Source organism: Haliotis cracherodii, unplaced genomic scaffold (assembly GCF_022045235.1).
Source record: "Haliotis cracherodii isolate W230 unplaced genomic scaffold, xgHalCrac1.p SCAF_9, whole genome shotgun sequence".
NCBI lineage: Eukaryota > Metazoa > Mollusca > Gastropoda > Lepetellida > Haliotidae > Haliotis > Haliotis cracherodii.
Window position 1 is genome coordinate 42,915,282 of NW_027266343.1, and position 288,358 is coordinate 43,203,639.

The 288,358-nt window shown below is 40.7% G+C and overlaps 13 protein-coding genes and 1 pseudogene across 16 annotated transcripts in view; 5 read left to right on the forward strand and 9 right to left on the reverse strand.

The window, feature by feature from the left end:
* Window positions 1–43,435: 43,435 nt before the first annotated feature.
* On the forward strand, window positions 43,436–49,173 carry LOC139453280 (ladderlectin-like). Its single transcript, XM_071234915.1, has 5 exons — window positions 43,436–43,601; window positions 44,519–44,613; window positions 47,462–47,552; window positions 48,139–48,367; window positions 49,078–49,173. Exons 1-5 carry the CDS (start codon window positions 43,550–43,552, stop codon window positions 49,085–49,087), a joined length of 477 nt encoding a protein of 158 aa, XP_071091016.1. The 5' UTR covers window positions 43,436–43,549; the 3' UTR covers window positions 49,088–49,173.
* Window positions 49,174–59,041: 9,868 nt separating this feature from the next.
* On the reverse strand, window positions 59,042–98,823 carry LOC139452508 (insulin-degrading enzyme-like). Its single transcript, XM_071234012.1, has 29 exons — window positions 98,732–98,823; window positions 97,581–97,775; window positions 97,186–97,262; window positions 96,696–96,722; window positions 96,325–96,428; window positions 94,785–94,954; window positions 94,082–94,204; window positions 91,275–91,387; window positions 90,246–90,335; window positions 89,777–89,849; window positions 89,143–89,235; window positions 87,358–87,449; window positions 86,082–86,162; window positions 83,867–83,970; window positions 82,748–82,850; window positions 81,705–81,797; window positions 80,140–80,166; window positions 79,103–79,185; window positions 78,213–78,357; window positions 77,531–77,641; window positions 75,463–75,583; window positions 73,544–73,635; window positions 73,158–73,269; window positions 72,405–72,572; window positions 71,933–72,057; window positions 70,929–71,076; window positions 63,104–63,165; window positions 61,769–61,891; window positions 59,042–60,951 (listed from the first exon to the last, which is right to left on the reverse strand). The coding sequence occupies exons 2-29, from the start codon at window positions 97,753–97,755 to the stop codon at window positions 60,835–60,837; spliced, it is 2,952 nt and encodes a 983-aa protein (XP_071090113.1). The 5' UTR covers window positions 97,756–97,775; window positions 98,732–98,823; the 3' UTR covers window positions 59,042–60,834.
* Window positions 98,824–100,592: 1,769 nt separating this feature from the next.
* LOC139451896 (uncharacterized) lies at window positions 100,593–106,578 on the forward strand. Its single transcript, XM_071233186.1, has 5 exons — window positions 100,593–100,649; window positions 102,254–102,532; window positions 102,881–105,242; window positions 105,375–105,521; window positions 106,487–106,578. The coding sequence occupies exons 1-5, from the start codon at window positions 100,593–100,595 to the stop codon at window positions 106,576–106,578; spliced, it is 2,937 nt and encodes a 978-aa protein (XP_071089287.1).
* Window positions 106,579–115,657: 9,079 nt separating this feature from the next.
* On the reverse strand, window positions 115,658–160,537 carry LOC139452765 (transient receptor potential cation channel subfamily M member-like 2). Its single transcript, XM_071234375.1, has 27 exons — window positions 160,461–160,537; window positions 157,971–158,257; window positions 155,500–155,606; window positions 153,664–153,776; window positions 152,050–152,207; window positions 150,685–150,858; window positions 150,070–150,267; window positions 148,428–148,593; window positions 147,965–148,130; window positions 145,961–146,108; window positions 144,609–144,675; window positions 144,107–144,235; window positions 142,627–142,757; window positions 139,826–140,109; window positions 138,525–138,668; window positions 135,181–135,322; window positions 133,941–134,018; window positions 133,147–133,281; window positions 132,533–132,661; window positions 131,686–131,931; window positions 130,801–130,975; window positions 129,406–129,562; window positions 127,889–128,067; window positions 124,492–124,624; window positions 123,582–123,846; window positions 121,480–121,500; window positions 115,658–119,188 (listed from the first exon to the last, which is right to left on the reverse strand). The coding sequence occupies exons 2-27, from the start codon at window positions 158,187–158,189 to the stop codon at window positions 118,613–118,615; spliced, it is 4,440 nt and encodes a 1,479-aa protein (XP_071090476.1). The 5' UTR covers window positions 158,190–158,257; window positions 160,461–160,537; the 3' UTR covers window positions 115,658–118,612.
* A 246-nt stretch (window positions 160,538–160,783) lies between these two features.
* LOC139452877 (uncharacterized) lies at window positions 160,784–168,293 on the forward strand. Its single transcript, XM_071234514.1, has 4 exons — window positions 160,784–160,958; window positions 162,368–162,529; window positions 163,471–163,584; window positions 163,998–168,293. Exons 1-4 carry the CDS (start codon window positions 160,899–160,901, stop codon window positions 164,022–164,024), a joined length of 363 nt encoding a protein of 120 aa, XP_071090615.1. The 5' UTR covers window positions 160,784–160,898; the 3' UTR covers window positions 164,025–168,293.
* Window positions 168,294–185,805: 17,512 nt separating this feature from the next.
* On the reverse strand, window positions 185,806–189,600 carry LOC139452318 (fatty acid desaturase 6-like). Its single transcript, XM_071233750.1, has one exon. It carries the CDS (start codon window positions 189,414–189,416, stop codon window positions 188,346–188,348), a length of 1,071 nt encoding a protein of 356 aa, XP_071089851.1. The 5' UTR covers window positions 189,417–189,600; the 3' UTR covers window positions 185,806–188,345.
* Window positions 189,601–191,665: 2,065 nt separating this feature from the next.
* On the forward strand, window positions 191,666–212,003 carry LOC139452185 (E3 ubiquitin-protein ligase RMND5A-like). Of its 4 annotated transcripts, none has more exons than XM_071233547.1 (9): window positions 191,666–191,813; window positions 194,415–194,560; window positions 195,721–195,858; window positions 196,889–196,989; window positions 198,039–198,205; window positions 199,703–199,868; window positions 206,664–206,766; window positions 207,481–207,635; window positions 209,248–212,003. In XM_071233547.1, exons 1-9 carry the CDS (start codon window positions 191,678–191,680, stop codon window positions 209,324–209,326), a joined length of 1,191 nt encoding a protein of 396 aa, XP_071089648.1. In that variant the 5' UTR covers window positions 191,666–191,677; the 3' UTR covers window positions 209,327–212,003. The 4 variants fall into 4 exon arrangements, with proteins under 4 accessions (XP_071089648.1, XP_071089650.1, XP_071089649.1 ...); XM_071233549.1 differs by having other exon boundaries at window positions 209,263–212,003; XM_071233548.1 differs by having other exon boundaries at window positions 194,421–194,560.
* A 4,845-nt stretch (window positions 212,004–216,848) lies between these two features.
* Window positions 216,849–230,196, reverse strand: LOC139452265 (4-hydroxyphenylpyruvate dioxygenase-like protein). The gene is made up of 5 exons (XM_071233665.1): window positions 229,485–230,196; window positions 224,631–224,791; window positions 223,431–223,582; window positions 222,078–222,196; window positions 216,849–220,628 (listed from the first exon to the last, which is right to left on the reverse strand). Exons 1-5 carry the CDS (start codon window positions 230,189–230,191, stop codon window positions 220,466–220,468), a joined length of 1,302 nt encoding a protein of 433 aa, XP_071089766.1. The 5' UTR covers window positions 230,192–230,196; the 3' UTR covers window positions 216,849–220,465.
* Window positions 230,197–236,041: 5,845 nt separating this feature from the next.
* Window positions 236,042–237,823, reverse strand: LOC139451897 (uncharacterized). Its single transcript, XM_071233187.1, has one exon. The coding sequence runs from the start codon at window positions 237,821–237,823 to the stop codon at window positions 236,042–236,044; it is 1,782 nt and encodes a 593-aa protein (XP_071089288.1).
* A 5,806-nt stretch (window positions 237,824–243,629) lies between these two features.
* Window positions 243,630–252,289, forward strand: LOC139453095 (uncharacterized). The gene is made up of 6 exons (XM_071234720.1): window positions 243,630–243,734; window positions 248,156–248,321; window positions 249,229–249,350; window positions 250,837–250,951; window positions 251,196–251,350; window positions 252,121–252,289. The coding sequence occupies exons 1-6, from the start codon at window positions 243,686–243,688 to the stop codon at window positions 252,150–252,152; spliced, it is 639 nt and encodes a 212-aa protein (XP_071090821.1). The 5' UTR covers window positions 243,630–243,685; the 3' UTR covers window positions 252,153–252,289.
* Window positions 252,290–255,956: 3,667 nt separating this feature from the next.
* LOC139452687 (uncharacterized) lies at window positions 255,957–264,175 on the reverse strand. Its single transcript, XM_071234235.1, has 5 exons — window positions 264,069–264,175; window positions 260,784–260,934; window positions 260,558–260,682; window positions 257,848–257,986; window positions 255,957–256,425 (listed from the first exon to the last, which is right to left on the reverse strand). Exons 1-5 carry the CDS (start codon window positions 264,124–264,126, stop codon window positions 256,299–256,301), a joined length of 600 nt encoding a protein of 199 aa, XP_071090336.1. The 5' UTR covers window positions 264,127–264,175; the 3' UTR covers window positions 255,957–256,298.
* LOC139452929 (uncharacterized) lies at window positions 261,501–262,597 on the reverse strand (annotated as a pseudogene).
* Window positions 264,176–271,654: 7,479 nt separating the features above from the next.
* LOC139452758 (methyltransferase-like protein 27) lies at window positions 271,655–275,140 on the reverse strand. The gene is made up of 5 exons (XM_071234352.1): window positions 274,667–275,140; window positions 274,249–274,377; window positions 273,642–273,777; window positions 272,784–272,876; window positions 271,655–272,213 (listed from the first exon to the last, which is right to left on the reverse strand). Exons 1-5 carry the CDS (start codon window positions 274,805–274,807, stop codon window positions 272,029–272,031), a joined length of 684 nt encoding a protein of 227 aa, XP_071090453.1. The 5' UTR covers window positions 274,808–275,140; the 3' UTR covers window positions 271,655–272,028.
* Window positions 275,141–286,298: 11,158 nt separating this feature from the next.
* Window positions 286,299–288,358, reverse strand: part of LOC139452677 (methyltransferase-like protein 27) — a 5,994-nt gene continuing 3,934 nt past the window's right edge. The window contains exon 5 of the mRNA XM_071234221.1: window positions 286,299–288,334. Coding sequence (XP_071090322.1) covers window positions 288,150–288,334 — 185 coding nt within the window. The 3' untranslated portion in view covers window positions 286,299–288,149. The remainder of the gene's footprint in view (window positions 288,335–288,358) is intronic.

The following is a 288,358-nucleotide window of genomic DNA, read 5'->3' on the forward strand; positions in this document are numbered from 1 at the left end:
CTCCCTGTCATTATATTACTCAAATGTTGCTGAAGTCAGATATATAGTGTTATCAAGGCCAGAGACAAATCCCCAAATTATGGTATCATGATTCAGTAACAATGTAGTTAATTTAGCTAAATACATTTATAATGCTCATGTTGAAAGAAACTTATTATCCAATGTTCAACAGCCTGTCTGTATTATTATATCTGTACACAAAGGCCTGTGGCCTATACGTATTGAATAAAACAAACTGAAATTGATTCAGTAACGAGGTCACCCAGCAGGAACTACTTTTAATCTCAAAACATCGACACCATGTCTGCTTGTTCCGAGAACAATTCCATGAGTTTAGACATTGGCTTTACTTCAAATAAGTTTTTCAACTCCAAGTCAAAGTCCAATCATTGCTCATGACATTGATATCAGCCACTGTATTGTCTGATACAGACTCAATTGATTGTATGCTGCAGTCGTATGGCAGGAGCATTGCAGGGTGTGCCATTAGACATCAAACAAACACATACCCTTACGCTTACAACCTTGCATGTGTTTATGACGTGTGTCACCTGTGAGGCAGGATGGGCCCACCTTTTCGTGAACACCTGGTGTCATCACTTTCCGAGATACTCGAAATCATAGGGACTTAAAGCAGAGATTTCTTTTATATATGGAAAGAGTTTTGTTGCTTTTAATGAATTATTATGAAAACTATGTGAGTAGGGGTGCTAATGGTGCAATCACTGATTTTCAGTGATCCATTCATATGATTTGTATCAGCCTTCTTACGCCCTATGAAATCTGTTTCGGGGAAAAATCGAGACTGTCATTTTATCTGACGTTGACGTTTTGAATTTTTAGGATAAAGAGATTCATACCCTCAAGTGTTTCCGTATCGTAAATACCATACATTAGGAATAATAAATACATGTTATATCATAGGCTCGCACAATACATTGTTTATGCCAAAGGTATGATACAGAAACACAGAACTAAAATATCTCTATTTATCAAAAGAAATATGCTGACGCTTTTCAAGTTGTCGAAATAATATAAGAACAAAATCTAGCATAATAGATAGTTTCCATAACTAGTGAAAATAGATGACAGTGCGTGACCTCTATCTTGAGTCGTGACTAACGCAGCTTGAGGTCAGCTAAATTGGGCTGAAATCTGAAAGAAACGCTAGGTGAAAACTCCCCCACCACGAGCTATTATAATGATAGACTGTACGTGATGCAATGACGTCATTGCTCAGTGGCAAGCTAAGGAAGCGACAAGTTCAGTGTTCTGTTATTGAAATTTCAATTTGTTTTTATGCATTTGTTAAGCATGGTTGAGACATTGTCTGAGTCCCTTGTACGATTCCGACAATATCCTGCGCACGTGTTGATGAATCTCTATTAAATAGTGATGATGTCAGGTGTCGCGAAAAAGGGGGCGAATCCAGTCCCACCAAATTTGGAAATGTCCTCCATATGTCCACCATTATATACTGAACCGCAAAAGAAACGTCACCATGGATAGTTATATGAGAAACCTTATTTTTTCTATAACTGTAAACATATTGTGAGACATATTAAAAAGATGAAACTTGGCAAAACTGATCATCAAGGTTAAAATTAAAGTGTCAAATGTTCTTAAAGTGAAACACAACACTAGTATCTAAGAAAATGGCATCACAAGTCAGTATCTCGTGTGTCTGCCATGTGCATTGATGACTGCCGTGCAACGTCGATACATGGAATGGATGAGGCGGTTGATGAAGGCCATAGACACTTGAGCCCAGGCTCTGAGGAACGCCTGACGCAGTTCAGCTGCAGTTGTCGGCCTTGGTCGGACGTCATTCAGGCGTCTTTAAATCTCGTCCTGCAAGAGGAAGTCTATTGTTGCTTGATCAATGTACCGAGCTGCTGTGACACTTTTGCCTCTCCCTGGACCGATGTTCTGGAAGACAGGGTCGACCCTCTGTGCAAGACCAATTCCACCACACACCATGATGCTCGGACCACCCATCCGAATAACGTTCCCCACGGCGTCGCCATACTCTCTCTCTCTCTTCCATCTGTTGTTGAGATACAGTAACGGCTCTCGTCTGAGAAGAGGACTCTTCTCCACTGCTGGTGGCGACAATGCTGGTGTAGTGTTGCCCACCGAAGACGGTCCCGGCGATGACGTGGTGTCAGAATTGGTCCTCGGTGTGGCCTGTGACAGTGGAGGTGTCTGCTCGTCAATCGTCGACGCACGGTGTCCGCACTAATGTGTCGCTGGTGTGTCCCCATGGTCTGTTGAGCAGTGTACGCAGCAGTAACAAAGTGATCATGAAGATGCTGTTGCACAATCTGACGATCCTGACGTCGGATGGTGAAACTTGGTCTTCCACTACGTGGTCGGTCATCTGTAGTGTTGGTAGTTTGGTACCGTTGCTGGAGCCTGGATATGGTTCTTACGTGGACTTAAAATGCATTGGCTGCTTGCCGGGCGGTTTGTCAGCTTGCAATCGTCCAAGGGCTTGGTGTCGCTGATTTCTTGTCAATCCTGGCATGCGGTAGCAATTCAATAACGAATGAATGTTATCCGATCTGGTTGGATTTTTATTGGGCAAGAAATGAGGGAACGCATGTGTATTTCAATTTGCACGGAACTCACGTGCATCAGGTTACCATGGCCGCTGCCGTGATACGTTTGGGCGATCGGTTTTATTGTCATCTGCTTTGGGGGGGTTTTATCATCAAATTTCATTTTTCCGGACAAAGTAATGTTAAATTTTAGAAACTTTGACAAAAATTACCCAGATATTTAAATGGCAACTTTTCATGCAAAGTTACTTTGGGTGACGTTTCTTTTACGGTTCAGTATATTTGTTGAGGCCTTGAATGTTGTAGCCTTGATCGAACTTTTGAGCAAGAGTCGTATTATGTTCTTTGAAATATTCGTAGGAAAAGGTCAGGCTCGATTTTAAAGGCTGAAACTGCTGTAATATTGCCCGAGATCATTTAAAAGTTGAAACTATTGTGAAGATGATATGATACAGATGAGGTTTCACTGCCATCTTATATTTCAAGTGGATAAATCAGTGGATGGAGAGTTGCTATTTGACCGTCATTGAACGGTATCAGATTATCGATATACCTGAAGGTTAAGTTAAGCTTCTTGACCAAGTTGGTTAAATTCTCTCACTTGGTGTTGCCAACGCGATCCATATGCATAAAGAAATGGACCAGAAAGGAGAGGATCTCAATTAGCAACATTGGGTAAACATGGAATCATTGAATTTCCAACAATGTTTCCTTGGTGTAGGTCCATTGTGCGGGTTGATTGATTTGTTGGTTGCCTGGCTCATTGGTTGGTTGATACCAGTAATACCAGTTTTGTACCAACACTTTCCAGAATATGACTCATCTTCAAGTGTTAGAAAATGTCAAGCTTCAAAACGTCCACCCTAGGTTAAAGATATTTTATCTTAATTGAACAGTTAAGCTCAATTGAGATTTAAAAAATGTTTAACCTATTGATCATGAATCCCCATCGTTTAATTGACGAAAATGTCTGAAATCAGCCCATCACATTCCAACACTATGTTGCATAGAGGCATTCCATCCAGATGTTGAAAAATCTACCCTGAACAGAAGAAATGTAACATTATTCTTGAGTTCGCATATTCCATTGAAACCACTACAGGACGCATATTGGGAAAGTGCAAGGATCGAAGGAGCGCCAATACCCATGATGCTGATAGAAGACACGCTCACACAAGAGAGATGAAAGTAGCATTATGTTAAGCTCTACAAGGTCAGCATGGCACTCTTTATATGGGTTGATGATAATCTTAATACACAAAACATTGTCAGATTCATTCGTACTCCACGTGCTTTATTGTGATTGGAATTGGTGTCCTTGTCATGGAAACCTTAGTCACAAACAACTCAGAAGCAGGCAAACCTCGTCTCAAGATTGACAATCGTTAAGTTCAAAGGACTGGAGATTCGAAAAGTAAAAACTACCTCAAGGCTAATGAAGAACTATTATACAAACTTCTGAGTGTATGACGCAATTACACCTAAAGAGTTAAAAATAATGGGACATTACTATTTTGTACGCATATCAAAGTTATTGAGCAAGTCGAGTAAGTCCTTCACACAACCTGATCTAATCGATTCATTCGATTGGTATATCTTTCATACTTGTCAATGTAGTTATTTGCTTGTTTAATCTCTTCCAGAGATAATGAACACAGACGTGGAGGCATTTGAAGTAGTTTGGTGGAAAAAGTAATTTTAACGGTATTGGTCATAGAATTAGTGGATGAGCGTTATGTTCGAGATTTGTAAACAATCCTGGAATAAATCCGTATCAGTGCACTTCATAAAGCGCTCTCAGCGCAAACGCAGATAGAAACCAGACTTTATGACATTGATCTCACTGACATATTTATTCCTTTCTCGTCAGGGAAGAAATATTGGTACACACAAAACAGTGACGTCATCATTCATGGCGTATTTCAATGAAAGCGTTTGGTTGTGTCTAGCCTTGAATGTAACATGCACTTCAGTTGTCACCATAACCCTAAGAGCTGAAATATGTTTTCATCATAATATGCAATATTTTCTTCAACGCCAAAATAAGAACAGTAAACAAAACCAATCTGGCACTTTGACCATTATCAAAGAACAAATATACTTTATTTGGAATCATCAAAATTACCTTTCAGGATAAAACTGGTCATGGGGCTATCATAACTCTTTGGGGTGGTTCCAGAAATGGACTTTACTCAAACATTTAATTACCGAATTCAAAGCTAGCCTTAATTAAGTTATTGAAATGTCATATACTTAAAGCCAACCTTTTAATATCAGAATATTTGATACTCACGTCAAAGAAGAGTTTAGCATCTGAAACCCTGTTTGAGATCCTGTGTATTGACTATAATACTTAAGTTCAAACATGACAGCCCTCCAAGTAGCCCTCCAAGTAGCCCTCCAAGTAGCCATTTGCGAGACACTGTAGCTGAAAATAAGTCTTGACTTGACATTTGATAGCGTAAAAGAGGAACTACGTGTAAACTCCTGTCACATTGTTGCTAGTTTAGTCTGGAGGTAATTAATGTCATTTATGAGCCTGAGACGTTGTGTAATGACAGTTATGAACTGCTTTGGTGATACCTAGAACACTGTTAAACTAAACATCACCTCTTTGTATATTCAAATGTCCCAAACACCATGTTTTCTTTTGGAAATACCTTCATATGATAATGATCTCATTTTGAAAAATGACTAAGTTAGCTCCGATACCTGAAACGTTGACACAAGAACGAAGTAGTCGAAACCTAGGATGAAAAAAGAGAAAGCTAATGAAAGAATGGTCAAATAACTAATGCCACAGAACAGTAAGTTTCCAAACAAAACAAAACAAATCTAAATTGAAATAAATGGAGTGTGTGTGTGTGTGTGTGTGTGTGTGTGTGTGTGTGTGTGTGTGTGTGTGTGTGTGTGTGTGTGTGTGTGTGTGTGTGTGTGTGGACAGTGGTGCACTTCTACGATGGCTCGTCAGCTTCACGTGGGAGGTAATGGAGTGAACTGATGCAGCATGTAGCTGTTTACCACATTGATGAGACAAATCCTGACTGACCAGAGATGATGGTAAAATACGAGTGAAACACATTTCTTCACAAACGTTTACAATATCAGGCACCCGCGCCAAGTTGCCATTTAATGAGATGACAATGATTCAACGAGGTCTTGACATGCAGTAATTACTTACTTTGTTTGTGTACATGGGTTCAAAGCACACCACACGTCACAGGTCCTACGTTAATTCAACAGTGACGGTGATGTAGTCGTGGCTTCTGGTATTTCTAGACAGAAGGACGGTGCAACGCAGATGAAACGTTCTGACCTTTTGCAAGTGGCTTTCAGCGTTAACCATTCAGCTTAAGTATGAATTATGAATGGGGATGAGAGATATTACTGTCCCGTTTGACGTCTACTTGTCAAACATAGAATGACATGGAAAAAAACGATGACCGAGCATGGGTTATGGTTTTATAAGTTGCCCTGGAAGGAAATGTGAGGGGGGAATTTTGGTATGCATATAGAGTGTTGTCCACAGGGTACACTATTGGAGCATGTCAGTCGCTGAGATTAAAAGGTGTAATCACTTTTGCAAAAGGAATATTGGTTTGATTGAAACATAATTTGATGTGAGACAAGTTTGATTTGGGCTGGGGTCTAGTATGTTTCCCGTGGGACATGTTTAAACACGTATCTCAGGATCTGTGTCTATCACAAAAATAATTCCTTTTCCCATGCTGAAATATTTCTGACATCGAGAACAAGGCCATCTTGTACTCACCCACACGTTCGTCCCCAGAGAAAGTGAATTTATCCTTTGAAACAACCCCCGGTCTTAATAGTTTGACTTCAAAAGAGCAGTATAGAAGTTATAGGGCAATACACGACATACATTAAACTGGCATTCGAATCCTTAACGTAACATTAAGACCATTCTACCACAAGTCCAGGGTGGCATCGGTGGCATCGTGCATCAAATAAACTCTGAGGTTGCACGGAAACATTATGGATGAACACATTGCACCGACATTACGTTTAACATTGCATTTTGATACATCAGTGATATATAATTTTATTACTTGCCCGTGAAGAGATCACCCGTTTAATAAACGTACAGCTGTATCACACATTGTGTTTAACAAAACGCGTGCTTATGTACTCACGGAACACGTTTCACGAACAAATATTGAAAGCTCTCAACATCCCTTGGCTTATTCAACGACATTGCGCGTGGAGTTGATAGATCACTGAGAGGAGCTTATGCAGACCCGATGACCCCAGCAACCTTGTTGCTAGGCTGACGTCACATGGCATTGTTTCGCCGATGGATCTTGCAACATAATTCCACAATTTACGTCATCGGGTATTGTGACGTGTTGTAAACTTTGAGGTGCAAGGCCCGTTCCACAATGCGATCATATTGTAGCGCTATGGCAGTCGTTGGTCTAAGTTAAAGTGTGTGAGTTGCGATAGTCTTAGCCCTACAATAATTTTGTGGAACGGACGCCTGAATTCTAAAGGTGGACCGTTGTATGGTATAAAATTCATACGTTTAAACTTTTGACGTGTTTAAAGGATTATTCTGTTAAACTCAATTGGACTATCACGTGGATCGTGTAGGTGTCAGCCTATACATACTCAACAGTATAATTCTAAAAACGTTATAAATGGCAAGTAATAAAAAAAAAATACTGAACTCGCTTCCCGTGTAAAACCAATTTTATGAAACTCGTGAATAGTTGTGGTATCTGACTCGCGTCAGATACCACAACTATTCACTCGTTTCATAAAATTGGTATTACACGGGAGCTCGTTTAGTATTCTATAATTATCATATAATGGGTAGGTTTCTCGGCAGGATAAAGCCAACGGATAAAAACGATATCCGTTGGGGTCATATGCGGATAGAGATGCAAATATCAAAGGTCAAGTAGGGACTACTTTCACTGTTTATAAACAAACATGGCGTCGCCCTCGTCATTCGGCGATCGAGTCAGAATTAACCATAGGGAATCTGGATAAACTACAGGGATAAATGCTATCATCATCAAAAGAACAGTCTAATATACTGAAAATCATAGTCTAAATGTGACGTAGCTAAGGCATTTTATAAGTTTTGTTAACTTTGGCGATATAAATTTCGAAACAATTTTACGAGGGCACGAGGCCTAGCCAAACGGGATCAGTAGCCATATCTGTGCTTGTAGACCTCTGCGGCTTGAAACCTTCTCCACAAATTAAAATAGTTGGATTTGGCCGAAATATGTTTGAATTGTTACTTTGTTTCGTTTTGTCGCTGTGTGTACATCTGATTACACTTCTTAACGTTATGACAGGACAGACCGACTGTCAACAACGTCTGACCGTGGTCGTGACGTCTCATAGACTAGGGTTAGAGTAGCTTCCCTTTGACAAAGGGCACTTACTCTAGCGGATAGACCGATGGATTGCCTCGAAAGGCAATTAAAAACAATTGTTGTTTTGCGTATATGTTGCTTCGACACTGTATAAGAAACAGATTTCAGTTGGAACTATATTGGCTACAGTCACTGTCCAACTGACACATCACTTACCCTGTGACGTAATAAATATTAATGCGAGCATTCCAGAAAAACTCGCAATGTTTCGGTAATGTTTGTGAGAGAGGGAAAGCGATTTTGAAGCACAGAATTAAAGAATGACATTATATGATAAAGAGGTTATCACGCTTGTGTGTTTGGAGATGGTAAATATCCTTTATTAGGAATAAACACAATGTTTATTCCTAATAAAGGATATTTACCATCCCCAAACACACTCGCGTGATAACCTCTATGTACTAAATGATAATACTAAGACTTAGCAATTAAGTCAGAACACTCTGATTGAAACATCCGAGCAACTACTGGTATAGCTCCCCACCAGGTAATGACAGACTGGATGATCACTCGCAGACTCATCATCCGAGAGAATGACAAGAGTATCCTAGGATCGTCTTATCGTACTTATCGTCTTATCGATACAGATACATCTATATCAGGAGTCCCCCATTACCACTGATACGCCTAACCCGATCTCAGGATCACAGGGCACCATCTTCAAGACTCTTTGTAGAGGATCCAAGCTGATAAGAAAATGGTAAAAGGCAGCAAATGACTCGTGCTCTTTCAGATGGCTAAAATATGCCTAACATATGAAAAGTACCTTTCGCTAATGATCTGGTATTGTGTACGCTACTGTGACAAATACGAGAAAGATTGCTTGTTCGTTTTGAAGTGGCCATGTAGCTAGAAACTAAACTATCTTTTAATGCGGTCACTATAATGTTCGACCACAATTTCTCATTAGGTACCTTTTCATTACGATAGAGTTCGTTAGCAGCCAATACATATAGAGACGGTGGTGAAGATGTTCATTTTCCATTGCCGTAATGCAGTGCTTTCGACCCGTGAAGATCCGGGGTAGAATAAGTTTTCAACAACCCATGCTTGCCGTAAAAGGCGACTAGCGGGATCGGGTGGTCACGCTCGCTGACTTGGCTGATGCATTTCATCGATCCCAATTGATCCCATGGATCGATGTTCATGATGCCAATCACTGGATTGTCCGGTTCAGACTCGTTTATCTACAAACCACCGTCATATTGTTGGAATATTGCTGAGTGCAACGTTAACCAACCAACAAACAAACAGTGGAGGTTTTATCTTGAATGACACGAATTCGTGTCTGATTTCGGTAAACTAGGAATCTATAGTAAGAACTATCTACATTTCATTATAAAGAGAACTGCAATTAGTTTACATTTGTAAGTTTAAGGTTATCAAATATACATAAACGCCAACACCAATGAATAATCAGTCCCAAGTACTGATTTTGCCATGTACGATTTTTACCATATCACGAGCTTGTGATATCGACCACGCCCTTTCACACGGGAACATGTGGTACACGTCAAAATATTGAGAATCGTCGGACGTCTTTTCTTTTTCTCTGATGCGTCAAATTTGGAAATGTCTACCATAAAACCTCAAATCTTGGATGTTGTAACCTTGATAAATAGTTGCTATAAATATTTTAGTTATATCACAGCTTGTGAGCTTCATGTGAGCGGAAAATGTTGCAGGTCTTAGGTGTTTGCCACTTTGGTGTAAGCCTAAAGCAGACAAACCAAGTATAATGGGATTCAAACACACGATCATCGGATTCAGGCACGCCTAAGGGACGTAACTCTGCACAATGAAAAACCGTGATTTCGATGAATGGGACACCTGTGACACTTGAAGGCGATATATCAATTATGTTGTAACTAATGCAAGTGTTCTTCGTCATGCTATTAGTACTTGAAACGTTTACAAGTTGAGGACGTCATGGTTTGATGCCCTGTTCAAACGAGATTTTATTGACGTGTTCGCGTGTCTTTCAAGTGCTTCGAATTTTAATTACATTAATAAAAATAAAATCGTTTTAACCCACAATCCAAACAAAGCCAAACTTAATATATTTGCAAAGTTTTTTTAGCTTGAGAGCGGATACATAAATATTTGTTAATTGCTGCTATAAATTGGACATGCTCAGAATAGGTTTTTGATGTGTTGGTATTTTTAATCCAACACAGAAAGTTGCTGGTGATGCCATTGGTAGCTGAATATTCATCCATAGTATCTTGAATCTTGGGCTCCAATTGCATTGATATTTCCTTTTAAGCATATCAGCAACGGAACTCCAGCAAATGATACATGAGGACAATATACGCCTAGCGACATACGCCGACGATGTTTAAAGGAATTATAATGAAGTAATAGCAATTTGGGAATCGCCCACTGGGGACCTTTCTTACACACAACCCACTTGCATGCTGCGACTAACATTCCCTTGCTGCCAGAAACTGTGAAAAAGTTATGTCGGCATCGCTTCAAAAGCGATCACAAGGAGTGTACATCTTATTACAAGCAATAACACGAGGCAATAGAGTATAAAATGGTGTGCCCTGTGGAGTTAATCGATGACGCCAAAGGTGTGGCCAATAACTACACTAAGCCAAAGCGACGTTGTCCAAATACAAGCCTTCCAAAACATTACCGGTGTCAGCAGAGGGCTCTCAATGACTGTCTAAAAGTCGGCTATATTTAGTCACCTCATCGCAAGTGATCTGAAAGGTTTTGTCGGCATATTTGGCATATCCACCGCCCCCGCCTCGAGTCGATCAATGCATTGACAGCTTTCTCGATCATCTACAATTGCTTTAGCGCTGCTGCCTCTGAAACAGGATCAATGATGTTGAATGAAACGCTCAAGTTGGGTCCTTTAATTCTGTGGTTTCTATATCGATACTCATTTGGAGTCACAAGCTTAATATGAGTAACACGCATTACAGTTTAAGGAGTAACGATAATATAAATAGGTCGAAAGGTTTTAGAGAAGTTGGCAAATATCTTGATGATGATTTGGCGTGACTCTTGTCCTGTAACAGTAACGTGAGTGTGGATTATGGAGGATAGTTAAAATTAAATTAAATAATCCCCTGTATTGTAATACACGTATCTGGCAACTTAAGTGAATGGGTGTCAGAAAAGGATGGGGTTGACTTAAGGTAAAATGTCATTCCTTGATCCATGGGGCTTTGGTTACAAAACGTGGTTGAGAACAATTTGTGAAAAATGAAAGCAAATGCCATCTGAAGTTTACTGAAAACACAGCATGTCAAATGCCGGATTTCCTCATGAATTACATCCATGTAAAGTTCGGGGGAAATCCTTTAGGCAAGAAGTAGATATCCCCATGGGAACCAACTGCTCGCGGATCTGTTTCTTCATGCATATGAATTGGAATTTCTGCTCCGATTGGCAAAGCCAAGAAGTTTAACTTAAGCCTCAGGCATATCGATGAACTGATATCGTTCAATAACCATCAAAAAGCCAATTCTTTCCCCTGATTTACCCATCTGAACTAGAAATAAACGAGACCAGTGTGACAATCTCACCTGTTTCATATTTCATATATGCATAAAGATTCAGAGTGACATAACAGTCTCCACAAGACTGTATGAGGGATGACTTCAACTTTCCAGTAGTCAGTTTCCATTCATGTAGAGCAATATTCCAGAAGCTCCAGCCTATGGTGTTAACGTTTCACAACTTTTGAAATGCAATCGAACATGCTCGTTCTACCATGATTATAAAGAGTGTCACACAACAAAAGAGTGACTTTTCCAAATTTGACGCATCAGTGATAAAATTGATGTCCGATGCAATTTCTAGTTTGACTTGTACCACATGTTCCCGTGCTTTTTCAAGTGAACAATTGGCTTGCCGTTGCATGTGTTTGTGACGGGTGCCACCGGTGGGGCAGGATACGCTCGCAAACACCTGGTATCATCACTTTTCGGTATTGATTCATAAACACGTGCTAACGACACAGTCGGAATTGTACAATGGAATCTTTTACCATAGATTTCAATTGAATATGGAAATTTTTTGTCGCTTTTATTTAGATAACATGCATTGACCCTGTACTCTTATTAATTCAGCCGAACGAATTGTGTTTGATGAGCGTTGTATTTGATTGGATGGTCCAATGGATGACGTCCGTGACTTGCAGATTGTGTGGTATCGTACCCCGATGTCGATGGTAGTTGATCGTGGCTTTATGAGCTTTTATGTACATGTGTTCAAGAAAATTCTATATTCAAAAGGTGTTTGAAAAAGTTATGCATGAAAGTATGTGCTGTTATAACACCTTGTATTTCTACGTTGTAGTTAAATGTTGAGCCCTATCGACTGTCATTTTTGAAAAAGTGTGCTGAGGTTATCGCCCTTTAATATTATTTCAAGAATATGTAGCGGCCATAAAATTTCCGAGTCCCGTGATGGGATTAGAACCACGGATCTTCTGAACCGAGGTCGGACGCCTTGTCCACATGACCAAAGAGGTTAACCCCGTCAGCAAGCTGACAAGGTAAGGATGTCATCTGTGGGATGACTCAACGCCCTGCTACATACTCCCCCGTCAACAGAAGGCACGTCTCGGGCCGCATAGTAGGGTACTGAGGCTTATTTTGCTCAAATTTAATATGAGCGTGCACAGCCCCACGTTGGGCGTGAATGTAGCGGCCATAAAATTTCCGAGTCCCGTGATGGGATTCGAACCACGGACCTTCTGAACCGAGGTCGGACGCCTTGTCAAAATGACCAAAGAGGTTAACCCCGTCAGCAAGCTGACAAGGTAAGGATGTCATCTGTGGGATGACTCAACGCCCTGCTACAAATATTAGTCGTGAAAGACTAAGTGAAGTAAATCTTGGACGTTTACCACTTTGATGAGACCCACAGGTACGGATATGGTGTGTACAAACCAAGAATACTAATCAAAGTGAAGCTGCTTACGACCATAGAGCTCACCACCCATTACAGTAAACTACGGTTTTCACGAACACGCTTATAACGAACTGACGGATATAACGAACTACTTTTTGGGTCCTGTCTATTTGTTCTATACATTCCGTACATTTGCTCATAACGAACTACGGTTATAACGAATTAAAATTAGTGGTCCCTTTGAGTTCGTTATAACGGTAGTTTACTGTATATTGGCCAGGTGCTGTGGATTTCTATGATAACGTAAACTTCATTTGCACCATATGAAAAGTGTCCTTATTGCATCTTATACTTTAATTTGTGACTTAATAGTAGGTTATTCAATGGTATTCACACATGTTGAACGTGGTTGTGTCAGTACCTACTGCTTCTGTCCTTATGCATGTATTGTCACTGCGTACATTGCATTTCTAAAAGGAAATGGTAGTTTCTGCTATGATACAAAGAAACATTGTATGATGTTTTAATATTTGTAGTTTGTTTGTTGTTTAGCGCGCACTCAGCAATATTCCAGCTATATGACGGCGGTCTGTAAATAATCGAGACCAGACAATCCAGTGATTAACATCATGAGCATCGATCTGCGCATTTGGGATACGATGACATGCATCAACCAAGTCAGCGACCCTCACCACTTTGATCCCGTTAGTCGCCTCTTACGACAAGCCGAGGTGGCTGAATACCAATTCTAAGCCGGATCTTCACGAGTGTCATGTTCGTAGAGGAAGAAAGTCGTAATTTGAATGTCAGGTGAATGAAAGCATATTAAATACTTCAAGGTAACCCTAGAAAAGCGGTATGCTTCTCTGAATTTAGGGAGTAAGTATGTTTGGAATTTGACGCTTGCGTTTTCTTTGAACTTGTGTTCCGGCAGAAATGTGAAATATCACACACAACGGGGGGGTTCTAAAGAGCATTTAAGTAAATTTGAGGTTTTTTGTTTAACATTAAGATCAAATGTATCTCGAGTTATCTCAGCGTGAAGGAGGATTTACGTCACTTAGCCACAAGCCAGGGGATCGAAAGCCAGCATTTAAGTAAAATTGAGTTTTTTTGTTTAACATTAAGATCAAATTAATCTCGAGTTATCTCAGCGTGAAGGTGGATTTACGTCACTTAGCCACAAGTCAGGGGATCGAACTGTTAAAACACAACTGCCGGGCAAAGAAAGTTTACACTCATGTCTGAAGGTGGCTAAAAATGAAACAAACAAGAATGGTTATTCGATGATGATGTATTTGAGCATAGTCAATATTCCATGCATAATATCAGTGAGTATCTCGCTACAAGACTGAAATATTGCCGATGTGTGGTTAAATATTAACTCACTCACTCGCAACAACTGACGTGCACATGACGGCAAAAGGAGCACGAGCGTCGAAGAGTCACAGTACACAGTAATGAGCAGAGTCAATTGTTAATTTTCAAGTGTATACTTTCTTTTTACCGGCAGTGTATGTCACAGTGTGGGAAGAGTATGTTTCATGTAATATTGACGCAGAATGCACCGGTGTACCAGTAGGTTATTCCACTGCTCAAGTCATTTAGAAATCTAAGGGACTAAAACAAGGACTGGTGGGCTTGGATCAGTATACTGTGTCTGAGAGGGGAATTCATGTTCAACTGCGGCATGGCATCTGTCCGGACTAGTACAAGAAGCCACACACACACACACACACACACACACATACATACATACACGTGCATGCACGTCGCTATATAAGTGCAATAATCTTGGACGCGACGTTACACCCCATGTCACCTCACCTCATATCTAATGACAGTCCTACTCTCAGGCTCTCAGTACCAGCAAAATGAGACAAAATGTAGCAAAAAAAGTCCCTTCACAATCCCAATGTCTGGAATGTTATAATCTGGTTTCAAAGTAACAGACATTATGATTGAAAGAACATTTAAACTCGGCTCACCGCGAAGAACAGCATGGGAGCAAAAGCCGTGCAAGGACTGGGTCACCCAATTCCACAGCTTACCATGGCGTAACAGGGCATCGACCTAGCTAATGCTAATATAAGACATGACTGCAATTGTGAACGTCACCAGCATAATCGCATATAATGAAGAGATTAATGGAGCTGATAAAACTATATGTGTACGTCATACTGGCTTCCATGCTGAACAACTTTATTGAGTGATAAAAATGTTGGTTCTTGTTTCTGATATTTTGCACGTATAAGCCATATAAAAACCGTTATAATTATGTAAGGTTATCAGGAGTTTCAGCGTTGTAGCCATGTGGGGAATGAGTGAGTGAGTGAGTTTTGTCTAACGCCGCTTTTAACAGTATTCCAGTTGTATCACGGCGTGTCAGCATAATGTGGGAGAAAAGTGATGCAGATCTCGTATGTTTACCACTTCAGTGAAACCCACGAGCACGGGTATGGTGCTGACAAACCTAGAAACAAAATCGGGGCGAATCGGGATTCGAACCAACAATAATAGGTTTCTTGCCTGCCCAAGGGACGCAACTCTGCAAAGCGAATCGCGGCGCCTGCGCCCAAGTGCGTGGATCGATGCTCATGATGTCAATCACTGGATTGTGTGGTCAAGACTTGATTATTTACGGACCGCCGTCATATAACTGGAACTTTGCTGAGTGCGGCGTTAAACAAACAAACATACGAACTAAATTTCATGTCATTGTATCCAAATTGCGTACATCGATGCTCATGATGTCAATCACGCGATTTTCTGGTCGGGAACACGATTATTTACAGACCGCCGTCATATAGCTGGAATATTGCTGTGTGCGACGTAAACAAATAAACAAAACGTGTAAACGTCTTCATGCACATGGCATGTATAGGCTTATTGTCAGTTGTTCATATTGTATAGGTGTAATGTAAAGGACAATCTACACACTGAAAGTTTGTCATATATTCTTCAGATGGTTGGGTTCAAATAAAACGCCAAACAAACTAAATCTTTATCTTTATAACCTGTTGCCAAATCAATCACATGAGAAACATTAACGCATTGTGTCACCACTCTACGAACAACACCACTCGAGTCCCGTCACATGCAGTCACGTCAAATGCATGCCAAATGTTTAACACTTCTATCAGGATTATAAATATTGATGCTAGTTTTGCTGCTAAAATATTTGTCACCTGTGTCATTTTTGTATAAAAATAATAAATAATTTAGAATGTTTTCAATTGGCGCTCTCGGACCTGTTGTAACCCGGAGGAGAATTTTCAATCAAAAACATTATCAAGATGTTTTCGGGATGTTAAAAACAGACGTGTAACTTGCACATGAAAGGCATCAATATTTATATTGTACTATACAACGTTGTTACAACAGACCCAAACATTGAACATACGTCACCTTACACATATTACTGATATCAAAAACATTAGACCAAAATTTTACTTTTAAATCCCCAAATGTTATAGTGAGTGAGTGAGTTGGGTTTAACGCCGCTTTTAACAGTATAATGTGGGAGGAAAGCCCGAAGTGATGCAGTTCTCAGACCCACGAGTACGGGTATGGTGCTGACAAACCTAGAAACTCAATCGGGGCGAATCGGGACTCGAACCCACAATCATAGGTTTCTGGCGTGCCCAAGGGACGCAACTCTTCACAGCGAATCGCGGCGCCTAAGACGACTGAGCCACCCGTGTACCCTCCAAATGTTATAAGTTTGGAAACACCATATAATAATACAAGAGAACGACCAGGCCTGATCATTCACAGAAACAGACCCCACTTGGCCAGAAGGGCAAAATAGCTGTGAAAACCACATGAATGGACCACTCAAAATCACTCCATGTAAAGCAATTTCCTACACAGAAACTCTGGATTACAAGGTTCTGTGTAATCTACCTCAGTGAGTTGTTACTTAAATTTCTGATCGATTACATATATTTTTTTCTTTTCAACGGATTCTTCCATACTGCTACGCCACTCCTAGAGGGTTTTAATGGGAATCTTTGGCGTAGCTTTACATAATGTACCCCTGGCAAGGACAAACAAGCTTTTAACGACGAGAGTATGATGCAATGAAACTGAGTCCCATTCACAACGCTCCAAATGCCAACTACCCCCGCATGGCTGTATATAGCCCTGTGGTAAGCATCCATTAATTGATTAAAAGCATTGGAACTGTACCGATCTAACGTCCACTGCTGTGCTTAAAAACAAGCTTAAATGTCACACGAGGGAATGATATTTGAAGAACGTTTGAAGGTGCACGTACATTCAAAGTGTTTTAAGTCCAGTAGGTCAATGTATTCTTCACGCGATGGATCAGTGAGCGACATTAGAACCAAGCAGGTAAGCATGAAAGAAAATACCAAGGTATAAATAGGGAGACAATGGTCTAAATAAGGAAATAACAGCGTTAGCAAAAAATATGCGTTGTTAGTGTGGCATCTGTTTGTATAAAATAGGCTTCTTCTAAGACCTTTACGTTGGATGAGAAAGGCTGAGGTCCCTGTCTGTTGGTTAAATGAGACAATCAGATTTAGCTCATTTGGCGATTTAAGTGCGTTTTACACCCAGCATGCTCAAAGACATGCTTTAAAGGGATTGATATTTAGGTAAAGGAATTAGCAGCCATTTCATTCTTTATTCAAATGGTTGTGTCAATTTTGAAACTTCTAATTTAAATGGTTCAGTGTATTTTGAGAGTCGAACAGTAAAACTGTGTATGTCATCTTAGTTCTAAGAAATCTGCAACTCTATAGAGATATAGCATGCAAGTTCCATCTTAGAAATATCCCATTAGGCTTGCTCTTAATAATGATTTCAGACCTATAGTTTCGGCGTATTTATTTGTCTAACGTATATATAATTACTGATTTTGAAAACACATGTACATTATATACTGTTTTCAACGTTTTTTAGGGATGCACAGTTGTAATTTTATATGTTCTGAAGGGAAGATAGATAAAAGCGGGGGCGGGTTCGCTCGTCACGCCGAAGACCCGGGTTCGATTCCCGACATGGGTACAATGTGTGAAGCCCATTTCTGGTGTCCCCCGCCGTGATATTGCTGGAATATTGCTAAAAGCGGCGTAAAACCATACTCACTCACTCACTCACTCACTTTCCATGGGCACAAGAAATATCTGCTGAAAGCATAGTCCATTATAAGATTCCGAACGGATAACGTGCACGTGTTTATGAATCACTATCAAATAGCGATGATACCAAGTATTCGCAAAAAAGGTCAGCGTATCCTGACGATTGGTGACACTCCCCACAAACCCATGCAAAGGCAAGTCAACTGTTCTCCTGATAAAAACACGGAAACGTATGGTACAAGTCAAAACAGGAAATTGCATCGGACATAATTGTTTCCACTGATGCGTCAAATTTGGAAATGCCCCCCACGCGTCTACCATAAAACCTTTTGAAAGCTTGACAGGGGTCTTGAATGTTGTAAACTTGATCAAACAACTTTTGAGCAGGCGTCGTATGACGCTCTTTGAAAGTTTAGTAGAGAGAGCATTGTACAGAACTATAACAATAAGAAGCCTCACGTGTACTAACCTGCGTGGGCTAACCAAGGTACCAGTTTCTGTGTTATTTGTAATGTTTCGGGGTACATAAATCCTCTTCTTTTTTGACGATTAAGTGACTGTTGTTTAATGCGGGTTAGGATGAACGTCACAGATGTCATACATATATGATGTGTGTTTCAATCACAATCCAAAGAAATTAAAATATATTCATTCTTTGTTAATTGTCTGTTTTGTTTCATAATCCTCGTTAGCAATGTACATACATTTTAAGGGGCGGTCGGGTAGCCTAGTGGTTAAAGCGTTCACTCGTCGTGCCGAAGACCCGGGTTCGATTCCCGACACTTTCTGGTGTCCCCCGCCGTGATATTGCTGGAATATTGCTAAAAGCGGCGTAAAACCACACTCACTCACTCACATACATTTTAAAGCGACAGAAAATGAAAGGCGTGATTTTTTACCTCAATAGGCTAAAGGAATCAGGGTACCCTGGATTGCTTCACATGTGGTTTGTTATATATAGTTAGTCATGACGCCAATATCTTTATAATTGCATTTAATATTAAGGTTCTGTTATCAGTAACTTAATATGATCACAGTAATTGGCATCAAGTTTATATTACATTTGAGGTTGAGTATAAGAAAAAGGTGTTCATACACGTACCAAGTACAATTTTTTACAACTTATCTCTTTATACTTTATTCTTGGTACAAAACAAATAATACAAAATAAAAACAGTTATCGGTTACTTTCGACGAGTGCTCAAACACATGTGATGCAGACAAGACATTACTCTGGAATGCTGGGACAGCCGGATCAGATCGTTTTCTTTAAATTTGGGGACCCGTGAAGATTCCGGGGTAGAATAGGTCTTCAGCAACCCATGCTTGTCGTAAAAGGCGACTATGCTTGTCGTAAAAGGCGACTAACGGGATCGGGTGGTCAGGCTCGCTGACTTGGTTGATGCATGTCATCGATCCCAATTGCGTGGCTCGATGCTCATGATATTAATCACTGGATTGTCTGGTCCAGACTCGATTATTTACAGACCGTATTCATATAGCTTTGTGCGGCGTAAAACAACAAACCAACCCACTTTAAATTTGGGACATTTCAAGAAAATATTCATGCCGAGTGAGATCCTAGGATGTTTGGGGGTTCCGATTCATAAGAAAACAGTATTGTTTTAACCAATCAGCACACACCCATAATCTTTTACAATAGGATATCACTTTAAACAAACTGAATGGTCCTTTCCTCTAGCATATTGTAGCAGCTGGCGTCAAAGTCACGTAAGCTGGTAATGGAAAAACACTTACTGTAGTAGTTGCTATGAAAAAACCCAGTCTCAGGTCCAATGGAGATATTGAACTCCATCTGAAGCTATGAACATGACATGAACTCAATCAAAGGCTATCTTCCCGACATTAGGCTTAGCCGTGTGTGTTGAGGAACCGACCATTTCATATTCTTTGGGGAACTGGGATTTTTTAGGGAGATTAGTTATGTTTCAGCTGGAGCTGCAGAACCAGATATCTTTGTACTTTAAACTATAATCCTTTCCAAGAAAATCACCTTACAACAATGTACTTCTTGTGACAGACAATTATATTAAATAATTATACATTGCTTGACATTCATTTTTGACATTGTAACGAATGTCGACGAAGCACATTAAGACCTCTGATTTCTACCGATAGGTCATCTTGGTTATCTTTCATGTGATGTCAAAGTCTCTTCGGCGTTCCTTGTCTTTAATGCCACGGCAATAACAATACATTATCTGAGGCCGAGTCAAGTAATCTTAACACATTTTCTTTTAAAAACGGACCAACACTTAAACGAATCTGAATTCAAACAAGTTATAACTGAAACGCGGCCCAACGCGCTTCGTTGACGTCATATAACCCGAGAAGCGTTTCCGAAGGCCAGTTAAGACTCTTCACGTGAGAACGTGATGGAACACATAACAGGACCCTTATCTCTCTTCTGTTTTTAGATAACAAGTATTGTTGAATCGCAGTTGTTTCGGGGCAATGCTTTCATCTTAACAGGGAGACTGTAATGTTGGTTCAACCAAAAATGCATTAAGATGTAAAAAAGATATTGAAAGATGTTTAATATTAGCAATACTGAAATGATCCTACATCATGCCTGGTAAAGCTTAAATTACATGGGAAAATGCGTGTGTCCTTCTATTGAATCCATTGAGCAAATTATTTGGAGACTAAATTATTTCGGTGATATAATCTTTGCAATCTTACTGTCATATGAAATCTAAACATGTGGTCAAAATCAAATACTCAGACGCGGAAATTAATATATATCATGTTAAACTTGATCCTTAGACTCTCAAAACTTCCCAGTTGTCTTTTATAGTTTAGGTTACCCGAATTCATGTTGTCTTATTGATGCGCAGTATATTTAGCTCTGTCTATAAATTTATGAAGATCAACATGTTGATTTCAGTTTACAGTGACAGAAGTAAATACCTTTAAATATGCTGTAATGGAAATCGATCATTTCAACGAGACCTAGATTAACGATAACGATTACCGAAAAGGATTACATATCTGTAATTATCTGAAAATCTGTCCTTTTCACGTTTTTTGCTACAATGAAATGACACCGCGATGGCACCGAATCTCTCCTTATCAGAGGGCATAGAAACGCACCGCATCGCAACACATCGTGTCGCGTCGCATCGCATCGCAAGGGAATATTCAGACACGGTTGGTTGGTTGGTTTGTTGTTTAACGCCGCACTCAGCAATATTCCAGCTATACGACGGCGGTCTGTAAATAATCGAGTCTGGACCAGACAATCCAGTGATTAATATCATGAGCATCGATCCACGCAATTAGGATCGATGACATGCATCAAACAAGTCAGCGAGCCTGACCACCCGACCCCGTAAGTCGCCTTTTATGACAAGCATAGACACCTTTTACGGCAAGTATGGGTTGCTGAAGACCTATTATACCCCGGAATCAGACACGGACGAGCCCAAGCTGGCTTCATACACAGCATGTTACAGCAAATTATATTCCAAAGAACAAAGTTTATGAGCCGAATTGGTTTTCCTGTGTTTACGAAATGCGTTACAGTGCTGAACCGACAATTAGGACTGACCGCATGTTGCAAAACAAAAATCATTTTTTATAGGCCTTCAACGCGTATATCCTCCCAGAAACCAGAATATGATCCACTTCAAGTCCTTATAAAGAATATCAACACACTTTATAAATCCTTTTGATAAAACATTCAACCCACGTCCCACTTAAATGAATTAGAAAGTCTACGCTACAAGCCTGCAAGAATAGTTACATCGTACCTTCTTGGCAAAGGAGGCTAATTTGAAATGATTATTTCAAAACGCCACCTACGACACCAATTACCACTCGTTTCGCATCAAGAAGGCTCTAATTGCCGGCTCTTAAACAGGATTGGCTGCATCACTTCTTCAAACGAGCACGTTCATTAGCCTTAGTGGCCTCGATTCTCTGTGTTCTTTAATGTTGTATAAGGTAATCAGTGTATAGACACATGTCGGGTGTTAGATATAAAAGACCAGATGGTGCCTTACCATCAATAATGCATGGAAGCTTCCTTACTTAACGAAACATTGTATCATCATATTTTCCGTGTACATGGTGCTATATTGTCTATGCTTCATCCGTTAAGGGAGCGAGGGTGGACAATAGGTATAAGGCGTCACGAAACGTTGTTCTAGGTTGACAGTAGGTTCGAATCCAAGATTCCTCTTGATAATGATTATTAGTATGTCTTAACCAAAGTTTGGCTCGTTGGTTCAATGGTAATACGCCTACGATCACGATGCAGATGGCATAACTGAAATACCGTAGCGTTAAAACCCAATTTCAAAGCGCTATTTTAGTTAGGGGCAAATGAGGGCGTAGTAAAAGTATGGAATGGATTCTGGATTGGAATACTGGAATGGAATTTGGAATGAGAAAAAATGGAAATTTTCTCATCTCTCACTGAAAATAAACACTGTGTTGTAAGTCCCTTATTGATAAAATAACGAGCATTTAACTGACAGTTTGTAAACAGTTCCCACCATGACGTTGAAACTTTGCAATTCTGCTGTCAGTGACATGTGTGACAATGGATAGACATTGATTATAGATAGCCTTTTGATGATACTAAACATGATAAATATCAAAATAAACCAGGATATGTATTTTGTTCTTCGCGTAGTGTTTCGTTGTGCTTCATTACCATAATAAAATGTTTCCTCGTCTAGGTATATCTCTGTGGGCAATGGCTGGGGAGAGACGCTGACACCCACGCCCCTAAGCTTATCTGCCAAATATCGGTGAGAGAACTGTCTCACCATATTAGATGGAAGACTTGTTTGTAAATAGGGTATGTTATTTCTCCGCTTGCGAATTCTATTCCAGTGTTCCAATACAAATCCCATTCCATGCTCTATGCCGTAAACGAGCGGAGGACGTTTACAGTACTATTCAATGTTAAAGATTACGGACATCCAGATTAACGAATCATCATTACCAATTTGTACAGTTGAACCTTGAAAACGCTCAAACTTTAAATCAATTTCGTTGTTTAAATGTTATTGAAAGATATATAACAGGTTCATCCAGATAAAAGAGGGTTAGAGTTACGGCCAGGTTACTGTGAACCCTGTTACTCCGAAAACCAGGACTTTCGCACGAGTACCTTTTGGGATGTCTTCTCTGGATGCTGCATCAGGCAACAAACAAACAGAAACTGACTTCTTTATGTAACTTGTGAAAGTGGCGGGTGCTGCCGGTAGAGCAGGACATCTTTGCCCTCTTCGCGAACACCCCGGTTTCTCCACTGGCTTTCGGTGATCCATTCATATAATTTAACCCGTGGTTTGCCTTTTACGCCCTGTGGAATCTGTTTCCGCAGAAAACCGAGATGGTTATTCTCTTGCATTGACATTTTATTTTTCATATGTGTGTTCCAACAACGTAAATGCTGAGGGAATATGTCTAAAGCCTGATTCCCTCAGAGTATACTAGTACATCATCACCGATTTGTTCCCGCTACGAATAGCTTGTTGGAGGAACAAACTGAAACGTATTCATCGTTGGCATACACTTTTGACTTTGTTTGTTTGCTTGTCTGTTGGTTTGTTGTTTAACTCTTTATTCCAGCTAAATGGTGGCGATCTGTAAATGATAAAATCTGGACCAGACAATCCAGTGATTAACATCATGAGCATCGATCTATGCAAATGTGATACGATGACATGCATCAACCTAGCCAGCGAGACTGACCACCCGATCCCGTTAAAGCATGGGTTGCTGAAGACCAACTCTAATCCGGATCTTCACGGGTCATGAAGGAGGTGGCTTTTTGTGATTACAAAATGGATGCGTATGCTTACGTGATGCAGTAGGTATTGACACATTTCATTACCCATCCTGATGGGAAGGAGCATTAATTTAATTACTTGAAACCAATGGGTTACATAAAGGCATTAATTTAATTACTTGAAACCAATGGTTTACACATAGGCATTACTTTAATTACTTGAAACCAATGGTTTACATGTAGGCCTTCCTATATAATTCAATATTTGGTCAAGTAATGGATGTCTTAGGGTTGATACAAGAAAGAAAGGGCGATTTAGTCCATGGACTTTGTATCGGAAAACTCTCTTTGGCGTCTAAATGTCATGTTACGTTTCATCAGTAACATCAAGCGGAAGTCTTCAAGACAAAAGCAATGTGCCCAGAAAAGAAAAGGCAATCAGAACTTAACGAAAACCCTCATAACGAGCTACCAATGTACCGTAACAGCTTAATAGGGGTTGCTGTGCCAACATCCATCTTTTCATTTATCTAAACAGGTCTTCAATATGATTGATCTGTCGAGGAAGAATTACGATATTCTAAATGCTCCTGGGGAAAAATCTTTTTTTCAGGACAATGACAAACAAATGAAGTAGAACTATTGACATTCAGACTACTTGGTCATTATGGGGGATTGACGCTGTATAGAGTAGAATACACATGCTGAAACCAAAGGGACACCTGTCCCATGTGTCCAGGGCACCGCACTTCATATTCGCTGTGCAGAGTTCCGTCCCTTAGGCGGGCCAGAAACTTGTGATCGTGGCTGTGGGTTTGAATCCCGGTTTGCCCTATAAGAGTGTCATATGTTTTTACATAGGCCAGATGTCTAAATATAAATTATGCACATACATAATGTGAGGATCGGTTTTCCACATGATCCATTTTTTAATAATTTAATATAGACATACATTTATGAAGATGTTCTGTCTGAAGCTGAAACAGGTTTATCAGAACAAACCTTACTCTCCGCCGTGTGCAGCGACGGGACGAAGAGATACGGCACCCGCCACAGACACAGTGTACGAGGGCTGGTCAAACCGTTCCAAGCCTGACTAACTTTCAAATGTTTCACAGAAATGGATAAGAACGAGTATCGAGCAGTCATCAGGCATTTTACTTCAGAATTCACTACCACGAAATTCATGACCGCATGTCACAAATGTATGGGGATAAGTGTCCAAGCTTTCCACTGTTAAACGTTGGGCAGCTATGTTTAAGCCTGGCACAATTCCAATTCTCCAGCACCAAAGAAATTCAAGTCTTCAAGTTCAGTGAAGAAAGTTATGGCCACCGTATTCTGGGATGAAAAGGGTGTGATCCTTGTTGATGACTTAGAAAGTCAAAAGACGATTACCGATGCCTACTATGCTGATTTGCGAGATTGCGATATCAAAGAAAAGCGGTGAGGAATGCTGACTGCTGGAGTTCTACTATTTCATGACCATGCCTCTTCTCAGACCTCTCGACTTGTAAAGGCTGCTGTGCTACAATATGGGTTCAAAGAGCTTCCTCACCCTCCACCCATAAAATCACTTTCACAATTGTTGGTTTTGTTTGTTAAGCTTAGTACTTTTTGACCAGCCCTCGTAGCACAAGTGAGTTTGTTATTTATTCATTTATCATAAAATCCAAATATCCCTAAATTCGTATTGCGAAATGGCTAAAAATCAATTATATGTTAAGAAAGTATTTTGTATATCAAATGAAATCAGGGGACACGGGTCGTCCGGTCGCCTAAGGAACTGTGCAGAGTTGCGTCCCCTGGTCATGCCAGAAACCAATGATCGTAGGTTCAAATTCCGGTTCGCAACAATCGTGTTTCTTGGTTTGTCAGCACCATACCCGTGGTCGTGGGTTTCACCAAATGTAGTAAACGTCTAAGACCTGCATCACTTGGGGCTTTTCCCTCACATCAAGATAACATGCAGTGATATAACTACAATACTGTTCAAAGCGTCACATACTCACCCATCATTATTGGGGATTGACGCTGTACAAGTGAATTTAACTCATTGTTCATGCTATCAATCACTGGTTATATATACAGATCACAGTGATATAGCTTGCATATTGCTAACGATGGCATGAAATAACAATCACTCATATCTGAACATATCTGAACATATCTGAACAAACCAACGATAAAACATGATTGATGAAAATATGATAGGCAAGTCCAACTACACATAATTAGATTTTGACGTGGAACGCAGCAGGGGGACCAATTGCACTCTACATGATCTCTGTTATTTGATACTGAAAACAATACGGTTTGTTCGATAAGACACTGTGACGTCCCGACGTTGACGCAATAGGACGCCAAAGGTCATCATCAAACAATGGCTCTTTATGGTTCGGCGGGTTGTTTTTTCCGGCCTAGATCTAGACTACGACAACAACTGTCCCTTACTTTCCTGACATCCGTATTTCCTAGAAAACGAAGGCTGGAAGATCATGGTGGCGTTATAATTACAGTCCAGTGTGAACCGGAGAAATTGTCTCCGTGTTGGGTGATCGTTAACTGTTTTTGATTTTGGTTTGGAATGATTTTAATCAAACTTGCTTGGACCGCTTGTTGAGTGAGTGAGTGAGTGCGTGAGTGAGTGAGTGAGTGAGTGCGTGAGTGAGTGAGTGAGTGAGTGAGTGAGTGAGTTGGATTTAACGCCGCTGTTAACAGCATTCCGGTTATACCACGGTGTGTCAGGTTAATGTGGGAGGAAAGCCTGAAGTGATGCAGGTCTCGGACGTTTACCACTTTGATGAAACCCACGAGCACGGGTATGGTGCTGACAAACCTAGTAACATAATCGACCGCATGTTGACCAAAGGGCTTGTCGCCTTCAAAGTTATTTTCTCAGCGTGGATCACTCATATAGATCCAATATCAGTTTGTTCTCATGTCTTGTTATTTAATATAAGTAATGATCTCGCAATACATCCTGCTTTTTGGATGGGAAGGTAGCCTTGTGGTTAAAGCGATAGCTTGTCACGCCAAAGGCCCGGGTTCGATTAACACATGCATGTGAAGGCCATTTTCTGGAGTGCCCCACGTGATTTTGCTGAAATGTTGTTAAAAGCGTCGCAAATCCACTCACTTGTCCATGAATTTACACAAAGAATTACAACGTCATACCTGTATCGTTTTTCGTTCTCCTCTAGAACCCCGAACATGTCATATTCATACAATTACTCACAAAGTGATGATTGAGACCACGGGACAATGAAATATAGTCAATTCAGGATATATTGAATTCGGATATTACGAATACTCGTTGAAAAAATTGTCGCAATCGCCATTGAAATTAAGTTAGTTAGTTTAATGAGACCGGAATGTTTCAAAATGAGGTCTTAGACGTTTTCCACTATGGTGAAACTGAGATGCTGAAAAGGCAAGGGTCATAATCGGGGCCAATCTGGGATGAGAAGCTCCGATCATAGGAGGTTTGAGCACCCAAGGGAGGCAACTCTGCAAAGGGTCTTAGATGCTCCCTCTAACGTAATCAACGTCAAACGTTAACATTGAAGTCGATAACAGAACAAATATTGATAAACATCATGACAATGCCTACCTTCCCAATGAAGTTAGTTACTTCGAGACAAAGGGATTATTTGTTATCAAATTGATATATTGTGTGGGTGTGTCACATGTACTATGTGTCTGCATCTTGATCATTGCTAACATATCTATTTCTGCGTATTATAGAAGCTGGTGATTCAAAAATATGTGAATGCGATTAATCTGAAGAGAGTGAGTGAGTATGGTTTTACGCCGCTTTTAGCAATATTCCAGCAATATCACGGCGGGGGACACCAGAAATGGGCTTCACACATTGTACCCATGTCGGGAATCGAACCCGGGTCTTCGGCGTGACGAGCGAACGCTTTAACCACTAGGCTACCCGACCGCCCTAATCTGAAGAGAGCGATCTATATACCAGTCAGTGGCTAGAACACCTTGCGTTCAACTTCCCCAACTAACATCTTTGTCTGTCCTCGATAGGCACACGTAACGAGGGAGAGTAAAAATTCGCCATCTAAATATGATTATCTCGAATCTAACACATAAACTGAATACTTGCTATTCATCAAGTTCATCTGAAAACGGATCCACACATGTGACATGACCACATCACCCTCCAAGTCAAATACGCTTTGTGCAAATGAATGATGTCACACATTACTCTATGAAAGCATAGTAGTGTTACATTTTAAAATTAAATATCTACGCAGATGATACTTTCATCTACGTAGATGATATGGGGTTTTTTAGAATGTGGCACTAATAAGCTTCCGTAGTGCTCTGACTTCACGCATCGAGAATTATCATACTGAAACGTCATAGTGTAAACTTTACGGATCTACTCCCATTGACGTTTGCCTTAAGCAGTACGCGACCTGTAGTGAAATGGGAAGTAATTTACTTCTTGTTTGATAAATTACATAGTCGATTGACTATTAGTCTCTTATTATAGGTTGAATCGTTTCATCTTGGCGAGAGATTGACACCGGATGCTACCGATAGGGCAGAGCATGCTTACATTTTCGCGAACACCTGGAGTCATCAATGATTTTCAGTGATCCATTCATATAATTTTCACCGCTATTTTGCCTTTTGCGCCCAGTGGAATCTGTTTCGGCAGATAATCGAGACTGGTTATTCTCTGGCGTTGATGTTTAAATGAAATAAATGTAAAACACAAAGCCACACCAGTACGTATTGAATGCAAGTTACCTTGGCGTATGTCATTTCACGTCGTGTCGTAATGTGTTTGTTTGCTGTTTAACGTCGCACCCAACAATACTCCAGCTATATGACAGCGGTCTGTAAATACTCGTGTCTGGACCAGCCAATCTAGTGATTGATATCATGAGCATAAATCTAAGCAACTGGGATACGATGACGTTCATCATCTAAGTCAGCGAGCCTGACCACCTGATCCTGTTAGTCGCCTCTTAAGACAAGCATGGGTTGATGAAAATTCTAACCTGGATAATCACGGCGCACACAGTAATCGTGAGTAATCGAGTTCGGGTCTTCAAAGTAGCGAGACAACGCTTATCCACTATGCTACCCCACCAACACTGCCACTACCACCATCCCACCCACAGACACAGACATTCACCCCAACCCCAACCCGAACCCCAACCCCAACCCCAACCAACCCTCCGGCCCATACCGTTGCAACATAACCGTTACATAAATGAGAATGAAACAATATGACGTTAAATGTGAACTCACTCATACCGTTATAACATTAATAGCTTAATAACTGTTACTTAAGCAGCGGAACCAAGCAAAAACAACATGTAATCACTTCTATCAATATGCATGACTTTTTAATCATAATAAACAACAGTTATTTTAACCCGGATCTTCACGGGGGCGTGGTGACATGAAGCGTTCGCTAAAACTGTTATAGTGTTATACTGTTATACTGCATCATATGTTGATTTAGGATGATAAGGAGAAACACACAACACTGCATGCGTTCACTACAGAGGCCGTGGGCAATCAAGATTAACTTATCTAATAACAATAGAGGAATATGGACAATCAAGATAACTTCATTTCATAAACATAGAGTGATATGAGTGAGTGTGGTTGCTTTTAATAATATTCCAGCAATATCGTGGAGGGGGACACCAGGAATGGGCTTCACAAATTGGACCCATGTCGGGAATCGAACCCGGGTCTTCGGCGTGACGGACGAACGCTTTAACCACTAGGCTACCCGACCGCCCCTATAAACATAGAGAGATATGGAAAATCGACATAACTGCATCTTGTAACTGTTATCAACAATAATCATATGGGTGTCTGGACTGGGATGTAAATTATAAGTGTGCACACTTTGCTGATGAGTGAGTGAGTGAGTGAGTGAGTGAGTATGGTTTTACGCCGCATTTAGCAATATTCCAGCAATATCACGGCGGGGTGGGTGCGGGAAGTAACTAGAACTGTTGTCAGACTCAACGTTAAACCCAAGTCATGCCTATAACGATCATAGCGTTCTTGGTTCGTTTGTATTCTTGACATTGAGATCATTCAAGCTGACTTTTGTATGCATAAACAAAGCTCCAAGCAACGACCAACCGTTGCCGTTGGCTTTTTAATTTGATATTATGTCAGTGTGTCTGGTTTCATCAAATCAGCCCGTGCTGGTCCTAATACGAGATATATGGTAGGTCGAACGACAAGATGATCAATGCATGGCAATGGTAATCTTCTAGCACCGGTGGCAAGGATGAGATATGGAATCTCTGAGGAGGTGTATTCCCATGGAATCATAGTGCAATCTCTGTAATCATATACCATAAAAATAATAATAGAAATACGGGGTGTAGAAGTGTCCATGTCAACAGACATCCCCGGCAACAGAAAGACATGGTACCCTTGATTGTTCTGATGTATTAGTTTTCAATGTTTAATCAAGATTATTAGCCGATTAGGATTCCTTATCGTAATATCATATAATGGGAATAGGCGAGCATAAAATATAGTTTCTTATTCGGAATATATGATATTTACGATGAGGCAGCACACGAGGTTAGAAATCTCTTTATCATAAAATAATTTGATCAAGACGTAACTCTACTTAAATGAATTGTCTATAAAAACGCGTATGAAACAATGTTTGTAATGATTAAGATTGTGATGTCCTGATGTGTAAGTGTTTATGTCGAGCGACACACCTGCAAGTTATGTGCACAATATGATACACGGGGCAATCAAATTAAATTGGAAAGTTAATTTGTCAGTTCTTTATTTAGCAAGCTGACATTGCATCGACATGTACTGGTACTTTCCTCCAGGTGACCGCATGTGCATATTTATCTGATCATGATAGCAGAGATCTATTTTATTGTCTCTGATGATACCAACTTTGTCCGATTGGTTTATCGCATCAATAATCACTGTCCACATGAAAAGATATTTACATGATAACCGTTTTAACAATAAGGTGACCTTCTGTTAAACTATTGCAATGTTGGAAAAAAACGGGTCTTCATATTTGTATAGCCTTGTCTAGAACATTAGGATATTAATATGTTTTTAGGTATGATATGTGTTTTGCGATCCCGAATAATTAGTTTGATTACCTTCCCCTTACGAATTACCTGAATAAACACAAGCCACTGATCTTCCTCGTGTATATTATACGTAAAGGCCGCCATTGTCCCTAGTCTGGGCTGGAAACGAGCGTATTTGCATGTGACATTATCCCAATCCCTCCTGAGTCTCTGGGACAACAGTCTAAGATGGTCGTGCCAGATTACAATCAGAAGGAGATGCTTAGCCATCAACAACGTATTAGGTAGGTCCTAATGGAGGTGGTCCTACTGACCTTTAGCGTTGGGCACAGCAGGTAACAGGGCTGACGTGAATGGAGACGCGTGTGCAGGATTAATGTGCGACACCCACATACACACGTACAGAATATATACACATTGTTTGGAATAATAAATCAATGCATTAACAAATTAAATGGCTCACTGGGAGATTCTTCCAGCAAGTCCAGCCACAATTTAATTGATTCTTCCAGCAAGTCCAGCCACAAGTTGACTGATACTTCCACTATGTCCAGCCACAAGTTAATTGATTTTTCCAGCAAGTCCATGCCACAAGTTAATTGATTCTTCCAGCAAGTCCAGCCACAAGTTAACTGATTCTTCCAGCAAGTCCAGCCACAAGTTAATTCATTCTTCCAGCAAGTCCAGCCACAAGTTAATTGATTCTTCCAGCAAGTCCAGTCACAAGTTAACTGATTCTTCCAGCAAGTCCAGCCACAAGTTGACTGATTCTTCCATCAAGTCCAGCCACAAGTTAATTGATTCTTCCAGCAAGTCCAGCCACAAGTTAATTGATTCTCCCACCAATTCCAGCCACAAGTTGACTGATTCTTCCACCAATTCCAGCCACAAATTGACTGATTCTTCCAGCAAGTCCAGCCACAAGTTGACTGATTATTCCAGTGAAGCTACGTATGATTCGCACAGTCAATCCTGATTCAATAAGTCTACTTGAAATAGACTGGTTCGCCCCATCCATCCACAAGTTGACTGATTTCCCCAGCCAATGACTGATTCATCAAGACTTAATTACCAGGTCAACGCAGTCTTTGACTGATTCACCCAGTCTATCTACAAGTTGACTGATTCACCCAGTCTATGTACAAGTTGACTGATTCACCCAAGTGTATCTACTAGTTGACAGAATCGCCCAGTCTATGTACAAGTTGACTGATTAACCAATTTTATCTACAAGTTGACTGAATCGCCCAGTCTATCCACAAGTTGACTGATTCACCCAGTCTATCTACAAGTTGACTGAATCTCCCAGTCTATCTACAAGTTGAGTGATTCACCCAGTCTATCTACAAGTTGACTGATTAACCAATTTTATCTACAAGTTGACTGAATCACCCAGTCTATCCACAAGTTGACTGATTCACCCAGTCTATCTACAAGTTGACTGAATCTCCCAGTCTATCTACAAGTTGACTGATTCACCCTGTCTATGAACAAGTTGACTGATTCACCCAGTCTAACTACAAGTTGACTGATTCACCCAGTCTATCTTCAAGTTGAGTGATTCACCCAGTCTATCTACAAGTTGACTGATTAACCAATTTTATCTACAAGTTGACTGAATCGGCCAGTCTATGTACAAGTTGACTGATTAACCATGTCTATCTACAAGTTGACTGATTCACCAAGTGTATCTACAAGTTGACAGAATCGCCCAGTCTATGTACAAGTTGACTGATTAACCAAGTGTATCTACAAGTTGACTGAATCATCCAGTCTATCTACAAGCTGACTGATTTACCAACTTTATCTACAAGCTGACTGAATCCCCCAGTCTATATACAAGCTGACTGATTCACCCAGTCTATCTACAAGTTCAGTGATTCGCCATGTCTATCTACAGGTTGACCGATTAACCAAGCGTATCTACAAGTTGACAGAATCGGCCAGTCTATGTACAAGTTGACTGATTAACCATGTCTATCTACAAGTTGACTGATTCACCCAGACTATGTACAAGTTGACTGATTAACCATGTCTATCTACAAGTTGACAGAATCGCCCAGTCTATGTACAAGTTGACTGATTAACCATGTCTATCTACAAGTTGACTGATTCACCCAGTCTATCTACAAGTTGACTGATTAACCAAGTATATCTACAAGTTGACTGAATCGCCCAGTCTATCTACAAGTTGACTGATTAACCATGTCTATCTACAAGTTAACTGATTTACACGGTCTATCTACAAGTTGACAGAATCGCCCAGTCTATGTACATGTTGACTGATTAACCATGTCTATCTACAAGTTGACTGATTCACCCAGTCTATCTACAAGTTGACTGATTCACCCAGACTATCTACAAGTTGACAGAATCGCCCAGTCTATGTACAAGTTGACTGATTAACCAAGTCTATCTACAAGTTGACTGAATCGCCTAGTCTATGTACAAGTTGACTGATTAACCATGTCTATCTACAAGTTGACTGATTCACCCAGTCTATCTACAAGTTGACAGAATCGCCCAGTCTATGTACAAGTTGACTGATTAACCATGTCTATCTACAAGTTGACTGATTCACCCAGTCTATCTACAAGTTGACTGATTAACCAAGTATATCTACAAGTTGACTGAATCGCCCAGTCTATCTACAAGTTGACTGATTAACCATGTCTATCTACAAGTTGACTGATTTACACGGTCTATCTACAAGTTGACAGAATCGCCCAGTCTATGTTCAAGTTGACTGATTAACCATGTCTATCTACAAGTTGACTGATTAACCATGTCTATCTATAAGTTGACGTATTCACACGGTCTATCTACAAGCTAACTGAATCGCCCAGTCTATCTACAAATTGACTGATTAACCATGTTTATCTAAAAGTTGACTGATTCACCCAGTCTATCTACAAGTTGACTGAATCACCCAGTCCATCTACAAGTTGACTCAATCACCCAGTCTATGTACAAGTTGACTGATCCATCCAGTCTATCTACAAGTTGACTGATTCACCCAGACTATCTAAAAGTTGACTGAATCGCCCAGTCTATGTACAAGTTGACTGATTAACCATGTCTATCTACAAGCTGACTGATTCACCCAGTCTATCTACAAGTTGACTGATTAACCAAGTGTATCTACAAGTTGACAGAATCGCCCAGTCCATGGACAAGTTGACTGATTAACCATGTTTATCTACAGGTTGACTGATTCACCCAGTCTTTCTACAAGTTGACTGATTCACCCAGTCTATCTACAAGTTGACTGAATCACCCAGTCCATCTACAAATTGACTGAATCACACAGTCTATGTACAAGTTGACTGATTCATCCAGTCTATTTACAAGTTGACTTATTCACCCAGACTATCTATAAGTTGACTGAATCGCCTAGTCTATGTACAAGTTGACTGATTAACCATGTCTATCTACAAGTTGACTGATTCACCCAGTCTATCTACAAGTTGACTGATTAATCAAGTGTATCTACAAGTTGACTGAATCACCCAGTCTATGTACAAGTTGACTGATTAACCAAGTTTATCTACAAGTTGACTGACTAACTATGTCTATCTACAAGTTGACAGAATCGCCCAGTCTATGTACAAATTGACTGATTAACCAAGTTTATCCACAAGTTGACTGATTCACCCAGTCTATGTACAAGTTGACTGATTAACCAAGTTTATCTACAAGTTGACTGATTAACCAAGTGTATCTACAAGTTGACTGAATCACCCAGTCTATGTACAAGTTGACTGATTAACCAAGTTTATCTACAAGTTGACTGATTCACCCAGTCTATCTACAAGTTGACTGAATCACCCAGTCCATCTACAAATTGACTGAATCACACAGTCTATGTACAAGTTGACTGATTCATCCAGTCTATTTACAAGTTGACTGATTAACCCAGACTATCTTCAAGTTGACTGAATCGCCTAGTCTATGTACAAGTTGACTGATAAACCATGTCTATCTACAAGTTGACTGATTCACCCAGTCTATCTACAAGTTGACTGATTAACCAAGTGTATCTACAAGTTGACTGACTAACCATGTCTATCTACAAGTTGACTGATTCACACGGTCCATATACAAGTTGACAGAATCGCCCAGTCTATGTACAAATTGACTGATTAACCATGTCTATCTACGAGTTGACCGATTAACCATGTCTATCTACAAGTTGACTGATTCACCCAGTCTATCTACAAGCTGACTGAATCGCCCAGTCTATATACAAATTGACTGATTAACCATGTTTATCAAAAGTTGACTGATTAATCTAATCTATCTGCAAGTTGACTGATTAACCAGGTTTATCTGCACCTTGACTGAATCGCCCAGTCCATCTACAAGTTGACTGATTCACCAAGTTTATCACCATGTTTCACTGATTCACCAAGTGTATCTGCAAGTTGACTTAATCGCCCAGTATATGGAAAAGTTGACTGAATCGCCTAGTCTATCTACAAGTTGACTGACTCATCCAGTCTATCTACAAGTTGACTGAATCGCCCAGTCTATGTACAAGTTGACTGATTAACCAAGTGTATCTACAAGTTGACTGATTAACCAAGTGTATCTACAAGTTGACTGATTCACCCAGTCTATCTACAAGTTGACTGATTCACACAGTCTATGTACAAGTTGACTGATTCACCCATTCTTTCAACAAGTTGATTGAATCACCAGTCTATCTTAATGCTATGAACAGATATCTTAGTACCTCTTAGTCCATTATGAGTAAGGTTAAGTGCCGTATCGTTTATGGGACACTTAGCGTCATTTTACGTACGCTCTACGGTGTAAATGGGCTACAGGCCGTTCCGTTACCACGTCATCGATTGTATAAACAACTGAGGGAGACTTTCATGTATGTTCTAATATCAACGTGTTGTACACATAACATATAGTATCAGTGCATGCCGAGGCCGTCAGAACGCTTGACTGGTCCTCAGCGAGAAGAACAGGAGAAATGTAAACCTTCCTTTGACTCCACTGGAGGAAAGTATTCTTTCTCCGATTCCGCAGGAAGAACAAATACAGGACAAAAGTATACTTTCCTCGATTAAACAGGAGAAAAGAAACTCTCCCTCGAATCAACAGGAGGAAAGTATCCTTCATTCGATTAAACAGGAGAAAAAATAATTTCCCTCGCCTCAACAGGAGGGAAGTACTGTAAAACAGGAAATTAATGCGAGCAGAATATTAATGCGAAAAATGCGAGTGACGGAAGGTCGTATTAATTTTATGAGCATTAATTTTGTACCATCAAAATACGGAAACAATCAACAAACGAAATAAATCACTTCATTATTATTTACTAGTATTACATCAAAAACAATGATATCAGATCATTACAAGTTGATAGCAGCCACTGACAACAATCAGTCACAAAGGTAATAGATAAATAAATCACTAGACAAAATAACAAAGTCACCTACACAAAGTGAAGTTGAGTAGTGGTCAGTTCACGTCCTGTCAAGCAGCCCAGGATTGTATACGTTCAACAGGAGAGAAGTATGCGTTCCTAGATTAAACAGGAGACAAACTACTCTCCCTCGCCTCAATAGGAGAGAAGTATGCGTTCCTAGATTAAACAGGAGACAAACTACTCTCCCTCGCCTCAACAGGAGGAAAGTATGCGTTCCTAGATTAAACAGGAGACAAACTACTCTCCCTTGCCTCAACAGGAGAGAAGTATGCGTTCCTAGATTAAACAGCAGAAAAAAAGTTTGCCTCGAATCAACAGGAGGAAAGTATGCGTTCCTAGATTAAACAGCAGAAAAAAAAACTTTGCCTCGAATCAACAGGAGTAAAGTATACTTTCCTAGATCAAACAGGCGACAAACTACTCTCCCTCGCCTCAACAGGAGGGAAGTATGCGTTCCTAGATTAAACAGGCGACAAACTACTCTCCCTCGCCTCAACAGGAGGGAAGTATGCGTTCCTAGATCAAACAGGCAACAAACTACTTTCCCTCGCCTCAACAGGAGGGAAGTATGCGTTCCTAGAGTAAACAGGAGACAAACTACTCTCCCTCGCCTCAACAGGAGGGAAGTATGCGTTCCTTGATTAAACCGGAGATAAACTACTCTCCCTCGCCTCAACAGGAGGAAAGTATGCGTTCCTAGAATAAACAGGCGACAAACTACTCTCCCTCGCCTCAACAGGGGGGAAGTATGCGTTCCTAGATTAAACAGCGAAAAAAACTTTGTCTCGAATCAACAGGAGGAAATTATGCTTTCACTCGATTCCACAGGAGGACAAAATGTGTTTAGACTAGGGCCTGATCCGAGTCCATCGACAGCCCTCAAGGTGAGCTTCCTGTTGAGCATTATGAGGTTAGGCATAAGTTACAACTGTCATCGGGCTAATATCTCTTTACAGGACGAGATAGTCCTAGAAGCTGGGTAGTTCAAGGCTTTCTTGTTAAGCATTTTCTTCAAGATTTCATGACGACCTAAAGTTACTTCTAATCTTAACGCAACTGTATGCCAAAGAACGGGTTCTGTCTGACAGTTGCGAAACTTTGGTTGATTGGTGTCGGTCACACAGGAGTCAGCTGATCAGACATTTACATCTGCCGGGACAACATACTTTAATGTCATCATTTTAAACATGTCTGCTTCAACATTTGTCCTTTGGGTCACTTTGAGAAGAAAATAAATATTGCTTTTTAGGGAGTGTTTAGTTTGGTTTTGTCAAAACAGTACTTAGTCTATATTCGTATACCTAAGGCCAAGGGCTCCGTTTCAAAATATAAAAAAGACATGTCACGATAATGTTAGTCTGTCTGAAAGAATGGGTGTTAATTATTCCAGTGCCAAGGTACCCTTGGCAAAGACCTCCTTAAGTTGCTGTGCTATCTAGATGGGATGATCATGAGTGCACAACGATATTTTTTTATTATCATAAAATGTGTTTGATACGATGATAAAGTAAATTAGTGTTTTTAAGCAAGGTGACTCACAAATTGGTCACAAGTTGTAATGACGTTTATACATTCATGTTTGAAAGAGTGTGACAAACATTATCGCACTTTCGTTGACGTCAATTGATGATATTCCTGTGAACATAACATATCCTGTATGTCATTACATGAATCCTCGGGAAGGAGATAAAGATGGAAACGTCACAGAGAGAGAGAGAGAGAGAGAGAGAGAGAGAGAGAGAGAGAGAGAGAGGGAGAGAGGGGGGAGAGAGGGATAAAGGGACACGGGAGAGGAAGTCCTTTCAAGTTCTCACTGGCTATTTACAAATCAAATGTGAAACACTTTTCCCGTAATATTTGCCATGGCACCATCCTGTACACTGCCTTATTTGGTATATGTAAATAAAAGCAACACAACCATTGTTCATTTGCAACTATATCACGTGTTTATGTATCAGTATGTATAGTGGTGATAGGTGTTCGCGAAAAGGTGAGCGTATCCTGCCAAACCCGGTGGCACCCGTTTCCAAAGCAACCCTATAGAGGTCGTTCCAGCAACACCTATTTTGGAGTTGCTGTCATCGACTCATTTCAGTTTAACATGTAAAACAAGCGGCAATGAAAGCTCCAGAATGTCTTGGTATCATGCAGAACCTAAACCTACTAAGGATACATCCGTCAAATAGCATCTGCAAAACCATTAACTGTTTCAAGGATATGTCGAATATCTCCACATCACAACCTAGTTTGCATACATTCCGTATAGCAAGATTCCCAATTTCCAATTCAGACGCAGTCGCCATAGACATTTAGCCGAAAGAGGAAGGCATGTTGAAATGTATAGAAAACAAGGAAATGCAAAATATGTAAGATAACAGATATTAAAAATGAGTATCATTTCCTTTCTATTTGTTCCCTTACTATCAGTCGTAAACATGTACGCGGAACAGCACTTCTTTGTTAAAACTATTCCATAATCATGAGAAATATCTGCTAAAAGTAGAATTGATTGTCCTTTGGCGACTAGATCGTGTGCATGTGTTTATGAATCACTATCAAATAGTAATAATACCAGGTGTTTGCGAAAGGTTGGCGTATTCTTTCCCACCGGAGGCAACCGCCACAAACCCATGCAAAGGCAAGTCAAGTGTTTACCCGAAAAAGTCAAGTCAAAATAGGAACTAAATTGAACATCATTTTTGTTCCAAATTCAGAAATGTCCTGCACCATAAAACATTTACTAAGGCCTTGAATGTTGTAACCTTCATCAAACAACTTCGTCGTATGAAGCTCATAGAATTCTTCAAAGAAAAAGCCCGATTGTACATCAAATGTTGTGAAGCTGTTAGTTGCTGGAATACGGGCGACGATGGAGTGTTCCCTTCCCTACTGTAACTTAAAACCTGAGAGACTATGGATTGTTCCCTTCCCCACTGTAACTTTGAACCTGAGAGACGATGGAATGTTCCCTTCCCCGCTGTAACAAAGAACCTGAGGGACGATGGAGTGTTCCCTTCCCCACTGTAACTTAGAACCTGAGAGACGATTGAATGTTCCCTTCTCCACTGTAACTTAGAACCTGAGAGACGATGGAGTGTTCCCTTCCCCACTGTAACTTAGAACCTGAGAGACGACGGAGTGTTCCCTTCCCTACTGTAACTTAGAACCTGACAGACGATGGAATGTTCCCTTCCCCACTGTAACTTAGAACCTGAGAGACGATGGAGTGTTCACTTTCCCCACTGTAACTTAGAACCTGAGAGACGGTACAGTGTTCTCTTCCCACCATAACTTAGAAGCCGAGCGACGATGAAGTGTTCCCTTCCCCAATATAACTTAGAACCGGTGAGAAGATGGAGTGTTCCCTTCCCTACTGTAACTTAGAACCTGAGAGACGATGGAGTATTCTCTTTCCACTATACTTGGAGCCTGGTGGGGTGTTCCCTTCCCACTTGTTTGGAACCTGAGAGTCGGTAGAGTGTTCACTTTCCCCACTATAACGTAGCATCTGAGCGACGAAGAAGTGTTCTCCTCCCCGCTGTACTTGGAGCCTGGGAGACGGTACAATGTTCTTTTGCCACTATACTTGGAGCCTGGGAGACGGTGGGGTGTTCCCTTCCCCACTGTAACTTAGAACCTGAGAGAAAGGTACAGTGTTCTCTTCCCTAATAGCTGCTGATCCAGACCTAAAACACTTTAAAAAAATCCATCCTGAAATTCAGCTTCACTTTGCATGGCAGATTGCCAAACTATTTCCCTTGATGAAGCCCCTTTGCAGACTAATTGTGAATCTGTGTGCTTGCTGGAGACCAGGGAAAGAAAAGGGCACCTGTGTCTTGTGTAATGCTGACATCAGTGACCCACTTATCACAGTGTGTGCTCGTGTGTGTACACTGATCTTGTGTGTCCTCTGCTCTCGTGCAGACCTCCACTTCCTCTGCCAGAAGAAGATACAATAAACTATGCATTCGCATCAACTCCTGAACTTTAAAATAACATGTATCTAGTCCCCTAAATATTTTTTTTCTTCAATATTTTGCCCTGCGTATTGTACTCTCCTTTGGAGGAATAAAAGCTTATGTATAACTTAGAAGCCGAGCAACGATGAAGTGTTCCCTTCTCAACTATAACTTAGAACATTAGAGACGGCGGAGTGTTTCCTTCGCAACTGTAACTTAGAACCTGCGAGAAAGTTACAGTGTTCTCTTCCTACTATACACGGAACCTCGGAGACGCCGGAGTGTGCTCTTTTCATACTCCACTTTCCCACATGGGCACGATGTGTGCAACCTAAATCAAATCTTTGGTGTGACATGTGGCAGGAGCCTGGTGGCCTGGAACACGGTCAATGCCATCTCGAGGTTCACGGAAACTTGTCAATAACAGAAGTAGATGTGGAGGGAAATGTTTTATTTTGGTTTCAGGAGGAAGAGAGAACATGCAAATGCCCTCAAGGTACGTGAAAGAGGGACAAAGTACATCCATGCCACAAGGAGACATGGAACATATAAATAAGCAGCATTCGTCACAGGAAATAATGATGGTCCCAGTTAACCCTAGCCGAGATCTTGTGACCCCGGCATGGTTATTTGTAGCCGATGTGTTGATATTACAGTGCTTGAAGAATTATTTCAAATTCTAGCCACAATGAAATGTAAATTGGTGTAAATTGTCCATTGACGTCCTTTCTACGATTCTGACTGCATCATGCATTTCTCAATTACTTCGGTCCTTTAAAGCATGTTCCTTTTATTCAATTTCCACGGAAAGACACATTTTACATGAAAAACTTCATTCCTTGCGCCATTTTGACTTTATCATAAGTTCCAACGTGTGTTTATTTATAAAACAATGCACATGATACAGACGGAATCGTACAATCTACTTGTATTAACCTGAGCTTTTCAATTAATGTTTCACCACCAAATGCCAAATGCAATTATATGGTTGCCATTCAGAGAAATGTTCTGAATATTGGCATTAGTGTGAGCATTGGTCCCCGTTTGTGTTGTCTTAGGTTCGTCATCCACCAAAACCATCATCGTCAGCCATGTTTGCCAATAATGCGCCATATTAGTCGCCCCGAATGACAAGCATCTCACTTGTCTCCTGTCCACGCAATATAATTGTGCCATTTTCAAAAGGGCAGCGAAGAGTGCTAACAAACACTGAAATGCATCACTTTGGTACTATGGATGCACGCTGTAGGCACTCACAGTTTATGACGTTCCTGATAATAAACTGCCAGGCAAATGAAAGTAAACACTAAAAACTTGGATTTGACCATGAAATTACAAACGTTATCAAATACCTATAATCCTATAAAGTGCTTATTCGTTTATTTTGCGGTATCCGTTCAAGGAATGTAAGTGTGGTGGTTGTAGTGGTAGGTATACCAAATGCATACCAAATATCTGCCAAATGTAAACCAAATGTCTGCCAAATGTATACCAAATGTATACCGAATGTATATCCAATGTTTACCAAACGTATACCAAATGTATATATAATGCATACCACGTGTATACCAAATGTATATCCAATGTTTACCAAATGTATGCCAAATGTATACCAAAATTAATGTATACCGAATGTATATCCAATGTTTACCAAATGTATATACAATGTTTACCAAATGTATACCAAATGTATATACAATGTATACCACATGTATACCAAATGTATAGCAAATGTATATCCAATGTTAACCAAACGTATACCAAATGTATATATAATGTATACCACGTGTATACCAAAAGTATATCCCATGTTTACCAAATGTATTTATAATGAATACCACATGTATACCAAATGTATACCGAATGTATATCCAATGTTTACAAAATACATATCCAATGTATACCAAATGTATGCCAAATGTATACCAAATGTATACCGAATGTATGCCAAATGTATGCCAAATGTATACCAAATGTATGCCAAATGTATACCAAATGTATACCGAATGTATATCCCATGTTTACCAAATGTATATACAATATATGCCAAATGTACACCAAATGTATGCCAAAAGTGTACCAAATGTATACCAAATGTATGCCAAATGTATACTTAATGTATACCGAATGTATATCCCATGTTTACCAAATGTATATACAATGTGTACCAAATGTATTACAAAATTTATGCCAAATGTGTTCCAAATGTATGCCAAATGTATATATATATATACATTGTGTTATATGTAGGTTTCGTGATAATGTAGGTCTTCCACTCTGGGTACAGCTCGTTCATTCCTTTAAGGAACCAACCATATGATAGTGTAGTCACGATGTAATGGGTCAAATGTGTGAATCCAATTTCTGGTGTTCCCCGCTGTGATATGGCTGGGATATGGCAAAAGCGACGTGTAACCCAACTCACTCACTCACTCATAGCTGAGCTCTTACGATAAAAGGGAATCCCACAAGTATAAAGTGAAATGTTTCTCAAGGAAATATTAATTATAAACACGGTAAGAAGAGATTACATGCCTCGGTGGGTGAACCATTTATATAAATGACGCGAATAGGGACGAAAATGCCACGAATAAGAGCTGGAAAGTGTGGAAGACTGATCACGTGACGTCGACAAGGATGCCTATATGCATTAGATCTTCAACAATCAACTTCCAAACAATGCCCCCGTGTTGCCGTATATCAGCTTTGTGAAAAACATGAAAGGATGAATTCACAGTTGTCATTTGCACAAGACGTTTGCGAATCTTTACCATGGCCGATCGGCACGTTCCCACTTCCTGCGGCTTGTACGCATTGCAGAACTATTTTACGACAAATCGTAAGATTGTCGGCTCGAATAAGAAAGCTTTATTATTTTATTCAGGTATAAAGCTTACATGTCCTCCACACGTAACCACGACATAGATTTTATGTCTTTGAACTTTGACCCATAGGTCAGACTTTAAACATCAATGCTCAGTGTTCAGTGATGGTGTTAACCCTTTAACCCATCATGTTATTATCGCAGCCCTGCTAATACCGCTAAGGGCTTCCCGTGTTTTCTTAGCGTAGTGAACATCCTCGAATAATCGCTTGCATCACGTGATTGCTAATCCGCGTTGTCACGTGATAGGGAGCAGAAGAATGGGGATTATGTTGTTTATAAATGTTTGTCATAAACAGGCTGGAAGGGTAAGAATCATTTTGAGGAAGTATGGAGGCCAACGCGAATAGCAAAACGTGATTGCTAATCCACGTTGTCACGTGGTACGGAGGAGAAAAAACGGGATTATATTGTCTTTAAATGTTTGACATGAACAGGCCGGAGAAGCAGGAGTAATTTGGGGGAAGCATGGAGGCCAAAATGAACATCGTGTTTTTTCTAATGTTCTTTGTACAGGCATGTAAGTATTAAACCGATATTGTGAAGGTTCAAATCCCGGCGTTAACGCTACGATTGGCGTGAGTCTAACGTTGAACTGCACGCATGGCGAAAGCCGCAGATTTAAGATGGCTTTTTAAATGAGTTGTTTAAATTGTGATGAGGTTTGCTTTTAATATGTTGTCATGGCAGGTGTATTTCGGAGGGTGCCTTATTGTACTAACATGTCATTATTTCTGACATTAAGGAAAACATATTTTGCTTGAAAGATTGGTGTTCATGGAAAACATATTTTACTTGAAAGATGAGGCAGATAGTGGGGTATAGCGGTTTATGCCTTAGGTCGTTACGCTGCAGGCCCGGGTTCGACCCCCCCCCCCCCCCCCCCCCCCCCCCCCCCCCACCCCCCACCCCCACCCCCCACCCCCCTCACTGATACAGTGTTTGAAGCCCTGCGTAAAAAGAGGAAATATTGAAAGCGGCGTTTGAAGGCAAACGCACTAAGTGAGTGAGTGAGTGAGTTGGGTTTTACGCCGCTTTTAACAGTATTCCAGTTATATCACGGCGTGTCAGCTTAATGTGGGAGGAAAGCCAGAAGTGATGCAGGTCTAAGACGTTTACCACTTCGGTGAAACCCACGAGCACGGGTATGGCGCTGACAAACCTAGAAACATAATCGGGGCGAACCGGGATTCGAACCCATAAACATAGGTTTCTGGCATGCCCAAGGGACGCAACTCTGCACAGCGAATCGCTGCGCCTTATACGACTGGGCCACCCGTGCCCCCCAAACGCACTCAGAGTAAGGGAGCTAAGAACGAAGCATCGTCATCGTCGACTAGGTATCTTCTGGCAGATCTTTGCAAATAAATACGTGTACTTATCATTTTGAATGAATACATATAAATGACACGTTTCCTTTCCGTGAACATCTTCCAGATTGTTTCAACGTGAGATGTCCGAGCGGGTTCATCGCTTATGGTGGCAAATGTTACAAGTTCGTCAACTGGCAGGCGTCGTGGCCAGAAGCAAAGGTATCGTAAAACAATGACACGTTTAATATATAGGTCTCGATCTAAACATCAGGGGCGACCACTGATTTCTCTGAAACTAATGCAGAATAACTGATATCATACCCTCACAAACACACAAGTGTCTAGGTTCTTTGGGAAGCTAGAAAATGTGTTAATGAGCATATCTGGTTTCGTTATAAACGAAGGGATATCCACACGTTTCTTCACTGGCGGGTTCGGTAGCTTTCGTACAGAAAAGCCGCACATCAAAATCATATACTGAATTCCCTAATTCAACACTTTCTTCACATATACAACTGCCTCAGATGTCATTTAAAGATATCAAACGCGGATATTTTTAACAAGAATAAACCGTAAAATAAGTTACTATAATTTTCAACGCTATTTTGCCTTTTACGCTCAATGAAACCTAATAATCTAGACTGGTAAATCTCTGACGGTTTGTATTTATTATCAGTATTTATTCGTTATGATTTTATTACTTTTATCGATAATATCAATAGTGCAGGGGATTGATACTACCAACATTTTAACTTTTCAACGATAAACTGCCATCAGACAATGGCTAATATACTGCAATACACTGCCAGCCTGTTAAAACCGTACAGAAAACTAAAACCTTGCATCTGTTGATGTGAACACGATAAAACAATTAGATTACAATTGGTAAACAAAAAATGTGGGTTCAAACATGACATTTTAGCATTCGTGTTGCAACTCTTCTATTGTATAATCACATGATAGAAAAGACGCTTGTGATCTTGGTTTAAGTGTTTGATAAACACACCAAAGTACCCTGACGAACCTGAGTTATCTGGTTGACAAGGAACGTCTTGAGGACATTGTTTGTTAACAGTCAACTCTAAATAACATCTCTGGTTATCTGAAAGTGTCACGTTGTCTATCCCATCAAACAAATGGGTTTTAAATGTATGCCATATTATTGCGCAGTCAGAATCTCTGAACACATACAGTTTTTTCACGCCCCAGAAGCCAAAGTAATCTCTTAAGAAGTTTTGTTAAAATGTTTCAAGCTGCGACTAAGTTGTGTTATTATATTCCCCAGCCTTCGAATGTCCTCCAATAGTTTTTCTTGTTTATTATTAGCTCGTTTCAGTCATAAGATGTTTGCCGCTTGCTTTGTAAATATTGACGTCCGGATTATTCCGCACCAAAAGCAAAAATATTGCCAAGCAGATAACACCCTTGTCAACACAGCTGATGCGGTTTCCTTTTTTAGGGGGTGAATTTTGTTCTAAAGAAACAAAAAACTCTTAAATTGAATTCAAGAACGGGGATGGTCTGCGTTAGAAAATTGTTTGATCTGAATCACGCGTTGTTTGAAATGACGCAGTTATCAGTGGTCCATTCATATCATGTCATCCCTATTTTGCTTATTTAGATATGGTATCGGTTTTAGAAAATATTCTCTGGCGTTGACTGTTTGAATTTACATTATTGTTATTATCATAAGTGTCTGTATGTTGACTATTTTCATTCATACCAATATAGTTTTGACAATAATCTTCAAGAAACAGATTTAAGTGAATCTGAGCGCAATCTGGTTGGCTATAATTTATTTAGAGTTGATTTGAAAACAGGACATATACTTCCATTAATGCTGCGCGAATACCTTTCTTTTGAGGTACAATCGAGCATGCTCTTTCTACGAAGGTTTCAAAGAGCGTCATACAAGAGTTGTTTAATCAAGATTACAACGTTCAAGGCCTTAAATCTTTCAAAACGTTTTATGGTTGACATGTGGAGGAAATTTCCAAATTTGACAAATGAGCGACAAAGATTGTGGTTGATGCATTTCCCCCATTTTTCCAAATACGTCTTATTCTACTAAACCATCAAAGTGTCAGTGGGTGCATTCTTGGTTAAGAATGTGTATATATTTTAATACAACTGAAAATACAACAGTATAATACAAATAAGATAAATGCCATTCCAGGAAATACAATCAAACAGTCAGTTAAACAAGTAAAATTAATGAAAAAAGAAAATATATTGTTAAAATAATGATCAAAAAGAGATTAAGTCAGTTGAGCATGTATTTTACAATGACAAGTTTAACGAAAAAATGTGCTTCTTTAGCCACGTTACCCCCACCACACCCTCACAGAGGCTGAATTTGTTGTCTGTTTTCCTGTCTAGTCAAAACGAAACTTTCTCTTCACAAGCAAAGTTTGTGTTCTCGACAATACAATCCAGAATGGTGTGTCTCTTTATTCCTTGTCGTTATCTTAGAAACAAGCTAAATCATATACAACCTTCACGTTAAAAATGTGCACAATATGTGCACTTGAGACTTTTGGAAGACAAATATTCAAAAAACTATAGAACAATACTGTAAAATACTTGGAGATATAGTCCGAATTTTCATTGATATTGTTCCAGAGCTCTGAACATTCTTTGATAGTTTTTTTATTCTTTGGTGGGCTGAGCGATCTGACAATATAGGAGATGCAGAGCCGTGATTGCTGCCCGGGGCGGTCACACGATATACTAAATTCAGCGCTACATTGTGGCCGTATGAGACGTGACAATGAACAGTTTTCAATGTCTTTGTACAACTACATGTGACTATCGAGCTCCAAAATTTCCTATTTGTATCTACAATATTGACTATATCGACTTTACTAGGTACAATAAATTTACAAAAGATCTTTTGCGTTTTTGAAGAGTGTAGATGTATATTGCTGATTGCGGCGATAAACAGCCTATATAGTTGCCTTACGTCACTGTCACTGTAGACCAAGAATGTATATTTATGTTCATGTTTTGTTCCTATTCAAGATACTTTGTGAGAAATATTGAACTTGATCTCTCACATATGCTACAGGTGATGTGTGATGTCATGGATGCGCACCTGCTGGAAATAGACTCGCCATGGGAGGAACAGTTCATCCTAGAGAGAATCGACTTTGTTGAAAGTGGGTTGGAATAGATTTTGCTTTGACTTATTTATTCATTGTACGGTCTGTTGATACTCCTAATAAGTGTTCTGCAACAAATATTTAAGAATGTTTACAAAATGGACAACGAACAAATGCAGTCTTTTAAGCTTAATATCAGGGCATTGAACAGAAAAGTGAAACTGTCGAATTCAGTCACTTCAAGGCTCAGCTAATTCAAATGCACCTAATACATTTGTAAAAAATATTCAAACGTCCAGACTAAAATCGGGTCGTAGGAATTTCAGGTAAGAAAATATTCATAAGTTCCCTTGGTTTGTCTTGAGAAAAAATTATAAAAGGGGTCGAGAATTTACAAAGAATAACCTTGTTGAATGTGTGTTATGTTAACTGAACAGTATGCGTGGATCTTTGACCATTACAAGATATGTCCCCCTGGTTTGTCGGGCCATGACTTCTGTAAATAAAGCGACAAAACCCTTTCTATATCAAATAGAAATATCAGCATAAAGCAGTGCCGATTGTACGATTCCGACTATATCTTGGGCATGTATACGTCATTCTCTGTGTTGACGCCATGTTAAATAGTTTCGTATGATTTCAGATGAGATTTCTGAAGGCTCTTTGTGGATCGGCGCCACGGACATCATCAATGAGAACGAATGGGTTTGGATGACGAGTGGTAAGCGTGTTGGCTACCGGAACTGGAATAGGGAAGAACCGGAAGCCATGATGAAAGTTCATGGTCATTGCCTCGCTGTCACTCCCAAGCCAAAGTTTATCTGGGATGAGATACCATGCAAGCAGGAGCTGTTCTTTATTTGTGAAATGAAGTAGGTTTAATTTATTTATTTAAACGTAAATGTTATACTTTAATTAGCCGTTTAATTATTATACGAGCGGCGTTCAATAAGTTTTGCAACTTCAATATAAGACCAAGTCGCAGAATATCTTTTTCACTTTTATTTTCAATATAATCTCCGTTCTCCTCAGAACACTTATTCCATTTGTCCTTCGGGCTTTTAATACCACTTTTGTAGAAATCTGCAGATTGGCCCTCTAACCACGCATCTGTGGCAACCTATATGTCCTCGTCATCCTGGAAGCGTCTTCCACGTAGGGCAGATTTCAGTTGCCGGAACAGGAAATAGTCTCTGGGGGCTAGGTCTCGGCTGTACAGTTAAATCACCCACCCTACAGCCAGGACTTAGCCCCCAGTGACGCTTTAACCAAAAATTGTGCATGGAACAGGTTAAAGTGCAAGACAACAGGTCACAGAAGGTCAAACGACGAGACATGCCTAACTAACACTGCACCCATATCCACATATTCAGCTAACGTTTTGTAGAACAAGACAAAATATCTAATATCTTTTTTTATTATAGTTTCCACCTACCGACCAGGATATTTAACACAAAACATTTAAAGCAAGAAATAAAAACAGCCAGGACAGACAGACAGGGAAAACAGCCTGGTTTAAGTAACTAAGTTTGAAAGGATTGACTAGTTTCATGATGCCAATTGTTTATTATTGTTCTTTCAGTATGGACTAAGATACGAGTATGGACATACACAGCTTCCTGGCTCCATCATATCAGTCAATATACGGGTCGTACAACATATGTTGCCAAATTTTAATGGATGGACATTTAATGGATCTAACTGAGTTCCCTACATGAAACAAAGTAATTTATACCTGTGAATATACAACGTTTAAAGGATAATAAAATTGTGATTTAACATGAAATCACCTGTTTTATTTTCGTACATTGCTTGTCGTTAGTGTTAGTTAGTTATGTTTATGCTCTTAACACTGTACATCACGGCGCTTTAGCTTAATGGGGACCTGAGGTGAGATGAGAAGAAAAGAGGTGAGGTGAAATGGGGTTTAACGTCGCGTCCAAGATTATCGCATTTATATAGCGACGTGCATGTACGTGTGTGTGTGTGTGTGTGGCTGCTAGTACTAGTCCGGACTGATGCCGATTTATAATGCTAGCTCACTGAGATACAATGCCGCAGCTTAACATGAATATCCCACTCAGACAGAGTATACTGACTCCGAGCCGACCAGTCCATGTTTTAGCCCCTTAATGCCGAGCGCCAGACAGGGTAACAACAAGCACCATCTTTTAACGTCTTTTGGTATGACGCGGCCGAAGATCGAACCCCGGACCTTCCGCTCTCCGGGCGGACGCTCTACCACTAGACCTCGGAGGCGGTCTACTAGGCTGTTCATAAGAGGCTACTTAATGAATTGGGTGGCCAGGTGAACAGTCCTTGTTTCATCCCTTAATTATTTACAGGCCGCCGTCATTTACATGTAGCTGGAATATTGTTGCGTGAGGCGTTAAATAACAAACACACAAAACACTATTCCTCTGTCAATTAGTCCATATACATGAGTTAAACAAACAAGGAAGTACAGTAAACTACGTTTATAACGAACACGCTTTTAACGAACTGACGGATATAGCGAACTTACTTTTTTGTCCCGACTATTTGCTGTAGTTATGATGTATATATGCTTATAACGAACTACGGTTATAACGAACTAAACTTAGTGGTCCCTTTAAGTTCGTTATATCCGTAGTTTACTGTATCATAAAGACATCTGAGTGAGTCATATGGTTTTCGACGCTGTCATCAATATTCTAGCCATGTAGCGTGGGGAGACGTCACAGCGGGGTGAACGAGCGAGTAATATGGTTTTACGCCATTTGGAGCAACATTCCAGCAATATTTCGTAGAGAGACGTCACGGCGTCGTGAACGAGTGAGTATGGTTTTACGCCGTCGTTAGCAATACACCAGCAACATCACGGCGGGGTGTACCAGAAATAGGCTTTAACCCATTTGAGGAACTGAACCCGGACCTTCGGCGTGACGAGCGAACGCTGCAACCACAAGACTACATAACCGCCGGCGTGTTGAATGCAAGCTTTAATCACTTGGCTGCGTTAAACAAATCACGGCGGCAGATATCTGAATTGATGTTTAATGTTAATTTCACAGAAAAGAACACATTACAAAACAAATCCGACAGATGCATAATATTTATAGCTATAGAATAAAAACCAGGAGCATGTCATGAGACAAATTAAATCAAACACAATTTCCCTCTGGAAATACCAGTTCCATTTGAAGAGAATAAACACGATTGTATATCACCTTAAGCAGCCTCTGTATCATGTCGCCACTAGGAAGACCAAGAATTAGATTTACAAATTGTTCCCACGCGATGGCCTTGGGTCCGACATATTAAAACCGGCACCCCCAGGCCGTCCAACCATTTCTGGAGCCCCGTGTCTATTTTTTAACTTTTGACAAAAAAAACTTCCTTCCTTATCATAAGCTTAGGGGCCTTGTCCAAAGTTTAAATGAGCTTATAAAATAGGTTCATTGAGTTTCTGGTTCACCCCGTGTAAACGTGTTCGAGAGTGCTTACTTCCAAGAACGGAAGTGCCCGCCCCCCAATGCGAAAGGTATGTTTCAATTTTGTCAATAGGAGTGGGATCTTAATAATATGGACGTTTAACACATTATACTCCAAACCGTAAACTAAAACGGAATCATGAGTGCACATGCACCATTTCTGTCATCAAGCTACCTTTAGCATTCAGCTGGACAATGTGTGGCATAAAGATTTAAGCTATCAGTCGCAATTTTCCTTTATTAATAACATAAACCTCAAAGTATTAAAATTATTTAAAATAATACTAGTCATTGTGTTAAAATAGCCTTGCCAATATTTGTGAATATACACGTCTGATAGTAGAGCGATGTGGCGATATGAGTGTTTGAACATCAGACTTCGCGTCGACAAGTGTCCGCCTTCAACGCGGGTGTGTGTTTCCTAGCAAGAACACGTTTGATCATTCATGTGTCCTCCACCAAGTCGACAAATCTAACGCTAGCCCTATTTATTTGAGGGGACACGGGTGGCCCAGTCGTCTAAGGCGCAGCGATTCGCTGTGCAGAGTTCCGTCCCTTGGGCATGCCAGAAACCTATGATTGTGGGTTCGAATCCCAGTTCGCCCCGATTATGTTTCTAGATTTGTCAGCACCATACCCGTGCTCGTGGGTTTCACCGAAGTGGTAAACGTCCAAGACCTGCATCACTTCGGGCTTTCCTCCCACATTAAGCTGACACGCCGTGATATAACTGGAATAATGTTAAACGCGGCGTTAAACCCATCTCACTCACTCACTCACCTATTTTTTTTTATAATGTGCTCGTGGAACTATGTTGAAAGGTTCACCGTCCTTTAAGTTAGTGAATATGTTTGATATGCAATAGATTTATTAAGGTCTCTCTGCTTTCTGTGGCACTTATAGAACATTGGAAATGCATCAGTTTCCAGTCTGAGAGCAAATATTAGGGAATGAAGTGTTGCGTCCTCGCCAAGATCTTGGGCGTACCAGAAACCTTGGTCCAAGATCTACGCTGACCATTGTCCCTACCTCAAATTAGGGCGGGGTATGGACCCCGACCGTCCGTCAGACATCAGATTCTCTGAATCCCATATGGATACAAGGATGAAATTGTGCATTGCATCATTTAGGGATAAATCTGATGATCGATTTCGTAAACCATAATTGAAAATCAATATTTCACAGAGTAGTGAGCCTTGTTTTCTAGCCATAGTGCAAGGACTAGTTACTCAAAAACGAGGACCAAACACACAAGTTGGTTGGTTGGTTGGTTGGTTGGTTGGTTGTTTAACGCCGCTGTCAGCAATATTCCATCTATATGACGGCGGTCTGTGTGTGAAATACAGTCCCTGGATCGAAACATTTTTATTGGTTGCCTAGCAACAGATAACAGGGAGAAAATAAAAACTGTAATCACACATAAGATAGTGTGAAAAATTGACTTCGTAAAAAAACAGGTGAGGTGAGGTGAAATTGGGTTTAACGTCACGTCCAAGATTATTGCACTTATATAGCATGCACGTGTGAGTGTGTGCGTGCGTGCGTGCGTGCGTGCACGTGTGTGTGTGTGTGGCTGCTTGTACTAGTTCGGACTGATGCCTATTTGTAGTGCTAGCTCACTGAGATACCATGCCGCAGTTTAATACGAATATCCCACTCAGACAGAGTATACTGACTCCGAGCCAACCAGTCCTTGTTTTAACAACAAGTACCATCTTTTAACGGACCTTCCGCTCACCGGGAGGGCGCCATACCCCTGCTCGTGGGTTTCGACAATAGTGGTGGACGTCAAACCTGCATCACTTCGGGCGTTGCTCACACATCCAGTTGACGCGTCATGAGGGGATTGCCTAGAAGTCGGGCCATGAAAAGTCGGCCCGGGCCGGATAGCAGAATAATGAAACGAAATGTGCGACTCTCTGATTTGTAGTGATTTACTCGCAATAACTTTATTATTCTGCACGTTTTGGGTTTGAAATTGTTCATTATGTGTGTCTGTTGCATCAATAATATGTAGGTGTGGTCGTCGATAATGGAGTCATTAGCCAATAATAACGTTGATCCGTCTTGGCCCGACCCGGCCCGACTATTAGGTTGAGGAAATACTGTTTATATCGGCGTTAAAAACGAAACTCACTCATTTACTATTTGCCAAAATATGTTTTGATAACTTTCAGAGCCCTGTGATACTGTTTCTCCCTGTTCTATATATACAGACAACATAGACTGTTCTCATGCTGCACAAATCCCAGATCCGCTTCTACAAAGCGGGTCTACACTACTGGAAATTTCGCCTTTTACAAACTACGCAAGACATTTTTGACACAATTTATGGACAACAACTCCCCTGTTTTACTGTAATGACGACGTTTTGGTGTATATCATTATACCTTTGTGAAGCAAGGACTGCCACGTCTCCACGTAGTCGACGGATGATTTGTTTGATAGGCATTTCTTACAAGTTGACGGATGACAAAATAGACACTTTATCCATAAATTTGTAAAATGGCTATCAAACAATAAATACGCAAGACATTCATTTAGAAATTTCCGATGTTTTTATTTTCCACGAATATATAAGTTTGAGCGAGGAAGCAATGCATCTGTTATATTAAATTGTAAATGTACATCCACTTATCCAGACATGACGTATATATGTATGTCGACAGTTATGTCTGAATATCCCTTTCAAATACTGTAATGAACGTTATTAATAGCATATTTCTTACATATGGATTATCCAACTGCCTAGCTCTATATTTTACTTATCTATGAAGATATTGATAGAGTCGCCGACACAATAATGACAAAGTTTTGCCCTTTACAGTTCTGTAACAAGAGGACATTTTATAATAACGAACTCACGACAAAAGAATATCCGTACCATTATTGATGCTCACTCTCTCCTGACTGCAATGTACCCTATCATTATTCTCTACTCCGTCCTTTGTGTCTTCTCCCTACCAATTTCATTATAAAAATAACCCCCACCTCTTAGATAGGGACACTATTGATACCTGTAAGAGTCCACTATTCTGGAGGCGGCTGGTCTAGGAGGCGGATTCCGATACCGCACATTTAAATACAAAAATTCTCCTCAACGACAAAGTTTCATTATTTCATGTTCAGCAATGTTTTTGTCAAAAGAATAAAATAGAGTACATCTGTCAAGACAATTCAATGAGTGATTGAGTTGTGTTCAGCGCTGCTTTAAACAGTATTCCAGTTATATCATGGCGTGTCAGCGTAATGTGGGAGGGAAGCCCGAAGTGTGCATGTCTTAGACTTTTACCACTTTGGTAAAACACAAGATCACGGGTATGGTGTTGACAAAGCTAGAAACATAATCGGACCGAACCGGGATTCGAACAACAATCGTAGGTTTCTGGCGTGCAAAAGAGACGCAACTCTGCACAGCGAATTGCGGCGCCTTGGACGACTGGGCCACCCTAGTCTGGAGTGAATCCCAAAGTGATGCTGGTATTAGACGTTTACTTATTTGTGAAATCAACAACTGGGTATGTTATTGACAGACAATGTTTCATGAACGAGGCGAATATGGGATTCGAGCCAACGACCAGTGGAGCCTGTCTCGTCTGAGGAATTCAACCCGCACCCGCTTAGGAGATAGGAGTGTTTGGTTTAACGCCGCTTTGAACAGTGTTTTAGTTATATCTCGGCTGGCCGGCTGTATGTGGGAGGAAAGGCCAAAGTTATGCAGGTCTTTGAGGTTTACCACTGTGGTGAAGCACTGGTCTGGTGCTCACAAACCTAAAACATTCGAACCCTAGATCATCTTTTACTGTCACTCTGAACGGATGCTCCTCTTCACAGCAACCCGCAGCGCCTTAGATCACAGAGCCACCCGTGCTCCATCGGGAAATAGAAAATAATAGACCTACTTGTTTAAAAATTGTGAAAAGTACTTCAAGTACACAGCCGGTAGCCTCTGGCATCGAGCGTTTGTCCTAATCACACCCACACGCTTAACATTCGCAATGTAAACGAGGGCGGTGTTTTCCTCTCAAAACAACATATTTTCGTTACATATTTCCAGTAACCCGTCGCAATGGATTAGTAAAATTAAAACATTTTTTTTTTTATGAACCTGTCGTGATCAACATTACGTAAAATAGTGTTTGCACGTTTCCTTGGTTACTTTTTAACCACCAATCTAAGATTGCAACTTTAGAAAAGAAAAATATATATGACAAGTCACTTTCAGATATACACGCATCTTGTGCTCTTCAGGCAAATGGTGTCAGGCTGGAACCAAAGCTTGTTTTAAAGATCTCAGATGCGTACTTCTGACGTACAAATTATAGGTGCATACTTTTTCATTTCTCTTTGGGTGTTTCAGGGAGTGTACAGTATCGCTTAACGTAGCAATGCATCGATCAAAAATATTATAGGGTCTAAAATATATGCTTAGAAAGTTGTTTCTACATAACTTCCTTCCAAAACTGTATAGGAACTGGTCTGTGTGAATTCAGATTCAATGTTTCCGAATATTCCAGGGTTGCCTAAACAATCAAGTAAGTGCAGCTATAGTTTCAGTGAAGCTCAAGCAATGCGGGAATGATATGAGGGGGTGTTCAAATGAAGCCCTAGTTAGTCAAGGACTCAGTTGAGGCTTCTGTTGTTATATGGGCATTATCAAGTTCATTACACGACTTCTTTAGAAAAAAAATATTTCGAAGAGTTGACCTTTCCTTACTCCCCTGAGTCTGAGTTTTGTTGTTTGTTGTTTAACGCTGCAGTATTCCAGCTATATGACTGCGGTCTGTAAATAATCGAGTCTGGACCAGACAATACAATGATTGACAGCATGAGCATCGTTCCACGCAATTGGGATACGATGACATGCATCAACGGAGTCAGCGAGCCTGACCACCATCCCGTAAGTCTCTTCTTAGGACAAACATAGTTAAGGCAAGGGTGGGTTGCTGAAGACCAATTCTACCCTGGATCAAGTCAGCAAGCCTGAACACATGATCTTGTTAGTCGTCTTTTACAACAAGCATGGGTTGCTGAAGATGTTCACGAGTTGCCTATAGTAGGTATCTTGCTATCTCACAGTAAGAGGAACTACTCTCAAGAGAGACCTGCTGAGAGGTTGTTCATCGGAATTGTAAAACCTGCTAAGAAGAGTTTAATTTGAAATGAAAGACCAAGGTTTTACATCGGAATTGTAAAACCTGCTGAGAAGAGTTTAATTTGAATTTAAAGACCAAGGTTTTACAGCTGAATTGTGTGAATTAATTTTTGACTGGCTGAAAGTCACACTTTCTTTCACATGAAAATTCCATGACATCAATCAAACCTGCCTCTTCATACACCATGACACTAACAGTATTCCCACTGAGTCACCGGGTGATGAAAACGTGTCCAATCTTACACGTGACTAACTTCAGTCTGTCACCTGGTCTTCTTCTGGCTAGCTGGCATTGGTTTATACCACGACTATTGTATTGTCTCACTGTAAGGTATCCCGATGTAAGATGTTTCCTTATTCTTTATGGCATTTCTTGCATCTAGATGGTTCATAAGTTAAATAAAACACTACTCTGAGGGTTTGGTTGAAAACTTTAAACCTCAAGCTCCAGGTTTTGACCTTGGGGTTTTACACTATCAACCAAAACCTCAGAGGAGAGTTTTAACAATAACATCCCCACACAGTCCACTTTTCACCCCAGGGGAAGTGTGGGGTAAAGGATCCATGACAAACGATAACATCTCACCTCTACCTCCCCTATAAATCATAATTTGTAAAAACACAACAATAAAATCCTGTTTGCTAAAATTTTATTGAAATATAAAAATATAATTAATAACAAGGTTTTGTTCCGATGACATGAAAGTATATGATAAAATCAGCGGCTCGGCCCCTCAGTGAGTATCAACCAGCAAGTCTATACCATCTGTGGTCACTGTTGAGTAGGAACTTCTCGGATGACCCTGTTCACTGGCATAGGATCAGTACACCCATGTTTCAATCTGCCACATGCGCAGACATACAATATCCAATAAAACAGTTAACAATATAAGTGAAATATCACACCTAGTCTGGAATCTTTGTTTTTACAAAAAGTACAGTTGAGAATGTCACTATGTCACTAGGTTCTACTCAATTTTCACAAAGGTATTCCTTTTATTTATTGATTCATCAATGTGATTATTTATAATAAATATATGTAGCAAGTATGGAATATTTCCGTATCCTAATCAAAAGTTGAGTGCTACATATACAAAAGGACAATGGTCCAATCCAGACAATTATCTCCAATCCAGACAATTCAGTCAAATCCGGACAATTCAGTGGGAATTCAATTCCGAAGTGGTCAGATTAAACAGGTTTCACAATATAGAGTTTCTTGAATATATATTTGTTTATAATCATAAAAAATCAGTGGCTACACGGTTCTTGAACTACACCATTAATTTGGTTAGAGCATGCTGCCAGAAACATGGTTTCCATCAGTGGATTCTGTCAGGGTCCTTCATCGCAGATTATCACAGTAGTTAATGCCATGGAAAAGTCACAGTACCCAGTAGATAGTGGTGTGTTACTTTATACAAGAAGAAAATTCATAAAATCAATCATGTGGACACAGTTTCATAATATCAAAGGTCATAGATGGACCTTAAATTCACCAACAACACGTCCAATCAACAATCTGTGTCTAACTAACAATGGTTAGATTTTACTGTTACACTTACATCTGCTAGTGTTTCCTGCAGACTGTAGCAGCATCATACAGCTCCCTAAAGCACAAGTGTAAGTGCTTGTTTAGGCAGGTGTATTTTTACTTTGTTTATGGTCTGTTGACCTAAAATTTCTAAAATGTAAAACATTTCCTGAATCAGTTCTGTTAACTTTATACATGGTTCCCTGATTCCATATCTGGGACAAAAAAGCTAGACACTCAAACTCAAACCCATCCCAAATATATAATATCCATGCTTGCATCATGTCCAAGGCCCAGTTTTGTAGCAATCATAGCACTGTGACTGCTGTAATTCCCATGCTTACAGTTAGGGCTGGGACTTTACTACCCGGGTACCCGATCCCCTATTACCTGGCCCTACCAGGGTACCCGATCCCCTATTACCTGGCCCTATCCGGGTACCCGACCCCCTATTACCTGGCCCTACCCGGGTACCCGATCCCCTATTACCTGGCCCTACCCGGGTACCCGATCCCCTATTACCTGGCCCTATCCGGGTACCCGATCCCCTATTACCTGGCCCTATCCGGGTACCCGACCCCCTATTACCTGGCCCTACCCGGGTACCCAATCCCCTATTACCTGGCCCTACCCGGGTACCCGATCCCCTATTACCTGGCCCTACCCGGGTACCCGATCCCCTATTACCTGGCCCTACCAGGGTACCCGATCCCCTATTACCTGGCCCTATCCGGGTACCCGACCCCCTATTACCTGGCCCTACCCGGGTACCCGATCCCCTATTACCTGGCCCTACCCGGGTACCCGATCCCCTATTACCTGGCCCTATCCGGGTACCCGATCCCCTATTACCTGGCCCTACCCGGGTACCCGATCCCCTATTACCTGGCCCTATCCGGGTACCCGATCCCCTATTACCTGGCCCTACCCGGGTACCCGATCCCCTATTACCTGGCCCTACCTGGGTACCCGATCCCCTATTACCTGGCCCTACCTGGGTACCCGATCCTCTATTACCTGGCCCTACCTGGGTACCTGACCCCCTATTACCTGGCCCTACCCGGGTACCCGACCCCCTATTACCCGGCCCTACCCGGGTACCCGACCCCCTATTACCTGGCCCTACCCGGGTACCCGATCCCCTATTACCTGGCCCTACCCGGGTACCCGACCCCCTATTACCCGGCCCTACCCGGGTACCCGATCCCCTACTACCCGACCCTACCCGGGTACCCACTGCAGGTCTCAAGAGTTGGGAACAAAATGGCAGATTGGGAATTGTTTTATCACAGCCCTGGCCAAGTCTATTTAGATACATGTATCAAACGATCAGTACACTGAAGTTGACTGAAGCTTTATCTTTACTCAGCCATATACAAGTCAGAAAGAAATGCGAACATTAGCGACTTGTGGTGTAACCACTGAGCTATAGTGAGTTTTTGACATCAAACAAAATATCACGTGACTAACCATGGGTCCGGGTAGTCCTGTGGGTACCCGGGTCCTACTCAGGACCCACCCGCTCCGAATACCCGAGTTACCCATCCCAGCCCTATTTGCAGAGTGCTATGATTGTGAAACTAGTCTAGGGTGTAATTTACGTTGATAAAATTACCACTTTCTAATACATTTACAAAATGCAATATGGTTCCTGATTGAGGTATTATCGAGGTATGTGAGAAGACTGACCACACCCTTTCTCCACACCATATCATATAACACATAGGGAAAGGGTGCAGTCAGGTCTGACCTCCATATTTTATGATACTTTGTGAAAGACATGCTCTATCGCTGACCACAGCATGTGCATCCAGGATTCAAACTCACAACCAGCAGATCCTGGTAATAGCTAAGGGACATAACTTTGTACACAGGTTCTGTCAACTTTGTCCATGAGAACACCCCAAAGAAAATGAAGGATTGGTGATGAGGTACTACATACATTCATATGGTTAAAAATAATTGTGTTGCATAACTTTTTACCATTAATATGTAATGGCAGATAGGAACACCACACACCACACATGATCACTATCAGCAATCATCAGGATAAAAAAGAAGTTACACTTCATTGCTTCTTGATAATAAATTTGACAAATAAAAACATACACATAAACATCACTTCATCCAAAAACATCAATTATGACTTCTTATAGGTGGGTATTTTCAGAATATCATGAGATCATCACAGCTTGAACATCACAGTGTTTATACAGCTAAATGTTCATCATTCTACAACCGTGGTTATATTATTATCGTAGTGCAGCCAGGAAATTTGACATTTGTTGGGGTGGGCAATAACCCTAGAAGGACCTCCAAATATTTCTGTTATACAACTTTCTCACACCAGCAACAACTTGGTGTGGTGAAAGTCAAGGCCTACGTCTCTACAGTAATGACTTTCTCAAGATGGTGCTGAGGCCAGGGACCCTCTTCCACTAAGCACTCCTAACACTACAACTGTTGTAAGCCTATGTTAAAGTATAGGAGTTACGATCTTCTCACCACTATGACCGGCTTTGTAGAAGGGGACCTAAGGTTGCTCCAACAATGACCGAAGTGCTACAATTGTTGTAAACCTACGCTACAGTATGGGAGTTACGATCGTCTCAACATTACGAATGCTTTGTGGAACAGGCCCCAAGGATGTTCCAACAATGACCAAAGTGCTTCAATTGTTGTAAACCTATGTTACAGTATGGGAGTTACGATCGTCTCAACATTACGAATGCTTTGTAGAAGGGGGCCTAAGGTTGCTCCACCAATGATCGAAGTGCTACAATTGTTGTAAACCTGCGTTACAGTATGGGAGTTACGATCATCTCAACATTACGAATGCTTTGTGGAACAGGCCCCAAGGATGTTCCAACAATGACCGAAGTGCTACAGTTGTAAATCTATGTTATAGTGTGGAAATTACAATCCTCTTGTGGAAACAACTTTGTGTGGTGACTCCTGGATGGTGTCAGCACGACATGTGTGAGTTACAGTCATAGTCCTATGATGGCTTTCTGGATTAAGGTCATAACAAGTATTTTTCCACTTTGCACTCAGCAAAGACTGAGGCAACATGGTCATAGCAGTATGTTCCACCAATAGGGGCAGTTAAAAATCCCAATAATTAAAATCAAAACTAAATCCTGCCCTGAAATATCCTGATGATCTGCGACCCGTGTGTTAGGAAGTAATAGAGAGGTTGTGGTTGGTTGGGATGGTTACATCCAGGGCTGGCTTGAACCGGGGATACACAGCCAACGTCTTCTTGAAGTTGGAGACATTCTCCACAATGATAGGCTGCAGCAAGAAAAGTGTTGGCAAAGTCAACAAATAAATATGGTTTTCAAAATATTCAATCTTCAAAAGTCAACTCTATGTTGGAACTATTTCAAATATTTGACATTTCAATAGATTTTTCTGAGGCCAGACCAAACTTTTTATAGTTTTACTGAATGCATATACCGTTTCTAGATTGTGTATAAAATTTGGTTTGTGGTTGATCAAGTCAATAATTATATCTTGAGACCCTGTCTTCAAGAATTTCTACCAAAACATGGGCACCAGAAAATGGTGGCCCTGCATGTTTAGCAAATACGATGATATTAGCCTAACAACTACAATTAGAATCAAGGTCATCTTTTGATATTTAAATCAGTAACACACCACTGTTAGTTTGAAACCTGATGCATTTTGGAGATAGATAGATTTGATCAAAACTGTGACAAGACGGAGTGAATGATGTTTAAGTCAGTCTGCACTATTACAGCTATATCAGCCTGTAAGTACACAGTTCTAGAAATTGGCACTAGTCCTATTGTCCTTGCCAAAATGCCCAATAGTTAAGGTATCATAAGGACCAGTAGAAATTTGCCATTTTTAAGGGTTTTGCTATATGTGACCATTATAAGGACTAGTGAAATAAAACTGTTAGTTTCTACTGCTGGTACTCCAGTCAGACCAAGGACATGGACAGTGGTTTGTAATCACTCAATCCACCGTGTAGTCTGCTCTAAAGGACAGGACACTGGGAACATATTCTGGGTCAGAGTACCCCAGAGGAACAGACAACGGGCTAGAGGGTGCCAAAGTACAGCTGGTATCCACACTTGGTTACCTTATCTGGAGTGCTGCTCTCCACCTCCATGTTCTCGACACAGTCTGTGGAGTCCCGCTCTGCGGTGGATATCACATGCACAGACACCTTCCTCCGGTGTGGGGCAGCGTGGGCTATGTGGTCCTGTAACAACATCCAGCATGCAACTCAGTGTGTGGACCAAACTGCCGTAGGCAACAAGTGAGTGGGTGGGTGGGTGGGTGGGTGGGTGGGTGGGTGAGTGAGTGAGTGAGTGAGTGAGTGGGTGGGTGGGTGGGTGGGTGGGTGGGTGGGTGAGTGAGTGAGTGAGTGAGTGAGTGAGTGAGTGAGTGAGTGAGTGAGTGAGTGAGTGAGTGAGTGAGTGAGAGGTTTTACGCTACTTTTAGCAATATTTCAGCAATATCCAGCAGGGAACACCAGAAATGGGCTTCACACATTGTACCCATGTGGGGAATCGAACCTGGGACTTCGGCGTGACAAGCAAAGTCAGCAAGTCTGACCACCCGATCCCATTAGTCGCCTTTTACGACAAGCACAGTCACCTTTTACGGCAAGCATGGGTTGCTGAAGACCTATTCTACCCAGGAATCTTCACGTGTCTCCCACCGCCTCTCCAACAACAAGCATAGTGCACAGCAGTCAGCAGCATTTACAACATATCTAATCAACATGTATGTGAGCGAGTGAGTGAATTTGGTTTAACACAACAGTATTCCAGTCATATAACAGTGTGTTAACTTAATGTGAGGAAAACCTGAAGTGATGCAGGTCTCAGATGTTTGCCAATTTTGTGAAACCCACGAGCATGGGTCTGGTGCTGACAACCTCGAAACATAAGGGTGAACCCGTGATTCGAACCAACAATCATAGGTTCCTGGTATTCTCAAGGGATGCAACCTCAGCACAGCAAATGCCTGTAAGCAACCGAGTCTTGTGGTTGATCGGGGCAAGATGAATTTCAGTCAAGACAGCAAACAAGCCTGTCCACCTGATCCAATTTAACAGCCTCTTATGACAAACAATAGAGTGGTGGGCAACTATTCTGAACTGTTTCCCCGAAGAATCTTACATTAATAAATCTGTTATATGGTTGTACTCAAAGCTCTTTCACTCAAACATTCCATGTCAGAAGTGACAACATGAGACATACCTCTGACATCTGAAGGAGAATGCCAGAACAGAAAACATTATTAGTTGACAGGCATATGTTTTAAACAGAAGGATTTACACATACATCAAGTAATTATGTCTCATAAAACATAGTACATGTCAAACAATTTCAAAGGTATGATGAATGGTAAGACGTTGCACGCTGTATGAGTTTGAATGGTCTGGGCTGTTCCTATGTCAACTCACCTTGAAGAATGCATAAAGGTCACTCTTTGTCAGGGTTCTCAGATGAGCCACCTCAATATTATCTGAAACCATGCACAGACAGATAAAAAAACATCTGTAACAAAAGAATATGACTCAAGAGGAAAGCAAAGTGACAGTTTAAGCTGTGTTTGATTCCATCAGAAATATGTTGAAGGAGCTATAGAGTCACTAAGAAAAGTCTGAAATCCAACAATGTACAGACAATCTCAGCCAGCATTTGGAGAATTCTTTAGTGGAACTAGTTGGTGGTTTGGCTGTTTCAGTGTTCCATATGTAAGGACACTAAAACCACCCAGTCCATATGTAGGAACACTGAAACCAACCAGTCCATATGTAGGAACACTGAAACCACCAAGTCCATATGTAGGAACACTGAAACCACCCAGTCCATATGTAGGAACACTGAAACCACCCAGTCCATATGTAGGAACACTGAAACCACCCAGTCCATATGTAGGAACACTGAAACCACCCAGCCCATATGTAGAAACACTGAAACCACCCAGTCCATATGTAGAAACACTGAAACCACCCAGTCCATATGTAGGTACACTGAAACCACTCAGTCCATATGTAGAAACACTGAAACCACCCAGTCCATATGTAGGAACACTGAAACCACCCAGTCCATATGTAGAAACACTGAAACCACCTAGTCCATATGTAGGAACACTGAAACCACCCAGTCCATATGTAGGAACACTGAAACCAATCAGTCCATATGTAGGAACACTGAAACCACCCAGTCCATATGTAGGAACACTGAAACCACCCAGTCCATATGTAGGAACACTGAAACCACCCAGTCCATATGTAGGAACACTGAAACCACCCAGTCCATATGTAGGAACACTGAAACCACCCAGTCCATATGTAGGAACACTGAAACCACCCAGTCCATATGTGGGAACACTGAAACCACCCAGTCCATATGTAGAAACACTGAAACCACCCAGTCCATATGTAGGAACACTGAAACCACCCAGTCCATATGTAGGAACACTGAAACCACCCAGTCCATATGTAGAAACACTGAAACCACCCAGTCCATATGTAGGAACACTGAAACCCTCCAGTCCATATGTAGAAACACTGAAACCACCCAGTCCATATGTAGGAACACTGAAACCACCCAGTCCATATGTAGGAACACTGAAACCACTCAGTCCATATGTAGAAACACTGAAACCACCCAGTCCATATGTAGGAACACTGAAACCACCCAGTCCATATGTAGGAACACTGAAACCACCCAGTCCATATGTAGGAACACTGAAACCACCCAGTCCATATGTAGGAACACTGAAACCACCCAGTCCATATGTAGGAACACTGAAACCACCCAGTCCATATGTAGGAACACTGAAACCATCCAGTCCATATGTAGGAACACTGAAACCACCCAGTCCATATGTAGGAACACTGAAACCACCCAGTCCATATGTAGGAACACTGAAACCACCCAGTCCATATGTAGGAACACTGAAACCAGTCAATGTGGAACAACACACTTGTACCTATACAACGTCAGCAGACATGTGTGTACTACCTTGTATTCGACTGTAAGTGATTGTAAGACTGTTGCTTCACTACACAGTCAAGAATACTACAGCTATATCTCAGCAGCCTGCAAATGACCAATCAAACTTCTACCAGGAAAACCAGAGGTTGAATGCATGAACAACAATGCATATCATCAGGCCATGATGAGGCACAGTCATCTCAGAATGACCCAGGATCAACATGAAGAGACAGGCATGGGGTACTGGGGACATGCTCTGACCCAGAATCAACATGGAGAGACATGGGGTACTGGGGACATGCTCTGACCCAGAATCAACATGGAGAGACATGGGGTACTGGGGACATGCTCTGACCCAGAATCAACATGAAACGACAGGCATGGGCTACTGGGGACCTGCTCTGACCCAGAATCAACATGCAGAGACAGGCATGGGGTACTGGGGACCTGCTCTGACCCAGAATCAACATGGAGAGACATGGGGTACTGGGAACCTGCTCTGACCAAGAATCAACATGCAGAGACAGGCATGGGGTACTGGGGACCTGCTCTGACCCAGAATCAACATGCAGAGACATGGGGTACTGGGGACCTGCTCTGACCAAGAATCAACATGGAGAGACAGGCATGGGGTACTGGATACCTGTACTGACCCAGAATCAACATGGAGAGACAGGCATGGGGTACTGGGGACCTGCTCTGACCCAGAATCAACATGGAGAGACAGGCATGGGGTACTGGGGACCTGCTCTGACCAAGAATCAACATGGAGAGACAGGCATGGGGTACTGGGGACATGCTCTGACCCAGAATCAACATGAAACGACAGGCATGGGGTACTGGGGACCTGCTCTGACCAAGAATCAACATGGAGAGACAGGCATGGGGTACTGGGGACCTGCTCTGACCCAGAATCAACATGGAGAGACAGGCATGGGGTACTGGGGACCTGTTCTGACCAAGAATCAACATGGAGAGACAGGCATGGGGACTGGGGACATGCTCTGACCCAGAATCAACATGGAGAGACAGGCATGGGGTACTGGGGACATGCTCTGACCCAGAATCAACATGGAGAGACAGGCATAGGGTACTGGGGACCTGCTCTGACCCAGAATCAACATGGAGAGACATGGGGTACTGGGGACCTGCTCTGACCCAGAATCAACATGGAGAGACAGGCATCGTGGTAGTGGGGACCTGCTCTGACCCAGAATCAACATGGAGAGACATGGGGTACTGGGGACCTGCTCTGACCAAGAATCAACATGCAGAGACAGGCATGGGGTACTGGGGACATGCTCTGACCAAGAATCAACATGGAGAGACAGGCATGGGGTACTGGGGACCTGCTCTGACCCAGAATCAACATGGAGAGACAGGCATAGGGTACTGGGGACCTGCTCTGACCCAGAATCAACATGGAGAGACAGGCATGGGGTACTGGGGACCTGCTCTGACCCAGAATCAACATGGAGAGACAGGCATGGGGTACTGGGGACCTGCTCTGACCCAGAATCAACATGGAGAGACATGGGGTACTGGGGACATGCTCTGACCAAGAATCAACATGGAGAGACAGGCATGGGGTACTGGGGACCTGCTCTGACCAAGAATCAACATGGAGAGACAGGCATGGGGTACTGGGGACCTGCTCTGACCCAGAATCAACATGGAGAGACAGGCATGGGGTACTGGGGACCTGCTCTGACCCAGAATCAACATGGAGAGACATGGGGTACTGGGGACATGCTCTGACCCAGAATCAACATGGAGAGACAGGCATGGGGTACTGGGGACCTGCTCTGACCAAGAATCAACATGGAGAGACAGGCATGGGGTACTGGGGACCTGCTCTGACCCAGAATCAACATGGAGAGACATGGGGTACTGGGGACCTGCTCTGACCAAGAATCAACATGGAGAGACAGGCATGGGGTACTGGGGACCTGCTCTGACCAAGAATCAACATGGAGAGACAGGCATAGGGTACTGGGGACCTGCTCTGACCCAGAATCAACATGGAGAGACAGGCATGGGGTACTGGGGACCTGCTCTGACCCAGAATCAACATGGAGAGACAGGCATGGGGTACTGGGGACCTGCTCTGACCCAGAATCAACATGGAGAGACATGGGGTACTGGGGACCTGCTCTGACCCAGAATCAACATGGAGAGACAGGCATCGTGGCAGTGGGGACCTGCTCTGACCCAGAATCAACATGGAGAGACATGGGGTACTGGGGACCTGCTCTGACCAAGAATCAACATGCAGAGACAGGCATGGGGTACTGGGGACATGCTCTGACCAAGAATCAACATGGAGAGACAGGCATGGGGTACTGGGGACCTGCTCTGACCCAGAATCAACATGGAGAGACAGGCATAGGGTACTGGGGACCTGCTCTGACCCAGAATCAACATGGAGAGACAGGCATGGGGTACTGGGGACCTGCTCTGACCCAGAATCAACATGGAGAGACAGGCATGGGGTACTGGGGACCTGCTCTGACCCAGAATCAACATGGAGAGACAGGCATGGGGTACTGGGGACCTGCTCTGACCCAGAATCAACATGGAGAGACAGGCATGGGGTACTACCTATTCAGAAGATATATTTTACAAAAACTCAAACCCCCATTCCATTCCACTCCTCAGCTCCATTAGCCCATACTCATCTCATTCTCAGCTCTTGAAATTAAGAGACATGGGGGGTTCCCCTTATAGAATTATGTTTACCTCTTACACCACTTTATTTCAGGACTAGGGGCTGTCGTGTAGCCTAGTGGTTAAAGCGTTCGCTCGTCACGCTGAAGACCCGGGTTCGATTCCCGACAATATGTGAAGCCCATTTCTGGTGTCCCCTGCCGTGATATTGCTGGAATATTGCTAAAAGCGGCGTAAAACCATACTCACTCACTCACTCACTATTTCAGGACTATATGTGTAAGCACCACCAGCTGCGTCCAAGACTCAGGGAGACTGCTAGACACAGATATTACTCATATCAGTCAGATGAAGATGTGAAAAATACAGTCCCTGACTCATTTTTTATTGGTTGCCTAGCAACAGCTAACAGGGAGAAAATAAAAACTGTAATCACACATAATAGAGTGTGGAAAAATTAACTTCATGAAAAAACATGTTTTTTCATTTTTTCAGTCAACGACATGTGACAAACATAAGGCTTGTTGAAATGAATTTCTTGTTTCTCATAAACAGCCTGCCCATTAAATTGCACCCACCCTGTTTTAACTGTCAAGCACTGTTCAGTTTAAATTTCATTTTTGCACTGGATTCCAAATTTTTGCACATGCCCTTCAAAGGCTGTCACATTAGGTCTGTCTCTTCCTACAGTTACAGGAGGCATGGTAAAAGGTCATGAGGTATAGAGCAAAGTTTACCATTGAAGTTGGTTGGTTGGTTTGTTGTTTAACTCCGCACTCAGCAATATTCCAGCTATATGACGGCGGTCTGTAAATAATCGAGTCTGGACCAGACAATCCAGTGATTAATATCATGAGCATCGATCCACGCAATTGGGATCAATGACATGCATCAACCAAGTCAGCGAGCCTGACCACCCGATCCCGTTAGTCGCCTTTTACGACAAGCATAGTCACCTTTTACAGCAAGCATGCGTTGCTGAAGACCTATTCTACCCCGGAATCTTCACGGGTCTTTACCATTAAAGATGTACAACACGGAAGAAATATACAGAAAATCTCACCCAACTGTCTTCCGAGTTACAAATATTTGAGGCTTGCCGAGGATATTTTCACTTTTATCAAGGAGTCTTGACATATTTGAGGATGGAAGACATGAGGGTGAGATTTTATTTATCATCCCAAACCATTCAACATTTTCTGTTTGCAAACAGTAATAACCAGTGACAAGTTTGTAAATAGTAAGGCTACAACTTCAGTGACAAAGGGGTAAGTGATGTCATCTAATTGTAATGTCATGGTAACCAATGATGTCACAATGGTCCACAAAGCATTGTGATGCAGTTTCATTATAACCTGTGGAAGCCAGCTCTAGATGTTAAACTATAAAACAATATCCAACCTGCCTCCTCAGGCAGGTTTCAATAAACTCATGAGAAACAAGACTATTTTTGTAGTTGCCCTAATATAAAACTGATGTCAAAAGGAAAATCCTATTTCTTCTCACTAAATCCAGATGATTCCGTATATTTCCCAGTCGCCTATGGTTGATGTAAGAGCAGACTGATGAGGGTTGCAAGTGCTGATACAGATCCTAGGAAAGGAGGGGTGCATTTTGAAAAACAATTCTTGAAGATAATATATTGTTATTTTATTGTTAGTGAAAACATATTACCGAATGATTTAGTTTTAGGGCTGTAATATGTGAACCAGCTGAAAGAAATAATCATTCAAAAGTATAAATGTTAAGAACACTTGTAATCTCCCTCTGCATCCACATATGGACTGGGTGGTTTCAGCATTCCCACATATGGACTGGGTGGTTTCAGCGTTCCTACATATGGACTGATTGGTTTCGGTGTTCCTACATATGGACTGGGTGGTTTCAGTGTTCCTACATATGGACTGGGTGGTTTCAGTGTTCCTACATATGGACTGGGTAGTTTCAGTGTTCCTACATATGGACTGATTGGTTTCAGTGTTTCTACATATGAACTGGGTAGTTTCAGTGTTCCTACATATGGACTGGGTGGTTTCAGTGTTCCTACATATGGACTGAGTGGTTTCAGTGTACCTACATACGGACTGGGTGGTTTCAGTGTTCCTACATATGGACTGAATGGTTTCAGTGTTCCTTCATATGGACTGATTGGTTTCAGTGTTCATACATATGGGATGGGTGGTTTCAGTGTTCCTACATATGGACTGGGTGGTTTCAGTGTTCCTACATATGGAATGGGTGGTTTCAGTGTTCCTACATATGGACTGATTGGTTTCAGTGTTCCTACATATGGACTGGGTGGTTTCAGTGTTCCTACATATGGACTGGGTGGTTTCAGTGTTCCTACATATGGACTGGGTGGTTTCAGTGTTCCTACATATGGACTGGGTGGTTTCAGTGTTCCTACAAAAGGACTGGTAGGTTTCAGACATTGAGATGCTGAATCACATACATGAATCTTTCCTCATCACTGAACCAATAAGCAATGACATTTCATAATTACATGTTGATATTAATTCACCTATGATATCAATAACAAATTACATTTCAGTTGCATGAGCAAGTCATACACAATGTCATCATTACACTGAAAACACATCGCTACTTTTACGTTCAGGTTTTCCTGTCTTCCAGTTTCAATTCTCAGTGGGAAAACTCATCATCTAAAGTTAGTCATAGTGAACCTACTTGTCCTTGACATGGATGTGTTTACATATCTTTCAGGAGTAAACAGTTCCTCTACAAGTCAAGAGGTCCTAAAATATACTGACCTCCTTTCTTAACAAATCGTTCCAAGTGTTCATATAGTTTGAAATCATAACACATTTCACTTTTATACTCACAGGTTAATCAAAGATTGAGACTCTACTTTTGAGGAGGAGAACTGTTGGGAAATGGTGGCATTAAACTTCATAGCACATGACTTTAGCTTCTGTCAAGACAGTTTGACAGTATCTTGAAGTGTGAGGATAAATAAGTGCTGATAGACATTGTCTGCTACTGACTGTTACTTCAGAGTCCTGAATCTATAAAATATGTGGCCTGTTTTCTCTATATAAGATTTCTTAAAACTGACTTGAGATACAGATGCATATATTATTGTCAAAATAAAGAAATATGTCAATAATCACAATAATCACATATGACGGAAGCAAATATTAAGATACATGAAAAGATTTGATGATTCAAAGAAGCATTCTCTCCCGATATGTGAGATATCCTTGAGCAGGATCTGTGGCGATTTACATTAAAAGGGGCATAACTCTGTTTCAGATAAAAAGTAAGACCCAAGTGAGTTTTCAAATAGACATTGTCAGGACATTCAGATATTTTTGTACAGTCCAAACACATGGCGATTTTTATGGAAATAAGTTGATGGCAAACGTCTTTTTTTATGACATCACAGCACAATTGCATCCTAGCACCCTTAAGGTCCCTTTCCCCTGGTGGGTCACTTATTGTCTTCGGGAAACAGCATACAAGCCTGACATACCACGGCCTCCATACTGCTAACAAGGGCTTACCAGCATGAGGTTAGAGTGATAACTTTAAACCTATGTCAGATGCAAAAGAATATTTTGCCTTTCTAAGATATGATCAAGGGCCGTGTCTAACCTCTATCAAAGTTGTACACTTGATCTTCAATCTCACTGAGGTAGTCAGAGTTTTGAGATCTCATCCTTTTCGGTTTCTCCAACCTCCGAGTTGACAGCGCCGTCACATGATTCCTGAAGTCCTCCTCACTCATGTCTTGAATGTAGGTCTGGAACAACGCAGGTTTACATCAGATCACATACTGCATATTTCACATTCTCATGTGTGTGTGTTTGTTGTTTAACTCTGCAATATTCCAGCTATATGACAGTGGGCCGATAATAATCGAGTCTGAAAAACACATAGCTTACATCTACGGAATGAAGGAAGGATCATAATAACATATCTTACATCTATGGAATGAAGGAAGGATCATAATAACATATCTTATATCTATGGAATGAAGGAAGGATCATAATAACATATCTTACATCTATGGAATGAAGGAAGGATCATAATAACATATCTTATATCTATGGAATGAAGGAAGGATCATAATAACATGTCTTACATCTATGGAATGAAGGATCATAATAACATTATCTTGCATCTATGGTATGAAGGAAGGATCATAATAACATATCTTACGTCCATGGCTTGAAGGAAGGATCATAATAACATATCTTACGTCCATGGCATGAAGGAAGGATCATAATAACATATCTTACATCTATGGAATGAAGGAAGGATCATAATAACATATCTTACATCTATGGAATGAAGGAAGGATCATAATAACCTATCTTACGTCCATGGCTTGAAGGAAGTATCATAATAACATATCTTACATCTATGGAATGAAGGAAGGATCATAACATATCTTACATCTATGGAATGAAGGAAGGATCATAATAACATATCTTACATCTATGGAATGAAGGAAGGATCATAATAACATATCTTACGTCCATGGCATGAAGGAAGGATCATAATAACATATCTTATGTCCATGGCATGAAGGAAGGATCATAATAACATATCTTACGTCCATGGCATGAAGGAAGGATCATAATAACATATCTTACGTCCATGGCATGAAGGAAGACTTCAATCCTACTTTCAACAAACGGAGTGGACTTGTCAGACTGCACCAGGAGCCTCAGCCCCTGAGCTCCGTAACACCGCCGAACCCGAGTCCACACTATATACCCTGCAAGTGAGTGAGTGAATGGTCAGCAGTACTCAAGTAAAGGACTGAAGCGTTAAAGTACAAGGGAGTTATGTATTCCTTCTACAACAGGAAGTGGTCACAAATAGCCGGGACATGACTGTGCTGTTGTGAAAGCATAGGACACACTGAACACATTGTCAAAATGATAAAATATGTTCATTAACTTGAAGAAGAAAAACTTGTTTGTTCTGTGCTTATGATGGATGAACAGCAGAACAAGACCCATGATCTTAGGTCACTTTGAGGATTGTAAATAGTGAACAAAAAAAGATAATTTTTATATTTCAGCCCTGCAATGACAATCAGTTAGGGGGGATAATCTCTACCTAACTGTTCCTTGGTACGGAGTGTGTCAAATGCTGGTTCCCCAATGACCTGTTTGAGAAGCTCCAGCAGGACATTAGACCGAGTGCCCTGCAGCCCTATCTGATAGTACACACACACACAGCAGCTCTTGTGGACAGAGTTGGTCATCTGGTACAGGTGGCAGGATTCTGAAGTAAACATGGCATAAGGATTACAATACATTTCAGGTATGGGGGAGGTAGTCTCGATTTTCATAGCCGTTTTTCACTGTGGCAAGCACAGAATGACTAAGTTGCAGTTGCACTTGCAGTCACACAGTCACAGTTACAGTGTCACAATCACCAAGGCACAAACACAGAGTTACAGTCACCGAGTCACAAGGTTACAGTTACACAGTCAAAAAGATACAGTCACAGATTCACTAAGACACAGAGTTACAGTCACAGATTCACAAAGACACAGAGTTACAGTCACAGCTTCACAAAGACACAGAGTTACAGTCACAGATTCACAAAGACACAGAGTTACAGTCACCTAGTCCCAGAAATAGTCCTAGAGTCACAAAGTTACAGGCAGAGAGTTACAGTCACAGAGACCCAGAATTCGTCCCAAAGTCACAAAGAAACAGACACACAGTTAAATTCACCATGTTCACGGAGTCCCAGAATTAGTCCCGAGTCACAAAGTTACAGGCAGAGAGTTACAGTCACTGAGTCACTGAGTCACAAAGACACAGTCAGAGTTACGGAGTCAGAGAGTCTACAATGACTGACCTGAGGGCAGCTTCATCTCCCTGAAGTGCACATGTTGACTGGGCAGCAGTGGCTGGGTGCCTCCCTTCTCTCTCAGTAGCTTCTCCACCACACCCACAGTCTCCAGGGCTCCCTACATGCACAAGGCTTTAACTGTATTCTAGAACTGACTTTCACTTTGTGTGAATTCAGTGGAGCATGAACCTTCCTAGAGGGCCAAACTGTTGGAACATTCAAGCTTCTGAGTTGGTTTTACATGTCTTATACTAAAGAAATGCCAGATGTAAACATCAGTTTGGCCATTTAGCCATATCTTATTTTGTGTCACAACAAACCTAATTGTCGGTCAATGCATTACAAGGGTTTCTAAGACATACACATCTAATATCTTCTTTTCAAATACACACCTGTTTAGTGACATTCCCATACACCAGACCCTCTATATAGAGGCGGGATAACAACTGATGGATGTAGGCCTCCAGCTTCCCTGTTGTCACGTCTGAAACACAGTGGTGGGATACAGTCTCATACAACCCCCCTCTACACATAGTGGGATAACAACTGATGGATGTAGGCCTCCAACTTCCCTGTTGGCGCATCTAAACACAGAGGTGGGATACAGTCTCATACAACCCCCCTCTACACATAGTGGGATAACAACTGATGGATGTAGGCCTCCAGCTTCCCTGTTGGCGCATCTAAACACAGAGGTGGGATACAGTCTCATACAACCCCCCTCTACACATAGTGGGATAACAACTGATGGATGTAGGCCTCCAGCTTCCCTGTTGGTGCATCTAAACACAGAGGTGGGATACAGTCTCATACAACCCCCCTCTACACATAGTGGGATAACAACTGATGGATGTAGGCCTCCAGCTTCCCTGTTGGTGCATCTAAACACAGAGGTGGGATACAGTCTCATACAACCCCCCTCTACACATAGTGGGATAACAACTGATGGATGTAGGCCTCCAGCTTCCCTGTTGTCACTTCTGAAACACAGATGGGGATACAGTCTCATACAACCCCCCTCTACACATAGTGGGATAACAACTGATGGATGTAGGCCTCCAGCTTCCCTGTTGGCGCATCTAAACACAGAGGTGGGATACAGTCTCATACAACCCCCCTCTACACATAGTGGGATAACAACTGATGGATGTAGGCCTCCAGCTTCCCTGTTGGCGCATCTAAACACAGAGGTGGGATACAGTCTCATACAACCCCCCTCTACACATAGTGGGATAACAACTGATGGATGTAGGCCTCCAGCTTCCCTGTTGGCGCATCTAAACACAGAGGTGGAATACAGTCTCATACAACCCCCCTCTACACATAGTGGGATAACAACTGATGGATGTAGGCCTCCAGCTTCCCTGTTGGTGCATCTAAACACAGAGGTGGGATACAGTCTCATACAACCCCCCTCTACACATAGTGGGATAACAACTGATGGATGTAGGCCTCCAGCTTCCCTGTTGTCACTTCTGAAACACAGATGGGGATACAGTCTCATACAACCCTGTTGGTGCATCTAAACACAGAGGTGGGATACAGCCTAAATTGGATGGGGTGGACAGACTCAGTGCCTGAGTTGACTGCATGTCACTGTACCTCGATGGAGAGTGACATTGCTCATAACAACCACTGGTTTGCCTAATCCAGACTTGATTATTTACTGCTTTAAAAAAGATTGACTTCATTGTAACAGAACATTCCCCCACAATACATTCACTCATATACTAAGTGTCATCTACCTTGCAGGGGATAGGGGTAGTCTAAAGTCTAAAGTGCCAGAAGTTGCAGCGCAGAGTTGCGTATCTTGGGCAAGCCAGAAACTTATATTGGGGGTTCATTTGTTTGGTGTTTAACACCGCACTCAGCAATATACCAGCTATATGCCGGGTGTCTGAAAATAATCGAGTCTGGACCAGACATAGATGATTGACATCATGAGCATCGATCTACGCAATTGGGATATGGTGACATGCATCAACCATGTCAGCGAGCCTGCCCGGCCGATCCCATTAGTCACCTCTTATGACAAGCATTGTCGCCTTTTACAGCAAGCATGGGTTGCTCAAGACTTATTCTACCCTGGATCTTCACGGGTCTGTTGGGGGTTCGAATCTCTGGTCGCCCCGTTAATGTTCCTCGGCCTGTCAGCATCATACCCATGCCCGTGGGTTTCATGAAAGTGGTAAAAGTCTGAGACCTGCATCACTTCGGGCTTTCCCCTGACATTAAGCTGACACACCGTGATATAACTGGCACACTGTTCAAAGCGTGTAACCCCAACTCACGCACACATTGACTCATCTACCTTGCAGGTACAGTAGAGACTCCTCCTTGGTCCAGAACACACTGGCCATGAGCTGTGACAAGGCATAGGTGGCATGCTGGCTGGGCTGGTCCGCCATGAAGTTCCGGTACGACCTCTCCAGCTGAAACAACAAGCTGTCATCTCAGTTCTGGTGTATTGTGTCAGTGAGGCTCACTACAACTACTTCCAACCTTTCTTCCTGTCCCACCAGGAGTGTGGTTGTGACTGATGCCGCCCTGCTTCAATAACCGCTGCAGTGAACCACACAATGCTTCTGGGTATGTATCAGTGTCCGAAATAACTGCTTTCCTGTCTGCCCGTGGCTAGAAACTTTTCCGTTGGGCTGCCTGAAATTTTCCTCCACCTGCCCACTAGTCTGGCAGATAATTCCGAGACTGCTCCTTGTAGATTTTCAAGTAATTGTTTGCATTATTTCAACCGAATCAAGATACCATTTGTCTCTTATTTTTGGTGATCTTTCCATATCCATGATGTCTGAATGCAGGCAGGTAATTTTGAAGATGGGCAGGCAATACAACGCACCTTTTTGGGTTCTAAAATTATATCAAACACTGATATGTACACACTACATATCCACTATGTATCCATCACTCATCAATACAAAGGGCCGATATGCAGCGTAGTGGTGTTGTGTGCCTATATTCAGTCCAGTTATGAAATGATGCTGTGTATATCTCATGGATGTAAAATAAGCCCAACTCCTGCCCTACTTTGATACCACAGGGCAAGCTGCACACGTTACCATCAAGAAACAATGCCACTTGTGTGATGAATTTTTATTTGTTTGTTTAACACCCCACTCAGTAATATTCCAGCCATATGACAGCGGTCTGGAAATAATCTAGTGTGGACCAGACAATCATGAGCATCAATCCACACACAACTGAGATACGATGACATGCATCAACCAATCAACAAGCCTGATCTCCCAATCCTGTTAGTTGCCTCTTATGATAAGCATAGTCACCTTTTACGGCAGGGATGGGTGGCTCAAGACCTATTCTACCCAAGGATCTTTACAGGTCAATTATTGGTATGAATAATCAAAGGTTTCCCTCTTGCTGAAACCAGGCTGATTCCTAACAAAAATAGCAGAATAATAACAGGTACAATGCAAAGTGGCTTATGTATTCACAGGTGGTGGAGGAGAGTAGTGTATACAAATCCCTGAAGTCATTACAAAGCCAACATGCTAGTGAGGGGAGGTGACATAAGGTTTAACTTGTTGTTCAAGATTATTGCACTTATATAGCGACATGGTTGCTTGTACTAGCCTGGACTAATACAGGTTTAATAGATCTACCATAACGCAGTTGAACATGTACACCCCAATCAGGCACAGTATTCTGATGCCTAGCCGACCAGTCCTTGTTTTAGCCCCTTAATGCCAAGCGCCAGACAGGATAAGAGTAAGTTCCATCTTTAAATGTCTTTTGGTATGATGAGGCCAGGGATCAACCACTGCAACATGCTAGGGGCATTGTAAAATAAATGAAGAAGTAGTCATGATTCCCCCACTTATCATCTTGGAGTAACCCTGGACACACAACGCCCAGACTGTCTGTTCCTCTTCAATTCTCAAAGGACTGCCTCCATGGTCTAGTGGTAGAGCGTCCGCCCGGAGAGCGGAAGGTCCACGGTTCGATCCACGGCCGCATCATAACAAAAGACGTAAAAGATGGTACTTCTTATTACCCTGTCTGGCGCTCGGCATTAAGGGGCTTAAACAAGGACTGGTCGGCTCGGAGTCAGTATACTGTATCTGAGTGGGGTATTCATGTTAAACTGCGGCATGGTATCTCAGTGGGCTAGCACTATAAATCGGTATCAGTCCGGACTAGTACAAGCAGCCACACACACATGCATGCAATAATCTTAGACGCGACGTTAAACCCAATTTCACCTCACCTTCAATTCTCAAAGCAAGTTTTCAATGTACGTCAATGTTTTCCCTCCCATCGGTGTGTGTGTCTGAATCCGATCGTGCAGCACCACGGCTATTTACTGCAACAATGTCCAGTCATAATTTTGAGTCTATTTGACCTACTTTTTCCTTCTTGATGTTGAACCTGACGGGATCAACTGTAAAGTTGGTCATCTTCTCTACGATCTTCTCCAGGAGGATGTTCTGCTTGTCACTGTAGCCGCTGATGGAGATCTAGAGGAGGGAGAGAGGCCATGTTTATACTGCAGTCAGTAACATGACAGCCATCACCATGGAGGCATGAGGAATTACAGGTTATCTCCCCTGAGGGAAGGAATAGTGTAAGCCCCAAGCCTATGGCGAGGGATTTACACCAAGCATTTATGCAGAGCAGGTAGTCAGTACATCAGACTTTCAAATAGGTTCTCCTTTACATTTCTCATTGCCAATTGAATAAAGAGTAAGAATAGAAACTCTTCCTTGCTGTCGGCCCATAATTCACATATTGTAATGGTCTCAACAATGAAGTAATGCGAAGTGATATTTGACCAATCAGCATTGAGAATTGCTTAAGTGCACATGTGCAAATACGAGGTAGTTTTAGCCCCTAAGTGTAAAATGAGTTCTGCCGGGCAGGGGTACTCTATGTGCTACTATATATACAACAGTTGCCATGGTTACAGTAATTACATTAAAGCCGTCCCTGAAGCTACTGAAGGAGTATGAGAGTCCTGCCAGGTCGGCGGAGTAGGTGTACTCTATGTGCTACTGTATATACTACAGTTGTCATGGTTACAGTACTTACATCAAAGCCGTCCCTGGAGCTGCTGAAGGAGTATGAGAGTCCTGCTAGGTCGGCGGAGTAGGTGTACTCTGTCAGGGCATCGTTCATCAGCGACACAAACAGAGACAGCATGCACACACACCCGGGATCAGTGTAGGCCGAGGGGCTGGGACAAAAACATCACAATACAGCTGAAGGCAATAGAGGTCTTCATTGAGGGATACCCGAAGATTCCTGACTTAAAGTATCATGTGACATGAATATGGAACAGTGGAATTGCCTTGCACAAAATTAATTTACTACTAATAGAGCGATTGTGGATGTTGGATTTTACATCGGTTTGACCTATATTTTAGTTGTACAATGTAGGAGGAAAGCTGAAATGATGCAGATATTTGCCATCTACAACCTATAAGCATGGGCAGGGGCTGACAAACCTTGAATCACAATCGGGCTAAATCTAGGATCATTGGATTCTGACATGTCTAAGGGATGCAACTCTACACAGCAAAGTCAGGAGCATTAGATAACTAGGCCACCCATACTGCCTACTTGGACATTCTGCTGAATTCCAGACATAGTAACACACAATGTCCATGTACCAGTCAACAGTTATGTAATAAATCTGCATAATGGCATTTGTATTGCCTGGCCACAGTACGAACATCAACCTCCAAAACTGTTTGTTTGTTGTTTAACACACCACTGAGCAATATTCCAGCTACATGACAGCGGCCTGTAAATAATCCAATCTGGACCAGACAATCCAGTGATTGACATCATGAACATCAGCATACGCAATTGGGAAATGATGATATGCATCAACCAAGTCAGCAAGCCTAACTACCCAATCCCATTAGTCACCTCTTACAAGAATGGGTTGCTGAAGATGAATTCTAACCCAGATCTACCTATAAAACTGCAGAGAAATGTAGGACTTTGGGAGCAGGAATTTGTCATCTTGTTTGAACCACAGTCTTGTCAGGTCATCATTCTGAAAACAGCAATAACCCAAGTATTCACCATACTGCATTCAGACTTTCCTGAACTAAAGAAATTTATCATGAAAATGTGTTTACCATTTTTCATTTTCTATCCACAATATCAGTGCATAGTGAGTCTAACTTGATTTATAACAATTAATTTTTTTTACATTTGCCAGAATGAAACATGTCACTGCTTTCACATACTTTTAGACACAACCAGTTTATTGTTAATTCACTGGAATCAATGCATATTCTTTTAATAACAACAAAATTAGGGACTAAGGATGATCAGGAACACATTGCAAAACTTTGCTAATAAATTCCTTGTTAACAATTAAAAATACTTGGAAGATAAATAAGGAAGCCTTTTCCAAAATGGCTGAATAAACGTGGTTCTTTCCACGACTTGTTCAAGCAATAAATGTTCAGATACAAGGGGGGCGAGTAACGTCTGTATCATCTTCCTGAGGCAAGGGAGCTATCTGACTATAAAAGTCCAGTTTCCAACATTGCTCGAATTTCCAGACTTGATTGTAGTGGCTACAGTGGTGATAACGAGTTACATCCCAAATATGTCTCTTCTATTGTCTATTGACCAATCAGATTCCACCTCTCTGATGACTTGCATTTGTTTCAAACAAAATGACGGCGCCCACTCAAGACGATCTGATCAATAATCAAGATCTATATTGTAATTAAACAGGTCCTACCTCGGGAAGGGCATCAAATCACCCGAGCACCTTGATTAAAAACATGGAAAGATTTGGAAAATATCTGTCGACGCCCAGTTGACGGTACACATGCTTTGCAAATCCTACAGTCGACCAAAATCTGCATGTTGAAATCCATGTTGTTTATGAACTGGATGTCTAGTTCATTACAAAATTTTGATTGGACTATACATGGTCCAGCAAAAATATAAATTCTGGAATTCCAGCTAGTTAACCTACAAGATAACTTACCTTTATCATAACAGGAAATGGCGTCACCTGTAACAAAAAATAATAATCATAATAATCATAAGAGAACGTGCATAGCTAACAAGTGAATACAGAGGGGGTTGCATTGAGTGTAACTGTTTGTTTGTTGCTTAATGCCAAGCTCAGCAATATTCCAGCTATATGATGGCAGCCTGTAAATAATCACATCTGGACCAGACAATCCACTGATTATTGTTGTGGTAGGACACACTAACAACCAACTCACCAAGCCTGACCACCCAATCCACTGATTACTGTTGTGGTAAGACACACTAACAACCAACTCACCAAGCCTGACCACCCAATCCACTGATTATTGTTGTGGTAAGACACACGAACAACCAACTCACCAAGCCTGACCACCCAATCCACTGATTATTGTTGTGGTAGGACACACTAACAACCAACTCACCAAGCCTGACCACCCAATCCACTGATTATTGTTGTGGTAAGACACACTAACAACCAACTCACCAAGCCTGACCACCCAATCCACTGATTATTGTTGTGGTAGGACACACGAACAACCAACTCACCAAGCCTGACCACCCAATCCACTGATTATTGTTGTGGTAAGACACACTAACAACCAACTCACCAAGCCTGACCACCCAATCCACTGATTATTGTTGTGGTAAGACACACGAACAACCAACTCACCAAGCCTGACCACCCAATCCACTGATTATTGTTGTGGTAGGACACACTAACAACCAACTCACCAAGCCTGACCACCCAATCCACTGATTATTGTTGTGGTAGGACACACTAACAACCAACTCACCAAGCCTGACCACCCAATCCACTGATTATTGTTGTGGTAAGACACACTAACAACCAACTCACCAAGCCTGACCACCCAATCCACTGATTATTGTTGTGGTAGGACACACTAACAACCAACTCACCAAGCCTGACCACCCAATCCACTGATTATTGTTGTGGTAGGACACACTAACAACCAACTCACCAAGCCTGACCACCCAATCCACTGATTATTGTTGTGGTAAGACACACTAACAACCAACTCACCAAGCCTGACCACCCAATCCACTGATTATTGTTGTGGTAGGACACACTAACAACCAACTCACCAAGCCTGACCACCCAATCCACTGATTATTGTTGTGGTAGGACACACTAACAACCAACTAACCAAGCCTGACCACCCAATCCACTGATTATTGTTGGGGTAGGACACACTAACAACCAACTCACCAAGCCTGACCACCCAATCCACTTGGTCGCTTCCTACGACCAGCATAAGATGCTGGGGTCCTGTACTGACATGGAATCCCCATAGGGTCATTTGGTACACATCCCACCTTTTATTCAGACACTGCAAATCTCAACCTGTGTGTATTTGTTCCTGTTCATGTGGTGACTTGGTTTAGAATGAAGCCCATTTCTCAAAATTCTGCCTCTGATGCTTATCATCATACTCATACAGCATTCATACTCAGAAATTTAAGATATTCGTTATCAATTACAAACTACAGCATAAAATTACTTTCTTTATTTCTCCAGAAAATAAGTGGCACACAAACCTCCTCCCTTGGAACCAAGTCAAGATTTTCAGGAATGAACTCATTGATGTCTGGTAAATGCAGGTTGTCATGAAGACCAGCATCATCCCAGTGCTGAAATAACAAGGTGAAAAGTGAGTGTGGCTCACTAATACCCCCGACCCGCCTAGTGTGTCAGTAGTTTCAAATTAAATAATGGATAGGGTTAGGGTTTGAAAAATTCATACAAAAATGGAAAATTGATAAAAACAATTTTTTTCTTTTGACTGCCCCTCCATATGACACAGATTAAATGTACTAAGTTTGAGATGAATCCACTGAATAGTTTAAGAGAAATCGAGCGGACAAAGTTTTTGGACGGACTGACGGATGGACAGACGGACAGACCTATAAGGTCAGGGGTATAATAAAACCATTGCCATCCATGTAAAGTGTAACTTGATATGATTGCTGAAATACTCTTGCTCTTGCTCTGCTGAGAATAAAAATATTGAAAACATCACTACAACTTTGTCTTTGAGTGAGTGAGTTGTGTTTAACACCATTTTTAACAGTATTCCAGTCATGTCATGGCATGTCAGCTTGATGAGGGAGAAAAGCCCACAGTGATGCAGGTCCTACCACTTTGGTGAAATACACATGCATAGTTCTGACAAAAAAAGAGTCATGGTCACAATAGGAAGTCCGAGACTAGAGATATTTGGTGAGGACTAGTGACTTTAACTTGTGGACCACCACTTTCACCATTAGGTAGATGGCAACCGGGTATCACATCATTTTAGCAGACTAGTGAAATTAATAAATTTTCGATATCCTGATAATCAGGCAATTTTGGAATTTGAACAAAATCTAAGTAGACAAAGTAGTCACAAGGCCTTGCTTGACAATGATATAAGGATCTATACAGAAACATCGCTTTTACAGTAAATACACAAGTTATCCATACATTTTGTCTACTTTGTCATATAACTTCAAAGTAACGTTTGCCTATCAAACAAACAAAATTCAGAGTTTTCAGCAATAGATAAATGCCATATGAGAAAGTTCCCTATCATGATGTTTACCTTCAGTTGGGTTTTAGAATAGGGCTCCACCTTGTACTGGGTTCCATACCACCTCTCTGACAGGTCTGCCACTCCCTCGTACTTCTTGGCCACAACTGTCACACTGTAGCCAGATTGAAGGAGGGAATTAGTCAAAGACTGTAGAACACACTACTTCATTATGTAGCCCCGATATTGGTGAACTCAGAAATGAACCTTCATAGCGGACCATTTAGGTCACCATTTCACAAGAGACCTTTCTACAACAGAATGTTTACCATGTTCACGGAGTCTTACAAATTTACCTGCCATTAATGTTGACATCATAATGGCCATTGCAATACATTTACAGTAAACCACGGTTATAACGAACTCGAAGGGACCAGTAATTTTAGTTCATTATAACCATAGTCCGTTATAAGCATATACACGACATTTATACAACAAATGGTCGGGACTGAAAAATAAGTTTGTTATATCAGTCAGTTCGTTATATGCGTGTTCATTATGGTTTACTGTATAATCAAAGAGAATGGAGTAGCCTCATGGTTAAAGCATTGACTTGCAGTGCCGAAGAGTCGGATTAAATTTCCCACAAAGAGCGAAGTGCATTTAATGTATATCTCCCATGGGGTGACTGTGAGTGAGTGAGTTGGGTTTAGGTCCGTTTTGAACAGTATTTCAGTCACATGATGAATGTCAGTTTGATGAATGAGGATGGAAAGGACAAAGTGATGCAGGGCTTCGACGTTTACAGTTTTGGTGACATACACAAGCATGGGTAAGGTGCAGACAAACCAAGAATCATTATGAAGGCTAACTGGGATTCGAACCACAATCATGGGTTTCTGGGCATGCCTAAGGGGTGCAACACTGCACAGTGAATTGCAGCATAAAACCACATTTCACTCACTCACTCACTTGGTGTATGATGAGAACTTTTAACTATATATAGTATAGTTTTACGCCACTTTTAGCAATATTCCAGCAATATCACAACGGGGGACACCAGAAATGGGCTTCACACATTGTACCCATGTTAGGAATCGAACCCTGTCTTCGGCATGACGAGCGAACGCTTTAACCACTAGGCTACTCGACCGCCCCACCACGGAGTGACCGTCAGACAGTAACACCTACCTCATGTTCTGTGGAGTCAGTTTGTTGAGGAGGTCCAGGATGAGATCAGGACGGAACTCGGACAGGAGGTAAGGTCCAGACAGAGCCTCTTCGATCTTATATATCTGTAGAGATTGTTAGTCAAGATTCATCATACACGACACTGGGCCCATGTGACTAGGAAAACAGACACAACCAATGGCCATGCTCCTCCTCGGCCCTCTCAAACATGGCTGCCAGCTAGCATTGTCACGTCTTCACAGTCACTATGCCAGCGTGGGCATACGTTTCTCCAATAAATGACTATAAAGGTAGGTACTTACGTCAGCCCATACAATTCCCCTTAATCTAACCCACCCATTACACTGGTAATACATACATCTACCATAAAATCTGGAGTCGACCACACAAAATTTATCACATGTTACCAACTACAGCATCAGAGTGAGTGAGTGAGTTGGGTTTAACACCCCTTTTAACAGTATTCCAGTTATATCACGGCCTGTTAGCTTAATGTGGGAGGAAAGCCTGAAGTGATGCAGGTCTCAGATGTTTACCACTTCGGTGAAACCCACGAGCACGGGTATGGTGCTGACAAACCTAGAGACATAATCGGGGCAAAACAGGATTCAAACCACAATCATAGGTTTCTGGCGTACCAAAGGGACGCAACTTTGCCCAGCGAATCGCGGCGCCTTAGATGACCGTGCCCCCTACAGCATCAGATAGATGATCATCAGTACTTCACAGCTTTGTGTACACTATGTTTCTCCATCCGCGGTAAATACTACAGAACTCACGGGAAGTCAAAGAACACCAAAATGTTTCATATTACTCAAGTACTTGAGTAGTATATTTTTACCAACTTGTTGTAAGCAGCAACTAACGAGAACGGATGGTCAGCCTCCTTGACTTGGTTGATGCATGTCATCAAATGCATAGATCGATGCTCATGGTGTCAATCACTGTATTGTCTGATCCAGATTTGATTATTTACAGACCACCGTCATATGGCTGGAACATTGCTGAGTGCAGCGTTAAACAACAAACAAGCTAATCACACAAAGGCCTGGTTCTAGGTTATGGTATAGACACACAGTTTGCTCATTCACTTCAATATGAGTGAGTGAGTGAGTTGTGTTTGACGCCGCTTTTAACAGTATTCCAGTTATATCGCGGTGTGTCAGCCCGAAGTGATGCAGGTCTCAGACGTTTACCACTTCGGTGAAACCTACGAGCACGGGTATGGTGCTGATAAACCTAGAAACATTATCGGGGCGAACCGGGATTCAAACCCACAATCATAGGTTTCTGGCGTGTCCACAGGACGCAACTCTACACAGCAAATCACGGCACCTTAGACGACTAGGCCACCCGTGCCCCCTTCACTTCAATGAGAACTAAAAGGCCCAATTGTTTAGAATATTAAATATAGAACTGTGTCACTTCTACACTACATGATGGCTGTAGGTGAGGTGAAATGGGGTTTAACGTCGCGTCCAAGATTATTGCACTCATATAGCAACGTGCATGTACGTGTGTGTTTGTGTGGCTGCTTGTAATAGTCCGAACTGATGCCGATTTATAGTGCTAGCTCACTGAGATACCATGCCGCAGTTTTACATGAATACCTCATTCAGACACAGTATACTGACTCTGAGACGACCAGTCCTTGTTTTAGCCCCTTAATGTCGAGCGCCAGACAGGGTAACAACAAGTATCATCTTTTAACGTCTTTCGGTATGACGCGACCTTCCCCTCTCTGGGCTGACGCTCTACCACTAGACCAAGGAGGCGGTACATAATGGCTGTATATACTAGTATTCACAGGTGATGGTGGAATCTAGTGTATACAAGCCTGTCAAGTATTGACATAGCTGGTTAGAATATTGATAAACCTTTCAACCTTTAGGTGAACCAGAAATACAGCTATTCCATGGCAACGTGTTGTGTCATCAGGTGTGGAACAGACAAAGAGTCAATAACTTTTATTCCAGAGTATCAACATGATCAATGTTTTTTTGGTTTTGTCAGGTAAAATAACTGGTATATGTCCAGATTGTCTGGATTTTAACAGAAGACTTGTTTTTGAAAAAAGACAGCAGTTTTGCTATGACATTAAATTTGATTTCTGCCTGCTGAGGAAAAGATGGAAAAACCTCACTGTGATTTTGAAAATATGCCTCTGATAGGAAACATTTTTGTTCCCGACCTTTGTGTAACAGCTTTAACTCACATGGTTGTCTCGGGCTAAAGACGTCGCATAGCTGTTTGGAGTTTCCTTGTCCTTGAACTGGAACTTGATGGTCTTCAGTTTCTGTATCCATGGTAACACAGGAAAAACATTTATATACAGGGAGCTTGAACAAGCTAGAAACTAATACATAAAAAGCTAGTACAGATTATCAGTTACGAAATCATGAAGTCACTTGACATTGACAACCACCCCTTGGCCTTGGTGGAGTCCCTTAGACTGCCCCCTCTACTGGCCTGGTATTATTACATGGCAGTTCTCATATCACCCCATATCAGCCCGAGACCCCCAAATCAGCCCGAGGGCTGATATGGGGGTCTCGGGTTGATATGGGGGTTTGGGCTGATATGGGGGTTTGGGCTGATATGGGGGTCTCGGGCTGATATGGGGGTCTCGGGCTGATATGGGGGTCTCGGGTTGATATGGGGGTCTCGGGTTGATATGGGGTATGATATGAACACTGCCAATAAGAACTTTTTATCATTTAACAGAACATCAAATTTTAAAATGCTTCCATTTATAAAACATATCTAAATTCTGTAAGTGTCCGTAAAATAATTTCTGAATAGTTTCATGTCACTGTTGGTCTTCTTGTTTTTCATTTTGTTCACAAAACCTTCCCTGTCCATTTCTCTTTTAATAAAAATCTATCCTCAGTTTTTTCCAAGATAGCTTTTAGCTCCATTATTCCATTTGTAAGTCAATGCAAAACATGTTCACCTTGTTTGGAAAACATTGTCACGGGAAAGCTAGCCGAGCAGACAACGCACCAAGGGATGTAACTCTAATTCCTTCGCACCCGGGCTGATATCGATCACCCATTTAAAATGCATTGACAAGCCATATCAGCCCAGCAGATAATACGGATCTGGTTATTACACCCCCTGTGATATGACCGTCTCCATGTTAGCTCTATCGCACATGCAAAGTGACCCAAAGTTGATCTCAGTGACCTCAAGCTGATCTCAGGGACCCCAAGCTGATCTCAGGGACCCCAAGCTGATCTCAGTGACCCCAAGCTGATCTCAGTGACCACAAGGTGATTTCAGTGACCCCAAGCTGATCTCAGTGACCCCAAGCTGATCTCAGTGACCCCAAGCTGATCTCAGTGACCCCAAGCTGATCTCAGTGACCCCAAGCTGATCTCAGTGACCACAAGGTGATTTCAGTGACCCCAAGCTGATCTCACTGACCTCAAGCTGATCTCAGTGACCCCAAGCTGATCTCAGTGACCCTAATGTTGATACTCCCAACTGACCTTGCACTCATCATGCACCCACTGGTGCACTCCTTCCTTCTGCAGCAGGTGGATGTACTGATACACCAAGGTCACTATGTCCTCTGTGTGCTCTGTGGAGATACACGTTACATGTCTCAAGAAGACCATCACTCACTTCCTTCCCCTCTCCCTCCCAAGCCTCCCTCACTTCATCGCTCACCTCCCTTCATCTCTCTCTCCCCGGCCTCCCTTACTTTATCACTCACTCCCTTCATCTCTCTCTCCCTTCCTCTCTCTCTCCCCGGCCTCCTTCACTTCATCTCTCTCTCCCTTCCTCTCTCTCTCCCCGGCCTCCTTCACTTCATCTCTCTCTCCCTTCCTCTCTCTCTCCCCAGCCTCCGTCACTTCATCTCTCACTCCCTTCATCTCTCTCTCCCTACCTCTCTCTCTCCCCAGCCTCCGTCACTTCATCTCTCACTCCCTTCCTCTATCTCTCCCCGGCCTCCCTCACTTTATCACTCACTCCCTTCCTCTCTCTCCAGCCTCCATCACTTTATCACTAACACCCTTCCTCTCTCTCTAGCCTCCGTCACTTCCTCTCTCACTCCCTTCCTCTCTCACTCCCTTCCTCTATCTCTCCCTTCCTCTATCTCTCCCCGGCCTCCCTCACTTTATCACTCACTCCCTTCCTCTCTCTCCAGCCTCCGTCATTTCATCTCTCACTCCCTTCCTCTCTCTCTCCCGGGCCTCTCTCCCCGGCCTCCCTCACTTCATCTCTCTCCCTCCATTCACCCTTCATTCAGTTTATCCATCACTTCTCCCTTACTACCTAACTTTCTTCCCCTTTAACCCTTCATTCATTCCTTACTCAATCCCCCCATCACTCCTCACTTCTCGCCCTCTTCCCTTCCCTGACCACCTCTCCCTCCCTTCATCCCTGATTCTCCTGTTTCCTTTCTTCATCACTCACTCCCTCAACTCTTTCATCTCTCATTTCCTTCATCCTTCCTACCTCTCTCACTTCATCCCGCAATTCATACATCACTCTTCCCTCCATCCCTGTCTCTCTCCCCTTCCCTCCTCTTTACTCCCTCTGACGTCCCTCACTTTATAACTCTCTCCCTCCATCCATTCATCCATTTCTTCATCCTTCACTCATTTCTCCCTCTCTCTTCCCTTCTTTCCTTCTTCCCTCCAAACCTAACTCCCTCCCAGCATTCACCCCCATATTTCCCCTTCACCTTTATTCATCCTTCACTCTGTCCCTCATTTCTCCCTCTCATCTCCCCTTCTTCCCTCACTATCTCTATCTCTCCCTCCTTTCACCTCTATATTCATCCTTCACTCAGCCTCTCATTCTTCCTTTCTTCCTTCACTACCTAACTCTCTCCCTCCATTCATACATTTCTTCATCCTCCATTCAGTCTCTCATTCTTCCCTCACTTCTTCTCTTCTTCCCTTGTTACCTTACTACCTAACTCTATCCCTTCATTCACCTCCTTATTCATCCTGAGTTCTCATTCTTCCTTCACTTCTTCCTTCCTACCTCTCCTTTCATAACTTCCTCTCTGACTGACCTCATTTCACTAACTAATGCTTGGTGGGGAAGTCTGGAATAAGTGACAGCAACAAAATATTAACAGACTGTTTACAGACAAACAGGGAGATGTGAAGAAGATTGGAGGTTTTCAAATAGTTCAAACTTAAATGGTGGCTGTTGCCAATTCAATTTAAATACTTAAATAACATTAATTACAAAATGTATAACGTTATGCCAGCATCCTGCACACACAAGATGTGCACACAGTACGCTCAGTACAGTACCTAGACCATCTTCTGTGAGATCCACTTTGACATAGAAGAACGCAAACCCTCTGGCACCACTCTTCCTGCCGGCTGTCAGGGAATTACTCCAACCTAGAAAACAATGTCAAACACTTTCACTTCAATGGCTCCTTCAAAAATTAAGTTATTACTCTGGGTAACTTATTTCAGATGTTGCAACTCTATTTATGAAGCAAGAACAAACTCTGTATGCCTTAAACATAAGAACGCAAAAGTTGCAGAAAAGTTCATTATTTGTTTGTGTGTCTGTTTAATGCCTGGCTCCAGCAATATATTCCAGCTAATATTCCAGCTATATGATGCCGGTCTGTGAATAATCGAGTCTGGACCAGACAATTCAGTGATTGACATCATGAGCATCAATCTACACAATTGGGATACAATGACATGCATCAACCAAGTCAGTGAGCCTGGCCACTCAATCCCGTTAGTCGCCTCTTGTGACAGTAACTATTCATATGATATGTGATGAGCTCATTGGTTCCAGATTGCAGCCGGGCTGTGTTTTATCACATGACTGTCCTGATCACAAACATGACTGAGACTCCCTGGTAAAACCCTGATCAATGATTTATGTCTATTGAATTTTGCATTTGGAGAAGAATTTTGTAACCTTCCAGTTTGAGCTGAGACAGGAGACTTCCTGGCCCTTCATGTCCGAGGAGATGGCTGAGGTAGCTGGCAGGCTGCAACAGATTCATTAAACAGATTCATTAAACAGATTCATTAAACAGATTCATTGAACAGATTCATTAAACAGATTCATTACTACAGCTTCACAACAGTGACTGAATGTTGTTTAGCACTCTGCAAAATGTCAGGTTTAACATGTCAGTCTCTAAATAAACAAGTCTGGACCAAACAAACCAGTGGTTGATTTTATGAGTAATGTACTATGACATTGACATTCAATGACACGCAATGAACTCAGACACCTATCCTGACTCCCCCATCCACTTAACACATGATTGTTAGCAACATTTGTTGTACATTCACACTTTATATATTCATAATGATCCTATATTCCTATGGCATAATACAAGTTCCTATAAAACCCCACATAACAAAAGCTGTGACTATACCTTGGAGTGGTAGTACTGGGAGACATCCGGTATCGGCCAGGTGACGGTGAGTGAGCGGACATCCTTCACCGGCACCACACAGATCTTCCTCTGAGGACAACAGATGATGACATGAAGATAAGAATCACAGGTTTGTTTGTTGTTTAATGCCGCACTCAGCAATATTCCGGCTATATGCAGCGGTCTGTACATAATCTAGTCTGACCAGACAATCCAGTCATTGACATCATGAACATCGATCCACGCAAATGGGATACGATGACATGCATCAACCAAGTCAGCAGCCTGACCACCTGATCCCATTAGTTGCCTCTTATGATAAGCATAGTCACCTTTTACGGCAAGCATGGGTTGCTGAAGACCTATTCTACCCCGGATATTCTCGGGTTATCACAAGAAGGAAACATACTGCACCACACAGGGTTGTCTGTTATTCCTGTGAATGTCTTATACCACTAAACCATGGTGCTGCTATACTGCAGCTACTGGTGACTGCATGTGTCACTGTGTCCACCAATTGGTCAGCTTCCAATGCATGGACAAGTCAGCTTTTTGGTGTACATGTAGCGGCCATAAAATTTCCGATTTGAACCACAGACCTTCTGATCCGAGGTCGGATGCCTTGTCCACATGACCAAAGAGGTTAGCCCCGTCAACAAGCTGACAAGGTAAGGATGTCATCTGTGGGATGACTCCACGCCCTGCTACATACTCCCCCGTCAACAGAAGGCACGTCCCGGGCCGCATAGTAGGGTACTGAGGCTTATTTTGCTAAAATTTAATATGGACGTGCTCAGCCCAACGTTGGGCGCCAATGTAGCGGCCATAAAATTTCCGAGTCCCGTGATGGGATTCGAAACACGGACCTTCTGATCCGAGGTCGGAAGCCTTGTCCACATGACCAAAGAGGTTAACCCCGTCAGCAAGCTGAAAGGTAAGGATGTCATCTGTGGGACGACTCCACGCCCTGCCACATACACACCAGAGAACACTGACACTATCTACATACACATGTAGGGGATGCTATACCTGTAGTTGTTCCACCTGGTACGGGTGTTCCGGCCACTCCGGGATTTGGATGTTCTTGTTCTCCACACCAGAGAACAGCCTGACAGTCATCTCACTCAGTTCATCCAAGGACTCTGCAGGAACAACAGATATAAATGATAATATACTGATATTAATCTTAATCAAACATCTTTCACTTTAGGTGTGCATACTTTTTCTCATGAAGACACAATAAAAGGAGGTGACTCATTATTCCTGTCAGATGACAGCTGACCAGTTTAACAATAGTACATGGATGATGATAGTACATGGATGATGATAGTACATGGATGATGATAGTATATGGATGATGATAGTACATGGATGATGATAGTACATGGATGATAGTACATGGATGATGATAGTAAATGGATGATGATGATAGTACATGGATGATGATAGTATATGGATGATGATAGTATATGGATGATGATAGTATATGGATGATGGTACATGGATGATGATAGTACATGGATGATGATAGTACATGGATGATAGTACATGGATGATGATAGTATATGGGTGATGATAGTACATGGATGATGATAGTACATGGATAATGATAGTACATGGATGATGATAGTACACAGATGATGATAGTACATGGATGATGATAGTACATGGATGATAGTACATGGATGATGATAGTACATGGATGATGATAGTATATGGATAATGATAGTACATGGATGATGATAGTATATGGATGATGATAGTACATGGATGATGATAGTATATGGATGATAGTACATGGATGATAATAGTACATGGATGATGATAGTATATGGATGATGATAGTATATGGATGATGATAGTATATGGGTGATGATAGTACATGGATGATAGTACATGGATGATAATAGTACATGGATGATAATAGTACATGGATGATGATAGTATATGGATGATGATAGTATATGGATGATAGTACATGGATGATGATAGTACATGGATGATAGTACATGGATGATAATAGTACATGGATGATGATAGTACATGGATGATGATAGTATATGGATGATAGTACATGGATGATGATAGTACATGGATGATGATAGTACATGGATGATGATAGTACATGGATGATAGTACATGGATGATGATAGTACATGGATGATGATAGTACATGGATGATGATAGTACATGGATGATGATAGTATATGGATGATGATAGTATATGGATGATGATAGTACATGGATGATGATAGTATATGGATGATGATAGTACATGGATGATGATAGTATATGGATGATGATAGTACATGGATGATGATAGTACATGGAAGATGATAGTACATGGATGATGATAGTACATGGATGATGATAGTATATGGATGATGAGAGTATATGGATGATGATAGTATATGGATGATGATAGTACATGGATGATGATAGTATATGGATGATGATAGTACATGGATGATGATAGTATATGGATGATGATAGTACATGGATGATGATAGTATATGGATGATGATAGTATATGGATGATAGTACATGGATGATGATAGTACATGGATGATGATAGTACATGGATGATAGTACATGGATGATGATAGTACATGGATGATAGTACATGGATGATGATAGTACATGGATGATGATAGTATATGGATGATGATAGTACATGGATGATGATAGTATATGGATGATGATAGTACATGGATGATGATAGTACATGGATGATGATAGTATATGGATGATGATAGTTTATGGATGATGATAGTATATGGGTGATGATAGTACATGGATGATGATAGTACATGGATGATAGTACATGGATGATGATAGTACATGGATGATAGTACATGGATAATGATAGTATATGGATGATGATAGTACATGGATGATGATAGTATATGGATGATGATAATAGTACATGGATGATGGTAGTACATGGATGATGATAGTATATGGATGATGATAGTATATGGATGATGATAGTATATGGATGATGATAGTATATGGATGATGATAGTACATGGATGATGATAGTATATGGATGATGATAGTATATGGATGATGATAGTACATGGATGATGATAGTACATGGATGATGATAGTACATGGATGATGATAGTACATGGATGATGATAGTACATGGATGATGATAGTATATGGATGATGATAGTACATGGATGATGATAGTACATGGATGATGATAGTACATGGATGATGATAGTACATGGATGATAGTATATGGATGATAGTACATGGATGATGATAGTACATGGATGATGATAGTACATGGATGATGATAGTACATGGATGATAGTATATGGATGATAGTACATGGATGATGATAGTACATGGATGATGATAGTACATGGATGATGGTAGTACATGGATGATGGTAGTACATGGATGATGGTAGTACATGGATGATGATAGTACATGGATGATGATAGTACATGGATGATGATAGTACATGGATGATGATAGTACATGGATGATGGTAGTACATGGATGATGGTAGTACATGGATGATGATAGTACATGGATGATGATAGTATATGGATGATGATAGTACATGGATGATGGTAGTACATGGATGATGGTAGTACATGGATGATGATAGTACATGGATGATGATAGTACATGGATGATGGTAGTACATGGATGATGGTAGTACATGGATGATGGTAGTACATGGATGATGGTAGTACATGGATGATGATAGTACATGGATGATGATAGTATATGGATGATGATAGTACATGGATGATGATAGTACATGGATGACGGTACATCCTCCTCCGCCCTGAAAGTCCCCTGACAGAAGCAGTCACCTTGCCCAACCACACACAGCTGCATGATGTTGGAGGAGTAGAACCTGGCGTGGAACTTGAGCAGCTCCGCCCGGACATCGGTGCCATTCTGCTTCGGGATCACGTCCAGGGTGTCTTTGTTACCTGTATAGAACATCGTACGTTTTAACACTTGACAGGAGTAGTCAGCCACTACCATAGACTTCAACAGGAAATGTTGGTTATTTCCCTTACATGGGAGCTTTTCTTTCCTAAAATCTGAAAAATGTCTGACCAGGAGAAAACAAAAACAAAACAACTTCAATCAGTTTCCCAAATAACTGGTAAATGGCTGGTAACTTTTCTGTTGGGCTGCATGAAATTTTCCTCCACCTGCCTGAGGTAATTTTAAGACTATTTATGTATTCAGGTTTATTATAACTCCTCGTAGATTCTCAAGTAACTCACTGTGTGCATTATTTCAACTGAATTAAGATGCGATTTGTTTCTTATTTTTAGCGAATGTCTGAATGCGGGCAGGTAATTTGGAACATGGGCAGGCAACGTTTGTGGGTCACCTGCCCAACTGTCTTGTTGGGTATCGAAATTATTTCAAAAACTGACTTCAACACACACCTAACAAATTTGCTTGAAGTAATGGCAGTATACATATATGATCATGAATATACTTTCATAGCAAAACTCAATATTCAAGCACATCCAAATGCCCATAACATCTCCCCACCTGTGCCGAACCTTCCGTAGGGGTGTTGTGGGTGAGACAACATCCTACCAAGCTGGTACAGTCTCCGAGCATCGTTCTTCACATTCTTGTCATTCTCCGAGTTGACAGCATTTACCTCTCTCTCCGTCGCAGACTCCGTGAACAGAGGACACAGGAAGAACTGAGCAAATCTGCAGCATTAAATGATACTTGTCAGTTTGTTGGTAAACGCCACACTCAGTATCATTCCTGTAATATGACAGTACCCTGGAAGAAATTGAGGCTTGGTCAGACTATCCAGTCAATGATATAACGAGCACTGATCCATGTCATCAGGGTAGGATGACTTGCAATCAACAAAGTCACCAAGCCTGGCCACCCTATTCAGTAAGTTGCCTCTTATGAACAACATACGTTTCAGGGGCTCAAACAATACTAGAAAAGCTGACTAAGAATACCGGTATATTCTTTTAAAGAACTTGGGTACAATGTGTGCAGGTAATTTCTGGTTTCCCTCTGTTTTTCTGCTTACATCATATATAGGAACAAATTCTAAAGCACATTATCATGTACAGTCAAGTCTCATTAATCCGACACTCAGTTATCCGACAATCGGCTTTATCCGACACAAATGATGGGTCTCGATTTAATCAGTGCTATTTAGACCCGTTAATCCGACAGTCTCGCACTCCAACTCAGACACACCTAATTTGCAACGAAATGCTGAAATCACCCATTAATCAGTCTTGTTAATCCGACACAGTGATCAGCGTACTCTGTGGTCATCTGCCCGCGAGTACAGAGACCCGTGTTTTGATGCAAGACGAGTTGGCGAGTAGCTGCATATATCAACAGCTGCAGAGATAAACTTGCTTAACAATAAACAATTATTTTTTTTGATACACAAAACAGGATTAATCACATGCCTAGATTACCTCAAAATCGGATACACATTCTTGCTAAGACATCCCATTACAGGTCACGTCAGAACGACCTTTCGCGTACTTTGACAGACCAATGAAATTACTGACAGGATGTCCAATTTTCGATCACGAACGTTGATACTACCCAATATCGTTTATCCAACATACTCGTTAATCCGACATAATCATATGCAACCAACAATGTCGGATTAACAGGACTTGACTGTACTTCCAGTAACTGCTAACCAGTATTGCTCAGTATTTCAGTAATTCTTATGATTTATGAATTATTAATAAACATCATCAGGTGTTAGTTTCAGTATGTGTTCAAGACGTCACAAAGGATGGACTGGATCTGCATGTTCCTATAGTGATTACCTTAGGCCTGTGATTTATGTATACATAACTGATAAGCATAGAAATACTCTGTTAAATACACAATGTAGTGAGTGAGTGAGTGAGTGAGGTTTTACGCCGCTTTTAGCAATATTCCATCAATATCACGGCGGGGGACACCGGAAATGGGCTTCACACATTGTACCCATGTTGGTAATCAAACCCGGGTCTTCGGCGTGACGAGCGAACGCTTTAACCACTAGGCTACCCGACCACCCCAAATACACAATGTAACATGTCACCTGTCCAGTGCTCCGGCAAGATGTTCTGGTCCGACATTGAAGTGATACGTGGTGTGTTCTGTGGAGGTGCTTGCATTGCTGCCACCCCCATGTTCATTCAGGAACTTCATAAAAACATATGTATCAATACAAGTACTCAAAAGTAGTAAAACCATAAACAAAGTATATGTTGTGTTAATGATAAGTTATAATAATAAATAAGTTCTTCAATATCTACATTCAAAAGCAAAATATGGAGTTTAATTAATTTTTTTTGTTATTTGTGTTTAAAAACAGGATGTGCGTAATATTGTTTCTTCAAATCTGTGGAATACACTATTGAATATGATAAAATAATAATCATTGCTGATAATGAATGTTGCAATACTTACTTTCCCATACTCATTTTCATTGGGGAACTGGGAAAAAACAAAAACACTATTTGATTAAGAATGTTACAACCTTGTTAAGCATGTTAATAGTGTAACCAAAAAGTTTAATCTCACAACAGTAAACTTCTATGGTAAAGTGAGGATACAACCAACTCAGGCAAGTATCATCATCATCATCATCATCATCATCATCATCATCATTTATAAAATATCAAATAAGGTCCTTATCATTGCTTATCATGCTTATATTACATCTGGCCTTATATATTTCACATCATCATTGTCATTATCAGCATCAGCAGCAGCATCAACATCTTCATCGTTATCATCATCATTACATCATCATCATCATCATCATCATCACCATCATATCATCTTCAATAATGAACTAATATCAAACAAGGTCTCATCTTACATTAGATTTTGTTTCATTTATGAGTTAAGCATGGTGACGAGGCACACGCTGTAACACATGAGTCTATGACTGTACCTTCTCTGTCCCCAGGAACAACATGTGTTCACAGAAGTGAGCCAGACCGGGCAGCTCTCCTGGGTCACTCATGTTACCTAGCAACAACAAACAATATGACTTGTCCAAAACGTAACCTGATTCTGATCACACAGATTTCAAACTTAGGGTCAATCATATTGCTTTATTTTTACATGATGTTCTAAAAGAAAATACAAAGGAAAACAAATGAAGTCCTTTATATATAGAGCACAAAAAGGAGGAAGCACTTATTGGAGCAGGACGCCTAATTCAGTCATGTTTTTTGGCATGAAGAGGGGGTAAGTTGACATGTAACCTTGTCAGAAGCCAGCAATTGTTACTACATATATCATGATATATAGATCAGTATATGCATGGTCACTGTTTGTACTTGCCAATATGGACATCGAGTGCAGCAGCTGACCGGTCAGTGTTAGGGTCACTGACCAGGAATACTGTCATCCCGTTGATCAGTTCTAAACAACGATAAGTGCGGTCATCTGCTGGTGACTTGGTGATGTCCTCATTCCCGTAAACCTTCTTCACCAACTCCTGGAAGCCTGTCATCATTCCTCAACACCATACACTTCCTGTAAAAGATGAACAATCCTTATGGATCCCTGGACTCTTTTTAGCAGATTTACCACATACTTTTCGGTCTTTAAGTAGAGGAATGTAGTGTGTACAAGAGTGCAATACTGATGATGTAGTTTACCATTTTTACCAATTTTTCAGGTCAACAAAGTGAAGCAAAACATGATGAAACAAGAAACAAAAGAATGAAATAAAAATATTTTTCATAAACAAGTAAAAAATGACACTGAAAGCAACTGTTGATTTTTCTTAACACAACAAAATTACAAAACTGCATGTAAAAGAGTAAGTTTCTATGGCTGGACCAGATGTGCCGTAACCCTGCTAGTCACGCCTTTTTGATGCTGGGATGTGATTCAGCTGATAATATCAGTATTATTGTCTGAATCATAAATGAATGTTAAATATAAGATATATTAAAAATAAAAAAATTGTATCATGAATTAAAAAATTTGAATGGTAATATTAGTTAACATAATGTTAGAGGATTTGGCATCATAGGATATACATGGGTCAATATTTGTGTATGTATTTTATGGGTGCAGCTTGTCAGCTACGCATTCTTGTGCATGGAAATGCGGAATGTTGCTTACATTAATAATTGGAAGATTTCGCCTATATTGTACATGTTGAACTGGATAATCTCTTGTGTACGACTTAGTTTGTGTGTATGAACATGATCAGTTCATGCATGAATGAAACATTCTCTACATTTGGCTCACGGTTGCAGGTAAAAAAGACACCAGTTCTCACAGCTGATCACGCAATGACACCAATTACGGAACAGCTTACCGACCAAGTCTTTTTCAGATCAGAACGTTTGGGCCTTATACGGCTATATGATACTTTATCAGCTGTTTATCGGGTCATCGTGATAAAGATTTCGTGCACACATTTAATTAATTGTGCATTCAACCTCAAAGCAATACTAATCATAAGATTATTCAGGCACCTCAATAAACTTTGTAGGTCAGTACTCCAGTCAGTGTTAGTCCGCATGCACATTGAATGTCAGCTGTCAGTTTGTTGCTTTGTCATGGGCGCTGCCATTTTCCAAGGGGTATAACTCTGAATCATCACTTCCTACGAATGCCGCTAACAACAAAATCTGTGATTTTGGGGTTGTGTTTAGGAGTGAGTGAGGGAGGGAGTTGGGTTTAACCCAGCTTTTAACATTATTCCAGTTATATACTGCGTGTCAGCATAATGTGGGAGGAAAGCCCGAAGTGATGCAGGTCTCTGATGTTTACCACTTCGGTGAAACCCACAAGCACGGGTATGGTGCTGACAAACCTAGAAACATACTCGGGGCGAACCGGGATTCGAACCCACAATAATAGGTTTCTGGCGTGCCCAAGGGACGCAACTCTGCAGAGCGAATCGCGGCGCCTTAGACGAGTGGGCCACCCGTGCCCCCTTGTGTTTAGAGAGGGTGACCAAAAGACATGTTTTGAGAAAGATCCCAGCAACAGTTATACCACAATATTTAATAGTCATTTTACTATTGAAATACTGGAAAATTAGTACTCTTGTGTTCATCATTTTGTTTTACAACTTTTATTTGGTGATTTCTGCAGACATGTTATTTCAGTTCGTGAAATGTGATCGGCCGACAAACCTGGAGTGAGTGAGTGAGTGAGTGAGTGAGTGAGTGAGTATGGTTTTACGCTGCTTTTAGCAATATTCCAGCAATATCACGGCGAGCGACACCAGAAATGGGCTTCACACATTATACCCATGTCAGGAATCGAACCCGTGACGAGCGAACGCTTTAACCACTAGGCTACCCGACCGCCCCCGACAAACCTGGACGTGTATTGACATTCATGCAGATATTTGGATGGTGTTTTATCTAGAAAGTGTTAATATCATAGTTATTCCTAACGGTACACGATTGTCACATGCATGACACTTCGTGTTCCTTTACGTCTGTTTATGTCAATGCCATTGTTTTCCTTGGATTGTTAACATATTCAAGAGGTATATGGACAACTGGAGCCTCGATCGTTGTGAAACGTATGCAGATTATAAAAAAAAAATTTGGCAATATCAAAAATGATGCATGTTGCTCCTTCGACGATATTTGCATCTTGAATTGGTTAGTTGGTTTTATCCTTCAGTGTTGCAAAGACTTGGTGCGGAGAAATCCAAAATGAGGAAAATTTGGATCTGACGAACTAATTTCAACAACCCCTTTGGTTTCGTTTTAATTGTGTTTTACTGTTGGTAGAATGTCCATCCATCTCTGCCAGACAGCACAGAATGGGTAACATAATATAGCTTTACGCCCTATTACCTGCAACGATTGGACAGGCCTGGAAGGCGTGATGTCTGAATCTTGCTGGCCTGGTGTCCGGCTCCAATCTTTGCCGCCGTCGGGGTCCTTTGAGCAAAACGATTGTCAAATGAAGGGTATTTTAATATTTTGGACCCCTCCCTTTCTAAAATGCTGGATCCACTCTTGTATTCACGTGTTATACAAAGAACAATTTTTATGAAGATTTATGCGTCTTGCGTACGATCCTAGCGTGGCAATTGTGGTCATCTAAACAATTCAAATGCTATGCATGATTATGAACCAGTTTACGACACTAAATATTCAGGTGTGTCATCACCGATTTCCAGTGATCAATTCACATAATTTTCACCGCCCTTTTCCCTTTTACGTTCAATGAAATCTATTTTAGTCTGGCATTGATGTTTTATATATTTATCATTGGTTAGTTGGACGTTGGATTGAAATTAAACATGTACACCCAAGGCGGCGGAATATCCTTTTGCCAGTGGTAGGCTGCCCCGAGCGAGCGACCACAATGATACGCCTGATGGAACAGGGGGACAATGAGTCAATTCACAACTTCCTAGAAAATGTGAGGAACAACAGCAAGGTCACGTGGTCATGTGTTTGTTATCTATTGTTGACAATAAGTAGAATCATTTTTCGTTTTAATTTAAGCTGCTACTGAATAGCAATTTATGTTTTTCCGTAACTTTCAAGAATTACTTCCCCTTAGTGTCACCTGCGGTCCAACACAGTTGGAAACATGAAGAAACTCGGTTGAAGGTAAACACATGTATGACGTGCTATGAGACGCATGAAGCAAAAACACAAACACAATTTCATGTATCCAAGTGATGGTGTAGCAGGAATAAACTTTTGAAACGAATGACTTTAATTCTTTATGTTCTCTCACGAACATAAAGTTTCCAACTGTGTGTAATGCAGTGATCGAAAACTGAACACTATTTACGAAACACGTGTTTTGGAAGATTGTAGTTCGCCATGTCAGACGACGATTCTGTGAACACAAACAGGGATGAATTGAAGCATGTCCGTCGTGGACATGCAGCCCATGTTACTGCTTTGTGTAATAGAGCTTCAAGTGAAATGACAGCCGGTCGTTCCAAACGAAAACTCGGGCAAACACTTGAACAGTTAGAAGCGGCAATAAAATCGTTCACTATTGCACACAAACGTTATATTGACTCGCTTGACACTGAACAAACTCGGTATGAAGAAGAGTGGTTTAATAACAGATTTGATGTGGCAAATGATGTTATTCACCAGATAGCAGTGTATTTAACTCAAACCAGTGTTAAAAGTGTATCAGTTGCTTCCACATTCAACACACAAGTTACTGAAAACAGTGCAGCAATGAAAAGTGAGCAAGTAAAGTTAAAAGTTGTTCATGCTGAGGAAAATGCAAAACTAGTTTCCCAAATTGCTGACTTAAAAGCGGAAAAGGCGAGACAAGAGGCAAGACATCTTAAAGAAGTGGCCGATCTTGAACATCGTATGTACCAAACTATGCTGAACCACAATGAAAATCAAGCTGATCTGCTTGCAACTAAACACGACAGTAAAGCGTACATACAGCAGTGGCTGGATCATACTGATTTAAAACACACAAGTCATTTTAATCCTCATGCAAAGCCATTCTACCAAGAACCCATGACACAACAACTACCACAGTCAAGACTTGAACAAGTGCACATGAAACAGCAGTCTATTGATTTGTGGATAGACGAATTAATCATCGGACAAGAAACCACACCAGTGTTCCTGGATGCACATGAGAATTTGTCACATACACTGATAAAACTTGAAAGTGAACGTGATCTACCAAAGATCGACTTGCCAGTGTTTAATGGTGAAGCTCTTACCTGGCCACGATTTGTTGAGCAATTTTATGTGCAGATACACTGCAGACCTGCCATTACAGACACCAGACGCATGGACATACTTCAATCGCATGTTGATGGTGAAGCCAAACGACTTATTCAAGGACTTGGTTACAGTGGAAGAAACTATGCTTTGGCACTCAAGGAACTAAAATCTTCATTCGGTCATAGAATAAAAGTATGCAGAGCTTTCATTGATAGCGTGGCCTCAGGAGCACAAATCCCTAGTCATGATCCATCTGCATTGCGTAGACTCTATGTTGCTGTTCGTGACTGTATTGCGACATTGCAGCAACTGAATTACCTGTCTGACCTTAACAGCTCTGACATTGTGTTGAAAGTTACAAGGCGCCTTCCCATCGACAAAGTAACCCGGTGGAATGAGTTTGTTAGAAACATTGTTTCTTTCAGAGACCCGAACCTCACTGATCTGCAGAACTGGTTGAGAGATCGTGTTGAAGCAGACTTCAACCCATATGCCATCCCGATTTTGAGTGAGCCATCACGTGAAGACACAAACAAACGTCGCAAGAATGACACACGGTACACCAAGCCTCAAGAGAAGCGGATTGTCAGAAAGCAATCAACAAAACCACCAACAATCATTGACAATGTAGATACAACACCAAAACAGGCAAAAGCGCCATGTGCATTGTGTGGTGAGTCTCATTACCTGTACAGGTGTCCTATTTTCGCAAACCAGACTGCATCTGAGAGAAGGGACATAATTGTCGATCACAGTTTGTGCTTCAACTGTCTTAAACCATCACATCGAGCAAACAAATGTTTCTCTACTGTGACTTGCCAAGAGAAACATTGTGGTAAAAAACATCACACACTACTGCACAATGTTTTTTCTGAGCCACTGGTGGTTTATAATAAGAAACTGCAGTCATCCAGAGCAAAAGTGTATTTGCAGATTGTTCCTGTTCATGCTTTTGGTCCAAATGGCAGAATAATCAAGACTTTTGCCTTGTTGGACTCAGGAAGTGATGTCACCCTTATTCATAGGGATCTGGTAAAAGATTTAGGTCTCCATGGAGAGAGAAGAAAGCTCAAGGTTAAAACATACAACAGTGTTTCAACTGAAAACTCCCTTAAGGTATCACTTGACATTGAATCAGCTAGTGATCTTGATGCACAGAGAATCCATTTGAAAGAAGCTTGGGCAGTTGATACTAATGCCTTTGATTGCCTTCCTCAGCGCATCAGTGATGAATGGGAACACCTCAAAGACTTGCGATTGCCTGATATTGAACCCACCCAGGTCAACATGTTGATTGGTGTTGATGTCCCTGAAGCACACCTTCAACTTGACATGATACAAGGACTTGAAAATCAACCCGTTGCAGTCAAAACCCTGCTGGGGTGGACAGTCATGGGAATAGCCCACAGTGATGATGAACTGTATCATGAAACTCAAGCTAGAATTAACCTCACAATTACTCGTGATCAACATTTGAGTGATCAGCTTGAAGACTTCTGGAAAACAGAATCTTTTGGCATTTCACACATCAAGACAAAGCCCTATTCAACTGAAGATGAAAAGGCACAATACATCCTTGAAACAACGACTCAACTTATTGAAGGACACTATCAAATTGGCATGCTGTGGCGTGATAAATCATCATTGCCAAACAACTTGAAAGCAGCTCAAAGAAGACTCAAAATCTTAACCAAGCGCATTGTGAGAGACTCTGAATTTGGTGTTCTTTATAGCAAAACTCTCAACGATTATGTGTCAAAGGATCAAGCAGAGAAACTCTTGGCTCAAGAAATTGACAATTCATCATGTCGGACCTGGTACTTACCTCATCACGGTGTGATGAATCCTAATAAGCCAGGGAAGGTGAGAGTTGTGTTCGACGCTGCGGCTTCATACTTGGGCACATCTCTGAATGACAAATTAATGACTGGTCCTGATCTCGTCAACAGTTTGTTTGGCATTCTCCAGCGATTCAGACTTTTTGAAGTTGCGATAGCTGCTGATATAGAAGGTATGTACCATCAAGTGGGGGTCCCTAAAGAGGACTCTGAAGCACTCAGATTTCTATGGAAATCAGATCTCAAGACTCCTGGTCCTCCGGATGTGTACAGGATGAAAGTACATGTGTTTGGAGCAGCTGACTCATCCTCTTGTGCAAACTACGCTGTGAAGCGCACAGCTAAGGACAATGCTGACCTATTTGAGCAGTCAGTGATCGATACAGCCCTCAATGATTTCTATGTTGATGATCTTTTAAAATCAGTTGAGACTGAAACTACTGCAGTGCAGCTGATCCAAGACATTACATACCTCATGAAAATGGGTGGATTTCACCTCCACAAGTGGATTTCGAATTCAGAAGTTGTGATGAAATCAATTCCTGAAAGTGAAAGAGCTGTTAGCTCAAAGAATCTTGATCTTAATGAAATATCCACTATCAGAGCCCTTGGACTAAAATGGAATATTGTCTCCGACACTTTTGTGTTTGATCCAAGAATTCACAACAGTGCCAGAACAAAGCGAGGTGTGATAAGCATGGTGAGCTCCATCTTTGATCCTTGTGGGTATTTGGCTCCATACACAGTTCGCGCAAAGTGTCTCATACAAGACTTATGGAAGCTAGGTCTTGATTGGGATGATGACTTACCACTAGAAATTCAATCAAGATGGAATGGCTGGCTGGAAGAAATTCAAGACTTGTCATCATTCAACCTGTGCAGGCATCACCAGGGCTTTTCATCAAAATCTAGTCTCATTGAAGTTCATCTGTTCGCGGATGCCTCCGAGAAAAGCTTTGGAGCATGTGCATACATGCGCTACAAATCTTACCCTGACCAGGATGAAGTGACTTGTTCATTCCTGGCTGCAAAGACGCGCGTGTCCCCCCTAAAGCCTGCATTGACAATTCCAAGGCTGGAACTGCAAGGTGCAGTATTAGCGGTTAGACTTTGGCTTTCTCTCAAAGAAGAATTGATGGTCCCTGTCCAGAGAATTCAGTTTTGGACTGACTCAAATACAGTGTTACAATATTTGAACAATTCCAACAAGCGATTCAAGCCTTTCGTCGCTAACAGGATAGCAGAAATCCACGATTCCACAAAACCTCAACAATGGCGTCATGTCCCATCAGATATCAATCCGGCTGATCACTGTACTCGCGGACTTCAAGCAAAACAGCACACAGAAACACATCCATGGCTACGGGGTCCAGAGTTCTTATGGAAAAGTGAAGACACATGGCCAAAACTGTCAAACCTTGTGGATATGCTCAGTGATGATCTTGAAGTGAAGAAGAGTATGTTCAAGACCGCTAGAAATGCATCATCTGAAATCAATCTGAATCAAAGACATTTGACTGAACCACAAATCACAAATTTGTTGAATCCAGCTGAATATTCTACATGGCAAAGACTGTGTCGCATTTCAGCTTGGGTTCTCAGAGCAGCCAGAAACTTTCTGTCGAAACTCAGGCATCTTGACCTCAAACCTGTAACAGATGAAAGTCTGACAGTGAGTGAATGTGAGGAAGCGTTGCTCGCCTGGGTTCAAGAAGCACAAAAGGATGCATTTCAAGGTGAGATTTATTGTGCTCAATCCGGAAACGAAATATCTCCAAAATCATCTCTGATAACACTATCACCATTCTATGATGGACGACATCTCAGAGTGGGAGGACGACTTCGAAAAGCTACTATTCCAAGAGAAGCGAAGTATCAACTCCTCCTTCCAGATTATCACCCAGTCACACAGCTACTGATGAATAAAACTCACAAGGAAAATGCTCACTGTGGTACTGAACACATTATAGCTACAGTAAGACAGCGATTCTGGCCTCTTCATGCAAGAAAGTTAGCAAAGCGTGCTGTCAGAAGTTGTCAAGAGTGTAGGAAGCGTTCCGTGAATCCAGTTGCACCCAAGATGGCAGACCTTCCATCATGTCGTGTAAGCCTTACCGATGGAGTATTCTCTCATACTGGAGTGGACTACTTTGGCCCGATTTTGGTAAAGTTCAAGCGAAGCACAATGAAAAGGTGGGGATGTTTGTTTACTTGTCTGTCTGTAAGGGCAGTACATATTGAGGTTGCTGATTCATTGGAAACAGATGATTTTCTTCTCGCCCTCAGAAACTTTATCGGGCGTCGTGGAAACCCTCAACATTTGTATAGCGATAACGGTACAAACTTTCATGGAGCAGACAACGAACTCCGTCAGTGCCTTCACAATCTCAAACAAGCCAAAATCAGTGACTTCCTGTGTGTGCGAGGTATTCAGTGGCACTTTAATCCACCGCTTAGTCCGCACTTTGGTGGTGCATGGGAACGACTGGTGAGATCTGTAAAAACAGCCTTAAATTGTGTTTTGAAAGGAACCCTTGTTCATGAATCTGTGCTTCGCACATCTCTGATTGAAGTCGAAGCAATGCTGAACAGTCGACCTTTGACTTACAACAGTGCAAACCCAAACGACTTCACCGCCTTGACACCGAACCATTTTTTGCTCGGCAGATCTAACCCATTCCAACCAGTTGATGTGTTCCAGGACAAAGAGATGTGCAGCAGAAAAAGATGGCGCCAAGCCCAAGTCCTTGCAGATCATCTGAATCGCCGATGGATGAGAGAGTACTTACCTAACTTGACAGTAAGGCATCGCTGGAGAGTTGGTGGTTGCAGAATATCGGTCGGTGATCTTGTTCTGATAGTTGATGACTCTAAACCCAGAGGTCAGTGGGAAATGGGAAGAATAATTGACATTCTGCCTGGTGATGATAGTGAAGTGAGAACTGTGAGAGTGAAAACTCCCAAGGGTGAATACACAAGACCTGCTGTGAAAGTGTGTGTTCTTGAATAGACAGTGTAGATGTGATCTCCAATCATCTATCATTGACTTACCTGTTTATCAGGTACATAGACTGTGACGTTTAACTCTGTCAGGTGGGGTGGGGTTTTGTTGACAATAAGTAGAATCATTTTTCGTTTTAATTTAAGCTGCTACTGAATAGCAATTTATGTTTTTCCGTAACTTTCAAGAATTACTTCCCCTTAGTGTCACCTGCGGTCCAACACAGTTGGAAACATGAAGAAACTCGGTTGAAGGTAAACACATGTATGACGTGCTATGAGACGCATGAAGCAAAAACACAAACACAATTTCATGTATCCAAGTGATGGTGTAGCAGGAATAAACTTTTGAAACGAATGACTTTAATTCTTTATGTTCTCTCACGAACATCTATACTAAGTGTTAGTTTATGTGAAATTTGGTTTGAAATTACTTATTGTTTGAATTCATGACAAGCATGTATTGGCTGTAACCCGCTTAAATAGAATTATATCTTTGTTGTGATTGGTGGATATGTGCCTTCAACCATCGAGAGATAATGGGTACAAACAATAAATAATTATTTTTACCAAATGCAACGATTTGTCAATAGTTACGCTGTAGAGTTGGGACATAACATCAATACAGGATACACAGAGATTGTTCTATAAATAAACAAATATACACCTTATGTGCAAAATAGCCTTTTGTTACCCTTGAACAAGCAGGTTTTTGTTTTCCATGGCCACATTACTGAGCGAGTGAGTTTAATGCTGCTTTTCACAGTATTCCAGTTATATCACGGTGTTTCAGCTTAATGTGGGAGGAAAGCCCGAAGTGATGCAGGTCTCAGACGTTTACCACTTTGGTGAAACCCACGAGCACGGGTATGGTGCTGACAAACCTAGAAACAATCAGGGCGAACCGGGATTCGAAACCACATTAATAGGTTTCTGGCGTGCCCAAGGGACGCAACTCTGCACAGCGAATTGTGGAGCCTGAGCCGACTGGGTCAGGTGATCGAGTGGTCAGGCTCTGTATCTTGGTTGATAGCGTGTCATCATACCAGACGGGGTGCATGGTTGTTTACAATATGAATCACTGGATTGTGTGGTTCAGCCCATTGAGATATCATGCCCCAGTTTTAACATGAATACCCAACTCAGACACAGTATACTGACTCCGAGCCAACCAGTCCCTGTTTTTTAGTCCCTTAATGCCGAGCGCCAGGCTGGGTAACAAGAACAATCTTTTGACATGTTTTGGTATGACGCGGCCTGGGATCAAACCCCGGACCTTCAGCTCTCTGGGCGGGCGCTCTACCACTAGACCACGGAGGCGGTCAAACAGACCCTGAAAATGTCATTACATATGCGAGTCATCAAGTCCGATCTTGTTACAAAGCATAAAACATAAAACATAAGATGTGTACTTGGGATTCTTCAAAGTGCCTGCACAGGTCGCCCACTTGTCTAAGGTGCAGCAATTCGCTGTGCAGAGTTGCGTCCCTTGGGCACACCAGAAGCCTATGATTGTGCGTTCGAATCCCGGTTCGCCCCGATTATGATTCTAGGTTTGTCAGCACCATACCCGTGCTTGTGGGTTTCACCTAACTGGTAAACATCAGAGACCTGCATCACTTCGGGCTTTCCTCCCACATTAAGCTGACGCGCGGTGATATAACTGGAATACTGTTCAAAGTGGCGTTAAAACCTTCCCACTTACTCACTGAAAGTGCCTGCACAGTTGAGTTGAGATACAACATGTTCATATCTTCATACATTCCACATTATTATCTCACAGTTCATCGTACTGAAAAGCAAACATGACCTATAAAGAGATAACGTTTTTTCTCTGAAATCTCTATCAGGTTTGATTCGTGATCTTTACTTGGTCCCGGCAGTCGAAATCAGGAAACAGTCACAGTTAAATAGGTTTAGATAATGTATTATACTATTATATCTCCCCAAATGCCACTTTCTTTTACAGTTAATCATATATAATGCATGCAGGTTAAAGCAAAGCCTTTTCCCCTAAATACTCTCAACATAGTGTCTGTCTGTCTATTTGAAGTGTTTGGTCAGATTTGGTCTTGGTGGTCAATATCAACCGAGCAATGAATACATAACTGTGTAGACTTTACAAAAATAAAATGGATGATAAATGTACAGAAATTGTTGAAAGGACTGGGTAAGATGTGACCAAACCTACATGTATTAGTCGCAAGTTAAAAATATAAACCTGTCGTCACTTCAGGCTCTAGTATTGTCGGCATCTTGCTCATTGTACCCATCCGAGGTACTACTTTGATGTAAGACCTGAGAGGTTTTACATTTAAATTGTGTAAAGACACTTTTAATATACATCTAGTGTTAATTTAAGACCCTTTTAATATACATCTAGTGTTAATTTAAGACCCTTCTAATATACAACTAGTGTTAATTTTTTTTTACTAGTTAAAAGTCACATGATCTCACAATTGGGATACGATGACATGCATCAACTAAGTCAGCGAGCGTGACTACCCGATCCCGTTTGTTACCTCTTATGACAAGCATAGTCACCTGTTACGGCAAGCATGGTCACCTGTTACGGCAAGGATGGTCACCTGTTACGGCAAGCATGGTCACCTGTTACGACAAGCATAGTCGCCTGTTACGGCAAGCATAGTCACCTGTTACGGCATACATAGTCACCTGTTACGACAAGCATAGTCACCTGTTACGGCAAGCATAGTCACCTGTTACGGCAAGCATGGGTTGCTGAAGACGAATTCTAACCCAGATCTTCATAGGGCCTTGCAGTCAGTTCAAACACTCCGAGAAAATGGGTGAAAATTTAAAACCTCATTTTTTCACTATAACATAATTGCCAGACTGTCAAGACAAGGCAAAGTCTTACTATACAGGATTACACACTAGATACACACTAGATACACACTAGATACACACTGTAAAAAATGCGTGACAAGAGAACAAAACAGAAATCATCATATCATTTATTTGTGAATTTCTACAATTGTCTCATTTTTTCATATTTTTGTTACACAGTCAAGTATTATTATATCACATATGGCTGCACCGATGTCTGCATATGGTGTATTTTGATTACCTAGCTATTGGATTGTGTATATACCACTACACATAAAAGACATGTAAATCAATACTTTCACAAAATAAACAGATTCTTAAACAAAATAGACTAATTTGCTGTAACATACATACATACATTACTCTACAAAATAGCATTATTACCAGTCATCCATATGTATATTTTTCATAAATAGAACAAAATGTTGTTTCAAAAAAACTCTTCTTTTCAATTATATACATTAACTATACATTCCAAGGTCACATGTCTAGAAGGGTATCTATCCCAGACAAGGTAGATTTAAAAAGATGTTAATTACCCCATTGTAAAGTTTAGGGTATCTAAACCTCTTTGCACTTCTTGAAAATGCTAATACAATAATTGGGCAAAGATTGAAACATTTGTGCAATGATATTGCAAAGATTATAACACTAGTGCAATGATATTGCAAAGATTATAACACTAGTGCAATGATATTGCAAAGATTATAACACTAGTGCAATGATATTGCAAAGATTATAACAGTAGTGCAATGATATTGCAAAGATTAAACAGTAGTGCAATGATATTGCAAAGATTATAACACTAGTGCAATGATATTGCAAAGATTATAACACTAGTGCAATGATATTGCAAAGATTATAACAGTAGTGCAATGATATTGCAAAGATTATAACACTAGTGCAATGATATTGCAAAGATTATAACACTAGTGCAATGATATTGCAAAGATTATAACACTAGTGCAAAAATATTGCAAAGATTATAACACTAGTGCAATGATATTGCAAAGATTATAACACTAGTGCAATGATATTGCAAAGATTATAACACTAGTGCAATGATATTGCAAAGATTATAACAGTAGTGCAATGATATTGCAAAGATTATAACACTAGTGCAATGATATTGCAAAGATTATAACAGTAGTGCAATGATATTGCAAAGATTAAACAGTAGTGCAATGATATTGCAAAGATTATAACACTAGTGCAATGATATTGCAAAGATTATAACACTAGTGCAATGATATTGCAAAGATTATAACAGTAGTGCAATGATATTGCAAAGATTATAACACTAGTGCAATGATATTGCAAAGATTATAACACTAGTGCAATGATATTGCAAAGATTATAACACTAGTGCAAAAATATTGCAAAGATTATAACACTAGTGCAATAATATTGCAAAGATTGTTACACTAGTACAACAATATTGCATACACTAGTTCAATGATATTGCAAATATTGTAATGCTAGTGCAATGATATTGCCAAGGAAGTGATACAAGTGCAATGATGTATATTCACTAACCATAGCTCTCAAATGTAACCACTGATAGCGTCATGTAACATAAATGTCATTTATCAATGGTTAACCTTTCTAATTAGATTGCTTTCTGTATAATAAGACCTTTACGTATCAGAAAATCTGTTACATAAAAGACTGAATGGATATTTCAGTCACTGTTTTTTATAAATGCATTATTCAGCATGGATCCAATTAACAACTATGAAAAGCAAAATCAGAGGGGTTAAAATGTTTTTCAAATATTTGGAATGTCTCATAAACAGTAAAACTTTTAATATCAGTGTTAGAATATTCAGTATATTGGCAACCATAAACTGAGTATCACCAGAGATGTTTATCAGAAAGTAAACAAGCAAAAACAATGTACAATATGTCAAGCAATCCTAAATTGGTTCTTTGAACTAGAAAAAGACAAACTTTTAATATCAGTGTTAGAATGTTCAGTATATTGGCAACCATAAACGGAGTATCACCAGAGATGTTTATCAGAAAGTACCGGTAAACAAGATAAATTATTGTACAATATGTCAAGCAATCCTAAACTGGTTCTTTGAACTAAAAAAAGGAAACATTTAAGTCACAGTTGGTATTGTTGTTCAGTAAGTCAATCGGTTGTAACAACTTCTGTATGTATAAAATTTACAAAAAATATTTTTTAAAAAACAAAATAAAATTAATATCGCAGACAAGAGGTTAACAAATGTAAACACACAAGACAAAATGCTAATCAACCAACTGACCAAGACCAGGCCATTCACAACATTCTCACTGAAGGTGTTTATTGTCATAAATGCTATTGGTCAACAAGAATAAAAAGTTAGCTCTTCTGTAAGCAAAACCCAAACCCTGAGAAGCTGTTTACTATTTCTACACTGAATATAAACACACAAAAATGACAACACGATGTATTTGTCAGTACATTGTTTATACGATAACATGCAATAAAACATTTCGCTTAAGTGTTTGTGATTAGGAGATTTGAAGAGAGGACTTTGTCATGATACCGCATTCGACGTAATAAGCGCCCCGCTCTAATAAGTGCCCACGGCGATATTTGCTAATATATTGGCTGGTGAACAATCCCAAAAGGCACCTCTTCCGATTGATCAATGTACACAAGACTTATTTATTCGTGTATAATACACACTCGTGTGTTATATGCACCAATAATTACAGGCAATTGAATTCTGGAAAAATATGTTTGTCGTGTATAATATGCACAGACTTTTCTTTTGTATCATTCAGACTGTCAGCATAAACCACGAAATTTACGATCTTTCAACTCTGTTTTATTTTTCACCCAAATTCTATTAAGAGCCCCCTATGTCTAATTTTAAGAGGGCCCAGGATGCTTATTACGTCGAATATGATAATTTACTTATTGCCTAAGAGACAAGTCATGTGTAATTATTGAATTTCTTTTACATGTATTTAGGGGGAGGGCTTGAAAAAATGTTGCAACAAAATGGAGGTTGTCAGCAAAATATGATACTGTTAAGACCAACTATTTACAGAATCATTGTTATGGGGAAATGTCCAATTCAATGTAGATGTTCCTCACAGCAATCATCCAGGGTTTCCAGATTAACAGTGTCCCTTCTGAAGGGGTTTCACTGTACATGGTGACACTGTCCTAGGCTATTACAATATATCAACTACGGTATTACCCTGCTATCACAGCTGTGTCATGGATGGATTCATATGAGGTATGCATGGACGGTCATGGACGGTCATGGACAGACATAGGTATAAATATTGACCAAAAATAACCATGTTTGAAAAAACTTATCAACACTGGTAAGAAAATAATGGAATGCTGCATTTCACTTGGAGGGAATCACGTTTGAGATATGTATGGACGAAAAGAATTGTTCAAAAACATTAAAACCCAGATCGTGGTTTCTGTTTCCTGTAAGAGGTATCCTATTTCTCTACTTTGAGCAACAACGTAGTAAAACTAAGTACGAAAAAATGTAAACCTTCCAATTGTGACACAACTGATGCAAAAAGCGAGCTGTCGTATCAATTACCCAAACAAAAATATATACAGGGGTATATAAATCAACATAAATGTCATCAACATTATCAATATTGACATGACAGAAACCGGTCAGTATGTAGCTAAAGGCATTACCCTACTGAACAAGCCTTGTTAGAGCATGTTACATATTATGCAGGTCATAGTAAATATCACTGATACTTGATCACCTGGCCAACCTGGTTTATTACCTAACTGGAATTATTCAGATTCAGATGGATGCAGTGATGGTAGCCTAATGGTCCATGTGTTTGTCGCACTGTAGGACCAGGTTTGATTCCGACATGGGTACAATGTGTGCTGCCCTTCCGGATGTCTCCTGCTGTGGTATTGGTGGAGTAATACTAAGTTTGTTGTTTATTGCCGCACTCTAATGCCACACTCTGCAATATTTTGTTTGTTTGTTGTTTACTGCTGCACTCAGCAATATTCCAGCTATATGACAGCGGTCTGTAAATAATTGAGTCTGGACCAGACAATCCAGTGATTGACATCATGAGCATCGAACCACGCAATTGGGGTCAATGACATGCATCGACCAAGTCAGCGCGCCTGACCACCCGATCCTGCCAATCGCCTCTCACAACGAGCATAGACGAATCTTACAGCAAGCATGGATTGCTGAAGACCTATTCTACCCCGAATCCTCATGGGCAGAGAATGCTAAGACCTAAAACCTACTCACTTATATCATATCATACACATATTATTTTTTAAAACATGGCACAAATATTATGAAAAATGTTCTTCCCTCTACCATCGTAGGCAGTTCTTTGTGATAAATCTTCTGCTCCTGTCAAAACTGTGGTAATGCTCTAAAAATATATAGCTTTTATAGAAACCAACAACTCATTTGAATTGAAAAGGAGCCCCAGTGAGATGGTAGATTCAGAGGAAAATCTAGACTTGCTTCATTTAGGGCGTTTGCATTAAAGCAAGGTCTGGATGGAAAAGAAAATAATAAGGTTCAGGGACTGTGAGACAGTCTAACACTGGTGGCATTGGTGACCTTATGTGAGCAATATTTCAACACATTTCAATTTCATACCTTGCACCCATGTAGAGAATCAAACCTAAGCCTTCAGAATTACAGGTGAACACCTTAACCACAAGGCTACCCTACCTCCATTGGTTGAACAGAAGTTACCATGGTTACTAGGTATGTCTGTCTTGGACAAAAATGGCGGAATTAATGTCCTTCCCCAACTGCAGTCCCATCTGAATACATCAGTAATCCAGTTGATGACGACAGGTTGGCCATATTATGCTGGCATTTGTGTAAATCTGGAAAGTTTTGTGATAAGGAAAGAACTGTGAAAAATGCAAGCAACACACACTCCCAACATTTTCATGACAGTAATTTTCATCCTGTTTCCTTATTACCCATAGTCAGTCGTCCAATCAGGATTGTTCACTCACCTGCCACACCTCATCAGTTCGCTTACAAAACACTGAGTAGTCCAGACATACGCCAGCCAGTCTATACTGTGAGATTAACACACCACTCCAACCTTCCCTGTCAACTCCAACACATGTATCAATAGTTTAAAAATCACTGAATGGCACTAAGTTACCCTTTCGTCACACGGACTTCCTCCACATAGAATAAAACATGAGCAAAAGCAGCTTTGATCATTGGTAATCCTATCAACTTTCCAGGCACAGTTGAGGCGATTGTTAGCCACTCGCAAAAAATTCAAGGCGCAAAACTTTCCAGATTTACAGTTCTTCATAATTACAACACATGTAAACATAAACAAAGGACAACTTGCACTGATATGCTGTAAACGCAACAGTAGAACAAATACACCAGCAGTGTATTCATTTGTAGGCATTCTGTGTTAATCACAAAATGTGCATGAAATTTAAAAATATTAATGGTATTAAACACCTGAGAACACACACAAAAAAACAGCAGTAAGTTTGGACAAGTAGTACCCTCTCATGTCATCATAATTTACACGTCAATCTTATATACAAGTCATTCCTGTATTCACTGATACAACAGCTTCTAAATACCCCTTTAAAACACTTATATACAAGTATACATACATTGAATATTCTACCAATACGAACATGGATCATACAAAAACCAACTGTTGAACACAACAAAATTATTGAACCAAAATATGAAGGAAAAATCTTCAAAAGAAATAAAGTTGATTACATTCTTGAAATGAGTATCACGTAAACTTAAATAAAAGCATTATGTATGTTTTTAGATTTATCAGTTGGATACCAAAAAGAAAATTAAGTTTAAAGTTCAAGGCCAGATTCTATTTCACTGTTTAAAGTTTTCACATTTTGCAAGAGGGATGGTTTTATTCACAAACAAATTGAGTGTTGGTTTATTTACTGTGTTCGTATTGATAGAACTTGTATGATTGTCAAGTGTTTGAAACACTCTTAATGAATGATCAAAACAATAAATACAATTGTCATTACAATACAATTGTCATTACAATACAATACATTGTGAATACAATACAATACAATACAGAATACAAAGTCATGTATATTCTCACGACACTTAGCAACACTACCAACAGGGTCACTGTATAACTCTTTAATATCCCATTTTCAGTAATATCTTCAAATTTATTGATAATATCAATCTGTATTATTGAATATATAATATGATGATATAAAAATAGTGTCATGGCACTGTAGCTCACCTGGATATACAGTCATCAGTTTACAAATGTCAACACTTTAAAATAGACAGCCACTGAAAAAAAATTGCTAGAATTGATGATATTTAAAAAGTTTTTTTAATAAATACCTATTACTGATTCTAAAATATAACAAAGTGAACAAAATAGGACGTCATCATGAGGAAAAATGCCCATGCTCTGCAAGTTTGGCACTTTCAGAGAAGTTTCAGACGCAAATATGCATTTTGAGAGAATTTAAGAGCATGAGAGTTTAGGGGTGTGGTCTTAGGTCAATGGAAGGTCAAAGATCTCACAAATCAGAACATGTGTGTAGAGCCCCACTTAACTACACAAATACGAAATATCCTTACAATATGAAACAAAATCTTTCTGTTTGGTCATAGTAAAAAGGTCAAATCAAGGTCAAACTTGAGGTCAAGACAGAATATATTAAGCACCAGCACTAATTACACATGTACCAAAATTCTTTACACTTTAAATAAAACTTGCTGAGTAATTGACACAAACTACTTGTTCAATATCAATGCTGTGTGGGCATATTAAAATCATTCGCACTTCCTTAAATAATTTGGGAGTCTTTTTTGTGGTAAAAATGAATGTGAAGCTTCACTGGCTCAGCGGTTTCTGCGGAGAAGATATGGAGAGGTAATGCATATTGAGAGAGTTTAGGAGCATGGGTAAAGTGCAAAGGTAATATAAAGGTCAAAATCAAAAACATAGCAAACAGAACATATATGTGTTGAGTCGCACTACTAACTACACAAATACCAAATTTCATTACATTTTGAAACAAAATGGCTGAGAAATTTCCATGAGGAGCTTCATCCCCAAGATAAACGGTCAAACCAAGGAACAAATTAGTTAAGAAGTTATAATACCGCAAAAAACATAATATATATGAACAGCCAACAACTAACACCACATGTACCAAATTATATTTCATTTGAGTAAAATCTTGCCATTACTTGACTTGTAATGTCATTAAATAGCTTTTTTATATTATATGGCCACCACGCCTGCCATATTCAAAATTGAATTTAAAATTTTTGAACAAATTTTGGGGAATTATGTATGTGAAGTTTCATTGGTCTAGTGGCTTTTAATGAGAAGATGTTTATGACGAACAAACAGAACCCAACATACACTCACATGACCTTCAGTCAGGTGAGCTAAGACTCACAAGTGAAAATGAGTTCAGCTTCGTTTGTAAATACTGGACAAAAATAAACCTTACCGGTATATTGGACAAAATATTCTAAAATAGGAAACATCTTCCCTGTAGTCAGAGGTTCAAGGTAAAACTGGTTCGTAAGACTATCTATGGCAGGAGTTTATGCAATACAAGCATCTTGCTGGACGGGTTTCTCTGCATCTCATGCCTAGGAATATCATGTGGACATCATTTCAAGAATTATGCATATCTAGCTGTGCTTAATATCATAATGGCCCTTATCAAAATCCAAAGTCGGAGAAAGTGCCACTGGATTTCCATGACAAAGGAGCATATTCACAAAGCTTAGAGATCATGTAAAACTGACTCATGTCATCATACTTGAGGCTACAATTACCAATATATTACATATAAGGGCTGGGACGAGTCCAAATTTCCTACCCGTGGACCCGACCTCATATTTCCCTACACTGGTACCCGCCTGTAGGTTTCAAGAGTTGGATACAAAATGTCCAATTAGGGAATTGTTTTACCAGGGCCCTGGCAAAATCAATTTAGATACACATATTAAGCAATCTGGTCATGCACGCACTGAAGCTGACTGAAGCTTCATCCCAAATTCAAATACCCAAGCTGTTCAGAAAGAAGGGACAAGAATGTTATATTATCAACAAAGATAAGATATATATATGTATTGGCACCAATATCAGGCAATAGCATACATGGCACTCTCAGTTCAGTGACACAGAAATACACTCTTTCAGACATATAGGAATATTATTAAACAACAACAACTGGCATTAGGACAAAATTCAATCTACAGTCTACCTACTTGGTCAGAAAACCCATATGAGACGTCGTTGTTTTTCAGGCCCCAAAATTATGTATGACTTCTGTTTCAGCCCATCAAAGAAAAGGGCAGGTAATTCAGTATCGTTGAGGTTTCTTCTGACATTCTTTTATACGAATAACAGTACTTTGCCGTATGTTGGAAAAATCTGCTTCAACGACAATTAAGTGTCACCCTGTTGAAGATAGTGACTGGTTTGTCTATCAGGAAGTGCAACAAATTTATGATAGTGGCTTCAAATATAAAAATGCAGTTGTGCAACTCGGGAAATACTTGAAAAATGGAATAGGGGTTGAGGGCTCCTGAGTAGGGATGGTTGAGAAACAAGAAACACATAGGCAGAGGGTTTTTTGGCCTTTAGGGATCAACGTCTTAAGGAAATACTTCTGACCCAAATTTATGCTTCAGTAGTGGTAACAGTTGCGTTGGGAATTGATCTCCTTGGAATTTGTCATGTTAAACTTCTATTTCTAAAAGTACATGTCATTTCAGCCTAAACTGCCTTGCAAATGGATCATGCATCATTGGAAACTTTTGCCTTATAATCAGATCAGGAGATGATCAAATTTCTAACACTGTAGTCCATGTTTATGCAAATTTGAAGGATCTCGTTTACTGTGTGAATGTGACTTCTAAGTTTGTCACATCATTGAAAATCTTATCCAACAAAAAATGACATCATTTCAACAATTCTCAGCACAGCATCATATCTACCTATACTTATTCCTCGAATAGCTGTGATCTTGTGATGCGCTAGATCTCTCCAGTTCCATCAACCGTTCCTCCAGATCAGAAATACGCTTTCTTTCCTGTCTCCTTGCACGTCTGTTTGCTAGAAATCGAGAACTTTGGGCTGATTTGGAAACATTCTCATCATCAGAGAAATCAGGGGACTGCAGTTCTCGGGGAATCTCCTTAGTTTGAATGTTCAGAGTATTCAGACTTCTTGACGTCTGCTTCCCATATATATCATCCTCTGACTCACTCCAGGGTAGCGCCTCTGATCTGGATTTCAAGAAACTTTGTCGTGGGGAGAGTGGAATTAATCCTCGTGGCGCTGAAGGCAGTGGATGCCCTCTAGTCGGTGAGCTGTCGCTGTCCATATGTTTGAAGGAGTACTCCGGTTTACGATCATAATCCGCAAGGTTGATGTTTAGCTCCTTGTCCTCATCATCTTCAAACCTGTCTCTCTTCTTCTTCTTCTTCTCCTTCTTGGACTCCCTCTTAGGTTCCTTCTTTGCCTTCTTCTTCTTGTGTTTCTTCTTCACTTCATCCATTACAACGTCCTAGAAGAAGAAGAAGTTGAAGAAAGCTTAGTTCGGCAAGGGAGGAAACTGGACTTTTATAGTCAGTTAACTCACTTGCCTCGGGAAGAAGCAGACCCACACAACCTTTTCCAGACGCCTGAAACTTGTCAACCAAACAGATATATTCTAAACCATTTGGACATCACCAGAACGGGTGATAGATGACCACATCAATATCTAGCTGTATATACTTTAATCCTTTATGTTGTCCAGTGCAATACAACTTTGAAACAGAAAGTCCCATGTCTCTAACTACCTTGACAGGCAACTGCTTCATATTAATAAGATACTGTCTAAACATAAACCCTCCGACTTGAAAGCCTTACGTCTGCATAAGTCAACAGTTATTTTACAAGGTAGTAGAAGGTACTGTCTAAATATAAACCATCTGATTTGAAAGCCTTACGTCTGCGTAAGTCAACAGTTATTTTACGAGGTAGTAGAAGGTACTGTCTAAATATAAACCATCTGACTTGAAAGCCTTACGTCTGCGTAAGTCAACAGTTATTTTACGAGGTAGTAGACTCTGTGACAGAGTCCACCCATCTGCAACAGTATACATTCTACCATGACATTTAATGATGATATAATTTGATTGGTTAAATTTACTAAATTTGAAGTAGTTAATGAGAGTTTGTTCTGTTTGGTTGTGGGGCGGTCGGGTACCCTGGTGGTTAAAGCATTAGCTTGTCACGCCAAAGACCCGGGTTCGATTCCCGACATGGGTACAATGTGTGAAAACCATTTCTGGTTTCCCCCGACATGATATTGCTGGAATATTGCTAAAAGCGGCGTAAAACCTGGGTCTTGATGAGCTAACGCTTTAACCACTAGGCTACCCGACCGCCCCTCAAAATTTGAAACAGAATAGGTTGACCTCCTCAATAAAAACTTATTCACTAATTGTTCTTTTGTTTAGTTTTAACAGTAAACAAGTGAAAACATGTAAAGTTACAGTCCCTTAAGAAACAATAAAATATCAGACACTAGGAATCCAATGCAAAGTTTGGACATCCTCCAGATGACATCATCACCAAGATTAAATGTGTATTCAACTTCGTGCTATGTGGCCTTCACTCTCACAAACTGGACAAAATCTACATGTTACAAACTGTGAATTAAAACATGTTTGTTAATGTCTCAGATAAAAGTACAATGTTTTAGTAATAGGTTTTCTCATGATGTAATATCAAAACTTCACAAATAAACATCAAATAAATAACCCTTGAAAAGTAAAATTCAGCCATGAATGTTGTGTTTTAGTAGTTTTGCAGCTGTGTCACCAAAGAGGACACCAACATCATGCTGGGACAAAGCAACCAAAACATCCAATGTAAGCCAACACACCACCCATTGTGCTACCCCAGGCAGGAATGAATGAAGAGTTGCCATGGTAACAGGTGTGAATTGAATGCTTTTGTGGAATGTTTTGCCAATACATGCAGAGTGAATCTATCCGTGCTAACTGGTTAGAATGTTCTACATTCTCAATCCAAATATTTTCACACAAAAAAGCTTACATTACAAATGTTTACTATTTTCATTACAAGTAACCTGTAAATTTCCAAAATCACAAACAAGAATGCATAATATTTATGAAAATTTGTACACAATTAATAGAAAATTGATAACAAACATTTTGTCATTACCTTCTTTCTCGATAATATTGTAATCTTTAACCATTTGAAGCAAAGTGAATTCCGGTGAAATAATAATGATATTTTGTAAGGATAGGGATTGGCTATATAGAAGCTCCACTATCATGGTTAAGGATATGAAAGACGATATTGAAAGTTGTCATATACAAAGAGGGAGAATGTGAATAATCTAATAGCTGTTGTTAGTGTATAATTCTGTTTCTTCATGCACCACAGAAATGTTCGCCATTTTCATGGATGTCAAAAATGTTTCAAATTTCAATAATTTTGCTTTTTCATTTTTCATTTAGGGACTGGTCATTTATTATAGGCGTAGGGGGCCAGTGATAAAAAGCAAATAAAAAGCAATCGAACATTTTTTAGGGACTGGTGATTTATTAGTGGGGGTCGGTAAAACATAATACAGTCCTATCAATCCTCCCCCTACCCTCTAAAATAAATGACTAGTCCTTAAATGAAAAGCAAAATTATCGAAATTTGAAACATTTTGAAACTATAATAATCAAATATAATGTATTATTTAACATGTTTAAGAACATAATTCAATCTGTTATCTGTGATCGTGACACATTTCATAGACAATTATCAGACAAACAAAAATGTGATGTTCACCTTTTTCCTTGATGTTTCCCCCTGAAATTAATATCATAATGATTGGAGACAATGGAATATAGCTTTCATTAAACGAGTAGTTTGTAATTTATTTTAACAAGTGTATCGTCTTGTACATGTTGTATCGATACAGAGAAAAAATATATTTTGTGTATTGCATTGTCGCATGAAAACTCAAGGTGCCCTCCCTATTGCTGCCACCAGTCAAAGCTCCCCACTGTGCCAGGTGGCCTACAACCATGCATGGAGTTGAGAACTCACAACAAGTGATACAGAATAGTCTTCCCCAAGCTAAGTTGTTTTCTTTAGCATGTAATTAGCATAGTGACAATGTAAGGGGGAGTGGGGGTGGTTTTCTATTAGTCTGCAATCTCGAACCAATCTGACGAAACAATCAAACAAATGTAAATGCATCTGGAAAATAGTGGGTAATCATAAACTTTTCACCAATTCACCAAAATGGCATTCCCAAAGACATACACCAAAAATATACATTTGGGGTTTGAGGGAATAGTTGTTGACATGGCTGCTTGCCTACGAGCTGCAGGAATGATGCTGGAGGGTGACGAAGGTGTCACGTGCCAGGCAGGAGCTTGTTTGAATGTTTAGAAAGGGAGACAACTATACAGACAGATCGATGGTGATCACAGGAATATTCTTCTTCTACAAGGCTCAGTGAGTGAATGAATGTCGTGCTGCAGTCAGTAATGTTACAGCTATTCACACACCATGTAAATACTTAAGTCTTGGTCAGGCAAACCAATGGTTGACACTGTCTCGATCCAAATGTTATAATGCATATACTTGAGCAGATACAACTCATGAATATTAATTAGACCATTCACTAAGTTAACAGATCGTTATTATAACAGAAACAAACGTATGTTTTCCATGTAATTCTAAAATGATATTATTTGTTACTAACTGTCCGGTGAACTAAACAATTTAAATTTAAACAATTTATAATTCATCATATCATGAATACGTAACAACTTGTAATGTGTGTGAAAAGTCGTACTTAAATATGCTATTTGAAGGGGCGTGGCGTAAATGCAAATGTCCGATTGGGATTTTAAATTTTCCGGACCCCTGGTTGACAGAGTGAGCAACAATCCCACTACAAGGGTTCCATGACCCAGAGGCCACATAAAGAAACTCGCCCTAACTGATCACAGCACTACGACTTCATAAGTCTAGGCGTTACGATCATCTTAGAACTAAGATTGCTTTGTGGAACAGGACCGGGATCTTTTCTAACCATCTCTTATGACAAGCATTGGGTACTGGGGACAAATTCCACCCCCGATCACACCCCAGGGTACTTCAGTGTGTTTTGAATCAGTTACGTTCTTAGGTACACAAGATACTTGAATCGTCAGTTTGTGAGATCACGATACTCTATAAATAGAACAGAAACAAACTGAGTTATCTCCCATAATGGCAGAAGTAGCATAGCGCCACCAGTAAGCATGGCAGATTACAAGAACGTGGAGGATGAGGAAGCCCCGACTAACTGTTACAGTTAATTAGCATCCCTTAATTTCAAACTGTTTTGTTCTTGTAGTTTTCTTTGTTAAAGTTTTTGAGCTAACAATAAATAGATGTTTGAAGAAAGAGGTTTTAGAGCTGTATTTCAGTGATTTCATCATTACTTACTATTTGATGTCGTGTATCGTGATACCAGTCAGTTCATATCATTATACAAATCATATCGCAAGATACAAGGCGATACTCAGCTCTAGTTTTAAGAGACCACACCAACACAAACATTGCCAGAGAATTATTGAATGTACAACATCCACCTCTAACTTATGTTTGTTATAAAGGTCTTCTGGTGCCTCTGCACGTTATACAAATCATATCACAAGATACAAGGCGATACTCAGCTCTAGTTTTAAGAGACCACACCAACACAAACATTGCCAGAGAATTATTGAATGTACAACACCCACCTCTAACTTATGTTTGTTATAAAGGTCTTCTGGTGCCTCTGCACGTTATACAAATCATATCGCAAGATACAAGGCGATACTCAGCTCTAGTTTTAAGAGACCACACCAACACAAACATTGCCAGAGAATTATTGAATGTACAACACCCACCTCTAGCTTATGTTTGTTGTATAGGTCTTCCGGTGCCTCTGCGAAAAGGTTGTCAATGTTGAGCCCTTCCTGTAGCCTCTGCTCCTCGTCACGTAGCTTCAGGACACTCTTAATGGACGGCCATCTTGATATTTTCTTCTCAGGCTTCTGTTCCTTCACCGGCTGGGGCAGGGTCTGTGTTTGTCCAAGCATTGTAGTTTCTGTGCCGAAGCCGTGTTGTTCTGCTATGAGTTCATCCTCGATCAACTTGGTCAATTCATCAACTCTGAAGAAACAATAATTTGTATAACTTCACAAGAAATCATTCAGACAGTTTTGTCGCTCTGGCTTTACTAGGCTCATAGAATGACGGTCATTGTTTAAGAAAGCATTTATCAGTTTACAAACAATGAGTTTTGTTTGATGAGGAAAATACTTTGTCTCTTCATTTATAAAATCGAGGAAAAAATTTCATGGAGAGATTTGGGCTAAAAAAATAATAGTCTTGGTTCTCAGGCACTGCTTACCTCATCATAAAGTGTGCCACACATTTGTTTTTATTTCCATTTTAAAAGACAAAACACAAAATCCTTAAATATTCCTGGTCCAACAGAAATCCAAAACTCTATTCCAGTATTTTACTCATCAAGGAATACATTTATGAAGGGAGTCCCTTTCCTAGGTTGATTGTACACAACTGTTTATTTGGTTACATACCAGTTTGAACATCACCCCAGGGTAACCAATGACTGAAAGAATTACCATTTAGGAGACACCCAAGAGTATAGCTATGATTGCAGTCAGAAATTAGCCACCACACAATATCATAACAGGCAAACAGACAATTCACAGGCCTTCCATTCCTATGTGGAAGCCTATTCTGGGCTGGAATCCTCCAAGGGCTGGATGACACCATTAAGGGACTACTCACCTCTTCTGCAGGTTTTTCACCTTGGTCTCCAGGCTGTTGGACTGACTGGCCTTCTCATGGCGGAGGTAGTTGGCCATCATCTCCTTCTCAAACAGCTGCAGGTACGCCAGATGCCGCTGTAGGTACTGCTGGGCTGGAACACAAAGAGATCCTCACAGGGTTTTACCTTGACCTTCAAAACTAGGGGTCCAGTGGACACCCAATTATTAATTTCAATGGTCCTCAAAATATGAGGATCCTGTAAAGTAATGAAATGGTGTACTGTACTGTACAATACTATACCAAGATTTAAAAATTACTTGAATTACAATGGGGTGGTCGGGTAGCCTAGTGGTTAAAGCGTTCGCTCGTCACGCCGAAGACCCGGGTTCAATTCCCAACATGGGTACAATGTGTGAAGCCCATTTCTGGTGTCCCCGCTATGATATTGCTGGAATATTGCTAAAAGCTGCATAACACCGTACTCACTCACACTTAATTACAGGACCTTCAAATTTTTTCAAGTCAATCACCTGATGAAGGAGTAATCATATACTCAGAAACATTGTGTTCCTCATAATAAAGAAGTTAACATCCATTAATTCCCTTCCTTTATATTTCTTGTCAAGATTTTGGTACAATGACTATTGTGTGTCCCACTGGATGTAATACTTTTCTTTCTGCTTCCATTCTACACTGGATGCACATTCATGCGTCATGTAAAAACCTGTCCCAAGATAATCATTCTGTCCATTCTGTCATGAGTTACAGTGTCCAAAGAGACATAAATTGTGTCTACTTTGTCATGAAAGAGTCGCCATGTCAGTTAAAAGTTGTAGTAACAACTAAAGAATTGCCATGTCCATTACAGAATTGTTCATACAATACTTGTCATGTCCATTAAGTAGTCTCTTTGGCCATTAGAGTGTGCCAAATCCACATAGAGTCACAATGTCTGTTAAAGAGTCACAGCATCCAATTAAGAGTTGCCAAATCCACATAGAGTCACAATGTCCGTTAAAGAGTCACAGCGTCCAATTAAGAGTTGCCAAATCCACATAGAGTCACTCTGTCCGTTAAAGAGTCACAGCGTCCAATTAAGAGTTGCCAAATCCACATAGAGTCACACTGTCCGTTAAAGAGTCACAGCATCCAATTAAGAGTTGCCAAATCCACATAGAGTCACAATGTCCGTTAAAGAGTCACAGCGTCCAATTAAGAGTTGCCAAATCCACATAGAGTCACTCTGTCCGTTAAAGAGTCACAGCGTCCAATTAAGAGTTGCCAAATCCACATAGAGTCACAATGTCCGTTAAAGAGTCACAGCGTCCAATTAAGAGTTGCCAGATCCACATAGAGTCACACTGTCCGTTAAAGAGTCACAGCATCCAATTAAGAGTTGCTAAATCCACATAGAGTCACACTGTCCGTTAAAGAGTCACAGCGTCCAATTAAGAGTTGCCAAATCCACATAGAGTCACAATGTCCGTTAAAGAGTCACAGCGTCCAATTAAGAGTTGCCAAATCCACATAGAGTCACAATGTCCGTTAAAGAGTCACAGAGTCCAATTAAGAGTTGCCAAATCCACTAAGAGTCACACCGTCCGTTAAAGAGTCACAGCGTCCAATTAAGAGTTGCCAAATCCACATAGAGTCACAATGTCCGTTAAAGAGTCACAGCGTCCAATTAAGAGTTGCCAAATCCACATAGAGTCACAATGTCCGTTAAAGAGTCACAGCGTCTAATTAAGAGTTGCCAAATCCACATAGAGTCACACTGTCCGTTAAAGAGTCACAGCGTCCAATTAAGAGTTGCCAAATCCACATAGAGTCACAATGTCCGTTAAAGAGTCACAGCGTCCAATTAAGAGTTGCCAGATCCACATAGAGTCACAATGTCCGTTAAAGAGTCACAGCATCCAATTAAGAGTTGCCAAATCCACATAGAGTCACACTGTCCGTTAAAGAGACACAGCGTCCAATTAAGAGTTGCCAAATCCACACAGAGTCACAATGTCCGTTAAAGAGTCACAGCATCCAATTAAGAGTTGCCAGATCCACATAGAGTCACACTATCCGTTAAAGAGTCACAGCATCCAATTAAGAGTTGCCAAATCCACATAGAGTCACACCGTCCGTTAAAGAGACACAGCGTCCAATTAAGAGTTGCCATATCCACATAGAGTCACACTGTCCGTTAAAGAGTCACAGCGTCCAATTAAGAGTTGCCAAATCCACATAGAGTCACACTGTCCGTTAAAGAGTCACAGCGTCCAATTAAGAGTTGCCAAATCCACATAGAGTCACACTGTCCGTTAAAGAGTCACAGCGTCCAATTAAGAGTTGCCAAATCCACATAGAGTCACACTGTCCGTTAAAGAGTCACAGCATCCAATTAAGAGTTGCCATATCCACACAGAGTCACACTGTCCGTTAAAGAGTCACAGCGTCCAATTAAGAGTTGCCAAATCCACATAGAGTCACACTGTCCGTTAAAGAGTCACAGCAACCAATTAACAGTTGCCATATTCATGAAAGAGTCATTGTCCATTAACACATTGTAGTGGCCTTTAAAGACAGACCATGTCCATGAATGTGTGGGAATGTCCATTAAAGGGTCGGATGACCATGACAATTAATGCGTCACCATGTCCATTTAATAGTAGCAGTGTCCATTATATAGGCACCATGTCCATCAAACTGTCCATCAAAATTCTTATTGAATGATAAATATAAACTGATTCTGTGGCATTTGATTGGCTAACTAAACTAAGTCATTTTTTCAATGAACTGAAAAGAACCAATGGACTACTGTTTCCTGATTTGCGGATAATAGAATGGGCGGGGATTGTGTGGCATTATTGCGCAGAACATTGTCACAAATTTCTTACTGTTGTCCACAGTGTTTTTGTGTCAACGATTACAAAAGCAGTCTGTGAAGGTATTACTTTTGACATATTTATTCATAAAAATTGACTTCAATATGTTTTTGTGCTTATGGAGCTCTGACCATAAAAACAGGAGTGCACCCACTTTGGGTAAATCAGAACACTGATTGTTATGTTATACCTCCATGAATCCATTAGGTAAAACATATTGAAGTCAATCTTTAATAAATATAACAATGACTAAACTGAAGACTATAACAGCACATTTGAATAATGAGTGAGTGAGTGAGTGAGTGTTGTTTTATGCCACTTTTAGCAATATTCCAGCAATATACAGCGGGGGTCACAAGAAATGGGCTTCACACATTGTACCCATGTCAGGAATTGAACCCGGGTCTTTGGCGTGACAAGCGAACCCTTTAACCACTAGGCTACCCAACCGCCCCTCCGCATTTGAATAAAGCCATCACAACAGGCAACCTATCACCATGTCGGTGGTCAGTGAAGAACAAGACAGCCCTAGCACATACTTTCCGTTGTCTTCTTGCAGCATGTTTTCCTGAAGAGCCACTTGAGGAGGTAGAAGGCATGCTTGATGATGTTGAAAGGGGGAATGATGCTGGACTTGATGTCGTACTCCATCACCAGGTAGTACATCTGGAACTTCCAGATCTCGATCGAGTTCTGCTCCACCGTGTCAAACACGTGACTGAAACACACAGGAAAGTGAGCGGTCAGAAATAACCATTCTGGACCTTATACACTGTCAAACTGAGAACTGGAGATTGTGAACTCATGTAGAAACTGTGCAATAGTTGACAACTTTCACAAATTAATCTGAATACATAGCCAAACAACATCTTCAAAATCAATCCCATCAAGTTGCCTGACAACCTCTTCAAATGAACCCAATTAAGTAACCAGACCTCTTCCATTGAACCCAATAAAGTAGCCTTACAACCTCTACCCTTGAACCCCATCAAGTAGCCTGACAACCTCTTCAAATGAAACCCATCAAGTAGCCTGACAACCTCTTCCATTGAACCCCATCAAGCAGCCTGACCTCTTCAAATAAACCCCACAAAGTAGCCTGACATCTTCCATTGAACTCCATCAAGTTGCCTGACAACCTCTTCAAATAAACCCCATTAAGTAGCCTTCAAGTAAACCCCATCAAGTAGCCAAATAATCTCTTCAAATGAACCCCATCAAGTAGGCAGACAACCTCTTCCATTGAACCCCATCAACTAGCCTGACACCCTCTGCCTTTGAACCCATCAAGTAGCCAGACAACCTCTTCAAATGAACCCAATTAAGCGGCCTTACAACATTTTCAAATAAATCCCATCAAGTAGGCAGACAACCTCTTCCATTGAACCCCATTAAGTAGCCTGACAACCTCTTCAAATAAACCCCATCAAGTAGCCAGACAACCTCTTCCACTGAACCTCATCAACTAGCCAAACAATCTTTTCAAATAAACCACATCACATAGTCCAACAACCTCTTCAAATCTACCGTAATCATTTCCGGGTCATGTTTCGAGACACAGGTACACACTCACACATTCCATTTGTGTCCATCAGCCCTACAACACTGCCTAGCTACCCCACCTTTCCGAGGCAAGGGCGTTAACTGACCATAAGAGTCTAGTTCCCACCCTAGCCGAACTAGGCTGGAAATGTTGGGCTCAATTGTAGTGCCACCAGTGGCTGTTACAAGTTCTATCCTCTACATGTCCTTCCTATTGACCAATCAGATTCCATCACTCATATCACTTGCATTTACTTAAATAAAATGGTGGCATCCAGTCAAAAAGATCTGATCCAGTTCATTACGTTAATATTACTAGACTACGCATAGACTCGTTAGTAGCTCATGACTACAAGCCTAGTTTGGCAAGGGTGGGAACTGGACTTTTATAGTCAGTTAACGCCCTTGCCTCCGGAAGATGAGCTACCCCAACAGATATCATGTAACAGACATCTGTCTAGACAGGCACTGCTGTCCTCCTTCCAGCCAACCAGTCCCTTGATGAGTCTGTTACCTGAAGATGGCAATGAGAAGGTTGAGCAGGAGGATGTTGCCCACAGACAGATATATCCCCAGCAGAATGGGCACCATCCAGTTGGACGTCCTACACGTGTTGTTGAAGGGTGTCACCGATGTCATGTTCTGCAGAGCAGCCATACACGTCTGATCAGCTGTAAAAGTAATTACACAAACCATATACATCCCACATGTTACATGTTTTCAGACAGTATGGCAGCTCAGGAAACAGGGAATGGATGACAGATATACCTCAGCAAAAGGTCTGAGAATCTAGTTCATATTAGGCTAAAAAAAATAATAGTCTTGGTTCTCAGGCACCGCCTGCATCATCATAAAGTCTGCCGCTCTTTTCGTTATTATTTCCATTTTCAAAAAGAATGAAATCATTAAATATTTCATGTCCCGAACACAAGATCCTGGCAGTGAAATGCTACAATACCTAAGAACAACATTCACCGAAATGTTTGTAAACAATATTTGGTTACATACTAGCGTGAACATTCATTTTCGTTTCTTGACCAGCGTGTAGTCCCTCGCTTCCAACAGCAGTTTCATAGCTTTCAAGAATATATTCTTTTGAAGTTGATTTTGTATGAGAAAGAATTTTGGTGACGTCAAATATATTTTATTATTTTTGTTTATATTTAGCAAACTCAGAAGGACTTTTTAAGTCGCAATTACAAGGGGTGGTGAAATGTCCCTGCATGTTTGGTTGGGGGAATAAACGTTTCAAGGTTTTGAATATGGAATGATAAAAATTAAATTTCTGGTAGACTGCTCAAATGTTAAAAATAAATAGGATATTTCATGTGTCAAGTGAAATATCATGTTTCTCTCATCTCGTGATGGGTTGGTTGGTTGGTTTGTTGTTTAACGCTGCACTCAGCAATATTCCAGCTATATGACGGCGGTCTGTATATAATCGAGTCTGGACCAGACAATCCAGTGATTAATATCATGAGCATCGATCCACGCAATTGGGATCGATGACATGCATCAACCAAGTCAGCGAGCCTGACCACCCGATCCTGTTAGTCGCCTTTTACGACAAGCATAGTCACCCTTTAAAGCATGCATGGGTTGGAATCTTCACGGGTCTCTCGTGCCGGGGGAAAGGAGACATTTTGACAAGTTCACTTGACACATGGAATATCCTCCATATCCTCTCTTGGTCCGACACAAGGCTCGACAACCTGATTCCCATGTTAGGCCCTAGTTGTGTCTGACAGCAAATGAATTCCTCAAGATTGTGTAGCGTTAAGTGAGCTAAAATTTGATGTAACATTGGCAATATTTCAGCCATGTCGTGAGGATTGTACATAGGGGGAGGACTTGGGTACTTCAAACAAGTTGAGTCAGAATCAAATCATCTTTCCCGGAGTCCACTCACTCTCAATTTCATCAAGGAAGATCTCCCCGTACAGCTGCCAGTAAGGGTAGAAGACAATGTCCTTCAGGATGACTGCGTCGGGTTTACGCTGCGGGTAGAGCAGACCCTGGCTGGCCACGCCATACGCCAGCAGGAACACCACCAGGATCATCACAAACAGCACCAGCTCCTCCAACTGGAACACCACAAACACACATTCCAATTACAGGTACAAATTTATCACAGAATGACACAATCAAATTTTAGAATGACAATTCGAATCTCAGATTGGCTTCTTCAAGTCACAGAATGAAACAGTCCAGTTCCAAATGACCAAAACTAGCCTCAGAACGACATAGTTTAATAGTGAATGACACAATCTGGTTCAAGAATGACACAATAAGGTTCAAGAATGACACAATCTGGTTCAAGAATGACACAATCTGGTTCAAGAATGCCAAAAATCTGGTTCAAGAATGACACTAGTGAATCGCAGGATGACACCATAGGGTTGTGGAAAGTCACTGACAGTTCACAGAACAACACAATCTAGTTCTGGAATGACACAATCAATTCACAGAATGACACACAAGAGTAACAAAACAGTACAATTTAGTTACAGAATGACAACTGTTGACAAATTAAATCTGTTTTAGTTAAAAGCATCTGCATTATCACAACCCAAACCAGGAGATCTGTTACTGAGATCTTTAAGATGCTAATTATTGATCCATTGCCTCACTATCAACATCACTATATGCCAATGAGACCTAAATTACTAATGCACTCACTATCAACACTGATCTATAAGGCCTTCCCCCAATCCTTAAGAAAATAGACACAAGCTAAAACATTATGTCAATAGTACTGAAGCAGAAGAAGGTTTGAAAGGAACTAAATATTCACCATTCTCATGATCATAAACAACTTGGGTCCGAGTTGGCTGTTGGCTGTGTACACCTTCAGGATCCGGAGGTAGAAGATAATCACGTTGAAACAGTAGATCATCTTGGCACTGAAGAACAAATGAGGAAACCAGCGTAATCCAAACCCGATGAAGACCAGGATGAGGTTACAGATGTCCATCTTGTCCAGGAGGCCGAACCAGTCTCTCAACTTGCCCTTCCACGTTGGGATCGGGAACATCAGAAACTGCAAGGGCAAGGTCAGATAGTAGGTCATTAACACAAATAATATTATCTCATGAATAATAGGATCTAGTCTTGCTACTGGCCCTTCACAGGTGAAAATAGGTCTTCAGCAACCCATGCTTGCCGTAAAAGGCATGGATCGATGTTCATGATTTATTCAATATTGCTGAGTGCGGTGGTAAACAACAAACAAACTGGTCCTTCTACGTCAGGGTCAAGGTCACATAGTAGTGAGTGAGTGAGTGAGTTGGGTTTCATTCCAGTTATATCACGGCATGTCAGTTTAATGTGGGAGGAAAGCCCGAAGTGATGCAGATCTCGGGCGTTTACCACTTCGGTGAAACCCACGAGCTTTGGTATGGTGCTCACAAACCTAGAAAGATTATCAGGGAGAACTGGGATTCAAAACTACAATCATAGGTTTCTGGTGTGCCCAAGGGACGCAACTCTGCACAGCGAATTGCGGCGCCTTAGTTGACTGGGCCACCTGTGCCCCCGTCACATAGTAGGATCATAAACAAGGGAGCCTTATCTTCTGTTCCTCATATGTGGTGTATAAGATGAGTATGAATATACTGCTGCTACTGCTGGTGTCTACTCACAGTGTGTGTTTCTCCGGTGAGGAAAGAGAGAGCCCACAGGATGCAGATCCACTCCACGACGCTGGGCGTAGCTTTGAAGTCCACCAGAACCAGGAAGGAGAACAGGGCCAGGAACGCCAGGTAAGACATCTGTTCAAGGATTACAAGCATACATATAGTCATGGCCAGGAACGCCAGGTAAGACATCTGTTCAAGGATTACAAGCATACACATAGACATGGCCAGGAATGCCAGGTAAGACATCTGTTCAATGATTACACGAATACACAGAGACATGGCCAGGAATGCCAGGTAAGACATCTGTTCAAGGATAACAAGCATACACAGAGACATGGTACTTCAACAGTACTGAATGAAACTTACTATAATTAAAAATGTGTACATTAGTCAACAAGGAATTACTACCAAAGGACACCAAATAAACAATGAGATTTCTACCAAAGAACGCCAAAGATTAATAAAAATGTATGATTCAAGTGCCTTACTGTCTAACATCCAAAATGTGTACCTTATAAATAAACAAGGGATTTCTACCAAAGAACACCAAATAAACAATGAGATTGCTACCAAAGATTGGCAACAATTAACAAAAATGCATGATTCAATGGCCTTACCGTGTAACATCCAAACTTGGTCATTGGTGCTGTGTAGAAGGTGAGGAGCTTCTGGGCTACAGATAGTCGAGTCTCCCCCATCTTGGCCACCTCCACGAAGAAGATGAAGGGTGGGATGAGAATACCCATCAATACCTAAACACAGCAAAATGTTATGAGAGTCCTGCGAGTCATTTAGTGGGTTAGTGAGTTAAAATCTACAATCTCCTCGGCATTATTTCAGGGATAATAGTGTCAGGAACAAGCAATGGAACTTTATGAAAATCCATCTATTCATTATAGTTACATCATATTTTGTCCGTTTGTATTTTGTTTTACGCCGCAATATTCCAGCTATATGACGGCGGTCTGTAAATAATCGTGTCTAGACCAGACAATCCATTCCATAAACATCGACCCACGCAATTGGGAAACGATGACATGCATCAACCAACTCAGCAAGTCTGACCACCCGATCCCATTAGTCGCCTCTTCCAACAAGCATAGTCGCCTTTTACGGCAAGCATGGGTTGCTGAAGACCTATTCTACCTCGGATCTTCACGGGTCCTGTTCACCTGGTGAAAAGATGTGTGTTGAGGTCTACCATTAGGACATGTAAAACTAATTATTAGATTTCTGTCACTGACAAACAACCTTCTCACATCTTTTAATGTCCCAAAGTTTCTCCAAAAAGCACTAGATATGGTTTCTTCTTTCTCTACTTGATGAAATACACCATCTGTGTACTCAGTCACTGTGACGCTACATTACAAACACTGGCAGTATAAGTAAGAGAAGACTGTAGGTGACTTACATATTTCCAGCTGGACAGGATTCCATGTTTCCAAGTTGTGTTGATGGAGTCTTGGCAGGCCACGGACGACAGGAAAGCCTGAAACATTTCCATTCATACATGAGTGAGTGAGTGAGTATGGTTTTTCACGACTGTTAGCAATATTCCAGCAATATAACGGCGGGAAATGGGCTTCACACATAGTACCCACGTGGGGCATCAAACTTGGTCTTTGGCATGACGAACCAACGCTTTAACCACTAGGCTACCCCAACACCCCCATACCTGAGGAAAGAACTACTATCAGCGTTTGCTTTTGTTTTTCAACGCTGCACTCAGCAATATTCTGCCGTCAGTCTACAATGACGCGCAATCAACCAAGCTTGACCACCTGGTCCATGAACATGCCTCTTACAACCAGCAGAGGTTGCTGGAATAGGCAGATCCAGAGGGGGTGGGGTGTGGGGTGGGGGGGTGGGGGGGGTGGGGGTGGGGGGGTGTTGTTGGCAGTAAAATTATCTGTGAGATGATTTTGATATTTTGGACCCCTCCCTTTTAAAAATGCTGGATCCACCCTTGGCTGGGGACCTATTCTAACCCAGAATCCCCCTGGAGTTCTCACACTATTAGTCAGTGAGGGAATGTTGTTTCAGCCACTGTAAACAAGAGTACAGTTGACGTGTTATATACCATAACAGCTGGCGTATAACCTAGTCTAGCCAAGATAAACCATCGTTGCTGTGTTCAAGATATCTTGAAAAAGTTTTCACACTCAGAACAAATTAAGTCCATTTTTTATGTGCATATCCGTTTTCAAGAAGCCAAATTATTTAGCGTTTGATCTTATTTCATTGACATTTTAATCTTCTTTTTTATGTAACTTTTATGCAACTTCTTCCTGCGACTCAATTTACAACACCATACATGATACCAGACTCTCAAGTAACCATGGTAACAGTCACACATTTTTACCACCCATTTCCATTCCAGTCAATTTTCACACTATTCACATGGAATTCACCAAAGCCACATGAATCACATGCTTACTTATCTTATAAAATATTTTCCTATGATATCTATTTCTCATTTATCTTAGGTGCGGTGGGGCAGCCTAGTGGGTAAAGCGTTGGCCAAAACAGACCTCACTTCTCACAAACTCGGGGGATGGACAGCTCCTCAGATCCCCACATGGTTACACAGTCAGCTCACATTACATTCATATTTTACTTGGACGCCTTCGCTCACTGAGACAATGTCTCACCTGATCATTGGCGGAGGCAGCCATCTGCAGACAGGACATCTTGCTCCAGATGAGGGACTTCCTCTCCACCAGCATCATGGCCTTGCTGGGGTCCACCAGGTGGCACTCATCCAGCACCAGCATCGCCAGCTTCTCAAACATGCTGCAGAAGGGACAATACCATACAGAATATCATCACACCCAGAATGCCTTGTACAGAGACTATCATCACACCCACAATGCCTTGTACAGAGACTATCATCACACCCACAATGCCTTGTATAGTGACTATCATCACACCCACAATGCCTTGTACAGAGACTATCATCACACCCACAATGCCTTGTACAGTGACTATCATCACACCCACAATGCCTTGTATAGTGACTATCATCACACCCACAATGCCTTGTACAGAGACTATCATCACACCCACAATGCCTTGTACAGTGACTATCATCACACCCACAATGCCCTGTACAGTGACTATCATCACACCCACAATGCCTTGTACAGGGACTATCATCACACCCACAATGCCTTGTACAAAGACTATCATCACACCCACAATGCCTTGTACAGAGACTATCATCACACCCACAATGCCTTGTACAGAGACTATCATCACACCCACAATGCCTTGTACAGAGCCTATCATCACACCCACAATGCCTTGTACAGAGACTATCATCACACCCACAATGCCTTGTACAGAGACTATCATCACACCCACAATGCCTTGTACAGAGACTATCATCACACCCACAATGCCTTGTACAGAGACTATCATCACACACACAATGCCTTGTACAGTGACTATCATCACACACACAATGCCTTGTACAAAGACTATCATCACACCCACAATGCCTTGTACAGAGACTATCATCACACCCACAATGCCTTGTACAGAGACTATCATCATACCCACAATGCCTTGTACAGAGACTATCATCACACACACAATGCCTTGTACAGAGACTATCATCACACCCACAATGCCTTGTACAGAGCCTATCATCATACCCACAATGCCTTGTACAGAGCCTATTATCATACCCACAATGCCTTGTACAGAGACTATCATCACACCCACAATGCCTTGTACAGAGACTATCATCATACCCACAATGCCTTGTACAGAGACTATCATCATACCCACAATGCCTTGTACAGAGACTATCATCACACCCACAATGCCTTGTACAGAGCCTATCATCATACCCACAATGCCTTGTACAGAGACTATCATCACACCCACAATGCCTTGTACAGAGACTATCATCACACCCACAATGCCTTGTACAGAGACTATCATCATACCCACAATGCCTTGTACAGAGCCTATCATCATACCCACAATGCCTTGTACAGAGACTATCATCACACCCACAATGCCTTGTACAGAGACTATCATCACACCCACAATGCCTTGTACAGAGCCTATCATCATACCCACAATGCCTTGTACAGAGACTATCATCATACCCACAATGCCTTGTACAGGGACTATCATCACACCCACAATGCCTTGTACAGTGACTATCATCACACCCACAATGCCTTGTACAGAGACTATCATCACACCACAATGCCTTGTACAGGGACTATCATCACACCCACAATGCCTTGTACAGAGACTATCATCATACCCACAATACCTTGTACAAAGACTATCATCACACCCACAATGCCTTGTACAGAGCCTATCATCACACCCACAATGCCTTGTACAGAGACTATCATCACACCCACAATGCCTTGTACAGAGCCTATCATCACAACCCACAATGCCTTGTACAGAGACTATCATCACACCCACAATGCCTTGTACAGAGACTATCATCACACCCACAATGCCTTGTACAGAGACTATCATCATACCCACAATGCCTTGTACAGAGACTATCATCATACCCACAATGCTTTGTACAGAGCCTATCATCACACCCACAATGCCTTGTACAGAGACTATCATCACACCCACAATGCCTTGTACAGAGACTATCATCACACCCACAATGCCTTGTACAGAGCCTATCATCACACCCACAATGCCTTGTACAGAGCCTATCATCACACCCACAATGCCTTGTACAGAGACTATCATCACACCCACAATGCCTTGTACAGAGCCTATCATCACACCCACAATGCCTTGTACAGAGCCTATCATCACACCCACAATGCCTTGTACAGAGCCTATCATCACACCCACAATGCCTTGTACAGAGCCTATCATCACACCCACAATGCCTTGTACAGAGACTATCATCACACTCACAATGCCTTGTACAGAGCCTATCATCACACCCACAATGCCTTGTACAAAGACTATCATCACACCCACAATGCCTTGTACAGAGACTATCATCACACCCACAATGCCTTGTACAGAGACTATCATCACAACCCACAATGCCTTGTACAGAGACTATCATCACACCCACAATGCCTTGTACAAAGACTATCATCACACCCACAATGCCTTGTACAGAGCCTATCATCACACCCACAATGCCTTGTACAGAGACTATCATCACACCCACAATGCCTTGTACAGAGCCTATCATCACACCCACCACAATGCCTTGTACAGAGCCTATCATCACACCCACAATGCCTTGTACAGAGCCTATCATCACACCCACAATGCCTTGTACAGAGCCTATCATCACACCCACAATGCCTTGTACAGAGACTATCATCACACCCACAATGCCTTGTACAGAGCCTATCATCACACTCACAATGCCTTGTACAGAGCCTATCATCACACCCACAATGCCTTGTACAGAGCCTATCATCACACCCACAATGCCTTGTACAGAGACTATCATCACACCCACAATGCCTTGTACAGAGACTATCATCACACCCACAATGCTTTGTACAGAGCCTATCATCACACCCATTTACACCAGGACACAGAAAATTAGTTATTGATCATATAAAAATTAATTATCCTTTTATTAATGCTGATTTGAAGAGCATCAGTCATATCACAGTGTGTCAGCTTGATGTGGGAAGAAAGCCAGAAGGGATTCAGGTCTTAGACATTCACAACTTTGGTGAAGCCCACGATTCCTGGATGGGACTCAACCCAAAAAAAGTACTAGAATCTATGCTTTACTAAGAAAGTGTTATCCCAAAATATCATTTGTTACGTTTGACCACTTTCTAAATTGCATCGTGGGCTGATAATAAGAACGGTATCCAAAGGCATAAAGTTCAGTCTTCACTAACTCAGCAGGTACATTAAGCAGCTGTAAGACCCAACTAGGTCAAGATGGCCACACAGCGCAGGGCCTTCAAGGTTTACAGCTGAAGTATACTTCAAACGAACACATATCACCGTCACCTACATTTTCATCTCCACAAAGTCTTGTCGGATCTTCGTTTGGTACTTGGGGATCTTCTTGAACATGCCTTGACAGATCCTGGTGATGGCGATGGCACTTGATATAGGCTCCTCACCCATCTCCCAGAAGAAGAGAGCAAGGTCGACCCTGGCAGGAACACACAAAACAATCTACACCATTCATAAACTTCCCTGATAAAATCGTGGGAATACGCTAATGATTTCCAAAGCGAAAGAAAAAAAAAAGTTTTATTTCCCAAAGTAAATTCACTGGCCACAAGGTAGTTTGTAATTCTTAATATTGAGTGAGTGAGTGAGTATGGTTTTCAACGCTTTTAGTAATATTCCAACAATATCACGACGGGGACACCAGAAATGGGCTTCACACATAGTACACATGTCGGGAATAGAACCCAGGTCTTTGGCGTGACGAACGAACGCTTTAACCACTGGGCTACCCGACCGCCCCTAGTTCTTAATAGGAATCTGTGACACATCACAGGAGCATAAGAAAGGTTACATATTAATCCTCTCACTCTCGTATGGTGTTGTACATGCACCATTTGTACCTACTTTAATTGTATAAACTAAACACTTAAAGCTGGAACAATATTATGAATGAGTACCACAGAGCACCATAGTGAACTCATGCACAAACAGTGGGCAGTGTAGTGTTGATGTTGTGACAATGTTTAACCGAAAACAGAAATTTGATATAGTCTCACTGCAGATTAGATACCTCCATTTTGTAACCGATACTTGTATATATAAATGTTGGGATGCAGCTGTCAAATCGGCTGTTTAAATCAGAGGTTGTTATTGCAATTTGATAGCTCTGATTGGCCAATCAGAATCAAGTTCAACATTCAAGGTAGAATTAGGAGATAAACCTAATGTGTTTTGAAATTTGATGTAGTCCTACAGTAAAGTAGATACCTCCTATTTTAATTTGGAACAGAGCGCTTTAACACGAGGTTTCAAATGTATAAATAAGAGGTAATTTCGCGAGAGCCATGGATCCGGCATGTATTAGAGACCTGGCTTGTATTAAAGACCAAGGGTTAATAGACGACATATCAATACATTTTACAGTTCCTATGGGTGATCGATCGGCAGCCATTTTTTATGAATTGATATGTAGGCAGCTATCGATTTATTCATGCACACGTTTTTGGTGTGAAAAGGGATTTCCGTAGCAAAAAGGAACCCTCATTTTAACCCATCAAAATCAAGCATTCTTCATGGTGGAATAATTACCAACCCTCTGTTTCACTTATCAGTTTAACTAGGGAAAAAACTACCCACCTGTTCATGAGAATGGCCCATATAAGCAGCTGTTTGTATGGCCGCTTGAACTGATCTTTTTCCTCGATATCATCTGTGTCTGTAGATTCCATCATCATCTTGGGTTTTCGGACACTGGATGACTGACTGATGACGGCCAGCTTCTGTGTGTCACCCTCCTGGAACTTCTCGTCATCATACTTGTCAAGGAGCCTCGTCAGGAACGCGCCAATATCACTCAAGCAGAAATCAGTCTTCTTTGAAAATCTTGTCAACAGTGGACGGAGGTAGCCATGCTTTGGAATCTGTGTGTAAAATCAATGTATGATTGCATTAATGTCATACTCAAGGCCAAAAAATATTATGTTCTTATTTCTCTTTTATTAGTGTGTTAGTGTTAGTTAATGTGTGTGTGTTAGTTAGTGTGTTAGTGTTAGTGTTAGTGTGTTAGTGTTAGTGTGTTAGTGTGTGTGTGTGTTAGTGTGTGTGTGTGTGTGTGTGTGTGTGTGTGTGTGTGTGTGTGTGTGTGTGTGTGTGTGTGTGTGTGTGTGTGTGTGTGTGTGTGTACATGTGTTGTTTAAAGCTGCACACAGCAATATTTCAACCATATGACGGCAGCTTACAAATAATCAAGTCTGGACGAGAAAATCCAGTGATATTGACATTGACAGAGAAACGATCCACACCATCAGGGTACAAGGACGGCCTTCAACCAAGCCACTGAGCCTGACCACCACCCCATTCAGTCGCCTCTCAATACCAGCCTAGTTTGCTGGGTACCAACTCCAAACAGAACCCCCCACGGAGCATGATTACTGGAACCATATACCTCAAAACTCCTATCGTTTTCTTTGAAGACTTTAAGTGTAAGTTTGGGGATGGGTATTGGATGTTTAAAGTGTATCCCAATATTTTGCAATGCACAAGCCTGTATTGCAATACGTATCGCAATATATTGTATAATTCAAAATTTTGAATTCAGAAGCAATTTGAAACATCAATGCAGGATTTGAAGTTCAAAAATGGAACAAAACAAGATGCTGGAACAGCATATAATGTATACTCATTCAATAATTACACACGGATGCATGTTCTGGGACAGTGATGACTTGGTGTGACATCACTGCCACAAGATGTCCTGAATGCCAACTTGCATTTTGAATAACAGAAACATTTCAAAGGAACATGTATCTGGCATGTGTATAACATTAAACACATGGTAAAAAAAGTTATTTGAAATCACCCAATATATCAAGCATTAAAACATAATATTGTGATACGCATCATGGAAAGAATGAACCTCAATTACTGATATACTGGTAATACAGTAAACTACAGTTATAACGAACACGCTTATAACGAACTGACGGATATAACGAACTTACTTTTTGGTCCCGACTATTTGCTGTAGTTATGCTGTATATATGCTTATAATGAACTACGGTTATAACGAACTAAAATTAGTAGTCCCTTTGAGTTCGTTATAACTGCAGTTTACTGTACCTTACACCCTTACTGATCATAACTAGGACAGATGGGCTCACCTTGTTATAGAGACTCTCCAGTCTGTGTCCAAGTACTCACCTTGTTATAGAGACTCTCCAGTCTGTGTCCAAGTACTCACCTTGTTATAGAGACTCTCCAGTCTGTGTGCAAGTACTCACCTTGCTAGAGAGACTCTCCAGTCTGTGCCAAAGAACTCACCTTGTTATAGAGACTCTCCAGTCTGTGTGCAAGTACTCACCTTGTTATAGAGACTCTCCAGTCTGTGTCCAAGTACTCACCTTGTTATAGAGACTCTCCAGTCTGTGTCCAAGTACTCATCTTGTTATACAGACTCTCCAGTCTGTGCCCAAGTACTCACCTTGTTATAGAGACTCTCCAGTCTGTGTCCAAGTACTCACCTTGTTATAGAGACTCTCCAGTCTGTGTCCGAGTACTCACCTTGTTATAGAGACTCTCCAGTCTATGCCCACGTACTCACCTTGTTATAGAGACTCTCTAGTCTGTGCCCAAGTACTCACCTTGTCATAGAGACTCTCCAGTCTGTGCCCAAGTACTCACCTTGTCATAGAGACTCTCTAGTCTGTGCCCAAGTACTCACCTTGTTAGAGATACTCTCCAGTCTGTGCCCAAGTACTCACCTTGTTATAGAGACTCTCCAGTCTGCGCCCAAGTACTCACCTTGTTATAGAGACTCTCTAGTCTGTGCCCAAGTACTCACCTTGTCATAGAGACTCTCCAGTCTGTGCCCAAGTACTCACCTTGTTATAGAGACTCTCCAGTCTGTGCCCAAGTACTCACCTTGTTATAGAGACTCTCTAGTCTGTGCCCAAGTACTCACCTTGTTAGAGATACTCTCCAGTCTGTGCCCAAGTACTCACCTTGTTATAGAGACTCTCTAGTCTGTGCCCAAGTACTCACCTTGTCATAGAGACTCTCCAGTCTGTGCCCACGTACTCACCTTGTTATAGAGACTCTCCAGTCTGTGCCCAAGTACTCACCTTGTTAGAGAGACTCTCCAGTCTGTGCCCAAGTACTCACCTTGTTATAGAGACTCTCTAGTCTGTGCCCACGTACTCACCTTGTTATAGAGACTCTCCAGTCTGTGCCCAAGTACTCACCTTGTCATAGAGACTCTCCAGTCTGTCCAAGTACTCATCTTGTTATAGAGACTCTCCAGTCTGTGTCCAAGTACTCACCTTGTTATAGAGACTCTCCAGTCTGTGTCCGAGTACTCACCTTGTTAGAGATACTCTCCAGTCTGTGTCCAAGTACTCACCTTGTTATAGAGACTCTCCAGTCTGTGCCCAAGTACTCACCTTGTTATAGAGACTCTCCAGTCTGTGTACAGTGAGGTATTCCCGCATGATTATGCCCTGATTGAGGATAAGCCTCACAAAGTCCATTTTATTCTCTTCTAGGGCCATGGTCATTGCTTCCATCAAATGTTCTGCAGGATGAAATAAAATAAATTACTCAATATATATGCAATGACTTCCCCCTCCCAAATATGTTTTAGTTTCTTTATCGCCCTACTGCTGACAAATAGAGATTCTCATGTGAGTATCTTTTGATATTTGATATAAAAAACTCAAACCTGAGATTTTATTTATCATCATGATTCTTCGAACTTTTTCACTTTGTAAACAGTAATAAGCAGTGGCACATAAGTCCCAGAACACCAGCATGGTGACCTACCTCAGAATCCTGTACTATTGAATCTGTCTGTAAGGGCAAATATGCCTCAGAACAACTATGGCGCCCTACTTCACAATCCTCTACAATTGAATCTGTCTGTATGGGCACATAAACCCTGGAACATCAGCCATGGCACCCTACCTCAGAATCCTGCACTATTGAATCTATCTGTATGGGCACATAAGCCCTGGAACAACCATGGCGTCCTACCTCAGAGTCCTGTACTATTGAATCGATCTGTATGGGCAGATAAGCCCTGGAACAACCATGGCGTCCTACCTCAGAGTCCTGTACTATAGAAACGATCTGCAGGGGCAGATAAGCCCTGGAACAACCATGGCGTCCTACCTCAGAATCCTGTACTATTGAATCGATCTGTATGGGCACATAAACCCCAGGACAACAACCATGGCTTCCTACCTCAGAATCCTGCACTATTGAATCTGTCTGCAGGGGCACATAAGCCCTGGAACAACCATGGCGTCCTACCTCAGAATCCTGTACTATTGAATCGATCTGTATGGGCACATAAGCCCTGGAAGAACCATGGCGTCCTACCTCAGAATCCTGTACTATTGAATCGATCTGTATGGGCACATAAGCCCTGGAACAGCCATGGCGTCCTACCTCAGAATCCTGTACTATTGAATCGATCTGCAGGGGCACATAAGCCCTGGAACAATCATGGCATCCTACCTCAGAATCCTGTACTATTGAATCTGTCTGCAGGGGCACATAAGCCCTGGAACAACCATAGCGTCCTACCTCAGAATCCTGTACTATTGAATCGATCTGTATGGGCACATAAACCCTGCAACATCAGCCATGGCACCCTACCTCACAGTCCTTTACAATTGAATCTGTCTGTATGGGCACATAAACCCTGCAACATCAGCCATAGCGCCCTACCTCAGAATCCTGTACTATTGAATCTGTCTGCAGGGGCACATAAGCCTCAGAACAACCATGGCGTCCTACCTCAGAATCCTGTACTATTGAATCTGTCTGCATGGGCACATAGGCCCCAGGACAACAACCATGGCGTCCTACCTCAGAATCCTGCACTATTGAATCTATCTGCAGGTCTTATACCCCGCGTACCTTGTGACCAGTTGACGTCTTCCCGGAAGATCTCCTCCTGAGCAATGTCCGCCCTGTTCCATGTCAAGGCCAGCTTCAGCTGGTTCAGCTGGTCCAGATGGTTGCCCCCTGCCTTACCTCCACCTCCAGCTGCAAACAGAAGCGAGTCAATCAGTCAGTCAGTCAGCATGGTAAGTAAGTGAGTCAGTCAGCATGGTAAGTGAGTCAGTCAGTCAGTCAGTCAGTCAGTATGGTGAGTGTGTGTTGTTCAATGAATAGTCAGCAATATTCCAGCTCATCAGGACCAGACAAACCAGTGACTGAATGTGTTAACAGTTGCAGATGTAGCACTACGCGAAACGGCCTACTGTCTCTTGTATACAAACGGTTGTGGTCTGTGGTACTTGATTAACAAGCATGGAGAAGGGGAATGCATCAAGCATATAACATTCTAGATTAATGTCCTCAATTCAAAAAGAAATACAACAATCCATGTTTCACATTAATTATCAGTCACGTTTACCTTTCAAAAGAACTGACAAAATGGCTAGATCAAGGTCTTCATGCTTGTTGATTGGGAAGATTATGATCTGAAATGACAAATTTACTGCAACTGTAATTTATGAAACAATAATGATGGTCACTGAACTACATGAAAATTAAAAATACATCCAAATGTTTTAATGATTTGCTGATGATTGCACAGCAACATATACAGCACCTAGTTACATGGTCAGGCATACCACCATTGGTGAGTGAACTGGTTTTATTGCCAAAATATTTCACTCAAATCATGGCGTTTCATCCCGGAGTTTTACAGGAGGCATAATTCCTGCCTGTTTGATGGAATAATTCCCTGATATATAAATTCGCAAAACGGTTTGACATGAGTCCTAACTGACGCAATAAATTTGCAAAAGAAATCTAAATTCAGACTGAGTATTTACAATATCTAAATCCACCAGAATTTTAAAACAAAACAAATCTACAAACTTTAAGAATCAAATTTGACTGAAATAACTTTAATAAAATAGTAACATGGAATAAATAGCAATGCGTAACTGGCATGACTACACACCATCAAATCAGCTGCAAATATTTCTGTCTCTCATTTACTGCAGTCACAGTGTGTTGGACATCTGCCAGGTGCCATCCGGCAAGTACCATCTTTTAACATCTTTTGGTATGATGTGGTCAAGGAAGAAACCACCGCTCTCACAATGAGACTACAATGCAGTGACATCAGTTTAAAGAGCGGTGCGGCACTACTCCCATCCCTTGGTGCAAGTCACACACGATAACCATAAACCAGGAATAAATTCCTTTCTAACTTGCTTTTTTTCTCCATATCGTTATGACTTTACATCTAGAGTCTTGGCTTCACCAGTTCAGATGGGCGATAGATTGACTTACATTATGGCATCAGACCACTCCAAGGAGATTATTTCAGATGCACAATGACCATACAACTAGGGCTGGGCCGGGTAACTCGGGTCAGGTGGGTCCTGAGTAGGACCCAGGTACCCATAGGACTACCCGGACCCGTGATTAATCACATGATATATTTAATGTCAAAATTGATCTAGAACTCCATGGTTACACTACAAGTCACTAATATACATTTCTTTCTGACTATGCACCCATTCCTTCTGACTTTTATGTGCTTGAATCAAACTTCAGTCTATGCATGACCAGATTGTTTTATTAGAGTATTATATATATACATTTTGCCAAGGCTGTGGTCAAACTATTCCCAATCGGACATTTTGAACCCATCTCTTGAGACCTACAGCAGGCCCCGAGTAGGGTCGGGTAAAGGGGGTTGGGTACCCGGGTAGTAACTTTGGACTCGTAACCGCTCTACATACAACCTACCCTCTCCTCGTACTGACAACATTCCTTGACAATCTCCATGTACTTGACACTCTCAGTGTCCGCCTTCTTGCCCCACGACTTCCCATACGCTGTGAACAGTTTGTTCTCCAGGACTCTCAGGTGTTTTTGTCTCATGAAACGCTCTCCACTGTTGAGACAAGTATATGCAGGGTGAACACCATTGATGAATAGACTTTTTTTTTTGTTGTATTTCCAAACATATTGCATTAAAATCAGATCTTAGTTCTAGCTACCGCTAAACAAAGATCTGAGGATATCCCATTAGGGTTCACGTCAGAACGACCTTTCATTCGACTAATCAGAGCGTCACTTACCAGATCATGAAAGTGACAGTCAGAATGTGATTTCTAAGGATGCAGCCTCGAAAACTTTAAAACGGGGTATTCCGAACGATAGTTACGGGCTTAACGACTTAATCTATACAATCTAGACCATATATTAGCCATTTGAGAATGTTCTTTTGTTCAGGTTTCAAATTTTTAAGCAAGAATTTGTCAAAATATGTTTCGAAGCGTAGTCGCCAATTTGAAATTAGTGCCGTAAAGCACGAGAAAGCTGCCTTCTGATTGGCTAATATCAACTTCTTGTCAGTAATTCCATTGGTCGGTCAGAGTTCGCGAAAGGTTGGTCTGACATGACCCCTAATGGGATGTCCTCAGATCTTTGTTTAGCGGCAGCGAGAACAAAGATCTGATTTTAATGAGATTGCATTAGGAATAACAGTGATAACTACAATTGATAATATACTACTCAAAAGAAGTTAAGGACAACCCAATTCTTTCATATAACTATAGTGAATCTGTCATACCATGGCACATTAACTATAGTAATATGAAAGAATCATGTCTTAAACTTCTCTTGAGTAGCATATATTTTTTCATATTACAATAGTTAACCTGTCATGCCATGGTCCTTAACTTCTTTTGAGTAGTATATATACGCGCTGGTTACAGGGACCCCTCATGGGAAAGTATAACATGAATAAAACACTTTCATCACTTTGCTGTATAATGTAGTCTGTATACAATGGTAAAGTTTCAATGAATTTACTGTCATGAAATTATGAACTTCATACAATGAAAGCGCTAAAGGTTGCATGACAACTCCATGAGCCATAGCTATTAGGAATTTTGAGGACCTCTAAAAAGAATTCAGGTGATGTGTTGGTGGGAAACTGCATGCCATGCTTCAGATATTTACAATTATCGGAAATACATGTTCATTTAGGCTGACAGTTTTAGTGATCTAAAAGTCAGCTAAACTACAGAAACTTGTTTTGAATGTATAGAGACTCACGTTGTTGCCTTCAACGTATGAATGAAAGTGGACGCAAGTGTTGACTGCATGGGTTAATGCATAGGGACTCACATGGGTGCCTTAAATATATTGGTAAATGCATAGCGACTCACATGGGTGCCATAAACATATGGGTAAATACATAGCGACTCACATAGGTGCCATAAACATATGGGTAAATACATAGCGACTCACATGGGTGCCTTAAACATAGGGGTAAATACATAGCAACTCACATGTGTGCCTTGAAATTATGGGTAAATGCATAGCGACTCACATGGGTGCCTTAAACATATAGGAAAATGTAGAGCGACTTACATGGGTGCCTTAAACATATGGGAAAATGTAGAGCGATTCACATGGGTGCCTTAAATATATTGGTAAATGCATAGCGACTCACATGGGTGCCGTACACATATGGGTAAATGTATAGCGATTCACAAGTGTGCCGTACACATATGGGTAAATGCATAGCAACTCCCATGGGTGCCGTACACATATGGGTAAATGTATAGCGACTCACATGGGTGCCTTAAACATATGGGTAAATGCATAGCAACTCACATGGGTGCCTTAAACATATGGGAAAATGTAGAACGACTCACATAGGTGCCTTAACTATATTGGTAAATGCATAGCGACTCACATGGGTGCCTTAAACATATGGGTAAATGTATAGTGACTCACTTGGTTGCCTTGACTGTATGGTTAAATGCATAAGCAAGAATATCAGCTGCTCTGCCAGTTCCTGAACACACCACAACAGGGATGCCCTGCTTCAAAGATGTGCCTGCATCCATGAGGGCATCTTGTCCACCCTCCACCACCACCAGCACCACAGGGATGCCCCTCGCTGGAAACAGATGCAAACAGTAGGTATAGCTTCAGTGTATGTTTGTTTGTTTGTTTAAGGCCGCACTCAGCAATATTCCAGCTATATGACGGCGGTCTGTAAATATTTCTGAACCAGACAATCAAGTGATTGACATCAGGAGCATCGATCCATGCGATCCATCGATTCACCTCATCTCACCACATACATCAATAAAAGCAAACTGTTGTTTCACCATGAGTTATATTCAATATTCACAGCTCACTTCAGGCGACAGTTTCCTGTACAGTAACATCTGGGGAGGAACAAGCCACTCACATGACATGATGTTCTCCTCGAACCTCGCCCGAAAGTCCGCTACTCCCCCGTACCTGTTCCTCATCCCATCATCCACGAAGATGAAGTGGGTGTGGTCAGCATTGAGATGGACGGGCTGACCGTGGAGGATGGTGTTGCTGGTCCTGTAGTGGGCGTTGAACTTACCCTGGTGTAAGATACACATAGTTATAAAACACTGTTATCACGGTTATATATCAGCCCTACTTTCAGCATTGATGACCATTCAAAAATAATTAAATTTTCGTTGTGTTCATTGAAATTCCTGTATTCTGATTAGCTGAATAGGTCACATGTTATTGCATTCATTTCCCAATGAATGTAAAAACTTAAGCAACGCCCACTGAGGCGCACTACTTTTATTACTTCGGAATGTCGGGGAATCCCAATATTACAGTCGAGGGAATTCCCTTTCTGCTCACGTGTATCGTCATGCACAGGACATTTAGCGACTTTCATGCAGAAGTCAATCATTAAAAAGAAGAAGAAATGTTGTACAAAGCTCACGTTCCTGAGGCAAGGGAGTTAAATGACTCTTACAAGTCAAGTTTCCACTCTTGCCGAACTCGGCTGAAATGTCTGGGCTCGATCATAGTGCCATGTGGCGATTACGAGTTATGTTCTCTCTATGCCCCTCCTATTGTCCAATCAGATTCAACCTCTCATATCACTTGCATTTGATTCAAACAACATGGCCGCACCTTGTTAAGATGATCTGATCGATGATAAAGATATATGTTGTAATAAAACAAAGTGCATCAAATCATGTGAGCACCTTAAATGAAAACATGAAAAGATTTGAAACATATCTGTTGATGCCCAGTTGACGGTACACACTTCTGGCAAATCATGCAGTCGACCAAAATCTGCATGATGAAATCCATGTTGTTTATGAACCAGATGTTGATTTCATTACGCAATTTTGAATGGACTATGCATAGACTCATTAGTCCAGCCATACTGTAACTCCATTATTGCAGCCTAGTTAGGCAAGGGAGGAAACTGGAATTTTACAGTCAGTTGCCTCGGAAAGATGTAAAAAGATAAGTCAGCCATATTCCATCCCTATCCCACTATAGCCTGGAAGGTAATTTAAGGTACCGACGTTTACTACAATATCTGAAAAACTATTGGACCTACTCCAGTCAAAGTTGGTATGAGATTATTAAACAGTCATACATAACTGGATATTACATTTAAAGACAATCGGTGCATGAATAAAAAATCTGTCTATTTAGCTATCACTATATTTCATCAACAACCAGACCTGTTCGTCACGGGTGGAACGAGCATTCATTGTAACAGCCATCTGCATAATGCTACACCTGCGTCACAGGGCCATATGACACAGTTGAACCAATCAACTCAACTTGAAAGGGTGCACGGGAATCACGCACGTTGAGACGCCCAACACTAACACCATATTCATGCGTGCGTGATTCCTTCCAGACTATAGTTATCAGGTTATAACAACTAAACCAATGACCTCAGAGTGATCAGACAATATAATCAGCATAATACTGTGACATACCTTCAGCTCTTGAGATACAGGTACCTATTCTGACCCAGAATCTACAATATTTTGTGACATTATTTTCCTGAAAGTGACAAAACATATCCTTACCTTTCCATCTGAACTTTCCAGGAAGTTCCTGCCCTTCACATAGCCCCATGGGGCTATACCAATACAGCGCAGTACGTGGGTCATCCTGTCATTGTCCCACTGGAAGGTTTGGCCCTCATGGACTGCCTGGCCCACAGCCTTCATCACCCCCATGTTGAACCCCGACGTGATCAGCCATGCAGATGTGGTCTTGGCAGCCTAGGATAGAATTTATAAAATAAATAAAATAAAATAATAAGAAAATAAGAAATAAATTTTTAAAAAATAAAAAAAGGAAAATAAAATAAAATTTAAAATTTAAATAAAAAGTGTCTTGAAGACACGATTCCATGCACATGTGTATTCAAATTACATTCACAATTCTCTAGGGAGGAATACCCTACTGCCCCCAATAGTTCATGAAACATGATACTCACGTCTATATGTTACCTAGTTATTTCAATATGTTCCACAAGAAGATGGTAGGATAGCCTAGTGGTTACAGCCTTTTGCTCATCATGCCCAGGTTCGATTCCCTACAAGGATGCTAAGTCCGAAGTCGATCCACAGTGATATTTTTGGAATGTTCGGTAATTGGTTACGACTGCAACATGATAGCATGTAAAGCTCATTTACCTTTATAAGACCACTGTTAAATGTGTCCCGCATTCTCCCATCCAGTTTGAAGTTCTTGGCGCCGCCTATGACGGAGATGACAAGTTTCGGTGGAACTGGTTCCAGTATTCTCCAATACTTCAGCATCATCTCCAGGACGTGCTTCTCAGAATCTGTGGAAGCCACTCGGATGTACTGTAACAGAACAAGATGTATATCCATTAACAACAACAACAACATCAACAATAGGCCTATCTATATTGCGCTATATTCCACACAGTCGCCATCTTCCCGAGGCAAGTTAGTTAACTGACTATAAAAGTCCATTTTCCTACCCTTGACAAACAAGGCTGCAATTATGGAGTTTTATTTTGGCTGGACTAACAAGTCTTTGCATAGTCCAATCAAATTCGAGTAACAAAATCAACATTCGGTTCATAAACTACTGCGCAGATTTCGGTTGATCGCAGAATTTGCAATGCATGTGTACCATCAAGCAAGCGTCAACATATATTTTCCAATTTTTTCATGTTTTTAATCAAGGTGCTCACATGATTTGATGCACTTAGCGAAGTAAGACCTTTTCATAACAACAGATCTTGATTATCGCTCAGATTATGTTGACTGGGTGCCGCCATTTTGTTTGAAGAAAATGCAAGTGATATGAGAGGTGGAATCTGATTCGTCAATACGAGGGACAAAGAAGGGACAAAACTTGTACTAGCCACTGATTGCGCTACAATCGAGCCCAGACATTTCGGCCTAATTCTGCAAGGGTGGAAACTGGATCTTTGCAGTCAGTAAACTCCCTTGCCTCAGGGAAGATGCACAATCGCATGCTCAAAGAGCTACACTATAACAACAATTATTTAAGAGCACCTGTAATATTTTCGAAATTTTGGGCCAAAGTTCATAGCAATATTTGCTGCCCTGAATATCCAGACTGTTTGGTTGAACAGACTCACAGTATCAGAATAAAGGAATAAATATTGCTGTCGGCAGCATCAAACAGTATCAGGACATGCACAACTATGTAGAACAATGTTGCTTGACCTAAACCTTCTCTCAGCAGATTTAATCATGTCTTGAAGATGTTTAGACACCGCATATGAATACAACACCAGAGTGAACCGCCCCAATTATCATAGTGCTAAATCATCTGAATGCAATGAAAAGTAGTTCCTGCTTGGATACATACTTATGGGATTGTGATAACTAGTTTTATTGCATCAATAACACAATCTATTACTGAAAACGATTCCTCATAATCTTGTAACTTATTCACACCACCTGATAAATTATCAAAATAACATGGCCTTATTTTCATGAGGAAATATATTTAAAACGGTTAAGCTCGAGATACAGCATAAATTATCACAGTTTTACCTTGGCAGGCTTCATGCCTCCAATCTGTTCGATGTCAAACGAAATCTTTCCGAAAGCGTTGGTTGTAAATGTTTGAATAGCTTTGCCTGCATTCCAGGCCACCTTCGGCATGTCTTCCGGCGGCTTCGCTCGTTCATTCTTTACTATATCCGCATATTCTGAAAACAGGAAAAACATTTAATGCATCCAAAATATCAACTAAACTATTTGATTTTAGATTGGCTGTTGAAAAGTTCCTGGTGCCCTAAGGCTCTTGGAAAGCTGGAAAGACAACAAGTTTTAATTTTTTATCAAAACCTAAAACAAATTACCAATAACACCGAACAAAGTAGTTCTTGTTCTCCATACTTGTCTTATACTCAACATGCTTAAGTACATGTATGTACCAAAAATATGGTACACAAGTCACCCTTTTATCACAGATGATGGTCATGTGCCCACATCAGAGATCTATCTGGACCTGCTCAGTGTGTGTGTGTGTGTGTGTGCGTGCGTGCGTGCGTGCGTGCGTGCGTGCGTGCGTGCGTGCGTGCGTGCGTGCGATCGAGTAAGTGAGTGAGTTCAGTTATATCACAGTACGTTTGTTTGATGTGTGAGGAAAGCCCAAAGGAAAGCTAGAGGCACAGACAAGATGCTGACAAAAGTAGAAACTAATCAGGGCAAATCCGTACTTCCAACTCCCAGTCCCAGGTTTCTGCCATGTCTAAGAGGCAGAAAATAACTCTACACAGAGGATTGCAGTGTCACAGACGACTGCGCCACCCGTGCCCCATCATAGGGGGATATCGAGGTAAATGCACTGATAATAGTGCACCAACAATAATAGCTACTTCTCAGTGGTGTATGAATTAGTTGCCGAAGTTCACTGGCCAGAAGGGCTTGTTAAGAAATATGTGTTGAAAGGCCTCGTCATATCTTGCTACCCCAACTTTATGAATACAGCCTATATATTTTGTGTTAACCTACATGTATTGTGTGTTCTGAGACCATTACGCTAAACAATCATCAACCTCATTGACTGCTTGATACCATACGTTTGTCTGACGTTTATGGTGGTTCTTAGACTTTCACAGGTATTGCTAATAACGTATGTACATGCATATCAGACCCGTGAAGATCCGGGGTAGAATAGGTATTCAGCAACCCTTTCTTGCCGTAAAAAGCGACTTTGCTGATCGTAAGAGGCAACTAACAGGATCGGGTGGTCAAGCTGGCTGTCTTGGTTGATGCATGTCATTGTATACCAATTGTGTGGTTGGATGCTGATGATGTCAATAACTGGATTGTATGGTTCAGACACGATTATATACAGACCGCCGTCATAAAGATGAAATATTGTTGAGTGCGGCATTAAACAACAAACAAACAAACAAACATGCATACCAGTCATAATCAGTGTACAGCAAAAAATGTTTACTACTACGATATAAAAACAAAATGACAACAGACTTTGAGATTCAATGACGGCATGATTCGTAGAAATAAATACGTATTGACCAGAATTTTCATCAAGACTGTCAGGCAAACTTCACGGAAATGTTACTAGTCCAACTAAAAGTCGCTGGCATTTGGCTAGCAGGCAAAAAGTTATTTCGAGCACTGGTTACAACTTACCTGCAGGTACAAGAAAGGATTGGGCAAACTCCAAGTGAGTGGTGGCCATGTTCTTCTGTCTCGTTGTTTTCCTCAAGCCAGCGTGGTTGTACAAGATTTCCCCACAGTGGCATCTGTGGTTAAGGTTTGACAATATCTATATTGGCATCTACCATTATCATGATCAGTAAAACAATAAAGATGAGTAAACATTATTAGCCTGTCTAACTATACAGGGCAAAGAAAGTTCAGCAAATGTATTAACCTCGGATGTTGTACTGCCATCTTCCAGAGGCAAGGGAGATAACTGACTATGGGAGTTCAGTTTCCACTCTTGCCGAACTAGGCTGGAATTATGAAGTTATATTTAGGCTGGACTAACGAGTCTATGCATAGTCCAATCAAAATTGCCTAACAAAATCGACATCCAGTTCGTAAACTGCCATGTAGATTTCGGTTGATTGCAGGATTTGCAAAGCATGTGTACCATCAATTTGGCATCAACATATATATTCTTTTCATGTTTTTAATCAATGTGCTCATGTGAATTGATGCACATAAAGTAAGACCCATTTTATTACAGTAAAGATTTTTTAATTATCAATGAGATCGTCTTCACCAGGTGCTGCCATTTTGTTTGAAGCAAATGCAAGTGACATGAGAGGTGGAATCTGATTGGACAATAGGAGGGGAATAGAAGGGACATAACTCGTTATAGCCCAGAAATTCCAGCCTAGTTCTGCAAGGGTTGAAACTGGACTTTTAACAGTTAGTTCAATCCCTTGCCTCGGGAAGATATTGGATGCAAAGAGGATTGTCATGTAAATATGCTGGGTGCAATGGCTATGGACAGTTTGTGCAATGATGTTGGTTCCTAGATTGCTGCAAACTTTCATGCCCGTGATGTCCTGATTGCGTCACCGAATACTGATAATCATGTTGGCTTGGGGCGAGGTCTGTCGGTAACTTGTACAGTTTGCTGTTCACGTTACTTCAGATGCAGTAACGGTGCGGTATACACATTAATGTCTGAGCAGTACTCTTTCTGACTCTTGTATACTTCAGAAGGTTGTGTCAATGTTGGAAGGACACAATGATTTCATGTGCATTCAGGCAACTTATGTGTGCAACATGTGAAACACTCAGTTATCCAGAAAGAATGTCAGGGGTGTTTCACACCAATACAACTGAAGACAAAAAAACTTGATAACACTATATCCTCAGAATATTATCGATATCGATTGCGTGATTATAAGAAATAAAGATCTACAGATCTGCTAAACTTGTTTTGCACAGTATATATCATGCATATGTTTTTTAAATATATCACCTTTTGTACTACATGTATATTTCATCACCCAAACTCCTAAAAAATCTGAAACTTTTCCATCACAAGCCAAAACAAGTGTGTTTAACAGTGTGAGTGACCAGTCATCACTCAGTAAGAGTCTGTGCGACAGCGCCTTGTGAGTTAATGAGCTCGAACTTGGCTTTTTGTAAGGTCAGTTGATAAATGTCCATATTTTAACGAAACAATATACTAAAAATGAGCCAAATTCAGGCTTGTAGATGCAAAGTTTTTTGGCACAGACCGCGATAAATACATAATAGCTAAATAATTAAAAATCATTAACCTAACAACTAATTTATGACCCCCTCAGTACCATTGTACAAGACAGCTTAGCGCTATGATTGTCGTAAGTCTATGTTAAAGTATGGGAGTTACAATCAACTTAACACTAAGATTGCTGTGTACAACGGCACCCTGGACACATGCAGCAAACCCCCCCCCCCCCCCCCCCCCCCCCGGTCTTTCTTCACAGAATACAGTCTACTGATCATGATGCTTCCACTTACTTCAGATCTTTTACTATCTTCACCTTCTGGTCTGGTTTGGGTACAAACTGTTTGCATTCTTTCATGTGGAAATGTGCCCTGATGAATTCAGTCTGTTCCTCCAACACCTGGAATAAAACTCATCCTGTTACCATGGTTACCAGAGTACGACCTTTCTACACATTATAGACTACTCAGCCTCAAGTCAGGCCAAAAACCATGTTTCTTAGAATCTCTCTAAGGGACCAATATTCTGAAGGTGCACCTGTGAATTCTTTTTGATATTAGATGTTGTACAAAATACTTAAAGGGGCACTGATCTAACGCAATTCTCTGGGACTGGTTGTTGCCTTTGTTATTGTTTTTTCCCAGTGAGTACCCGGATGTATAGCAGAAATCTAGACTAGTTCGCAACCTCTGCTGCGCCATTGGTAAGCGCATTAGTCACTTTTATGGATACCGGTAGTAATAAGGGCATATGGTCACATTGATCAACAAAATGAAATACAGTTTTCGAGATAATAAGGAAATGTAGGTATCTTTGTGGGTAGCATCGGTAATGGTGACGAAGTTTTGATAAGTCACTTGCTTGGTAATTTTGCGATTTTCGTTTACACTATTTTGACTTGCAACACAAAGTAAATATTTCACTTGAGCATTGCTTTTTTTATAGTGTGTATATCTTTTTACTGTCAAAATGTGTATCATATTTATTAAACGTCTAAATATTCAGTTATTTTACAAAGTGACTGAAAAACATTTCCATTTGTATTATTATGATAATGAATTCCAAACATTTTGACGTTTAATGTCATCACCAAGAGACTGAAAATGTTACGTTGAAAAGAACATTTCTATGTTGTTTGGCTTCTAATCCTACATAATAATCTGTTGTGATGCTTGTAGGCCCTTTTGATCGTCTTAATCAATCTGGACAGATTTTTTAGTCAAAATGACTGAAATATTTACACATTTTATAAATTGTCTGAGAGAATCACATTTTACAAATTGACTGTAATATAGACACGCTTACAAAGGAAAAGACCTGTGAAAACAACGTCTATCGCGCATTGAAGAATTTCACAACCAAGATGTAGAGAAACAAGAATGAATCGGTTCAAATGAAGGAAAACAAAATACAAATACCATAATTACAACCTACCAAATTTATGTGTATAAATTTTAGGCAGCTTCCTTGTTCGAGGAATGTATCCGTGAATATCCACACAAAGGAATAATATCCCACTCGTCTGCAGCTATACAAAGAAACTTATTCGATGTCACATGTCTCCGTAACAATCAAATATTCTAAAAGATATGTATTGTTTCGGAATATTATAACCCGTGTTCGTTTCTCAACTTATCACTTGGATTGTTTCAGGTGTTTCACATAGGTGTCAAGTCTCAAGGGTCGGCTGAGAAAGGCCACGTGACAACTATTTTCATAACGTCCACGGTTCCTAAAAAATCCATTGAGTGATAGATAACAATGATCAATCAATCAATGTATTATCAGTTAACCCTTTGAACAAAGTATGTTGTTTTTACATCGGCACTTCACGCCATGATATGAGTGTATTCCCTTTGTTTTAGTAAACCTAGACATGTAAACACTCACTTTTGACATATCCACTGTGCAAGATAACAGTGATTAATCAATCAATGTATTTTCTGTTAATCCTTTGATGACTAGGAACGATCCGTTGATTTACAAAAAAAAGTAAATCAACTGATCATTAATCTCTTGCTGGGCTGCCACGTGCATATTACATAACACACATTTCACCTCACTTCAAACCTGGATTTAGATTGAATAATTACCCCAGACACAATAAATGCCAAATGGGAACCTTTGTCAGGTAATCTAAGTGGTGCTACCACTAACTGTACCTGTAATAAAATCATTAACTGAGCATCAAGTGAATGACGACAAATACACAAGTGTAGGGTTATACGAGAAAACGTGGATGACAACAAGGGAGTAGTAATCGTATTATCAACGCAATCCGAAATCCAAAAATGCTTTCACTGCATGGATACGTTTTATAGTATTAAATTATAACCATCTGGGGTATTTCCAAATGACGACATCCAATGAGCTTCTTTTTGTCTGTTTGCTTAGGCTGAAGAAATTAATTAACATGCCCCCTTTGTCGAAATCTTTATAGATCACAGTTAACCAATCAGTGTTTATGCAAAAATGCGTAAAACAAATATTGCCTCCAGCCTCCAAGTTTATTTAGCTGTCCTTGCAGATGGTAGCCCAGTCTCTGGTCACGCTCAGTTGCGTTGCGTATCATCCGGGTACCCACGGGGAAAAAACAATAACAAAGGCAACAACCAGTCCGGGGAATTGCGTTAGATCAGTGCACCTTTAAAAACTGTTCACCACGCATCATGGTAAAATACTTTTTTTCTTTCGTGAAAAAGCTACAAGTCTGGAGGCAATGATAGGAGAAATATTCTGTCTTGAAAACAATACAGGTACTTACTTGCTCATAACCATCTTGGAGAGTCGATGTTCGTTTTGGAAGTCTAGGAAGTCCAATCCGTTTGCGAATGTCTGAGTATCTTGCATCTTCAAGAGTCACATAAGATGTCAAAGGTTCTGACGGCAGATCGGACATACGAGACTGGAGCCCCCCTCTATAACCATGGAGATGCCCGGTCATATCCTCGGAGGGGTAGATTCGACGTCCTGTCGACGCCATCTTGTTTTTGTGAGTTATCTGCCCTTAGGCCATCATGCTGTTTTAGTTTCAGTGGTATAACCAGTTATCTGTTGTACAGGAAACAAGTATAATGTTACATGAGGGATTTTGCTGAAATCAAAGCATCTGTTATTATTCCAATAATCATTCTATTATAAATACTGTAAACCCATTTGCTACCATCAATTTGTCCTAAGCCTGGTTCAAAGAACTCAACACTTATAGATGACCAATGAAGGTTTTCTCTCAAGCAAGAAATATTTTGTGCTAAGATACAGACAGGGAAAAATAGCGGTGATTCTGTCACTTCAAACATGAAGCTATGGTTGTGTTTGTTTGTTTGTTGTTTAATGCAGCAATATTCCGGCAATATGATGGCAGTCTGTAAATAATCGAGCCTGGACCAGACAATCCAGTGATTGACCTCATGAGTATTGATCTTTGAAATTGGGATACGATGACATGCATCAACCAAGTAAGCGAGTCTGACTACCCGATCCCATTAGTCGCCTTTTACAGCATGCATGGGTTCCTGAAAACCTATTCTTCCCCGGATGTTCAGGGATCATATGGTAGTGAATGGGTGCAGGGAATGGAGATATAACACACAAGATAATCAAGGACAGAATAAGATGTGTAAAAGCTTGTAAAAGGATGTATGTCACAATGTAATGTGATATTACATTTTCATGACAATAACAATAAAAAAAAACAGTGAAATAAAGACAGAACATTTTTTTTCAAATAAACTGTAGAACTGAAAAATAATTTTGACAATAAGACATCATCCAAAAAAAGTATGTATTGGTATATCTTATCACATGATCATTGGTTATATAGTTAAAGAGAAACAACACTCCCAGTTTGAAAGTATTGAAATATTGATCAGCTTTTTCTTTGCGGATTCAAACCTTGCTTATTATAGACTATAATTTCAACTGGTTTGACGCCTGTATTGATGTGCTGCATGAAGCGACACCTATCAGAGGATCGAAGAATGAAAAGCCGTATATCATAAGAAAGGATATAGCATAAAGAGCTGCAGCTAAACTGACTAGTGTTTTTACATGACTTGAAAAGGTGAAGCTGTCTGTCATCATCATATTATGCACAGTAAAACACTACATGCTATCCCTTCAGATAATTCAGGTAAACGAATATGTGATAACAAACTTGGTCACAAAGAAATGTAAAACTTGAGATAAATTATCACTAGACATGATGATTTACCATATACGGTAGTCATATTTTCTGTTCTACTAGGGGCTGTTTTATATGCAGAAAAAAAATGAGTGTGTGTATTTTCTCATAAACTTAGCTGGAGATAGCAATCAAGTGTACACATATTTTCCAATGTCTCTGTGATTCGGTTAGAAAATACCCAATAACATAACTTCTAAGATTTTTGATGCACTGGTTGGTTTAATCGTATCTGAAACTATTATCTTATGAGAAATAATATATTCCAACATCAAGTTATTTTAGTTGCAGATAAATAATAATAACCTTAAGCGTAGCACTTTGGAACAACTGATTGCTTTTACCAGATACTTTTAGATGTAAGGATATGGGTGTATTCCTTCTGCTTTAGGGGGCACGGGTGGCCCAGTCGCCGCAATTCGCTGTGCAGAGTTGCGCCCCTTGGTCACGACAGAAACTTGTGATTGTGAGTTCGAATCCTGTTTAGCCCCTATTATGTTTCTAGGTTTTTCAGCACTATACCCATGCTCATGGGTTTCACCAAAGTGGTAAACGTCTGAGACCTGCATCACTTCGAGCTTTCCTCCCACATTAAGCTGACACGCCGTGATATAACTGGAATACTGTTAAAAACAGTGTTAAACCCAGCTCACTCATTCAATCTGCTTTAGTAAACCTACATATATAAATACTCAATTTTGACAAATCCGCTGTGCAAGATAACAGTGATCAATCAATCAACATATTACCGTTTAATCCATTGATCAATGTTTGATGGAAATAATGCATAATTTCACAAAGTTTCCTTCCGAATGCAAGGTAGGACTATGCAGTCTTCGACAGTAAATGAAAAGTCTAATTATCTATAATCGTGACAAATAAGAATTAACTGTTTGTGACTGTTCTTTTCTCAGTGAACAGTTGAGGTGGTACTTTAGCCTACATTTAGTCAGGTAACCAAATAGGCCTAGTTCTGGGTGGGTCATTCTCTTTAACTAAATACGTACACACATATACATTGATTAGCATAAACGTATGACTACCTATATAGAATATAGCAATTACTGTCACCTTCAAATATGGACAACAGGTATAATGGTCTTCCACACGGGGGGCTCCTGAGTTCGAAACGGAAGTTTACAATGCTGCCATGGCAAAGGCATGCGCATTCGAAATGAGCACCAACAGGAAGAATGTCACGTACCAAAACTAAATAAGTCATGACCAATCATTAAGCGACAATTACATATCATAAAGCAGTATATTTCAATAAAATAATATTAATACAAGTGCCATGATAGATGTTTATTTTAATAAGCGCATTTAAAACGGAATTCGAAATCGACAAAAATAAACTCTTCGTACCTCAGCGCACCTGTTCCGATACACTTCCGGTTTTAGTTTAGACCGTTGGCGGGACATTTAGCAAATTGTTTCGGCTTGAAGCTATGTGTTTTTGTTTATGACACTATGTGTTTGTAATGATAATTAAGTAAATATTTACAGAAGATGTTAGAGCTGAAGAGGAAACGTTCATTTACTGATGACATATGCCGAGAAGTGCCATCGGTGAGATCGTTATACCTCAATTGAATATTTCATTATTATTTGATCTTTTCTAGCCTGAAAGTCATCAGCTGGTCATGCCGGGGCAAATTCAAAATTGGCTACATCAGCTAAAATCAAATCTCAGTTATGGTTATGATAATGTCACATTGTGCACGTTGGTGAAATACGCATCGAGAACAAAAAGCGGATATAGTCACTCCCTGGATCTGTCGTTTTACCTGTTTCCAGCTGGTAACACAATGCTAATATTAATTTTATCCTAAATAGGTATATTGGCTTTGTGTTATAAATCTATCTTGGGTATAACGTATAACAAGATGCAAGTAGAAGTCTGTCAACTAGTAAACTTTAAAGGGTGCAAAAAGGACCGCACTTGAAGACATGCACGTGTATTTGTGACCCAGATTATCGATTGCTTAGAAAACATTTTGAAAATAATGAACTCTTTCTTTTCAATTTTTATTGACTTGATCTAGCATATAGAATTAAAACACCTCACACACTTGATTAAGTATGCATAACACATTGATATGGCTTTGCACCTGATGTGCATAAATCGCCTATATGTTCGAATGAAATAATTATTTTTCAACATAAGTTAAGTGGAGACACCATTTCATGACCTTCCCTTAATCAAAACTTAAATGTTGAACCTGAATGAGCAAGTTGTTAAAACCTGTTCAGGGATTACCATGATTACACTCAGAATGCTTTTATCTGTTTACTCAAGAGTAAACACTATCACAGAGACTTCATGAACTGGACTTGTGCGATCTGTAACCATGGTAACATGACCATGACATGCTCAGTTTACAAATTCATATTGTGTAAATGCATCTAATGTATATGAAAAAGTATTTGTGACATGTCTGAAATATTTGACAATTAAGTAGATGTTTTAAGATAATAAATCTTTTGCTGTGTATAAAACATAAATCATGTATACCATTAACAGCTGGTAGTGTGTTGTGAGATATTAAAAGTATGATGATAATTGGAATTTATGTTTCTTAGCATATATGAAATATCTTATCAATTGCATAAATGTTTGAAATAAAGAGAATGTAATCATGGTAATGTTACATCGTTCAACAGATATATTCATGATCTTCTACGTCTTTCATATTTTTGGCCATTCTTTTATGGGGCCATTTTCATGAATGAGGAGTGGGGCTGCTTTCAGAACTGAAATGTATGACATACATGACTTAAGTTTAATTGTGTACCTGAAAAAACAATTAGAATACTCAAAGGTGAATTTTGGACATGGATTGAACATAAAAGTTGTGATTCCTTTGAAATTGTTTGAATCCAACATGTTATTGTCATTTCAAATCTTACCTGTCCGACTCATCTATTCTCCAAGATGTCTAAAGCCATTGAATAATTTACATTTTATTGTTTTTTAGGAGAAAAAACTGTGTTGTGGAATCTCAAATGAAATAACCACAATCTCACCAAACATCTCTGCACATCAGAACCAGGTTACAGCCTTAGACTTGTCCACAAGACCACGTGAAAGTTTCAGCCAAACACTGCCGCACATTCTTGAAAATTCCACAGACATTAGGGTATGCATTGTAAATGTATTCTGTAAACATATTGGTCATGCTTATGAAATTCTTAGATCATTTGGAGCAGTCGGGTAGCCGAGTGGTTAAAGCGTTCGCTCGTCACGTAGAAGACCCGGGTTCGAATCCCAACATGGGTACAATGTGTGAAGCCCATTTCTGGTGTCCCCCGCCGTGATATTGCTGGAATATTGCTAAAAGTGGCGTAAAACCAAACTCACTCACTCACCTAGATCATTTGTTTTGTTTCCAATTAGCATTTATTTACTTACAACTTTATACATTATCCAGGCGAGTTGTCTTGGAGATGTTTCAAATGATGGCCTTGAAAGGTTATGAAGGAAATATGTTCATTGCATGACCACCAGTTTTGATAAGACAAAAGTTCTTTCTTACCGGCATTATTTTATTGAATCTTTGAACTAATCACTGACAAGTCTAATCTGATCTCAAATTATACCTCATTGTCATGCAGTACTTGTCACAAACCAGTGTTATTAAGTTAAGTATAATGTTTATTTTATTGTACCAAGATTCAAATACATGTACTATTGTAGCAAACTTCAAAGAGCCCTCGATGCCCTTTAATTATCAACACTGATTTCATAATCAGTACCTGTCAATATCACGAATGTTTTGTTTTAAAGAGGGGGCATGGGTGGCCCAGTCGTCTAAGGCACCGCGATTCGCTGTGCAGAGTTGCGTCCCTTGGGCACGCCAGAAACCTATGATTGTGGTCTTGATTCCTTGTTCGTCCCAATTATGTTTCTAGGTTTGTCAGCACCACACCTTTGCTCGTGGGTTTCACCGAAATGGTAGACGTCTTGGGACCTGCATCACTTGGGGCTTTCCTCCCACATTAAGCTGACACGCCATGATATAACTGGAATACTGTTAAAAGCGGTGTTAAACCCAACTCACTCACTCACTTTGTTTTATAGATGAAGCAGGCATGCACTGGTTGGACGACAATGGATGTTGACCATGCTGACCACTACAGTGTCGTATCTTCAAGTGTGCTGCCTCGATGTGCCAAATGTGCTGCTGGACAAGGGGTAGCTACACCTCAACCTCCCTAAGGATCATTCCAAACCTTGAAACAAACAACATGCAGGAAATTAATGTGTTGTCCAATTGCGAAGAATGCTGTCCCCTAGTTTCAAATGGGTCTTGAAATTTATGGGAGAAGCTGTACCTTTGAAATCAAAAACAAATGACAGCACCAGGAATATTTTGCTTGAAGCCGAGGGCAAGAGAACCAAGATTACTGTATTTGTTTAGCCTAATGATAGATTGTGTAGTGGACAGATTGGTTATAACATAGTCGTGTTAATGATAAATATTACTATCTTGAAACTGTAGAATGGAGTGCTCAAATCAACACACAACTTTTGAACTTTGCTCAGTTTTATTTTTATCTGATTTAACATGTTCCTGTCAAGTAATTTTTGTTTCACATATTTTCCAGGGCCACATCTCACATCTGTTGAGCTGATGCTGGCATTATTCTTGGGCAGCAGCCCTCAAGACTTGATTCACCAAGGGAGACAACTCTTGAAGACTTGGTGCAGTGTGATGCAAGATGGGAGTTACTGTTACCATGGTGATAGACGATGGTTATAGTCTTAACATTCCCTTGTTTCAACAGAGAATATGGACAAAGCAGTATCATATTAATATCAAAGTGCAGCTGCTATGTCTCCAGCTCTTTTAAGCTGTACTCTAGTCTCTAGGAAGATATTAAACTAGAACTTTCGAATGTATAAGCCTCCTTGTGTTCACAATAATCATGATAGTGATATAATTTGCAGATGAAAAAAATAGATTGTAAATGATTGTGTATTTATGTTAATTTTCAAAAGTGTAAGAAAGAAATTGTCAATAATTTATTTTCCTTATCAGTGAGACTGAAAATTGTTTGTTTTTAAGAAACAACTCTGAATTGATCTGGTAACAATATTTTTTGCATGCTCAATTAAAATAAGATGTGTTGATATTCTTGCATGTTGGTACAAAGTAATCAATCAAATGGTGAGAGAAAAGGACTTCTTTTTTAATTTATGAATTTGTACAACTTATTCAGTACTTAGTTAAACATGTTAAAGGGGCGGTTGGGTAGCCTAGTGTTTAAAGCATTCACACGTCATGCTGAAGACCCAGGTTCAATTCCCGACATGGGTACAATGTGTGAAGCCCATTTCAGGTGTCCCCTGCTGTGATATTGCTGGAATATTGCTAAAAGCGGCGTAAAACCACACACACACACACACACACTCACACACACACACACACACACTCACACACACTCACTCACTCACTCACTCACTCACTCACTCAGCACTTGTTAAAGGAGTACAATATTTTGTACAGGTGAAATTGTTATGGCCACAAGCAGACCCCTCCAGGTTAACTACTACACAAAAACATTTACATCTGTAGTTGAGGAATGTGATAGAAAGAATAAACAACTGAGGCATTTTTGCAGGTTTCACTTTCTCCAGATTCCGGTTGTACTTGTACATTAAGACAGGACTACCAAAGGAGCAATTAGCAATATTCCAGCTTTATCACAGTTCCTTTGGAGTCTGGGTTAGTCAAACTGGTGGTTGAAAGCACCAGCAACATCCTATGGAATCAGGCATGCCATGCAAACAAGTCAAGAGCCTGAACATCTTGTCTGAAACAGGTGTGAGGAACCTATTCTGACCCAAATCCCCACACTGATGGGACATAGCAGTACACATGTATTTTTCTGATATAGAATACAGATTACTGGTGACCTGTGAGGAACCGGGGTAGAATAGGTCTTCAGCAACCCATGCTTGACGTAAAAGGTGACTATGCTTGTCGTAAGAGGCCACTAACGGGATCGGGTGGTCAGGCTTGCTGACTTGGTTGATGTATGTCATCGTATCCCAATTGCGTGGATCGATGCTCATGATGTCAATCACTGGTTTGACTGGTCCAGACTCGATTATTTACAGACTCTGTCATATAGCTGGATTATTGCTGTGTGAGGCGTTAAACAACAAACAAACAAACAAACAACATATAACTTGTCTTTTTGTTCGTTTTAGTTTGTTAGGAATTTGTTTGTGTGTTTGTCGGAGTAATACTGATGGTGAAATGGTAGAGAAGGGCGACTGTGGAGACACACTACAGCTCATTTTGGTGGTCTAGTTTCAAAATTGTTTATGTGATCTCTGTGTTACGTATGTAGCAGTTTTATATCTAAAATAAGTTAGTCACAGGCTGATATGACTGCTGAGGTTTTTATCAAGCAGTTGTTTTTTATGACATATTGGTACAGTTTATGTCCGTAAGTTATATTAATTAATGTGTATTTGCCACAGTGTTTTGTTTAACACACTAGAATCTGTTATTGGTGCTATAATAATTGTTTTACCTGTAAACATTCTTGGTATTTCATGTTTCATTGAGTAATTTTCTCAGACCTGCTAAAAGGAAGTGTTTGTTTTTTCATGTTTCACAGTTTGTCATTTCAGCATCCAAATGTTGGCCATATTTTCCAACTGAAAGTAACATTCTTCTCATGGAACTGCTGTTGTTTTTTAACATGTGATAAGTTTGTTGACATTTATGAGGACATTTCTTTGCATTTATTCTTGTGAGTTTAGAAAAGTCTATATCTATGAAATTATTTCAGTTCCAAGGTATATGTCCTACCAGTGTCTAGGAGGCAAAAGTAAGTACTGTGCTTCTGATTATTAAGATGTAACTCAACATTCTGAAAGTTTCTGGTTTTGCACATTTGACAGATGCAAAAATGTACAAAGCTTAAATGACAAGTATGTTTTTTGTGGATTTCACAAGTAAATAAGAAAATTGTTTATTATCTGTTGACAATAATGTAATGCTCTTTAATTCACCGGAAAAGCAACAACCTTGTGAATAGTAGTAGTAGGATCGCAAACAAAATCTTTCTTCTACTGTGAATCACTCTTACCCAGGTACACATTGAGTGAGATCAGTGTTCGAAATAAGCCCCTGTCCGTAGGCCCGCGGTAGGCCCGATAGATCTTATCTCAGGCCCGTAGTTTCAAGTTTATATTGTTTGATAGACATTACTTAGAATTTGATGATGACAAAAAAGACACAATTTATGCATGGGGTCTTGTGGCCTGCAGTAAATTTACATGTTGATATATTTGTCACAATAAGCTGCAGTTTTGTAATGAGTGGCTGAAGAGTTTAGTCAGGGCCTGGAGCTTCTAATGTCTGTGGGTCCTGATGGCAGCCTGGCAATGTATTTCTATTTCAAACACTGAATGTAATAGCTTGAGCATTGTGGTATGAGCAAGCCTTGAGGTTTGTCTTGCAAGATTTCTTCAGCTTCAAGGGGGCACGGCTGGCCTAGTTGTCTAAGGCGCGGCGATTCGCTGTGCAGAGTTGCGTCCCTTGGCACGCCAGAAACCTATGATTGTGGGTTCGTATCACGGTTCGCCCCGATTATGTTTCTAGGTTTGTCAGCACCACACCCGTGCTTGTGGGTTTCACCGAAGTGGTAAACGTCTGAGACCTGCATCACTTCAGGCTTTCCTCGCACATTAAGCTGACACACCGTGATATAACTGGATGATGTTAAAAGCAGCATTAAACCCAACTCACTCACTCTGCAGCTTCAGCAGATGTGGCCAAAGATGTCGGTAATATCTCATCAAGTGTGGCTTTGTTGTTCATTGTTGTATGTAGTCATTGCTAGTGTAGTTTGATATGATATCACTGTTCAAGGTTTATTTCTATACTGTTAATTCAATAATTGTCCCAGCTGGGGTAGAATACCAGTATCATGCTTGCCCTAAAAGGCGGCTATGCATGTTGTCGTAAGAGGCAACAAACGGGATCAGGTGCTCAGGCTCGCTGACTTGGTTGATGCATGTCATCGATCTCAATTGAGTGGATCGATGCTCATGATGTCAATCACTGGATAGTCTGGTACAGACTCGATTGTTTAAGAAATCGCCCTCATATAGCCGGAATATTGCTGAGTGCGGCGTTTAACAAACAAACAATAACTGAAAAATAAAGAACTTGTGTGTTTTCTGTTCACTGGCACACTGACACAAAGTGTTTTTATGTTGAGAGGTAGGAGACAATGTTCAATACCACAATGTCTCTGTTCCTGCTGTACTGTTCGGTGGTTTTGTCATAAATTGTAATATTATGTCCTGTGAGACAGTTTTAACAAGAGAATGCCTGTGGTGTAGTGGATACAGTGGAAGGTCCTGTTACCATCCCCGAATGTGAAATGCCAAAAAACGTTGAAAGTGATACTTGTTACCCAGCCTTTGCTCTAAGTGAGGATGATGAGTGGGGTATCCATATTAAACTGCTATATGGTATCTCAGCCTGCTGGCATGAGCATGCACACGCACCACACACACACACACGTCACTAAATAAGTGCAATGCACTTGAATGCAGCGTTAAACCCTATTCCACCTCACCTCAACTTATCCAATATCCAGTATATGTTTACCATAACACTGATTGATTTTGAAAATAGTTATATTTCCATAATATGAAAACTTTAACTGGTTGACCAGTGTGTTTTTTGACAGACAAAAGTAAATATTTCAAAGGTACAGAAAAGACATGGTCGCATCTCTTTCCTCTCTTCCCCCCCCCCCCCCAAGGGGGAAGGAAATGAGTACGTGAATACTGAGTTTAGTCCTTGAATTTCATATGGACGAGCATGATGCATGTTGCCATAGTCATTGTTCTATTGTAGGTAAGAACCGATATATTTTTATATTTTGTTCTCAAGACTTTTCACTTTCTTTCCTGATCAGTGCTTCAACATTTATATCGTGTTTTTATTTGTTTTTGTTTATATAAAAAGGATAAAATAAAATGATTTTGTTTTGTAAGATGCTTTCAAACATTTTCTTGGGGAAACTCAAAGCGCTCACTCGCTCACGCGCAGACGTACAGGAAACTTACATTAAACTGTTGGAGAAGAATACATGGGAACCGTCGGAAGTCAAATCCGACTCAAGGAGTGTCCTTGTGATCTAGTGAGCTGAGTACGCCCGTTGAACAGAACAGTTCTATCGCGGCATGTCAGCATAAAGGCTAAAGTAAGCACGAAGTGATTCAAGTGATTCAGTACGGTGACCACTTTAGTAAAACCCACGAGCATGGGTGTGTTTGTCAAAGGTATGGTAATGGTGCTGACACATCTAGAAACGTTCACGACAAACCGGAATTCGAGCCCACAATCAGTTTTGGCACGCATTAAGAGCGACAACTCTCCGCAGCGAATTGCGGTGCATTTGGCCACTGGGATATCTGTGGCCCCTCTTGGTATAGTACTCTGTAAATTACTTTACAGTCAGGGTGTTACGTATGTCAGTCCTGTGAAGATCCGTGTAAGGGCTGGTCTTTAGCAACCATTTCTTGTACGAAGCGGTCAGGCTCGCTGACTTATCTGATGCATGTCATCGTGTCCCAGTTCCGTAGATCGATGTTCATGATGTCAATCACTGGATTGTCTGGTCCAGACTCGATTATTCACACACCGCTGTCACACGGCTGGAATATTGCAGAGTGCGGCGTAAAACAAAAATAAGACAGTCCTGCATCCTCCCGAGTTAAACTGAACTTAATGCCCTTGCCTCGCGAAGATGACGGTACTGTAGATATAGGAGTGACCCCAGGGTCACCCCATCCAGCGTGCAGTCATACTCATCTCATCATGGCCGACATATAGTGACCCGGGAATAGGATAGGTCACTAAGTGTTATATCAACCTAATGGTCCATTTGATAGTTATAAATATCTGATTATCGCTAAATAGCATGTCGCGAGTGTAATCTGCCAGACATGGCCGACCAGCTCCGGGCCTCGGGCAGATGCCTGGACAGGTTGTCCATATACCAGAGACCATATGCATGTAGTTGCACGATAGTTTTTTATACAGCCTTCAATGCACACTCAACATGATATTTACTGAATAAATGTCCAGCGATGATGCTTTCACATATAGCCGTGGAAGCTCATATCTGCTATTGGAAATATTAATACGTCCTCTCGCTAAACCATCGCGTTCCCTCCTAAAACTGTTTTTGTTCTCCCGCTAAGAGTTCGTTCTCAGTGAATTCAATAGTATAGCGAGTGATCGTGAAGATTGTTGCGTGGTATTAAGCGCCACAGCCGATCGAGGAAAGCTATAGACAAGCAAGATAGAAGCAGAAAGACCAATGTAATTAACTACGTCAAACAAGCAAGATTTACATTATTTAAACCACATATTCACCATCTCTGTCAGCACAAATATGTCTTAGACACTAGTAATATTTATGTTGTCCCAAAGGCTACAATCTATGAAACGACTTAGCCAACGCAAGTACCACAGGTATATTGGAAAGTTTAAGAATGGGAATTGCGACCGTCCTTATACCCTGAGATCGTTGAAGAACGACACTGATTTGTTTGTTTTTTTATGATATGAACATGTGAGTCTGTGAGTCCTGAATCTGATTTTTGTATCTAGAGTTCTGCTCGAGGGGTCTAAAGGCTACATTGTATCTACGTGTCTGTGTTACCCGGCCAATGTAGCTTTATGGACCAAAGGTTGCACTTGGTACGATATCATGAAAAGGAGAAAAACTACCATGGTCAAAGTTCTCCGCATTGGCATTGCCGAGATATTGCTACGTGAAACCAAAAGCACTCACTCATTCAACCACCCACTCCACCTCAATCAATCAATCAATTAAAGTTTTAAAGGCCAACACACAGAAATGCCGGTTTGCCATTCCGGGACAAGCCGATTGTTGCAAGTTACGGAAACGTGCGAGTGGTGACGAATGGCCCGTTTGCCCGTCGTTTTATTGTTAAGCAGCACACTATTCTATATTAGCTTTATGAGGGAGTCTCATAAACGACCCTTGACTTGACAACCCAGTGATTGATATTATGAGCAAATATAACCTGCAATCCAAACTTTGACGATGTCTTGTTATTCCGGGACAAGCAGGTTACGGAAAGGGGCGAGTGGTGACGAATGGCAATCCACATAGTCACTGAGCCTATAACCCGATCCGCCTATGGTCGCCCCTTTCGACCACCACAGCCTGCACATCCAACATCATGATTGAGTGACTGGTGTTTGTACAAGAAGACACATATAGTTTAGTTATATCACATCTGTCACGAAGAAGGGTATGGTGCTTGGCGGACCGTTTCTGAATCAGAGCGAATTACGCAGACCGTGCGCCCAAAACTCGTCTGTTTCCGTGAGCACACGCCAAGACCTCGTCTGTTTCCGAGAGCACATTCCAAGACCTCGACTGTTTCCGTGACTATTTTGCATGTTCGTCGAACCACTCAAATAAAAAATCTTCGGTAAATGCAAGGTTTCCATAACGACACGTCTAACTCTCTAAAGAAGGGTATCAGAAATATATGTATTCTTGCGGAGTGCAAAACAGATTAACAGATATTTCCGTACCGAAAATTAAACAACGAGCTTGTTATAAAGCTACCCCCTTTCAATAACTGCAGCGCGAACACATGATGAGTTTTCAGTGTGTCTGTATTACGCCCAGAGTTGAAAATAACAGTTCAATCTCAGTTTCCATATTGACTTTCATTTGTTACCATGGCAATGCGTGGTTACGTGTGAATCACTCAGTAATCAGAAGCCTAGAACTATCTCAGGTGAGTTTAGGCTGTGCTGCAAATATTCGTGATGGTGATTGCTTTTCCATATAAATCACGTATAGAAAAAGCTCCTTGAAGATCCGGGCTAGAATTGGTATTAGGCAACCACTGCTTATGGAAAGAGGCAACAAGCGGGAATTGGTGGTCATACTCGCTGACTTGGTTGATGTATGTCATCGTATTCAAATTGGGTCGATTCTCATGATGCCAATCACTGGATTGTCACATTTTCAGACGCGAGTATTTACAGACCGGCGTCATGCATATGGCTTGAATGTTGCTGAGTGCAGCGTTAAAAAACAAACAAACAAAACGTTTATAGATACCGGAAACACCCTTATAAGGTTTCTGTGGATGGTACGAAGAAAAATATCAATTTAAAGTTTGGACTGTCAATAAGTTACAAGCTTGCGAGTGAGTGTTGTGTAACGCCGCATTCAGCAATATTCCAACAGTTTCACGGCGGTCTGTATTTAACAAGTCTGGCCGGACTGACCACTGGTCGATATCAGCAACATCCATCGAGGAAGGTCTGACTAACCGAGCCATTATATCGTCGTCTCTGACGCATACTCGATTATCCAGCCTATTCATTCTTCGAATACACAATGCCAATTAGAAAGTGGTCAAATGTAACTAATGTTATATTTGGGATAACACTTTCTTAGTAAAGTACAGATACTAATACTTTTTTGGGTTGAGTCCCGTGCGGGATTCGAATCCACACCTGCCTGGGTGAGGCACCTAATCGCCAGCACACAAAGTCAGCGATCTAACCCACTCAGCCACCGAGGCTTCCACAAAAATGAAAGTCCGACAACTGGTAGTCTTGATCACGTATTTTGAGTACCCCCCTGACTAGTGTAAATAGGCACGGCTCCCATTGCCGAAAGCTATGAATACACAATGCCATTTAGAAAGTGGTCAAATGGTCAAATGTAACTAATGTTAGATCGCTGACTTTGTGTGCTGGCGATTAGGTGCCTCACCCTGGCAGGTGTGGGTTCGAATCCCGAACGGGACTCAACCCAAAAAAGTACTAGAATCTGTACTTTACTAAGAAAGTGTTATCCCAAATATAACATTAGTTATATTCAATCTTCGTTCTATTGTGATAGTTACCCTGCCCTGTTCTCGGCTATATCTTCTTTTTAAGCTTTTTGAATGACACGTCGCTTAAAAATACATCCAAAAACAATAATGATGTTTATCGCTTACAAAATGGATTTTTCTTGAAAGGCGCACTTTTTGCATTTGTTGTCATTACGGTAATATGTCTTATCGACGGAACGTCTTGTTTTCACTCATTATTAGCACAAGTATTAGCCTATGCGGCTATCTTTGTTGATTCACCATCATGATATTTCGTGATTCTATTTCGATCAAGGGACGAGGACTTTTACTCGCTGACTCACACTACTGTCAAAGGGGAGATCGTCCCGATTAACAAGTGTCCGGAATAACGAATCATGTATACGTCATACTGTGCTTGTCATCATTCGTACGTACTGAAGTATATCAAGTCGTCCTTTGCATCCAAACTAACATCTGTTCTTGATGTCAATTAATAAATAGTATTATATTATTTAACTTTTCAGATGGAAACAATATCCCCTGATTCGCCTGTTCAGGTGGTGTTGTTGTACAGGGTCGTAACAACGTTGGTTGGTTGTTGGATTGTTGTTTAACGCCGCACTCAGCAATATTCCAGCTATATGACGGCGGTCTGTATATAATCGAGTCTGGACCAGACAATCCAGTGATTAATATCATGAGCATCGATCCACGCAATTGGGATCGATGACATGCATCAACCAAGTCAGCGAACCTGACCACCCGATCCCGTTAGTGGCCTTTTACGACAGGCAAAATCGCCTTTTACGGCAAGCATGGGTTGCTGAAGACCTATTCTACCCCGGAATCTTCACGGGTCCGTAACAACGTGGAATCATGATGTAATAAAGATGCTATAAACAATAATTATATTAAAAATGATAAGTAATTGTCCACAATACGGACACGGATACGGCTGGCGGACGAACGGAGTATAATTGTACATGAATTATTTAAAGTATTGACTTCCTATTATGTATTTGTTTGTTTGTTTGTTTGTTGTTTAACGCCGCACTCAGCAGTATTCCAGTTATATCTATATGACGGCAGTCTGTAAATAATCGAGTCTGGACCAGTGATTAATATGGCCATCGATCCATGCAATTGGGGTACGATGGCATGCATCAACCAAGTCAGCGAGCCTGACCACCCGATCCCGTTAGTCGCCTCTTACAACAAGCATAGTCACCTTTAACAGCAAGCATGGGTTGCTGAAGACCTATTCTACCCCAGATCTTCACGGGTCGACTTCCTCTTAAACAACCCGTGTCGTTCCGAGTCACAGTCAGTTACACGGCATCGATCGATACAAGGACTGTTAGACACAGCAAGTCTGCACCGGAATAGATTAGACTTTGCAGACTACCCCGATATAAAGCCAGACATGACTGCCGGTTTGGGAGTAGTTGGTTCCCTCTCACAACTCTGCGATCCTTTAAGGTTAAAATGCCCATGCAGTAACCTCTTATGCATAAACTTCACATGCCAAAGCCACCTTTCTGCCATTTGTGTTATTCTGGTGTCGTTGACGGGAAAAGGCAAGATTTGTGCCTATACAATTTCTCTCAGCCAAGTGCACGATTCAATACTATAAATATTTTATCGACATATCCCCTAATGTGCATGTATTGCCCAGCACTATGGAATCGCACTCTTCAATCGCAATCATTTCGGACTTTCTCCTATATCAAATTGACAAGCCACGAGTTAACTGATATAATGATAACGACGTTAAACCCAACTCACTCACTCACTCACTCACTATTTCCCAGCACTATGAAATCGCTATCTTCATTGAACAAGCTTACCCGTGCTCGTGGGTTTCACCAAAGCGGTAAACGTCCACCAATAAGGTGTACTTGTGTCAAACATGAAAGTCAAAAACTAGAGCTATAGATAAGATACTGTACAAAGAGTGAGTATGGTTTTACACCGCTTTTAGCAATATTCTAGCAATATCAAGACGGGGGACACCAGAAATGGGCTCCACACATTATACCATTTCGGGAATCGAACCCGGGTCTTCGGCGTGACGAGCGAACTTTTTAATCATTAGACTACCCGACCGCCCCTACTGTGCAATGACCGAACTGATTTACATTGTCTTGACAGTGTTGAGCGACATCGAGGTACGACTATTGTTTTACACCGTAGTCTGTAGTAGCCAGGATATCAAATGAGGAGCAAAAGAAACTATACCTCTCAGTTGATTTTTTCCTAAGTTTGATCTTGATTATCTTTCGCATAGTGCACAGCTGCTGGTGGATTTCATAGACATCTTATCTTGGAAAAAAAGTTTTTTGTCTTCTTCGGCAAAAATTTACATTTCAAACATTTGTGGGTGTCATGTGGTTGCAAATTCTTTTCTTACCCTACCCAACCAATATATTTTTACACACAATTACCCAGCCACAGATTACATTTAGAAACTGTTGCTTAAATGAGTGATGGTTAAGTACACATAATCAAATTAAATAACAGTTCTTTCAATTTTCAGTTACATAAAAAACCAAACTCGGTATACATTTTTTGCCCTTCTGTTTATATACATCCATCACTCGCATCATTCATCTTGTCCAGGGATGACGAGAGGTAAATTTGACTTGAGATAGGCCCTCGCTATTGCAGACGCTCTGCACGACTTACAAACATGCCAATCTCATCTCCCCACGTCGTTTCAAATACTAGTGTTAAATTGAATGTAATGGCACTCGACCCGGAAAGCTGTAAAATATCGATCAACTCGAACAACTTGAATAAATATGTTCCTCAAAGAACGCTGTGCCACCACCCCACAATCAATATCTCTTCACTGCAGTAGACCAAAGTGTTAAGCAAGGTTATCGCATCGACCAAGGCAGTGGCCTAAGCTTACACAGTCGTTATAGGGAATCAGCTTCTTTGAGATGCATTAAGCAGTTGGAGTTGGTTTGGTTGGTTTGTTGGTTAACGCCGCACTCAGCAATATTCCAGCTATATGACGGCGGTCTGTAAATAATCGAGTCTGGACCAGACAATCCAGTGATTGACAGCATGCGCATCGATCCACGCAATTGGAATCGATGACATGTATCAACCAAGTCAGCGAGCCTGACCACCCGATCCCGTTAGTCACCTTTTACGACAAGCATAGTCGCCTTTTACGGCATGCATGGGTTGCTGAAGAATATAATACCCTGGAATCTTCACGGGTCGCAGTTGGAGTACTAAGTAAGGATAAGATATATGGATGAACACCTTCTTCATTACAATTAGGTGCGACGTTTCGGTGTAGGTTCTAACACCGTTATCAAGAGGAATGAAGTCTAATCACAGGTAGATAGTGGTTGGCAGGTGAGAGACGCCCAGACAAATGGGTTATCATCCCCCGAAACGTTATCTCGGTGCCGGCACGTAATCATCCGTCATCGTCATCAATGCACATTAGGTCACAATCAGGTCAGAGTCTGACAAGCAAGAACCACGGCCGATTATTGTTTCGTCGATTTATATTTGTTTAGTTTTGCATGTGTGATTATTAAATTGCTACGTGCGAAGAATAATAAAAACAGGCGATCCTGAAAAAAATAACATAGATCTATTTTATTTCGTTATGTTTATATTTGACTCTCGGTGCCGTTTCATTATAAAAGACGTTTCAGTCAGTCTGGGGATATTTTCCTGAAGCTACAGTCTGTCATGGTCAATAGTTCACGGTCTTGTAAACGCTACATACCTCCACCATCCGCGAACACAAACAGAGCCATATTGCGGCGAAACTCCGATTTAGCGTCCTTTTGAATTGAGAGCTTTCATTGGACCCTTATATTTTGACCTGCTGCTTAAGGCCAATAGTAGTTTCCTATGAAATATACGGAACTGTGTTGTCTATAAACAGTGGGATTTCAAGGCACCATGCAGATGAGAGTGAGCGTGGTGTGTTTAACGCTGATTTCTAAATAAGAGGGGTGGCCTGAAGGTTCTGAGCCAAATTACGAAGGAGTGAGTGAGTGAGTTGGGTTTAACGCCGCTTTTAACATTATTCCAGTTATATCGCGGCGTGTCAGCTTAATGTGGGAGGAAAGCCCGAAGTGATGCAGGTCTAAGACGTTTACCATTTCGGTGAAACCCACAAGCACGGGTATGGTGCTGACAAACCTAGAAACATAATCAGGGCGAACCGTGATTCGAACCCACAATCATAGGTTTCTGGCGTGCCCAAGGAACGCAACTCTGCACAGCGAATCGCGACGCCTTAGACGACTGGGCCACCCGTGCCCCAAAATTACGAAGGATGTTTTAGTGAACATTTAACACTTTGCATGCTTTAAGTACAATACTTGCCATGCTCACAGGCTGCATTTGAACCAAATGCATAACCAGAGAGCATATTTTAGCAGGCATCACAAATACTAGGTATTCTTGGATGAGGAAAATGGGCACAAATTGGCTGCCGCTCTGTCATGAAGTTTCACCATCTGAAGGGCTCACTCCAACAGCCGTCCATGCAGACAATGCCAGACATGGTGTCAACTTTAGAGGATGATACTCCTTCCTTTGCCACTGGGTGCTCAGCGGAGTTCGAAAGGGGAAGAGATGGTCTCGAAGATTATCCAAGACCTTCAACTGCTGCCATTAAGGCAAATGATGACAAAATGTATGATATGATTATGGATTATCGATGACACAACACGTCACATAGCCAATGCAGTAGGCATCTCTCACGAGGCCCGGGATATGACCTGGGTATGACAAAGGTTTCAACATGCTGTTGCATACTTTTTACTCCTGATCAAAACCCTCCAGGCTCATCATCTCTCGGCAGAATTATCGTCGTTTTGAAGCAGATCCAGCTGATTTTGTTGAGAAATTTGTAACCTTCAGTCAGAGACTAAACAACAGTGTTTTTTTGTTTGTTTGTTTGTTGTTTAACGCCGCACTCAGCAATATTCCAGCTATATGACGGCGGTCTGTAAAATATTCGAGTCTGGACCAGACAATCCAATGGATTAACATCATGAGCATCGATCCACGCAATTGGAATCGATGACATGCATCAACCAAGTCAGCCAGCCTAACCACCCGATCCCGTTAGTCGCCTTTTACGATAAGCATAGTCGCCTTTTACGGCAAGCATGGGTTGCTGAAGACCTATTCTACCCCGGATCTTCACGGGTCCAGGTGAAGTACAGTACTGTGGCACAGCTTGAATATGTTGCCATGGTGGATCCAATGACCATACTGAAAAGCAGCATGCATTATAATACAATTCTCCTGTCTGGGGGCATCCTTAAATACAAAGCTCTTGTCTAGCTTCATGGTCAACGTCAGAGACCTACATCAATTCGGGCTTTCCTCCCACATTAAGCTGACACACTGTAATATAAAAGGATTACTGATAAAAGTGGCGTTAAATCCAACTCACTCACTCACTAACTCACTCACTCTGGTGTCATCTTTAGACCACGCCAACCAGCCAACCAACCAACCTGGCTATATATGTCGTCAGCAGACCAACATTTCATCAATTACAGTCACTTAACAAATTTGCAGGCGGCACTGATATCCAAGGATCTTCTACATAAAGACTGCACTAACACAAAAACCGTACTGATTTGAACAAAACACAAACGTCAAAACTAAATGTAAAATGTTGAGTCCTTCTACTAACTTAGCATATACAAAATTGAATTACATTTTAAAAAAAAGGCCACACATCGGTTTAACAATGTGGCTGCAGAACTTCCTAAGCAGATTGGGGTGTCAGCAGTGGCGGGAACAAGCATGTTAAGTTTCAGCTGCACTGGTTCAGTGGTTTCTGAGGGGTAATGTTTACAGTTCCACGAAATTCACTTCGAGAATCTAAGAGCATGGTCTAATCACAAAGATCAAAATGTAAAATGTTGCATTCATGTTGATACCTACGACTTACTAACAATAATAACAAAGTTCATTGAAGTTTGAACAAACATTGGCTGAGTAAAGGCCCTAAATTATAGGTTTTTCATTGTGGCTGTCGTGGCGGCCATATTGAAAATTGAATTCAGACCTCAAAGTGAATACAATTTATGGATAACAACTTCTTTATTTACTGTGAAAGCGACGTTTCGGTATAGATCAGTATACCGTTGTCAAGCAAGGCTCGGACCTCTTGAACAATTGAGGTGTCATCAGTGTTGGCAACAAGCATGTGAAGCTTCATCTTCATTGGTCCAGTGGTTTCTGAGAAGATGTTTACGATGGACGCCGGACAATCAGGCCGAGGCATTCACTCACTTTAATTTCATGCAGGTGGGATTGAAATGTATTAATTTCAATATATGTAACTGGTGAAAACCTGCAGACTGCTGACCCGTACACTCTACAAGTGCGCCCATACACTATATAGTGGATTAATAAATGACTGCATTAATATCCTTTGATCAGAAGCTCGTCTCGGTAGATTGTATGGTTGTTCCTTGCGTCAACAAAGGGTGCCATTACTGCCCATGCTTGTTTGACAATGTGTACACGTTGCTATAGCAGCACCGGACTAGTGAAATACTGAAGACAGACACGACATAGTTACGTGTATTGTGTGAATGTCTATCCGGGTACTTGTCGGATTAATTGAACCCACACCACGGCACGAAAAGGCCCATTTCCTGACATTGGAATGGTGTTGGTATTGCTGTAAATGCACTCATTTCTAAGTATTCCTGATCATTTGGTTATACATGTTGTTACATGTATGCCTAGTTTGGAAATGGTGTAGACATGCACTCATTTTCATCAGTGTCCATACACGTTCATTATCCTGGCAGATGTGTTATGTCACGTCAGCCAGGGGGTAGAGTGACTGAGTGAGTTTGGTTTTACGCAGCAATATTCCAGCAATATCACGGCGGAAGACACCAGAAATGGGCTTCACACATTGTACCCATGTCGGGGGGTAGAAACACTCAACCATATTAATGATATTTGTATGTGTGCGCAAACCATTTGGAATAGTTTGGACAGTTTATTATTTCAAACCTTCTTTCAAACGTTCGAAATGAAACATTTCCTTTAAATTTCCAGGTATAGAAAGTATTAGGACATTTTACAATTTCTAATCTTTTGCGTACGTTTGGTATATATGATTTTTTTTTTTTTTAACTCCGCACTCAGCAATATTCCAACTATATGACGGCGGTCTGTAAATAATCGAGTCTGGACCAGACAGTCCAGTGACTGATATCACGAGCATCGATCCACGCAATTGTGATCGATGACATGCATCAACCAAGTCAGCGAGTCTGACCACCCGATCCCGTTAGTCGATTCTTACGACCAGCATGGTCGCCTTCTACGGCAAGCATGGGTTGCTGAAGACCTATTCTACCCCGGATCTTCACGGGTCTTGGCATATATGAGATACGATTAGCACCTGTACGTTTGGTAGACAGAGAAACACTAGTCGTATCAGTTAGCTGTGTGTCATTTCCTTTCCTTTCATAACCATATACAAGCATCAATGTTCAATCAAACCATATGAAATACAATTGGAAATATAAGGACATTTAACTAATTAAGGAGCTCGGTATCCCTGTAGAGTCTGTAAACAAAGGCAAAGCTAGTTAAGTTGGACAAAGGATGCTCGGTGCAATAGCGACGGATATGTTTTGCAAGTGGCCTTGGGGAAGATAAAGCCTAAGCTTATTTGTAACATTATCACAGAGGACATTTGACGAAGAAATCTAATGCAAGTAACTTTGTGCGTCAGTTGCAAGTTAACACGAAAATGTGAGAGCTTACTTTTATGAACAACAATAACAATATTTTCCCAGGTAACAATCATGTGAACTTTTTGCTTGTACTATAACATTCCAACATTATTTACGTCATGTTAGTCTACCGCCATAAAAGTATGTTCAGTGAAAGATGCAATAAAGTTCGCCGATCTGTTCATTTTGCAATGTTGCTGAAGATGCGTAACAGCAAGTACTGTCTCTCGCTTGTATGTGAATGATGCAGCAAAAAATTTATTCTCTGAACAAGCATGGATATAGCAGGGCCATCTTTTCATTGTCATTCTTTGAAAACACTTTCACAAATTTGGTTTAAAAAATGTTTGGTATGATAAGTCGGGCAAACAACCATGATATATTTACAACCTGTACATAAACGAAACTCGTCATGAAAACAGTATCCTTCCAAGCCGACCCTCCGTCAAGTCAATACAAATAGTAGAACCACACCAGCTAGACTAACATTTAGTCTCTGAAATCTTATATTACACAATATCCTTCTTGACTCTAAAAATAAAAATAAATTCCCTATGCTGAGCTTGAGCTGGCTAGACCTGTTTTGTATGCATTTCTAGTTTTTGTTTTTTCATAAAATATTCCACGGTCATGGTGCAGTACTACACACCAGCTGTCAATGATCGTGCCTGAAAGAATTATTTTGGATCTCGGAACCAATCTTCTCCCTTGTCATTTCAACAACCTCAAATCTGTTGAAGTGTCCAGTTATGTAACTGCTGATATCAAAATGTATTTGTGCACATCATCGATATTGTAGGGATATTGTGGTCCGAAAACCTCTGTGTCTGAGATATATGAGTTGAAGTATTAAAAAATCAAGATGCATTCGCGCATTTCTGCTAGAGATATTTCTATCATTTTTCCTGTTTAATTAGTGTTACAGGAGTTGAATACACAATTTCAGTTTTATAACTATTTATCTGACAATACCAGTATAATAAATATCATAATGGTTTTCTTCAACACAAACTAACTCAACATATTGTTGATGTAAAATTCGTCGTTATCAATGATTATGACAAATTGAATAGGTTATTACATACAGGAATTCAAAAGTCCGGATGACTGTGGGTAGTCGTTACGTGTCTATATGCAGGCACGTTCTTGGTATCAATAATCGTATATGTGCTCATATAGTTTTTGTCTTTACTTTGTCAATTCAAAGTAAAGGAAAATTATAACGGCCACAAACGCGATCGTTCACTTGTGGCCGCTAAGTCTGTAGAAACATTCTGGTTCTACGAGATGGTTGCTGTTAAATATCTTGGTTTATCAGGGTTGTTTTATGTACTCTAAGTTGTGGGGAGAAGTAATGGAACAAATGGAAAATGTACTGAAGATTTGCTGATAATTTGTTTGTCGTTGTACTAATGACTAGGTTTCACTTATTGTGGTCAAATGGTAACAATAGCCTCTGTCCCGCAGAGAGAGTTACATCACCATATGGAGGTCAGGACATCATGTAACCTTCTAGGCAATGGGAGACATGTGCTGGAAGCACTATATCCTTGCTGTGGATTTGCTGACCTCAGTCTGACCAGAAAAAAAATTGGAGATTGTGGTCAAATGGTAACAGTAAACTCTGTCCCGCAGAGGGAGTTACATCACCACATGGAGGTCAGGACATCATGTAACCTTCTAGGCAATGGGAGACGTGCTGGAAGGACTATATCCTTGCCGTGGATTTACTGCCCTCAGTCTGACCAGAAAAAAAATATTGGAGCCCCATTTTATCTCATTTAGCTGTTAACATTTTGTTTAAATATGTTTGTAGGACGACCACGTCACTATAATTTACAAACTTCGGGTAATCAGGCCACAATAAATATATCTCATGTGTTAACAATAAAGACAATCCTTGGTTAAAGGGTAACACCAGCTGTTAGCTAAGATAGTAAAGAACGGAACTGATATCCCTTGGCCCCTCAAGGGCAACTTGTATGCAGATGTTTCTACCACTACATATCCATGTAACAAGTATTTAGGAATAATATGTGGAATAGTATTTCGGTATGAACTGCATGCCACAAGTATATATGTCAACACATGAAACGTCGTCAAATATTATACGTGTGCGCCTATAGTTAAACTCATGCAATTTGAAACAATACCACAGACATTATTTACGTATTAAGTCTATGTTGTAGTTACATGTATGCCTGACTGGAGACTGAAAGGAGACTGAAATATATATAATCAGTCGGGCATGGTGATATATCCCTATAGCTGGTTGAGCAAAGGTTAGTTACCTCAAATTCCCGTAGACGACTACAATCACATTGTAGAGAAGTAGTGGTTAGCTGAAGTTTGATGTCATTCCTTATATCAATATATATAAAACATTCGTATCAAACAGGCAGGTATTTTTTTCGTAGAAAGGTCGTTAGGCCTACAGTACAATTCACAGTTGCAATTAATTAATAAACTATCTAAGAACAAAATGTTTTCACCTTCATGTCCATTTAAATATGAGTAATCCCCATGATGTAAATATTGTAAATATAGTTGTATCGTCTCTGTCCCACAATTACATGGTCTTATTTTTCATTACTTAGAATAAGACCGTGTTGTGACAAGGCCCATACGCTTACTTGGATAGATTTCAGCCTCTGGTACAACGAACCATGACCAGTGTTTTCAAAACTGTAGTTCTTAGTTTTTGTAGCCTCAAAGCAGAGGCGTGAGGGACAATCGAAGCATGTTATACAAGAACATGATATATCAATGATACTTGTTTTTTAGTTAGTTGTGGATCTATGACACCAAGTTATTGTATGAGCTTATTGTAATATCAGGTACTATACTTTTCTTTACTTTTCATATCAGAAACTATATGATTCTGTTGCAATATTGGTATCAAAAATAATTTGGCCAGGGTAAATAAAATCTTGACTTATTTAATCACAATTTCTTGGTGTTCTTAATATATATAACATGATAACTAACATAAGAAATCCTTAATTTGTCTTTTATACCATAAAGAATGTCACCAATAATATATTTGATTAAATAATGGTTAAAGTAAGCATTGAGAAAAATTACATTGGGGGAGATTTGCCTTTCATAGTTTCTCAAAGGCAAGTTGTCTGTTTAGACAGCCATTCCTCCGCTTCGTTTAGACATTGTCTATCTGTGTCATTAAAAGGCACATGCTCCTGATCCAAAACAAAGGACCCCCCCTCCCCTCTTCTATAGAGAGTCACCACTATTACGCTCTCTCGTTGTCGTAAGACTTGCGTTATGACTGATTCGCTCGGTACTTGAGCTTAATATCAGGTTACAATGTATATCCATGAACACTATCGATATTACTAAAGAATGTCCAATATATTTCACACGTCTGGAACTCTAGAGATATGTTGTATGGCGGACATATGTGTAAATAATAATATCATATGCATCACTTTCAAACCCTATGGAAATAGTTGGGGCAGGGTCTATTTTATTTCCATTAATTTCAAATATATAATTTCTAAAACTGGCCACATCAAATGCATTCATTCCGTTATGTTTTAGCACCTTTTGGAATACATGGAAATAATTCATTTTATGAGCTTACGTTCCTAACATTTGGCATACAGAGACATAGTTCCACATGACAATATCATTTTCAATAGGTGATGTCTCCTATGGGCATAGAATCCAACAATTCCACGCCTTATTCCAGTCATAAGGGCATACCTGGAAATACAGAATTTCACGCAGTGTAGGTTGTCATGTACTTTAGTCCATATGAACTTATAACGCTTGTATATATCAGTATATGAACTGTTGACTCTCTGCCAGGTCACAACCAGCCGAGCGACAGATGTTATCATTAGTTTTGACCTGATCAGTTGCACCGTCATTACTTCTATGTATACATTTATCTGTATCATCACGTAGCTGCATGTGGGCCAAGTTGCGAAACATGATTTACCTATAGATTTCTTTGTCTTAGTATAATTGCGACTGAAACGTTAAAGACAGTGTTTGATGTATTGCGGTGAGGTGAGGTGAGGTGAAATTGAGTTTAACGTCGCGTTCAATATTATAGCGACTTGCATGCACGTTTGTGTGGCTGTTTGTGCTGTTCAGGACTAATGCCTGTTTCATAGTGCTAGCCTATAGATATATATACCATGCCGATGTTTGACATGGATAGCCCATTCAGACACAGTATATTGAGTATAGCCTACCAGTTCTTGTTTTATCCCCTTAAGGCGGAGTGACAGGCAGGGTAACAACAAGTACCATCTTTTGACGTAGTTCATTATGAGGAAGCCGGGGATCGAACCACCGATCTTCCACTCTCCGAACAGACGCTTTATCCACCAGATCACGGAGGCGGCCCCATGTATTGCGAAACATCCGTATTTCAGGCCATTTTGCATAGAACAAAAGAAAACATGCAAACGTACATGTAGATGTAAAATGTCATGTGATTATTTTCCTTTCTAAGCCTCATTTTCTGGACCCCAATCGTCTGTAAACTCCGCCATCCGGGCGATTACAGTAAAAATGTTTCTGCATGATTATATGAGTGAGTGTGGTTTTACTCCGCTTTTAGTAATATTCCAGCAATATAACGGCGGGTTACACCAGATATGGGCTTCATACATTGTTCCCATGAGAGGAATCGAACCCGGATTTTCGGCGTGACGAGCGAACGCTTTAACCACTAGGCTACCCCATCGCCCTTGTATGATAATAGGAACATTCCCACGTTTATCCGTTATTCGTCCATCCGGAAATACGTTAATCAGAAAAGGGGCTTGTTGGATTTCGCGGCATGTGATTTTGGTATGGTAATCGGCTTAAAAGCCATGTGTGTTGATGGCAAGTGTGTGTGGGTGGTAAGTTGAGCGTTAGGATGGTAAGTCGTGTGTTTTGGATGAATGACAAGTCGTGTGCATTGGAAGATTGTTTGTCGTGTTTAGATGGCAAGTCTTGCATTTGTGTAGATGACAAGTGTGTATGGGTGGTAGGTCGTGCATGTTTGCTTATGGTAAGTAGTGTGTGTGTGCTATGCATGGTAAGTCGTGTGTATGGATAAGGAGTGGTGAGTTATGTGTGTGGATAGCAAGCTATCTGTGAAGATGACAATAGTGTGGTTAGATGATACGTCGTGAGTGTGGATGGTGAGTGAGTGAATGAGTGGTTAGTCGTATGTGTAAATGACAAGTCGTGTGGGAAGGTGGTAGCTCGAGTGTGTAGATAGTAATAGACACATGGGAAATCTTAACTCTTGATATAAAAGTTTATATGTGTAGAGGAGTCGTTTTATGTAAACTGATACCACAGTTGCAATTTCATGATAACACTTGAGTGTAGAGTGAGTCCAGCCTTAAGTCTGGCTGCCTTATGTTGGAGCCATTTCTGATAGACCCGTGAAGATCCGGGAGAGAATAGGTCTTCAGCAAACCATGCTTGCCATAAATGGCGACTATGTATGTCGTAAAAGGCTAGTAACGGGATCGGGTGGTCAGGGTGGCTGACTTGGTTGATGCATGTCGTCGTATCCCAATTGTGTGGGTCGATTCTCATGATATCAATCACTGGATAGTCTGGTCCAGATTCGATTATTTACACACCGCCGTCACATAGCTGGAATATTGCTGAGTGTGGAGTTAAACAACAAACAAACAAACATTTCTGATCACAAAATCTATTGGAAAAACAAAACAGACACAAAATCTATATGTTTGGTAAGCTTCCATTCTCTAACAAATATATTTCATTATTACAGTAGAAAATCTTAACAAAACCTACTTCAAATTAAAACCAATACAGCAAATATCACATCATGTGAAGACAGGGTTAGTCGTTATATATCATGACATTCCATGATCCATTCAATACCACCGGCATTTTATGTACTGCCATGTTAAATCTTTTCAGCATTAGAAATTGGCACTAGTCCTGCAGTCCTTACCAAACTGCCCAATAGTAAAGGTATCCTAAGGACTTGTAGAAATTGGCCCGTTTTAAGGGTTTTACTATATGTTATCATTATAAGGTCTAGTGGACAAACACTGTTAGTTTCTAACCCTGCTTTTGCATTGGATGTTGGACTTCATTCTTGCATAATGCATGGACAAACTGCATTGCTTACGTAAGGTTCTATAGGATTCCCAATTACTAACCTATACTGCGTGGGTGAGTGAGCAAGTTATTTTGGTTTAAGGCTGTTTTGAACAGTTTTTCAGTGATATCGTGGCGTGTTAGCTTGGTGTGGGAGAACAATCCACAGTGGTGAAGGTCTGAGTCGTGTACCACTTCGGCTAACCCCACAGGTACGGGTGAGATACTAAAAATACAAGGATCATAATTCGGGCAAATCTGGGATTCGAACTCTGAACAGCGAAATGATGCGACTTAGACCTACTGGCAGTCCGTGTGTATCGGTTAGGCGTAAAGATCTCATCTAATCAGTTTGGTAAACCCTATGACATGTATGATGATATTCTACTGTTCATCGTGATGAAAATAATCTGCACAAATATATAGACACGTAAATAGCTTCCTATTTGTTAATATCATATATAAAGTCACAACATATCAACAAAGCTGACATACAACACCTAACTGCCTCTTAAACAGTAACATTATACTTGAAGCGCCAACCAACAAGCGTGTCAGTTGGTGACAAAAGGCTAATCATCTGAGACATATATTGTGCAATCCAAAAGGAAATGATCTCCACGCAGAGTAGGGCCCGGGAATATGCATCAAGCATGCTCTTGGGGACACTTAAAACACGAACTTATCATGATACATTTTTCTTCTTCTACTTTTTAAATTCCTCGGACTGGAATGTATTCGGACATATAAGTTATGTACTCGGAAAAAAAAATTACAAATAAATATCAGGCACAGCAAATACTTATACACTGCGGAAAAAATATTACACATAATATCCACAATCACACTGCATAATGAACAGAACGAAATATAACTGTTTGCATTGCAGTTGCATTATCACAGTTCTCATACAGAAAAAAACAATATTCCACACATTGTTGACACCTGTTTCTGAAATGTACATGCACCAGGTTGTATGAGTATACACACATACACACATATGTGATACACGACCATACTTCTGTACTGGCTAGCGACAATCTGAGCACCCCGTATTTAAAGCACACGTGATGGCGACTTGTTTTTACCGTTATTATTTTCATTAGAAGGGAGACGTATTTTTCTAACAATGATGAACAAAATTGCCTTTAGATTGGAAACATTTAAAATACATCAAATAAGCACCTTGCTAAAAGATACCTTTAGAAAAGAAACACGGGGATGTCGTGTGACTAGTTCACGTACACAGAAATCCAACAAAGTCATACACATTTAGTTTTGTCATTGCTTACAGTCCGGCTGTCATTTCTCCCCGAAAATACGATATTACAACTTAAAAATGCACTTGTTTTCAAACATGCATAACCCGAATGTATCGCGAAATCCGTAATAAACAGTAATACTTATTAGCATGTGCAGGCGTTGGTGATAACTTGTCTATAGGAAAGTGCTATTTCCACTGTCTTCATTCACATATAGAGGGGTGTGATTTTTTTTCTCTATAACAGAAATGGACTCAAAACATTTCCACGGACTGAAATAAGCGCATTTGCTCAATGTTCTACAAAGGTCAAAGTAAGTGGTACCGTAAGCTTTAATTCCCGAATTCTTCAGAAATAGAATGAATAAATGGAAACTGGTCGGTGGTCAGTAAAAGATATCAAATAGTGATTGCTGTTTGGTGCATTACAAGGTCACATCGAAATGATTACACCGCTACATCTTTTTCCAGATTTTTAAAAATTAAATCGATCATATATTCAATTAATTAACCAAGCATATGTACACGTCAGTTCTCAAAAAGGGCAAAAATCTGTCCCAAATACTGATTTGTGATGAATTCATTAAGAGTTTCAGTCTGATGTACAAGTACAAAAAGCATACAAGAACGAGGAGAAAGAAAAGCTTTTGACTCATATTCTGATGAAGACAATTTTTCACAAACAAAATCGCTGCTAGCTTCTTACTCTCGATAAATTAGCCACCCAACAAGTAATCAACTTGACATTGCCCTAACGAACTTAGGAGACAAGTTAGGTTTTCAATTATGCCATCAACTTGATCAGCATAAAAATTATAACGATCTTAAACGATCAATGTTCATTTTTAATATACTTAATCGTTGATTAATCCACAAGGATAGCACTGGCAACAAAATCCAACATTTTCAAATTCGTTGTCAATAAGTTACTGAAGCCCAACAAAATGAGTGATGGGTGGGGCATTCACCATCAGTTCCTCGTACTTATCAATGAACAGACTCAGGCGGTTGGAGTACGTTTCTTCGTTGTAAGGGAGTCCACTTTCCTTCAGGAATTTGGAAACCAGGGGTTTGATCTTCAGGCACATGTTGTCCGAGAGTCTTGGGAAGAGATGATGCTCCACATGACAGCTGATGATGCTGTGCCCAAAACTATAATCAAGAATCGGATTCCTGTTCAGATTCAGTACCCCTGTTGCCATCTGGTAAATCCTTTTGGGCCTGTCTTTGTTTGAATACATGGGTAAGCCAATATGCTGGAAAATGTTGACATGGATGTATGGAATCGCGAGGGTAGCACGGCTGGCAAATGTGCAGATTATTGCACCAAGCAGAGAAAAACCCGAAAAAGTCATTAAAAGGTAAAAGTGGAAGGCAAGGCCTAACGAAACAACAATGATAGATCGAAGCAGCTTCATCCATTGACCGAAAAGGTTTGAAAATCCAACAAACGGGGTTGCTGTTGGGAGCAGAATAGGCGCTACAAACATGTAAATGTAAGATGGGAGCATGGGCATCTTCCATGTGCTTGAGTCACCGAGTCCGATAATGTTAGTGTGAGGATGGTGATACTTGATGTGTATATCGATCGCAGCCTCCGATGAAAACGAACCGACAAACTCGACAAAAACCACAGTCCAGAATTTGTTCCAAGCAGACGACTGACACACCGCTCCATGCGAAGAGCAGTGACCCCCCTTCGTTGCGATAACTGAATGACAGTACCCCATTAACAGGCCTCCAATCACAAGCGTAAATATCGAGTCGGATTTCAGCAACCATAAACTGAAAGCCGTCCCTGCAATACCTGTCAGAAAGATCATCCAGTCGATCCCATATAACTCCATCCATGTAGTTCTTTTCAGTAAATCATTTACCTTTTCACTGAGATCACCAAACTCAGGCAGTTGTTTCAGTTTAACATAGTCGTAGACTTCTCCGTGCGCCATCACCTCACGCTTCGAGATTTCCACCATCTTTGTGTCGTCTGCTTCCATGCAGGACAACCGCCGAGCGACAATGTTGAAGCTATCGGTTCACGAATAATGATCCTGTTTGGAATATACACACGAGTCACGGTGTCTTTGGACTTTGTTCAAGTTTAAAGGACAACACGCATTCAATATCCAGTCACAAGTGGCGTTTGGCAAGCGCGCGTACACATTTATAACACTGCCCTCGGCGTTCTTCGCCCTGATATGATGGGTATTGTAGGAGTGAACTTTGACACATGGGGACCAGTCGTTGTAAAGATATGCTATGGACGAATTCCGCAAACAATGAAGTATATGGCTATTGTTTCTGTCATGTTCAGGCACGTACTTACAAAACCAAATTGAGATGATATTTTTATAAGACATAAAGCGTCCTTGGTAGTTCATATGTACCTTCATGCATCACCTTTGTATCACTGATTCACTAGCCGGTCCATGAAATTGACTTGACATGCAGGACAGGTGCTTGTGTTGGTAGTGTTGATAGCACCTGATGTATATGGGGCAGCTGTCAAACTTATATATCACCATGTAACATTTAATTCAAAGGCAAAGCAATACATTACATTACAGACCTTCAGATGAAATATTCTAACATGCAATGTGCGTTTAGCAGAGAATTTATTTATTAGACACTCGCCCACTATTTTAATAGCATAATAATTATCATAATTTTACATATAATATTATAAGCAATATAATGATATCATTTTAACGTTTCTATACATGCACTATTAACTTTAATGAACCAGAGAAACACTAAATATAGTTACCGATTGCAACGAACAAGGTATGTTAATTAATGCTCGGGTTCGAATCCCCATATGGTACAGTGAAACCCACGAGGGCCATGCATCTTCATGTGCATTATGTCATTTCAGAGCTATGTCGTAAGCGATTCAGACAGCGCATAATCTGACGCAATTAATTCTTCAATATTTTTAGATTAATAATTTTCAAGTAAACCTTTGTCCAAACTAAACTCCACGGATATACAACCTACACTAAGTGACACCATTTTTTAAATATCTGAATACAGTGTGTCGCGTACGTAATGTCATTAAATGTTAATGTCAAAATGATCTCGCGTGTTGATAGAACTCAACAAAAGGCTGTGGTTGTTCAAGCAGTTCGAGACGGGAGACTCTTGTATTGATTTCCTTGCTGCAGGCAATTTGAGCGGTCCTGGCAGCTTTCAGCAACTGAGCGTGTTCGGCAGTGCAGCTTCGCCTAACAGTGCACACGCTGCCATAGATGCACCGATCACTCTTTCCTTCTCTGATAACAATGTGCATATTGATTATGGTCCCGATTGTAATGATAATAACATCACAATATCATTAAAATCAGATCTTAGTTCTTGCTATCGCTTAAGCTTTGTTTAGCGGTAACGAGAACTAAGATCTGATTTCAATGAGATTGATAACATCATCAATATTCAAAATTAAGGGGCTGTCGTGGGGACAATTTTATTTGACGTCGAGATAATAATAATGATAATAATAATGATAATAATAATAATAATAATTTGAAAAAATGAGACAATGTAATAAGTGATGCTTACAGTGGTGGTGATATTTTAGATGTTGTTATCACTATTACGATGGTAATATTGTAAATATTTTTACAGTGTACTTTCAATCAAAGGTAAGAATGCTATTTCTCCCTTTTCCCAGTCTTCAATGTCAGATATATGGTTTTTTTCTTCTCAATTTCATTAAAATCAGATCAAACTTCTAGCTGCCGCCAAGCTTTGTTAAGCGATAGCGAGAACTAAGATCTGATTTTAATGGGATTGTTTTTTCTAAGACGAATAGTACAAATGGAATATCACAATTAAAACTCTTCCATACATGTAAATGTTTCAAAAGACGGAATCACTAATTAGCATAACTCTTGTTGTAAATAATGTATCTTCAAACTGATGCAGCAGTTATATTTTAAGATTATGTATTTCTGTAAGCGCTAAGTCAGATGAAATATTTTTTCACATAGAATTGGCGATTAGAGCTTACAGCGTAAACGATTAAATTATGTACATTATTGCTTATGCCATTCTAGTGTCTCGCAAAACTGTTATGACAATTTCAACACCCTACTAAGCAGCATTATATTTGACCACGTGCGTTATTTTTTTTATTAAATAATGTTTTGCACAAGGGTTGTGAGAAGGATATTGCAAGAAGCAGCTGTAAAAGAATCGGAAAAAATATATGCAGTTGTCTTTTCCTGGTTAGCGAAAGGTCATGGTCGTTGTCTGAAAAATGGAGGCCTGTGCAGCAGTAGAACGGGAAATAGACAGAGTTTTGTCCAAATTCACATCCCTCCATAACCACAGCCAGCGAACTGTTGAAGAACTAAGCACTTCCATTGAAAGTTTACGACGAGAACTAAATGAAGGTAAGATTTGGAGCGAGAAAACACTATTTTCAACAGTGTGTTTGAGCACCATCCGTTCTTTGTTTGTAAACAAACTTGATCTTCTGAGTTTTCAAGTCATGTTGCCGCGATTAGGACCCGCTGGTGCAGTATTTGGTGTATATGATTGTTATTGGATATTGTAATGTAGTTTGTGAGGATTTACGGGAACTGTTGGGTAGCAAACATCCTTCAACAATAACTATTGATCATGTTGATTAGGCTGGGAATGATAAACATGAGGAATATGACATTTATCATGGCTTACACTGAACATGCTGAAGTTAACATGCAGACATTTTGTTTTCATAGCAACATAGACTACTGATCAGGATGATACATGCAGGTTTGTGGAGTGTGAGGAGTATTCTCATAGCCATCTTGAAGCTTCGAAAGATGAATTAGTTAATTAGCCACCACTTTACAACAGATCCACAGGGCTATCACATACACATGATACAATTCATGCTTGTTTTTTCTGGTGATCAGCACATTTGTGTGTATGTGCAGTGGCTGCTCTTTCTGTGAAAGTCGGATCTGAATAAAAATTTACTGAATTACTTCAGATTTCATAAGGTTAATTTCTTAACCCTCATGGTGTCTGGCTTTGCATACTGCTCAGTGCTGCACTGTGATGATGTCGCGGTTTCAAAAACATATACATTGTATCAAAAGTGTTGCATCTTCACACAGTGTAACTAATTTGTAAAACATGCAACTCGAGTTGATTGTCTTTCTATCATTAGCTAAAGTTAACCTATCCAAAAGATCTAACCACTGCATAGCCAAAAGTGCTGGTAGGGTCAAATTCCTACTTTTCTACATTAATTGTAAAATGGAAGCACCCGAATGTGGCAAGTAAAGTCAAGTAAGTGCCCTTGTTCGAAATCTAAATGTCCAGTAATTCATATAATTGGAAAAGTACATATCCTAACGGTGGTAGACATATGAAATTTATTTCAAATATTTTGAGAATTTCCAGTGATTTATATTTACCGATAAAAAAATCCAGATGAAATTGTCAGTGTTATTGACGTAAAAACAAATTGACGGAATTGGTAGTGATTAGTTATACGCAGACTGTTTCAAAGATTATGTTACAATACAAATGACAGTTGGAATGTATTTCTTGAAGAAATCCTGATTACATCCATGTAGGTTTTAGCGTCCATCACTCCATTCTCTCTCATTAGTGATAAAAAACATCTTCAAGGTAATCGACATCAAAAATTATCAAAAGGACAAAATGTGAAAGATCACTAAACAGCCCTGACAATACTCAAATTGACATTGCTCAATATTGGATGTTATTATTATTTCTCAATGACCAACAAGATTATATTTACGTACTACCCCCCAAGAGTAAGTGCACTTAGATTCAATCAAAATCTTTGAAACGTTTTCATGGGCAGCAAATCTATTCAACAAACCTATTTTCGATCACTCATTAATATATGGTCCCATGGCAGCAAGCAGGTTAAAGGAGGTATACAACCAACCCTATCTATACGATAACTATCCCTAAGCATGCTTGTAAAGAAACATGTGAGATCAATGAATTGAGAGCCTCACCAAGAGTAGCTGCGCTAATCCTATCTCCGTGCTGCTCCCTATCAATGATTTTGATATTAACTTGAAGCTACACAAAGCTATGGGCTGTCCCATTGTGTTTTCCTACCAGATCCAAATATGCATACCACTTAATACTCTTCAGCAAAGTGCATGTTTACTTGGTCTCAAACCATTACCTTTGATGCTCAGTATATTCCAATATTTTGATGTATGAAAACTGCCATAATGGGTATTACATTAGAATATCATCTATTGATCCTTGTTGACAGTACTAAAGGAACATATTGAATACTCATTCTTAATCTGAATAAGTCAATACTATGATTAGTGACCCGCAATGTTTTACCATTGCAGTGCTTTTCTACCCTGAGTTTCATAACACTCAAATATGTTTTTGGCAAAGATGGTGTCCAGACTTGTTTGTTAAATTGCTGCCATTGTTAGCATGTTGTTTTTCTGCCTGTGGCGTTAGGCAACAATTAACCACTTACTTTTTATGAAAATTGTGTGAGTGAAGGGTTCTACTGGTAGAGCAGGTCATGCTTACCCTTTTCATAAAAACCTGGTGTTATCACTTATTTTCAGTGATCCATTCATATAATTTTCATCACAAGTTTGCCTGTATGTCCAATGGAGTCTGTTTTGGCAGATAACTGAGACTGATCATTCTCTGGCATTGATATTTGAATTCACTTTGGAATTTATCCTTGATCGTGTTGATAAGCTTTTCAAATTAAATGATATTTTGCACTGCATTCCTAGTTTTGAGAACATGGTGACTAATGTCATAAAGTTACATTTCCAATCTGTTTTGAGGGGCGGTCGGGTAGCCTAGTGGTTAAGGCGTTCGCTCGTCACGCCGAAGACCCGGGTTCGATTCCGACATGGGTACAATGTGTGAAGCCCATTTCTGGTGTCCCCCGCTGTGATATTGCTGGAATATTGCTCAAAGCGGCGTAAAGCCATGCTCACTCACTCACTCCAATCTGTTTTCATCTGCCCCATCCCTAGTTACAGAGGACCATGAGCTGACCCACACACAGTCCATGATCCTGTCACAGAGCGTCAAGAGAATCCGAGACGCTGTGTCACGTCTCAGCACAGAGCACAAGGACCTGCATGGAACTGTCTCCAAAGTGGGAAAAGCTATAGATCGGGTGAGATGTTGGTCATGTTTAGTTATGACATTTTGATTTCATTAAATGCTTCACACTAAAAGGGTTTTTTGAAACCATAATTCACCTCTTTGGTTACCTCCGTTACATAGTTTCACCTACCAATCTCCTGCCATTTACGCCATAATTCTACTTCCTATGATGTCATCAAACTTTCTTTCTCATCATCACCATTGTCCATTATGTTCAGCAGTTCTTTGCTTTTCATGATTATGTGACACAAAACTAGTTAGGGGTCATGAATATAATAGTTGCTGCCCTTATCATTAGTAGATTAATAGCATTTGTTTGTTATTTTAACAATTTGATAGACTTGATCATGTTGATATTAGGAATTGAAGGTTGTCAGCTTGTCCCCAACTGGGGACATAAGTTTATTCATAAAGCATAATGTTAGATGTACACACAAGCTTTAGGATTAGCCTCTCATGGTAAAATGAGGTATATTTTGTAGGGCTGTTATGATTCACTCTTGTATTCGGTGAATCGACCCGTAACCATTCATGAATTGAATTCGTTATTCATGGCCACTAGAATCGAATATTTATGAATATGCTATCATGTATATCATGTATCATATTATATGCATAGATTTTTTTCAATGACAACACTCTTATAATATTTATTTTTATAGTATTGTTGTCACTGGTCATTGTCGCATTGGGGCAGATACTAGTACCTGGATAAGTGCAGTATATAAATGTATAATTTATTGATAATGAACAAACCATGTCGAATAAATTATGATGTTATTGTTTCACTGATTATAATAAATGCTACATAAACTGCTGACTTGTAATTGTAATTGTGAATTAATATTCGTATTCGTTACCCTATATTTGTGATATGAATCGTATTCGCCTCATAGTATATTAGTTGCAGCCCAAGAAAATATTTGTTTTTGTGATTTTATGCCAATATTCAAAATGTCAGAGAACCTAGATGGTTATTTCTTCTTCTTATGATAGAATGGACATAAAATACACTGGATATTTGTGGATGATGATTAACCAACTAGACCAATTGTTTCATCTTCCTAAAAACTAGAGAAAAATTTCATCAAAATATGATTATTATTCTCATGACAAAATGTGAATATGTCTTTCCTAGATTCTTGTGTGTAATGTTTTCAACTTTTTCAGAACTTTGTGTCGGACTTCTCTGCCATTACTACCGAGGGAGCATTTGATGGTGAGGACAAGCAGAAGCTTCTGAATGAGGTTGTGTGTGAGCACTTCCTGAGACAAGGCATGTTGGACATTGCGGAAGCTCTCAATGAGGTAATGTACACAAGAAAACTATTGTCTAGCGTTGTTTAAGCAAAACTGTTGAAACCCTCTTGATGAACCCTCTTGTGATGTTGGTCAGAATAGGTCCCCAATCAGGGTTCGAAATTAAGTGCAAGTTAAGTCTGCAAATCTTAGAAAAATCCAGGAAGAACCAGTGACAGTTCTGTGTGAAGTTAAAATAAGGCTAAAAAAATAATAGTCTTGGTTCTCAGACACTGAGAACTTATCATAAAGTTCAATGACCGATTCATTTTTGTTGCCATTTTCAATTTTTTTTTGTGCATTCTGTTTAAGTATTAGCAGGGTTAGAAACTAACAGTTTTTGTCCACTAGTCCTTATAATGATAACATATAGCAAAACCCTTAAAATGGGTCAATTTCTGCTAGTCCTTAGGATACCTTTACCATTGGGCAGTTTGGTAAGGACTACAGGACTAGTGCCAATTTCTAATGCTGGTATTAGGATTTTAATATTTTTTGGTAAATGGAAATAAAAACAAAACATGCGGTAGACTTTATGATGATGCGGGTGGTGCCTGAGAACCAAGGCTATTATTTTTTTAGCCTAAGAGTCAATCATGCGTATGCTGGCTTCAATATATACTGGTAATGATGATGGGGATTCTTTGAAAAGCATGAACTGGTGGGGTACAGACAGTGATGTTTATTATAACAAAGCAAGAAACAACATTCCCTCTCTCTCTCTCTGTTTTTATTAAGTTACTGCAGACTGTATTAAAGAGAGACTGACTTGCATAGACTGTTAATTTGCGAAGTCTAGTTCCTGTTTAAAGGTCACACATTTTGTTGTATCCCATGGAGCTTGAATATTTATTTGGAGGGAATTTTCAGAAGTTTCTTCAAACGATTAAGGTTCAGTGGCCATGCGGTTTATGCTGTTGCTTGTCACATATCCCTGGTTTGATTGGGCAAAATGTAACAGGATTTTTTATGAAGGTCAATGATTATGATGACAGAAATCTGTCGTCATGGTTACGAGCATGCATGAATTTTATGACAGGATGCAGCACTTCAACTCGACGGCGACAGGAAGGAGCCATTTCTGGAGCTGCATAGAATTCTTGGAGCCCTCAAGCTGAGAGATCTACGACCGGCTCTTGGGTGAGAAAATAAGGTCTTATTAAACCAACTTGCTTCAGTCATGTCAGTACAAGCCATTTAACAAACACCAGCTCTTGCTTTATTCATGTTATTTACCCCTGATAGTAATTTTCTAAATATTTGAATGATGACCACATGCATGACCTGAGAAACTGATCTTGAGGCTCTAGTGTTTTGTCAAAATATGAATTTTGATAATCGATTAGATCGTCTTGACTGGGTGCCGCGATTTTGTTTGATGAAATGCATGTGATATGAGAGGTGGGATCTGCTTGGTCTTAGACCAGTTCTTACTACTTCGGTGAAACCCACGAGCACGGGTATGGTGCTGACAAACCTAGAAACAAAATCGGTGAGAACCGGGAATCGAACCCACAATCACGGGTTTCTGGTCTCTGCACAGCGAATTGTGGCGCCTTTAATGACTTGGTCACCCATGCCCTCCTGGTAGTGATGAGAAGCACAGGGCATCAACAAATCTTTGTGCTGTGTTTTATTTCCCCTTTGACCCCAGGACTATATAGACCTCGGTGAATCCCTGTCGACATTACACCAAGTATATGGGTATCCTGAGATAGAACCTGGAGACATTACTGGAGGTTTATGATCACCTGCAATTACTATTGACCATATATGTAAGAGTCTTCACAGTCTTCACATGTCATCGGACCGCCTCCGTGGTCTAATGGTAGAGCGTCCGCCTGGAGAGTGGAATGTCCAGGGTTCAATCCCCAGCCGCGTCTTGCTTAAAGACGGTAAAAGATGGTACTTGTTGTTACCCTGTCTGGCGCTCGGCATTAAGGGGCTAAATCAAGGACCGGTCGGCTCGGAGTCAGTATACTGTGTCTGAGTGGGGTATTCATGTTAAACTGCGGCATGATATCTCAGTGTGCTAGCATTATAAATCGGCATCAGTCCAGACTAGTACAAGCAGCCACACACACACATACACGTGCATGCACTTCGCTATATAAGTGCAATAATCTTGGACGCAACGTTAAACCCCATTTCACCTCAACTCTTCACATGTCGTCTGCAATGTGTTCCAGCTGGGCAGAGGCTAACCGAGACCGTCTGCTCCAGAAGAACAGCTCCCTGGAGTTCAAGCTGCACCGACTGCAGTTCATCGACCTCCTCCGCCAGGGCCCGGAACGCCAGAAGGAGGCTCTGTGGTATACACGCAACTTCTCACCTTTCGCACATCAACATGCAAGAGGTGAGCAGGACACTGCACTATTTGTACAGGACATGGTGTTGAACCACAGTAATTCAGACAATAATTCTTTCATAAGAGAGAGAATTTATGGATGTCAACTTCTTTGTTATGTCCACCTGATGGAGGAGTAAACAATTACTCCAAAATGTTGTGTTCCTCATAATAAGAAGTTGACATCCATAAATTCCCTCTCTTATGTGTATCACTTCTAAATGCTATTGAAAGACTTGGTAATGCTCCCTTTGAATTAGTTGGGTTTGACACATTGCAGTTAAGAATCATACGCATTGTCACTGATCTGCGTTAGTTCTATACTGAATCTCTTCTGCACATCAATGAAAGTGATAAAAAAATGTCGAAACTGTTTTGTGTGAAATGACCAGGTAAAAATGTTTCTTGTGTTGTTTGTTTTTCATGATAATCCATCAACCTTTTTGTCGTTCAGGTCTTTATTTTGCGGTCATGTTTAAAGCAGAGGGGCAGAGCTGTGTGAATTTAACCTTAGTACTGTTGCAATAAGAAAGTGAATTGTCTCATTACTTTTAAATCATCAAATACTGATATATGTTTGTAAACAAGTAGTAGACTCAACAGCCACCTTTTTACTTCTCTCAGAATTGATACTTTTTGTCATGAATGTGGTGAAATAGAAATGTCTAGTTATTTCCCTTGATATGAAAACTGATGGGGTTTGTTCTGTTCCTTTTCACTCTCATGGCTGTCAGTGTGTCATCACGTTGTCATGTTTTCATTTTGATCTATCTCCAAACCTTTCAATCCTCTCATACTTTGGTCAGAGGTTTATTTGATACTGTGAGGTATTGTTTATTCAGCAAGAATATTGCTCAGATGAAGTTGCCTTGTTGTGAGGTATTCTGTTTATTCAGCAAGAATATTGCTCAGATAAGTTGCCTTGTTGTGTTGTGACAGTGTTAAATGCCCTGATAGGAAGTCTCCTGTACATTTATTTGAGTCTATGCGGTAATCCCTGTGGTAATATTGCCTTATTGTGTTGTGACAGAGTTAGATACCACTATGATAAGCCTCCTGTACATTTATTAGATTCTATGCGGTAATCCCTGTGGTAATATTGCCTTATTGTGTTGTGACAGAGTTAGATACCACTATGATAAGCCTCCTGTACATTTATTAGATTCTCTGCAGTAATCCCTGTTAACATGGTTAACATTGCCTTATTGTGTTGTGACAGAGTTATATACCACTATGATAAGCCACCTGTACATTTATTAGATTCTCTGCAGTAATCCCTGTTAACATGGTTAACATTGCCTTATTGCGTTGTGACAGAGTTATATACCACTATGATAAGCCACCTGTACATTTATTAGATTCTCTGCAGTAATCCCTGTTAACATGGTTAACATTGCCTTATTGCGTTGTGACAGAGTTATATACCACTATGATAAGCCACCTGTACATTTATTAGATTCTATGCGGTAATCCCTGTGTTAACATTGCCTTGTTGTGTTGTGACAGAGTTACAGGCCCTGATGGGAAGTCTCCTTTACCTGAGACAAGGAGTGGAGAACTCTCCATACTCTTCCCTGCTTGATCCCATCTACTGGGAGGAAATCTGTGACGTCTTCACGCGTGATGCGTGTTCTCTCATGGGGCTGTCTGTTGAGAGCCCCCTCAGTGTCAGGTACTGTCAACTCATCCAGTCCTTGTGGGCTTATGGCATATTTGTCTGGGGTCTGTTTGTTGTTTTAGTTTTTTTTACAGAACTGAAACTTTGTGCAGATAGTAATGATTTTAATTTCCCGTTAGGCACCATAGTCTGTCAGCCGGGCACCCATATTTGACTAATCGGTACCATTCAAGGGGGCAAATTCTAACCTTGTTTTTTCAAAAGGGAAATATCCCTGCTTCATAAAAATGCATGATAGCAGTCTGTAACTGGTAGCTTTATATATAAAATATGTCCACGAGTACGTCCACCATTTTGAGACAAACTAAAATCTTGTCATTCCATGAAACGATGCTCTCTTTCAACAAACAATTCAAGGACAGTTTAACTTGTGAAAAGAAATATCTGTAATATCTTTTCATTGCATAATATTACACAATTGATTCATTCTTTGCACTCACAACGTTATTGGACATTGAAAAGTCCTCTTGTGGTTGATAACCTCTAACCACCCTAAAAGTCGACTTCATCAAATTCATCCTCAGATGAAACATCAGTTCCTGTGTCAACCTCATCCTCTTGATTTTCACACATTTTCAGTTTACACATGCTAGAGCACTTCATTCTGTTGACCATGCATGGACATGATGGTAGCTTGCATGATCGTGAGCATTTGCATGCAAGAAATTCAAGTACTGCTTCTGGTGCTGGTGCACCGTCCATCCAATCAATGACAAGCTTTTCTCCTCCCTCAGGTGCACACTCAATTCTCCAGCCAAAGCCATCAGGACTAGGCACCTCTGGTTTCTGCTGCAGGCTCCTCTTCCAAACTGCTGCTTGGTAGTTTGCCCTCTCTGCATGTTTGTGAAGAGCATCCTTACATGGTGGCATCTGGTGTGACTCAATTGCACCTTTCTTGCTGTAGAATAGGTGATAACGGAAGTCGTTAACTCTCATTGATGGCATTCGAGATCCATATAGCTGGCAGGTGTACGTTTCCAACTTGGAAAAGAGTGTTGATGACAGTGTCCATTCCTGACCAAGTTCTTTAAATACATCCTGTGCAGCTTTGTCATTCTCTAATGTTCTTAGTGCACGAATCTTCCCACGACCAGCAAAAGCACTGACAGAATCACAACCTGTGAAGGCATGAAGCCCAAGTATTCCTTTACACACATCCATACCAACAGCTCTTGCAACTTTTCCAACATCAGTGAACCTTGTTCTGGTGATATTGCCACATTTCTGGTAAAGTGGAACATGTATGGAGTCACTGAAGGCAAGGCACAGAAGAAATACATCAGTGTCTTCTGAGGCAATAACAACTGCAGAAGTATGATTGTCAGCAGCATGGGCAGCGTGGAGTAGTAGTCTGGTATCAGCCTCCTCATGACTGGACTCCAGCTCTAGTACCTCTTGTGTGTCGTCTTTTGTGATTCTATAGCATTTCTCTTCATTTGTCACAAACAATTCCTTCTCTGCTAATAGTTCACGTGAGGTTGGATGTTTCCATTCAGTGACGAGGAACTCAATCAGTGAGGTCTTATTGTCAGTACTTGACAAGAAGTTTCTCCATTGGCGAACAACGTGTGCAGATGCTATGTTCTTGTACTGGACACCATTGTCTTGACAGCGATTCAGTCTCTCTGCCTCCTTGATACTGTGATGCTGATAAACATCAAATACTATGTCAATCCGTGAACTATGGGCTCCTTCTCTGAGGGCTGATGACAGAATCAAAGTTGCGACTTGACCAAACGTTTTCTGATCTCCCTTCATTTTTTTAACAAGGGCCAAGCCATCAATTATTGTTGTAGATGGCTGTGGAATGTTTTCAGCTACAGATGCTCTCTTCTGCAACTCTCGTGCCAGTACTGCTTTGTTGGTTTTCCTTGGTTTACCATCAGGTGTTGAGACCGACCATGGCAGTGGTCCAAGGGGATAGCAAAGAACAGTTTTCATCTGCAGCTCTTTTCTGGCCTGTGCAATCAGAATCATCTGTGCAAAAAGTTTTCTTTCTGCCACGAGGATGATATCTTTCCCACATGAGTTTACTTTGGTTTTCTTCTTTGACATGTTGGTGAAGGTTTGTAGCTTGTGTTGTGGCAATTTGTCATGAAATTTGATTGTTGGTGATTCATTGTCCAATCGTTCTTCTCTAAATCTTTTATAGGCATTCTCACCCACTTTCTCTGCCCTAAGGAGGTCATTGGCAATTTCTGTAGTAGCAGCTGTTGCAGTGGACAGGCTCACTATTTCCTGATATCCATCAAAAGGATTAATCCAATTCTCAATGGTATCAACAACTGTTTTCACTGCTTGTTCATCTTTCAGCATTCTTGGTGACTGGAGTTCTGCATGATGCAGATCACATCTGTTTAGTCCCAACATGTCTCTGAACTGACGAAGGAATGCACTCCGGTATTCAGCAGTTAAGTAGAATCTTGTTACAGCCCCTGCTTTCAAACTGTATTTCCTGATTCCTCCTGGCACTTTGGTGTCCTTGCTCACGGTCTCTTCAGTGGCTTGGTCGACTGGAATTTTGCCGAAAGGATTATCTTGACTGAGTTGCACAGAGAACCTCCCATGCTGAAATTGTTCATATACATCAGGATGTTGTGTTGGTAGCATTGTCATAGACAGGCAAATATCTTGCATAGTTCACTTTGTCATAGGCAAAACACCAGGGAATCATAGCACGCACTGCTGCCAAGTGAAGTTCCCAGTTTCCTTCACGTGACGCCCTTATCAGTCCCAGCAGTATTTTCTGCACCATGTCAATGTAAGACATCCAGTAAGAAGAGAGCGGTCCATTGTCATTCCTCAGAAAATCCAGGTAAGATTGGAAGGCTTTGACTGTAGCTATGAAAGAAGTGTTTTCCAAGACTTCATCAAACTGTTTCTGGCAGACATTGTCTTGAAGTTCAGTTATCAGTTCCTGTGTTTCTTCAAGGTTACACACTTCTCCAGCTTGAGTTTCTCTGAGCCAGGGTACAAAACCTTTCCAAGCAATCCTCATCATTGCTTCAAGCACATACTTGTGAACACGAACTGCTCGGTTGTACTGTCATCCTTCCATTACAGCCCCAAGAGAACCTTCTGCAACAATACCCGACTCTATGCAAAGATCTCTCAAGCCTGCATCCTGAAAGCGTTTCCCTAAAATGCTCAGTACATTGCAAATAGTGTGAAATGTGCCAAGTCGAAGGATGATACCAGGATAATGGTCCTTGCGCTTCCAGATAACTTCAGCAACTTTTGCAAACATTGCTTGGTCAAAGACTATTACCACCTTTTTAAGATGTAAGTTCCCCATGATATTCTTCGCCTGGTTTAAGATTTCAAAGCATGTTGCTAGGCTTGTTGCAGGAGCGTTGATTGTTGGAAGGTAGCCTATGTTGTCTTGGCAGACATCAAGATCTTGGCGGACTGAAATGTTAAACCCTGTCCAGCTACCAATGGTTTGCTGTGATGAATCTGTTTGCCGAGTGAGGAACCATAAGACATCTTTTCTCAATGCCTGATGCAATGTGTCATCTCTGTTACTGTCAGTAGTGGTCAGCTGCCCAGGTCCACATCTTTCCCCAGTATTATATACTGGCAGTGCAAACTCTCCATCAGGAATGCTTCTCTGTTTCTTTTTTTCTACTATTGGTAGCTGAGGTTTCTCTTCATGTGGTCCGTGCATTCTTGGCTGAACGATAATGCCATTAACCCTATGACTTGTGCCTTCCCCTGTCAATGTCTCTTCTAGGATGTCAATATTATCCCACGCCATGGTTGTGAATACATGGGGCTGAGCAGTACTTGGAAGCACAACATCACCATCTACAGAAGATGCCATTTTCTGTAGGCAGAGTGCAGTCTCGTTTTCCTCAAGCTGTGAGTAAGATACCCCATGGCCGAATCTATTTAGTGCTTGAATCAGTTCAGCATTTCCAGTGAGATTCTTGACAACAGCTGGCAAAAGGATGTGTTTTGGTGGTTTCTGCTTGCCACAGCTCACAGCATAGAGGAGGTCCTGTCCAAATGAGTTGACAAGCCAGGTTACCCTCTCTGACGGTTGCTTTGGTGAAATGTCACCAGTTAGTAGCCCCAAAAGAAATTGTTTCAGTGACAAAGGCAGTTTTATTGCAGCTATGTTAAGTGATTCTGGTAAGTGCGGCCATTCCAAAACATCATCTTGCTCCTTGATCCTTGAGCGCAGCAATATGGCAGCAGAGGTTATAACCCCCTTGTCTTCTGATGACTGACACTGCTTGGAATGAATATCATCTGTAAGTTTTATATTCTCCTTGGAAAGTTCATAGATACTCAGGTTGTCTGGTATAACAAGAAGTTTGCCTTTATCATCTGGAAATATGTGAATTGCTTGACAGAACTCAGCTTCAAGTTTTCTCCGAATGTGCTTCTTTGTAGATTCCCTGATGTTACTTATTCCAGCCATCTTCATGTGATCCACCAGGACTGTTGTGAGGTCTACCATTTTAACAGTCTTTGGAATTGAAAACAGGGTGTTTCTGATATAGCTAAACAGATGAAAATATGCATCAGCTTCTGCTTCCTGGTACTGGATGTCATGTTCATCAACTTCTGGAATAGAACAGGGAGTGCAGTCAGGTGCCCTTGTGTATTTTTTATAACATGAGCGATGGTAGTGGGCCTCTGCTGCAACAATATCACGTGCTACAAAACTTAGTACTGCTACATCTTGTTTTTTTATGGCCATGTCCCGTACTCTCCTATCTGCAGGGAGATCAACACACTGTATAAGGAGTTCTCGACTTTTCTGGCCCTTCTTATACTTAACCTTACGGCAAAATAAGCATTGCTTTTCATAAACCCTTGATGAAGTTGGTGATTGCCTGTTCGATCTCCGGTTTTCAACACAAGCATGGCTACCTTCTTCTGTTTTGCTTGACTGTAGTGACTGTAATTCCCGTTTTATTGTAAATCTACAACGACATTTCCGATGGTAGAAAATGTTTGGTATCTCAGATGTACTCTTTGCAAACTCCAGAAGTGGTTTGTGATTTCGTATTTGTGCTGCTTTCAGCAGAGCTTCCCACGATTCAAAGCTATTAGGTTGAACCAAGTGGCTTTCCATATCTTCACCTTCATAGTGAATGATGCAGGATGTACTACTCCTGGGCTTTTTGCATGGCGGTTCATCGGTGACAATGTCTTCCATATTGCAGTCACTACAGCTATCAGCACTTGTCCCATCTCCATATTTGTCCATTAGAAGTAGTAGTAATACAAATGGCAACTTGGTGTTTAATTCATGGTTGAAGAATGAATTTGTAATCTGTAAGATAATGAAACAAAACATTACAAAATATGTTTAATGTATACTGTATAATTGTGAATAGATCATGTGTTTAGTATGAATGAGTAATAATTTTAAATAAATTTAACATGTAAGGATACTAGTATGTGAACTGAAACAATCTTCATTATTTGCAGTTGTTTTTTGTAGATTTTCTGTTTCTTAATTCAAAAGTAGGCATCATTCATTTTTAGGTATGAGAATAAGAAATTTTAATTTTCTCATTTTGGGAATTTTATCATATCATAAAAGAAATAATCAAGTACATTCAAATTAACATGTGTTTTAATATTTTACATCTAAGGATACTTGTATGTGAATTGAAACAACCTTCATTAATTGCAGTTGTTATCTGTAGATTTTCTATTTATCAATTTCTAAATTCAAAAGTAGGCATCTTTCATTTTTAGGTATGAGAATGAGAAAATTTAACTTTCTCATTTTGGGAATTTTATCATCATATCATATAAAAATATAATCAATTACATTCAAATTAACATGTGTTTTAACATTTTATTGGTAAATGTAATAATTATGCAGAAAAAAAAGAAATTCCAACAATAGTTCAAATAAAGGTTAAAATAAGATAGTAATGATAATTAGTTGTAAGTAAGTGCTATGTACCATTACATCATTATTACATCATCATTACATCATCATTACCAAATTCAGAGATGCTATTGATGCCATTAACTTTTTTATTGAATTGTTTCATAACATTAGATAAGAGTCAACACTTCTACAGTGTACCCTACAACTTTGATGAAATAAAAATTACAATTTTATGACATGTTGACAGACAGTCATTGATAAAAAAAACGTTTGGCACCACTTGGTGCCATATACTTATATACTGTGTCTGAAAAGCAGTTTTTGGCTCCCTTTTTTATTGGTAAGATGTATAGTAGTATATGCAACAGCCAAAACAGCAACTTACCCCTGATAGATTGAAATATGATCACTTATGTTCATTAATTACTGTTGCTATGGTCAAATCACCAAGACAGGAAGTAAACAAAGAAGTGAATTATATACTACTCACCGGACAACATATTGTACTGGCCATTAATCTGTGCCAACTTTGGAGACCTTCAAAAGAACTTTAAAAAAACATGCAAAGCTACTCGATTTCAAATGCTATCATATTTATTCTACATATAGATAGCATTACCTTCAAATTTAAACCGGTAACAATTTGCCCCCTTTTTGGTACCGAAATTTTGCCGGGCTGATAGACTACCATAGTTAGCACTCAATCTGACTGTTGTTAATAATGTTGCTCAACTGAAATATTTTGTATATTGGAAACTGTTTGAATCAAATGTAGGCACAGTTGGCATGAATGTTTAATACTTTGTTTCTCTACATATAGGTATCATAATATTCTGCTCATTTCAAAATGCCTTTTGAGCATCATTGCGTGGCACTATTTCTAGCTGACCAGTTGAGTACATGTGAAATGAGTGTAATGTAAATTGCAGTATTCGAGCCGGGTGCAAGTCGCTGCCTCCCCTGTTGAGTATACGACAAGTTATGCAACAGAGACAAGTCACCGGGGTTTGGACTAACAAGGATGAGTTGCCGGTAAGTAGCATCATATTCACAGGTCATAGGTCACAGGGTCTGGACTAACAAGGAGGAGTTGAAGGTATATAGTATCACACTGACAGGTCACAGGGTCTTGACTAACAAGGAGGAGTTGAAGGTAAATAGCATCGTATTGACAGGTCACAGGGTCTGGACTAACAAGGAGGAGTTGCTGGTAAGTAGCATCGTATTGACAGGTCACAGGGTCTGGACTAACAAGGAGGAGTTGAAGGTAAGTAGTATCACACTGACAGGTCACAGGGTCTGGACTAACAAGGAGGAGTTGTTGGTAAGTAGCATCGTATTGACAGGTCACAGGGTCTGGACTAACAAGGAGGAGTTGAAGGTAAATAGTATCACACTGACAGGTCACAGGGTCTGGACTAACAAGGAGGAGTTGCTGGTAAATAGCATCGTATTGACAGGTCAGAGGGTCCGAACTAACAAGGAGGAGTTGATGGTAAATAGCGTCGTATTGACAGGTTACAGGGTCTGGACTAGCAAGATGAAACGTACATTATGTGGTACATAACAAAATGGAGCATTTCAGATTTCCTTTTTGTCCACTGTTTAGCATGTCTATTTTTCAAGGTTTGGCAGATCCATAATCCAATTTTTAAAATGTTTCTGATAATGATTGGGAACATACAATCAGAAGAACATGCATTGCATGAGAGCACATTTTGGATTGTTTGTATTTCACTTCTACAGGTTGAGATAGACTTGGGCCCCGAGTACAGGTATCACTCCATCTTCGCCTGCCCCATCCTCCGCCAACAGGCTACAGAAAACAACCCCCCGGTCAGGCTGGTATGTGGCCATGTCATCTCACGCGACGCCCTCAACAAACTCTCTAATGGAAACAAGTAAGTATTTATGCGCAACCATTCACATGTCAATTGATAGGGTGTTATGTATGTTCTATATTGCCTTTAGAATGACAAACGGTTATGGGGCACATTTTGATCACCCAGTCCTCATTAGGCTAAAAAAAAAGGTCTTGGTTCTCAGGCACCAGCCGCATCATCATAAAGTTTACTGCATGTTTCATTTTTTAAATATTTTTACTATATTTAAAAAAAACATTGCCTGAGAACCAATTCTTATATTTTTTAAAGCCTTATAGTTTTATTTTATCAAAAACAAATTCACACCTGTCATCATTATTCTTGGAAAAATTGGTACAATATATAACAGAAATTGGAGGGTCGAAAACATATGATGTTAATGTGTGTCATTGAACTTGACATAATGGAAAATAACTGATATCAACCTCAGATTTTCCTTGCCCAGGATTGACTGTACATTGGCTGTTGTGATGTAGCTGGAATATTGCTGACTGTGATGTAAAACAACACACTTTCACACTTACCTAAACAATTTATGAGAATAACTCAAAATGGATAAGTACTACCTTATAGTAACCAGAATATCATCATGATATATTTCCAACAGTCTCAGACAGATAGACAATAGTTTATTAACGTCTCACTCCTGTACATACTCCTGTCTCATGTCTGGATTTTCAACACATACTTCCATTTGCCAGTGACAGACCATTTTCCCGAGGCAAGAGCGTCCACTAGCCTTTCTATCAAAGTCTTGTTTCCTCCCTTGCCACATCAAGCCCACTTTCCTGTGTTAATTATGATTGGACGATCACTCATATCAATAGTCCAATCAGAGAACATATCACAAAATCAACATTCATGACTGGTACACCTTCGTATGAAAGTGATTTACCACTGCCTGTCTTTGTTGACACGTCTTTTTCATCTTTTAAACCCCCCAAGGATTGCCTATGTTTTTGTGTCAGAATGAAAAGTTTGAAAACCTAACTTGGTCGTTGCCTATGGTGGGCACCTAAGATAGTTGCCATCTTTGTGAAGCTATACCAGATAAGAACAGCGACCTGATTGGATATCGTCTGATCTATGCGAGCAAAGAAAAGTGGCCTTGATGTGGCAAGGGTAGAAACTAGGCTTAGACTGGTGGACACGCTTGCCTCGGGAAGATGGTGACAGCCCATCATCATACATTGGTAGACCAGTGGTTAAAGTGTTGGCTGATCATGCCGAACACCAAGGTTCATTCACCACATGGGTACATATTGTGAGGCCAAAATCTGGTGTCCCCGGCTGTGATATTGCAGTAATACTGCCAATTGTATGGTAAAGCTCACCTATTATCAGTCATGTTGTTAACATTTAGATGTGAATACAAAGTGCATCAATTGTTTCATTGATACCGAAGAAATTATAATGATGCTTATCACCACTTTGTAAGTACCATGTATGCAGAGAAAATGGCTTGCTATTAATAAAGATAATTATCATGTCATTAGAAAATATTTTTCAATTTTAACCAAATCAATAGGAATGGCATTTTTGTGACTGAGGATGAGGAAATGGGTCTTATGATTCAATAGGAATGATTTCTTTAACCATTGTAGTAGACACAATACCATATGAATGACAGTGTGCTTTATTCCAGAGTGAAGTGTCCATACTGTCCGATTGAGCAGCTGCCGGCTGAAGCCAAGAGTATTTTCTTTTGATCTCATCACTTTGTAGTAACACATCTTACAGAGTTGTCTCCCCAGTAAAATTAGATTGAGAGTTATCTCCCCCTGATCCCAGCAGCTCATTGGTACACCTTACCGTGTTTACATATTGGCAGTGGCGGGTGAGAAAACCCGACCTTCTCAGCAGCAGCAGCAGTTTGATATTCAGATTGCTTGACTTTTATGTTCCATAACAAATATGTAACTCTGCCATATTAACTTATGTACAAGTTTGACATCATTCACCTACCCTGGTTGAAGCATGTCGTCGATCGCAATTGCATGGATCGATGCTCATGATATCAATCACTGGATTGTCTGGTCCAGGCTCGATTATTTACAGACCGCCGTCATATAGCTGGAATATAGCTGAGTGCGGCGCTCCACAACATACCAAACAAACCAACATTCATCTACCCAGGCTTCAAGAAATGTACTTGTTTTAGGTAGCCAGTGCAATTAGTGCTACATTAATTCTATGATTCCACAGAAAATGTGCTAGACAATTGCAAAACATCTAAGTATATGTTCGCAAATATTCTGCCAGTTTCTGTCCCTTCATTATATTTGAAGTAACAGAATTGACCGACATGTCATATAGTCCTCCAATCTCATTTAAATAAGATCTAAGTTCTCGCTGACGCTAAACAAAGATCTTAGGACATCCCATTATGTGTAACGTCAGAATGACTTATCTCGAACTTTGACCAACCACTGAAATGTCAACATTCAAGAAGTTGACATCAGCCAATTAGAAAGCAGCTTTCTCGAGCTTTACAGCACTGGTTTCAACCTGGCGACTTCCACTTAAACTATGCTTGAAAGACATGTTGACACAATTCTCGATTAAAATTTGAAAACTGAACAAACAAACATTCCTGAATGTCTAATATATGGTTGAGATTGTTTGGGGGTGCTTCCTATGTACCGTGCAACTCCTCCTCCTTTCAAATGTTTATCCCACGGAAGCGAGAGAAAGACGATAATTTTGACAAAATCAGCCGTACTGGCCGTAACTGTCGTTTGGAATACTCCATGTTAACATTTTCGAGGTTGTATGATTAGAAAACACATTCTGATTCACTTTCATTATCTGGTAAGCGACGCTTTGATTAGTCATATGAAATGTCGTTCTGACATGATCTGTAATGGGATGTTCTCAGATCTTTGTTTAGCGATAGCGAGAACTAAGATCTGATTTTAATGAGATTGTATTGTCCTCTGGGCAAGAAGACAACATCATTTCAAAATTACTGGTCCTGATCAACGTTTTTTACATTTGTCTGGTGGATGAGTTTTTTGTCGACACCTGTTTGCATATTTCTCTCTTTGCCCCAAAACATCTTCCAAATGGTTCCTCCACAATGAATTGAAAATAGAATTCTTGAGAAACATTCTTGCAAGGAGGGTTCTCTTTTCTGATGTGGTTAGTGTTTACTGTATTTAGTCATGTATAGAAAGAGTTTGACATAAAGCTTTAAATGTGTCTGTGACAAACAGTCTGCATTGTAAAACACGAGATTATTATTAACTGCATGGGTTCAAATCAAATATTTTCATAAAGCAAGTTCACATATACTCTCAACCAACTCTTACTTCTTATTTGGGGGCACGGGTGGCCCAGTCGTCTAAGGCGCCGCGATTTGCTGTGCAGAGTTGTGTCCCTTGGGCACGCCAGAAACCTATGATTGTGGGTTCGAATTCCGGTTTGCTCCAATTATGTTTCTAGGTTTGTCAGCACCATACCTGTGCTCGTGGGTTTCACCGAAGTGGTAAATGTTTGAGACCTGCATCACTTCGGGCTTTCCTCCCACATTAAGCTGACACACCGCGATATAACTGGAATACTGTTAAAAGCGGCAATAAAACCAACTCACTCACTACTTCTTATTCACTGTAATACCTGTTTGTTTGGGTGGTGAGATTTGCAGAGAGAGTATGACATGACCATGAGAGATGTACTGAGAGAGTTATGTCCCTTAGCCATGAGAGATGTCAAGCTCCTTACAGTGATAGCCCACTCGCGGAGCTCTCTCTACTATTGCTGCCACCAGTCAAAGCTCCAAATACACTTACCCCTGCTGAATTATTTTCTCTTTGTTTGTCAATATTTAATTTCTATTTTATTACAAGTATCATGTAAATTGTAATTGGTATAGTATGAATGTAAGGGGGAAGTTGGTTGATTTTCAGTTTGTCTGCAATCTCAAACCAATCTGATCAAACAAATAAAGAGGTATATTCATCTTGGAAATATGGTTAGTCGTAAACCTTTTCAAAGTTCGCTATGATGGCAATCCCACAGACATAAACAAAAGTGTTAAAGTTACTACATTTGGGGTTAGAGGGCAAATTTCAAGATTCTTGTAATGCCCGCACCCACACTAGTGGCAATTTGCGAGAGATGTGCAGAGAGAGTTATGTCCCTTAGCCATGAGAGATGTGCAGAGAGAGTTATGTCCCTTAGCCATGAGAGATGTGCAGAGAGAGTTATGTTCCTTAGCCATGAGAGATGTGCAGAGAGAGTTATGTCCCTTAGCCATGAGAGATGTGCAGAGAGAGTTATGTTCCTTAGCCATGAGAGATGTGCAGAGAGAGTTATGTCCCTTAGCCATGAGAGATCTGCAGAGAGTTTTGTCCCTTAGCCATGAGAGATGTGCACTGAGAGTTATGTCCCTTAGCCATGAGAGATGTGCAGAGAGAGTTATGTCCCTTAGCCATGAGAGATGTGCAGAGAGAGTTATGTCCCTTAGCCATGAGAGATGTGCAGAGAGAGTTATGTCCCTTAGCCATGAGAGATGTGCAGAGAGAGTTATGTTCCTTAGCCATGAGAGATGTGCAGAGAGAGTTATGTCCCTTAGCCATGAGAGATCTGCAGAGAGTTTTGTCCCTTAGCCATGAGAGATGTGCACTGAGAGTTATGTCCCTTAGCCATGAGAGATGTGCAGAGAGAGTTATGTCCCTTAGCCATGAGAGATGTGCAGAGAGAGTTATGTCCCTTAGCCATGAGAGATGTGCAGAGAGAGTTATGTCCCTTAGCCATGAGATGCTGATCATGGGTTTGAAACCCAGATTCATCCTTGGTCTATCAGAACCTTAACCCTTGCTCATGGGTGTCAACAATGTGATAAATCCTTACACTCTGTGTCACTTTGGGCTTTCCTCCCACATTAGTCGGACACACAAAATAATTGACAAACTATGGTAGTGGACGTTTCTGATACAAATGTTTCAGATTTATCCCAGCTGTGCACTAAATCATCATCTGGGTGGGTGATTAACAATGTATAAACAAGCTTAACAATAATCACCACAATGTATTACAACAAAGTTAACATCACAATAATGTATTAGGTACAAACTTAACATCATAACAATGTGATAATAACAAACTTAACATCATAACAATGTTTTAATTACAAACTTATCATCATAACAATGTATTAATAACAAACTTAACATCACATCAATGTATTAACAAACATCAGACTCCACAGTTGTCACATCCCTGTGCTGTGAGTCCGACAATATGTCCAATACTTTGTATGTGGGTGGTGTTGTTTTATTTTGTTAATTAAGGTGTATTTTTTGTTGAATGTTTGGTGTGAATTTGTATTATCATTTGTAATATTTTATACTATATCTGTCAAGTTAACCACGGATTGTCGCTAGCAGGTTCTCGTTACAAATCATTTATACATGTGTGGTGTATGTTGTTTTCAATGAGTTGGCAGGAAGGGGTATGTTATTTGAAACTTTCTTATTCAGAAGTTGAATTATTGGACTTACTTCTAATGTTGAAAGCAAAGTTCCTTAGTTATGAATTCTTTAAGTGATTGAATGTATATATTCCAGTGAAAGGGTTGATTGAGAATCATCACAAAGGCTTTGAATTTCATCAGTTATTAAGTCATTGTAAAAAGTAGTTTGATTTTCAAATGGTGAACGAACTGAAGTAATTTTCTCCAGTGTTATAAGTTAAACATATATGATGCATGTAGATTTAAAGCAAACTAAACCAGCTGTGGTAGAATTGGTCTTCAGCAACCTATGCTGGTAATAAGAGGTGACAAAATGGATCGGTTGGCTGCGCGTCATTGTACCCCAACATCGTGGATCGTTGCTTGCAATATCAATCACTGGATTGTTTGGTCCAGATTAAATTAGTTACAGGCCTGCCTTATATAGATGGAATTATTCTTAGTGCAAACAAGCAAAACAAAGGGTTAAAGATTATAAACTTTGTTAAGATTATAGCAGTGCTTCCAGGAGAAATATAATTAATTATTTGATCCATCAGTCCATAGTAATGGCATATATTTATTTAGATAGTATTTTGTGTCAGTGTTCAACCCTGTTGATGTCAGTGACAGAATCCCAATGAATGCTCCTTCTAAGGCAGATAGAAATAGACTCTCCAACATGTGCTGGTATGCTTAGTGTGTTTAAGTAATTAGAATATTCATTTCTTCCCAATCTGATTTATTGGGGGTGTAATAATTTGTATATCTTTGAACATAAATGATCATCAGAGTCAAGTGAAGGATTTTGAGAAGGATGGGGGTGGTATCCACAAGCACATACGGTAATGTACCAGGCTGACAAAGGATGCATGGCCTTGGGATTCTCCCCCTCTTAATCCATGAGTGATGATGATCATATTGATGATAAAACTAGTCATTTTATATTTTATATATTTTTTAACCGTTCAGTGATATTTGTTTAAATGACTGAAAACATTAATACAAATATACTGAATGATAATATACTTTCTTTCGAGTTACTATGTATGACATGTAAACTTTTGGTTTATGAGGAAGAGAATATATGGATGTTAATGTCTTTATTATTTTGTTCCTCATAATAAAGAAGTTGACATCCATATATTCTTTTCCTTATGTGTATCTCTTCCAAAAGCCTTTCAAAGAACTTTTGGTTTCTGTATGACATTTCTCAAGAAAGGAGAATATCATTTGGATTCATTATGCTCTTCCTATACAGTCAAACACTGTTGTTTCAAACGTTTGGGTGTCTTGGAGTAAAAGCTTGGTCCCTGAATATTCCTTCCTGTTTCATCATTTTCAGTTGTCGGATAACTCAAAGTATTGACATAGGTCCATTCTACTTTGACACTACGGTGTTTGATTGGTCCCTGTTTCTTTACAGCCTTCAAGGGAAGGATTTGTGTTAGAATAATTTTGGTTTGTTTCAGTTATTAGTTTTAGATATGATTATCCGTATACTGTAGATATGTGAAGACTCTAACAAAAAGATAACATGTTTTGTATGTAAAATATTTTTTGACATGAGAAATATTATTGATTTCCATTTCTTTTTGACTAGAGTAATCAAGTTTAGGATTTATTTCCCACATTGCTTGGTCTGATACGACTGTGTTAGAATTAGGTTTTGCTCACCATAAGGACTGTCTGCGGTCATGAAAAATCAAAGGTGGTGCCCAGGCGGCTCAGCGGGAGCAGCAATTTGTTGTGCAGAGTTGCGTACCTTGGATGCACCAGGATCCACTGATCAGGGGTTCAAGTCTGAGATTCTCAATGAATGATTTTTTGTTTGTCAGCACCTTACCCATACTCATGGGTTTTCCAGGGTGATAAATATTTAGGATCTGCATCACTTCAAGCTTTCCTCCCATGTGAAGATGACAAGTAACAATATAACCAAATTAATGTTTGAAACTGCAATAAAATCAGCTCACACACAGTTAAATTAAAAAAGATTGTTTGTGGGTTTAAGGAGTCCAGGTTGTGTACATATATGTTTAAAAAACAAAAAATATGCCCAAATACATTTCCAGTTTTGTATTTTATAAGTTGTGGTTGGTGAATATTAATATGACCTATTTATTTGTGCAGCTGTCATGGCTAATCCTGTGTATATATGTAAATATTACTAATATATTATTGCCAACAGATCTGGTGTATGGTAGTGTTAGTCATACTCCTGGTTACTCCTGTGTAGTTTGTTACTATGAAGGTCTGATTCCATGTTTGTGCCTACTGTGTCAGTCATTGTGCCATTGCATTTGGAAGGTGAATATCTTGGAATAAAAATTGAAAAATAGGACTCTTGTGTTTTTGATTGATGTCTATTTGTTTGTCAACAACTGAATATTCCTGGCAGCATACACCTCGCTAGCTGTCCCCCAAAATATGGCATACATCTACTGTGCTCTGGTCTGATCCAACCTTGTTTAACATGGACATGGACAATCTTAGAAGGCAGTTGTCCACCTTGTAAGCCTATGTTTAAGTTTGGGAGTTACGATCATCTGAGAACTAAAATTGCTTTGTGGAACGGGGCCAAGGTCGACACATGAACATTCAGAAGGTGAAGATGGCCTTCTCCACCGACCTGCTGTCCACTGCAAGTGTTGTCTACACCCCTGGAGACATCGACGTTGGTGTTCTGCCGTCAGGATTGGCAGTCTGGCTGGGAGCTTCACTAATATGCCATACATGTGTAGATGTCATGAGACTGCCTTTGCAGATACCGGCATGCTTCTGTTTCCAAGGAATGTACGGGCTGTAAAAGTTGCTGTCTGGAACCTGAGTTGAGGTTGCGTGGTTCGGATTCAGATGTCCAGGGCGGCCACTACGGGAAAGGTCTCTCACGTGGTTGTTCGTTGCGTTTCTTCAAGCTTTTTAACAAACATAATTTCTGGTTCAAATCCAAAATTTCATATAAAAATCCAAGACACAATAACTTTAGCCTTTAGTTCCCTTGTAATATGACCACCTTCCCATCCCATCTTCCTCTAGTATATATGATATGTCTACATATGTTGTCCATCACAACCATTATTACCGACACTAGAGTTGGCTTGATATTGAACTTAACATTTTGTTGATGTTAGGTTCTTTGTTGTTTACATCGCACTCTGCTATATTCCAGCCATATGATGGCAGTCTGTACATGATTGACATCATGAGCATCGATCGAGGCAACTGGGATACAACTAAGTCAGCAAGCCTGACCACCCGATTCCGTTAGTTGGCACTTACGACAAACATGGTCACCTCTTACGGCAAGCATGGGTCGCTGAAGACCTATTCTAACCCATAAATGAATGACCATGAACAAGCATGATGGGTCCAGTTTGATGTGAATCAACACGTAAAGATTTGCCCTCAAATTAAAATGTTGACACAACAGAGATGTAGCATGAAAGGACAGTCCAGCTGAGTTAGCAAGCATGGTTCAAAGTCTGTTAAAATAACCACAAGCAAAGCTCCTTCTTCAATTTATTCCCATGAAAAAACATGTAAATCTGACTAGCAAAGAGTGACAACCCCACAAAATCTGTGTATCTAGTTCCTACTGTCATGGAAAACAATGTGATGGTTACTCAGTGTGCTAAATAGCCACCTGCCACAGAGCCTGTTGCTAGCAAAATTTCAATTTGGCTAAGGGCTCCGAAATGTCCCAAGCCTGACTCGCTACTGAAATTCTTATAGGGATTTATTTATTTACACCTCTGAGTTAAAATATTATCAAAATAATAAAATAAATATGTAGTGTTACAGGGAAAAAACTCAACTGCGTTTTTTGCTTGTTGAGTAACGTAGGTCATCTTGTAGTCCCACCCAACTGATTTGCAAAAACATTTTGCACACTTAGATACTTCCACACAATCAATATCTATCGGTCTCAATGTCCGAGACCAGTAAGATATGACTTACTTAGCAATTAACATGCTTTTATCTTAAGGTACATCATTTTAGACTTTCTCATAAATATGATATGAACTATTTAAATATCTTTACATGTGGCCAAAATCAGCTCTGTCTGAATGAAGAAAGTCCACATAATGGAAATATTTCTTTGTTCATTTTGAAATTTTTATAAATTTCTGGTGCACAAAAACTTGAATGGTGTAACTAATATAAAAATCAAGTCTGATATTTCCTTCTGATCCGAGTTAGCATAAAACAGTTAACACCGCATGGAACAACACATTTCAACACATGCTTTACAAAGGCACAATAAATAAACCAGGCAATCTGCATCAGTGACTGCGACATGCTTCGGGAGAAGGATCATAAATTATCAGTTTTAAAAGTTTAGAACATTTTTTTGCTGAAGTGTCTGGTAAAAGGGGTATACTGTTCTGTTGTCATCTCTACCTTTGTAACTATGTAATTATTCCAAGATCCATATTGGTCCAATTGTGTTTATGCCACCATCTGATTAATCTGGTATTAATTGTAATGAAGTTTAATCATTTCTTTAACTGTTTCTAATCACGTGATACAGGACATTCTACCCGACTGAGACACCGTAATCTATCTGCATCTGTTTGACACCTGTTTGACACCCATTGCCTGCCAGCAAGTAGCTGGTACTCGGGGGATGGAGACTGTGTTTTCTCATCGAGGTGTCACCATGATATCATACAAATAATTACTCTTTGACGAGGTAAATATGCGAAATCAAGAACCCGACCCTTGAGGTGGTCCGGTCAGACCGCCCAAGGGGTTGGGTCTGAGGGTCCTTGTTTTTGCATATTGACCTTGTCAAGAATAATAATTGTTTCCTAAAAGCAAAATTCACGTTAAAGTTTTTGAAGTCTTTAAACCGTCCTCTGTTTCATTACAGTAACTTAGCTGCGAATGGTAAAATGTAGTATACCAGACACCATCTTGTCAATATTTATCACGTGACAGGTCAAAACTGATCATGTGACGAGTCAATATTTCAGGTCAGTGTGAGTCACATGATTTGGGGTTATACATTGAAATATATTGTTTCGTCGTGTGGTACGGATTAACCAATGGAAATGTCAGATTCTTAATAGTGACATATCCTTGTGTAAATACTGGTACATATAGTCTGGAAGGTAATTTAAGGTACCGACGTTTACTACAATATCTGAAAAACTATGGGACCTACTCCAGTCAAAGTTGGTATGAGATTATTAAACAGTCATACATAACTGGATATTACATTTAAAGACAATCGGTGCATGAATAAAAAATCTGTCTATTCAGCTATCACTGTATTTTAACAACCAGACCTGTTCGTCACGGGTGAAACGAGCATTCATTGAAACAGCCATCTGCAAAATGCTACCCCTGCATCACAGGGCCATATGACACAGTTGAACCAATCAACTTAACTCGAAAGAGTGCATGGGAATCATGCACGTTGAGACATCCAACGCTAACACCGTATTCGTGCGTGCGTTATTCCCGTGCACCCTGTTGACTTGTTACAACTTGTGTTCCCCTACTAGGCACTGTTGAATTCAGTCGATGCAACAACAAAAAATGTAATCACATAATGTAGAAACATGCCAAGGCCCCCTCTGTGTTTCGGGTTACCTCAACAGAAATCTGACAAATGATTCCAATATAACAGAACAAACTCATCCTGTATAATCATACTACTATATTACAGGAAAAAGAACAAAACAAGGTCATCAACGAGGGCTTCCATGTTCAGCAGACAATTAGCTACCAATATGCGGCTCTATTTATCTCTATAATTATTAGCAATAAATAATTGCGTACACAAACTGTAAATAAACAGCCAACTAAACAAATACATTAATTTTGCTGTCCCAAATAATTTAGTGCATGAGGTAAACTATTTCATTAAATGTCTTCAGTAACCATAGTAACCAAGAACGTTGAGCATGTCCATGAATAATGGAAGAATTCCACCATACAGATAAACGAAGTGGTGGCTACAGTGCTGGCTTAACATTCGCTTTGTAGACATAATGGGTTGACTGTTTCAAAACAGTTAATATTCCGTTTTATGTCAAAACATGTTTACATAACCATATTCATCAAAAGACAAATCTAGTGTCATGTGCAAGGACACTCAAGTCTTCTCACATGACTATTTATATCTGGAAGCCTTGTTGTAGCCCTCGGTGATGACCTTTATTAAATGTCTATAGCAAATGTCTATACAAATACAAAATGTACAAATAGCACTAAGAAAAACTATTATGCTTTACAATGACACACTGGAGTCGAAATACAAATTGAAACATCTCTTGATTGTGTTCTTAACAAAACATGTAACAAGTTCTGCATGATTCCCAAATTTACTTATTTGATATTGTGAATTGTTGATAATATTCAGATTTCAGTATACACATATTTTGATTAAAAATGATTGTTATATTATTTATCACAACTGCAAGCCCTGATTATTCTGGTATATACAATATGCTGAAAAAATATTCCCAAATAACATATGTTTGTTATCAACGAGCTTAACAAGTTATCAAGCAAAGCACAGCAAGTTATTACCAAAAGTAGTCTGTATTAAAGAATTAAAAGATATTGTTCTGATTATACAATCAATAACAAATACTGAAGCAAATGAAAAATACCATATTTATCCTTTATTAACTCACAAATTATTTGAATTGGGTATTACACTACTTTGAACAGTATTACAGTTATCATTGGATTCTGGCACACCTAAGGGATGCAACTCCACACAGAAACAGCTGAAACCACTGGGCCATCAGTGTTCCCGTATATAAGTAATAATGTGATAGCCATTCAAGGCTATTTTAGTTACCAGAGCGATTTACCTAGGATTCCAAATCAAGTGCCCTTGGCAAGCAAATCGGGGAACTATTGTTATTTTGTTCAAACTAGGGATTTTTTTAAGTTCCCATTTTCTTAAATTCAAAAGTATTTAATTTTTTATATTAACATTACATTTGAAGCAATAATGTAAAACTAAACATGAAAGCCTCTTGTTTCTCATATCACCTCTACAAATCCATCAAGTTAGTTATAACCATACAGTATACATGTAAACATGAAATTGGAAACTCTTAATTTTGGAACTTTTAGTCATTTGCAGCAGTCTTGGTCAAATATCAACCTCTGAGCAGGTCTAGCAAAATCAAAATGGCTCCACATCCATTTTAGCCAACAAATTGAATCGGATCAAATAGATTTCCAATCAAAACAATAACAAAACATGAAAATCTATTCTATTATGATAACTTAATATTCGGATGTTTAGCATTAGGGTTATGACAAGGACCCCATGATTTTCGAGGTTGATATAACATGCCAGTGTATGACTGTGATGGTAGGACACTTTCTGTGTTTATACCACCGCCAGATCCTGGCTCACATCTCAGAGATTCTGACTGCCGCTCTTGGACAGGTATGCTGACACAGACCTCCACAGTGCTTTGATGTTTCCGAAACCGAACCCTGACGCTCCACATCGCTGGATGATTTCTAAGAACAGAGTGTCGCGGTCGAACAGTGGGAGGGTAAACTTTTGCATCAGATATCTGAAAGTAAAGCCAGTCAACATGGTCAGTGTGTATGTGTTGTTACTGTCGCACTGGGTGTCAGGTCAAACAGCGGATGGGCAAACTTTAGCATCCGATATCTGAAAGAAAAGCCAGTCAACATGGTCAGCGTATATGTGGGGTCACTGTCGCACTGGGTGTCAAGGTCAAACAAGGTCAAACACATGGTGGCAGAACCTCTGCATCAAATATCTAAAAGAAAAGCCAGTCAACATTGTCAGTGTATATGTGGGGTTACTGTGGCACTGATTGTAAAGGTCAAACAAGGTCAAACACAGTGTGGATGAACTTTTGCATCAGATATCTGAAAGACTTGCCATTGTGTATGTGGGGTATATGGTGTATTTGCTAAGAGCCTTGGTGCCTCTGTTGATACTTGTTTCAAAACAATTTGATGCTTGTCTCTAATTTGAATAAAGCCATTATTAAGTTGATACTTCTGAGGGAACCAAGGCAACAAGGCACAACAAGGTCAGGGGTTAGTATCATCCATGTACACATGGTAAATGTAAGGCTTTTTTTAATCCGTTTTTTTTCTGTTCACTAATTTCAGTACAACAACATATTCAATCTGGGTCCATACAAAAAGGGATGTAATGTAAGAGTGAAAATTATCCTTCCCTATTTTTCATCCTGGGGATGAAATTCTCAAGTGTCAGGTGAATTTGAACCCACACCAGTGTGGCACTAAGGTAGGATACTATACTCTAGAGTAAAACTTCCCCCGAGATAATATTTAGGTTGGATATAATCCTTGCTTACAGAAACACTTTCACTTTGCATCTCAAAGCACTGTTTCATTTCTTTCTTATTTCTCCCAACTGACAATTTTCAAAATGAAAAAATATGTTAAAAATCAAACATGTTCGCGAACACCTGGTGTCATCACTTTCAGCAACCCATTCATATAATTTCCACAATATTTTGCCTTTTATGCCAAGTGGAATCTGTTTCAAGATCGATTTTTCTTAAGTGTTGACATGTCATATTATCTTAAATTTTATATCTATTTATATTTAGGCAACTGACTTAAGGCTTTGGGAAGGACATCTTAAACCATGGGATCACACAGAAGACACCAAATCAAATAAACCCTGTGTTTCTAGGGAATAGGGGGCGCGGGTGGCCCAGTCGTCTAAGGCACCGCGATTCGCTGTGCAGAGTTGTGTCCCTTGGGCACGCCAGAAACCTATGATTGTGGGTTCGAATCCCGGTTCGCCCCTGTTATGTTTCTAGGTTTGTCCGCACCATACCCGTGCTCGTGGGTTTCACAGAGGTGGTAAACGTCTAAGACATGCATCACTTGGGGCTTTCCTCACACATTAAGCTGACACGCCGCGATATAACTGGAATACTGTTAAAAGCAGCGTTAAACCCAACTCACTCACTCACTCTAGGGAACACCCATAATGCAGGAGCATCTCTCACCTGTGTGTGTCTGCACTGTCCTGTTTGTCAGCGTCAGCCTCCATATCAATCAGGATCCCCTGTGACTTAAGCAGCTCGGGCTTCAACCCTATTGTCTGTATCTCTTCCAGCTTTCCTTCCTGTCACCATGGAGATTTGTAAAACCAAATTATTTCTGAATTTAATCCTACTAGCCCCACTTGATGTCCTATACCCATAAAAACTGAGAATGGATGCAAACCAAAGAATTAAGCCCCCAAAAACATAAGTGAGAGTTCCCTGGACTGTCAAATAGAAAGGCCTGGTAAATCTCTGTGAATGAAAAGGGTTTACCGTATTCGACGCAATAAGCGCCCTGCTCTAATAAGCGCCCACGGCGATATTTGCCAATATATTGGCAAGTGAACAATCTCAATTAGCACCCCTTCCAAGTGGTTTACGTACACAAGACTTATTTATTTGTGTATAATACGTACTCATATGTTATATGCACCCTTAATTATGGACAATTAAATCCTGGAAAAATATTTCTGTCGTATATAAACATTTCAGGCTGTCAGCATAAACAACGAAATTTACGATTTTTCAACTCAAAATAATATTCTAATTAGAGCCCCCTATTTCTAATTTTGAGAGTGCCCTGGGTGCTTATTACGTCGAATACGGTATGTTGATTTTAGCAATATTCCAGCCATCTTACGTCTCAAAAATGTGCTTCCCACATTGTACCCATTTGGGGTATCAAACCCAGGTCTGTAGCGATGATTGAATGCTTCAACCACTAGGCTACACCACTACCCCATAAGGGCCTTACATCAATCTACCAATAAGAGCAACACTATCACTGCAATAGAGACCTAAACCAATTCCTTTGGCAAACACCTTACCTACCAAGCTAATGGTCTGAATGATGCATGAAAATAAATTATCAAAACAGAATATGGACAGAAAATCAAAAACTTTAGATGAAATTAAGTTTCATAGTCTGTTTCTGCCATCCAAACAAGCCTGTATGTTTTGGAATAATCCCCAGGGAGTTGAGAATGGAATTCAAACACACACTTATTGCAGGGGTAACATCATGCTTGTCACAATCTGTGTTAGACAATCTACAATCCAAACAAGCCTGTATGATTTGGTATGATCCCCAGGGAGTTGAGAATGAAATTGAAATGAACACTTATCGAAGAGGTAACATCATACTTGTCATAATATGTGTTGGACAGTCTGATATCCAAAAAAGCCTGCATCTTTAGGAATGATCCCCAGGGAGTTGGGCATGAATTCAAACACACACTGATTACATGGGTAACATCATACTTGTTCGGAGTCTGTCACAATCTGTGTTGGACAATTATAGGGGATTATTCTTACCTCCATATAATAACAGGATGGTGGCTCAGCGAACTTGACTCCCTTCTGTCTGAGCCCAGCAATGGTGGAGATGATGTCGGGTGTGTGTAGAGCTATATGCTGCACCCCGGGGCCGTTGTGCTGCTGGAGGAATGTGTCAACCTGACTCGGCCCTGAAATACAGAAGTGAACTTAAACCTGTCTGTTCTCATTCAACCAAACTTGGCATGTACCAGGATATCCAGTATCATTGCTGAGCCTGGTTCCAACAGTCTGCTATCACTCAACTTTATTGCATGTGAAACTCAGTGCACAGGAACTGAAAAGCCACATTCATAAGTGTCAAATCGAAGCACATTTCGTTACTGAGACCATGAGTAGGATTGCATGAATCTGATTTGTCAAAAGTGATCTGCTACATTACCGGTAATTAAACCAATCACATACCACATAAGATGGAGCTTTGTACACAAAGCCCCCTCCTTGTCTTGACAGTTCCATAAACAAAGGACAGCTACATGATTACTGGTAAATGTATAATCACAACAACAAGTGAAATTCAAGAACCATTTACATATTTTCAAAACCTAAACATGCCAAAGGTAAATTTCTAAATCTAAAACAGAGTTCTGTTGAATTCTAGAATAACACATAATCTATTAAATCTTTCATTACGCAACACACATCACTGCTCTGAAAATACTTTTATTCCTGATCCTGATTTGACAACAGATCTGGCTAGACTTGCTTTTATTTTGTTTGTTTCTGGCTTCTTTAGGGACACAACTCTGCATCTTAGACCACTGTGCCACCTGTGCCTGCTACTGGGGTGGGAAAGCAAGTGGTTGAACATATGGTCCATTGTCCCGAGGCAAGGGAGTGAACTGACTGTAAAAGTCCAAACTTTTCCAAACTTGCTGAACTTTAAGGGTGGAATTTCCAGCTTGATCGTAGCGCCACCAGTGACTATTACCGGTTATGTCCCTTTTATGTCCCTTCAACTGACCAATCAGATGTAACTCCGGAATTTCAGCCTATTTCAGCAAGGGCGGAAACTGGACTTTTATAGTCAGTTAACTCCCTTGCCTCAGGAAGATGTATCTGGGCATGACAACATAAGGTTAATCAGGCCCCACACTGTGAACACCAATCCTCATTTTAGTTGGTCTTTTGACAGCATGGGGTACTGGGGACCTATTCTGACCAGAAACATTGTCTTACCTTGACAAGGCAAGGACTCTGCCAGTACAAATGTAATCCGATCCTGGTTCCGGCTCGGTGTCGTCAGACCCACCTCGGCACACTTCCAGTACTCGAAGGCCATCATCCTCAACCCGATGTTGTCCCCCTGGATCACCATGCCCTCCTTCTCATCCTCATCTCTGAAAGAGTGGATAAAAACTGCAACCATGTCAGCTGGCTTGGCAATCTAGATCGAAGCGATGCTCATTTAAACTTTATTTTCAGAAAATATATGTTGGTGATTATACACAGTTTTTGTGTTATTTCGGACAAAGTGCAAAGTTGTACTGACAAACAACATCAGTGCCAGGCTGGGTATAAAATGCCGATTGGCATCACCAGTAGAACCTGAAAGTGAAACAGCTGGAAAAAACTGTAAGATCTATCCCATGTAAAGGGTGACCCCACTTTATAGTAGGGTAGCCTAGCAGTTAAAGCGTTAGCTTGTCAGGTGAGAGAAACTAACAGTTTTAGCCCACTAGTCCTTATAATGATAACATATAGCAAACCCTTAAGATGGGCAAATGTCTACTAGTCCTTATGATATCTGAACTATTGGGCCGTTTGGCAAGGACTATAGGAATAGTGCCAATTTCTAAAGCTGTTGTCATGGCGAGGACCCGGATTCAATTCCCCACATGGATACCATGTGTGAAGCCCATTTTTGGTAGCAATTGTAGCATATTGCTGGAATATTGCTATGTGGCGTAAAACTAGTCACTCACTAGGTACAAAACACTTGCCTTATAGATGGCAATGTACAGTATGTGCAACACAAAGTTAGGATTTGCTGTCAACATTCGTTGTGCTTGATTAGAATGTTATTATGTTGATTTATGCAATTGACAGCAAAGCTACAAGTGATAGTAACATCACTCTGACCAGTTGTTGATTCTGTGGGAAGAAACTTATGATAGATTGAGATGGATGTCACTTCCCACTAAGGTGTGTTATGTCCATTGTCCTAACGGGTCATTATCATTATAAACTAATGTGCCAATGTTGGGCTATTCCATTCAGACGAGAGGGGAGCGAGTCTTTGCATTGTTGTGTAAAGCATAGCATGTTGGTAACCTACGTGGCATAAGACAGTTACCATTCAATGATAAATGCATATTAATAAATCCATATAAATGCATTTCAGAGAAGTAATTGGTCTCCATGTCATGGTTGGTTGTTGGTTGGTTGGTTTGTTGTATAGCCGAGCTCAGCAATATTCCAGCTATATGATGGCGGTCTGTATATAATCGAGTCTGGACCAGACAATCCAGTGATTAATATCATGAGCATCGATCCACGCAATTGGATCAACCAAGTTAGCGAGCCTGACCACCCGTTCCCGTTAGTCGCCTCTTACAACAAGCATAGTCGCCTTTTACAGCAAGCATGGGTGGCTGAAGGCCTATTCTACCCCGGATCTTCACGGGTCTCCATGTCATGGTCATGCTGGAGTATGGAGACCTGTGGGGCCTGTCTGATTCAACTGGGTTATGGCTATTGTCCCTGAATGACTCCATCTCTGCCACAACAAAATAGTGGACACAAGAATGTATACAAATAACTCAAAATTCTGAGTAGAAAAATGAAAAAAGATGTATTTTTTCAGAAAATCAAAACATTAAATGAAACTTGGCACTGCATCTCTCCTATAGGAATAAAAAGTGTTTGCCAAATTTGAAAAGAATCTATGAAATTGTTTTCACATTATTGGTCACATATGTAATTATAATAAACTACAGCATAACATGAATAATGTCTTCAAAATGCATTATTTATATAACAATATATAATTCATTAAAGTAAATCCGATATAAATATGTACATATTCAGTTTGCTCAATTGGTTCAATAAATTTGTCAACAAGATGACTTTTATGCCTGACCAGATTATTTTAATGTCTTCACTGATCAAGTACATTTACAGTAGAACATGGACATAACGAACTCCCAGGGATGAGAAAAATCAGTTCATTCGATACATTGTTCGTTTATATATACTGTATATATACCTTTTCTCTAAGAAAATGTCTGCCATATAGATAAAACGAATAACATTAATTGTTGAGATGACCTTAATGTTCTATGTTCACTGTTTATTTTACATCCAAGATCAGTCCAATTACAGATAAGATTAACCTAATGCAAGTTTAACAAGGTTGAATTGTCACCACTGATTGTGTGGATTGAGTATAACCATTTGTCAGTGACACTTAACACTGGGGGAGATTTCTCAGTTCGCTCTACATGCCACTAAATAGTCAGGGAAAAAAATCAGTTCGCCGTATACATTTATTTGCCTTAGAAAGTTTGTTATTTTTTCCATTTTATATAATGATATACGCTGACAAAAAGTAGGAAATATTTGAAAATAACTAAAAATTGTAAGAGATATTATTATCTAGTCATAGTTGTATGATACTAATTAGCACATTACAACCTATCATGACCTATAGAGAAATATGCCAGCAGATGTTATGACTGCCAATGATCTTGAAGGACGACAGGGGTAAGATAGGAAATTGCAAAGTCGACATTTTTAACGCTAATGATATATTTTATGTGCATAATATTTTATGACCCTCCGCTAGAGAGTGTCATATTTTTTGGCGACCTCCCTGGTTCTCTCTTACCCACCCCATCCTATAACAAAGGACTGGTTCTAACTACTCACCACCACAGGGGCTATATATGTGTTTACTGTTCAATTCACAAGTTCAATTGAAAGTATGAATTAAAGAAGAAATAAATACTTCATGTGTGTGGAATGTTTGTGATCATTAAAATGATTCTAGGTCGAATGTTCATAGCATGATACATATTTTTATAGCCCATCAGATTTAATTACATCCTCAATTGGCAATAAAAACTCGCTCTGTACCTGGCAACATGTGCATATATAAATATCTATTGTACCATATTCAATGTATCAAACACCCTGTTCCAGCACACACCACCTGACCTACTGATTGCATAATCTGCAAGTATTCATTATAAGCTCCCTGTACTACGTCTGAAGTTTTACACGACAGTCCATATATTCTCATCTTCCTGAGGCAAGGGACCTTAAAAGCTAGGCTGGAATTTGTTGGTTCAATCGTAGCGCCCATAGTGGCTATTACAAGTTATGTCCCTTCTATGTCCCTCCTACTTACCAATCAGATTCCACCTCTGATATCACTTGCATTTGCTTCAAACAAAATGGTGACACCCAGTCAAGACGACCTGTTCCATAATCAAGATCTATATTGTAACAAAACTGTTTATACTGTTTATACAATTGAGTAGGTTTAAGATGCAGTTACACTGCTGGAGTGGAGAAGCCCGTTATGTACATAGAAGGGTAAAGCATATTGGTCGGTGAAGTCTGTAATATTAACAAAAGAGTGAAGCCAGTATTATAAACTTCATGGCTTCTCCACTCCAGCAGTGTAACTGCATCTTAAACCTACTCAACTGTATAAACACTGCCTCCTGTCCTAATTATATATACTTGTTAACCATACTCTGTTCATCACTTGTTTGATAACGGTGTTAGAACCTACACCAAAACGTCGCTCCTAGTTGAAATAAAGAAGTTGTTCATCCATATATATCTTACCCTTTCATAATAAGTATCCTCTGATTGTCAATTTTCTAAGCACCAAGGGGGCTTATTATGGTGAATAAAGTATCTGTTGACAGACAACAGCTAACTATGTACAGTAGTGTCTGACAGTGCGTCATTCAATCAACATCTGCTTGACCTGATGACTGGCGTTGTTGATTTCATCAGTGGTAGTTTCAGTTCCTAACCATGGCACTGATCATATCTTTATTATCCTATCACAATAAAGAAGATGTTCATCCATACATCTTATCCCTACTTGAACATATCTCACTGATAATCATGATTTTATTCCACCGTAATGAATTTATTTGGATAAATGTCATTTAGCAATATTTAGCTAAATGGTGTTATTGACCCACCTGATAAACCTACCATAACTTATCATCTTATTTTTAATTCCAGGCATATCAAAGTATCCTATGTACATCATGTATTCACTTTCATCCACACACATAGGCTCACACTCATCCATTCATACACACACCCGCATTCAACTTTACATAGTCACACTAAGATACAATCATAATACACTCCATGACTCTGTAATAATATAAAACAATACACTTTATGATATGCAACAACCACAACGATAACATGTGGCCTTGTTGCCAAACAAACACTTCTGCTTGTTACTCATCTTTGTTTTGTGTCTCCTGTGGCATCATATTTATGATGTCATATATATTACGTCCTTTGAAAAACATTCACTTCGCCATCTTACAACTGCTATGGTACGAGATTACACTTATATAACAATTAATAAAATTGAGTATAACTGTGAAACAAATAATTGACATGTATAAAATTACAAATTGTCAATGAGATGAGGTGAGGTGAGGTGAAATTGGGTTAAACATCGCGTCCAAGACTGTTGCACTTATATAGCGACGTGCATGGACGTGTGTGTGGTCACTTGTACTTGTCCGGACTGATGCCTATTTACAGTGCTAGCACACTGAGATACCATGCCACAGTTTAACATGAATACTCCACTCAGACACAGTATACTGACTCCGAGCCGACCAGTTCTTGTTTTAGCTCCTTAATGCCGAGCGCCAGACATGGTAACAACAAGTACCATATTTTAACGCCCAAGATGCACATACATTAACTTTAGAACAGCTGGGCATGGTTAATGCTAGGGATGTTAAACGAGTAGCAGAATGGGTACCCATTAGGACAACACTAGTTGAATATTGTATTGTCAAAAAGGACTTGTTTACCTACCTGTTTATCGTGAACCTGGCCATTCCGAAGTGTTTTTCATACCAACTGAGCACATCACTGAGCGTCCCCATTTCACACACAAATGTCACATGATCAACATGGGTTAAGTGTACATTGTTTACATTGTGGGAACCGTTAACTGAAGTTGTATTCACTGTCCCATCAGACGTCACTGGAGCAAAACCTGGCATAAACAGCCCTCTGTAACCATTACTCTGCACAAGGGTGTGTTTCACGTCCCCAACGCATGATACGATAGTGGCAGTCTTCACGTCTCCTTGATCGCTCTTATGACATTGAATCGGCCTGAGACATTTCACTCCGGAGTCGATTAATTTCTTTACACACTTTTCAATGTCTTGGACTTGAATTGCGACATCGAACGCTGAATCGTAATTCAACTTGCTATTTCTCTCTCTTTCCGACCCATTCGTGCCAAGTCTGTTCGGATCAAACCACAAATTGACAAACGGATCAGCGATTATTTCTTCATAGACTTCGGATGTAATTTCTGTCAGGAGAAATCTAGCCTGGCCTGTCGTCAGCACCCACTGTTTGGCAACAGCAGAGGTTCTGGTGGCGATTAGCTTGAAAGAATACTGAGAAGTTAATTTCTGGATCAGTTTAGAGCCATCTTTAACACCCAATTCAATGTGATGAAGGCACAACTGGTCCATTTTGTCAAGTTCACCCCTCAAGAAAAACATGTGCCTTTCGGTGCTAACAGCAGACAGCTATTACAATCTCTCGACACCGCTCGTCCTGGTTATATAGTGCATTAATATGCAATGAAGCGAGCCCACTAACGCGGCGCGGAGTTAAACGCTCTGTAAACATAGATACCAAGCTCCATACAGTGTTATATTCCCATTCACAAACATAATCCTCGCGCAAAAGGTGACACGCGCTGCCGCTAAGTGTAAATGGATCATGAAATGACTAGATTTCTTACACGATCAGGTTTAACCAGGATGGGACAAATTCTAGAGATAGTATGGATAAACATAGAATTCGGTTTATAGATCTATATATGCACACCCCTTCGTAAAGAAATACCCAGGAAACGAACAAGAAATTTCTAACTTGTTCAAAGAAATTTTTAAAAATGTAAGAAAACAAAATTATTAGATATGATGGTTTACAATTTCAGTTGTATTTACTGTTATGGTAGACAGTGTTTTATATGCAGATATTAAGATTACTGTGTATAATTTTCTTGTAACATATGCCGGAAATAGCAATCAGATGTGCACATCTACCGGTGAATAAGTTATAAATTACCCTACATTATAACTAAAAACCGGTATTTATGATGATACCGAGTGCGATTTGAAAAAATGAATTGACCAATGATTCAGTGAGTGAGTTGGGTTTAGCACCAATTTCAACAATATTCCAATTATATCGCAGCATGTCAGAAAGATGTGGAAGGAAAGTCTGAAATGTTGCAGGTCTCAGACGTGGTGAAACCCACAAGAACTTGTATGGGGATGACAAACCTAGAAGCATAATCGGGGCGAACCGGGATTAGAAAAAAACATAGGTTTCTGGCGTGCACAAGAGACGAAACTCTGCACAGCGAATTGCGGCGCCTTAGACGACTGGGCCACCCCCGATCAATGATTAATATATGTTGGGGAGGCATTTCAGAATAAGAAACACCACAGGTGTCTGTAAAGGAAATGATTTCTTCAGAGCATGTTTAAGTATCGTATTGTTTTCGAGAAGCTGGGGAAAAATAAAGTACGGAATTATATTGGAAAATAATAAAACGAAACGAACCGCATACATACATAGATAGTGGTTATTTTTCGCAATGTGTTCAAATATTATTGCATTCTGTACAATAAATCGTCAGCTGTGACAGAAGCCGAGTTAGTGAGTCAGTGAAAATTGGGTTTAACTCCTCTCTGAACAATATACACGTATAAAGGGCCCTTGTTAAATCTATATTTACCGGACAGGACATTTCAGTAAACTACGGTTATAACGAACACGCTTATAACGAACTGACGGATATAACGAACTTACGTTTTTGTCCCTAAGATTTGCTGTAGTTATGCTGTATATATGCTTATAACGAACTAAAATTAGTGGTCCCTTTGAGTTCGTTAAAACCGTAGTTTACTGTACTAGAATTTAAGTTGTACACAGTTGCCTCTTTAAACTGAGAGACCAACCCAAAGTGAGGCTAGTATAGGTCTCAACATGTTGGTGAAACAGGCGTGCATCACGGGAACTGATGCTGAAAGACCAAGGCTCATATATACATAGGGCAATCGTTGATACAGCTGTTAAAGGAGGACTGCATTTTGTAGTTTGACAATTCGCGAGATGAATTTGATATAGTTTTGTTATACGTTTTCCTTTAGTATACACTGTCACGTATAATTCCCGAGTGTATAAATGTTTAACGTGCTTAAAAAGGGGCTCGGTGGGAATTGCGTGCCCGCATTTCAAATCGTTTTAATATTCTCTCTTTATGTTGTCTATTCCTGTTGTAGTGAACGCGTATTTCATGTTGCGGAATTGAATGTGTTTGCTTGAGGTTTAACATACTCAAAAGAAGTTAAGGATCACCCTATTCTTTCATATTGCAATACTAGTAGTATTTAACTATAGTAATATGAAAGAATCGGGTGGTCCTTAACTTCTTTTGTGTAGTATACATATCATGAAAGCAGATTATTTTCCCCATCTCAATAAATTGTGCTATGTGTATATTGCAACTATATTTCTCATGATAGAAAGTGGCAAATTGATTGAGACGCTCGTTTGATGCCCTCCCTTGGATGTATATCTTCCAAACAAGCCTCAGACTTTTATCAACTCGTGTTGATATATTTGAAGACACACGGTTGAGATTCTCTCTATATAAGTTGATTGTTACTGATTGTCTGGGGTTATTGAATCATTTAATTCTGTACGTACCTATTTATAGGTTAACCCTCGCGGTTCAATTGAGGAGTGAGTGAGTTGGGTTTAACGCCACTTAACAGTATTCCAGTTATATCACGGCGTGTCCGCTTAATGTGAGAGGAAAGCCTGAAGTGATGCAAGTCTCAGACGTTTGCCACTTCAGCAAAACCCACAAGCACAGGTATGGTGCTGACAAACCTAGAAACACAATCGGGGCGAACCGGGATTCGAACCCACAATCATAGGTTTCTGGCGTGCCCAAGGGACGACTGGGCCACCTGTGCCCCCCGTACAATTTGGGAACCAACACGAAACAAATGCATGTGTGTACAGTGCTACCAATGAAGAAGGGGTACTGCAGTATCTAACAGATGTGGATGGGGGATAATTAGGAGACCAAACATGGACCAGGATGTGCAATCCCCGACTATTGTAACACATGTGATGTCCAGTTACCATCTCCTTGTAGATCATGAAGAAATCAGGAATTTAAAAATTTGTCTTTTCCGCATTCAAGAACATTTAATTCATTGGAAATTCTAGGAGAATGCGACGTCACAGTATCATAAAATATATGCGAATGAGCGAGTAATGCTTAACACCGTAGTCAGAAATATTCCACCTATAACGTGACGACCTGTAAATAATCGAGCTTGGACCAGGCAAACCGATGACTGAGGGCATGAGCCACGATCCACGCCATGGGTCACGATGACACGCAATCAGCCAAATCAGAAAGACTGGGCGCCGAATCACTTTTCGTAACCTCTCACACGAAGGGTTTGTACGTATATATGCAAAGTTCCAAAAGCATATGCATATTAGGCTTAGAACCTGGTCATTACATTTGAGATTATACTTTATAATGCATAATGCAATATAAAATAATTTTATGAAGGAACCAATATTAGCTATGGAGAAACAGGGTCATGGTATCTTTCTCCCTGCGTTTGAATAGAAGTCCCACATGTTTGTCACTTAAAAAGGTGAACAACCCATTTATTCCTCCATTGATCTACACCACCCAGAGCTGATTTGATAGTTTTTCCCAGATTTGTGAAAATCTCTGTGTTTTACCCATAGTGCTCCGTCACCAGCGAATTTAGAAGTTTGGGTAGGAGAGTTGACATGTTGAGATAAATCATTGATCATGATGTTAAACAGGGTTAAACAATGCTACCTTGTGGCGTGCCATTGTCCAGTGACATGGGATCAGATTGAGTGTTCACTATTTGAATTGGCAGCGACCTGTCTTGCAGTAAGCTGTTTACTAAGTTTGCTATGTTCCCTTCTACTCCATTTCGTGCTAGTTGTGTTGAGAGTCCATAATGCCATATTATGTCGAAAGCTTTGCTGAAGTCCAGAAATACCGCGGTTAGGTATTGTCTGTATTGAGCTTATTTATTTCATTTTCCAGTCAGTAAATGGTTCAGACATGAGTGTCCCTTCATGAGCCGCTTAGATCAGGCTTGACGTGGTTACCAGTTTCAAGGTGATATATGGGCCTTTTTTAACCTTGGCTTCTATAACTTTGCACATGTTTGAAGTGAGTGAGATTGGTCGATTAAAGGCTGGTTGGGCCTCTGTTGCTTAAAGTGTTTAAGACGTCGCTTTCTGCCTTATCGATTTCGACTGACCTGTTCTTCTTTGGGACTCATGTGTGGCTGTAGGCTACACAATTTTTTTGTAAGTTTTAGTATTGATTAAAATTCTGTTTTTGCATTGATAAGAAGTATATTCATATGATTTCATTTTTATCTTTGGCTGCTCTGTTTATATACGTTCAAGTAGCTGTCCATCTCTCAGAAATAGGGCTAGTTTGTCCCTGGCTATTGCATCTCTTGACGTTTGGAGATCTACAACAGATAGTGGATCTAACTGCAATTCTTGTTTTATCCGGGTACTGGCTGCTAGAGCTGGGAAAGGGATGGGTATATGCTGCTAGAGCTGGAAAAGGGATGAGTATAGGCTGTTAGAGCTGGAAAAGGGATGTGTATATGCTGTTAGAGCTGGGAAAGGGATGGGTATATGCTGCTAGAGCTGGAAAAGGGATGAGTATAGGCTGCTAGAGCTGAGAAGTGGATGGGTATAGGCTGCTAGAGCTGGAAAAGGGATGAGTATAGGCTGCTGGAGCTGGGAAAGGGATGAGTATAGGCTGCTAGAGATGGGAAGAGGATGAGTATAGGCTGTTAGAGCTGAGAAGGGGATGAGTATAGGATGCTAGAGCTGAGAAGGGGATGGGTATAGGCTGCTAGAGCTGGGAAAGTGATGAGTATAGGCTGCTAGAGCTGAGAAGGGGATGGGTACAGGCTGCTTGAGCTGAGAAGGGGACGGGTACTTGCTGCTAGGGCTGAGAAGGGGATGGGTACTGGCTGCTAGAGCTGAGAAGGGGATGGGTACTTGCTGCTAGAGCTGAGAAGGGGATGGGTATAGGCTGCTAGAGCTGAGAAGGGGATGGATACTTGCTGCTAGAGCTGAGAAGGGGATGGGTATAGGCTGCTAGAGCTGAGAAGGGGATGGATACTTGCTGCTAGAGCTGAGAAGGGGATGTGTACAGGCTGCTGGTGTTGGGAAGGGGCTGTGTATAGATTGCTAGAGTTGGGAAGGGGATGAGTACAAGCTGCTGGAGCTGGGAAGGGCTAGGGTATGAGCTGAGAAAGGGATGAGCTTGGATGTTAGAGCTGAGAAGGGGATGAGTGTAGGCTGCTAGAGTGTTAGATGGTTTACGTTTCAAATATCAAGAATATGAAATTGAATTTTTTTTTATAAACGTCCAGCCGGATAATGAGGCTTAAGAATAAAAATACAACTACAAATTGTTCTTATGGGACTGAGACAAAAAGCACTCTTTCAAATCCCGTAAGTGTTTGCTCAAATAAGACCCATGCATACCCTTATGGTTACTCGAGGCAGCGTAATGATATGGTACCCTAGTAAGCCTACGTATGTACAATTTCTAACTTTCCTGTCACTTTTCTAAAGAAAATGCCAAAAGATAAATAGAGAGTTTGAATTCTTTTCCAATGCCACCCCTTTATTCTTAGAAAAACAGAAAAGAATTGAATAATTGTATTGTATTTTTATTTATTTTTATTAACACGAAAGTTGGCGAGGTTAGATGCTGAACGTATGTCGTGCCCGATGGCGTGGATTGCAGTGACTGCATTACTTGTCTGGCCCTGACTGTATAATTACAGGCTGTGAATACAGCTAGAAACTGCTGACTGCGTTAAATCAATTCACTCAATGTTTGGCAGGTCTATCTATGGAACTACTGAGGCGGCATTAAATATATTAATTTATACTTTCTGTTTGAATTTCGACAAGCGACCGTGTCGGTTTTAGTGGTGAATGTCAATCTATTTTCATTGTCATGCAAACTTAAGGTATAATTTTTCCAATTAAGTGTTTCGGTGGAAATAACTGTGAGTTTTTCAAGCTTTCATAAAGAACACAGTACACATACGATCGTCACGGATTGGATACCGCAATGTCTGTTTTATAAATTAAACAGCTAGGAATGAAGTTATCTATTCCATAAAGTACAGCAAACGCCTATGGAGATTTAATGAGATGGACCCCCAATTGATGTTCTCCTCCATTGTGTTGAGTAAACATGTATCTGTAGATCGTCATCATCAATAAAAACATGAACTATCAACACATGAATCTGACAGACAGGTGGCAGCGTAATGTTGGGCCTGGAAGTGTAGGGGGATGTAGTGTTGGACGTGAAAGTGAAGAAGAGCGTAGTGTGGGGTGTGGAAGTGTAGGGGGGTGTAGTGTTGGACGTGAAAGTGAAGAAGAGCGTAGTGTGGGGTGTGGAAGTGTAGGAGGGTGTAGTGTGAGGTGTGGTGGTGTAGGAGGGTGTAGTGTGAGTTGTGGTGGTGAAGGAGAGTGTAGTGTGAGGTGTGGTGGTGTAGGAGGGTGTAGTGTGAGTTGTGGTGGTGAAGGAGAGTGTAGTGTGAGGTGTGGTGGTGTAGGAGGGTGTAGTGTGAGTTGTGGTGGTGAAGGAGAGTGTAGTGTGAGGTGTGGTAGTGTAGGAGGGTGTAGTGTGAGGTGTGGCAGTGAAGGAGGGAGTAGTGTGAGGTGTGGAAGTGAAGGAGGGTGTAGTGTGAGGTGTGGCAGTGAAGGAGGGTGTAGTGTGAGTTGTGGTAGTGTAGGAGGGTGTAGTGTGAGGTGTGGTAGTGTAGGAGGGTGTAGTGTGAGGTGTAGAAGTGTAGGAGGGTGTAGTGTGAGATGTGGTAGTGTAGGAGGGTGTAGAGTGAGATGTGGTAGTGTAGGAGGGTGTAGTGTGAGATGTGGTAGTGTAGGAGGGTGTAGTGTGAGGTGTGGTAGTGTAGGAGGGTGTAGTGTGAGTTGTGGTGGTGAAGGAGGGTGTAGTGTGAGGTGTGGTAGTGTAGGAGGGTGTAGTGTGAGGTGTGGCAGTGAAGGAGGGAGTAGTGTGAGGTGTGGAAGTGAAGGAGGGTGTAGTGTGAGGTGTGGCAGTGAAGGAGGGTGTAGTGTGAGTTGTGGTAGTGTAGGAGGGTGTAGTGTGAGGTGTGGTAGTGTAGGAGGGTGTAGTGTGAGGTGTGGCAGTGAAGGAGGGAGTAGTGTGAGGTGTGGAAGTGAAGGAGGGTGTAGTGTGAGGTGTGGCAGTGAAGGAGGGTGTAGTGTGAGGTATGGAATTGTAGGAGGGTGTAGTGTGAGGTGTTGAAGTGTAAGAGGGTGTAGTGTGAGGTGTGGCAGTGTAGGAGAGTGTAGTGTGAGGTGTGGTAGTGTAGGAGGGTGTACTGTGAGGTGTGGAATTGTAGGAGGGTGTAGTGTGAGGTGTTGAAGTGTAAGAGGGTGTAGTGTGAGGTGTGGTAGTGTAGGAGGGTGTAGTGTGAGGTGTGGAAGTGTAGGAGGGTGTAGTGTGAGATGTGGTAGTGTAGGAGGGTGTAGTGTGAGGTGTGGAAGTGTAGGAGGGTGTAGTGTGAGGTGTGGTAGTGTAGGAGGGTGTAGTGTGAGATGTGGTAGTGTAGGAGGGTGTAGTGTGAGATGTGGAAGTGTAGGAGGGTGTAGTGTGAGATGTGGTAGTGTAGGAGGGTGTAGTGTGAGATGTGGTAGTGTAGGAGGGTGTAGTGTGAGATGTGGTAGTGTAGGAGGGTGTAGTGTGAGGTGTGGAAGTGTAGGAGGGTGTAGTGTGAGGTGTGGTAGTGTAGGAGGGTGTAGTGTGAGGTGTGGCAGTGAAGGAGAGTGTAGTGTGAGATGTGGTAGTGTAGAAGGGTGTAGTGTGAGGTATGGAATTGTAGGAGGGTGTAGTGTGAGGTGTTGAAGTGTAGGAGGGTGTAGTGTGAGTTGTGGTAGTGTAGGAGGGAGTAGTGTGAGGTGTGGAAATGTAGGTCGGTGAAGTCTGAATTCTGTTTCCACTTTTCTATTAAAGCGCAGAAACTGTTCATGCCCGTCCAGGGGAGAAAAATACTTGGTAAGAGAATTTATGGATGCCAACTTCTTTATTCCACATAAAAAAAAGTTGACATCCATAAATTATCTTCCTCATGTGTATCACTTCTAAATGCCATTCAAATACAAAAATATTGGTTTATCAGTTTCTAAAGTTTCAATCGACATTTAACCATTACGACACTCGGGCCGTTATTGAGTCAACGTAATCATGTTCATTTTGATCAATGAAATATTAATTATGCAATATTACTACGTATCATGTTCCTTAAACTTCATATCAGCTCCGCATGCAGATAGTAGACATTTTCTAATTTTCTAAGGATTCTATTTCACAGACTAATCGCCGTGCAAACGATCTAAACACTAAGTTTTCCATACAAATAGGTTTTCGATATAAAGATACTGTGTCTAAATTTTATTTGAAACATATAAGCAAAACTTAATGATAATCATCATTTGTTCTCCTGTATTGAGGGGATTCAGGGTCGGAAGTGATGAAAATATGCAAATAGAAACCATACACGCAAAATAACTACATGAGTTGATATTTCAAACTTCTATTCATTCTACACACAGTCGGTCAAAATCCAGTGTATAAATATTGTGAATGATTAGCGTATTTCAAACCGTTTGATAACCTGATATAATTGGAAATAAAATGGAAAGAAATGGAGGTAAAAGGAAAGTTCTGCGTTCCCAAATATTTTCGATGCAGTCAAAACCACAGCAGACCCAAGTTGATAGCAGCGGCTGTATAATCCACATTTAGGCAGCTACAGCTGGACACGCAGAGCTTTTGCAGTGGCAAACCACATCCTTTTCGCAGAGCGTAGGTAATAGATGGCTGACTCGCATGTATATGGAATACTGTGTGATAGAGGGATTTGACGGATTCTTGTGCTTTAAGAAATGCAGAGTGCGAAAACGCATTTTGTTGACCTTGTAAACACATCAAGAATCGCATTACGTAGACTTCTGGTGTTGTCGGATTTTGAAAAAATAGCGACAATATCCTTAATTTCCGTGAAAGGGAGATCGGGAGAATATTTTACTTTTTGATTTCATAGTGTTTTTTCAAAAACATACATCGCGAAAATAACAGTATACGCCTCTTCCTTTCAGTAACCCCCCCCATCCCCCCCCCCCCCCCCCCCCCCCCCACCAACACCCACCCACCCTAAAAACAAAACAAACAAAAAAAAACCCCTCAGATAACACCAACCAGTACGTATATGTGTGGAATACTGCCTGAAGTACGTGTATGGTGTATTTGCATTGATGTCAAACTTCACCCAAACGGAAGTTTAAAACATGTCCAATCAGTTCTCATTCTAAGGCTCAAGGTATGATAATGCCCCCTTCCAGGAAGCATTAAAGATTTTTTAGGACAGTTATCAGACATGTTCAAACGAATCAGAGTAAGTCTCTGTTTATTTCAACACTTGCATGTTTTGGACTTATAACAACACGAAATGTACACGCTAAGCTAAAATGTGTCGAAAAGGCTGATTTTAGAGAGTTTTAGAGCACAGGTTTTAATATTTAAACATGAGAACGTTTTGACCCCATCTGATGTATATAAAGACAATACAGAAACATTGCAAAAACGAAAATTGTGGGTCACAGACCTGCTCATAGTTGGACTTTTACTTGAAGTTGGTAAAATCGGTCTTTCAAATGTAAGAAAGAAAATGGCTTGATGTCAACCATTTGATCGCGTCATTAATTTTCATGACGAATTTGCAAAGTGTTTCGTAACTTTAAAGCTTGACATTTCCAGTGTGCCAGTGGACTCTGATACTCTTTTGGAAGTGACAAAAACACAACACCTACGCCCCATGACACGGAGACAGGCGAGTGTATATTTCAAGTTATATCATTACATGGTATAATCAAGGCTGTCAGTTATGTTCAACCTTTGACACGTGAAATCCCTACACTATAGATTTCGAATTCTGATTACATAATTATTTCCTGTTGTGATATCCTGCGCTGATTGGTTGGACTATCAACGTATTGCGCCATATCCCTCCTCCCATGGTAATAACGGGCTATATGGTCCATGACGACCTTGGTAAATCAAGGGGTGACTATGTCAATGCGCTGGGTCAGAGTAAATTAGTATTAATTGGCCGTGCAAGCATCTGCCCACTCACCACGCAGTGTTTTATATGTCAAACCACGTTTCATCACACTGCCTTCACAAAATACCAACAGTTATATGAATACTTTTGATGGTCTTCAAACACGATTCGATATTCTGAAAATATCTTTAGATGTTTGCTGTATATTACGCGAAGACAAAGTACGGGTTTGTTTTACAAGTCTTAAAAGTATCATTGCAGCTCATTTAAGAGAGAGAGAGAGAGAGAGAGGGGGAGAGAGAGAGAGAGAGAGAGAGAGAGAGAGGAGAGAGAGAAAGAGAGAGAGAGAGAGAGAGAAAGAGAGAGAGAGAGGAGAGAGAGAGAGAGAGAGAGAGAGAGAGAGAGAGAGAGAGAGAGAGAGAGAGAGAGAGAGATATTAAAAACGACGAACATGTTGATGTACGATCTATAGAGACGTACAAGTTATTGCATGAACATGAGTGACTGAGTGAGTTTATGCTTTACGTCACATCGGCGCTATTTCAGCCATATCGTGAGTGTTGCATGAACAGCTCTGTTGTTTGCATTGAGATACCAAACAGCGCTAAAGTAGAAATTTGACACTGCGAAATCTACTGATAATATTAAAAATCATTATTGCAGCATTATCACAAAATACATGATTTTCCGAAATACTTTTCTAGATATTGTATATCAATTTCTTTCTTTTCACAAACAGCACATAGTATATTTATAAACAAACAAGATAGATAAGAGTATGACACATCTAGACGATAATATAGAATACATAGTACATGTATGAGTCACGTACTTTATATACAACACACAAGATAGAAATAGTAAAACACATCTAGACGATAATATAGAATACATGGTACATGTATGAGTCACGTACTTTATATACAACACACAAGATCTAAATAGTGAAACACATCTAGACGATAAGATAGAATACATGGTACACGTGTGTCACATACTTTATAAAAAAGACCCAGATAGATAAAATTAAAACGCCTATAGACGTAAATATAGAACTATGATCCATCTATTATGTCATTAGGGAAAAGCTACACTGTAGTAAATGTATGTAACGTGTAATATACATGGTACTTAAGGTCATTAGGGAAATACTGCACTACATGTCTCTGTAATATTTCATATACATTCTACTTCAAGGTCCCGCTTTGGTACTGAAACTGCCCACAGCTGTGTGTTGCAATGTTTCTAACGGGTTACTTGATTGATTGTGATTATGTGAATGTGGTCTTTGATGTTACCATTTCTTTGGTTTTTCAACAAGTGTAGTGTGGTGCTTAGAGCAGCTGACCGTGTGAGTCAGTCTGTTAACATTTGATGCCTGTGGCTGGTTGTTTACGTTTTTGTGAGTTAAATATCTTTATCATCGTCATTATCTTCACAAATGTCAGCGCTGGCATGTGGGCTTTGTGTACATACATACGTCCGGGATAGGTAAGTCTTGTTTGCATTAAAAGCCATAAACGTCATACCAATCAATTAATGTTTATGCATGATATAGGCCTTTCAGCCGACAGTTCACATAATACTTTGTGTTATTTCATGACAAATCAACTATTGATCACAACTATGGCTCTATAAATAATATCAGACATACATAAAACACAGATTTCATTAAACCTATGAGATAGTCTTGATTATAGATAAATAGCTAAAATCAGAGGCAAAAACAAACAGAAGCATTTGTCGTAACTAATAACGGCAACAATGCATAACCAACAATAACACAAACCACAGCTTATAACGATTCACATCGAACAGTTACATACATAATCATCATCATTATCATCATCATCATCATCATCATCCATAACCAACCACACCGAACACGACTCAGAGCAACAAACATCAACCAGGATCAAACAAGATCAATCATTCCTACCAAGAACATCCCCAATCCCTAGCATCAATGTCCATCATCTACTAACGCCGAACAACATCAACCTTGTCTGCCAAGTACATCCCCAATCCCTAGCATCAATGTCCATCATCTACTAACGCCGTGTAACATCAACCTTGTCTGCCAAGAACATCATCAATGCCTAGCATCAATGTCCACCATATACCAACGCCGAACAACATCAACCTTGTCTGCCAAGTACATCCCCAATCCCTAGCATCAATGTCCATCATCTACTAACGCCGAACAACATCAACCTTGTCTGCCAAGTACATCACCTATCCCTAGCATCAATGTCCATCATCAACCAACGCCGAACAACATCAACCTTGTCTGCCAAGAACAGCCCCAATCCCTAGCATCAATGTCCATCATCAACCAACGCCGAACAACATCAACCTTGTCTTTCAAGAACAGCACCAATGCCTAGCATCAATGTCCACCATCAACCAACGCCGAACAACATCAACCTTGTCTGCCAAGAACAGCCCCAATCCCTAGCATCAATGTCCATCATCAACCAACGCCAAACAACATCAACCTTGTCTGCCAAGAACAGTACCAATCCCTAGCATCAATGTCCACCATCAACCAACGCCGAACAACATCAACCTTGTCTGCCAAGAACAGCACCAATGCCTAGCATCAATGTCCACCAACAACTAACGCCGAACAACATCAATCTTGTCTGCCAAGAACAGCACCAATGCCTAGCATCAATGTCCACCAACAACTAACGCCGAACAACATCAACCTTGTCTGCTAAGAACAGCACCAATGCCTAGCATCAATGTCCACCATCAACTAACGCCGAACAACATCAACCTTGTCTGCCAAGAACAGCACCAATGCCTAGCATCAATGTCCACCAACAACTAACGCCGAACAACATCAACCTTGTCTGCTAAGAACAGCCCCAATCCCTAGCATCAATGTCTATACCATCAACCAACGCCAAAAAACATCAACCTTATCTGCCAAGAACAGCACCAATCCCTAGCATCAATGTCCACGATCCATCAGCATCGAACAACATCAACCTTGTCTGCCAAGAACAGCACCAATCCCTAGCATCAATGTCTATACCATCAACCAACGCCAAAAAACATCAACCTTATCTGCCAAGAACAGCACCAATCCCTAGCATCAATGTCCACGATCCATCAGCATCGAACAACATCAACCTTGTCTTTCAAGAACAGCACCAATCCCTAGCATCAATGTCTATACCATCAACCAACGCCAAAAAACATCAACCTTATCTGCCAAGAACAGCACCAATCCCTAGCACTAAGGTCCATTATTAAACAACGCCGAACAACATCAACCTTGTCTGCCATGAAGATTACCAATGCCTGGCATCAATGTCCACCAATCAACCAACGCCGAACAACATCAACATTCCTCATATGGCATATTTCATATGATATAGACAAACCAGCAACAGAAGCAACACCACCTAACATCATTCAACAACAATAACATTCATCACAAATGAAACCAATAAGGTAGGCCATCACAAGCAACACCATCAACCTCCGATGACTCCACACCCCCCACCAACCTGCGCATCAAGGAGCGCCTCATTATCCATGGCAACTGCTAATGACACACCGATACGTACACGAGGGTCAGATGAAATGTGAAGCGAAAGATCAGGGAGAAAATTACTTGGAATTGGCGCAGAGAGAGCAACTGTGTCGCGGTATAGAATTACAGTAAGTGGGTTTTAATTGCCCAATTAAACTTAATCTCACTCATATAAGAGTTCCAACAACTGGCGGTAGTACAAGACAGTGGATAAACAAGCAGACATGAGTGGTTTAGTCTATGGGATCCTCCTGTTTTGGGCTGCATTGTGCGGTAGGTTGATTGTAGACGGTATATATTGTAGTATTTTCAAAACACTTTGCTGTTGCTTGTTGTAAGTTGAACTTAGTGCATTTTAGAGATTACCCCAACAGTTCGTTTAAGTGTTCTATAATACTTCAATCAATGTTGAAACGCACGTATATGTTCGCTTTAACTATTTGGCTGTTTCTTTCGTTTTTTTGTTAACTCCAATTTAACCAAGATTTCCGGTACTTACTTACATTGAAACAATAATGTCATGTCACCAAACTTTAGATCCAGTTAAGATTCCGGGTTTGAATTTGTCCCCAGCAACTTATGGGTAGTAAGGCTCGGTGACTGTTGATTCCGAGAGCTTCGTACATTGCTTATAATATCATCAGAGGATGATTATGTACAGGCCGCCGTCTTGTAGCTGGAATATTGATTGGCACGGCATTAAACAATAGACAAACCAAATTATATAAGCACTTTCGGCTAACCATCCACACATGCTCTTGTGCAATGTTTGCATCATATGAGCTAATAGTAACGTGCATGAATTTAAAACGTCAACCAGCAATGCATTTTAAAATAATTACATAAACACGGACTGATGAATACGAATACCTCCTTTTACGAGTGAGTGGGTGAGTGAGTATGGTTTTATGTCGCTTTTAGCAATATACCATCAATATCACGGCAGGGGACCCCATGAATGTGCTTCACACATTATACCCAAGTAGGGAATCGAACACGGGCATTCGGCGTGACGAGTCGTCGCTTTATCCACTAGGCTACCCCAAGGCACCACAGTAATAATAATAATAATAATAATAATAATAATAATAATAATCACCTCCTTTCCATGGATGACCTTGAACTTATTGCCAATAGAGGATCTACACTCAAAAATACAGATTCTGCTTGTCGAGTCCTTTTCTAATGATATCGGCATGTCCTTTGGACTCGACAAATGCAACATTCTTCATTTGAAACGTGGCAAGGTAGAAGAGGGAGGATCAGTCAATTAACTTGGAGGAGGAGATATTGACCATCTTGTGGAAGGTCAGGCCTATACGTACTAAGGGATGCAGATTAGGGACAAACTCCAGAATGCCCACATCAAGGGCAAAGTTCGGGCAGAGTACAAATGTAGACTAAAGAAAATCTGGAGTTCAGAGCTGAACGCTCGCAATATAGTCAAAGCCACAAATACTTATGCTGTGCCCGTCCTTTCGTATTCTTTTGGTGTTGTTGATTGGACGAAACAAGAAATTCAGGGTATTTACACCTCACACGAAGAATCATGTCAGACAATAGATCCCACCACCCTCGCTCTTCCCTCAATCGCTTATATTTACCAATTATGATGGGAGGGCGTGGTTTGATTAATGTGGAGGCTCTTCATGATAGAATTGTTTTGTGCACTTTTGGCCACAATTATTTGTCCGATGATATTGAAGCATGGCATTCCACCGTTTTCTAAAACGAGCCAAGGATGTGGGACATAATCTCAATGTCGGTGTTGATTTTGTTGATTGTTCTGTACTGCTGGACGGTACAGAAATGAGTGTCAACCAAGCGAAGTGCCATATAAAGTCGGCCCATACTCAGTTTTTAAAGGAGAGGCTATCTGGACGAACCCTGCATCGAGTTTATGTTGAGAAGATCAGCAATCCTGCAGAGTCCTTTGCTTGGATGAAGTCGTCTGGCCTGAAAAGAGAGGCAGGAGGTTTTCTGTTTGTTGACTGACTGGGAGTGTACCCGGGTTTGCTACCAGGAATACAGCCCTTCTGACAATCTGGATAATACAGAAGGCTGCAGTGTTGGGGAGTCTTCACATTCTCCGAAAGGTTCTTAGTGGTTTTGACTAGGCAGCGCTTCCTGGGAGAAGTCCCATTCGGTGTCTGGGCTGCGTGTAGAGGGGGCAGGGGCCCTTAGCTGAAGATGAGCCTAACCAGCCTGACTGTGCCAGGATCACCCAAACCCTCTTTGCTGCATTTTTTATTTTAATCTGTAATAATAATAATAATAATAATAATAATAATAATAATAATAATAATGAGGATGTTTTAGCCTCTTAATGCCGAGTGCCAGGCAGGGTAACAACAAGTACTATCATTTGATGTATTTTGGTATGACATGGCCTGGGATTGAACCCCGGACCTCCCCCTCTCCGGGCGGACGCTCTACCACTAGACCACGAAGGCGGACTAGTTTTGTGGCCTAATCATGATGAATGTATAACGTTTACACAGTATGGGATTGTATTATCCTTAACGGATTACATAGATCTTCATGAAGTAATTATGCTATGACGGGGTAATTGTGCCACCGTGATGAAGCTTGTTGCTATCGGAGACCAAGCTCTCCCCCGCATTCCCTCATCTTTAATTAAGTAATTTAAAGGAATATAGGCAATATTAGGTAAAGGTCAACGCCAGAGAATAACCAGTCTCCGAATGAAATCTTATTCTGAATATAGCATCGTAACATATGTGATACGCATTAAACAAGCAATACTAAAATAAATATCACTAACACCCACACTTTGTGAACACAACACAGACATTGGCAACCAACGCAAATAATACTAACACCACCATAACTAACAAACATGCATGGACAACCCACACAAACAACACTACGACCACCATAGCTAACACACATACATTGACAACCTACACAGTTAACACTAACACCATCATAACTAACAAACATACATTGACAACCCACACAAACAACACTAACACCACCATAACTAACAAACATACAACGAAAACCACACAAACAACACTAACACCACCATAACTAACAAACATACATTGCCAACCCACACAGTCAACACTAACACCACCATAACTAACAAACATACAACGAAAACCACACAAACAACACTAACACCACCATAACTAACAAACATACATTGCCAACCCACACAGTCAACACTAACACCACCATAACTAACAAACATACATTGACAACCCACACAAACAACACTAACACCACCATAACTAACAAACAGACATTGACAACCCACACAAACAACACTAACGCCACCATAACTAACAAACATACATTGACAACCCACAAAGTCAACACTAACACCACCATAACTAACAAACAGACATTGACAACCCACACAGTCAACACAAAGACCACCATAACTAACAAACAGACATTGACAACCCACACAAACAACACTAACACCACCATAACTAACAAACATACATTGACAACCCACACAAACAACACTAACACCACCATAACTAACAAACATACATTGACAACCCACACAGTCAACACAAAGACCACCATAACTAACAAACATACATTGACAACCTACACAAATAACACTAACACCACCATAACTAACAAACATACATTGACAACCCACACAAATAACACTAACACCACCATAACTAACAAACATACATTGACAACCCACACAAACAACACTAACACCACCATAACTAACACACAGACATTGACAACCCACACAGTCAACACTAACACCACCATAACTAACAAACAGACATTGACAACCCACACAAACAACACTAACACCACCATAACTAACAAACCGACATTGACAACCCACACAGTCAACACTAACACCACCATAACTAACAAACATACATTGACAACCCACACAGTCAACACAAAGACCACCATAACTAACAAACATACATTGACAACCCACACAAACAACACTAACACCACCATAACTAACAAACATACATTGACAACCCACACAAACAACACTAACACCACCATAACTAACAAACATACATTGACAACCCACACAAACAACACTAACACCACCATAACTAACAAACATACATTGACAACCCACACAAACAACACTAACACCACCATAACTAACAAACATACATTGACAACCCACACAAACAACACTAACACCACCATAACTTACAAACATACATTGACAACCCACACAAACAACACTAACACCACCATAACTAACAAACAGACATTGACAACCCACACAAATAACACTAACACCACCATAACTAACAAACAGACATTGACAACCCACACAAATAACACTAACACCACCATAACTAACAAACATACATTGACAACCCACACAAACAACACTAACACCACCATAACTAACAAACAGACATTGACAACCCACACAAATAACACTAACACCACCATAACTAACAAACAGACATTGACAACCCACACAAATAACACTAACACCACCATAACTAACAAACATACATTGACAACCCACACAAATAACACTAACACCACCATAACTAACAAACAGACATTGACAACCCACACAAACAACACTAACAGTACCATATGATGAAGGTAGTAAACTTCTAAGACCCGCATCGTTTTGGGTTTTCCTCCCACATTAATCTGACACGTCTTATTATAACTGGAATACTATTAAACCCATCTCCCTGTTTTAGCCAGCAGCCCCTCCTCCCTGGCCAGGCGGCAGGTGTATACCGGAGCCTGTGATGAGCAGAGCATCAAGACGGCACAAGAAAGCTGCTTCGGGGCCTTGATGAGTGTCGGTGGCATGCAGCCTGCGAGTGGAGTCAACGTGGATGCTGACATCAGGGAGTCATGCCGGTAACCTATACACAATATTGTCTGACACGACAATAACGTTCTGTTCCACCCTCAAATACCGTGAGATGTCAAGAGGTGAAACGTGTGTGTGTGTGTGTGTGTGTGTGTGTGTGTGTGTGTGTGTGTGTGTGTGTGTGTGTGTGTGTGTTAGAGTGTGTGCGAGAGAGCTTTTGAGTGTGTGTGTGTGTGTATGTGTGTGTTTGAATGTGTGACTGTGTGTGTGTACATGTGTGTGTTAGAGTGTGTGTGAGAGCTTTTGAGTGGTGTGTGTGTGCGCGTGCGTGTATGTGTGTTTGAATGTGCGACTGTGTGTTTTACTGTATGTGTGTGTGAGTGTGTACATGTGTGTGTGTGTGTTAGAGTGTGTGTGAGAGAACTTTTGAGTGTGTGCGTGTATGTGTGTTTGAATGTGTGACTGTATGTGTGACTGTATGTGTATGTATGAATGTGTATTAGTGTGAGTGTTTGAGTGTGTGTGAATGTGGGCGTGTGTAACAGTGTGTGTGTGCGTGCGCATGTGCGTGCGAGTATGTGTATGTGAGTGCGTGTGTAAATGTGTGTTCATTTGAGTATGTGTGAGTGTGTGTGTATGTGCGTGCGTGCGTACGTGTGTGTGCGTATGTGTGTGCGTTTGTGTGGGCTTTACTTGTTTTAGTTCCGGAGTTATGATACTTTCATAGTGCTCGTCCACTGAGTTACTCTACAGCAGTTTAACAACCCTACTCTCAGTTTACCGTCCCCCGAGCTGACCACTTCTTGTTTTATCCGCTTACTGCCGAGGGCTAGGCAGGGTAACAACAAGCGCTATCATGTAACATGTAGTCCCCAACATCCACACTTGACGGTAGAGGCGACTACATGGGTCGGATGGTCAGGCATGTGCAAATCTACATCTTCGTTTTTCCAGTACCCTTGAAGCAGCAAATAGATGCTTTGAAGAGGAAATGAAGAAGTGTGGCGCAAACGGAGAGATTTTGGCGACAATGTTGTCCAACGTTTTTGAATATGCGTGTGAAGAGGGGCTTGACAGTACGTATTTTAAAAGTACATTATTTCCAAGTTATAACTATATACCTTGAAAAAGATTTAGCACTACCCCTTCTATATTTTCATATATCGTACCTGTATCATTCTGAAATATCTACATACTACATTGGGACCTGTGTCTTCAGCAACTCGTGCTTGCCATAAAAGGTGACTATGCTTGTCGTAAGAAGCGACTAAAGGAATCGGGTGGTCAGGTTCGCTGACTTGGTTGATGCATGTCATCAATTGCGTAGATCGATGCTCATGATGTCAATCACTGGATTGTCTGGTCCAGACTCGATTATTCAAAGACCGCCGTCATTTAGCTGGGATATTGCTGAGTGCAGCGTTAAACAACAATCAACATCAACAACATATGTCATTTGGTCATGTCATCTAATGCAAGTGAAAGAAGCAGGGATGCATTAGAAAGTTTAGTCAAAAAACTTTTGAGGTGGCGCACTCACGACATGTGTCATGAAATAATCGATTTCGATTTCCTTACTTCAATATTGGTATGCAACTGTATTACCAAACATACATGTACATTCATGACTCACTCCCTGGCTGTGTATATTGATGTTTCACTCAATCAATCACTCTCTCTAGTCATGTCTCATTCATCACTGTGTATATCCAGTAACGTGCCACTCACCCTGTCTAGTCATGTCTCACTCATGACTGTGTATATCCTGTAACGTGCCACTCACCCTGTCTAGTCATGTCTCACTCATCACTGTGTATATCCAGTAACGTGTCACTCACTCTGTCTAGTCGTGTCTCACTCACCACTGTGTATATCCAGTAACGTGTCACTCACTCTGTCTAGTCATGTCTCACTCACCACTGTGTATATCCAGTAACGTGTCACTCACTCTGTCTAGTCATGTCTCACTCACCACTGTGTATATCCAGTAACGTGTCAATCACTCTTTCTAGTCATGTCTCACTCATGACTGTGTATATCCAGTAACGTGTCAATGACTGTGTCTAGTCATGTCTCACTCATCACTGTGTACATCCAGTAACGTGTCACTCACTCTGTCTAGTCATGTCTCACTCATCACTGTGTACATCCAGTAACGTGTCACTCACTCTGTCTAGTCATGTCTCACTCATCACTGTGTATATCCAGTAACGTGTCACTGACTGTGTCTAGTCATGTCTCACTCATCACTGTGTCTATCCAGTAACGTGTCACTCACTCTGTTTAGTCGTGCCTCACTCATCACTGTGTACATCCAGTAACGTGTCAATCACTCTCTCCAGTCATGTCTCATTCATCACTGTGTATATCCAGTAACGGGTCACCCACTCTGTCTAGTCGTGTCTCACTCACCACTGTGTATGTCCAGTAACGTGTCACTCACTCTGTCTAGTCATGTCTCACTCACCACTGTGTCTATCCAGTAACGTGTCACTCACTCTGTCTAGTCATGTCTCACTCATCACAGTGTATATCCAGTAACGTGTCACCCACTCTGTCTAGTCATGCTGTCGGAGGGCGACTGCTGGGCCCACGAAAATTTCACCTCGGACATTATGGGGTGCTCGAAGACCATGGAACAAAGTTTTAACACAATGGGCTATAATGGCTTTTGTCGGTAAGTTTTTGTTTTGTCAGTTTTTGTTTATTGTTTAACGCGGCACTCACCAATATTTGGCGGCGGTCTGTAAACAATCGAATCTGACTAGACAATCCTGTGACTGACGTCCTGAACATCGATCAGGGCACTTGAGATACGATTTCATGTTTTGCAGATGAGTAACATGTCTGATGCTATTTTGCCGCAGTATGTAAAGGAAGGCCAGTGAGCAGGGTAACACGACAAATGCATCTATTTACAGAGCCACCAATGAATTCATTCGGTGTGTGGGAGACAGAATAAACAGCAAAACTGTCTGCTCTGAGGATGCAGCCTGGTTTATGCAGGAGTTATTCAGGAGGAGCATCAAGCCTGCAGCTGACATGATGAACTGTTTCCTTAACACCAGAGCTATACGTAAGTCGTGACGTCGCGTACGTCGTTAACTTCACATACGTCATCAACCTCACATACGTCATTAACTTCACATACGTCATCAACTTCACGTACGTCATCAACTTCCCATACGCAATTAATATCAAATACGTCATTAACTTCAAGTACGTCATCAACTTCACGTACGTCATCAACTTTCCATACGTCATCAACTTCACGTACGTCATTAACTTCACGGACGTCATCAGCTTCACATACGTCATCAACTTCCAATACGTCATTAACTTCACATTCGTCTTGAACTTCACATACACCATCAACTTCACATTCATCATTAACTTCACATACACCATTAACTTCACATACGTCATAAACTTCACATACACCATTAGCTTCACGTACGTCATTAACTTCACGTTCGTCATTAACTTCACGTACGTCATTAACTTCACGTAAGTCATTAACTTCACGTACGTTATTAACTTCACATACACCATTAACTTCACAAACGTCATTAACTTCAAGTACACCATTAACCTCACATACGTCATTAAGTTCACGTACATCATTAACTTCACGTACGTCATTAGCTTCACATGCGTCAGTAACTTCACATACACCATTAACTTCACATACGTCATGATTTCACATTATTTGTTTCGAGGATCTCATCCAGTCTCACTGACAAGCGGTCCAGCCACATTAGCAAACAAATCACAACTTACTGAATTATTCATACGAATATAACATACTTATATTGCTGAATCAAATGAATGTTGTTTGTATTCCAGGAAGTATTGTTGACATGCTACGAAGAAAGTAACTGCTGGTATGGGGTCTACATCAACACGAGTTGAGAATCACTGTAATATTGCATTCACTGTTCAGAATTAAACCGACGAATTGTAAATAGTGACCAGGCAAGCCTGTGAATAAAAGGTGATTGGCTTTTTTCTGATTGGCTAATTCTTGTCAGTCATTTCATTGGTCGGTCAAAGTTCGCGAAAGGTCGTTCTGACGTGACCCGTAATGGGATGTCCTCAGATCTTTGTTTAGCAGTAGCGAAAACTAAGATCTAAATTTAATGAGATTAATGTTCATAAGAAATCTCTACCAAATACATAGTCGAGTGTACGATTCTGACTATATAATGAGCATGTGTTTATGACTCACTATCAAATACACACTACCAAAGTCACAGGTCCTGCTCATGGGCATTTATGATAGCAGAGTAAAGTGAAGAATGGAGCCTCTCCTGGCGCTTAAAGATAACGTGACAGACTGCAACTAAAGCAGCATTCATGACTCGCTTGTTTGTTTGTTGTTCAATGCAGTATAACGGCGGTCTGTTTCCAACCGAGTCTTGATCAGACAATCCAGTCATTGATATTGTGCGAGACGATCCACGCCATCAACCATGTCACCGAGCCTGCCCATCCGACCTATTTAGTCACCTCTTTAAAACCAGGACAGGTCGCCAGTGACCTATTCTAACTCGGAATACAATGGGTTATTTTGTATTCGTAGGGTGTGGATCGAGGAATATATTAATTTCCTGTCGTATTTGCAGGGAGCACTGAACGATTGTGACTTGCTTGACTTTATTGTCAGCTTGACATTGTTGTCTTGCTGGGGACCAATTCCCACTCGGGATCCCCATAGGGGTTCTCACCTACGATATCAGGGCATGGCGATCTCAGTCGCCCGATAGGTAACACATCGACAAGCATCACATGGGAAACTTTGCCAATATTAGACTTTAAGTTACGTTAATGTGTGAAGTGAATGACAACGTAATTCAAAATTAATTAAATTCATGCATGTTAACATGATATTTCCACCGAAGACATGTCTAAACGTGGTAACATCTGAACCTTCAAAGGTTCAGGGCATTTTGCTACAAATGAAAGTTCACTGAAAAAATAAAATGTGAAATGCTGAACTTCCTCATTGACAAATCTATGTGGAATTTGGGGGTATAACATTTAAGCAAGAAGGCATCCCCATGGGCACCAACTGAGCTCCTATCCTTGCTTGGTTGGTTTCTTTATGCATATGAATCGGGAATTTTTGCAATCTTGGGAAGTTGGCCAAGAGGTTTAACTCCAGCTTCAGCTTTATCGATGATCTGATACCGTTCAATAACGTTCAAGTAGCCAAGGTGAGGTGAAATTGGCTTTAACGTCACGTCCAAGATTATCGCACTTTTACAGCGACGTGCATGTACGTGTGCGTGTTTGTGTGGCTGCTTGTACCAGTCCGGACTGATGCCGATTTATAGTGCTAGGTCACTGAGATACCATGCCGCAGTTTAACATGAATACCCCACTCAGCATACTGACTCCGAGCCAGTCCTTGTTTTAGCCCCTTAATACCGATGAAACAAATTTCATCTTTTAACGTCTTTTGGTATGACGCGGCCGGGGATCGAATCCCGGACCTTCCGCTCTCCGGGCGGACGCTCTACCACTAGACCACGGAGGCAGTCTAAAGAAGCCAAGCTCCTTCCACTTAATTACCTACCGGAACAAGGAACAAAAGAGGCCAGTGAAACAGGGTCATCTGTTTCCTATTGAGGTATATACACAAAGATTCTGAGATACAGAAGTGAGTGAGTGAGTTGGGTTACCGCTTTTAACAGTACTCCAGTCATATCACAGCGTGTCAGCTTAATGACGCAACTCTGCACATCCCCTCCTTAGACCCCCCGTGCCCCCAACTCTAAGTAGACTGTTTGACAAGTGCGATGAGTTCCGCTTTATAATACACGTATCTGTAACATATCAGCATATACTGGGGCAAGGATGAAATACTCCCCTCAACAAAATGCTGTGCTCCTGACCCCATGGAGCTGATGATTATAGGGTTTGTTTACATATGACGTTTTAAAATCACCGAGATCCCGTATCGACTGTTTTTTTCTATGTCCGCAGGATGCATTGATTGATATGATTATGTGAATATAGCCAATTATTTCTTGGATATTCAATGAATGTCGCGTAATGCTTAGGGCAACGGACCGTGAGACCCAGTATGTTAACATTTGATGCTGTTTATTTTTTGGGTCAGTAAGATATCCTTATCATCGCTATTACACCAACGAATGTCAGAACGTAGGATTTGTGTACATAGACTTAGGTTGACGCAGTGCTGAATGCATGTCATGAAAACAACACTATAAATGGGCAATAAAAAACTACGGCCCAGAACATAAAACACTCATCACCAGCTACACAGCGTGAAGAAAGAATGGTCACATCCTCTGGATCTAACCTTACTAGCAACAACCGTATCAAACATCACCAACAACTGGATCAAACAGCACAATTAACATCTACTGGATCAAACATCAACAGTAACATCTATTGGATCAAACATCAACCGTAACATCTACTCGATCAAATATCAACAGTAAAATCTACTGGATCAAACATTAACCGTGAAATCTACTGGATCAAACATTAACAGTAACATCTACTGGATCAAACATTAACAGTAACATCTACTTAATCAAATATCAACAGTAACATCTATTGGATCAAACATCAACCGTAACAGCTACTCGATTAAATATCAACTGTAACATCTATTGGATCAACATTAACAGTAAAATCTACTGGATCGAACATTAACAGTAACATCTACTGGATCAAACATTAACAGTAACATCTACTGGATCAAACATTAACAGTAACATCTACTCGATCAAATATCAACTGTAACATCTACTGGATCAACACCAACAGTAAAATCTACTGGATCAAACATTAACAGTAACATCTACTGGATCAAACATTAACATTAACATCTACTCGATCAAATGATCGCAAAGACTGAGTCAGTGAATGGGTACCCGGGAGGGTGAGATGGTCACGTGACTGGTAGCCTAGCACCCCACTAGGGAATGGAGACAGAAATTTGAGAGAGGAACATCGACATGGGTAACAATCGTGTTAGCGCTTTGAACATGCGTCAATATAGCGCATCATCAATGCCAATTTATTAGTATTATATTATTATATTCTATAAGTAGCAGAGAAAGGAACTGAGAGAACAGAACACTAACTATTACCATGAAACATCTACAAAACGTGGCTTTTGATAATGTCTTTTGGCAACGGCGTTTCACGACGTGTATGTCCCTTTGCAAGCATAAACAAAAGTGTTTGTTAGAACATTAATACAGGACATGACTACTTCCTATCTAGTAAACAGTAATAATTGTTCAAGGGTGTATAAGAATGCGTAGATAGTATGTATTATACTGAGTAAAAAAGGATCATAAATGTTTTTGAGGATATTCTTATGAAATTGTGTGTTCAGTGTTCAGTACAAAAAATCCCCCAAAATATTGATGATCCTAAACTTGTTTTGTTCAGTATATATTGAGACGATATCGAGATAACCGAAATCGGAAACAAAAACATAAACCCAGCAGTAGTTTTATGTATTTATTTATTAATTTACACGGAAACATATCAGCTATTGTTAACTTTTGTCAGACGAAACATTCGGGAATAAAATATTGTCAACAGGCGCATCTTTTGGGATCGTAGCCAAGAACACGTGTATTTTATCAAGCAATGCTGTCATGTTGAGCAGTTTCTAGTGTTGGTTTGTACACGAACGCACTGAAGTTCTGCAGGTGCAATGACCAAATGCGAGTGGAATAACTAGGTTATGACAGTAGAGTTTTTAAGAACTGGAACTCGTGTCACATTCCACAAAGCGATCTTATCACTACGACTATCGTAAGCCTGTTAAAGTGTGGGAGTATTGTCGTAGAGATAAGGTCGCGTTAGGACATGGCTCTGACCCTATGCTTCTGTCATCACAACTGTTCCCTGCTGACAGTGGCCAGGGCACAACGTCATCAAACAAGTGACGTCACAGATACTATGACATGAATCGACTGTGGATGTAGCAATACTCCAGCCGCCTACAGCTCCCGATCAGTCACAGACAACGGTCAACACTTCAGCTGGGCGGAGAGTCTCTCAGGGTTAAGTGCCCGGATGATGAAGGCGGACAGATTGTAAGGGCATCTCTTGATGGTCCAGTCTCCCATGCATGCCCACACGAAGTTGTCGAGGGAGCTGCAACATGGACGACTACATCATTCACTACGACAGTCACGAGTTTCAAGTATTGTCTAACGACAATCATTGGTATTATATTACCTAACGACAATCACTATGCCAATATTAACTTTACGACAATCACGACAATTCCATGTATTGACCAACGATAATCACGACTATTTCATATATCAACCAACGACAATCACGACTATTCCATACATTTACAAACGACAATCACGACTATTCCATACATTAACAAACGACAATCACGATATTATGGAATACTGAAATGGCCAAAATCTCACGTTCTCGCGATCTCGCATTCTCGTGACATTTTGTCAAAAGTCGACAACGCGAGAATACGACATATGGACATAATCTAAAATCTCGCAATCACGACATCGAGATCGCGAGAATGACCCTTACAGTATTCCATACGATATAGACATATATTGTACTTAAACGAACTTTTCAGCGGGAATCGGTGACATCTAAGAGAGTATCAAAATGAGATGTTATATGAAGTTATTTCCGAGGATATTTTTCAAATTATTAAGGTGTTTGACGTTTTTCCAGGCGTAATTCCTGAAGGTTTTGCTCATGCGAACCAATTCTTATCCAGGAGCTCTGTGTGTATGTGGCACATCGTCCCAACTACGAATATGTGTCCCTGGAACCTGAATCTATCGCCCATAAAAAGCACTGAAAAGGACCTGGTGTGTAGTTGTATCACCAAGTTGTTTTCGAATACATGTGAGCAATAGATATTAAACAGAATAGTGCGCACAACCCTCGACAACGCATATACCTTTATCCCTGAATAGAGGACCTGGCATCTGTTAATTTCCTAGACGTTTTCCGCCCGGCGTCTATTCAAGGCAGGCATCTCTCTTTAAATTTCCGTGAACACTTTTAATTGCCTTGAAGATGGGATGTGTAATTTATATAAAACTTGTGTGGTGTGCATTTTGTGTGAAAACTGCTTTCGTTTTCCGATAGGAAAAGCTATGTTTCGTTGCTCCGGCCTGTATTCGCGGCAGGCATCTATTCGTTTGTTGTTTAACGCCGCACTCAGCAATATTTCAGATATATGACGGCGGTCTGTAAATAATCGAGTCTGGACCAGACAATCCAGTGATTAATATCATGAGCATCAATCCACGCACTTGGGATCGATGACATGCATCAACCAAGTCAGCGAGCCTGACCACCCGATCCCGTTAGTCGCCTCTTACGACAAGCATAGTCACCTTTTACGGCAAGTATGGGTTCCTGAAGACCTATTCTACCCCGGATCTTCACGGGTCGGCAGGCATCTATTGAAAGATATACGGTAGCCGAGAGTATGGGGCGTAATATCGGGGTTTGATACCTATACGGTAGACGTTTCTATATGAGATGAATATAAAGTCTGAACATTAAGTGACATCTCCTCACCCGCAGTACGCATACGTGTCGGTGATGTTGCCATCATGCACTCTGGTGGCGATGTTGTCGATGTCGTGTTTGGCCTTGCAGTGGCGTATCCGGGAGGCAACGTTGTTGTTAAGCCAACAGGACGACCCCGCAATTAAATCTAGAAGAAATTACAGAAGAAGCTTACTTATATGTGTCTTATTGAACGGAACACAGATTTATTCAAGTTATAATGACGACGGTCTGTAAATCAACTGACAAAGTCAAAGAATGCGTTTTCCAAATATCCAGAAAGGCCTCTACAAAAATAATCTACATATGTTAAGTCAGATTTAGAAATATTGGATCTTCTAAGCGTCATTTCTCATGAATTGGTGTTATTCTTTTTTTTAAAAACCGTTCCCACATAAGCTGGAGACAAGGTTTATTAACAGGGCGTATATGGGATTCGAACCCGCAATCACTGGATTATGGAATCTCTAAGTGACCCAACTCTGCAGGGCCAATGGCAACGCCCAATATCACTAGGCCACCAGCGGACAGTAAGCTGAGGGGACTAAGCATGACTGTCCATTTAGTTGACCTTGACAGTAGTATTTGCCCGAATGGTTAAAACGATTTTGTTTTGGGTCGGAGAGCCGTTCAGTCAGAGTCGCTTTGTGGCTTGAAGAAACAGGCAGTAAACATTATCCATGTTGGGATTCGAACAGAGGCCTTAAGCGCAAGCACTCATTGTCAGGTCACACTGAGGTGAGGTGAAATGGGGTTTAACGTCACGTCCAAGATTATTGCACTTATATAGCGACGTGCATGCGTGTGTGTGTGTGTGTGTGTGTGTGTGCGTGCGTGCGCGCGTGCGTGCGTGCGTGTGTGTGTATGTATGTGTGCGTGTGTGTGTGTGTGTAAGGCTGCCTGCACTAGTCCAGACTGATGCCTATTTATAGTGCTAGCCCACTGAGAAACCATGTCGCAATTTGACATGAATACCCCACTCAGACACAGTATACTGACTCAAAGGGTGACAACAAGTACCATCGTTTAACGTATTTTGGTTTGACGCGAACCCCGGACCTTCCGGTCTCCGGGCGGACGCTCTACCACTAGACCACGGAGACGGTCCAGGTCACAATGATAGGAATTCCATTCTGTTGCTTCAGCGGTCATTGATGTAAAGTGACAGAGTGGTTGATTGAGGCTTGGATGATATCGACAGCTGCTTTTGGCAGGGTAATTTCTTGTTAATCATTGCAGATGTTGTTGATTAGTGACATTTGTCTGCCACATTATCTCAAGAATGTTGATTGCGAACTAGGTCATGACAGGTCCCTGCACTACAGAGATAACAGTGATGTTCCTTATCGGTTTTAAAGTCATAGCAATGTCAAGTCTTTGAAAGGCATTTAGAAGTGATGCACATAAGGAAGAGAATTTATGGATGTCAACTTCTGTATTATGAGGACATGACCCTGGTTTCCCGTTTGCACATTGTCCATTGTCTATAGACCAATCAGTGCTAATTCAAATCCTCGCTTCCAGTTGCCCGTAACTATCAGCGCTAATTACTGTGAAATGTTGGCTTCCAATGACTTTGGCTAATCATCTATCAGCGCCAATTATCTGCTGGCTTCACTTGTTAAGATTCCACCTTTTGTTCTCTTATTACTTTTGATGTTCCTAAATGTACATATATTGTTCTCTGCCTCGTAGCATCCATTCACATGATGAAGGAGTAAGCATATACTCCGAAACGTTGTGTTCCTCATAATAAAGAAGTAGACATCCTTAAATTATCTTCCCCATAGTTTGTCAATTTTATAATTATAATAATTATCCGGTACATGGCCGTGTGTCAGTTCGACGCATGTTTCGAATTTGGCACAAGTTGAAGTGTTACAATAAGCGTTGAAAACACACAACAGTCTGCAGCGGCCTTGGGTCGGGGGTGTCAGTTGACTTAGGTGACTACATGGGCATGGCTCAATTGTTGACACAAGTTGTGCGCAAAATTGACACACATATGCTCACACACACACACACACACACACACACACACACACACAACACACAGTACACATGCAACACACACAAGGTACACACAGCACACACACACACACACACAAACACACGAATAAAACATAACAAACAGCACACAGTGCATATACACACAGACACATACACAACACAACGTACAAACACACTGAACACACAGAATACTCGCGACAGACACACACACACGCACACGCACGCACGCACACACACACGGAACACACGGAACACACACCGCACACACAACTCACACACCACATACACACAGCACACACACAACACACAGTACACATGCAACACACACAAGGTACACACAACAAACAGCACACACACACACACACACACAAACACACGAATAAAACATAACAAACAGCACACAGTGCATATACACACAGACACATACACAACACAACGTACAAACACACTGAACACACAGAATACTCGCGACAGACACACACACACACACACGCACACGCATACACACAAAACACACACGCACGCACATACAACACAATATACACAGCACACACACAAACACACGCACAACACACAAACACACACAACAAGCACAACGCACACATAAAACACAGAGCACATAAAAACACAACCATCACACAAACACACACAACACACACACCTCTTCTCCATACAAACACCAACGCACACTTCTTCACACACATCGCACCTTTCCTTCCTTCTCCACACACATAGGACAGCATCCCGGCTCTGTCCTCCACCCCGTCAGTCTTCACGTGACCCTCACAGTCCGGTAGTCGGTTGTACACACAGCTCAGGCTTCTTTGGGCCTTCCTGTTAAATACAAACAGTACACACGTAAATCAGTCGATGACTGTTTTCTATCGACACCAAAAAGTGAAAACAGGTACTTATGTCCTCATCATACACCATACCTGCAGAATTTCTTCACAGCAGACTGTGGGTCACTGAAGTCTTCAGGGCTCTTGGATTCGATCATGGGAACCTGCAGGTGAGATATGGCTGTAGCGCACCTGAGGAATCTCTTGTGGTGACAGCGGTTGTCATGGGAACCCAATACTTGACCTGTTAGAATATATGGGCATGTCATCAGTGTATGGATTCAAGCAATAGGTTCAATATTATGATGACTTTTCTTGACCGACCTTTGGGTATTCTAGGGGCTTGAGATATTTTGGAAAAAATATGTTCTTGAAGAAAACAATGGCCAAAAAATCATTTGTTCTCTGGTTTTACTAAAAGACGAATACACATTATTTGCTGGATATGCTAGATGTTTTGTAAGATGTGAAATTGAGCATCATGACGAATTTTGGACCGACCATTGGATATTCCTGGGGCCTGGGATGTTTTGTTAAGGACAATTTGTTAACAAAATAACTGGCAAAAAATCATTTGTAGTAGAAAGTGTTCCTTTTACATTTGTCGGCCCCTCCTTTTCATAGAACATATATTTGTGTTTTGAAGTAATGAAAGAATTCCTGGCTCTAAACAAAAGCTCGCGCACCCCGTGTAGGGCACGAAGACCATGTCGACATACTCCAACGTCGTTTCTTCATTCTCCAGTGATTGGCTGAATGGGTCACGTGTCAGTTGTTAGGGAAGTTGTACTTGGGGTGGCATTTTCTCGGTCAGTCCTTGAAGATCACCTGGGGGAACATGTTTCCTGGGGCAGCGCTGCCAAGCAGCATGGTGATTTCACGTTTGTCCTCAACACCTGTTACGTTTTACTTCGCGCCTTTACTCGCTCGTGTCCAATTGGAAACGGGTACGATTTTAACATCAGTTTGGTCAAAGTTAATGACCAAGTCAGATGGGATCGAATTCGACGCAACTCTCCCCCCACACTTTTCAAAGTCAGCTGGTATTTTCCTAGCAGCTTTTTAAGCTTTCCTTTCACCAAATAGGTACCTGATGAGGAAGGAATATGATCACGTCTTATTAAGTAGGATGGGGCCACCATTTTCAGCAAGAAGGAATCTGTTTTCGTGCAACACAATGTCACTTACAGTAGCGATTACAATATGCCAGTTTATAATTCTACCAGCTGCACTGATTTCAGACAAATGGTCGTACTCAAGTTTGTCCAACTCACCCCACAACAATGGTCGACCATTATGAGTAACTTCGGTCACCTCAGCTAGTGTGTCTGCAGATTTACATTAGCATAAGCCTTCTTCATTACACAGACAACACTCTCCCCCAGACCAACATCTAAAAGTTTACTGAAATGTTTTGCAGCTCGAGCAATTTTAACACGAGTTGGAAGCGAGTAGTTGTTATTGGTCCTTTTCTCTTGACACCACGTCGACTAATCGTAAAATCATCTGAACGTGATGCGTCTAGGATTGTCTTGTTTACTTTTTCCATCCTGACAGACTCTCAGGGGTCGATGCCTTGGCTGGACCAGACTAGACTAGACGAGACCAGACGAGACGAGACCAGACCAGACCAGACCAGACCAGACCAGACCAGACCAGACCAGACCAGACCAGACCAGACCAGGCCAGGCCAGGCCAGGCCAGGCCAGGCCAGGGAGCCTCTTGGTGGCCGTGACGTACAATGTACTTTAAAAGGATTGTGAATACCAGTACTATTAAGTCATGTTATTTATATTCCAACACTGGAGACAAAACATTTAACTTGAGTTGGTTCGATTATTTATTTCCTTTGAACTTCCTCAATGCCAGTCAACAGTGCGGGGAGTCCCATTCATACCGAGTCGCATTTTTTGGCTAGGGGACAGCAGTCGCATTCATTAGGATTGGAGACACATTCATTTCCAGATTTACAGTAGTTGTTTGGAGAATGAAAGGACTATTCCTCTATTCCTTATGTCGTTAAGTGCACACAGTCAACATAGTGGTGGTGATGCGGTGCATAGTGTTAGGTCCCTTGAGTGTAGTTGTGTGAAGGCATTGATCTTGTTATATGAGACTAATTATTCATTAGCATGTAATCATACCTTTATTAACTATCACGTTACATCATTACATCCAATTGTACTAACGTTACCGTCCGTCTGTCGTTAGTTCGACACCACCCAGTGAATGATCGGGCTATCATTGGCAGGTCATTAAGGACAAACATGGGTACAAACACAACACTAGAACGCTTCAGAACGGTCATGTTTTCAGACAGGAACACGGATCACTGGTCAGTGTGTGGCCGGGGTCCTGTTCGACTGACGATGTCGTCAAGGTTCTGCAGTGTTACCTTACGGGTCTTCTCTATACATCGCCAGTAGGATGTCTCGTTTCATGTCTCCGTTTATTTCAGAACGTGTATCCTCTATAAGTTCGATGTCCATCGACTTATAGGTTAAGCTTGTCTGAAGTTGCTTATTCACTATAATGACATGTTCTCATGTTCTATGGCTTTAATAGATAACAATAAGCTAGTGACAACATTTACTTAGATTGTAATCTTATTTCCGTAAACTTCATCTCACTTAGATCTTAGAACTCTGTTTAAATTTATATATCTCCTAAATAATGGAGAAGAGAAATGCCGACAAAGTCATAAGTTCGTTGGGTATATCGCCAACCGATTTTTTAATCTCTTCTAATCCCTTCACATTTGCGACAGTTATGCTCGATATATACTTGGCTTTTCGACAGTTCGGTATGAAACATAGCAACATTGCAATTTAGTCCTCATATATAAATTATTTCCGACATTTCGGCCATGAACCGTTTGATGGTTGCTAAAAGTGAATGAAACAAGAAATAGTTATTCGATGGCGATGTAAATGATACAGGTATTATAGTTGTGTTTCGGGCCTAATGTTTGCAGTGTTTCGGCTGTAACGTTTGGATAAAGTTTGGGGTCAAATCCAGTCTTTAAGTGCCTACTTTCTATTGCCAGGCAGTTTAGCCAATAGCAGTTTAGCTGAATTTGATTCCGTTCTGAAAAGGCATTGATTAGATTTATCTTTGAACAGTTCACCTTTATTCACCCAAACAGAACCACTTAATTTCATTGGAATGAGAAAGATCGACATAATAACAGTGTTTTGAGTAGGCGCCGTTGGTTTAAATATAATTTATCGAAATTGAAATATCACACAGTTGCTTATTGGAATTATATATAATAACACACATAATTGTGCAATAACTTATCACGATATGAACGCTCCCATGTACTTCAACACAATTAGCACACGAAGTAAACATTAAAGTTTGATATACGCGACTTACCCAAACAAGTGAACCACGCAACGGACAGAATGATGCACGGCTTCATAATGGCGACCATGAAAGAACAGTAGGCCGTCTGCGAATCAGGACAGGAATGTAGACATTGCCATGGCTGTTGAATGCTAATGGTAGTCAGGCCTACTTGATGCAAATGTCAGTCAAGTCATTACTCAGCAAATGAATCGCTTCCGTTGAGTCAATAGCTAGTTGTAGTTGATGGTGGATGTTGACAAGCACTTGGCTGTTTCAAAATGTTAAAGTTATTCTTCTGGGAATTAACCGTTTTAAACCACGCTTAGTTTACAAAACGAAAAGCTGATTTAAATAATGTGTGGTGATGTGTTACACTGTCAGTTTTGATACAGTTATTAGGTGAATGATATTTGATATTAACATTTTTGGTACATCCTGTTTCATGAATATATGGATGTCAAATACGTCTATATATTCGCGTAAATAACGTTTCTTTCAATGTCATCATCATTCCTGGCTAGACAAGGTCCCCAGTTCCTCCCTGGTTTGGTGCGAGGGCTGGTCAGAAAGCTCTAAGTCTGACTAACTTTCAACTATGGGCCATAATAAAATGAACTAGTCAATGTAGTACATTGTTTGAGCAGTTCACCGCAAGTGTATTTGGTCTGTTAAGGCCGTTTGTATATTAGTGACAGTTGAACGTGATAGGCGTCCAAATGGACAGAGAAATAGAAAAGTACGAGTACCGAGTAGTCATCAAGTATTTGACTTTAGAGAAAAGTACTCCCCTAGAAATTCATGACCGCATGTCACAAGTGTATGGGGATAAGTGTCCTATCTATTCCACTGTTAAACGATGGGCAGCTATGTTTATGGCTGGCACCATTCCACTTCTCCAGCACCAAAGAAATTTAAGTCTTCAAGATCAATGAAGAAAGTTATGTTCACAGTATTTCTAGGATGCAAAGGGTGTGATCCTTGTTGATTACTTAGAAAGTCAAAAGACGATTACCAATGCCTAATATGCTGATTTGTTTCATCGGCTGAGAGATTTTATCGAAGAAAAGCGGCGATAAATGCTGACTGCTGGAGTTCTACTATTACATTGTACATGACAATGCCTCTTCCAACACCCCTCGACTTGCAAAGGCTGGTGTGCAACAATGTGGGTTCTAAGAGCTTCATCATCATCCATACTCGCCAGACCTTCTCACCAAGTGATGTCCATCTGTTTCCTTAACCTAAAGAACACCTTCTTGGAAAGCTCTATGACGACAACGATGACCTCAAAGCTGCCGTGGATGGGTTATTCAGGGTGGCTTCAGAAAACGTCTTTCTGACTGGGATTGAAAAGCTCCCTATTGATATGAGAAGTGTATTGAAAAGCAGTTGAAAAATAACATTGAAAACACTTAAATAATTGTTGGTTTTGTTTGTTAGGCTTAGAACTTTTTGACCAGCCTTCGTAATGATTTACTCAAATGGGAATCGAATGGCCACAATGTCCATTGAGTATGGCTGGAAACACCTGCTCTCTGTTCACCAGTGCAAAGTATCCGTGGTTGTGCTAACAAGCTCCACATTTGCTTAATGGACGACCTTATTGCCTGAAATGTTTGAAACTCGCTGGTTATGGTGTTGAAGTCGCCGAAAGAGGTACACACCATCAGCTTAAGGCAATGCGTTCTCCATTAAAGCACAACTTTAATAAAAGGCAGCATGACTAATATATGGAGTTGGTGAGCTTATTATTCTTTCACCGCAGTTTTAAATACATACATACCACACCAGCCCGAGAGACTCCCGTTTTGTAAGCGAATCATCCAAGTCAGGCGAACCACTGGCCGAGGTTCTATCCATGTTGTCGGGGTGCGATTATACACTAATGCAGCCAGGCTGAAGCTGATATTCCTTCCCTGTGGTAACGTTCTCACTTTGAAATCTAAACCGCATTAAACCGTGTCTCCTTTGTCTTTGACGGTAAACCGATTTCTTCATTTTATATTTTATTTATTATTCTATTACAACAGTGGATATATCTTGATTAATCACCAAATCTTCTGTGTGACGATTTAGTGATCCAAGCATAAAATTTTAATCACTATTCTGACTTTTACGCCTATAGGAGTCTGCTTCTGCAGATATTCGAGACTGATTACTCTCGGGCGTTGAATTTTTATATGTAAGTCAGATTATTCCTTTGCAGCAGTGGGAAATGTCTCCACAGACACCAGGTCCTCGTTCTCAAACCCAATCGTATTCTGTGCTGTTAAAATCAGAATGATAAAAGCGTCCGGAAAATCTCCAATTAGCAGCTGCAAGCCTGAGTGTTCATGTCACTATTCACTGAAGGCTGTATTCGACCAGGCGCTTTCGTTACATTTTTTCGGACTTATGCTGAAAACATTTAATTTGTTTTCAATAAGTGCAATGTGTTTTATATATAATATGTTTATTAATCAATGTATTGAGTCATATATTACTGAACCGTTTTGGTTTGGTTTTAATTTTGGATTTGTTATATAAATGTTGGACCTTGGATTTGATAGAAAAACTGAGAGCCTCCACTTCCAACACAGACCATTGATAACGCGAGCTGTTTGGTCACCGCGGCCCGGCAGTGTGTTCATGTTACCGGCGAGCATGGCCTTCGACGTGTTTTCACTCTGGAGAACTGTCTTGGTCATAACTGTTGGTATAAATACGGACCGCATCCTTGGTCTAGCGGATAGAGCGTCTGCCCGGAGTGCGAAAGGTAGGTGGTTCGATCCCTGGCCGCGTCTGACTTAAAGACGTTAAAATATGGTACTTGTTGTTACTCTGCCTGATGCTTGACATTGAGGGAATCAAACAAGGACTGGTCGGTTCGGAGTCAGTATTGTGTGTCTGAGTGGGGTATCCGTGTTAAACTGTGGCATGATATCTCAGTGGGCTAGTAGTATAAAACCGGCATTAATTGGGACTAGTAGAAGCAAGCACGCAAGCACGCACGCACGCACGCACGCACGCACACACGCACACACACACACACACACATACATTACCGCACGTCGCTATAATCCTGATTGTGACGTGAAAACCCCATTTCACCTTACCTCACCTGTGAACACTCAAGTTTATACTCAAGTATAGCTTTTGCTATAGCTACGAATGTTTCAACATTAAGTTCAACCCAGGCATCCTAAAGATACCAACACCTGTTCACGTGTTGTAATTCCCGTAAAGCTGTTCGAATATGTAACATCGGATGTGATTGATCGTCATCTATGATAAATGCCCTGTATTTGGAGCACCATGGACGTGTCGTAAGAACCGAGGGGTCGAGTGATCAGTCTCTGTGACTGGCAGACTCTGTGCCATCCTACCCCGGGACGTTACTCATGCTTTCAACCATTGGTTTGGCAGGTCCAAGCTTGATTATTCACAGATCGCCCTGATATCTTCAGCTTTACACTGTATTCCTTGGGGGGAACATGTCTACAGTAACACATATTGGATTTCCCTCTTGGGCGGAATATGTCTCTACCAACGTGTACTGGATTTGTTCCTTGGACGGAATATGACTGCAGTATCGCATACTCGATTTGCCCCTTGGAACATGTCTACAGTAACACATACTGGATTTGCCTCTTGGGCGGAATATGTCTCTACCAACGTGTACTGGATTTGTTCCTTGGACGGAATATGACTGCAGTATCGCATACTCGATTTGCCCCTTGGAACATGTCTACAGTAACACATACTGGATTTGCCTCTTGGGCGGAATATGTCTCTACCAACGTGTACTGGATTTGTTCCTTGGACGGAATATGACTGCAGTATCGCATACTCGATTTGCCCCTTGGAACATGTCTACAGTAACACATACTGGATTTGCCTCTTGGGCGGAATATGTCTCTACCAACGTGTACTGGATTTGTTCCTTGGACGGAATATGACTGCAGTATCGCATACTCGATTTGCCCCTTGGAACATGTCTACAGTAACACATACTGGATTTGCCTCTTGGGCGGAATATGTCTCTACCAACGTGTACTGGATTTGTTCCTTGGACGGAATATGACTGCAGTATCGCATACTCGATTTGCCCCTTGGAACATGTCTACAGTAACACATACTGGATTTGCCTCTTGGGCGGAATATGTCTCTACCAACGTGTACTGGATTTGTTCCTTGGACGGAATATGACTGCAGTATCGCATACTCGATTTGCCCCTTGGAACATGTCTACAGTAACACATACTGGATTTGCCTCTTGGGCGGAATATGTCTCTACCAACGTGTACTGGATTTGTTCCTTGGACGGAATATGACTGCAGTATCGCATACTCGATTTGCCCCTTGGAACATGTCTTCAGTAACACATACTGGATTTGCCTCTTGGGCGGAATATGTCTCTACCAACGTGTACTGGATTTGTTCCTTGGACGGAATATGACTGCAGTATCGCATACTCGATTTGCCCCTTGGAACATGTCTACAGTAACACATACTGGATTTGCCTCTTGAGCGGAATATGTCTCTACCAACGTGTACTGGATTTGTTCCTTGGACGGAATATGACTGCAGTATCGCATACTGGATTTGCCCCTTGGAACATGTCTACAGTAAGACATACTGGATTTGCCTCCTGGGCGGAATATGTCTCTACCAACGTGTACTGGATGTGTTCCTTGGACGGAATATGACTGCAGTATCGCATACTGGATTTGCCCCTTGGAACATGTCTACAGTAAGACATACTGGATTTGCCTCTTGGGCGGAATATGTCTCTACCAACGTGTACTGGATTTGTTCCTTGGACGGAATATGACTGCAGTATCGCATACTGGATTTGCCCCTTGGAACATGTCTACAGTAAGACATACTGGATTTGCCTCTTGGGCGGAATATGTCTCTACCAACGTGTACTGGATTTGTTCCTTGGACGGAATATGACTGCAGTATCGCATACTGGATTTGCTCCTTGGACGGAATATGACTGCAGCATCGGATACTGGATTTGCTCCTTGGACGGAATACGACTGCAGTATCGCATACTGGATTTGCTCCTTGGACGGACTATGACTGCAGTATCGCATACTGGATTTGCTCCTTGGACGGAATATGACTGCAGTATCGCATACTGGATTTGCTCCTTGGACGGAATATGACTGCAGTATCGCATACTGGATTTGCTCCTCGGACGGAATATGACTGCAGTATCGCATACAGGATTTGCTCCTTGGACGGAATATGACTGCAGTATCGCATACTGGATTTGCTCCTTGGACGGAATATGACTGCAGTATCGCATACTGGATTTGCTCCTTGGACGGAATATGACTGCAGTATCGCATACTGGATTTGCTCCTTGGACGGAATATGACTGCAGTATCGCATACTGGATTTGCTCCTTGGACGGAATATGACTGCAGTATCGGATACTGGATTTGCTCCTTGGACGGAATATGACTGCAGTATCGCATACTGGATTTGCTCCTTGGACGGAATATGACTGCAGTATCGCATACTGGATTTGCCCCTTGGAACATGTCTACAGTAACACATACTGGATTTGCCTCTTGGGCGGAATATGTCTCTACCAACGTGTACTGGATGTGTTCCTTGGACGGAATATGACTGCAGTATCGCATACTGGATTTGCTCCTTGGACGGAATATGACTGCAGCATCGGATACTGGATTTGCTCCTTGGACGGAATATGACTGCAGCATCGGATACTGGATTTGCCTCTTTGGCGGAATATGTCTCTACCAACGTGTACTGGATTTGTTCCTTGGACGGAATATGACTGCAGTATCGCATACTGGATTTGCCCCTTGGAACATGTCTACAGTAAGACATACTGGATTTGCCTCTTGGGCGGAATATGTCTCTACCAACGTGTACTGGATTTGTTCCTTGGACGGAATATGACTGCAGTATCGCATACTGGATTTGCTCCTTGGACGGAATATGACTGCAGCATCGGATACTGGATTTGCTCCTTGGACGGAATACGACTGCAGTATCGCATACTGGATTTGCTCCTTGGACGGACTATGACTGCAGTATCGCATACTGGATTTGCTCCTTGGACGGAATATGACTGCAGTATCGCATACTGGATTTGCTCCGTGGACGGAATATGACTGCAGTATCGGATACTGGATTTGCTCCTCGGACGGAATATGACTGCAGTATCGCATACTGGATTTGCTCCTTGGACGGAATATGACTGCAGTATCGCATACTGGATTTGCTCCTTGGACGGAATATGACTGCAGTATCGCATACTGGATTTGCTCCTTGGACGGAATATGACTGCAGTATCGCATACTGGATTTGCTCCTCGGACGGAATATGACTGCAGTATCGCATACTGGATTTGCTCCTTGGACGGACTATGACTGCAGTATCGGATACTGGATTTGCTCCTTGGACGGAATATGACTGCAGTATCGCATACTGGATTTGCTCCTTGGACGGAATATGACTGCAGTATCGCATACTGGATTTGCTCCTTGGACGGAATATGACTGCAGTATCGCATACTGGATTTGCCCCTTGGAACATGTCTACAGTAACACATACTGGATTTGCCTCTTGGGCGGAATATGTCTCTACCAACGTGTACTGGATTTGTTCCTTGGACGGAATATGACTGCAGTATCGCATACTCGATTTGCCCCTTGGAACATGTCTACAGTAAGACATACTGGATTTGCCTCTTGGGCGGAATATGTCTCTACCAACGTGTACTGGATTTGTTCCTTGGACGGAATATGACTGCAGTATCGCATACTGGATTTGCTCCGTGGACGGAATATGACTGCAGCATCGGATACTGGATTTGCTCCTTGGACGGAATACGACTGCAGTATCGCATACTGGATTTGCTCCTTGGACGGACTATGGCTGCAGTATCGCATACTGGATTTGCTCCTTGGACGGAATATGACTGCAGTATCGCATACTGGATTTGCTCCTTGGACGGAATATGACTGCAGTATCGCATACTGGATTTGCTCCTCGGACGGAATATGACTGCAGTATCGCATACAGGATTTGCCCCTTGGACGGAATATGACTGCAGTATCGCATACTGGATTTGCTCCTTGGACGGAATATGACTGCAGTATCGCATACTGGATTTGCTCCTTGGACGGAATATGACTGCAGTATCGCATACTGGATTTGCTCCTTGGACGGAATATGACTGCAGTATCGCATACTGGATTTGCTCCTTGGACGGAATATGACTGCAGTATCGCATACTGGATTTGCTCCTTGGACGGAATATGACTGCAGTATCGCATACTGGATTTGCTCCTTGGACGGAATATGACTGCAGTATCGCATACTGGATTTGCTCCTTGGACGGAATATGACTGCAGTATCGCATACTGGATTTGTTCCTTGGACGGAATATGACTGCAGTATCGCATACTGGATTTGCCCCTTGGAACATGTCTCCAGTGACGCATGCTGGTTAACGTAAGGGACATTCCAGATTTTGCCGATGTACCTAATGGCGTTCATCAGCGTTACATTGGGACTCGTGAGATGTTCTTTAAAGATGAGTTTAAACGTATTTTATTCACGGAAGTGAAATGAATTGGGGACAAGTTATTATAAGTTAGAAAACCCCTCTCCATGGACATATACACTCTACAATATTACATACAAACATAAAAAAAACGAGGTTGCACGTGCTGTTACGAGCCGTCTATTCTTGTAAATAGATCGACGTTCGGTCTCGTGGTATATAAACCCACTCACCCAGCTAGTTCATTTACCTCGCACCCTACACATGTGAGTCATGACACTAGGACATATAAAAAAGCATTCTTGCACATGGTGAATGAGTTACTGTTTATGAAATCCCCTTGTTTGTAAAATACTGTATTGTTGAAATGCTACGATTACATTCCTATAAGCCCCAGCCCATCTGTAACTGCGTATCTTCCATATTGTGGTGGACGTGAAACGATTTTCCATGAAATCAAATAACTCTGTAGAGAAATAGTATGCCAGACATATCTATGAAATAATTAGGAATAATAACTCGTGACACTTGTCTCCATTTCCCCTCCTTTTCTAGAGAGTCCATGAGTGGCTCCAGGCGATCTTTGTATTCATCCACGTCTCTCAGGAACACTTCACGCATTACTATGCATATAATTCCGCCTGGAAAACAAAATGTTCCTTGCAATTTACACTTGTCTGAGGGGTACACAAAGTACGTGATCTAGACTACCAGTTGGCGGACTTTCAAGTTGTCGAAGCCTTGGGGGCTGAGTGGGTTATATCGCTGACTTTGTGTGAAGGCGATTAGGTGCCTCAATCTAGCAGTGTGGGTTTGAATCCGGAATGGGATTCAATCCAGATAAGTACTTGGATCCTGACAGTTACACTGTTAGCTACTGGAGCCACATAGTGAAACATTGTTAACAGAAAAACAGTGTTTTCACTTTGGATTAGAGAAACCCGAAAAAGTCATCACACACCTCAGATTAGGTCTTGTAAGGCAGACCGAGAGTTCGAAACAGTTGATAATACCTTATTACTGGAATACGATGATTGCGAACAAATTATAGAATCTATGCTGACACACTATCTTCACCAATAAATCTAAAATCTCAATCTGACAGAAATACAAGCCAATCTGGATTTATCAATACTCCTAATGTGTTCGGCTGCTTAACATGACTAGAACAAGAATACTTTAAACAGTGACCAAGCACATCTAGTACTCACCTGGTTTTACGATCCGGATCATCTCAGGAATTCCGGAACACGGAATGTGTCCTTCCCCCATCCCCCCGCTGGAGACGGCACAGTCGTATGTATCTGCAATGTTTGAATATCAATTATTGAGACCCCATTGAACGTAAACACCAAATAGTAATCAAAACCATTGTTTACCAGTGTCTGGTACTGTGAGGCCATGAAGCCTAATCACACTAAAATACAACAATAACACCAGGCGTCAATACAATCAAAAACATTCATCTCTAACTTAAGACGTTTAAAAAGTAATAAAATGATAATAATTATGTTTAGCCTTTTAGACTGAAAAGATAAGTCGACAACATTTTGGTATTCAATCCTTCCAAACATTGCCGATTTCAATATGCCACACGATGAAGTTCCCAATATTGAATGTTCACACTCTGGTAATCAGGATACGTTGAGCCAACTCATAAAACGCGTTTGAGACAAGTAGGCGGTGTACAGAATTTGGGCAAACATATTTGGTTTGTTAGAGGTAGGGAGGGTGCACGCATGTTGGGCACGTGCAGGTCATGACGATGTTATTGACTACGCTCCCGCGTGTTGTTCATCAGAATATTAAGAGGTCGGTGTGACAAGTCGATACCAGAAGACTTAGAAGAGACCCTCACATATCCATCGTTCTACTTGTCGCGGACCACCCGTTATCCCGCATTTATTGTCATATGGGGTTAGTTGTCAAGTCACAACTAAACCTTTCCTGGCTTACCAGTAATAGATTGTACGTGGTATTTTGGGCAATTTCCGACAAGGTTCGAAAATCTTCGGTACGAGCATAGTCTATCAGATTTACATTGTCTATTCATATGTTGACTAGATTACCATTGGGGATAGACAGTGGGACCTCGCACAGATACTCGATGTAATAGTCCTCGTACAAGCCCTTCTCCTTCGCCCTCAGCAGCATCTTGCTGGAAGGTTCCAGTGCGTCAATGTGAACAAACCCATGGGTCTTCAGCTGCAACAAAGGCGACACATATTATGTCCCATTCCATATCTTTATCAGTGTGGCTACTAAGACAACCCTCAGAGGGTTACCCTGGAAGACCTGCCATGCTAAGAGGGCCAGTGTGTCACTATTGCTGTATCACACTGTACATTCGGACAATACAATATGATTCAAAATACAAAAAAGATAAGGCAATGCATTTTCACTGTGATCGCGCCCGGTCCTAAAAATGACACATCCCTTGTTTCATTGACCTTGAGTATATGCTTCTTGATGAAGAGTTACTGTCTGAACAAACTTCACGTCAAAAATTCCTCAGGGCTATAAAAGAAATATATTTGATATTTTATCCTTGATATGGCCCTGAACACTGCATGATTTCAAAACCAGTGCGGCGTTGGTCAAATTCTGGCAAAACCTGAAATCATTCCCTATTTACATTGGGCTGCGGAATTATTTACTCAGATCCAATGACCTTACATGTTCAGCTACGAAGCCAGTTCCTGCAGCGATGTCTATAATCTTCTTCTTCTCCCTGTCGTCTTCAAAGTAATCAGCAACTACCTTGCCTGCTATCATGGGACCCTTGTACCGCCCTGGACAAAGATCCTGAAATACATCTGCTTGATAGAATTCAATGAAAGGCTCGGTAGCTCAACTGTTTTTACTGGAATGTTTCCAACAATAGATTTATTAGAAAAAATCGTAAAAAGAATACACAAATAGGCCAGAGGATGAAACAAAGCTTTATAGCAGCGTCAAGCAACATTTTCAGTGATCCATTCATATAACTTTCACAGCTATTTTGCATCCTCTTCCCAATGGAATTTGTTTCGGCGGATAATCGAGACAGACTATTCTCTGGCGTTGGCGGTTTATGTTCACACTATGTTCCTACCTTCTCATATTTCCTACTCCAGGTTGAATATTGTTCAACAGCCTGAGAAATTGTTATCCCCTTCCTGTGAACACAATGCGCCTCCCTGATCGCCTCGAAGTCTTCTTCGTCCCAGACATGGGAAACGGTTTTTTCACTCATCACTGGCTATGCTTCTCTGCTGATAACATATGGTGATCCTCGCTCTTTATGCTCTGGACGTTCTGTGGTCAGGTAGAAGTTTTATCAAGTACAAAAAACCTCTGGTTCTCGACCCTTGTTCTCAGCTGATCAGCTGCTGTTCTCCCGTTGATCTCCACAAGTTATCTGTCTCCTCTGCTAATCAAATCTGTATTTAAGGGGTAGGAGAAGGTCAAATTCCTCAAATTCCGTTGTACTTCAGGGTTGTTCAGTAAAAAGCCTATCCCGAGCAAAGATAGATATAGCAGCGGGCAACAATACCGGGCTCCAAGCCACACTTCCACGAACCGGATTTTCACGTGAAACATACATGGAGGACTATTTGGATAGTCTATATTATGGCTAAACAGAACCAGATTATTCATGGCTTTAGCTAACTTAGCAGACAGACATTTATATGTGTGTCCTTTTGAAAAAAACTCAGATACATATTAGTTTCAAAACCAAAAGACTAATGGTTCAAGAACCATTTTAAAGAAAATTATTTGTACTTGAGTTTGAATCCTTGAGTTTGAATCATGTCACTACAGGTTTAGGAAAACACATTCTCACTGCATTAGAATCTTAAACCTACCTTCATGACAAGTATATAACACAGATGGTAGTACCTCCAGTTTGTTTAATGTCACTACACGTTTAGGAAAACACATTCTCACTGCATTAGAATCTTAAACCCACCTTTCTTGACAAGTATATAACACAGATGGTAGTTCCTCCAGTTTGTATCATGTCACTACAGGTTTAGGAAAACACATTCTTACTTCATTAGAATCTTCAACCTACCTTTCTGACAAGTATATACCACCTATAGTTTTACCCCCAGTTTCTATCATGTTACTACAGATTTAGATAAACACATTCTCACTACATTAGAATCTTAAACCTACCTTCCTGACAAGTATATAACACTGATAGTATTACCTACAGTTTGTATCATGTCACTACACGTTTAGGAAAACACATTTTTACTTCATTAGAATCTTAAATCTACTTTCCTGTCAAGTATATAACACCTATAATAGTACCTATAGTTAGTATCATGTCACTACAGGTTTAGGAAAACACATTCTTACTTCATTAGAATCTTAAACCTACCTTCATGACAAGTATATAACACCTATAATAGTACCTCCAGTTTGTATCATGTCACTACAGGTTTAGGAAAACACATTCTCACTGTATTAGAATCTTAAACCTACCTTCCTGACAAGTATATAACACAGATGGTAGTTTCTCCAGTTTGTATTATGTCACTACAGGTTTAGGAAAACACATTCTTACTTCATTAGAATCTTAAACCTACCTTCATGACAAGTATATAACACCTATAATAGTACCTCCAGTTTGTATCATGTCACTACAGGTTTAGGAAAACACATTCTCACTGTATTAGAATCTTAAACCTACCTTCCTGACAAGTATATAACACAGATGGTAGTTTCTCCAGTTTGTATTATGTCACTACAGGTTTAGGAAAACACATTCTTACTTCATTAGAATCTTAAACCTACCTTCCTGTCAAGTACATAACACCTATAATTGTACCTCCAGTTTGTATCATGTCACTACAGGTTTAGGAAAACACATTCTCACTGTATTAGAATCTTAAACCTACCTTCCCGTTCAGTATATACCACCTAAAGTATTACCTCCAGTTTGTATCATGTCACTACAGGTTTAGGAAAACACATTCTTACTTCATTAGAATCTTAAACCTACCTTCCTGACAAGTATAGAACACAGATGGTAGTACCTCAAGTTTGTATCATGTCACTTAGGGTCCTAGCTCCTTTCATAAGGAAGTAGTTAGTACATCCGGTTTGGATTACCTAACACATTATTCCTGCATTAAACTAACATGGCCTCTGGTTCTAGCTCAGCTTCATTTAAGTAATTGATACTTTCAGGTTTTTTTTGTCACTTCCGGTTATAAAACTATCAGGTTTACTGCTTTAAAACTAAAACTATAGTAATCACTGTAACATAATTTACAACAAAGTGTTTGGTCTTGTTTTAAACATTATTTAATTCCCAATTACCCAAGTTGGTAGACTGATATCGGTCCAGAATTCGAAATATTTAACCCTTTTTATTTCTAAACGTCAGTGTGGGAAATAATCAGTCCCGATTATTTGCCGTAACAGATTATAGAATAACGATGAAGAGTTTATGAATGGATCCCTGTGATGACACAAACAGTGTAAACGTGTCCTGCATAATGCTGATGAGGAAGCAACTTCTTTCTATGAATGTCTACCATTTCTGGAACGACTTGACCAGGACTCTTGATGGTGAAGCCTTGATGAAAAAGCTAAGCTGTAAACAATATGTATCTTTCTATGAAATCTTAATAATAATTACATGCTCTGAAGTGCTTAAGCAACTGGCTGGAAATGCAGAGGACAATCGTGATGTGAAAACAAAAAAAACCATTCCCCCTTGCCATACAGCAGAAATGTAAAGAGCAAACTTTAAGGCTCTAGTTCATTGTTAGGCTGATATCTGTGCAAAGTTTGCTTCAGAAATATTGAACAGTCTTTGGCTTATGTTCCGAGAAACATACCCTACCTTCAATTGAAACAGTCCAGTTTTTAATTATTCCTAAATAACACATTCTCACTGTATTAGAAACAAGTTCGTGACTAGCCTGATGTCTGTGCAAAGTTTTGGTCCAGAAATTCTGAACTGTATCTGATTTATGCACTGGAAGCAACGTGGCGGAAGGACTTAAGCATACGACTTTTATTAAGCAAACCTGAAAATTCATTATTGAATGCCCCAAAAATGAAGACGCAACATATGTTTATACATAATGACACCATTCAATGTTTTCTATGCAGAACCTTTGAAGAAACGATTTAAAAAGTATTTTTATAAGAAATTAGAAGAAGATTCCCCACAGGTCCGCAACCAAAGGAAATATTTGGAAACAGTTAACACGATTGGATGTTACCGAGTTAGGAGAAAACTCCTTCTTAGAAAGTCTGGCAATATTTCACGTGGAAGGTTCAGAGGAAAAGTGTTTGAAGACATAAATGCACTCACAAAATGCAACCAGGAACAAGAGTGAGTGAGTGAGTGGGTGAGTGCGTGCGTGCGTGCGTGCGTGCGTGCGTGCGTGCGTGAGTGAGTGAGTGAGTGAGTGAGTAACGACGCTTTTGAAAATATTCCAGTTTATCATGGCGTGTCGGCTTGATGTGGGAGGAAAGCCCGAAGCTATGTAGGTATCTGACGTTTACCACTTTAGTGAAATCCACGATCACGGGTGTGGTGCTGACAAACCTAGAAACATAATCAGGGCGAACCGGGATTCGAACCCACAATCATAGGTTTCTGGCGTGCCAAGGGACGCAACTCTTCACTCTGCGCCATAGACGACTAAGAAAAAAAATGTGCAACATATGGCATCAAAACTACATGCAAATTTTCAATATTGAACACGAATAAAGTTTGTATTGCAAAATTTATGAGAGAGTAGAAATAAATAAAATCTAATATGTCCGCAAAGAAAAAGCAGATATCAGAAAAAGGACAACACAGACTGATGTATTAAGTATCGCGATAATGAAATCCTAGAAAGTTTTTGAAACTAAAACAATACGACGATTACAATAGGGCTTCCAGCCATTCTGGTTTGTAGCCCTAATAAAATATACAAATTGACATTGTCTATCTCCCCGCTTGGACAAACAACCATTCGAATAACCATGTGTAGTGACTATTAAACGAAGTCATGCACAACATGATTTAACATGGTTTATATGCTTGTATGTTTTTGCATTTATGAAATAAACAACGACGATCGTACAATAAAACACTGCGCATCTCGTGGTTTATTCACCTTGCAGTGTTTTATTGTACGATAAACGATCACGGGTCGTTTATTTCATATATGCGTTCCCCGATTTCTTGCCCTATAAAAATCCACCCAAATCGGATAACATTCGTTTGTTATTGAATTGCTACCATATGCCAAGATTGACAAGAAATCAGAGACACCAAGCCCTTGGACGATTGTAAGCTGGACAAACCGGCCGGCAAGTAGCCAATGCATTTCGACAGGCCATGGGGACACACCAGCGACACAATAGTGCGGACACCGTGCGTCGACGATTGACGAGCAGACACTTCCACTGTCACAGGCCACACCGAGGACCCATTCTGACACCACGTCATCGCCGGGACCGTCTTCAGTGGGCAACACAGCACCAGCATTGGCGCCACCAGCAGTGGAGAAGAGCCTCTTTTCAGCCGAGAGCCGTTACTGTATCTCAACAGCAGATGGCAGAGAGAGAGAGTCTGGCGACGCCGTGGGGAACGTTATTCGGATGCATGTGTTGTTGAGAGAGACTCGTGGGGTGGTCCGAGCATCATGGTGTGGGGTGGAATTGGTCTTGCACAGAGGGTCGGCACTGTGGTCTTCCAGAACATTGGTCCTGGTAGAGGCAATGGTGTCACAGCAGCTCGGTACATTGATCAAGTCTTGAGACCACTAGCCATACCTCATTTGGTACGTCGCCGCAATCACGAGCTTCAACATGATAACGCTCGTGCCCACACTGCGAGAGCAACAAGAGACTTCATTCGGCAGAATGGCATCAGAACCATGCAGTGGCCTGCCCTCATCTCATTGAGCACCTTTTGGACGAGATTCAAAGACGGCTAAATGACGTCCGACCAAGGCCGACAACTGCAGCTGAAATGCGTCAGGTGTTTTTCCACGGCCTCCATCAACCGCCTCATCCATTCCATGTATCGACGCTGCACGGCAGTCTTTAATGCACATGGCGGACACACGAGATACTTGTGATACCATTTTCGCCGAGAATAGTGTTGTGTTTCACTTTAAGAACATTTGACACTTTAATTTCAACCTTGATGATCAGTTTTGCCAAGTTTTATCCTTTTAATATGTCTCAAAGTATGTTTACAGTGTTTGGAGAAATAAGGTTTATCATCTATATATCCATGGTGACGTTTCCTTTGCGGTTCAGTATATATGAAGGCTGTTTTACTGGTCTCTTTTATTTCTTGTCAGGTATGTAAATCCGTGGAAGGGAAGTGGCTATGTGGCCATTATTTAACAATATCATTAACACTACGTAACCTTTGTGGCCATACCCCAACTATATCAACAAGACGATAAGGGTGCTTTCTAAATGACTGCAGTAGTGACTCTATTGAAAATCGGATTCAAACCACTTGAACAAAATCTGTTTCAGCTTCATTCGTCCAGTAGTTTCTGAGAAGATGCAGTTTACAGTACCCAGATCATACGACGAAACACCCTAAGAGTAGTAAAGGTGCAAATGTCAAATCAATATATAAAATATACCCCATCCCCACCCCCCACCCCCCACCCCCAGATCGGAGCGTGTTGAGCCCTATTACTAACGTATCAAAGTCCATTTCATTTTGAATCCATATTGATAATCGGATTCAAACCTCTTGAAAAGATTCAAGTGTCATCATTAGTAGGAACGTGCAGATGAAGATTCATATTGATTGGTCCAGTGGTTTCTGAGAAGAACATGCCAGCGGATGATTTTAAATACATATCCCACCTAACGTAGGTCTTATAGTCACCTACGGCAGGTGAGAGAGAGAGGGAGAGAGAGAGAGAGAGAGAGAGAGAGAGAGAGAGAGAGAGAGAGCGAGAGAGAGAGAGAGAGAGAGAGAGACACACACACACACACAGAGACAGAGGGGAGGGAGTCTCATAAGTCTCATATTATCCTTATAGATTCACTCAAAATGTAAAGGTACAATCAATATCATGAGTATTCACTTAAATATGTCGGCAATATTCCTTTAAATGCCTTCCACTCGAATAATCTATGATGATAACTCGCGTCAACTCACGTCCGATACCCACACCTATCAAATATGTTCAATTCACATACTGGTTTGGATAAAAAGCAAAGCATAGATTAATAACTATGGTCCGTTCCAACTTTTTGTATCTTTAGTTGAGTAAGAATATTGCTGACATCAAGAAAAAAATCAAGAATCTGTCAAACTGTAGACAGTCGTAAGCTCTGGTGAGTAATCACTTTTAATTACATTATCATATTTGAAACTAAAAAAGTAAAACTTTTTTCTGATAATAAAATGTATATTATTATGAACATATTTTATATTTCATGTTTAATTTATTACAACTTAGAGTAGTGTCAATATGTCACCTTTGAAGAAAAAAAGACAAAAGGATAAGTTAAGCAATGCATTAATATAATCTGCTATCTTTCAAAGAGTGAGTGAGTATGGTTGTACGCCGCTTTTAGCAATATTCCAGCAATATCACGGCGGGGGACACCAGAAATGGTCTTTCAAAGAACACGGGCAACGAAAGGACCTGTGACAGGTGTGATATCGCTATCAAGACTATTGGTTTCTATTAAGTGAGTGAGTTGGGTTTAACGCCGCTTTTAACATTATTACAGTCATAGCATGGCGTGACAGCTTAATCTGAGAGGAAAGCCCGAAGTGATGCAGGTCTCAGACGTTTACCACTTCGGTGAAACCCACGATCACGGGTATGGTGCTGACAAACCTAGAAACATAATCCGGGCGAACCGATATTCGAACCAACAATCTTAGTTTTTTGGCGTGCCCAAGTGACGCAACTTTGCACAGCGAATCGCGACGCCTTAAATGTCTGGGCCAACCGCGCCCCCGGTTTCTATTAAGATACACTTTATATACAGTAACTCCTTTGTGTCGAAAATGAAGTGACGTACGTTAATACTTCGAAGTACCCAAGGTTCGACACAATAAGAAAAATAGATGAATAAAGAAGGAATACGCAGGAATCAAGCTTTCACTTCGAGACAACCGTTAATTCGACACATCAAAGTTCGACACAACGGTGTTTGAATGTATGTCATATATATCATATGTACATACACACTGCATGTTTCCAGATTATTAAATTCATTTTTTACAAATTACATTTTATAATACTATTAATAGAAATGTTTAGTGATATTATTTATATACTCAGGGGTAAAAGGAAGTTTACAAATATTGACACAATTATTTTCACACAATATTCTATGTCTAGCATTAATAATTATATCAACATTTTTTCGTAATATAAAACATCATTAAATTTTGCTTGTCCGAAAAACGTTTACAACTCCAGTTTGCACCTGAGTTTAGTCACAAAAGCTTTGGATCTAAACGACCATTGGTTAGACATAAAACAGATTGTGGTCGATTTACAATCTGATGTTTATAGGGGGGAGGGGGAGGGTTGAGGGTGTGTGTGTGTGGAGGGGGGCGGGGGGGGGGAGAGAATGATCCTGAAAGGGGAGTGATTTGATCCTAGGATAATTACTATCTGGGGTATGTATGTCAGTCCAAGGATTGCATCACTCTCGAGTGATTCTATCCGAGGACAGAGTCACTTTAGCGGGAAATTTAAAAGGTGTGATTTAATCCAGTAACACCGGCTCTGCTCCCCCCCCCCCCAACACTGACACATCAGTCTTCACATGACCCTCACAGTCCCAATCTCATTAAAATCAGATCGCTACCGCTAAACATTCGAAATGGCCTCAGATCTTTGTTTAGCGGTAGCGAGAACTGTGATCTGATTTTAATGAGATTGCTCAAAATCCGGTAGATAGTTGTACACACAGCTCAAGCTTATGTGGGCCTTCCTGTTGAATACAAACTGTCCACACGTAGATCAGTAGATGACCGTTTTTTATCTACACTAAACGAGGCACCAGAAAGTGAAGACAGGAACATATGCCTTCACCATACACCATATCTGCAGAATTTCTACGGGTCACTGAAGTCTCTTGGATTTGATCATGGGAACCTGCAGGTGAGATATGGCTGTCGCGCACCTGCGGAATCTCTTGTGGTCGGGTAGCCTAGTGGTTAAAGCGTTCGCTCGTCACGCCGAAGAACGGGTTCGATTCCCGACATGGGTACAATGTGTGAAGCCCATTTCTTGTGTCCCCCGCCGTGATATTGCTGGAATATTGCTAAACGTGGCGTAAAACCATACTCACTCACTCACTTGTGGTGATATCGGTTGTAATGGGGACCAAATATGTGACCTGTTAGAATGTAGGGGCATGTCATTAGTGTATGGATTTAAGCAATGGGTTAAACAGCATGATGACTTTTAGGGACGGACCACTGGTTTCCACGGTTTCACTGAAAGAGAAATACACAAGTTGAGTTCAAATTTCTTAAGACGGTAATAAAACAATCAAATACAATTACAAGTCGAGGGGTGATTCCAACCCTATTACTACAAGTCAAGTCCAGCAAGCAGGCGTATCCTACTAGCGGCTGTACAAACAGGTGCAGTCGGAATACCAGACTGACCAACATTATAGATGTTAACAAAATGGACAGCAATGGACAGAAATATAGACAATGGCGTTACTTTGAACATATGACTTATGGATGTGATTACAGACACGGCCCAGGGGATAATGGATTAAGGCTCTAAATGCCGTCATATGAACCGCTGTGTTAGACTGTGGCCCAACACCGCTATAACGCATGGATTACATCATGTGAAATAGTCTAGATTTCCCAAACGATATAACTCAACACTGCACAAATGGGAAGTAGTCCAGAAGCTATAATTCTTAAAAGAAAATAGTTTGACCTTGACCTTGACCTTGACCTTAATAACCTTGTGTGACACGTCCATGAGCGATGAAGACGGCGTCCTTAACATCCTATTCACAGAAACAACTAGACCAATGAAGCTAAAACATGGTATCCTGGTTCCGTGTTGTCACCTGCAGTTGACGAAGAGGTTCGAATCCCAGTTTCTATATGGTCACCATGCTCAACCATAATGAAAACACAATTTTTGGCCTTAACTCGGACATTTGTAGTTTAAAATATAATGATTTGAGACATGTGTTACTTTCTTCCTTTATATGTTTTTTTTTCATTTGACCTTCTCTAAAGGTGCACATTCGACTCTGAAAACATCCTCTTCTTCCTATAAAGCTCATATTTAGCATAGGGGCACGCTTGGCTCAGTCGTCTAAGGCGGCTCGATTCGCTGTGCGGAGTTGCGTCCCTTGGACACGACAGAAACATATGATTGTTGGTTCGAATCCCGGTTCGTATTATGTTTCTTGGTTTGTCAGCACAATACCAGTGCTCGTGGGTTTCACCGAAGTGACAAACGTCTGAGACCTGCATAGCTTCAGGCTTTCCTCCCACATTAAGCTGACACGCCGTGATATAACTGGAATAATGTTAAAAGCGACGTTAAATCCAACTCACTTACTCACTCAGTCACTCATATTTGGCATGAAAGTAAGGATAACATCATAGCTTGTTCAAATCGTTGTGATTTTATTAGTAGTATTTCAGAAAATGCCGCAAAAGTCACAATAATTGGAAACATGTTATTTTTAGGGTAACAAAGACTAAATAAGCTCAGGGTGTGCTGAAGGTCATCACAAATGTGTGTTGCCAAGTTGATTTTGCATAAAATAAACACAACAAATAGTTTGCGTTTTTTCAGAAATGAAAAATCAAATTATGGTTTTTAAAAATGTAATGGTTTCATAAAACATCGAGGTCAAGAAATAATTGGCATTGTACCGGAAGAAACTTTGGGGGATTTAAAGTCAAGTTTAATGAATATTGCTCAATTATCAATGCATAATGGGTTCCAAAAGACTGCGCAGGCGCATCTGTTCTAAGATGCTGAAGATGTGGTGCCAAGCATGGCAGATCCTCCCCTGGCACCGTAACCAAACTAGAGCACATGGCATTACATTACAGATACGTCCGACAGAACAAAACCCCTTATCTTTGACTACATGGATAATTTGACGCCGCTTTGAACAGTATTTCAGATATAACATCATGGCATCAGTTTGATGTTGGAGCGAAGCAGGTTTTAGACGTTGACCACTTCGGTGAAACCCACAGGTACAGATATAGTGCTGACAAAACTAGAAACATAATCGGGACAAACCGGGATCGAACCCACTATCATAGGTTTCTGGTGTGCCCAAGGGATGCATTTCTCTAGAAGAACATTAAATTATGCAGTTGAAGTGATTATGTTGCTTACAGTATTAGTAACAGTTGAAAGAAAATGACCAAAAGAAAACGTCACACAGTGTTTAGTCTGTTGGTGGAGTGGTTTTATGAGTCTTGTTTCCGCGTGTTTGGGCCCTATATCCACGACCCTGTGACACAGTCCATAACTGAATCTGCAACGCAGCTCATCCACACATCCTCTACCTATTGATGGGTGGTGGGATAGCCCAGAGGTTAATGCGTTCGCTCGTCACGACGGGATACTGCTAGAATATTGCTGAAAGCGGCAGACAAATATACTCACTCACTCTGCCTCTTGCTGGTTTTAATGTTGATGTCGACGAAAGAGGTACATACCATCAGTTCAAAACAATGCGTTCTCTATTAAAGCACAACTTGATATAGCCAGCATGGTTAATAAGTGGAGTGTGAGTGAGCGTATTATTTCCCCCGCACTGTCCTACGTTTTAACCACACGCATATCACACCGGCCTGAAGTATTGAAGAACACCTCACTTCACCTCACCTCACCTCGCCTCACCTCACCTCGCCTCACCTCACCTCACCTCACCTCACCTCACCTCACCTCACCTCACCTCACCTCACCTCACCTCATCTCATCTCATCTCATCTCATCTCATCTCGCGTCGCCTTGCCTCGCCTCGCCTCGCCTCTCCTCTCCTCACCTCACCTCACCTCACTGATTAAGCCTGCGATTACACACTGATGCAGCCAGGCTGAAGCTGATATTCCTTCCCTATTCCTTCAACGTGGCAACGTCCTCGGGTAGCCTAGTGGTTTAAGCGTTCGCTCGTCACGGCGAAGACCCGGGTTTGAATCCAATGTGAGAAGCCCATTTCTGGTGTCCCCGGCCGTGATATTGCGGAAATATTGCTAAAAACGGCGTAAAACCATACTCACTCACTCACTCACTCACTCAATAGATATATGTCTTCGTTCTCAAACTCAAACTTATTTTGTTTTTTTAAATCAGAATGGCACAAGCGTCCCTAAAATCCCTAATTAGCAACGGCAAACGTGAGTGTTGGAAAATCATTAAACGCAGTATTCGATCAGGCACTTTCGTCACATTTTTTGGTCGTACGCTAAAAGTATTTAATTCCTTTTACAACATTTTAGCGTAATGGGTACAATATATTTTATATATTTCTATTCATTAATCAAATTCATACATAACCAAACTATCTTGGGTTGGTTTTAATCTCTTGGAATTGTTTTATCTATCTTGGACCTTGGATTTGATAGAAACACTGAGAGCCTCAGCTTCCGACACAGACCATTGATAACGCGAGCTGTCTGGTCACCGCGGCCTGGTAGTGCATTACCGGCGAGCATGGCCTTCGACGTGATTTCACTCTTAACAATTGACTTGGTCATAACGGTTCGGATCGAATCCTTGGTCTAGTGGATAGAGCGTCTGCCCAGAATGCGAAAGGCAGTTGGTTCGATCCCCGGCCGCGTCTGACTTAAAGTGAGTGAGTGAGTGAATATGGTTTTACGCCTCTTTTAGCAATATTCCAGCAATATCACGGCGGGAGACACCAGAAATGGGCCTCACACATTGTACCCATATCGGGAATCGAACCCGGGTCTTCAGCGTGACGAGCCGTAGCTTTAACCACTAGGTTACCCGACCGCCCCGTCTGACTTAAAGACGTTAAAACATGGTACTTGTAACCCTGCTTGACGCTAGACATTGAGGGGATAAAACAAGGACTGGTGGTACCCCAGACATGTCGTAAGGGTTTCGGGTGATCAGTCTCTGTGACTGGCAGATTCTGTGCCATTCTTCCCGACGGCGTGGGACGTAACTCATGCTATCAACCATTGGTTTGGCAGGTCCAAACGTGATTATTCACAGATCGCCTTGATATCTTCAGCTTTATACTGTCTTCCTTTAACGGAACATGTCTACAGTAGCATAAACTAGGTTTGCCCCCTGGAAAATGTCTCCAGTAACGCATGCTGGATTTGCCCCTTGGAGGGAACATATCTCCAGGAACGGATACTGGTTTTGCCCCTTGACGGATTATGTCTCCAGTAACGCATCCTTGATCGGTTGGTCAACATAGGTGATATTCCTGATTGTGTCTATGTATCTAACGGCATTCATCGGCGTTACATTTGTGATTGGTTTGGTTGGTTTGTTGTTTCACCCCGCACTCAGCAATATTCCAGCTATATGACAGCGGTCTGTAAATAATCGAGTCTGGACCAAACAATCCAGTGATTAATATCATGAGCATCGATCCACGCAATTGGGATCGATCACCCGATCGACCACCCGATAACGTTAGTGGCCTCTTGTGACAAGCATATAGTCGCCTGTTACCGCAAGCATGGGTTGCTGAAGACCTATTTTACCCCGGATGTTCACGGGTCTCTTACATTTGTGACTAGTGAGATGTTCTTAATTTAAACGAATTTTATTCACGGAATTGAAATGAATTTGGGACAAGTATCTTATAAGTTAGAAAACCCCTCTCGATTGACATATCCACCATACAGTGACATACAAACATAAAATAAAAACAACATACAAAAAACCTGTGACTAAAAAAGGATTGTGGATATTGGAAGGAAGCCATGTAGAACGAGGTTGCACGTGCTGTTACGAGCCGTCTATTATTTTCAATCTCTCAACCTTCGGTCTCTTGGTTTACAAGCCCACTCACCATGCCACACATGTAAGTCACAATACTAGGGACCGCCTCCGTGGTTTAGTGGTAGAGCGTCCGCCCGGAGAGCGGAATGTCAGGGGTTCGATCCCCGGCCGCGTCATACCAAAAGACGTTAAAAGATGGTACTTGTTGTTACCCTGTCTGGCTCTCGGCATAAAGGGGCTAAAACAATGACTGGTCGGCTCGGAGTCACTAAACTGTGTCTGAGTGGGGTACCCATGTTGAACTGCGGCATGGTATCTCAGTGTGCTAGCACTATTAATCGGCATCTGTCCGGACTAGTACAAGCAGCCACACACACCGCATGCACGTCGCTATATAAGTGTAATAATCTTGGACGCGACGTTAAACCCCATTTCAACTCACCTCACACCACTAGGACATATGAACAAAACAATCCTTGCACATGGTGAATGAAATAAAGGTGATCAAATCCCATTGTTTGTGTTTACAATTTCAGATTATATTGAAACTCTACGACATTATTTCTTTCAAACCTACACCATCTGTAACTGCGTATCTTCCACATTGTGGTAGACGTGAAACGATTTTCAATGGAATTAAATAACTCTGTAGAGAAATACTACGCCAGACATATCTATGAAATAATTGGGAATAGTAACTCGAGACACTTGTCTCCATTTCCCCTCCTTTTCTAGAGAGTCCATAAGTGGCTCCAGGCGATCTTTGTATTCCTCCACGTCTCTCAGGAACACTTCACGCATTATTATGCATATAATTCCGCCTGGAAAACAAAATGTTCCTTGCA

Coding starts and splice junctions, on each gene's coding strand:
- LOC139453280 (XM_071234915.1), top strand. CDS start 43,550: ATGGAGGCCAAAATGAACATCGTGTTTTTTCTAATGTTCTTTGTACAG. Junction 44,614..47,461: donor CGTCGTGGCCAGAAGCAAAG/GTATCGTAAAAC, acceptor CATATGCTACAG/GTGATGTGTGATGTCATGGA. Junction 47,553..48,138: donor GAGAATCGACTTTGTTGAAA/GTGGGTTGGAAT, acceptor GTATGATTTCAG/ATGAGATTTCTGAAGGCTCT.
- LOC139452508 (XM_071234012.1), bottom strand. CDS start 97,755: ATGATGACAGGCTTCCAGGAGTTGGTGAAGAAGGTTTACGGGAATGAG. Junction 91,388..94,081: donor GCTGTGTGTGGTTGGGCAAG/GTGACTGCTTCT, acceptor TTGTTCCTGCAG/AGTCCTTGGATGAACTGAGT. Junction 77,642..78,212: donor GCTCCAGGGACGGCTTTGAT/GTAAGTACTGTA, acceptor TCCCTCCTCTAG/ATCTCCATCAGCGGCTACAG.
- LOC139451896 (XM_071233186.1), top strand. CDS start 100,593: ATGATACGCCTGATGGAACAGGGGGACAATGAGTCAATTCACAACTTC. Junction 100,650..102,253: donor TTCACAACTTCCTAGAAAAT/GTGAGGAACAAC, acceptor GCGACATTGCAG/CAACTGAATTACCTGTCTGA. Junction 102,533..102,880: donor AGCCTCAAGAGAAGCGGATT/GTCAGAAAGCAA, acceptor GTGTATTTGCAG/ATTGTTCCTGTTCATGCTTT.
- LOC139452765 (XM_071234375.1), bottom strand. CDS start 158,189: ATGGCGTCGACAGGACGTCGAATCTACCCCTCCGAGGATATGACCGGG. Junction 148,131..148,427: donor CGAGGAGAACATCATGTCAT/GTGAGTGGCTTG, acceptor ATCTGTTTCCAG/CGAGGGGCATCCCTGTGGTG. Junction 142,758..144,106: donor AGACGTCAACTGGTCACAAG/GTACGCGGGGTA, acceptor TTCATCCTGCAG/AACATTTGATGGAAGCAATG.
- LOC139452877 (XM_071234514.1), top strand. CDS start 160,899: ATGTTAGAGCTGAAGAGGAAACGTTCATTTACTGATGACATATGCCGA. Junction 160,959..162,367: donor TATGCCGAGAAGTGCCATCG/GTGAGATCGTTA, acceptor ATTGTTTTTTAG/GAGAAAAAACTGTGTTGTGG. Junction 163,585..163,997: donor AATGTGCTGCTGGACAAGGG/GTAGCTACACCT, acceptor CATATTTTCCAG/GGCCACATCTCACATCTGTT.
- LOC139452318 (XM_071233750.1), bottom strand. CDS start 189,416: ATGGAAGCAGACGACACAAAGATGGTGGAAATCTCGAAGCGTGAGGTG.
- LOC139452185 (XM_071233547.1), top strand. CDS start 191,678: ATGGAGGCCTGTGCAGCAGTAGAACGGGAAATAGACAGAGTTTTGTCC. Junction 196,990..198,038: donor GATCTACGACCGGCTCTTGG/GTGAGAAAATAA, acceptor AATGTGTTCCAG/CTGGGCAGAGGCTAACCGAG. Junction 207,636..209,247: donor AAACTCTCTAATGGAAACAA/GTAAGTATTTAT, acceptor TATGAATGACAG/TGTGCTTTATTCCAGAGTGA.
- LOC139452265 (XM_071233665.1), bottom strand. CDS start 230,191: ATGTTTTTCTTGAGGGGTGAACTTGACAAAATGGACCAGTTGTGCCTT. Junction 222,197..223,430: donor CATCCTGTTATTATATGGAG/GTAAGAATAATC, acceptor CCATGGTGACAG/GAAGGAAAGCTGGAAGAGAT. Junction 220,629..222,077: donor GACAGTGCAGACACACACAG/GTGAGAGATGCT, acceptor CTTTACTTTCAG/ATATCTGATGCAAAAGTTTA.
- LOC139451897 (XM_071233187.1), bottom strand. CDS start 237,823: ATGAACAGTTTCTGCGCTTTAATAGAAAAGTGGAAACAGAATTCAGAC.
- LOC139453095 (XM_071234720.1), top strand. CDS start 243,686: ATGAGTGGTTTAGTCTATGGGATCCTCCTGTTTTGGGCTGCATTGTGC. Junction 243,735..248,155: donor GTTTTGGGCTGCATTGTGCG/GTAGGTTGATTG, acceptor TCCCTGTTTTAG/CCAGCAGCCCCTCCTCCCTG. Junction 250,952..251,195: donor GGCTATAATGGCTTTTGTCG/GTAAGTTTTTGT, acceptor ATCTATTTACAG/AGCCACCAATGAATTCATTC.
- LOC139452687 (XM_071234235.1), bottom strand. CDS start 264,126: ATGGTCGCCATTATGAAGCCGTGCATCATTCTGTCCGTTGCGTGGTTC. Junction 257,987..260,557: donor GTGTGGAGAAGGAAGGAAAG/GTGCGATGTGTG, acceptor AATTTCTTCTAG/ATTTAATTGCGGGGTCGTCC. Junction 256,426..257,847: donor GACACGTATGCGTACTGCGG/GTGAGGAGATGT, acceptor TCCATGTTGCAG/CTCCCTCGACAACTTCGTGT.
- LOC139452758 (XM_071234352.1), bottom strand. CDS start 274,807: ATGAGTGAAAAAACCGTTTCCCATGTCTGGGACGAAGAAGACTTCGAG. Junction 273,778..274,248: donor CTGGCTTCGTAGCTGAACAT/GTAAGGTCATTG, acceptor CCTTTGTTGCAG/CTGAAGACCCATGGGTTTGT. Junction 272,877..273,641: donor CCCACTGTCTATCCCCAATG/GTAATCTAGTCA, acceptor CAAACATTGCAG/ATACATACGACTGTGCCGTC.